At 47.0% G+C, this 218,735-nt stretch overlaps 56 protein-coding genes, 1 non-coding gene and 1 pseudogene across 58 annotated transcripts; 28 read left to right on the top strand and 30 right to left on the bottom strand.

Annotated features, from left to right (window-relative positions):
• Positions 1-569: 569 nt before the first annotated feature.
• F5B22DRAFT_499939 (acetyltransferase) lies at positions 570-1,526 on the bottom strand. Its single transcript, XM_047972437.1, has one exon. It carries the CDS (start codon positions 1,278-1,280, stop codon positions 693-695), a length of 588 nt encoding a protein of 195 aa, XP_047825953.1. The 5' UTR covers positions 1,281-1,526; the 3' UTR covers positions 570-692.
• A 939-nt stretch (positions 1,527-2,465) lies between these two features.
• Positions 2,466-4,136, top strand: F5B22DRAFT_626990 (uncharacterized protein). Its single transcript, XM_047976282.1, has 4 exons — positions 2,466-2,851; positions 2,912-3,098; positions 3,239-3,531; positions 3,594-4,136. The coding sequence occupies exons 1-4, from the start codon at positions 2,775-2,777 to the stop codon at positions 3,868-3,870; spliced, it is 834 nt and encodes a 277-aa protein (XP_047825952.1). The 5' UTR covers positions 2,466-2,774; the 3' UTR covers positions 3,871-4,136.
• Positions 4,137-4,201: 65 nt separating this feature from the next.
• Positions 4,202-6,482, top strand: F5B22DRAFT_626988 (restriction of telomere capping protein 5). The gene is made up of 2 exons (XM_047976281.1): positions 4,202-4,462; positions 4,531-6,482. The coding sequence occupies exons 1-2, from the start codon at positions 4,400-4,402 to the stop codon at positions 6,298-6,300; spliced, it is 1,833 nt and encodes a 610-aa protein (XP_047825951.1). The 5' UTR covers positions 4,202-4,399; the 3' UTR covers positions 6,301-6,482.
• A 3-nt stretch (positions 6,483-6,485) lies between these two features.
• On the bottom strand, positions 6,486-7,943 carry F5B22DRAFT_499825 (mitochondrial hypoxia responsive domain-containing protein). Its single transcript, XM_047972435.1, has 4 exons — positions 7,871-7,943; positions 7,479-7,790; positions 7,349-7,416; positions 6,486-7,171 (listed from the first exon to the last, which is right to left on the bottom strand). Exons 2-4 carry the CDS (start codon positions 7,517-7,519, stop codon positions 6,672-6,674), a joined length of 609 nt encoding a protein of 202 aa, XP_047825950.1. The 5' UTR covers positions 7,520-7,790; positions 7,871-7,943; the 3' UTR covers positions 6,486-6,671.
• Positions 7,676-10,140, top strand: F5B22DRAFT_499882 (threonine ammonia-lyase). The gene is made up of 3 exons (XM_047972436.1): positions 7,676-7,898; positions 7,963-8,524; positions 8,602-10,140. Exons 2-3 carry the CDS (start codon positions 8,288-8,290, stop codon positions 10,120-10,122), a joined length of 1,758 nt encoding a protein of 585 aa, XP_047825949.1. The 5' UTR covers positions 7,676-7,898; positions 7,963-8,287; the 3' UTR covers positions 10,123-10,140.
• A 617-nt stretch (positions 10,141-10,757) lies between these two features.
• On the top strand, positions 10,758-11,318 carry F5B22DRAFT_499799 (uncharacterized protein). Its single transcript, XM_047972433.1, has one exon. It carries the CDS (start codon positions 10,866-10,868, stop codon positions 11,187-11,189), a length of 324 nt encoding a protein of 107 aa, XP_047825948.1. The 5' UTR covers positions 10,758-10,865; the 3' UTR covers positions 11,190-11,318.
• On the bottom strand, positions 11,243-12,239 carry F5B22DRAFT_499804 (complex 1 LYR protein). The gene is made up of 3 exons (XM_047972434.1): positions 11,962-12,239; positions 11,548-11,865; positions 11,243-11,467 (listed from the first exon to the last, which is right to left on the bottom strand). Exons 1-2 carry the CDS (start codon positions 12,070-12,072, stop codon positions 11,650-11,652), a joined length of 327 nt encoding a protein of 108 aa, XP_047825947.1. The 5' UTR covers positions 12,073-12,239; the 3' UTR covers positions 11,243-11,467; positions 11,548-11,649.
• An 81-nt stretch (positions 12,240-12,320) lies between these two features.
• Positions 12,321-13,704, top strand: F5B22DRAFT_499519 (acyl-CoA N-acyltransferase). Its single transcript, XM_047972430.1, has 4 exons — positions 12,321-12,373; positions 12,486-12,616; positions 12,716-13,045; positions 13,182-13,704. Exons 2-4 carry the CDS (start codon positions 12,507-12,509, stop codon positions 13,438-13,440), a joined length of 699 nt encoding a protein of 232 aa, XP_047825946.1. The 5' UTR covers positions 12,321-12,373; positions 12,486-12,506; the 3' UTR covers positions 13,441-13,704.
• Positions 13,705-14,776, top strand: F5B22DRAFT_499520 (uncharacterized protein). The gene is made up of 5 exons (XM_047972431.1): positions 13,705-13,968; positions 14,075-14,189; positions 14,267-14,357; positions 14,539-14,638; positions 14,708-14,776. Coding segments are annotated over exons 1-5 (327 nt in total). The 5' UTR covers positions 13,705-13,967; the 3' UTR covers positions 14,728-14,776.
• Positions 14,777-15,215: 439 nt separating this feature from the next.
• Positions 15,216-15,996, bottom strand: F5B22DRAFT_499792 (uncharacterized protein). The gene has a single exon (XM_047972432.1). It carries the CDS (start codon positions 15,883-15,885, stop codon positions 15,337-15,339), a length of 549 nt encoding a protein of 182 aa, XP_047825944.1. The 5' UTR covers positions 15,886-15,996; the 3' UTR covers positions 15,216-15,336.
• Positions 15,997-17,351: 1,355 nt separating this feature from the next.
• Positions 17,352-20,121, top strand: F5B22DRAFT_651503 (uncharacterized protein; the record flags this gene model as incomplete). Its single annotated transcript, XM_047979476.1, has 5 exons — positions 17,352-17,388; positions 17,510-17,569; positions 17,640-17,731; positions 17,795-17,946; positions 18,018-20,121. 5 exons carry the CDS (start codon positions 17,352-17,354, stop codon positions 20,119-20,121), a joined length of 2,445 nt encoding a protein of 814 aa, XP_047825943.1.
• Positions 20,122-20,422: 301 nt separating this feature from the next.
• Positions 20,423-22,118, bottom strand: F5B22DRAFT_499447 (uncharacterized protein). Its single transcript, XM_047972429.1, has one exon. It carries the CDS (start codon positions 21,799-21,801, stop codon positions 20,725-20,727), a length of 1,077 nt encoding a protein of 358 aa, XP_047825942.1. The 5' UTR covers positions 21,802-22,118; the 3' UTR covers positions 20,423-20,724.
• A 2,606-nt stretch (positions 22,119-24,724) lies between these two features.
• F5B22DRAFT_639761 (uncharacterized protein) lies at positions 24,725-26,677 on the top strand (the record flags this gene model as incomplete). Its single annotated transcript, XM_047977763.1, has 1 exon — positions 24,725-26,677. The coding sequence occupies one exon, from the start codon at positions 24,725-24,727 to the stop codon at positions 26,675-26,677; it is 1,953 nt and encodes a 650-aa protein (XP_047825941.1).
• A 565-nt stretch (positions 26,678-27,242) lies between these two features.
• Positions 27,243-29,132, bottom strand: F5B22DRAFT_626953 (uncharacterized protein). Its single transcript, XM_047976280.1, has one exon. The coding sequence runs from the start codon at positions 28,482-28,484 to the stop codon at positions 27,594-27,596; it is 891 nt and encodes a 296-aa protein (XP_047825940.1). The 5' UTR covers positions 28,485-29,132; the 3' UTR covers positions 27,243-27,593.
• A 588-nt stretch (positions 29,133-29,720) lies between these two features.
• On the bottom strand, positions 29,721-31,223 carry F5B22DRAFT_651499 (eukaryotic aspartyl protease; the record flags this gene model as incomplete). Its single annotated transcript, XM_047979475.1, has 3 exons — positions 29,721-30,247; positions 30,341-30,826; positions 30,896-31,223. The coding sequence occupies 3 exons, from the start codon at positions 31,221-31,223 to the stop codon at positions 29,721-29,723; spliced, it is 1,341 nt and encodes a 446-aa protein (XP_047825939.1).
• Positions 31,224-33,482: 2,259 nt separating this feature from the next.
• Positions 33,483-35,243, bottom strand: F5B22DRAFT_639759 (cation efflux protein; the record flags this gene model as incomplete). Its single annotated transcript, XM_047977762.1, has 1 exon — positions 33,483-35,243. The coding sequence occupies one exon, from the start codon at positions 35,241-35,243 to the stop codon at positions 33,483-33,485; it is 1,761 nt and encodes a 586-aa protein (XP_047825938.1).
• A 3,232-nt stretch (positions 35,244-38,475) lies between these two features.
• F5B22DRAFT_499414 (Glyoxalase/Bleomycin resistance protein/Dihydroxybiphenyl dioxygenase) lies at positions 38,476-39,436 on the bottom strand. The gene has a single exon (XM_047972428.1). It carries the CDS (start codon positions 39,176-39,178, stop codon positions 38,597-38,599), a length of 582 nt encoding a protein of 193 aa, XP_047825937.1. The 5' UTR covers positions 39,179-39,436; the 3' UTR covers positions 38,476-38,596.
• A 4,879-nt stretch (positions 39,437-44,315) lies between these two features.
• F5B22DRAFT_639757 (glycosyl hydrolase family 3 N terminal domain-containing protein) lies at positions 44,316-47,361 on the top strand (the record flags this gene model as incomplete). The annotated part of the gene is made up of 7 exons (XM_047977761.1): positions 44,316-44,507; positions 44,559-44,684; positions 44,742-45,000; positions 45,053-45,272; positions 45,323-46,625; positions 46,688-47,178; positions 47,313-47,361. The coding sequence occupies 7 exons, from the start codon at positions 44,316-44,318 to the stop codon at positions 47,359-47,361; spliced, it is 2,640 nt and encodes an 879-aa protein (XP_047825936.1).
• A 1,395-nt stretch (positions 47,362-48,756) lies between these two features.
• F5B22DRAFT_626932 (uncharacterized protein) lies at positions 48,757-51,953 on the top strand. Its single transcript, XM_047976279.1, has 2 exons — positions 48,757-49,336; positions 49,485-51,953. The coding sequence occupies exons 1-2, from the start codon at positions 49,007-49,009 to the stop codon at positions 51,330-51,332; spliced, it is 2,178 nt and encodes a 725-aa protein (XP_047825935.1). The 5' UTR covers positions 48,757-49,006; the 3' UTR covers positions 51,333-51,953.
• A 1,230-nt stretch (positions 51,954-53,183) lies between these two features.
• Positions 53,184-55,057, bottom strand: F5B22DRAFT_651494 (general substrate transporter; the record flags this gene model as incomplete). Its single annotated transcript, XM_047979474.1, has 3 exons — positions 53,184-54,501; positions 54,569-54,841; positions 54,942-55,057. 3 exons carry the CDS (start codon positions 55,055-55,057, stop codon positions 53,184-53,186), a joined length of 1,707 nt encoding a protein of 568 aa, XP_047825934.1.
• A 6,327-nt stretch (positions 55,058-61,384) lies between these two features.
• On the bottom strand, positions 61,385-63,567 carry F5B22DRAFT_639754 (uncharacterized protein; the record flags this gene model as incomplete). The annotated part of the gene is made up of 7 exons (XM_047977760.1): positions 61,385-61,589; positions 61,621-61,681; positions 61,713-61,879; positions 61,954-62,368; positions 62,507-63,119; positions 63,183-63,421; positions 63,477-63,567. 7 exons carry the CDS (start codon positions 63,565-63,567, stop codon positions 61,385-61,387), a joined length of 1,791 nt encoding a protein of 596 aa, XP_047825933.1.
• Positions 63,568-65,628: 2,061 nt separating this feature from the next.
• On the bottom strand, positions 65,629-66,426 carry F5B22DRAFT_661162 (uncharacterized protein; the record flags this gene model as incomplete). The annotated part of the gene is made up of 2 exons (XM_047980347.1): positions 65,629-65,961; positions 66,049-66,426. 2 exons carry the CDS (start codon positions 66,424-66,426, stop codon positions 65,659-65,661), a joined length of 681 nt encoding a protein of 226 aa, XP_047825932.1. The 3' UTR covers positions 65,629-65,658.
• Positions 66,427-66,944: 518 nt separating this feature from the next.
• On the bottom strand, positions 66,945-68,299 carry F5B22DRAFT_651491 (uncharacterized protein; the record flags this gene model as incomplete). Its single annotated transcript, XM_047979473.1, has 4 exons — positions 66,945-67,123; positions 67,377-67,706; positions 67,781-68,068; positions 68,134-68,299. The coding sequence occupies 4 exons, from the start codon at positions 68,297-68,299 to the stop codon at positions 66,945-66,947; spliced, it is 963 nt and encodes a 320-aa protein (XP_047825931.1).
• Positions 68,300-70,222: 1,923 nt separating this feature from the next.
• On the bottom strand, positions 70,223-73,042 carry F5B22DRAFT_626910 (FAD binding domain-containing protein). The gene is made up of 4 exons (XM_047976278.1): positions 72,722-73,042; positions 72,590-72,658; positions 72,289-72,526; positions 70,223-72,225 (listed from the first exon to the last, which is right to left on the bottom strand). Exons 1-4 carry the CDS (start codon positions 72,753-72,755, stop codon positions 70,713-70,715), a joined length of 1,854 nt encoding a protein of 617 aa, XP_047825930.1. The 5' UTR covers positions 72,756-73,042; the 3' UTR covers positions 70,223-70,712.
• Positions 73,043-76,237: 3,195 nt separating this feature from the next.
• On the top strand, positions 76,238-76,959 carry F5B22DRAFT_651489 (uncharacterized protein; the record flags this gene model as incomplete). The annotated part of the gene is made up of 2 exons (XM_047979472.1): positions 76,238-76,454; positions 76,511-76,959. The coding sequence occupies 2 exons, from the start codon at positions 76,238-76,240 to the stop codon at positions 76,957-76,959; spliced, it is 666 nt and encodes a 221-aa protein (XP_047825929.1).
• A 974-nt stretch (positions 76,960-77,933) lies between these two features.
• F5B22DRAFT_651488 (uncharacterized protein) lies at positions 77,934-78,618 on the top strand (the record flags this gene model as incomplete). Its single annotated transcript, XM_047979471.1, has 2 exons — positions 77,934-78,455; positions 78,526-78,618. The coding sequence occupies 2 exons, from the start codon at positions 77,934-77,936 to the stop codon at positions 78,616-78,618; spliced, it is 615 nt and encodes a 204-aa protein (XP_047825928.1).
• A 1,279-nt stretch (positions 78,619-79,897) lies between these two features.
• Positions 79,898-85,062, top strand: F5B22DRAFT_499055 (uncharacterized protein). The gene is made up of 6 exons (XM_047972426.1): positions 79,898-80,646; positions 80,884-80,984; positions 81,053-81,641; positions 81,755-82,597; positions 82,656-84,356; positions 84,413-85,062. Exons 1-6 carry the CDS (start codon positions 79,978-79,980, stop codon positions 84,971-84,973), a joined length of 4,464 nt encoding a protein of 1,487 aa, XP_047825927.1. The 5' UTR covers positions 79,898-79,977; the 3' UTR covers positions 84,974-85,062.
• A 1,035-nt stretch (positions 85,063-86,097) lies between these two features.
• F5B22DRAFT_498606 (acetyl-CoA acetyltransferase) lies at positions 86,098-87,926 on the bottom strand. Its single transcript, XM_047972423.1, has 4 exons — positions 87,756-87,926; positions 87,569-87,618; positions 87,399-87,474; positions 86,098-87,303 (listed from the first exon to the last, which is right to left on the bottom strand). The coding sequence occupies exons 1-4, from the start codon at positions 87,818-87,820 to the stop codon at positions 86,295-86,297; spliced, it is 1,200 nt and encodes a 399-aa protein (XP_047825926.1). The 5' UTR covers positions 87,821-87,926; the 3' UTR covers positions 86,098-86,294.
• Positions 87,927-88,611: 685 nt separating this feature from the next.
• Positions 88,612-92,033, top strand: F5B22DRAFT_498720 (P-loop containing nucleoside triphosphate hydrolase protein). Its single transcript, XM_047972425.1, has 3 exons — positions 88,612-88,709; positions 88,796-89,034; positions 89,163-92,033. Exons 2-3 carry the CDS (start codon positions 89,015-89,017, stop codon positions 91,597-91,599), a joined length of 2,457 nt encoding a protein of 818 aa, XP_047825925.1. The 5' UTR covers positions 88,612-88,709; positions 88,796-89,014; the 3' UTR covers positions 91,600-92,033.
• A 1-nt stretch (position 92,034) lies between these two features.
• F5B22DRAFT_498666 (elongation factor G) lies at positions 92,035-93,150 on the top strand. Its single transcript, XM_047972424.1, has one exon. It carries the CDS (start codon positions 92,455-92,457, stop codon positions 93,031-93,033), a length of 579 nt encoding a protein of 192 aa, XP_047825924.1. The 5' UTR covers positions 92,035-92,454; the 3' UTR covers positions 93,034-93,150.
• Positions 93,151-95,523: 2,373 nt separating this feature from the next.
• Positions 95,524-96,908, bottom strand: F5B22DRAFT_498581 (FAM96B protein). The gene is made up of 2 exons (XM_047972422.1): positions 96,432-96,908; positions 95,524-96,051 (listed from the first exon to the last, which is right to left on the bottom strand). The coding sequence occupies exons 1-2, from the start codon at positions 96,670-96,672 to the stop codon at positions 95,675-95,677; spliced, it is 618 nt and encodes a 205-aa protein (XP_047825923.1). The 5' UTR covers positions 96,673-96,908; the 3' UTR covers positions 95,524-95,674.
• Positions 96,909-103,668: 6,760 nt separating this feature from the next.
• On the top strand, positions 103,669-106,867 carry F5B22DRAFT_651483 (fungal-specific transcription factor domain-containing protein; the record flags this gene model as incomplete). Its single annotated transcript, XM_047979470.1, has 8 exons — positions 103,669-103,780; positions 103,843-103,887; positions 103,969-104,526; positions 104,582-104,932; positions 105,004-105,285; positions 105,359-105,912; positions 105,969-106,453; positions 106,549-106,867. The coding sequence occupies 8 exons, from the start codon at positions 103,669-103,671 to the stop codon at positions 106,865-106,867; spliced, it is 2,706 nt and encodes a 901-aa protein (XP_047825922.1).
• A 3,546-nt stretch (positions 106,868-110,413) lies between these two features.
• On the top strand, positions 110,414-110,495 carry F5B22DRAFT_t191. The gene has a single exon. It is a non-coding gene; the product is annotated as a tRNA-Asp (tRNA).
• Positions 110,496-111,125: 630 nt separating this feature from the next.
• Positions 111,126-112,698, top strand: F5B22DRAFT_498408 (putative acetyl xylan esterase). Its single transcript, XM_047972421.1, has 4 exons — positions 111,126-111,745; positions 111,830-112,210; positions 112,314-112,601; positions 112,658-112,698. Exons 1-3 carry the CDS (start codon positions 111,296-111,298, stop codon positions 112,458-112,460), a joined length of 978 nt encoding a protein of 325 aa, XP_047825921.1. The 5' UTR covers positions 111,126-111,295; the 3' UTR covers positions 112,461-112,601; positions 112,658-112,698.
• Positions 112,699-118,465: 5,767 nt separating this feature from the next.
• On the top strand, positions 118,466-120,385 carry F5B22DRAFT_639746 (uncharacterized protein; the record flags this gene model as incomplete). The annotated part of the gene is made up of 2 exons (XM_047977759.1): positions 118,466-119,278; positions 119,339-120,385. The coding sequence occupies 2 exons, from the start codon at positions 118,466-118,468 to the stop codon at positions 120,383-120,385; spliced, it is 1,860 nt and encodes a 619-aa protein (XP_047825920.1).
• A 1,284-nt stretch (positions 120,386-121,669) lies between these two features.
• Positions 121,670-123,341, top strand: F5B22DRAFT_498323 (uncharacterized protein). The gene is made up of 2 exons (XM_047972420.1): positions 121,670-121,921; positions 122,319-123,341. Exons 1-2 carry the CDS (start codon positions 121,814-121,816, stop codon positions 123,087-123,089), a joined length of 879 nt encoding a protein of 292 aa, XP_047825919.1. The 5' UTR covers positions 121,670-121,813; the 3' UTR covers positions 123,090-123,341.
• Positions 123,342-128,308: 4,967 nt separating this feature from the next.
• On the bottom strand, positions 128,309-129,709 carry F5B22DRAFT_639745 (uncharacterized protein; the record flags this gene model as incomplete). Its single annotated transcript, XM_047977758.1, has 6 exons — positions 128,309-128,349; positions 128,411-128,573; positions 128,660-128,882; positions 128,949-129,109; positions 129,164-129,301; positions 129,440-129,709. The coding sequence occupies 6 exons, from the start codon at positions 129,707-129,709 to the stop codon at positions 128,309-128,311; spliced, it is 996 nt and encodes a 331-aa protein (XP_047825918.1).
• A 2,074-nt stretch (positions 129,710-131,783) lies between these two features.
• Positions 131,784-132,403, top strand: F5B22DRAFT_651478 (uncharacterized protein; the record flags this gene model as incomplete). Its single annotated transcript, XM_047979469.1, has 2 exons — positions 131,784-132,026; positions 132,137-132,403. 2 exons carry the CDS (start codon positions 131,784-131,786, stop codon positions 132,401-132,403), a joined length of 510 nt encoding a protein of 169 aa, XP_047825917.1.
• Positions 132,404-132,997: 594 nt separating this feature from the next.
• Positions 132,998-135,708, bottom strand: F5B22DRAFT_498194 (uncharacterized protein). The gene has a single exon (XM_047972419.1). The coding sequence runs from the start codon at positions 135,526-135,528 to the stop codon at positions 133,078-133,080; it is 2,451 nt and encodes an 816-aa protein (XP_047825916.1). The 5' UTR covers positions 135,529-135,708; the 3' UTR covers positions 132,998-133,077.
• A 2,945-nt stretch (positions 135,709-138,653) lies between these two features.
• F5B22DRAFT_626849 (DUF423-domain-containing protein) lies at positions 138,654-140,144 on the bottom strand. Its single transcript, XM_047976277.1, has 3 exons — positions 139,892-140,144; positions 139,526-139,613; positions 138,654-139,470 (listed from the first exon to the last, which is right to left on the bottom strand). Exons 1-3 carry the CDS (start codon positions 140,090-140,092, stop codon positions 139,352-139,354), a joined length of 408 nt encoding a protein of 135 aa, XP_047825915.1. The 5' UTR covers positions 140,093-140,144; the 3' UTR covers positions 138,654-139,351.
• Positions 140,145-141,433: 1,289 nt separating this feature from the next.
• Positions 141,434-142,929, bottom strand: F5B22DRAFT_661126 (phosphoribosyltransferase-like protein; the record flags this gene model as incomplete). The annotated part of the gene is made up of 2 exons (XM_047980346.1): positions 141,434-141,862; positions 142,347-142,929. The coding sequence occupies 2 exons, from the start codon at positions 142,927-142,929 to the stop codon at positions 141,708-141,710; spliced, it is 738 nt and encodes a 245-aa protein (XP_047825914.1). The 3' UTR covers positions 141,434-141,707.
• Positions 142,930-149,258: 6,329 nt separating this feature from the next.
• Positions 149,259-151,894, bottom strand: F5B22DRAFT_661124 (uncharacterized protein; the record flags this gene model as incomplete). The annotated part of the gene is made up of 3 exons (XM_047980345.1): positions 149,259-150,279; positions 150,363-151,294; positions 151,418-151,894. 3 exons carry the CDS (start codon positions 151,892-151,894, stop codon positions 149,718-149,720), a joined length of 1,971 nt encoding a protein of 656 aa, XP_047825913.1. The 3' UTR covers positions 149,259-149,717.
• Positions 151,895-153,401: 1,507 nt separating this feature from the next.
• F5B22DRAFT_651473 (uncharacterized protein) lies at positions 153,402-155,867 on the bottom strand (the record flags this gene model as incomplete). Its single annotated transcript, XM_047979468.1, has 6 exons — positions 153,402-153,830; positions 153,994-154,201; positions 154,263-154,320; positions 154,447-154,678; positions 154,788-155,565; positions 155,716-155,867. The coding sequence occupies 6 exons, from the start codon at positions 155,865-155,867 to the stop codon at positions 153,402-153,404; spliced, it is 1,857 nt and encodes a 618-aa protein (XP_047825912.1).
• Positions 155,868-158,669: 2,802 nt separating this feature from the next.
• Positions 158,670-160,088, top strand: F5B22DRAFT_639740 (Pex12 amino terminal region-domain-containing protein; the record flags this gene model as incomplete). Its single annotated transcript, XM_047977757.1, has 1 exon — positions 158,670-160,088. The coding sequence occupies one exon, from the start codon at positions 158,670-158,672 to the stop codon at positions 160,086-160,088; it is 1,419 nt and encodes a 472-aa protein (XP_047825911.1).
• A 1,126-nt stretch (positions 160,089-161,214) lies between these two features.
• Positions 161,215-165,246, bottom strand: F5B22DRAFT_626809 (putative importin 11). Its single transcript, XM_047976276.1, has 2 exons — positions 164,937-165,246; positions 161,215-164,838 (listed from the first exon to the last, which is right to left on the bottom strand). The coding sequence occupies exons 1-2, from the start codon at positions 165,102-165,104 to the stop codon at positions 161,893-161,895; spliced, it is 3,114 nt and encodes a 1,037-aa protein (XP_047825910.1). The 5' UTR covers positions 165,105-165,246; the 3' UTR covers positions 161,215-161,892.
• Positions 165,247-166,336: 1,090 nt separating this feature from the next.
• Positions 166,337-168,122, bottom strand: F5B22DRAFT_651470 (Pleckstrin homology domain-containing protein; the record flags this gene model as incomplete). Its single annotated transcript, XM_047979467.1, has 3 exons — positions 166,337-167,578; positions 167,632-167,830; positions 167,881-168,122. 3 exons carry the CDS (start codon positions 168,120-168,122, stop codon positions 166,337-166,339), a joined length of 1,683 nt encoding a protein of 560 aa, XP_047825909.1.
• A 10,114-nt stretch (positions 168,123-178,236) lies between these two features.
• F5B22DRAFT_651468 (uncharacterized protein) lies at positions 178,237-181,233 on the top strand (the record flags this gene model as incomplete). Its single annotated transcript, XM_047979466.1, has 4 exons — positions 178,237-178,776; positions 178,833-179,021; positions 179,076-179,394; positions 179,459-181,233. The coding sequence occupies 4 exons, from the start codon at positions 178,237-178,239 to the stop codon at positions 181,231-181,233; spliced, it is 2,823 nt and encodes a 940-aa protein (XP_047825908.1).
• A 1,072-nt stretch (positions 181,234-182,305) lies between these two features.
• On the bottom strand, positions 182,306-184,934 carry F5B22DRAFT_626787 (uncharacterized protein). The gene has a single exon (XM_047976275.1). It carries the CDS (start codon positions 184,442-184,444, stop codon positions 182,684-182,686), a length of 1,761 nt encoding a protein of 586 aa, XP_047825907.1. The 5' UTR covers positions 184,445-184,934; the 3' UTR covers positions 182,306-182,683.
• A 2-nt stretch (positions 184,935-184,936) lies between these two features.
• On the top strand, positions 184,937-185,672 carry F5B22DRAFT_497074 (mitochondrial import inner membrane translocase subunit TIM10). Its single transcript, XM_047972418.1, has 2 exons — positions 184,937-185,257; positions 185,369-185,672. The coding sequence occupies exons 1-2, from the start codon at positions 185,160-185,162 to the stop codon at positions 185,556-185,558; spliced, it is 288 nt and encodes a 95-aa protein (XP_047825906.1). The 5' UTR covers positions 184,937-185,159; the 3' UTR covers positions 185,559-185,672.
• A 1,349-nt stretch (positions 185,673-187,021) lies between these two features.
• Positions 187,022-188,735, top strand: F5B22DRAFT_626784 (P-loop containing nucleoside triphosphate hydrolase protein). The gene has a single exon (XM_047976274.1). The coding sequence runs from the start codon at positions 187,511-187,513 to the stop codon at positions 188,321-188,323; it is 813 nt and encodes a 270-aa protein (XP_047825905.1). The 5' UTR covers positions 187,022-187,510; the 3' UTR covers positions 188,324-188,735.
• Positions 188,736-189,177: 442 nt separating this feature from the next.
• On the top strand, positions 189,178-191,556 carry F5B22DRAFT_497024 (glycosyl hydrolase family 76-domain-containing protein). The gene has a single exon (XM_047972417.1). The coding sequence runs from the start codon at positions 189,364-189,366 to the stop codon at positions 191,245-191,247; it is 1,884 nt and encodes a 627-aa protein (XP_047825904.1). The 5' UTR covers positions 189,178-189,363; the 3' UTR covers positions 191,248-191,556.
• On the bottom strand, positions 191,520-193,350 carry F5B22DRAFT_497013 (ER lumen protein retaining receptor-domain-containing protein). The gene is made up of 4 exons (XM_047972416.1): positions 193,020-193,350; positions 192,875-192,959; positions 192,540-192,814; positions 191,520-192,484 (listed from the first exon to the last, which is right to left on the bottom strand). The coding sequence occupies exons 1-4, from the start codon at positions 193,029-193,031 to the stop codon at positions 191,792-191,794; spliced, it is 1,065 nt and encodes a 354-aa protein (XP_047825903.1). The 5' UTR covers positions 193,032-193,350; the 3' UTR covers positions 191,520-191,791.
• An 89-nt stretch (positions 193,351-193,439) lies between these two features.
• On the top strand, positions 193,440-196,317 carry F5B22DRAFT_496945 (uncharacterized protein). Its single transcript, XM_047972415.1, has 4 exons — positions 193,440-193,688; positions 193,752-195,360; positions 195,410-195,580; positions 195,632-196,317. Exons 1-4 carry the CDS (start codon positions 193,663-193,665, stop codon positions 195,869-195,871), a joined length of 2,046 nt encoding a protein of 681 aa, XP_047825902.1. The 5' UTR covers positions 193,440-193,662; the 3' UTR covers positions 195,872-196,317.
• A 283-nt stretch (positions 196,318-196,600) lies between these two features.
• F5B22DRAFT_651461 (uncharacterized protein) lies at positions 196,601-197,441 on the bottom strand (the record flags this gene model as incomplete). The annotated part of the gene is made up of 3 exons (XM_047979465.1): positions 196,601-197,196; positions 197,257-197,308; positions 197,364-197,441. 3 exons carry the CDS (start codon positions 197,439-197,441, stop codon positions 196,601-196,603), a joined length of 726 nt encoding a protein of 241 aa, XP_047825901.1.
• A 2,695-nt stretch (positions 197,442-200,136) lies between these two features.
• F5B22DRAFT_626774 (uncharacterized protein) lies at positions 200,137-201,656 on the bottom strand. Its single transcript, XM_047976273.1, has 2 exons — positions 200,999-201,656; positions 200,137-200,836 (listed from the first exon to the last, which is right to left on the bottom strand). The coding sequence occupies exons 1-2, from the start codon at positions 201,497-201,499 to the stop codon at positions 200,372-200,374; spliced, it is 966 nt and encodes a 321-aa protein (XP_047825900.1). The 5' UTR covers positions 201,500-201,656; the 3' UTR covers positions 200,137-200,371.
• Positions 201,657-201,818: 162 nt separating this feature from the next.
• Positions 201,819-203,866, bottom strand: F5B22DRAFT_626768 (ribosomal protein S17-domain-containing protein). The gene is made up of 7 exons (XM_047976272.1): positions 203,718-203,866; positions 203,645-203,666; positions 203,307-203,382; positions 203,188-203,254; positions 202,861-202,920; positions 202,659-202,709; positions 201,819-202,597 (listed from the first exon to the last, which is right to left on the bottom strand). Exons 1-7 carry the CDS (start codon positions 203,725-203,727, stop codon positions 202,401-202,403), a joined length of 483 nt encoding a protein of 160 aa, XP_047825899.1. The 5' UTR covers positions 203,728-203,866; the 3' UTR covers positions 201,819-202,400.
• Positions 203,867-204,824: 958 nt separating this feature from the next.
• Positions 204,825-206,008, top strand: F5B22DRAFT_626764 (uncharacterized protein; the record flags this gene model as incomplete). The annotated part of the gene is made up of 2 exons (XM_047976271.1): positions 204,825-204,952; positions 205,154-206,008. A coding segment is annotated over exon 2 (347 nt), but the record flags the coding sequence as incomplete, so codon positions are not given.
• Positions 206,009-215,278: 9,270 nt separating this feature from the next.
• F5B22DRAFT_t190 lies at positions 215,279-215,352 on the bottom strand (annotated as a pseudogene). Its single transcript has one exon. The product of its transcript is annotated as a tRNA-OTHER (tRNA).
• Between the last annotated feature and the right edge of the window lie 3,383 nt (positions 215,353-218,735).

Raw genomic sequence — 218,735 nt, 5'->3', positions numbered from 1 at the left:
TATTAAGCGAGATATTAAGCAATACGCTAAAGGAACGCTAAGTAAGGATTATTTTAGCGCTTACTTTAGCGTATTGCTTAATAACTCCGCGAATAGAAATCGTAGAAGTTAGTAAAGGGTACCGTTGAATAGCTCTTTTTATTACGAATCTAATGGTATATTTTATTATTTCATACGATTAATATTTGTAGAGTTATTAAATTATCACGTGATTAACGCACCGACGTTATTTGTATGGGCTAGGGGGGTGGCCAGGTTAAGTGGGAGATGCGTTAGTATAAGCTTCTTTTCCTTTTTTTATATAATAAATGTTAATATTTTTATATAAATAGTATTCCTACCCCTTTTACCTTTATTTTTTCTATTAAAGAATAATAATTAATACTTTATTATTATAATATATTTTAATAAATAGTTTTAAGCTTACCTAATTATAATATTACTATTATATAAAGATATTATATTTTAACTTAAATTTTGTTTAATTAGTTAAATTATATTAATACCCTTTTAATTTAATTTTGAAAGGTCCTATTTACTTTGCTTTATTTTAGGTAAAATTAAAACCCGGTAATTGGATAGGTATATAGTTTAATTAAATTGGATATCCTTTCGTACAATAATAGCTTATATAAATATAATCCTAAATTTTATATGCTAAGTGTTAAGTGCCAAGTGCCAAGTCCTTTAGGCTATCTCCGATGATTTGTCCTATGTGGTCCCACTGGACCTTCATGGGGCTCCCCAAGATCCTTCCCCAGGTTAATAAAGCAGAGATTGTCTCGCAGCACCCCTTCCCAGTTCCCATGGCGCTCGTAAGGGAAAGGCGTGGTTTGTCCAGTCGGCAGATACCCTCTTTTCTTGTACCAGGCAATCAACTCAGTACGGGTGTTCACGGCGTCGAACTCCATCCTAGGAGAGCCCCATTCGCGATAGGCGTATTGTTCAGCCCACGCAAGCACCTTGCTACCGAGGCCCCGGTTCTGACAGTTGACGTCCACGGCTAACATGCCAAACCATGCGCGGCCGTTATCAAGTTTGCGCACGGAGCCGTGGGCCACCAGAGACCCGGTCGATCGGTCCTCGACGGCAAGAACGGCGCAATCGGGCTGGCTGATCTTGGCAATGATCGTAGGTACGTCAATAACATCGACACTGCGATCATCCGTCAAGAACACCTGTGTTGTCTTGTCGGCGAGAAAAGCGGTGTTGATGAGGCGTCCTAGTGGAATAGCGTCTTCAACCGTCGCAAGACGGAAGTCGAGATCGACGGTGACCATGCTGTTTGGCTAGGGTTTGAAGAGACTTTCTCAGGTATTGTTGCTTTCAAATGTGTGTGTCGAAAAGAACCAAGACGAAGGCTCAAATGATTTCATGCCGGGCTGATTGGAGAGTATTGGACGATGAATAAATAGTCGAAAATTCTCATCGCTATCGCTTGGATAAGTATGTGGAGGGCGCGCATGAGTGTAGGATGAAGGGCGCGCTTGTAATTGATCAAGGCAGAAGGATCTCATCAGGTGATGTCTCAGGTGAAGCTTGCATTATGTGCCTATCTCGAACATGAAAATAGCAGCCCTGCAATACCCGCCAGTCGCCGTAGTCCTGAAGTTGTCTGTTTCTTTGCTCCAAGAATGGCCTGGTCTCGAGCGCTGGGCAACATTTAAAGAGATGCCAAGCTTGCACAGATGCTTGGGAGTCATCGCCGCGATCCCTCTGAAGACCCCTCACTCGCGAACTTCTGGCTGCTACTGGTAGGTATCGTGTTGATATGATGGTTAGGGACAGAAAGGCAGAACAAAATTGTACGCCTAGAGATGAGCTTTTTAACCTATTTTTTACACATTTCGATCATATTCTTTTTGAATTGGTTAGTCTGACCACATCTCAAGCGATAAGTCATTCAATTCAATCACAATTATACTATTTGGCCTCATTACAGTGCTATACAATGTTAGTAATACCACCAGGATCTGCTCACCTGTTCACTTTCTCGAGTGAGACGACTGACTCGATGAAGAATGCTAGAATACCTGAACGAATGATGGATTATGATCGGGGGTCACAGATAGCCCAGAAAAAAGACCACAGTTAACGTACTGTACTTGACACTGAGTACGCTTCAAGTTGAGTTGCTTACATCTTACAACCATACGCGGCCAGTCTATAAATATACAAAATATAAGCTTCCAGTTGATTTATTTTTTATTTATCTATTTATTCCCCCCCCCCAGTGGTAGTTAGGAATAATCAGGAACTGGTCAGGTATCCCTTTAGTGCGCCGCGCGGTAGTTATTAATGCTTTTGTACCCGTCGTAGGACTCCATGACTTTCAAGACCCAATTTTAACTCGTTCGACGTATCGTGCCGCTCCTGTTAACAAGTCAATATAAGTAGTAGGTACTCCGTAGAAACCCACAATGAACTAGTTTTCCTTGCCATACTTATGCACTAAACTTCAAATAGTGCGATGTATTTATAGCCATTAGTCTAGGTATTACAAAGTACACGAAGTTTGGATGGCTTTGATAGGCTGGTATGGGTGATCTTTGCATGTTATGGAACGTTTTCATGCGACTATGGGAATAGCCAGTCTTACCAACATTGTTTTATGAAGTATAACATATTCTAAGCCCCCTATGTACTACTGTGATTGAATATTCGTGTAGTATTTATAAAGTCTAGATTTACAAACTGAACTGACGAATAGGTGACTACATCTTTCCTTTTTCCCACAATAGCCAGGCAAGAAGAGCCTCCCAGGTACGTCCAGTATGTCACGATTGATTGATCAACTCCCGGCACCTAAGGAGGTGAAGGAGAAGAAGGTCATTGTCCTCAGTCGCAGCCGGTAAGCCACACTCTACCCTTCCTCAACATGGCATGAAGTGAGTGCTAACACAAAATCAAGTGTTGGGACCTTCTCACTTTACCAAGCCTTGAAGATGCTTGGCTACAAGAGTTATCATCAGGCCGAGGCGGTGGAGAGAGGCATCCCTCACATGTCATTGTTTGAGGAGGCGTTGAGATGCAAGTATCTAGATGGGGGCAAGCCATATGACAAGGCCGATTTCGACAAGTGGCTCGCCGATTATGATGGTAAGTAGCGTGTCATATCAAAAGTAGAATCGCCACGTCTGTTGCTGACCTGCCTACAGTGAGTACCGTTGATACCTTTGTTATACTGCATAGATCTATCTATAAGACCGATAAATTTGACAGCAACCTCGGATGACAGGCGCTGGTAGAGATACCCCAGTATTTTGTTGAGGAATTCATCGAGTTCTATCCCAATGCGCTATTCATTCTCACGGAACGTAATCTTGAGTCTTGGACCAAGTCGGTGAAAAACACAGCGGTGCCTATGTTCATATCGCTGAGAAGCTTCCCCTTCACGGCGATTCGCAGAATGGACTCTTTCGTTGACATTTTCTGTTCGCTGCATGTGACCCTCGAGAAGGTATACTTTCATAACAAGACGTGTCAAAGCGAGGAGGGCATCAAATTGTCAGAACGCGATACGGTGGAACAGTGAGACTGCCTCCTAGTGATGTGTCTTGGTAAGAGCAAGTGTGTGCTGACAGAGCATCTAGGGCCAAAAGAGCGAAGGCATTGGTACCTCCCGATCGGCTGCTGGTAGCGAAATTAGAAGACGGGTTCGGATGGGAACAGCTCTGCCCGTTCCTCGGCCACCCGATCCCGGAGGCACGCTACCCGAGGGGGAATGCACCGCAGGAATTCCAGAAAATGGCTGATGATCTTCTGGTGCCGCGGGTTCGCAAGGCTGGCCTAACGGCACTCTCTGCGGTCCTGATTCCCGCGCTGAGCATTGGAGCTTGGTATTATTTGAAAGTGGTGAGACGACACTGATTTCGACCTGATGGCTCCTACTATTTCGCATTTACTCCATTTCCATCTGGATGGATTAGCTCCCTTTAAAGCCCGATGTGGGCAAAGAACGAAGAATGTAGCCAGGGGCAGTAAGAACATAGTGCCATAGCATAACGTCCTCAAAATAAGATTCTGGTGCATGCGCGCCTTGTATTCACAGATATCGATGTATGCAGTATTGGGAGCCTCTAGGTTTAGGTACCTACAGTACATATGTACCTAGGTAGGTACTCAGTACTAGTAGCTTAGGTATTAGTTCCCCCACACCGCGGTACTTACCGCCTATCTAGGTACCCTGTCTCTGCCTGCCATTTCTATCTACTTGTACTGTACCTGGGCATGCTTACGTCACGGCAAGACATCGCATGTTTTCGCTTCAAGGTGGAACATCCAAATTGCACTACATCTTTTCTATGTTGTATGTGTTGTGGATCTGCTACGCTGTGCGAACCATCGACACTTACATTAGCATGGCTCTCCTTGTCCCTCACCTGTCAGGTACTTAAACATGGGTCAAAATCCGTCACACGAGGCCGTACATGCCTCCAAGGCCGAGCTTACAGCGCATCTCGTACGCTCAAGAAATGCCTGCTTAACCTGGATTGCTGCCAGTAGACTAATGTGCTCTTCGTTTTCCAGGCCGACAAGTTCGCCCGTAGATGCTACGAGCCTCTGGAGCTCTACTCCTTCAAGGACAACTTCAAGTCTCTCGCTGATCGCGAGGGCGATGTGCGCTACCTCAGGGAAGATACAATTGCACGCTTCCTCGAGGTGCCTGACATACTCGCTGTCTCGCCTGTCATATTTCACATGATCTCCTTTATTGGTGCTTTTCCTTTTCTCAACGATGCCCCCGTTATTCTGGGCTTTGACCAGATGATTATGGTTGTCGCTATCATGACTGAGCGCTACGCCAAGGTCCTTGCCAAGGGTGCTACGAACCGGAGAAAGCTGTTGTTCAAAAGTCTGGCCGTGTACGATCGTAAACTGTCCGAGATACAGAAGCAGGAGCCCGCTCCGGAGATAGATCCCAGTCAAAGAGGCACTGCAAGCCACGCACCTGGATTTGCGGTGGATCAAGCTGTCGACGGTGATGATGATAATGATGACTATGATGATGATGACTTGGTCATGTCCGCCTTTGATTCCCTTGATATTAATGATGCTTTCAGAACAGGAGATGTTCACGCTGCCACCACACATGGCGCCATGATCCCAGCCGATAACTTTCGAAGACTGATCATGTTGCTTCTAATAGCAGCGCCGCTCGGTCCACAGGAGAGTCTATCAGCCTATACAGACCGCATCAGCGGTCCTGCTCTCGATAGCCTTCGTGCTACCGCCGAGAACGTGTTGTCTGCTTTCATCGATGTAGAGAAGTCGCCCGGCATTACCTTCGCCCAGTTTTCTGAAGTTCTGCCTACTAATTTCCCGCATCTCTTCAATGGACTTAACCCGCTATTTGAACATTTCCTCTTCTCTAAAAACCTGGATCTCTCCAAGCGTAAGGACAGCACAGCTACGCCCATACCCCGAAGTCTTGCTCCACCACCCCTTCTCCAAGATAAAGGAAATATCTTGAACCTAGACATTCTTTCACAGCTATCGTTCTTCATAAAAGGCGACGACCTTTTCCGACGGTTACGGCTTCTTTACTCTGGCGCAGATTCGGGTTATTCGATGGGCAGTTTCGAGACCAAAGTGTTCAACTGGCGCGCCCCTACTATCCTTCTGGTATCAGGAACTCGCCTCGAAAAAGACGGGCCAAAACGCGGATCTGAGGGCGTGTTCAACGAATCTTTACCCCCGCAACGATTTCCTAACGGTAGCAGCCCCGATCGCAACACCGTGGTCTTCGGTGCCTTACTAAGACAGCCATGGCGAGTGACAAACAAAGAATGTTTCGGAGCAGATGATATGGTTCTATTTCAGCTAGCTCCGACACACGATGTTTTCTCGGCATCCTCGATGAACAAGAATTATGCAGCGTTCACTAAGGCGCCCTCAACTCATCCTGGAATCAGCTTTGGCTCGCCACCCCCTGCCTCAAGCTCATCCTCGCGCCATGCTCCACTGAGGAACTTAGGACCGGTATCCCTTGCGCTCGACTCAAGTTTCGAGTTTGGCGTCTTCAATCATGATTTTACGTCACGCGGCGGCGCCTTTTCGACCAGTGTCTCGCGCAAGTTCGACTTCCAAGAGCGCTTCTCCATCGATGACATCGAGATTTGGGGCTGTGGAGGTGATGAGGAGGCAAGGATTCAGAAGGAGCGTTGGGAGTGGGAAGCGAGGGAGGCTGAAGCTAGAAGGCGTGTTAATCTGGGCACCGGTGACATTGAAGCCGATAGAGCCCTTCTTGAAATGGCCGGTCTGATTGGATCGAACCGGAGCGGGGGCTCAATGGCTTAATTATTTATCTTTTGTCCTTCCAAAATTGCTCTGATGTAAGGCGTTTTGAAATTCTAGATTTGGCGGTAGGGGTTTGGGTTTGGGGTTTGTTCAGTATGCTGGCGTGTATGATAGAGTAAAGATGAGAAACTCCGTGTGATATCCATGGGATGGTAGGCAATGTAGATTATCTCATATGGGGCATCTCATTTATCATTATAATCATACAATGTACACAGCGTATATACAGATAAAGCGGGGGTTGTTCCCAGTGATAGGACCGATATTTCCTTGATGGTACCTGTTCCTTTTTTCCGTTCCAACATACAGTAATTTTTACGCCTCAAGGCCCATTGAGAGCCTAGGGGAAGTGTAGAAGACAACACTCAGGGCTACTTTTTCGGTACTTCTGCATTTGCTTGTGTATTTTCAGCGGACCCTTTTTTCGTACCGAACCAACCCCACCCTCCCTTCGTACCATCGACTTTGCTTTCGGCTTCGGTACTGGCGGCGGCGGTCGTGGTTGAATCCGCGGACAAGGTGGCGACCTTGGACCCTTGCTCTTGAGCCTGCTCTTCGAGACGCTTCTGCTCGAGGCGGTCCCGCTTCCTCTTCATAGCGGCCTGGAGCTTCTTGTCTTCCTCGTCTCTCATCTCCAGCTCGCGTATCCATTTCTCTTTCTTCTCCTCGGCACGCTGCTGGGCCTCGAGCTTGATCAGCTCCTTCCGCTTCTCACGGTCGGCGCCGTAGTACGCGCCACCGGCAACCATGGCTACCACGGTAAAGGCCTGGGCGGCGACACGGGCCCGGAACATGCGTTGCACCTGGACGTGGTCGCCGCGGCGCATCGCGCGGAAAGCGTTCCATAAGGCGAGACAGGTCAGGCCGGTGCCTAATTACATCGGGAAAGAAATGGTACAGTTAGTGATTGGGGGCTTTAAGGTCTCGCGCAGTCGGGAAAACGTGCGTTGTATTCGGTGGCTATATTACGAGGTAGAACAAGGCTATCGAGGAATTGGGTGTTGTCATGGTCACAGCGTGAGCGGAACGGGCGGAAGAAAATGCGTACCTAGGGGAATGAGAGGTTCTTCTCGTAATTTGCGGCCGATTTTCTGAAGACCAGTCTCTTGGTATTCTCTAGATGATGGCGAAAAGCAGTCAGCCCATGTGAAAGGGACGCTGATCAGGTTGGAGCATACTCATTCTCGTCGAAAGACGAGGGGAGTGGGCGGTCGGCCATGACTCTTGGAAATCGACTATAGGACCACGGATATGGAGGACAGCGATTGAAATTGGATGTAATATTCAGGTTGTTACCAAATGGCACGAATGCTTCTATGATGGCATGAATAATCGTATGGGTGTAAGGGTAGCTATACCCCACCAGTAGCCCCAACCGGTTAGTTACAAATACCTACCTAAGGTAAGGAAGGTACATGACACAGCATGATAACTCGAACTCTCATGAGATATATACTCCTTCAAACGGAATAAATCGTAGGTTGTTTGTTCTTTGAATAGCATCAGTTACCAGGAAAAATGTATATGCCAACACTGTCGCCTTCCCATGTGTCGAGTATGTTTGACTTACAAGTCAATCTGGATATAAGTACCTAATTGTAGGCAAGGAACATTTTGCCCAGTCCCATGCATCTTGTTTCTGAAATCTTCGCCATTTGCCAGCGTCAGGTCCGAATTTACCGTCCCAAATCCTCAATAACCAAATGTACTCAATACGCTAGACGGTTTGCTAGGTAGCCAGCCGAGCCAGCATTCCATCGCAACATCTGACCACATTGACGGTAATACCTCGACTAGAAATGCAGAAAGCTATTGGCAAGGATGGACCCGACATCGGGCAAGTCACCGACTCAAGCTCGCGCGCCCCACCAATAAAAGTTCCCGCCGTCGCGACGAGTTCACTTGGTCATCATCGCTGTTCATCATTTCGTTTCTATCTTTCTTCCTTTGCCATTCCATGCGTTAAAGCCCGTCAAACTTGCCCAGCATGGCGACCGTCGAGGGAGAAACTCCTACTATGACCAATGGCTCACACGACGGCGTCAATGGCTACAGCAACACCAACGCCACTACCAACGGCCATGTCTCTCGCACGCCATCCCTCTCCGGCCTCTCTCTTACCGAGTACAGCGCCAACCCGACGCCCTCTTCCGAAGCATCCTCAGCGAGTCGCATAGCTGAAATCATACCGCCCGAATTCATCCTTCCTAACGGACACCCTGACGTTGGTCTTTCCCCGTCCCCTGGCAACTCTTCTCTTCACAACCACAGCTAGCTGACCTACGGCCCGCTGCTCTACAGTACCTCCGCCTAATACTCACATCGCGCGTCTACGAAGCCTGCAAGGAGACATCTCTGACTACCGCTACGAATTTGTCGAACCGACTAGAGTGCAATGTGCTTCTTAAGAGGGAAGATGAGCAGCCAGTCTTCAGCTTCAAGCTTCGGGGCGCTTACAACAAGATGGCACACCTGGACCGCAACCAGAGCTGGAAGGGCGTCGTCGCTTGTAGCGCCGGGAATCATGCCCAAGGAGTCGCCTATTCTGCTCGCCTTCTCAAAATCCCCGCCACTATCGTCATGCCTAAGGGTACGCCGAGCATCAAGCATACCAACGTCGCGAGGCTAGGCGGTTGTGTCGTTCTCCATGGCCAGGACTTTGACGCAGCTAAGGAAGAGTGTGCAAGACTCGAAGAACATCATGGACTAATAAACATTCCTCCCTTTGACGACCCCTACGTCATTGCCGGCCAGGGTACCATAGGCATGGAACTCTTGCGGCAGACTAACATCCAGAAACTCCAAGCCATATTCTGCTGCGTGGGTGGTGGTGGTCTTATCGCTGGTATCGGTGTCTATGTCAAGAGGATAGCGCCACATGTCAAGATTATCGGTGTCGAGGCCGAAGACGCCAACGCCATGGTTCAATCACTACAGCGAGGCAAACGAGTCGTATTGAAAGAGGTCGGTCTCTTTGCCGACGGCGCCGCCGTGAAGACAGTGGGCGAAGAGACATTCCGCATCTGTCAGGAGGTCGTCGACGAGGTGATTCAGGTCAATACGGATGAGACATGCGCCGCCATCAAGGATGTTTTCGAGGACACACGCTCTATCGTTGAGCCTGCAGGTGCCTTGTCGCTAGCAGGCTTAAAGAAATGGGTCGCCTCCAATCCATCCAGCGACCCTTCTCGTGGCCTGATTGCCATCACGAGTGGCGCCAATATGAACTTCGACCGACTTCGCTTCGTTGCAGAGCGTGCCACTCTTGGTGAAGGCAAGGAGGCCTTGCTATGCGTATCAATTCCTGAGCGACCGGGCTCTTTTGCCGAGTTGGTCAACCACGTCATGCCGCATTCCGTCACCGAGTTCTCCTATCGGTATGCGACGGCAGAAATGGCCAATATACTGATGGGTATCTCCCTACCTGCGGCATCTGACAGGGCGCGAGAACTCCAGAACCTCATGTGCCGTATTACAGCTTCCGGCATGACAGTAACAGATCTCTCAGGTGATGAATTAGCCAAGTCGCACATTCGATACCTTGTGGGCGGGCGGTCTGACGTACCTAACGAACGGTTATACATGTTCAACTTCCCTGAAAGACCCGGCGCTTTAGAAAAGTTCCTCAAAACTTTGCAGCTCAAGTTTAACATCAGTCTGTTCCAGTATCGTAACGGCGGAAGTGACGTGGGCAAGGTGTTGACTGGTATCCAGTGCCCGGGAGATGAAGTAGGGGATTTGGAGAAATCACTCAAGGAAATCGGGTATCCTTGGGAGGATTGCACAGAGAGTCAAGTGTTCAAGACGTTCCTCCGCAACTGAGGTGTAATACATAATATATGGATACTGCGAATGGCTTAACTTATGGGTAAAAGATATGGCACTGGGAGGAGATCAAGGCGTTCAAACAGCATTGGCATAGAACACATATTTTGACAGCAAGTAGTAAAGTTACTGCGCTGGGTGCATTTTGTCTTTTTCCTCTTATTTTGATATAAGACAAGCGATTTTAACATGAATGCAACTGGAGATTCAACTGAGGCTACCGGTATTACCTGAGAGTATCCAAACCACGCGCCGTTATTGTGTAATACAGTCTTTCCCTAAATAAGGCAAAATTTGCTGGGAAAGTAGTCTTTTATTTAGTAATAGGTATGGTATTACTAGTTGTGCCTCTGCATGTATTCTCAACTACCTACTTCGTACATAGGGGCCTGAGTGCTACAAATCAAGCCAACTTTTGTTCACATCGTCTTGAAACTCAACAATACCATTTAATTCATCTAAATCTTTAGAAGATGAATCGGGCAATTTGCTGGTTCTTTCGAAAAATTGCCTAGATACGGTGGGTGAGAACTTAGAAGTCACAGCGTAGTAGTCAACTTACTCGGGAGAGCAGCCCAGTTGTACTATTCCAGGTGACCCACTTTTTCGACGCCGAGTCCGTGATTTTCCATTGACTGGTGCTCTCCCTCAATCTGCCATGCCATACTCAAGGCAAGCTCCGGCATAGCTTTTTCGCATCTCATTAATCTAACATAAACGGACGTCCCTGACTGCGCAATATGTCTGCCTCATTAATATCATCGCTCAGGGCGCTATCCCTTCGCCCACAAACAGCATCCCGCGTCCTCCCCACAATATGCCCTCGACTGCCCACCGCTCGAACCATCTCCCTGAACGCCCTTGCTTCGACGCGGCCGCAAAGACCAGTGATTCAGAGTGCCGCCGCCAAGCTGTCAGTGACTCTGGCACAGCAGCAGACGAGGGGGATGAAAGTGCACAGTGCCGTCAAGAAACGATGTGAACATTGCAAGGTGAGTCAACTCTGCCTGAACCAGCATAGAGCTGCCCAATACAATATACGCAGCGGCATAAACCCGACATGATCGATTGGCGCATGGTTTACAATATCGGGCTTTGTTAACCCAAGTTTTGTGAACAGGTTGTGCGGAGGAAAGGTGGCAAACGACACCGAGGCTATCTTTACATTATCTGCAGTGCAAATCCCAGACATAAGCAACGCCAGGGCTAAGGCGACCATGGAAACCCATTGAGACAACGTCCCGAAAACTTTCCCACTCACTACGACACAAGACCTACGATGAATTTCACGAATATCGTTCAGTTAGCCTATTTACTTCACCATGTGTAATACTACGACCACCTCGGCTGGAGCAGGTGGGGGAGGCGGGAATCGTTGGCAGAACTTGTACAAACAAAGTTGCGCAGGCGTTCCGGCACGACGGCCTGGGACAGATATATACACGGTGAAGAGCATACAGCAAGGCGAACGTGTAGAGAGCTAGAGCGCCCCAGCAATTGTACGATGAAAGCGCCGGGAATTAGCTACATGCCACCAATATACCGTTCCATGGCTTCCCACTCAGTCTTGCCTGTAGACAACAGGTATCGTATGTGATCTATGTCTGTGACGCCCCTGTGACGCTCAAACTCGGCACGCGCAAAGCTGCGCGTCTCGGCGCGCGTGGCGGGGTCGTCGATGGATCGTGTGCCGCGTAGGACGGTACGGTATAGGGCTAGGGCGCGTGCACGCTGGAGAAACTATAATATGGCATTAACGATTATTAGTTTATATCACTGTCTGAGCATGATCAACGGTATGCGTAGCATTGGACGTCGCAAGTGGTGTCTACTAACGTGGTCCAGACTCAAGGTTGGGCGAAGTCGACGGCCCTGGGGTGGCGTCCTGGTCGCATAGCTTCGAGAGACGATCGCAGGGATGGGCTGGATTGTCCGGAAGGGTACCATGAGGTAAATGTGAAGTCGAAGAGGCGAAATGCTACGGCCACATTGGTGATTTGCGATATTGTAAAACACCTGTTACTGTGTAGTGGTAGAACGCAACAAAACCGATGATGCACGATATTTAGAATGAGTGTGATAAGATTTAGGTACTGCCTGAAGCAACTTACCCTAGAGGCGAGTGGTGGGGCTTAGGATCCTAGAGAGACCCCATCTGCTGTCTGAATTGGTACTCTGTATATAGAAATCAAGATAACTATACAATTTCATTACAAATTCAGTCATAAAAGGACCCGAATCCCTTCATGTAAGAAACAATCCTAGATTTTTCTTCGTTCCGATCCGCTGTCACATACCGCCCGTCTACCTACTCGTCTGTGTTGAAGCACCTCCACTCCAGCGCTCTTACGATCTATAAGTACATACCTACATAGGTAAACATGAAAGGCGCAAACGAGACGGCAAAGCGGAAACGGGCCTTTACCGATCCTATAGAAAAGGTCAACCAAAAGAGTGACGGTCAGTTCATCAAGGAACATTTATGTCCCAGGTACGAAGCGAGTTCATCGCCATTTTGAAAAGACCATGCTTCATTGTGCCCCCGAACAGAAAAGAGCCATCTTTTGACATATCAAAAAACGTGGGATAGCGATCCATCATGGACCTCATGGGCTCATCCAAGTACCCACGTGAAATACTCGCTGTCTCTGGTCAGTGCGAGACGCTTGAGCAGCGACGATTTGGATGCGTGCTATCGCCTCATCGAGGAAACCAGCCGCGTCGACTACGAGGCTTCGACGACAGGGTGGAAGCCCGGCAAGAAGATCGCCGAGATGAAGTCCCCCGAGCTCAGATATATCCTCGTGAAGAATGAGGAGGACGGCGTTGTCCGCGGGTTCACTTCGCTTATGCCTACGTATGAGGAGGGAGAGCCGGTCGTGTACTGCTACGAGATACATCTAGCAAGCGAACTACAAAGGTACTTACTTGCGTTCACGGAAAGCATTGGCGATCAATAGCATCGTATTCTTGCATCATGAGCACAATTCACTCAAACCAGTCCCAAATTCTCCGCGTTGAATATCTTGCTAATGTATATTTTTCATCTTCCTTAGAACTGGTCTAGGAAGAAAATTAATGTCTTTCCTGGAGAGCGTGGCATCTCACACCCCGCCCATCAAAAAGGTCATGTTAACTTGTTTTCTAAGCAATAAGAAGGCCCTTGGGTTTTACGAGTCGGCTGGGTTTACTAAGGACCATATATCCCCTGTGCCGAAGAAGTTGAGATATGGAAGGGAATTCATCCCTGATTATGCCATTATGAGCAAGACTGTTGATTCAAGCGAGGCTGTCTTGGGGCCTCCTCCTTCATAGTATGAATACAAAAACGTAAGCTCTTGATTGCGTGGGTCAAGCAGCGTCGAATGGGACTTCTACACTCATACCTGCCCTTCAGAAAGCAGACAGGGGAAAGCGCTTTGCATACTGGTGCTCATTGTACACTATACTGCAAACAACTTCTCTTCCTCAGTCAGTAGTTGACTGGCACACTCCAAGAATATTAGGTACTCGTCCTGTTCTGCCATAGCTCTGAAGACTACCTACCCCCAAGCACCTTAACATCAGCACATTAACACTATCATGATTTACCACCGCTCATCCCTAATCATTTCAACACAACAACAACACTATTCAAATCACAGATAAAATCAACACAAGCTACTATGTCAGGAATACCTCTAGCCGCAATAGCGCAGACAACGCAAGCGGCACCGAGCGCCGAACGCCTCCAGCAGCTCCGGAACCTCGCGCTCGGGGACATGGGAGGGGACTAGAGGTCCGGCCTCTTCCAATGCTGTCCTTGCACTAGCTGCGTATTGGGGTTCTTCGTTCCCTGTCTTAGTTGCGTTTTGTCCCTTCCTCGCCTTACATCTTCCACTTAGCCCTCTCTCTCTCTCATGTCCGGTTAATGTACCAACTGACTGACTGACTGACTACGGTGTTTCAGTGGTTGGCCAGACCTCGAATCGCCTCCTCGACCCTACGGCTCTCCTCCCGGTTACGATCAATGCTGATTGTCTGATCCACGGCGTTTTGCAGTGCGTTTGCGGGTTTGGATGGATGTATGGCCTTTCTCCTCCGTTCACTGTTTCTCGTATAATAGGAGTGAATGGGACTAAATAATGCCTTTTCCTCCCAGTTGGACCATATTGAAGCGAGAACAGATCCGGACGCGCTTCGTCATTCCTGGGACACCGTTGAATGATTGTTGTGTTAGCTACTGGTGCCAGGTATGTCTGATTTTTGGGCGTCTTTACCTACGTCCATCACCGTGCTACCACTCTCTTTCGTCGAAGTAGGCATTTTTTCAGCCCACAAAATGCGTATATACATATACATAACCATCATACTGGTGTTTGATTTCGTATTCTTTTCATAATATTAACTGACAACGGGCGATTGACTGCCTAGTGCTGCGCCATCATCCAACAAGAGAACGAGGTCGTAAGACGCATGCCGAAGCCTGTAGATCTCTTAACGGAACAACCTCTCCCGATACCAGATATGAGCAGTATGCATAAGTCGCGCAGTCTATTTTCGTGAAACTCGACTCTGTTACTAATAGGGACGTTGGATATAGTGCCCGGGACCTCTTTATAGCTATCCTATGCCCGAGCTCCCAGCGATGAGAATAGGAGAGCGCGTGGTCTAGTATATAAGATATTAAGTAAGGCAGTTATCCAAAGAACTGAATATCTGAAATTGAAATTGAAGCCATTCTTGGTCAGATGTATTGTTTGTTGTGTTAACAGCATTCATCAGTCTTCAACCATGGTCTTGCGACACAAAAGTGTTGGTAATTCTGATTTTTTTTTTTGATTTTTCAGCTGATGTTCGAGCATCGGGGTATAATTTGCCTCTATTTCAGCCATATACCGCGAAGAGGTCCCACGGAAACTATCGGCCTCCACCAAAGCCCATATTAATCTCATATACAAAGAAAAAGAAGAACGCTTAAAATCGTACATTCATACATCGGTCGACTTCGTGGCTACCATAGAAGCCTCTTCTCCTTCTCCTTAATTCATTGTCGTTTAATATCGTTGATCGCACCCTAGGTCATACGCGATCACGAGACCATTATCTCGAACTCCATAGCCACTATATCCTCCCGTTTCTGCGGCTTTCCATCGATTCTTGTCGTCGATAGTAGAAAAATTCGCCTATTCTAGTCTCATGTGAATACAGCCCAAAGAAGGACACTTGGGCTTAGTAACGGTAGTTGCGAGCGTCACCCGACCTGCGTCTCCTATCGCTGCTAGCTCTGCCCGCGTAGTACGCGGCGGGGGGCGCTCTCGGACTCCTTGAGCGAGAATCGTAGACAACGGGCTGCACGACCTCGACACGCCTCGGGCTCCGCGAGTGATGATGATGGTGAGAGTGGCGAGAGTGAGAGCGCCGCGGGTGATGCGTCTCCTGATGGTAGGGGTAATCGCCACGGTATTGCGACGACCGCGGCGGGGGTTTCTCATGATCAGGCTCAAAGGTCCTGCCCCAGCTGTTGGATTTTCCCATGTTGGTGCATGACCGGATGATCCAGAGGAGTAGCAGAAGACCAGCGATGGACCCTATGACGATACCGGCGATAGCGCCGCCGGAGAGATTAGGGCTTGATGAACTGCTGTCACTGTTGTCACTGGGCTCCTGTGTGATGACGGTGGTGGTCGATTGGCGGCCGCTGAGGACTTTTGTGATGGCTTGTGGCAAGGTCCTGGTCGCCTCGGCCACCTTGGACGGCAAGGTGATTGCTGGGGCCATTGGTTGAGGCTGTGGAGTATATATGTATAATAGCGTAGATATATACCTGTCGACAGCTGACTACAGCTAGATTGCTTGCTCCAAAGTGAGGATTGACAGCAAGGGGTTTCGTCGATAAATAACGAGAAAACAGAAGGTTTACAGTAGGCAATCTTTTGACAGTGACAACTGTCAGAGGAATATGAGATGCAGTGGCGGTTTATACATGTCGGACTAGCCAACATTATCTACATCGTACATACGTACATACGTACATCCGTACATACGAGGACATTACCAGGTTGCACGCGGGGGGACTAAAGTGTGGTGACGACATGGCTACGAGATAGTGGATGGACAGGCTTGGCGAGAGAGGGGAGGAGAGAAAGAGAAGAGGCTGGAGGGGAGTGCGTCTGCAGATCGTGGATCGTCTCACTGTCTCGGCTGTTATATGAAGGTCGTGATGGAAAATGCACACCATTGCGCATGGATACCGCAGATACAGTCGACAGGGTAGGTGCCTAGCTGGGGCAGATTCTGGGACAAGTCTAGCAGTCTTAGTCAACGATTGAGACTACTATATCAAGACAAGACTCCCCTAGTCAGGGCGGAGACATGATGATTGGATAATCTCTGCTGGCTAGCACAATCAACCCCTGGCCAGTTGCGTGGTTCACTAGTTCACTGCTTCACTTTGCTCCGGGAATCCAACGTGGTGATGTCATAAGTGAGCGGAGCACGAGAAGAATGCAACCTTTTTTTTGTTGCTGATGCTTTCGCACTCATCGTGCCTCCGTAACACTCTATCTAGTCTCTCTTACGCGTTCGTACCCCGTCTCAAAATCATCATCTTTGAGCGGTGATAGGTGTAAGTGAGCCGGCTGATGTGAAACCGATGGTTATCCTGCAACGTAAATCGGTTTTTGGTTGAGTCCGGCGAGACAGAGCGGCAAGTCGCACCTAAGTAATTGAATCTCGTGTGAACCAATAAATCGGTAAACTAAAATCCAGGCGCTGAACTGACCCACACTGGAACTCGATGCACAACATTTTCGGCCTGCACGTTAGAATACCTACATCCATGTTGGCGGCTGGCCTGGTGCAGCAAAGACATTTATCGTGTGTTCAGTAGGTCCCTATAGTACTGTGTTACTTCGGAAGGTATCTATCTATCTACTTCGTATCGATCTATCTGCAAGCTGGAGTTGTAAATTAGGTAGGTGGCGTCTCACGTGACTGCGCGATGATGACCGCGTGTGTCTTACGTCCCGGAGCCACTCCTCTGCCCCAAACCGCTCAATAGACATTTTGGTCTCCTCAATCCATTTACGCGCCTAGGCCTGTCCCGACGCGTATTTACCACACAGCCAGACCAGTTGCTCCACTCTTCGATTACCGTTAACATCTTATTCTGTCTCATCTATATGCAATGCAAGGCCGAAGAGAACGCCTGTGATCATAATCGGCAGTGTCTCAATACAGCCTAAATGTGGATACTCGAAAACGAAGGCGAAGCCCTCGGCCGTGAGTTTTCCATAGTCTCATATCGCCTTTTCGTTTTACGTAGTTCCCCGCCTTGACGACTTGTTTCATGTCTGTCCTGTACTTGCACGAGCTAGCTAACCATGACTGTTCCGATATACAGACCGACGGCTCTGGCTTCGCCCGGGAAAGCGCTATCTCTTCGGCCGTACTGTCGCCGAACGTATGTCCTTATCCTTACTCCACTTAGAACCTCATGCCTTGCCTTGCCTTGCCCACTGACTGCATTCTAGCTGGTCAGTTGGCCATACAAGGGCCAGGCGCTGAGAGAGTCTCACGGAAGCATGTGACAATCACTGTCGACCCAGTTGTAGAGGGCCGTGCCGTAGGTCTTGCTACTGAGTCAGCCTGTATTGGTTACGCTTTGCCACTAACTACGTTTTACTAGGAGGTCGTGGGAAGTCGTTCCAAGGTCACAGTCGAGGATCTTGGCTCTAAAGGTGGCACCAAAGTAAACGGCCATAAGTACCGTAGTGAAACATGCACTCTATCTGAAGATGAAAACACCATCCAAATGGGTTCATTCCCCCCCATGTTCCGGTTCGTCAATCTCAAAGATCCCATTTGAACGCTAATGATAACTAATGAGAAACCCACTTGCGACTTTCCAGTATCACTTGGCTGCCAGTTGTCTTCAGCTTTTCTTTTACGAGCAATCAGCTTCGTGCCAACCCTTTCGCGCGCTTACGCGAGAGTCTTGAACAGCTGGACATCAAGCTGCTGTCCGATTATGATATTAGGCTGACAACCCATGTTGTTTCGAAGAAGCGCAACACGCCAAAGGGGCTACAAGCTCTGATTAATAACAAATATATTGTTGACGACGGGTTCATAGATGCTATAGTGGACGTGGCTTCCGCTGCGGCGCCTACTCATGAAGCCGTTCCCTGCCTGCTCGAGCAAGATTTTGACGCCAATTGGCCTGACCCATTGCACTTCGTTCCACCACCAGGTGAAGAGCCCGTTCCCAGGCAACCAGAATTGTTCGCACCCAACTCCGCCAGAACTGAACTCTTTGACGGCTATACATTCGTTTTTTACGAAAAGAAACAATATGATAGCCTGCTAGCGCCCATCACAAATGGAAAGGGAAAAGCCCTTCTAAACGTAGTTGTGGCCGGCGAAACACAGATCGATGACTTTGTGCGATTCGTGAAAAGTGTTGCTGGTGAAAAGGGGTTGGGCGAGTTCGAGGATGGTAGTGAGGGCAAAGGTGTCGTTGTGGTTAAGTGGATGCCCAGCTCAGATGAGAATGCGGACTGGTTCGCCGATTTTTACAGATCTATCTCTTTGCGCCTAGACCACCGCCTCATTGACCAAAAGGATTTCCTCGACGCGATTTTGAATGTTGATGCGAGCAGTTTGCGGCGTCCCCTAGAGTTCGAATCACCGCCAGCGAGCTCTCAAGTAGAGCAGCCTCCGTCGTCTACACAACAGCAGCCAATGGAAGTCGAACCACAAGATACTACTCAACAATCCAGTGGCCGAGCTTCGAGGAGGAGGGGGAGAGGTCCTGTTAAAAGCCGGTTTCAAGGGTTTGCAGTTTCTCTTGTTGAAGATGATAGTCCGGATTCAACGGCCCCCATAGCTGTGGATGTTAATGACAACCACCAAGCCAGTATTGAACCTTCCGAGGAAGGCCTTTTCGTATCACAAAGTATGCCGGATTCTGAACCGCAAGATACCACCCCTGCAAATCAACCATCACAGCAATCGTGGAGGAAGCGACCCGCCTCACCACTACCGGAACCTGGAGATATATTAGATAACTTGGCCCCGACAGCCGCACAGGTCAAACGTCGCCGAATCGCCGCTGGTGAGGATCCTTTCCCACGACGTCAGCCATCGCCCATTTCCGTAGAGAAGCCCATCATTACGGCCAAACAGCCGAAAATCAAGAAGGAAATTGACATCCTTGAGGTGGCGCGCCAACACAGAGAAGAGGCTGAGAAACAGGCGAAACTAGAGCAAGAACAGTTTGAAAAAGCCCCAGAAGATCTAGACCTGGCCGAGATCCGACGTCTGCATATCGAGGAGCCGATGCCGTTGCGAGAAGCACCACAGATGCGCACGCGCGAGCAAGACATCGCCGATGGACGTTGGGACCCAGCATGGAACGGGCGGAAGAACTTCAAGAAATTCCGACAACGGGGCGCATTGCAAGGACGAACAGTCGAGAAGATCATCGTTGCCCTTGAGGAGGTTAAGACCAAAGGCTTTGGTATCGGTGACGATTACTGGCTCGAGGATAGCACTAGTCAGCAGCAACGGAGCAGACAGCACGATCGTTCTCTGTCGAACACTCAATCACATAGGCAAGCAACAACCAGTGTGACAGAAGATTCTAGGACAGGAGATAAAAATATCAAGAATCTACGACCAGTGGATAGTAGCGATGACGACAGTGTTAGTATGGGAGATGGTAAAGAGAATGAAGGCCACGGTGACAGTGATGACGATATTGTTATTACATCGAGCTCGCGCCCGCGCATAACAAGAGCGTCGGTAAACACGACGCAATCTCAAGCACGAGGAGCCACACAAAGCTCTATGGATAAAGCGAACCCATCCCGCAGGACAGGTAAGCGGCCAGCGGCCGAACCGCCGGCTAAGGAAAAACCCCCTAAACGAGCCAAGGGACGCGTGGTGAAGGCTAGTGATGATGAAAGTGACGATGATGATCTTCGCTTCCGTTTCACTAGACGGAGAGCATAGATGGATGGAATAATTTCGTTATAAGTCACGATGGAGGGAATGATAGCTTCTTGACTTGGATCCGAGGTTAATCTCCTTCGAAATAATATTTACGCTGGGCATTCTATCTCTTCAATTTCATCTCGTATGGTTCTTCCTTGGTAACTTTCTATTCCACGTGATGATGAGGACCGACGCCCACCATGTGCAAATGTAGTACTATCTCTCGTAATAACAGTCTATCATCATTGATCCAAGATTATTTAGACTATGTAGCTATCCCCTTGGTTTCTTTCTCTAACCAAAGATGAATTTCTATTAGATTATATAGCTCATGACAAACCAAGCTCCCTTTCTGAATGCCCCTGTCTGTATGTTATGCAATGCTATACTGAATACCTGTCTGGTTCTCGCGGCGCGTAATATCTAATACTCCTATATGGCATGCCATGCCGTCTTTATCTAATGGCTCCGCGACGTTTTCTTTCTTTCTACGTGAGACGGGTATCAATCTTTCTTATCTAATCTAATTATTCCCCGAAAAAAAGGGTTTTTTTTTTGGAAGAGAGAGGGAGGGAGGGAGAAATTGCTCCAATAGCTTAGCTGGCTAGCTAATCCGTTCAATCAATCCATAGCCTCCATATCCCCCGCGCTCTGCGCCTCGCCTTCCTCAACCATGAGACCCACGAGACAACTACTCAGCATCGTCTCGTAATTCACCCAAGGGTGGATCTCCCCGAAAAGCTTCGTGCCATCGCGTCCCGCGGCGCGGAGGAGTTCTGGCTCGCCGCCTGGGTGGAACGGGAGGTACGGCGTCATGTTGTACACGCGGCCGCCGAGAGCTGTCCAGGCGTCCTTGCCGCGACGACCCGTTTGGCGCCGGAGCATGCTCGGCGTCACGCGCAGGTAGGGCGCGTTCGGACTTCCTAGACCGCGGAGATCGGCGGTCGGGTTGTTTGCGAGACGGGCCCAGTCTAGCGGTGAGTGGCCTGGCTCTAGCGTTACTTTGCGCGAGGGCTTGCTGGGCTTGCTGCTGTGAGTTGGGGGCGGCGCGAGTGTGGATGTGCCTGGTTGTCGGTCGTATTGCTGGTTGCTGCGGTTTGGGAGGGGTGAAGGGCGGCTTTGTGGGACGCCTAGGAGAGAAGAGCTGGGAGCGCTGACGTCGTTGAGTTTTGGAGGGCGGGGCGGAGGAGGCATTGACATTGTCGGTGGCGGTGTTATTGAGGATGGCGAGGAGAATCTTGGTGTTGGTGGATTTGAGGATGCGCGCGCGAGTGCGGCTGCTGAGGCTGGGGGTTCGATTGGGGTAGACGAGAGCGAGAAGGAGGGAATGGATCCGTTTGCGTTCTCTTTGCCGTGTTCTGTGACCGTCGCGGCTCTGACTTTTGGAGTTGTCTGGGGCGATGACGACGGGGTTGAGGAGGGTGAGGATGCGATGTTGAATACTGGAATCGTAGGGTTGGTATCGGCAAGTTTAGGAACTGCGTTCTCCACCTCTGGTGACGGCGAGCTCGGTGTTTTCGATGTAGAACTAAGACTCTGCTCGGCGACCTCGTCTTTTTCCTCGCCCTCTCTCGGAGGCGGATATTGTATGTTGGGAGACGGCCAACACAGGGTTATGAGGGTGTCGATGAGGGGCGGCCTTCGGATGGCGATGTAAACGACAGAAGCCAGTATGAGTGACCAACCTAACAGGGCCATCTCGCTGATATCACCTTATGCCGTCCGTTCAGATCCCGAACCAAGACAACGACAGCGACAGCCACGGTGTTGTGATTATGTTCTTTGAAGAGAAGAAAGTTGGTTGTCGAGTCGTGGTCAGCAAGCAAAGCAGGCGCTATTGGTGGGATGTTTAGCAAGTGGGCGCCGGTTCGCTCCGTTCGCCGCTGCCGACCTTTGACTGTTTCCTCACATCCAACACTGGAATTTCAAGCCTCTTTCCCCATCTCTCGAGTTGTAGGTCGTTCATATTGTCCCAATATAGAAATTCGAAATTGAGTTGGTCCCTGCCTAAGGATCTCCAGATTTCGTCTGGGTTGCTAGGCAGGTTTATACTTACTTGCATACTTTCTTCACTATTTATCCTATCCCTTCCTCACACACAGCTTCTTAAATACAATGGATTATATAAATGCTATACCAATTCTTGCTGTCACAGCGGCTGTCGAGTTGTGAAGCGAAGGTTGTGATTGTCTAATAAGCTTAGAGTCAAGTAGCGGACTATCCTCCAGACAACACATAGACAAATCAATCGCGATGAACACCAATCGGTCACGAGAAGCAAATATATAGTCGCTGTCGGACCCGAAAAGGAGTGTAGTAAAACTTCCTGAGCATGGCGGTATGGAAGCCTCATCAACGGCTTGCGCAAGCAAGGCTGAAATTAGAAGCGTACAATACTACTACCAAGGCATTTATCGATGATGCCGTGGCAACCTTCTTTCTAATTGTGTCTTATGTGCCACCGAGGGTCAAACGAATGATAAATAGAAAAGTGAATAGGAAAAAGAAGAAAAGAGCTATCAGTAATGCCTCACAGAGCAAGCTCCTATCCGAGCACATCAGAACAGACAGCCGCATGAGAGTACATTGACGTTCATTGTCTAGGAGGAACCTAAATCAAAGCAAAACCACTCATGGAATCTCTAAAGGCCCTACCAACCAAAGAATGATATAATCACTTTTTAAAATAGTAAACCATATTTATCGGAGAGTGCCTAGCGCTACCATCAGCTGATGCTAAATCGAGTTCCGGTTCAAGCCGTCGACCCCGAGGAAACATATGTTCAACTGTTCTGGCCTCACTCTTATATCTCACAAGACAGCTAATTCACCTTCGTCTTTCATTTCCCAAACTAGCAAGGTTCTCGCATTTATAGGATCATGACTCACTGTTATAAACCTTTGCAAGTGACAGCAACATGACCAAATGGTGAGTTGTTTTTCTGTTCGTGAAGCTCTGCTGCGGTGGGACCAGGTAGGTAAGTACCAGTATACATATAATCTCAGCCGCAGTAGTCGGATGCCAAGTGGGCTGATGTACTTAGGTATATACCGTATTGAGCGGAGACAGCGTCGGAAAACAGGAGGGAAAATAAAGATAGAATATATTTAAAAAAAACGATGAGCGCAATGCGGTACGTATGGCCGCTGTAGCTACTACACAGCGGGTTAGACGTCATTTAGCTAGATGATGCTGTAAAGTAATGAAAATGCGGTGTGCATAAAGATACAATCTCGTAGGTATTGATGCATACCAAGCAATGACCATCACCCCCACCTCCAATATGCTACTCACTTCTTATTCTGGTTTGTTTACACGGAAGAAACATTTCCATTTTCTGAGCCCACACAATTGGACAATTCATCGAGAAAAAAAATAAAACTACCTACCTATGCCCATTGCGTGCTTGTCTATGAGCCTGCCAACCACGTAGGGAACGAATTCCAGGAGCCCTGTAGTATATTACCAACATTCAACAGCAGAGCAACCGACCATTCGGAATCTGCATCTTGCCGTGGCCATCGATTCGCCTATAGCATCGACTCGAGTCATTGATTCAGGGGATTGATTGACCGATTGATCGAGTGAATGTCACAGGGAGGAGCCAAGGGGCTGGGTGAACAACGAACGGGACGGAACAGCGGAATACCCAGGGCAGGCTAGGGCCTGTCAGTGGCCAGCCAGTGGGTAACAGCAGCTACCTACCTCACATAGTGGACACGTCCAGCGCTCGCTGTCGCGACTCCGATAGGCCGATTGCCCGTGATGGGTTTCATGCGGCTTGGCAACCAGAACACGACACCACCAACAACAGCAGCGGCAACAACCCGTACCGGCACCAGCACCAGCACCAGCATCAGCGGTAACGGCAGTGGTAAGGTCAGCTCCAAGCCCCAAAATATTTTCGCGCCCAAAAAGAAAACAGTTGATCCTCCCACTCCAACAACCGCGTCGACAAGGAACAATACCAGCAGCAATAAAGACCACAGCACGACAACGACAACGAGAACGACGACGACGACGACGTCCACAGCAGCGAACAACCCGACTAGAATCACTAGAACGACTAGAGCGGTTTGGTCGACAGCCAGAGAGCGGGGACAAGCCATTATTCGCACCACCACTAGATCCCCTGCCAAGCAAAATCCCCATATTACCACAATCTCGACGACCCGTAGTAAAAGTAGCAATAATCGTAGTGCGAGTAGTCTGAGTGCTACTAGATCTACCACCGGCACCTCCTCCTCTCGAGCCCAACCGATAACAACAACAATAACGACAACCACCTCCTCGACGACGCCACAACCGCCTCGACCACCGCCATTGCTAATACTGTCACCACCACAGACCACAAATCCCTCGACCCACGATACGCCACCACCACTGCCATCCCCGTCACTACTGTCACCGAGACCGGGAACCGCAACGACATCGTCACAGTTGCAATCACGCCAACGCCCGCGTCCACGTCCACTGTCTCTTGCCGCCGCCCGTCGACCAGCTCTGGATCTTCGAGATCAAAATGCTGCTCCCGTGCTCGCGCCCATTTTGAAGGAAAACAAGAACATGGGCCACGAAACTTCTTTCAACCCCTCCACCACTACCAATTCCCGCCCACAAATGCCCTCTCTTAGTGCTACCGCCGCGAGGGGTATCAATCGGACGCCTTTAACCCCCAAGATAGCCTCGGCCTCCAGAACCCTTCAGTCCCAGACATCCAGCATCTCTACCGCTGCCCCTACCTCTAAAGCCAATGTTACTACTACACCTTTACCTAGACGTACACAACAGCGTCCCACGTCTTTCATAGCCACCGATAATGGCTCAAATCAAGCGCTGTACGATGACCCCAGCTCTGTCTCGGCAGCTGCCTTCAGCCCTCACCTAAACAGTAATGTTACGCCTCGCTCGGGGTCTAGACAGAACCGCGTCGACAGCGCAAGCAGCACCCCCACTGGTACCCCGATTCATGATCGCTCTGATGGCTTCCCATTCTCGCCGGATATGGGGCGGAGGCCAACGGTTACCTTCAACGCCGTCAGTCCAGATAGGAATATGCCCTTGAAACAAGATATTGCGAATTCCAAAGACTCCAAGTTCTTTCATGCTAGCGATGCAAAGATGGCACGGCCGACGAGTGCGTCCAAGATGGCGTCCCCGAAAAACCCAACCTTCTTCTATGCTAATGGCAATGGCATCGGATCCAAGCCAACTAGTCCCGCAACGCTATCACCACCGTTGTCACCTGGCTTGAATCGGAGTCAGGAGAGCAAATTCATGTATGCAAACGGCACGCCCGAGGTTCGGCCTTCACCCCAGCCTACGCTATCCCGTGGATCGGGTTCAAATGGGTCCATCTCTTCGAAAGGGCCTACTGTTCGTCCGACGATGCCCTCACGACCAGTCTCGCCCAGCAAACTACCATTGCATTCTCAATCATCTTACAGGAACAGTACGGGGTCGCAAAGTGCAACTATGCATGCCGCAGCTGCATCTACGGCCCGTGGTCAAGTTTCTCCGCCACTCATGTCACCAAACCCGGCACTGCGCCGTCCAGGTACTGCAACTTCGCGATCTAGCGGCCATTCACGTTCAGGTAGCTTGGTGAAAGGAGACGGCGCTGTTGAGTCGCTGGCACCCATGACACCCTCCCCTATGGGTCTCTTTCCTCCTGCAAACCTCTCCCCTACGAAAGCTCCGCCGCTGACGTTGGCCTCCATTATCCAAGCAGCTGAAGAATTTACAGAGAATGAGCCGGACCTCGACCACGAGGATGAGCACGAGCATGAGGACATTGCTTCACCTGGCGATCAATCAGTGCTGCAAAGCCCCACTAAGTCAACTGGGTCGTCAGCAGATCCTCTAACCGAGTTGATCGCTAACGCCCGAAGAGAACGGAAGGTTCAAGACTTGCAGATTAGGAATGCGTCCCTTGAGGCCATTAATCGCTCCCTGGAGCGCCAAATGCGGAAACAGACAGCCGAGTTGCGAAGATTCCGACGCCTTTCGCGCGCAGGTCACTTATCTTTGGCATCCACCACTTTGTCTAGCCGTGCACCGTCTGGGGCCATCTCAGAGCTGGATTGGGAGTCTTTAGGATTATCAGATCTTAGTGAAGAAGACCTATCTATGCGAGAGCTGGAAGATGAGTCACTGTCAGACACTGAATCTGTATCATCTGACTTGAGCGCTAGTGTCCTCGAAGCACGCGATGAAAAGCATCGTGAACGAGATGAGGAACGACTGAAACTTGATTTATCCAAACACCAGCAAATTCTCATTGATTCGCAAAAGATCAACCAGAGCATCAAGAGATGTCTTAACTGGACCGAAGAGCTTATCAATGAGGGCAAGAAAGCACTCGAATACCAGGTCAGAGTTAGTGAGATACGACTGGGCGGCAGAGTATTGGACCCGCTGGATGAGGAAGAAGAGAGTTCGAAGCTGCCTCTTCCTGATGACACGGCTCCATCTGAAGTCAAGCCCACAGAAGTAGCCGAGACCCCAGCAACTTGGGGAATAGAACCACAAGACCGAGACAGCGGTATAGAACTTCCTAGAGATGGGGGTTGAAAGGATTATTCCGAAGCTCGGCCAAAGTAATCGCCACTCCATACGAGAATTTCCTTGAAGTTATAGATGGTTGGGAATGGCGCATAGCATACACGACGGTAGCGATGGCGTTTTTATATACCTTGGGCGGCAAGCTTGATGCAGGCAAGCCTGGGATGTTTTCTTATCTTGGTTTACTTGAGACTACACAATTTTTGGTTTTCTATGTCACAACTGTACCACCACCACCACCACCACCACCAAAATACCCAGAACACAATCATGGATCGGAGTCGGGCAACCACAACCCCATCTCCCATCTCGCTCGTCTAATGTCTTTTTCCTAACTGTTTTTTTAATGATGATACCCCAGATATATAGCCCTCCCAGTAAGGACTTGGCTAAGCAACATATGGCGCCTGAATAGGGCAAGTTGCTAGAAGATTACCCCTGCGCCAACGCCAGGGAGAGATGTACATAGGCAGATGGTTGGACATACACATTTAACTACCTGGGGCAAAATGCCCTATGTTACAGTTATATGCCTATTATAGACCTCAATCCATGAAATAAATCATATGGCCTTAAAGTAACCAAAAAGGGGAATTCGAGTTTCGGTATATGCATAAGTGGCTCCAACGAAATATTGACCATCTTATTCTGTACTACTACAATCATCTTGATCGTATTTCAACTTGGACATGAATCTTGACATTACGATTGAGAAAGCCTTCCCCTTTCACATATTATAACTATGAGGCATTGTCATCATATCATCCTGGTGGGAATACCTTCGCTACATCGTCATCCCAAGCGAGATTACCCTGAACTACTTACTTACTGCATTGACTGATCCTATCCTGCTCCCATAGCGGATTCACAACATAATACTCCCCTCCTTACGTATTTACCCATACCCATACCCACTAACTAGTACTCACTCAGGCACAACAATCTCACCCTCAAACCCAGCGCTTTTCGCCACGACGCGCGCAGCAGCTACGACGATGGTCTTCCAAACTTGCCAGTCCTCATGACTACCACCCTTTCCCTCGTCCTCGCGCGGCGCGTAGAGAAGAACGTATCCCCACGGCAGCATCGTCCCGACCCCGGACATCCGATGTCTCTCGCCCCACCCCTTGCGCACGACCTCGGCGGCGTCGGGGAGACTCAGACATACGTGCGCGCTGCCCTCGGCGTGCACGTGGGCCGTCTCCCCGCGGGCGCGGGGAGGAAGCCATTTCGCCTGCTCGAGATCCACGTTCTCCGACGCGGACGATGAAGGAGACGGGGAAGGGGAAAGCCAGAGGGCTGTGAACTTGGGAGATTCCAACGCGCTCGGCTTGATGGCGAAGAGCGAGGGGTTGCTGCGCGCGAGGGAGGCGAGGTATGCGTTCTGTCGCGAGACGGTGCTGCTCGAGGCCGTCTCTGACGTCTGGCGTTGGGGGATCACGGTCCCTGGGACGAGGGGGCGCGGGGAGGAGCGCGGCGGGAGAGGTTTGAGGTGGGATTCTTTGGCGTAGGGCGTGTAGCGGCTTTCTTCGGTCGCGGAGAGGCTGAATGTTGTGGCGGAAGGGGAAGGGGTGCTTTTCTCGTAAGGGGCTGGGACGGCGCGCGGATCCCGCCGCGCGACCAGGTGCGCTAAGACGTTGAGAAGCCAACCCCGCGGCGAATGGGGGATCCCGCCCTCGCCGAGGGCGTGCCAGGCTACGTAGCAGTGGCGGCTGTATGCGAGGAGCGCGACGACTGCTGTTGCGGCTGTTGTCGTGTAGATCAGGCGGTGGGGGTTGGTGCCCACGTTGCGCAGCGCCGTTTGAAGATGGTCCATGGTGCTGTGGTGGTGATGGGGATTGATACAGAAAGTGTCTGTCTCTTTTGATAAATGGAAATTTGGGACTTTTGAAGGAGCTTCAAGTAGAATCTGGCGAAGTGCAGCTGACTGGGTAGGGTAGACGAATCAGCGAGCTTTGATATATGTGCCTTTTTATACCTTTAGAACTCATGTCTCCATGTGCTTGTTCCCCTCTGATTGCTTTTTTCACGAAGATCCGAACGCTGCATAACAGTACGTATAGTACTTTCGTGTTACCCTCGCTCTCCAAAGAATGCGAATGCGGCGGCCGAATCAAGCGGGGCTCGCTCCGGTCCGAACCGAGCTTGCCGCCTCCAGTGTCCCGGCGCTCGATTAAAGAGAGAGGGGTTGGTGATAAGTTAGAGTAGTCCTTTACCGGGACGGCGTCGGTCGAATCGGGTGGATTACTTGACGTCAATCCTCAATGTTACTAGTAAACTGATTGAACCTAATAATGTGGGTTGTGTGGATTAGATAGCTTGGGGGGTTATTCAGGTTATATATATGTTCTATTGTATTGTATTATACCTACCGGTATGCTGTTATTAATCGCTCCCCGCATCATACGACGCTGACAGCCAGTCGGTCCATGACCTGATGTCACCAAGGATAGGTGAAATAATTGATTCTCAACTACTTAAGACAAAACGCTAGTCTACCTGTTATACTAGTTCGGTGTCTTACAACCTCGGATCTGCGAGGATGAGAGTGTGAACGATCGGACCAATCCATGACAAGGCATCTCCCCTCAGCTCCGATAGCTCCGACCCAAGACCTCAGATCTGATAAGATCAATCAAGTCTTTGATGAAATGCATACTTACTGCAGTAATGGCTTGAATATATAACAGCTTCTACAGTAGCTGTACCTATATTCATGGCGAATTGTCTGTAATCCTATTCTCGTAAATACATAATCCTTCCATTATCATGATTCACTGAGCACACTACATATACCACTACTATATATATAGGTAGTCTCCCTGCTATCTTCATATTCATACCGGATGAGTTGACCCTCTCTCTACCTCCCTAGGTATTGTCTCGACAACTTGAGTTTGACTGACACACAGGCATATAAGTCACGTGGCGGCTAACACTAAACGTATACTGCCTGTCATAATCTTCAATGATTCCCCCAACGCCAATGAAAAACGTCATTAAAATTATGAATCTTCTTCTCATTCATCAATTCCAAAACATCCCACGAAGATCAAAGCGGCTTCGGCGCTAAACCAAGCTGCGTCTGACCACCGTGAAAAACAACAAACTGCGACTTCAGGAACACGTCGCCGTAAATCGCGAAGGGGAAACCGGGCGGGACGGCCTGTATCCCGCCAAAGCACGTGGTCGCGTCGGCGAAGGTGTTCCCGTCGACGGGGGCGAAGTTGATGAACTCCCCCGGGATCACGGCGAGATAGTCCCCGATGACGGCGGTGTAGCTCGGCAGGGTCGCCGCCGCCGAGCACGGGAACACGTAGCCGCCGGCCGTCTGCGCGGCGTTGACGGCCCCCGGGATCGCGGCGTAGTACGACGCTGCGATGGCGTCCGGCACGAGCATGAGGGTCGTCCCCGTGTCCGCGATGGCCTGGTGCGTCTGCGCGTTCATGACGTTCGAGTCACCGATCTTGTACCCCTGCGATGTGAATTCCCAGAACCCTTGGCTTGTATTCACCGGGATATAAGTGATCTGGCCCGTGAACTCCGTGGTATCTATGAAGCCGAAATTGTAGTTCCCAGCTATACGTTTGTAGGCATACCATTAGCGACGACTTTTTTATTTTTGATCCCGAGTGAGGAGTTTTTGGTGGGGGGGCGGAAGAAAAATCTTACGTTCAGACGCCCTCAGGTTCGCCGTGAACAATGGCGCGGCGAGATCGCGCATCGCGTTGTCGAAGAAAGTGGGTTGCTGGTTCGGCCTCACCGTGTTCAGCGTGCTGAAGGCGAGGCCGACAAGGCCATCCGTGTCGGGACGTTGTGTGAAGGCCAGTGAGACGTTAGTAGCGGACTCGACGGCCTGGTTCTCCACGGTGATCCCCCCAATCGAGACGGTGTCGAGATACACGTTGCCACCGGAGCTACTCCCATCGCCATAACTAATGCCCCAGGATTCCCCCGTTTGCAGCCTTGCAGTTGAGCTCTGGGGTATGTTGTAGACAGTCTGACCGCCGATCTGGCTTTGTGGCGTCTCGGTGCTGAAGACCCAGAGATCGGAGGAGCCCGTGTCGAAATCGAGATTCAGGGTTTGTGGGGGCGTGCCGATTTGTACAGGGCACAAGTATTCCGAGTCGAACATCTGAGGCGTAGCAGCGACCTCACCTGTTATTACAGTACGTCAACACCATAACTTTCGGTTTTCTGTGTCCAAAAAAAACAGCATATTCTCACCCTGTGGACTCGCCGAGGTCTGATTCCCAGCACCAGGCTGCTCCAGAAGACCCAATTCTTCCAATAACTGCTGAAGGTAGGATAGCAGGTCGTCGGGTATAGCAGCGCCGTATTTGGAATACGCTTTTGCCATGGCCATTGCTCCCCGGCCCTTTCGCGCGCCGTAGAACTTCTGATTGGGGACCTGGTTAATCTTGAAAGTCATCCCTCCGAGCGTCGATACTTCGAATAGAGGATCGAGGATTCCCCTTTTCTCCGTAGGCGCAGCCCAGACCAGGCCTCTCGCGACAAGGGCGGCCGCAGCGACGGAGCTGTGGCGGATTCTCATGATGGGCGGAATGTTAAGTTACCTACGACGAGGGGTGATGGTAGGAGGAGGGCAGGGGAGAGGAGGCGGGTTGTAAACAACGAAGAAAGGGTAGCGGCGGTGCCTGGCTAAGTATTCTATCATCTACTGTATCTTGGTTTATCCTGAGGAGGCACAACAACGTCTTATAGAAACGAGGGACGACACGTAATACACGATGGTGACCAATGTGTTGTTGGTCGGAGCAAATCGGCAAAACAAGATCCGGGCAACGAAGGAAAGACGATGATAATAATAATAATAGTAGTAGTAAGAATTTAATTAACTACAATGAGAATCAAGCGACTATCGACGAGGTCGGAGAAGGGAAGAGAAAATGAATGGTGAAGAGAGAAAGAGAGGGTGGCTAGGCGAAGGTGGTCATCGGCCTAGCGGCCTGAGGAAAGGCTTTTACATATAGCATCCGGTTTCATAAAGATCAGATTGGCAGCCGTACGAGCCTCAGCGGCAACCCAGCTAGGGGAGGAGGAAGGGACGGAAGTAAAGGCGGCCTACAAACGACCTGAGGCGGCTGAGATGGATGTATTGGGTGTGAGAACGGGGCGAAGGTATGCGGCTGCGGAATGGGCCAGGTAGGTAGAGAGAGGGAAGTACTAAGAAGCGGTTATTGTATGACACGATACCTACAAGCTAATAACAACTTCAGTACTCTCTACATGCAAGTATCTCTATTCCTGCCGTTGGGTTCTGCTTTTGTGTTGCGCCGCGTCGGCTGCCTGCGTTTGTGTTTGAGATATTAATGGAAGGTCAGGCTGGTGGCAGATCATCAATGCACAGGTCGCGGTTCTGTAAACATGTTATGCATGTACCAACAGCAAGTCGATCGCTGGGTTGCAAAAGTCAGTGCGCATGCCGGCGACGTTGTATGAATGATGCGGTACCTACTTAAGTATGTTTACACTGCACACATGAAAATGTGGTATGCGTGCCGTATTGCACCCGAGTCACGATGTGGCACGCAGCGAGGCCTGTGACGACAATACCAGAGCATACCTTATCTAGGGACCTGGGCTCACACACAATGCTGAGGTAGTAGTGTAGTTGCAACAAGGAATCGAAATACATTGCTAGCTATTTATCTTTGAGCGGGTAGAAATAGTTGCGACCATTTCAGAGAGATGCAGAGGCTCGCGAGAATATGCAAAACAAGAACCAAATTAGCTACCTAAAGGCATCGTGGTAGGTTGGCGCCTGGATGAACGAACCATGGGCCTGTGCATCGAATCTCAAGCCGCAGCAGGCCTGTCAACTAACTGCAAGGGACCAACATTGTTTTTTTTTTATTGGACATAAGCGCCTTGCAACAGACAGACCCCCGCGCTTAGGATCAACGTCTCATGCAAGATTGAAAGTTCCAACTTCCAACGTCTCCGAAAGGAGCGGACAAGAGAACAGGATACCTAGTCCATGAAGACCATTAGGTCAGGTTTTTTTTATTTATTAATCTAGGTATCCCACGGCCCTTATCTTGTTTGTACCACACACAGTAGGGATGCATCGTACAATCCAAACCAAGCAGATTGGATTCATGCCAAACTCATGCTGGTCGGTAAAGGATCGTACAGCTCACGAATGAGTGCGACATGCATTGGGGGGTGTTGTAGTGAAACCCTACCTGAAGAGCTACCAGTTTCACCTCGTCATGAAGGGCAAAGCACAGCAACACAGAGTCCCGCTCTTCCCGTAGCTCACACAGGGTGAACCTCGACAATAACCACTTCAATGTACGTTGTCAGACAAGAAAAAGCCGATAGGCTTGCACTCATCTTGGCTGGTCCCCCCCCCAAGAGGTCTCGTGGGCATGCAACTCATCTCACGAGCCACGCCTCCATCCAACAACATGACCTCGGGACATAGGTATCACGGCATACTCCACCTCATCAGACACAATGTAATCGCAAGTACAGTAGAGCCATTTTGGTATTACATACATTACTAGTCCACCTCTATTCTTTTATCCCCGGAGCCTTTGGACTTACTATGTATGTTGATTGATTGTGAACCCCTAGTTTTCACAACTACTACCCTGTCCCCCTTCCGCGCAGTCAAACATTGATAGCAAGAGCAGGAGGACTGGGTGTGTATTACATCACTCAAGCAATAACAAACAGCTCAGATCATCTTTTTCTTTTCTTTTCTTTTTCTTTTTTGCTTAGTTCTAGGACGCCGTCCCTTTTAATGCATTCATGTCGCAGAAACCACGACCCACCCCAGGATCTTCTAGGAATGCTGGTGTGAGTGATCGTGCTCGTGCTCGTGGCTATGAGCCGCCGAGTGACTAGATCGTCGGCTCGAGCCGGCCTTGGAACCTGGCCCAGTTGGCAATGTGCAGCAACCCTGATCCACACAATCGTCCACACAGTCTAGTAGACACCCATCACTTGGCTCGAGTTTGACATTGGTTGGGTTGGGCACCGGCGATTGTTGACCGTCCATCGTCACAGATCCCTCTTCCACATGGCTGCAGTTTTGATCCAGGCAAAATTCCGGTTGAATCGTGGCGCTATGAATTCCATAGGCATGAAGACATTTCCGCGCCTGTTTCGCAAGCTTCATGTACCTTGCCGCGCCCTCGTCGGTAATAGGAAAAGCAATCTGTATGTGCAATGAAGCCACCACCTTGGTGTCGGAAAGCTGCCAGACGTGCACATGGTGACAGCTGATGACCCCGGGCAATCCCTGGATATCATCCTTGATATCTTCAAGGTCGAGATGATCCGGTGTCGCTTGCAGGAGCACCTTGGACGTGGCCTTGGTGAGAGGAATGGCCGATTTTAGGATAATGAGAGTAATGAATAACGACACGGCTGGGTCGGCATAGTACCGTCCTGGCCAGTCAGTCAACCAAATAATTAACGCCGTGGCAATAACACCAACGTTGCCGAGCGCATCGCCTAGAACATGAAGGACCATGGCATTCATACCCATGTCCGCATGGTTGTGACCGTGACTATTCTTAGACTTGGACTTCGGTTTAGTATGGTGGTGATCGTCATGAACCCCGGAATCGCTCCTATGATGACCAACAGAGTGGCGGTCGCGCTGGCTCTTAGATACAACATCGGCGTTTTTCCCGTTGTCCTTCCCAATGAGCGGTGTGTTCTCGTCTGCGACTGGGTCGTCACGTACGGCAGTTTCCACCGTAGCATTGTCCTCCACTGAGCTGTCATCGGTCTCATCACTTTGGCTAGATCTATAGATAATATCCTGCCTGAAACTAGCAGGGTGAATATTGACTTCGTCGATGCTCGTAAAGCGGCTGCGCTTAAGGCTGCTGGCGCGTCGACGTTCCCACTTTCGCGAAGAGAAGTTTCGACTGGTATCCGAATGGCCTCCATTGTCTCCACTCTTAGTACCGTGAGACCGGATGTGGTTGGTCCTCTTAGATCCGTAATCCCCAGCCTGCACCCGGGCTACAACCACGTCGGGATAGACATCGGATACGGGTCCATTCTCGTCTGCAGGGTCGTATATAGCTCTGCCTTCCTCGGCAGCTGACACGTCGTCATGTTGGTGGACATGGTCATGGCTGTGATCCGCTCCGTGGTCATGACTGTGGCCGTGACCGTGATCATGTCCATGGCCGCCTAAGACGACGAAACCGACGAGGTTCGAGACAAGACCAAAACAGCCGACAATGAGGATTAACTTCGGGTTGGCGACTTCCTGAGGCTCCACAAACCGGGTCAATGCCTCAAGGATGATAGAAATACAAAGTGCAATTAGGAAAACGGCGTTGAAGAAGGCACCTAGGATCTCGGCTCGCACCCAGCCGTAAGAGAAGCGGTTTGTAGTGGCGCGTTTAACGACGGTGACAGCCCAGAGACCAATAATCAGTGATATGATGTCGTTGAGCATATGGAAAGCATCGGCCATCAGCGCCAGTGAATGAACCATAAAGCCCGATATTAACTCGATGAGGAAGAATGCAACATCAATGGCCAGCATGATGCTGATCCGGGTGGTTTTAGACCACGCCATCTTGGCGATTCTTGCAGTGTATTTGGTCGGCAGAAGGGTCAAGCGCGGGTGGAAATTGGTTCGTTTTCAGGTGGAAGCAGTGTCGTCGCCGATTGTCGAAGATGGAAGCTAGCGCAAAACGAAGGGGGGTGAAGAGGCAATTCGACGAGAGACGGCGCGGCTCGTCTGTGTCGGCGGACTAGTAAATATAAGTACGTTGTTGCAACGTAGAGGCTGGTGGCGATGGGACCAGGTGTCGAGCGTAGCAATAGAACTTGTGTTGAAGCTCTGGACACCCACCGACCAGGGACGGGGGTAGGAATGCCACAAAGTATTGTGTCTATGATAATGAGGTCTGTGCCTGGCTGGCTGGGGATGGGCCAAACAACACTAGAGGTTGTTAGAAACAAAAGAAAAGCGAGGCGATGAGGAGATTGTCGGCGGATAGCCCCGTTCAGGGAGAGTCGAACGGACACAAGGGCGGCGAAGGGCTAATGCAGCCGGGCTCGGCATCTGACTCGGGGAGGGGAAACGGACGATCGTGTCTGTGCGTTCGTTCTCATATCCTGGCCATCTACGTGACATACTCGGACATAGCAGAGGATAAAGAACCGATGACGGCGATGGGCTAGATGGCGACAGTAGGATAGAGAACGTTGGAAGGCTGTGGTAGAGTGTAGAACCATACCTATGTTGAAGTCTGTGATGGTGGCTGCCACTCGCGGCTTGTTGGTGTCAGCAATATTGTTACTATTACCTACAGGTAGCTAGGTAGTGTTGGGTGGTGTCGTCGCAGGCGTCGTCGTAGCGCCGTTAGTGCGCTGTTGCCGAATACGGGGTACCAGATGGAAATATTGATAGGAGCCAAAAGCTCTGATTCTCTAGGTACCGTATTCTACTTCTGCCAGTTACTTCTAGACAGAAGCTACCTACACTACCTACCTCATTAAGCAGCACTACATATTGCATACAACATCCCTTTGGCAACTCACACTTCTTTGTACATATGAAAGAAGCTATATGCACATACCATGCACCAGATCCTTCTGTACCTTGTTCAGGTGGCAGGCACGAGACACACCCATAAGGGGACGAAACAAGGGCAAAAAAACAAAAACAAAAAAAAAGGGGACCTTGAAAATTACCTCACGACGCTACCTAACTTGGCATCGTTATCAGATAAAATGTCAGATGATGGATGGCAGTCAAGTTCATGTGTATCCGGTAGGTACAAAGCTAGCTATGGTCATTATATAATCATTATCTAGACTCATCGATGCTGGTAGCTACCCACTTAGTCTCATCAGCTTTTTTTTTTTTTTTGCCCGGTCCTTACGCTAGACCTACTCTGACCTACTTATATAATACTATTGTATGTAGGTAGCCGAGTGGCTACTTGAGGTAAGTATCTACGTTGTAGACGGTCCAGGGAAGAAATCATACGATTGCCAGGTACCTACTTGTACGTGTGATATGTGATTCAATTTTGAAGCTGTCAGATTGACGTCACGATTTCTTACGTTATACCTATCTACTTGTGCATGCAGTTGAAGGAATTTCGCGGTGCTTGAAATCATGCTTCAAAAGTACTTGGATAGCTAAGTAATCTGACAGGTCAAGTTCAAGACCATGCGGGGAGATTTATGGTGTGCATAAGTAATGTATCACTAGCTTCCGGTGCTAACTAAGTAGCTAGCATTGCCGCGCTGAAGCCGCAGGATGGCACACCTGATTGATAACTAGCCGCCGTCTGCAGAGAAGAAGTTCGCATTTCCGTGCCTTTGTGCTTTTGGTGTTTTATGGTTAATATGCAGAGTACCTAATGTAGAGGTAATTAATGAGCTTATTTAATGAGCGGTATCCCGATTACGCGAGAGACTGGGTCTAGACCTGCGACCGATCAGACGATCAGAGACGATCAACATGTGCGAGGCGCCTCGCTTAAGGAGGAGAGAATAATCGCGCAAATGAACATCAGGTAGATTCAAGGATTATCTGAGAATAACTAACTGATCGAGGAAAAAAGGAAAGAAAAATAAATAAAGAAAAAGAAGAAGAAAAAGAAGAAGAAGTTGGAGGAGTCGTGGCGAATCTCACGGCTGACTGATAATTGGTGAATACCTACCAGGCACTCTAAACAACGGCACAACCCGCTGCAAGATGTCTACCTACGAACTAAGAGGGGATGGTTTAGAGGCAGAGCAAGCGACGAGAAACAATGTCCCATTGCCAAGACACGGCACGGGAAGCCACCGAGCCCTATCATCGGATTCTTCGCTGCTACTTTAACTCGATCGCCTCGACCACCCGTGCTTGTACGGGAGTATATGTGTAGCCATAGGTAGTCGACCGCACCTTATTTCTTTTATACTTCGTTATATATACCTTATATACACAACAGTCGATCGACATCACATTTCCTCGCTTCTGCTCGACACGACTCACTTCACCACGGCCAAGCCATTCATGCGCAAAGCTCGCCAGGCGACTCTGACCGTCGGATAGACGTGCCTATGTCCCATACCGGCCGCAACATGCTATTCCCGTGGCTACGCAAGTATGTACTAGGGAGGTTGGTAGAGAGACCCCGGTATGCTAATCAGAGTTCCGTTCGTCCCACTGGGCCCTGTCCCCTCCTAGGGTAGGTACCTAGGTAGGCTCGGTAGGTACAGCAATCTACCAAGTACCACCAGCAAGTAACATAGAAAAACTACGTCGACCCGGCGGGTAGATATCAAAACCTCTCGTCCAAGGTGTGAACAATGGTTCGCTCTAGGTCACTACCTCCTACTCCTACTCCTACTCCTACACAACCAACTGCAGGTATGGACCCGGTCTAGTCTTACAGCGGTAGCTTTGTCTTGTCTTAGATTACCTGCAGGGCATCACCTACCTACATACCTACAGTGTGAACTACGCCGTCGTATCGACAGGCACGCTGCAAATTCATACGTAGACTTGTATAGAGAGAGAGAGGGAGAGAGGGGGGGGGGGGGGGGGGTAGAAAGCCCGGTTACATTACTGCATGCAACATCGCAGAATATCGGTCAAGCATCGCAGTTTGTACCGAGAGCGGTGGCAGTTGCAATGCAGCCATTTTCGATCACACATTGTCGGAATTCGATCAAAGTAGCAACAGGTATCGAAGAGACGTTTGACGGATACATTGAAATTCTTATGTCTATAGACATAAGACAAGTAAGCCTAAGACAACTAATTATGATATACAAGCAAATTGGACAGCAATACGTAGTACAGCAGACCAGATTCGACCAGGTAGGTACCTAGGCCAGGAGTCAGCATGCCCTTCTTCCCAAGCCTCTATTTCTCTCTCTCCTGGCACAATCTCTCTACCTCCCAAATACCATATCGTCCTAATGAGCCGGGATGTCTTCAATGCCTCGAGGGCCAATATTCGGCCTCTTCTTGATCTCAGCCTCAGGGACACCACTCTCGAGCTTGCGAATGAGATCCTCAGGGTCAAAGTCGACACCGAGGGGGTTCTCGCGCATCTCGGGCCCCGTCAGGAACGCCGTGGTCTCCTCGTTGGTGTCGAAATTGTCCACCTGCGTCTCGAGACGATTGCCGTCCGGGTCGCGGTAGTAAAGGGACGTCGTGACACCGTGGTTCGTGCACCACACCGGGAGAATCCCAAACGCCTTGCGTTGCTTGTAGGCCGTGAACAAGGTCGATAGCGTGGGGTACGTGAAGGCGACGTGGTGCAGTCCTGCGCTCTTCTCGACTTTCCCCGGTAGGCCTGGCATTCCGATGATGGCGACACGGTGGTGCTCTTCGTCGTACGTGAGGAACGTCATGGAGTCCGTCTCGAAGCTGGCTTCGGCCCCGAGAAATGTCTTGTAGAACTTGGCCATGGTTGACACTTGTGGCGTTTGGAGCACCACGTGTGCGAGGGCCTTCGGGGATAGCACCTTGCTTGGCTTCGATTCGGTAGTCATTTTTTCAGAGGGTTGAATGTAGTAGATGATTTGGTATCGTCCAATGTGAGACTTGGTAGGTGATATGTTCTATAATAACGGTAGAAGGCGTGGTGTTGTCTTTAGTATCTTGTAAGTGATGAGCTCAGATGGCATTCATCTTGTCGCCAGCCATGCTTTATATATGCATTTCTCATCTCTGTAACTCCGAACGATCAATCAATTGGCCAATCTACCATGCTATCCACAGTGTTCTTCATCCTTCCGCTCAACCTGCTCTGTTCTCACGAATGCTGTCGCGAGCAGCGCGGTAGCTTAGGTAATTCGCGCGCGGGCTTGGGGTCCGTCCCCGGCAACTACAGTAGGTCCACATTGGCCCGAAGCTCGATCTCCGATGTTATCGCCAATGATTGATAGATCCACCGTCCGACCGTCCTTACAGTGAGTACCTAGGTAAGAGACGATAAGTTTACCTAATCTTGGCGTTGTCATTCAAAAGCCACAAGACGGTAGCTTTTCGTAAGCCGCGCGGATGGCATCAATCCTCACTCGTTATTACGGTAGTAAGGATCAGTGTAGCTATGGATACGCCGATGATTAAACGCTTTCTTAGATGACCAGTAAAATAGAAATTTCGGCGGTTATCGCGAATGATGATCCCGGTCGACTGTAAAGCTTTTGCAAATATCACTGGGTCTTTTCCGTGAATCCGTACAGACGTCATTGGTATAGCCCTTCAGCAAACACTCGGCGCTTCGGAGATGGACTAATACGCGAGGCAGCATGCATGGGCTCACCAGCAAGTCAAGATTTACCAAATACATGTTCTGGCGAAGAGATGTAAGTAAGCGTGTCTGATAGCCGGGTAAGTAAAAAATTATTGGCCCAGAAAGCCACACTGAGAGAAATCGGACAGGGCCGCATTGAGGTCAAAGTTGGAGTAACGATGGTCTTTAATGCTATCGCGTATTTGAGTCATGGTGATTCGTGCTTGGTCAACATGCATGATGAGATTGGAGAGTCTTCACCGCTGTCAGCCAAGTCAAATCCGAATACCTATTACTATCACGGAATGCCACCCTGCGGTTTTTTCTTTCTTTTTTTCGGAGACGGGGGAATCATGTTGGCTCCGGCTTCAATTCAGAGATTACAGACGCGGACGGTTCCCAATTCCACATCGCTGCTTGAGGCCTATGCATATTTAGCATTGACAAAGACAATTGCAATCATTTGAGCCCAAGCGAGTTCCAGAACCACACGGCGTCCTCTAGTGATCTTGTGCTGGGTTCCTGTACATCCCCATCGGAGCCGGATAGGTCAGAGCTCGGACAAGCAAATACGTACGAATTTTCTTCCAGATATGGAAACTGGTCTAGAAAACCCCTGGCCTCATACGAGCCAATACGGCTACCTGTACTTGTATGATGCTTTCAGAGCCTCTCGGAACAATCTTAGAGAGTCCTCCGCTGTCCCGACGCAGCTGTATTCAGAGCTTTCCGTGATCTCTTTCGTGCCGAAGAGGGTCGCATAGCTGGATGGGTCATTTCTTGGCTCAAGGTGTACACTGAAATTGGCTTAGCGGTAAGTAACGTGGAGGTATAGCAGATTGGTTAGAATGACGCCTTCCGTGTTGCCACAGCCATGAGATGTAATATGCATGCATCCCATGCAGTGGTAGGCTAGGGGTATAAACTCCGAGACGTTAAATTCTCCGAACGGCTGGAAGGCAATGAATTCAATGATAGCTTGAATTTTAATGTTTCTGTCTTTGGTGTCGACTGGTTAGCTTTCCCTTCTTGTATGAAATACTTATATATAAAGTCGCAGGTTGTTGCCGAGCAAAATGTGGTCAGTTATTAGCCTTACCCGCAAGAGGGACAATCAAAGTAACGTTCACGATTCCCCATCCGAGCATCTGGAAAGGAGATAACGGGGCAGTCTCCCAATGGGGTTCGGAGCCGACCTTCTGGCCACGTTACTCGGTAGCTTCGACTGGACTCGGCATGCGCGTACCATACGAGCTAGAATCTCCATGTCGCATGCTGGCGAAGATTTAAGATCCATTTCAGTAGCCGCCAAGGGATTCGTACCCAGATATGACTGTTCTTCGAAGCATCGGTGCATGCCCAGAGGGCACATCTCCACAGCACTCGGGCGGAGCGGTTGCGTATAGCTGGGGCTCGAAGTAAGGTCTGAGACTGGAGGATAAATTGTATGTTGCGAGATGGTAGGACTGCATACGCTGGTCTTTCTATCACGATGGGATGCATAATGACTGAGATGGTGCAATATCAGACATATCTAATAGTAATTAGGTAGTAAGTAATACTGGGATCATTAGGCTTATAGATGACACCAAACATCTGCGGTTCCGGTCATATAGAGATATTCGTCGTACAACATGAAGTTCTTGAGTTGGTACTCGGCGTGTTATGACTATGATGCGTGTTCTCAGATGGCGTTTGATGTCCAAAGTTGTATGGTGAACTGTTTCATCGACGATATCTCTGGGTACCAACCAACGCTCTGATTCATGGAAAGACTTTGCAGTCACGTCCGTGGTTCAAGCAACGACAGCCCGCAGTGAGCTGGCGGGGGCTTACTGTACAGCCGACTCGAACAATACAATGTGGATTGCTTCACTGGCCTCGACTTCATAGTTCAAGTTAGGAGACGCGTTACAACCTTGGAAGCATTAACCTACTTAGTAAGTATGTTGATAGTTGGCCTTACAGTTGGTACGTAACCGGACTGCCTCACCCGGTGTGGGTGGGTTGTTGATGGAGATGTGACAGGATGAAGATGTTACCTACCGAACCCACCTAGCTTACCCTACCTCCTAATGTACTATGGCACCATGTACTATGGTACTATGTAGGTAGGCGGATTCTGCAGACGTTGCATGGCAGATCAGATCTCTCTCCTCTGCTCTCTCTCCATACCTACCAATGCCTCCGTATCATGTATTTCCTACTCTTTACCTACTACTAGTACGTCCTGCTCCAATAAAATGATGTACGTTTACATTTCGAGTAGGGAGGTACCGTGCACAGCGCGATACTCACATATATCTACCTACAAATCTACATACAGTAACACTCTCAGTTACGTATGGACGTGAGCAATTTGGTGTGGGTGATATCATAGTGCCAGATACAGTACATCAATATTTACGCACTGTATTTTCTAGTGACCCTCCACGCTGCATTAGTGAGCGCTAGTGAGTGCCAGTGAGTGCCTAGGGCAGAATAGGTTGCCTAAATGAGAATCCGGTACCCAATCAGCGACTTCTCGGGCCGTGTTGCCGGGTCTAAAGGGTTCCTACCATAGATTTGCCAGGCATCGTAATTCAGCTTGCTTGGCGATAAGGTATTCCATTCGACCTGCCCGCCTCAGCTACAATCCCAAGGCTTCCTCGACGCCATCCCCATCATACATACCCCATCTTGGGTGCTCTGTACATACTCAATACCTCCTCAGTACACATGTAGGTAGATACTTACCAACGTGATCCGTCCACTCGGTGCTCGGGACATGGCTCCTCACAGCTTCACAGCATCTCACATGACATATTACCCAGATTGATCTTCAACTGGCTCGTTGACCATGTCGAATGAGGACCGCTGAGTGCCGAAAGCAGTCTTCTGCCCAACATGGAATGAATCCTTTGGATTTGCCGCTAGCCGAGCGTGATTGATGATAACGCCTTGCTTGGAAAAGACGCGTGCCTATAGGTGTAGATAGGCATGCTACTACTGCACTCAGTACGTAGTCGCATGAGACGAAATCTGTTACTGGCGGCCCATTCGGATGTTTCGCCTATCTCCAGCACGTTATGCAGGGATTCCAAGTCATCGATGGCTAGCTCAACCAGGTCCGGCATTGCTACGTTTCAGTAGCACTACTACGCATGTCCTTTCTCCATCCCACTCGGAACTTGCCAGGAACTGCTACTAAGTACCATCGTTAAGTGTCCTACTTATGGTGTGAATGCTGGTTGACACATTTGGCATGATCATGAGGGAAGCGACATCATCATAGGCTGCTTAACCCCAGCGACGAACCCGTTGAAATATGCTCTCACACACAGACTCTGTGCGAAGGCATAGCCATAGCCCGTCCAGCCCAATAGAACGAGTCCTCGTATTACTCTAATTAGTAATTATATGTCCTTTAACTCCTCATTCACACTTTGAAGCCTGCCCTACCTTTACTAACAAATACTATCCCTAGGCCTTATCCACTTGTAGCGACAGTAGAAGAAGAGGTTCTCTTCTACTACCTAGGTAGCTGAAACGTTCGCCGCTTACCTACGCAGAGGTCTCTTGCCATGGCCGAATCAACAGCTACTATGGTATCATTTTTGAACTCTCAGCCTAATGAACGCTCCACGTTTGCCGAAGGAACCCCCCACTCTATGTATGTACATGGACGCGCTCATATGTCCCAGGACCAGAGTCAACCTCCACCCGGTCCGTCAACGCCGTGGCTATAACCTGGCATGGGTGTTAATATATATCTCTTATCGGCTTCATCGCCCTCACTTTTCTGCGAGCCTAGCTTGGATTTGAGCCCTATCTTGTCCATCCTCCTCCACATCACGGTGTCTTTTCGGCCCCCTCTACTCTGACCAGTCTACAAGTGCAGATCATGGTCAGGTTTCCTCCTCCAAGTCAGCCTCTCATGAGCGGTGAGTTTCCTATCGAGATAACTCCATCGTCTCTGCAACCCTCAACCTCGCCCGGCGCTGTATCGCCCCAAGATCTCACAGCACGCCACCCCCAACTACTTTCGTAATTTGTGACATCTAGAAACTCTTCGGGTCTATGTTCACGTCACGCCTCGGGTCATACTATAGCGGAGTCTTTGCCCACCTTGGCAGATGCCCGCAAACTCACCAGGTGTTTTGGTTATATAGTAGTCATATGTTTCTCTTCGTCTATTCACATTGATATCATTCTAGTACTATAATACCCTATTCAAGCCTCTACTTTGTTTGGAGACCAAGTTGCTCCTGTTGAGCTTTCCTATAAGTGACGCCTGCCTACCGCCTTTTCTGGTTCATTCTTCGCCATAACAGCGTATAATATCATTGAAGTAGGGCATCTATTGCAGCCTTGTTGACTTGGTGGAACTCTTTAAAATGTCGTCCATGACAATGGAGCCCCTTGACGACCAACAATATGAGGCATCATATCCTCTCGCCTCACCCTCTGATATTAGTGGATCCAACGCAACTCCAGACACCGAATACTCGCCTCCTGACAGCCCGTTTCCTAAGCAACAGCTCTTGAATGACAGCCGATCAGTAGCGAGGAAAAAGTTGGAGTCTCTAACGACTAAGGAAAAGGTATGAGTTATGAGCAACTCACCTCAGTATCGCAAGCTAATTGTGCTGCAGGTTTCTCTTCTTACCGCTGCAGACTTCTGGAGGACTAAGGCTATCTCTGAGAAGGGCATACCGGCAATCAAAACTAGCGATGGACCAAACGGGGCTCGCGGTGGCATCTTTGTTGGAGGCACAAAGGTTAATACGACTACATCTTCATCATAAAATCAGTATTGTTAACACTGTTGAACGTAGGCAGCTCTATTTCCATGTGGCATATCCCTAGCAGCAACCTGGAATAAAGACCTACTGTACCAGGTTGGCCAGCATCTGGCTCGTGAAGTTCATGCAAGATCAGCTCAGGTTCTCCTTGCCCCGACTGTTTGCATGCACCGACACCCGTTAGGCGGCAGGAATTTCGAATCATTCTCAGAAGACCCTTTGCTCACTGGAAAGCTAGCCTCTCAGTACATCAAGGGGCTTCAGTCGAAAGGGGTTGCTGCCACTATCAAACGTCTGCTCATGTTCATCCCAAAAGTCGCCGGACATAGGCTAACCTAGTGCAGATTTCGTCACGAACGAACAGGAGACACATCGCCTGACTATCGACTCGTTAGTAATGGAGCGGCCTTTAAGAGAGCTGTATCTACGTCCTTTTGAGATCGCTGTACGGGATGCAAATCCATGGGCTGTCATGTCATCTTACAACCTTATCAATGGTGTTCATGCCGATATGAATCATCATACACTGAAAGAAATCCTGCGAGGGGAGTGGGGCTATGATGGGTATGTATCAATCTACGAGGTTCGAGCTTTTCATTAAGAGACTTTCCCAGGACGGTCATTTCGGATTGGGGAGGCACCAACTCAACAGTAGAATCAATCAAGGCAGGATGCGATATCGAGTTCCCCTACTCGACTAAATGGCGCTTCGATAAAGTCTTGAAGGCTATTGAGACCGGAGAGCTCACTTTAGGGGAGGTTAATGCAGCTGCAGAGAACGTGCTCACACTGGTCGAGCGGACGAAGGGCGGCGACATGTCGGCCGAAGAGCCAGAAAGGGAAGATGATAGAGATGACACCCGTGCACTTATCCGCTCAGCTGGTGCTGAAGGCCTGACGTTGCTGAAGAACAAAGGCGCAATACTACCCATTGATCCGGAGACATCCAAGATTGCTGTTATTGGGCCCAATGCTAACAGGGCTATTGCAGGCGGTGGTGGTAGTGCTAGTCTCAACCCTTATTACAACACGCTTCCTCTGGATAGCATCAAGCAAGCTGCAAATGGGGAGGTGATATATGCTCAAGGATGTCATATTTACAAATGGCTCCCAGTAGCATCACCCTTCTGCACCGATAAGGCCGGCAAGCCTGGTGTGACGTTAGAATGGTTTAGCGGCGACAAATTCCGTGGCGATGTTATTGTCACGCAACGCAGGATCAATACAGATCTTTTTCTATGGGATTCAGCCCCGCTGGATCAACTAGGACCCGAATGGTCAGCTATTGCAACAACGTACCTCACACCTACTTCTTCGGGGAAGCATACCATCAGTTTCATGAGCGTCGGTCCCGGCAAGTTATATCTTGACGGGAAATTGGCGCTCGATCTATGGAACTGGACTGAGGAAGGCGAGGCAATGTTTGACGGCTCTATTGATTATATGGTCGACGTTGATATGACTGCCGGCACGGCCGTTGAGTTGCGGGTGGAGATGACGAACGAGCTTCGTCCCGTCTCGAAGCAAAAACAGTTCAACATGACGCACAAGTATGGTGGATGTCGTATTGGATTCAAGGAAGAAGACCAGGTCGACTACCTTCAAGAAGCTGTGAACGCCGCCAAGGAAGCCGATATCGCCGTTGTTATCGTCGGTCTTGATGCCGAGTGGGAGTCGGAAGGTTACGATCGGAAGACGATGGATCTACCCTCCGATGGGAGCCAAGACAGACTTGTACGGGCCGTTCTCAAAGCTAACCCCCGGACGGTCGTCGTTAACCAGTCTGGTTCTCCGGTGACTATGCCTTGGGCAGACGACGTTCCTGCTATCATCCAAGCCTGGTACCAGGGCCAGGAAGCTGGCAATGCTTTGGCTGATGTCCTATTTGGTCTACGCAATCCAAGCGGCAAGCTTCCGGTAAGACTCTCATTTTGTTTCGTGTCAACCCCTTTACAACACCGCCTTACTAATCCCAACAGTCAACTTTCCCTCGTAGACTCGAAGACACCCCAGCGTATCATAATTGGCCCGGGGAGAATCTCCGCGTGCTATACGGAGAAGGGCTCTACATCGGGTACCGACATTACGACAAGGTGAAAATCGGCCCACTCTTCCCCTTCGGCCATGGCCTCTCATACACGACCTTCGAGTACGGCCGCCCATCCCTCAGCCACAAAGTCCTGACGTCGTCGGCCTCGATCCATCTCGTCATGGCGGTTACCAACACGGGACCTGTCGCAGGTGCAGAGGCAGTGCAGATTTACGTCCAGGATGAGAAGTCGACGCTCCCTCGTCCCGAGAAGGAACTTGCGGCGTTCGAAAAAGTCTCCCTCCAACCTGATGAGACCAAGCATATCACGGTGCCCCTGGATAAGTACTCTGTGGGATATTATGACCCGGCCAAGGCGGCGTGGATTGCTGAAGAGGGCACTTTCAAGGTGCTTATTGGTTCTTCTGCTGCGGATATTAGGTCAGCTCCCCACCCCAACCCTCTCTTCACTTTCCTCCACCTTCTTTAACTTACTTCACCCCCTTTTCAATTGTATTCAGCCAAGCGCAATAAGTCAGAGGTTTGGGGTTGCTAACGCGTCTCATGTTTCTTAGACATTCCATCTCGTTCGAAGTTAATGAGTCGTTCACCTGGGTATTCTAATCGAATCCATATGAGGCTGTCATTGTCCCCCTTCTCTCTATATATTTCCGAAATTCAAGTATATGATTCTGGTGACGTCGAGATCTTGGGGTCTGGCCCTGGGGATTTAATTAGAGAAGGCAAGGAGCAGATGAATGGAGAATAATTCTGATCAAAGAAGAACGAGCTGTCACCTGTTGTGTTGTGGTATAGCTTGGATGTTTAATACCCTCCTTTTTTTATATCCTTGTTTTTGGTGTCTTTTGTTGGTAGCTAGGTTGCATGGCTATGGTGGAGTGGTATGATTGAATGGAACTGGGCACAACTTTGGCAGATTGGTTTATCGTTGGCTATCATATGGCGATGGCGAAGAGTTTATACTACCCAATATAACCCCTCCTGAACCGAAGTTAGAAGTTAGCAACCAAGACAATAACGCAGAACCTCAATGGGGTATAATGTCGGAGCCGTCGCCTATGACTACACACATTTCATCTTGATCGTAAGCTTTCGAAGTCTCGCATCATAATTCTTCTTTGGTTCTATTCTTGCCCTCACTTCCACTCTTGATTATCAATTTCATTGTTAGATACATGTCAGTTGCTATGCTCACAGACTAGTTGGACGTAAGTATTAGTAGCTAATGGCTGTATAGATTCAATTCTCATAGCACGTGTTGCATAGTAAGTGTATGATAACTGGTATCTAACTAGCTTCATTAGTCCAAGGGGTTAAGGAAGGAAATGTGAATAGAACATGGTTTTTCCTAACTCCCAGATACGCAGACTCTGTAACTGAATTCGACGCTACAGGAATGGCGGCGACCCCCTATTTTGCTAATTCACTGAAATAAGCAAACCAGCGTTCTGTAACAGTGTGTTAACCTGGGCCTAGCTAATACTGATACTGAGCAGAGTGATGTCTCATGGCCGCCTATGAATATCTTAAATCAAGTTTAGATTTGAGTTTGGTATATTAGAGAAAGCTCTATTTGTTGGGATATCATTAGAATTTTGAAATAATGCTGTGAGGGTTGTGAGTGAGGTAAGGGGAAGGAGCAGAAAATACCTTCATGGGCTACTTAAAGCTCATCCGTTGTTCGACAAGGTGAATGTTTTATGTTTTAGGGATATTACTATCGAGAACAGAGCGGAATTCTTAGATGAATTTGAAAGAGTATATATATATAACATGATTTTTTCTAGAGAAACGACTTGTATTTTTATCATCTTGCTGTGAGACACCAAAGCCACTGTAGGTGCTGTAGGCACACTGTGGATACAGTGGATATAGTGGATGAAGACAGGAGCTGAAGCCTAGCCTGGCCCAGCTCAACCCAGCCAACGCATCGTCATCCACTTCGAGTTAATACTATGTACCTGGGTATGTACCTAGGCATGTACATGGATGTTACCTGTCAAAGCTGATATAGCTTCTTCTACCAGATCTACCTTACTGCAGTTCCCGGGGCGCATGAACTGACCATATGCCTAGGCTTCTTAATATAACAAAAATCCCTAACAAGCAAATTCTCACCTGGCCCGGCCAATTGATCCCCGTCCGTCGCACCCGGAAAGAATCCGCTCCCTATCGATCGATTCGCCATACTCCACATCATCCCTTCCTAGGCGCCTTATCACATTGATGGCTGCCCAGTCGGGACGTAATGGCCCGGCCATCATATAGGACCTACGGGTCTCCCGCCTACTCTGCCGCACACCACGACCCCGGCGCTTCCATCTGGGACGAGATTATGGCAGCCGGAACGAGTCTCGTGCGACGGCTGCGGGCCTACGGGAATGGCCGTGGGAGGCATTCGGCCTGGAAACTCGCCGTCAGGGGAGGCCACCAGCTGCGACGCAACTTGGTGCGCCGCCGTCTCCTCAGCTTCCCGCATCTACTGGTCGCGCTATGGGTCTTCGTTCTGCTCTGGGGCGAGAGGTGGACGTTTGCGAGTAAGGTGAACAGCTGCGACTGGGACCATTGGGAAGATTGGGTAAGTTGAATTGTCTCTCTTCTGCACCTCCTGACTACGACGTCCTATCGTGCCTTGGGGAGGAAAGGGCCGAGATATAGGAAGAGGAAATCGTAGTTGCGGCCACTTGGCACTGTCGGATCCTAGCTAACCAGGACACGACGGATAGCCACCCAGTGCAACACCCCATCGACTGGTTTTCGTCGCCGATCCTCAGATCATCGATCCTCATTCATACCCAGGGCGGCCATGGCCACTTAACCCTCTTACAATGCGCATTACCGACAACTACATGAGCAGGTCCTACACGCAAGTACAGAAGATCTTACATCCGGACACAGTCATGTTTCTAGGTGATTTATTCGATGGCGGGAGGGAGTGGAAGACGGCACATGGAGACTTTGCCGACCCGGAATGGGCCAAGGACCATCGGCCCGCCGACGAGAAGAAGTACGTGAAGCAGTGGAATAGAAAGTACGGCGAAAAATACTGGTTGAAAGAGTACGCAAGGTTCGGCCGGATATTTTTCGATAAGTGGATATGGGGAGGGACTACATCTGGTCCGCACCAGCGAGGCCGTAAACTTATTGCAAGCTTACCTGGCAACCACGACCTGGGCTTTGGGGCTGAAGTCAAGCTGCCGGTGAGGCATCGATTTAATGCTTATTTTGGTGAGACAAACAGGGTCGATGTGATTGGAAACCACACGTTTGTATCCGTCGATACAGTTTCTTTAAGTGCCGATACTTCCAACATGAAGAACCAAGTCGACTTGGGCCAAATCTACGGTCCAGTAAATGATTTCCTCGACGAGGTCAAAGCAAGAAAACGCCGTGCTGTGCAGAAGGAACTGCGGTTCTGGCGGGGAGATGTCGAGGAAGTGGTTCTTGAACACAAGGTCGAAGAACTGGAAGACGCAGATTACAGCAACTTACCAACCATGGACCCAGGCGAGGGTGCATCTGACTTCCCTACGATTCTGTTAACTCATGTCCCATTATATCGTGAGCGTGGCACTCCATGTGGTCCGATGCGCGAACATTGGCCGCCCACCAACCCCCCCAAGGGACAAACGGGTCCCGTGATCCCAGACCATCGAAACGCCATCAGCGTATCGGGCGGGTATCAATACCAAAACGTCCTTAGCGACGAAGATTCAATCAAGCTGATCAAGAGCATCGGCAACGTCATTCATGTTTTCTCAGGCGACGACCACGACTACTGCGAAGTTGTTCACTCACCAGAAAAAGAAAACGTGCGCGAAATTACTGTTAAGAGCTTCAGCATGGCCATGGGGGTACCAACTCCTGGCTTCCAGATGGTCTCGCTGTACAACCCGGTCGATGACCAAGGGAAGCCCCTCCCCAGCTCCACAGGCCGGACAATGCAGACGCACCTCTGCCTCCTCCCTAACCAGCTCTCCATGTTCCTTACCTATGCTATCCTTGGAGTCCTAACTATTCTGGTGCTCGTAGCCAGAGCGTTTCTCGTGCCGCTCCTCAATCTGCAGCCTTTCGCCCTCGAACCGATGCATCACCCCCCTTCGGCTGTGCTCCCCGTGTTTAAGGCTAAGATGGACGCAGACGACGACTACGACGCCCTCCACAACGATTCGACGTCGTCCTCAGGCACGGCGTCGAATAATCTACCGCTAGCCCGCTTCTCGTCAACGCGGACGCGGGACCAGTGGCAAGGGCAGCAGGCGAGAAACGGAACGCCACCGACGACGAAGAACGGCGGTGGCGGCAACAAAAAGACAGGAGCAACAGGTGGGAAATGGGGCTGGGCCCAGAATAAAGGCCCTAAGATCCAGATCCGTAGAGATAACACGTACTTTGATGGTGACGATGACAAGATGGCGTGGAGACCGGCTTCTTCTTATTCGGGGTTATCCGGGAGGAGAAGACGGAATACTACCGCTGCGTTCAGGGTCGTCCTGGCCGAGATGTGGACTACGTGTTGGCGGACGGCGTGGATGGTACTTTTGTTTTATGCATGGCTTACTTGGCGTGGATAAAAACAAAATGGAAATATATCTCACTTTTCTACTTCTGATATCTGTTTGCCTTTGTTTCTGGCCCCCTCTCCCCCTCCCTTTCTTTTCTATCTTTTTTTTTTTCCCGAGTCTTAATGTATAAGAAACGCTGGGATGGATATACTATGTAATACGGATACGAAACAAAAAAAGGGTGTTTGGTCTACTTGCCTACCTATCTACTTGTATAGCTAAGGGGAAGAATTTAATAGCGGAATAAAGAGACGGGGGAAACAGGAAAACTTGTATCATTATATCATCGAATTATTGCTGAAGTCAGTCAGTCAGTTAGTTAGTTATTGCTCGTTCTATTTGGCGAGGCATGGCATAACGTAACGTAACATAGGAGAGAGAAAGGGGAGAGAGGAGAGGAGGACGCGCGCAGGGCACTTACTTGGCTTGATTTTCATTCATGTGCATAGATACGCAGATAGATGTGCATGGGAAATGGAGTAAAGTTCTTATCATTACTATTTCGTTTATTTTGTTCTTTATGCTTGCTGTTGTGTTGTGTTGGTATTGGTGTTTTGTTTTTGAATTTGATATCTTGATAGTAGGGATTGAGTCATTGATACTGAATTCATCTAGAGAAGACATTCCGTCAATAAAAATAAAGGACTATATTCATATCTGCGCTTCGAGTCCTACCCACGCGGCATATCTTAAAGCAATGCCTAAAAAAATTTTTTTAAACGTAGCGAGCCAAGGCATTGTCCGTATAGATGAGTACGATCTAAGGCGCTCTCCTTTAACTTCATCCTGTGCAATAGCTTCGTCCCTTTTGTCTAGTTTGGTTGGCAACTCAGAGAGCGCACCTGGACATAAACATGGGCGTAGAGATGGAAGTGCGAGGGATCACGGACAGTGAGGGCATTGTCTTTTAATTTGGGTGGGGATTGTGATTGCCACGAGAGTATCCCCGGGGTCTAGGAGGGTATCCGCCACGGAATCCTCCCAAGTAACTGAGATTATACAATCAGGCGGAGAGAAGAGACGCCAGAAACTAGATCTATCTGTAATACCAAAGGCATTGCGTTGCAAAGCAATCATGAAAAAATATCTTACCGGTTTAAATCAGAGCTCAAATGACCTATCTAGTAGACACACTTAGAACTCATCATCGATTATACTAAGAAGTCCGTCATTCACCTAGCTATTCGCACCCGAGTCAATGTCAAATCAAAACAAGACGATAACACCACGTTGGATTCAATATTCAATGGTTGATTCTATTCGACTAATGTAATATCAACATTGATAATGACGACGACAAGACTAGAACAGCCCAGAGATCTCTACCCAAGTCATGCCATGATACAGTTATATAAGACTTTCCCTCTAGGCAGGATGAACAAACAGGTAGGGAGGTAGATTCTGACACCTGGTTGTTTTAAACGTAAAAAGCCAGCTTTGTGGCCATGTAGATTGTGTCGCGCTGTACCGACTAATGATGAAACGGTGACCGACGTGGACTGTTACCACTGCGCGATGGAGGACGAGCCTCGACCTTAAAAAAATAAACTCCGAATAGAGATGGCCTTGCTGGCCTTTGGTTTCCCTGTGAACTTGGCCGCCCAGCCAAAAAAAAACCCCCCAGCCTAGTGTCCAGTTGAATAATGTCCCCGCCTTGAACCCTTGTGCCCCGTAATTCCAATGTACTCCGACCTGTCCAACTCCGGCGCTGATAAATTGATAAGTGTATTTTATAAAAGACAAAACATATGCCGGATTATAAAGGTATATCGGGTAACGATAAAAGTATTGTCAAACATTTGGACAAAGTAACGTGAATAATCGCCAAGAATGCAAGTCGTAAGAAGTCGAGAGGCCACATCAATAGCTAAAGTCGACGTTGCTCAGTCCTAACTCGCGAACTGCTTTATCCTCTTCCGATTCGCTGTTTTCCGTGTGATGCCCTGTCGTTTGTATCGTTTGTATACTCGAATCAGTCGCTGTTGAACCTGTTCTCGAAGGTTCCAGCTCATGCTCCGTCGGTGGAATACCGCTATCAGCGAACCCTTCGTCACGCAGTTGTTGAAAGCTCCAGCTTGGTTCAAAACCCTTACTCTTCCACGCAAGGTGTACCCGTTCATACATCTCGTCGATCTGTTCAAGACTGATCTTGCTAGTTTCGAAAACCATACAATAAACGAAGATGGCCCCTAGGACACAGAAGGCCCCCCAAAGAAAAAAGACCTTGGAACCGAGAGAGGCATATCCAGTTCCTTCTTCAACTAAGAATGGCGTCCCGTATGCGATGCCAAAATTGAGTAGCCAATTGGAAGCCGTGGAAATGGACATGGATTTGGCTCGAACCTTGAGGGGATAAATCTCTGAAGTGACCACCCAGGCGACTGGGCCCCAAGATGCGGCGTAGAAGAAAACGAAAAAGGAGAGGAAAACAATAAGTAGTTTCGCAACCAGCCCCTTCATATCGGAAGCCACAGTCGAGAAGATGGCAATAACTAGTTGACATATGGCCATTCCAATCGAGCCGACGATTAAAAGCTTCCGACGGCCCCAGCTTTCGACAACGAACAGGCCGGGAACAGTAGAGACGACGTTGATGACGTTCAAGACAAGAGAAATCGTGAAGGGGTTATTAACGCCGGCACCGAGAAAGAATGTGGTCCCATAATACATAATGAAGTTGATACCAGTGAGTTGCTGGAGCATCTGAAGCCCGCAACCTGTGAGAATTCGGCGGCCAAGGTGTGGAGATCCCGTAAAGACGTCGCGGTATGATGCGCTGCCGAGAGCGAGTTCGTATTCATGGTTGGCTTCAATCTCAGCAAGCTCCTCCTGAAGGGCTGGATGTGTAATATCAAGACGTCTTAAACGACTAAGAGCGAGACCAGCTGCGAGTTTATCACCACGTTTGATGAGATATCGCGGTGTCTCTGGCAAGATGAGCAGACCAAGACTTAAGACTACGGCCCATGTGAGTTGAAGGCCGAAAGGAATCTGATAGGCAGCAGCGCCTGGTATTTGATATGTTAATTGGTTCACAATCGAAGCGGCCAATAGACCAATGGTGATGGAGAACTGATATGCGCAAACTAGTGTCCCGCGAATCCATTTGGGAGCCATCTCGGACTGATAGAGCGGAACAAGCACAGACACGGCGCCGACTCCAACGCCGGCGAAGAATCTAGATGGTTCATGTGAATACAAGGACCTTCAATATAGACATGCCTTAGTCCGAGTAGAGTACATACCTCCCGGCCAATAATAACGGAAGAGCATCGGCGGTAACCTGAAATATCACACCAAGAATGAAGACGCCGATGGAGGCAATGATGGATAAACGGCGACCTATCCAATCGCCAAAGGGAGCGGAGATCAAGGCGCCAGCAAAAGTTCCGGCACTGAGGATGGCTACGGTGATGGCGATCTGGTCGGGTCGGAGATCGAGCTCGCCGTCCTCGTCGACAGAACCGGTGCTGAATTGATCCCTAAACGATGTCATGGCGAGGATGCCATTGATGGTGCTTGTACGGGAAACAGTGTCAGCAGCGCATGGCGACACGAGAGAGAAGGGACGCAGCATGATGGAGGACAAAGCGGATGAAAGAGGAAATGTATGCTCACCCCGTATCATAGCCGAACAGAACACCGCCGGTAGCGACGAAGAGACCGACCATGATGGCGGGCGCAGAGGACCCGGCGACATTGTCGGGTTTGTGCCAGCCCATGGCAATAGCCATGGTGAATGGTGTTGGAACGTCAAGCCAGCGTAGTGGGTGATGTGACGGCGTGATCTCAGGGGTTGAGGAAGGGAGAGGAACGGGGTCCGGGTTGAGGTCGAGGTCGAGGTCGAGAACTCGGGTGGAATTGACGGGCTCGCATGGACGTCGGGTCGACTCGGTAGAAGTAGAGGTTGAGGTGGAGGTTAAGGTGGAGGTTGAAGTTGAAGTTGAGTTGGTAGTGTCGAAGAGATGTGGGTATAACACGGCGAAGGGAGAGAAACCTGGAGAGAACCTAGTGTGAGGCCTCGAGTGGTCGGGTGGAGAAGTCGACAGTTAGGACGTGGAGTTTGGATGGGTGGATGGGATGGGATGGGATGGGATGGGTTGGGTTGGTGGGTGGGCGCTGGGCGAGAGAAAAGGCGGGAGATGTCGAGGATGTGAGAGGAGCGGGCGAGCGACAGCAGAGGCCCGCCTAGAGCAGCAGCAGCAGCAGCAGCGGCGGCGGCGGAGGGCGGCACACACAAGGTCAGTCGGTCAGCAAAGACGGCCAAGAGCAAGGATCCGCCAGGATCAGCCAGCACCAGCAGCACCCACGCTATGTACTTACGCTCCCTGTCCTGTCCTGTCTGCTGATACCTACTTTAGCTAGTAGGTAGGTAGGTAGGTCTGCCCTGTAAAGCACCTCCTGTAGGTACCTGCTAGGTACATCTGTAGGTATGTAAGGTACCTAGGTATTGGAACTTGAACTGGTCGATAGCGTGCTACAGGTGCCTAGACTAGGGACAGATAGTTGGGTGCATACCTAGCGCAGCGTACTGGCTGGGTACATACATACATAGGAGGTACTGTAGGTACCATCGACTCGCCAAGATCCCTAATGCCATGCTTTGATTGGCTCTAGGGAACAAAGACGGCGTCTTTATACTTACCTAAGAACTTAAGCGAATGAGCCTAGCGAGCCAGGTAGGAAATACTCTGCCTGTTCAAGCAAGTATCTTGCATCGAGTAGAATGGACAGTGGACAGATACAACACCACAGCTGATTCAGACTGACTTAAGCAGCATCTTAGGTATCATAAAATCACGAGGCTTCGTCAGAAAGATAAATGATAGGTAGGGAACTATGTATGTCTAGAGGACGTGTAGTGACCCTAATGACTTACCTACTTCAACACTTACATAGTAGGTACATATTTACATGTACCTAAGTAGGCTGGCGGATGGTGATGGTGATGGGGATGGTGATGGGGATGGGGATGGGGATGGGGAAAAAGAATCGCCAAACACAGATCCCCAGGACTGCCCAGGCGAGCCCAGGCTACTCTATCCCCCAGCTATCCCCAGCTATCCCCATCTATCCCATCTATCCCATCTATCCCATCTATCCCATCTATCCCATCTATCCCATCTATCCCATCTATCCCGCTAAACCCAATTGCCCTTGTCTGCCCTGCCCCCAAGATTGACCTACCTGCCTGCCTCCCAAAAGGCCCTGTGCAGAAATGTTCCCCGTCCTCGCCGTCATCTCATTCGCTACCAGCAGGAATACCTGCAGTGTCTTGTATGTGTCAACCCACCCATGATCCCCCTATTCGGGGCTAGTCGCCTCCCCATTCGAGTCTTTGGTGGTGGTGGTGGTAATAAGTAGATACTTACATTTATAGTACATGTACCTATTTCGACGGCGTAGTGTATATGCTGTGAAACATAAAGTAGAGCTGGGCTCGGTGGCTTGGGATTAAACATGCCACTGGCAGGCTCACACTAAAATATACATATTTTTCATTGCCAATTCTCGTTTAATTACCATCATTGTCAGCATTCATTTCTTTCCATCTCCCCTATTGCGGCCGCCAAAGTCCGTAAGTAGTTCCTTAATAGAAGTAGTTGAGTCGATATGGTATTACATGATGAACTTACTATAGGACCCATATATAAACACAGAATATCTACATTGCCTGCCAACTTCCCCCCAACATACACGAGGTAGGTATATCAGTATGAACAATACTGAAGTGTTCAACGGTGAGGCTTTGTAAACTACCGCATCCTAGAGCGCCTAGCATAGACTACCTGGCACCATGAAGCTGGGAACTTTATGAGCCGTTCCCCAAATTGGTAGTGTGCTGTGCCATGTAATGGCGTCGTCTATTCATACTTATGTGGTGTCTACATGGTACAGTAGGCATTTATGTAATAGCCTCATTGTGCTAGTATTGTAGTATCCTACGCTATTCGCCTACGGTGCCGTGCTACCCATCTAGGTAATAAATGGAATCGATAATCCTGAATTCAGCATAGTTGAAGTAGAGGCAGGTAGATAGGTACAGAATAGGTAGTCTTCCTTCTGCTTACAATACAACCTCACAGGCATGAGTATGGTAGGGATACCGTATCCAAGATAGGTAGCGTGCTCCGAATTCTTGGTACGACGACAAATCATCCTCCTCTGAGTGCTCGGTGTCCGGCACATGAGGCTAAACAATACCTACCTGCAGTGGTATGTATAGTCTATCCAGTCAATGTACTTGATCGTGTTGTTGTTGACCGGATGATGACGGCAAGGACTACTTAAGAGAAGGACTAACCCCGTCAATCAACCAACGGCGGTATATAAAGAACGTCTGTGCACGACGTGGGACATATTAATAGAGGGCCAGAGCCATGGGAAAGCAGTCTACGGAGGTGCTATTCATTCGCTAGTACAGTGCGTATGTATCTATCTAGGTAGCTGGCTTGTCTCTTCCTGATTCGGATGAGACCAACATGCTAACATACCTACCGGTATCACAAGAGTCAGGCCTTTCTCCCACACTCGACTACAACAGTACCCTATCAAAGTGCGGGAGAAAATGAGAGACAGAAATATACAATACCTAAGTAGGAGCACAGGCTACGTACATACATCGCACCTGTAAGGCAGCGCGTGTGTGCCATGGGGCCCCCAAGGCTTCAGACGTCGTGATACCGTACCACAAGAAACGTTGCAAAGCGACGTGCACACACACACGCTCTCTCACACGCTCTCACGCTCTCACACATTACACACAGAGCTAACATTAGGTACCTACCTAGGTAGCCCATTTCCATACAGCAGCAGCAGCATGCATAGTACGGTGGCGCGACACTAGTGAAGTAGGGTGGCGCGCAGGAAGCGCCGACAAGGTACGAAATGGAACAAAGACGACGCCATGTCGCGGCGCATACATCACCTGTCTCAGCTCGCGTGTGACACCAGTCCAGCTTTCCGGGGACCAAGTGGCATTTTGCCCAGCACCCCAGTGCCCATGGGGTCTTGTCAAGGCACTAAATAAGACAGGGGAGAGAGAGAGAAGTATGTATCCTTTTCTGAAGCCCGAGCAGAACAAGTGCTGAGCTAGGCACCTACGTGTACATACTTACATAGTAGGTATGGATGTAAGTATAGGTATGTAGTAAAGGGCCATCTCGGCTAGATCAGACAGCCCCACGAGCCAGCCAGAGAGCTTATGTCCGTACCTAACGGTCGACCATTTCTCTACCTTCCGGGATACCTACTGTACCTTGGTCATCTTCGGTATTCTCCAGATATGAGTTCGAGAAAAGGGTAATGTATCTAAGGCGCTATATTAGGTAATACACTAACGCTCAGCTAAATGCCACACAAATTGCAGTACACAGTAGATCAAGCCGGATCCGGGATAGCTGAGCTTTCTTAGCGAGCAGGCCGGCGCAACGGGCGTACGGTAGGACGTCCTTTAGTTGTTCGCGGGGAAAGCGCTAGGTATTCACATGCAGACCAACAGAGAGAGAGTCTGTGTGTCCCAACCGGCCGTGGATCGGAAGAAGAGTAGAATACCTGAAGGAAAGAATGGGGGATGGAAATAGGGAAAATTACTGCGTCCCGTTGTCGTGGTCGCGCAGTGTGATGTGACTACCTACATACATCTACAAGTACACGATGCCCTTCAAGTTGTGTGACATCTTAGGCCTACCTATTATTGTACGTCCTATTAGATAGATATTGTATTATATTAGACATTACCTACTCACTACATATAAGTATAGGTATACCTACTAAACCTATATCCAGGGGCAAAGTAGGTACGCAATAGGTAATATGTAATATCTGCCAAGTAACACATCCTACTCTGCTTAGATGGATGGAGGTCGACAACCCCAACGGTTTTGAACCTAAAGTGCTAGCTTGGTCCGACATTCAACCCAGACAATGACATACCATCGTGATACTTCAACAACACACACGTTTCATCTTCGACTTTTGCTACCTATTTCCCCCCTTCCTATTTCTGATTCTCCCATCGTGACGCCCAGAGTTATCCGATACCTACCTATCTACCTAATCATAGGCAACACCATGCCATCAGGAACCCAAGCTAGCATCACCGGATCTCCGGTCGGCCACAGTGCTTAAACATACACACCCACCGACTTTTGACTACTTACATCGTTTAAGTAAGAGGGGGAAACAAAAAAAAAACAGCCACCGGCCTCCGCTAGGAGATTGTGCCAAGTCATCCAGCCAACCAAGAACCTCGCCTATGACATTTTCACGCGAGGTAAAGTAGCGCATGGACGCGGTCTACGCCTCTCTGCCTGGATCTCGCAGCATACCTACTTAACTAGCAACGCTCATGATCCAGCATCAATCAGTACCGCTGGCTAGGTACTTTATACAAATCGTACTTCAGTGTGTGTGTGTGTGTCTGTGTCTGTGTGTCTGTATGTATGTATGTATGTATCTTCGAGTTGTCGTGTGTATGACAAGAATAAGCAGAAAATCTGACTTGCAATCCCAGCTTTTCTTTGACTCACTATGAATGCAACGAACGGGCTTACCGTTAGCCTGCCTGCGTCGTCGTCGTATGACACTCTTCTACTCATCTCACATACACCATCACAACATATACACACATTACGCCTTCTGGGGAATCAAGGGGCACCCACCCCCTTCCCTTTCCATGTAGTTTCACCAAACACCCCTTGTCCGTCTTCGTTCTAGCGTCTTAGTACCATCATCCATCTACACAGATGGTCATTCTCATTACAAATTTGGGCGGCACAGCTCATCTTCTCTCACCAATGTGCTTGCTTGCTCTGTCTACTAATAATGGTTTTTTTCTTTCGGTCCTGGATCCGCGTCCAACCGACACGCTCGCCAAGGAACATTGGCAGAATTGGCGGTCGTGTCAGCTGTCAGAGTTTTTTTTTTCTCCTACTGCTTTCCTTGCTTTCTTGCATTAGGTTCTCAGCATCGACAAATGTGAGTTCTTCAAGTGTTTTCAACGTCATACTGGGCAAGGACCTTTACCGTATAGATACTAGGCAGGCCGTTTTTTGAAGTGCAGGAAACACGAGCAAAGCACATGACAGGCCATTACAGACTCCTATTCGTCGCGGGACGGATTATGTTACCAATCTGTCTCACTATGAATGAAAGTGTGTGGTATAGTAGGTAGCAAGTGAAGCAGGACGGGGTTAGGTTGTCTATAATTACCTTGCCCGACTTTGTCACACCCACACACTACACCACACTACCTCTCATCCATGGGAACCGGTTGTGACCATCGACGCATGGAGTGGTTATATTCCGTCCCATTGGGCCTTATTCGCTCATCAGGGGCTGCGATTTTCGGTTTTCCAGCACCATGCCCTGGTGTTGGTAATTACTCCAGTACCTACATAAACTGTTGACTTGATTGAACATGGAGAATGACGCACGGTCTTGAGAGAACAGGGCAATGTACTGCGCTCGACATCAAGAACGGCCAAAATTACCCAGACCGTTTGAATAGGGATTCGTGACAGGTACCTACACTTCTTGGGTAGGTCTCGTAAGAACTTTCTGAGATTACGGAGGTTGGGGTCCAAAATATCCATCACCGTTAGTATTGGCTTATAGTGCCAAGCCTGATGGAAATCTGCGACCACAACCTACGTACGTAGTTCCCATGCAGGAAGCCTACCTAGGTATTGTTATAGGTACACTGCGGGTTCTAGAATTAAATCGAACGATGCGCATCTGCACGAGGCGCAGCCGTACGTTACACAAGATAAGGGCTTTGTACGCCGCAGCCTGATAGGAAGCAGCGGATACGCAGCTCTCTCTAGCTTCTTCATGGGTTTGGTGCACGCGTAAGTAAGGGAATTACTATAGTTAAGTATATCAATCAGCCCACGGATCCTTTAGGATCACTTTACAAAGAAATTACACTAGCAACGGCTATTGCCGTGCATTTATCGGCACACACACACACACACACACATACCTAGAGTACATGATCTCTAAATAGGGTACTTACGGTAGTAGGATGGTTCTCTTGGGCCTCGTGAAGCATTGCTGCACTAACCCCCCGCCAACGCCTCAGGATCCCTTTGGGCCTCTTGGAGGACTGTTATCATGCGATCGTAAAGTGTCGGATCTGGGACCCTAGGCCGGTCACCACCATCTGGAAATAGCTCCTTCCGCAGTGCTTCGACACATGGGATCAATGGCTGGTAATACGATGTGAAATGTTTTGTTGCCCTCTCCTTAAACGTAAACGGACCACTAATAATGCTCTTTTTGGTTTCAAAATAACAAAACATCGTTGCTGTAGTTCCAGTAGTCGAACGGACTTTCCTTGATGGGTTTACCTCCAGCTTCATAGTAGACGCAGATCCAGAAAAGCACCCCAGAAAAATGACTCGAGATCGTGCATATAGCTATGCTGCTCGTCCCTAAGTAGTCCAATTGCCATAAAAGCTCTTGTGCCAGTTCTGCCTTTTACTCCCGAGGGGCCTTCTCGGTCTTCTTTACTAGCGAGGTCGAGGTCAATTAGAAATGAAAACGGAGAAGTACTGTCCTTATCCTCATTAATTATGACATTGTTTATCGAGATGTCTCGTGGAGGATGCCTGCTCCTCTAAGACACCTGTGTCCGTGAATGCAGCCCTCCAGGGCTTTAAGCAAGGCCGCTCGAGAGCTACCTGTAGCTTCATAGATTGGTGTCCCGTAGTCACAAAGAACAACACGCCGATGTTCACGATTTGACGGGCCAGTGCTGTCATGTATCGTTTGAGAACCGAAACAAGGTCGCTTATTGGGCGGCATAGGAGCATTGATTTGACTAGCTGGTCGCTTTCGGTTGGTAGCATTGCTGGCCTTGCTGCTGGCCTTGCTATTATTCATCTTGCGGGTATTGGACTCTCCCGTGTGCTTATCAACGGTTGTTTTTAGCCACGATTTCGCATCTTGAATATTCAGGCCCCCTCGAATATTGTTGTGAACATCGTCGGCCTGACTACGGATAGCCACAGTTTCGTGGTGGTAGTAACGAGCTATGTTATCTACACCTTATTCAGTGGCAAGGCTCAACAACGCGCCTTCTTCTTCTTCTCGTGCCGTGTCTTGCCAGGAGTCCTTAATCACGAACGAAGGTTGCGGGCCATTTGCGCGATAAGTCTTCCAACACGTAGTTGCTCAACCAGCAATACAGCTAGTCCGTAGCATCAATTTATCGATAATAAACTGTTCTGGTTGGCCGTTCCGTGTGATTGTAATAAGTCGTTGGCCATCTTTTTCAGTAACCGTAGGGTCGAAGCCAAGGTCTTCTTTACTCATCCAGAGGAACCCAAGAATGATGTATACGAACTGTTCCCCATTTTTGTTGATGTCGAACCCATCAGATGATATTCCTCCCACCCGGTCGAACTCCCATACTCTGAAACGAGATCCACAAAGAGTGAAGCCTAAAACAAATCGACGTGTATCTTGAGCGATAAGCACTTCTCTAACGTACCTGTCCATGTCATACCACGTAGATTTTTCAGCATCGGCCATTGGATTGCTTTTCAGCTCTCCAGGTACAAGGATCTGTGACCAGTCTGGGAGTTTTCCGAGCTCGTTGTCGGAATTGCGTGCGAAGCCAACGTCTAGCTTGCGGTCTGCTGGAGAGCCCCCTTTTAAAGGTGTGTCAGGCCCCGCCACCAGTACCCGTCGGTCCATCGGGGTCGTCTCGTACTCTTCTGCGAATATAGATAAGTCTTTAACCACGCCCGCAAACCATTCCAGTACCAGATATTGGTTTGGTGATTGTGGCTATCCCCTCTACCCTTTATCGTCAAAAAGTGGATTGGGACCTTGCATGCATTTCTTGAACACGGACTTATGCGCCGCGTCGAGACCTGGCACGCGACTGAAATACGTATTGCAGAAACCAGGGACCTCGAAACGCATATCGCCAAGGTCACTTTTCAGCAAACTGTCCATATCATCGCGATGCTCCAACGAATTCGCAACGGCTCTAGAATTGCGAGAATGTGGGGGCGTTGTTAGAGGCGGCGTCGTCGGAGTTGATTCGACGACAGCACCAGAGGTGGCGTCGCTAGAGGCGGCATCATCTGTACGCCAGTTAGAGTGCTCTGACAACATCGGATAGTTGATCCCTACCCTCACTTGCGTCTGACGAGGGACGGCTATCTCTGCGAACAGCGTTAAGTGCGTTCCCAATGGGATAGGTGTTAAAGATATCAGACTGATTCACCATGGTCAATGTAATCTTTGTTGAATAGCTTCAGGTGTGTATGGAAGTGGAATAGGTTAAGTTTCGGTAGCATTTAGGTAAAGACGCGTTTTAAGTACTAGAATCTCGACCGAGCGCTGAGACAACGGTTACACTGGAGATACATTCGACCTGAGCATTCACTAGCGTACAGCATTACCCCTGCAGACCCTTGGTGATAATAAACAAATACCGGTACTGTAATCTTTCTGAATGGATAATTGATGTTGCTCAGGGAATGGTGTAATTGACATGAGCCGCCTGGGCGGGTATGCTCTTGGCTACATTACTAGTTTGGCTGGAGTAAAAGCAGACTTCACTAAGCTGTTGGTCATCACAACCGCCCACTTCTTGCCCATGTGGATAATAATTCTTCGGCTCCAAACTGTCGGGTCCAACATGCCAAAAAGTAATACCGGACACTTAGCTTTAAGGTGCCCGGCAGTCTTCGTATGCAAGGGTAGGATGCCCATAATAGACTAGGAAGTCTTCCTTGACGCACTTTCCAAGCATGCTACAATTATCAATCAAAGACTTCTTTCAAGTTATTTGGTTTAGAAATCTGTTTCTGCGGTTGGTAGGAACAAAAGAGCAATCTTAAGCCTCGGCGCTTAATGGATGAATAGAAAACACATCCATCGCTGTACTGGTCCCAGCTGCACTGATGTGTACTGTTGGGAAATCGTTCCTTGCCTTATTTGCAAGATGAACTCTATCATCTATCCCTGTGGGTTGACAGCCTTGTTACAAGAACTTCTTCATACTTACTTGTACGTGATAGGCAGTTACGTGATGTTCATATCCACAGAAGTGAGAGGGAAGGGCAAGAGATCAGAACCTTTATTCGCCTTACGCAATCTGGTGCCTCAAATGAGCAAGGCTCTTACTTGCTGAGCCCCGACTTGGGTTGCAAAAGTCCTTGTATATTTAGTGAGAAGGTGAGGAGAGTAGATTCCCTAGTTAAGCGAGGGACTTCTGAGCCTCATTAATCAAGCATATACCCATAAAATATTATGTATATACTGGCACCGACTGATATGTACCTACCTAGTAGCTAATCGAAAGCCTCGCTCTATACTAGAATCGACGAGCCTACCAACACCTACAGGGTGGAGAAAGGTAAATTGATTGATGCCTACCCAGGTAAACATGGTCCTTTCAGTTGCAGAGGTATCTACATTTCCCCTACATACCAATCAATGCGAACCGAACGCAGCGATACAGCCCGTGGTATAGGTATGTATATAGATATAGAACGCCTAGGTTTGCATAGACAGAATCACTTCATCGAAGGATCCCTCAAGGTAATCAGTAGACGAGATGTTAATGGGAGGCATGCTATTATTTGTCCGCATCCAGGAGAAACAGAGATGGCTTGCTCTCGTAGCTTGACTTTAGACCTGTTGGAACAAAATAGAGACCCTCGATCGATGCCGTAAGTTTCAGATATGGGGAGTGGGAGGGAATCATGTCTGCCACCAAGCTCTCAACTACGCCCCTTGATCTTCAACATTGATCAGTCTGTAAGATTTTCTCTTACCACTTTGTATTGATCGGCGAGCAGATCCCTGCGAAAGTGGAGAGCATAACCAAGAGATATCAATGATAATGTATATTGGTCATCGAACTGTGCTGTACGTACAGACGCTTGATATCGAGATGTCGCCGCTCCACGGCTGGGCTAGAGTAGCCGAAGACTATAGTACCGAGGGGCAAACAGCTCGTATTTCTACCCTCATAGCCAAAACATGTGATGACTTGCGTAAGTGTTCTCAAACCAGCGCAGAATTCTCGAGGTAGAGAAAAACGAGGCTTCCAGGGATGCTTCTCCTGAGTGTGACCACATGTTTCTTGGATCGTATAAACGCAGCACGAGAAGTCTAAAACAGTCTATTAACAGGTCGTCTTTTGAAAGGCATGCCCAAGTGATGCTCGTCGTCATTTTATACATACACCTAGGGGGAATGCTTTGCCTCTTGTTCACCTATGGTTTAAACGTCTCGTGATACTCTTGACGGCGACCCCCAAGTTATGTATGGAACCTTCCATTCAAATACCTGTGATATATACAAGAAACTAGACATTAGGATTCGGGAGAGCACGAGGATCTTGGGCGGCCTTCTCATACCGCCATATGAAAGATGGAGTCCAGGCCATATTCATGTGGTCTGGTAACCAGGCAAGGTCGCGTTTTTGTGGGCTATGTTGAAGGCAGTTGGCTAGTCCTTGAATATCGGGTTTGCGCCTTACATTCTGGCAGCCCAATCTTCGGAATCTTATACGCGACCCGGCTGCTTCAGAGGAAATGAGACTGTCCATGGCCAAAGTCGAGTCTTTGGCACTGGCCAAATGTCGGGACGATGTGTGGAGGTATTGGCTCTTTGTCAATCGCATACAGTGCAGCCCCGCGTGGACACGATCTCAATCCTTCTGTTTCTTGCCAGACCGACGGCGGTCCAGACGTACGCCTTCAGCAGTCAAAGCTCGCAGTACTGTTGTTCGAGAAATCGAAGGAGCGTCAGGGTTTTCACTGTTGAACTTATCGGCTAACTTCTGGGAAGAGAATTGACGGCAGGCCTTATCCGAAGTCAAAGTTGCAATGATCTTGTCCTTCCGATCTTGGGTCAACTTAGGTGGGCGGCCTTTTCGAGGCTCGGATTCAACGTATTCGCGTAAGACGGGGCCTTCACCAGGCTGGTAACCTCGCTTTTTGGCCTTTTGTATTAGGCTGGACAGGCCTCCGGCTGAATAGCCCGTTTTTTGTACTATAGCGGCTCTTGAATAGCCTTCTGAGTGAAGGACAAGTGCCTGGATTCGGGTACCAAGGTCGAATTCTTGAGACATTATAATTATTGCGTGATTTATTAAGTATTGATTCGAGTACCTCGTTTTGTCAGTAATTCGGTTGCTTTATATCAAGTTTGCTGGGAAGCTGTTGAACCGAATAAGGAGAAGGAAGATCTAAATGCTTATTTACGCGGGAGATTGGCATCAACTGTACGGAGGCTGGGATCAAAAATACCCATCATCCTTGGCAACGTAGCATAGTGTAAATCATAGTGCAAATAGTAAGAACTGCGCACCGGTTGGAAGCAGTCTGGTGGCGGTCTGTTGACGGTCCGTTAACGGTATGGATCTGTGCTATTTACACTGTATCTCGCTGCCAAGGATCATCGAGACTTTTGGCCGGAATTCCGTAAGTTGGTCGGAATTCGAGGACCACTTGCAGCATGCCGACATACTGAATGCCTACAAGCTGCTAGGCTGCACGCTAACTTCTTTCATAAGCGGCATGAGGCCATGGCATGAGCCTCATCACCGCATTATCGCGACGATGCTAGACAAGCCACGGGCTATACCCATCACGCGAGCGATACTTGAGGCTCGTCGAAGGATCGAGCGATGAACTCCGACAAATCCCCAGAAGAGTTCTCACGGGTCTCAAGAGGATTCTTGGTCTTCTCAAAACTCCTTTTAGCAAGACGGAATCGAATCTCTTCTATCCTTAATACTGGGTTCTCTCCCAGCTGATCGGAAATGCCTTATTGGAGGGTTACGAGCCCTGCAAACCGAACGAAGACAGGGAAAGGAGTTCTAGAGTACGTGATGAATATCGTCGCTATATCGCAACAAAATGTTAATTAAGGCAGATTCATACGAGGGTAAAAAGATGTCTCATGTGAAGCTAGCTTCTACACTGCGCTTAAATGGCTCAGAAATATGTAGGGGTTTCATTAAATGCCATTGATGCTTGCTTTAATAAAATGGCTAGTTCATCTCTATCTGCGACGCACGCTTTTTCTTCCTCAAAATCGATTTATATGTAAACCAGGTCCCTATAGCAGTAGCTATGAATCCCGCAATACCGACAACAATACCAATGATGTCCCCGATACCGAGCGAGTTGCCGCCTCCGCTGCTGCTGCTGTTGCTACCACCAGACGTAGGGTCGGTAGGTTCCGGAGTAGGATCTTCTTGTGAGCTGGTCGAAACACTAGGGTCTTTTGCCGAATTAGACGCTTTCGGCGAGGAAGCTGGAGATGTTCGGGATGATCCTTGAGACGTAACGGTAGACAGAGACGGAGGTATTGGGGGCAGCGTTGACGGTGTAGTGGAAGAATCTGCTTTGGACGCACATCATATCAACTCCCGCCCCCCTATTTCATGCGGAAACTTGCGAGGAATTCTGCCAGGGCACCAAATCGCGAGGCGAACCGTCTTTGGGCAGACGAGACCTTCACAGTCGCCGTCACCGTGACAGTGGCAACGGAAGGGAAGTCGTCCGTACCTGAAGCTGGCGTCGCTAGCACATCGCGCATATAGCCGGCGCTGGTGCAGTAGGCGTCGTAGATGGAGACGGCGCTGTTGGTGTCTTTGGAGTTTTGGTCGCACCCGCGGTCAACACAAGTCTGCAGGAACGCATCTGCATCGGCCTGGAGATCTGACCGACAAAAGCATTCGTTTTGCGGAACATCGCTGTCGCATCCTACATGCAATGTATTAATAATACTCGACACATGTTTGAGATGGCTTCTACGTATAGACACTTACCAATTTCATTTGCAACTCTTTCAGGCCCTGCATTAGTGTTATAGGCGAAGCAGCGCTGGGCGCAGGGGCGTTGGGACGCGTAGACCGGTAATTGTGTGATACTAACTTTCTGAGAGGCAGCTGAGTGAAGCAGCGCCAGGACGAGGGCGGTGGTTTCAAGTAGCATGATGATCAACGAATCGTTATGATGTGTAATTTAGTACCCAAGGGCATCTCATCGTGAGAGGAAAGTCTTCTGAATATAAACCATGACATTTAGGGGCTCACCCCGGTAGATAGTGTTAGGTATTCTGTTCTACAACCATGACTATAATCATTTCATCAAAGTGGAAATGACATACAGCCACAGCTGAAGTCTTGTTTCATTTACACAGGCGCCGAAGATGCAGGTATCAGCTACTGTCTTTCTCGAGCACCATGAAGTCATACCAATCCCTTCTCATTGGCCATAGTAGCAAGGGTGAATTCCATTTTTGCCTTCTCGCCGACTGACGCGTGACAGATCACACTGTTCACCGTTGATTCTTCTACCTAGCATGCTATATATAGGAGAAGCTTTTGAACCTAGGCGTGTACTCCGTAGGCGCACCTGTTAAATTTTCTCGCCAATGATGGTGGCGCACCGCCACCTGCTTCCTCTTTCTTAACACGGTGCCGTGCCCTGGCCTGAACCGGTGCCGCTCGGGATGCATGCGGCTCAGCGGCCGAGTTCTACGCTTAGCGTAAGTAGCACGACAGGATGGGCGGCTACTGATACACATGAATTCGATGACTTGAAGAGCCTGGAGACTTTTGCCAGTATGGTGCACCCCCGATAATTTCCAAACTAGATTGTATTCATGAATGCAGCAGGTCAGTAGGGTGAATAGCTTCTGGATGATAGAATAACATAGATAAGTAAACATGACAAAATATATAACTTCGGGGGAAAAATTAAACCTACGGGTTGGGTATCTAGGTTTGGCTTTTGGTGAACGGCTCGGAAGCAGATCACCAATAGCTGGGCAACCAGCCGGCGTGTATCAGCTGACTAAGCGAGGGAATCTGGCTATCTAATCAAAATATAACATTGCGATGGCTAGAAAGCGACCTTGACGTAATGTATTTCTGCGTGGTGCTCTAGGTAGATTCCCAAGCGAAGTGATTCAATCCAGCGTGGGTAAACGACAAGAGTGACAATAAAGGCTCACCTTCTGGCTCTTGAATGTTTATATACGTATTTTTACGACCGTGAGATATACTTTACCTCATTACACTTGGCATACTATAACCTGGGTACCGCAAAATCATAGATGGATACGTAAGTAGATAGAGGAATAAATATACAAAGAGGATCGACGTGCCCCTACGTTCTACGAAGATAGACAACCACTTCACGAAAGTGCGCTTGATCCAGGCGCGCACAACGAGCTTCTCGCTTCATGTAAGAAAGCAGCAGATAGACAAAATCAACGCGAAACCAAGTGCTTGATTGCCCAAGAGACGCTCGAGAAGGATGCGGCAAGTATTAAATGAGCCCGTAAGGACCTAAATTACAAAATCACCGATCCCCCTTGCCACACCAGGTATTCGCAAAGTTTCCCGCGTATGAGTTGTGATACAATTGGGAACGGCGTGATGATTCGCGAAGCTGCCAGAGAGGATATCACAGACACGACGCTCAAGAGCATAGTACAATCCATCTTCAACAACACATGAACTACGATCTAACCTGCCCAACACCTAAATTATCAAATATTGCGATGCCATTAAGAATCTACAGTTCCTTCTCGTAATTTGGAAAGACCACAACACGAGTTCATACCTTTTAAGGCGTTCGGGGTAGTTCCACAATACACCTAACATCTAATACAAACTTGACCACGAGATTTCATCACTTCATTTCTGTTCATCTTAACTATCCAATCATAAATAGGCCCTTACTTAATTAATTGCCTCGCTGATATTCCACATGAATACATAACAACTATCACTCACTCTACTTATAACATAGACAGTAATTAGAGATACAATCCCCTCACTCACAACAATTAAGCAACAGGGTCTTTACACAAACGTTAACTAAACATGCGAGGTAAGCGTATTAATAGACAGATAGTGCTGCGCTCGTTGTATAAATGAGTGATCTTATCAGATATTTTAAGCCACAAGAGCTACACCTAAAAGAACAGAATTACGTCGATGACACATGGGAAGAATTCCGATTATAAGTCAGCAGTACTTATATGAAAAGCCTTATTTTATAATTCCCGATTCTCTGCTATACATGAGCTACAATGCAATGGATTCATGCTAAAATAGAAAATGAAAATGAAAAAAAAAAGTCCCAAGATATCAATACAATTCCATGCTAGGACAATGCACCACCTATGAAGCGCCGCCCAAACCAAGGCCTACTGGCATTTGATGCCCGCTTGCCTTAGTATATGTATATGTGGTATATATGTACCTAAGCTCTACACCGCCCTGAATCAAGGAAAGCGCCAGGTGTTGCTTGAACTGTGTCATCATCTTTATCGCTCCCTGCTTCACGCTCGAGATTTTTATACCCTCTAGAGACGCGGTGGGGTTGCAAGCCTCTAGATCTCTAGAGTGACATCCTGGCCCTTGACGCGTCCTATCACTTGCTCGGGGGCGTACTTGGGAATGACTTCATCGTCGTGGAGCATTTCAAATTCCTCGGTAGCATCACGACCCATGAAGTTCATAATAGCCTGAGGACCGCCTGGATGCTCGTCTAACCAGTTAGTCAGATCCATGACGACACCCTTGACGACGACCCATAAGTCATCCTTCTTGTTGTGCTTTGCAACTTCCTCGAGTGTGAATTCCTTTTCAGGAATCTCAAACTTCTTGACAGGCTTAGATGACTTAGTATTTTCAGCGGGTGTAGCAGCTGTCGGCTGGCTAGCAGATGAGACTGGGCCGGCACTACCATTGGCCCACTCGACGGAGACCTTACCCGGCTGGGAGGGGTCGATGTGAAGGGAGATTTGACCAAGACGTTGAGCAGCGCCAGCACTGCCGGAGAGCGCCTGCTGGAACAAATAGTTGCTGGCAGAGTCACCGGCAACCCGACCATAGACGACACAGCCGAGCAGTGAGGAACCTCCGAGACGGTTGGCACCGTGAACACCACCAGCAAGCTCACCACAGGCGTATAAACCCTCGAAAGGTTGCTTAGATTGATTTAAGACTTGAGCCTTGTCGTTGATCTCGATACCACCCATTGTAAAGTGAAGCACGGGCTCCATGACGGAGACATGGAAAGTGTCGTTGATGTCAAGGGGTAAATTATGGAAAAACTTCTTGCCCCAAGGGTCCTTTTGCTTGCCCTCGGCAATGGCATTATAGGTTGTGAAGGTCTTCTGTAAGTGGTCGGGCTTGCACCCAATCTCCTTGGCAAGCTCCTGGCCACTCATCTTCTTCATCAGGCCACGGCCAGAGTAGTGGCGAGTGTGGAAATCCAGTGTGTTGGAGGCCTTGGAGTTCAGGATCAAGCGGATAGGGAACTTGCCCTTGTCCTTCTCCTTCCACATCATACCAGAGACATAATCTCTGTGACCGAGCTCGTCGCAAAACCTGTCACCATCGGCGTTGAGCAACAGACCACCCTCACCACGCAAGGCTTCAGCAGCCAAGAACTTCCACTTGGACCCGGGATCTTTGGGATCCACGAGACCTGTGGGGTGGACTTGAACCTTGTCCATATCAATACCGTTTCCGCCAATGGCCATGACCATCTTCTGGCCATCGCCAGTGGCGTGCGAGCCGTTGGTGGTAGCAAGCCCAAAGGTATCAGGCCTGTGCTCCTTCAGAAGAGAGGTGTCGCTGAAGTCGGCAGCATAACCACCAGTGGCCAGGACGACGGGGCCTTCGGCGGTTGCAGTCTCACCGTTCAGTTCATACTGAACACCGGTGATCTTGTTACCCTCCTTGCTCAGGCCAGTGACGCGGGCCTTCTTGACAATCTGAACTCGTTCTGGTTCGGTCTCGGCGAGCTCCTCTAGCCGTTGCATCAATGCATATGTGATAGCCATACCAGGGAACTTGGCATCGTGGCCTCTGTGTGTTCGGGGCTGGGAGTGACCACTGAAGCGTCGTTAGCCAAAGTTTTGCATAGTCACCATAGTGACAATTACTGCGTCTGCTTACCCAAGTCGTGAGACCAGCGTCAGGTCGAGGTTGAAAACATCCTGTAGCCACTCGACAGCAGCAGCGGACTTGTAGGTGAGGACCTTGATGAGGTCAGGTCTGGCCTTGTCACGGGCTGACTTTAGTGTATCTTCGTAGAACTGCTTGACGCTGTCTTGAATCTGGTGGTCGACCTGGGTTCGGGTTAGGGCACCGTTGATACCGGATGTGGCCTTGGTGGAGTTGCCACCAAAGAAACCTGTGCGCTTCTTGTTAGTGAACAATGACACGAGAGTCGGGGTCCTCTCAAACAGCCGCTTACCCTGCTTGTCAAGGACGAGAACATTGCCACCAGCGAGATAGATGGTATGAGCAGCGCTGAGACCGGACACTAAGAAAGCATTATAATCAGCGCCTCCATTCCAATTGAACCAATGTCATTGGGATCCCTTACAGCCACCACCGACAACAACCACACGAGGGGCCATTTTGCACTTATTACCGGCAAGTAATGCGAACAGGAGCGAGGGGTATCAATATGAGAAAGAAAACAAAGAAACGGGCAATGGACGAGGAGGAGTAGGAGGAGGAGAGAGAAAGAGTAGGGCGGGAGAGGATGATGATGATGATGGTGAATGAAGAGAAGAAAGAAAGAAGGAAATCAGAAATAGTAGTTTAGGGAGAGGGAGGCAAGATAGCTACTTAATCAGAGAGGAATGTGTCGAGCTCACAAGGTATTCCAAGGTATTCCAAGTTCGGCGCGAACAAGTGACGAAGCGACTGGCTTGTGCTTGCGCGGGTGTAGCGCAGAGGTACATTCCCAGGTAATGTAGGTACTACACATGGGGAACGGTAGCGTACCTGTACATCAGTCAGTGAGCCGAATTGCTGACACGCTGATTCGTGCACAGGTCGATGAGCCGAGGTCCTCTGGCGCCAGTATCTCCACCCCCGTCATGTCTTGATGCAGTACGTAAACACTCCACAGCGCGCCACAGCAGCGACAATTGCATCGTCGAATCTTTTTCAAGTTATAGATCTTGGGTACGATTATCTAGTTATACTTACTAAGAAAGAGGCGCTTCTTTAGGTACCTACGCGAGACTCCCATGGATGTTGAGCGGTGTACCTGAGTGTACTGTGTATATATAAGAAGGTACCTGGCGGGTTAGTGTAGGTAGTGCGCTAACCTAGGTGGACTGGTAGCGTAGTCCAAACCCCAGACTCTGCCAGCGAAGCCCCAACTTTGCCCCCACGAGCCCCCCGCCTACTGCCCCCAGCCGCTACTTATACCGAGTACAAAGAACTCCGACTCTGCAAAGTCGAGCAGAGCTGGAATTCGATTTCCAGTCGCGAGGCAAATTATACTAGTGGCATATATACATAGCAATTGCTTGACTGCCAACTGAGTTGCGATCACGGTCACCTTTGTAAGTACCTTTGTAGTAAATAGGTATATGTGTAGGTATGGCGTCACTTACCCTAGGCGCAAGTAAGCACTGCTGCTGCTACTTACATGTACATAGTACCTACCACCTACTTACTTACTCGTACGAGCTGGAGAGAAAATTGCCGAGGCTTATTCCCAAACCGATCACTACCGAGCCCCACCAATCAATCGTCAGTCAATACATCCAAATGCTCTACATAGTACACAATTGAATATGTTGTTGTTGTTGTCTTCTGGATCGTCTACATACAAAGGGGCTCGAATATTTCATGGCGCAAGGAAGCATTCTTTTCAATATATGAATATATTTCATATATGAGGTAAGTAGTGAGCGCCAGCTATCGCTCGTAGCAGCTCGTGGGTAGCTACTGAGAACCATTATAGAGTATGGTAGCACGGCCAGACACGGCACATAGGGCAACTGGAAAGAAGACATAAACATGTGAATATCAAGGCGCGTCATATTGCATAAGTAGGTATCATAGGCAATGAATTGGCTTGTGCGGACAGGTACCATGCCTAACCATACCTAACCTAGGCTTTCAGAGTCGCCCCAGGTTCCCCAGACTCATTCTGAATCGTCCTTCCATCCCCAGTTCACCACTTGCACTGCAGGCTGTCATCTGACTTGACTTGTTCAAGGGGGTCAGGCTGTGGGGAAGAAGGGGTGCCTGACTCTATTACACGTCTCCAAATGAAGGCTGTACATATCCTAGTCCGTATTTAGCCCAAACCGAGTCCTAGGTCCTGGCAGCTGACCCGCTGTGATTTTAAGCCGCTTGTTGTTACCTAAGTACAAACGTGCCTCAAGTTGGAAGAATGGCTGACATGTGAAAGTCTTCTAACGTTAGCAATGTTTGCGCAGTGGCGGCCATTATGGCAGGTATCTAGCTTGTCAGTCGGCAGCCAAACTGCCAAGGCATGAAGACTATATTACATAGTATCATGTATAACCTGACTGACCTGGCCCTTTTAGCGGCCAGTGCCTCGTCCGGGTCCCTTGGGTTAACTTCCATGACCACTATTGCGTTGTCTTAAGTCTTGCTAGTTGGGCCGTTGCCTACGCTTTTCATCCATCTCGTAGTCAACTCATCCTCATCTTCAATGACAATAGGGATTTGCGGAATTGACCCCCGGATTTGTATGAATGGCGCATACCAGCGTTCAATCAACTCACATCTTTTCACTAGTTCTTGCCGTACTACATAGTCATTTATTAGTAGTTATATCTCCGAGCGGTTTAATGTCATTGTGATTCTCAAGACGAACTGTTGTATCGAGCCAGCCCCGGCCGGGGAGCTTTGTTCCCACAACCACGCCAGGGGCTGAAAGAGGCGAAGGAGCTCGGTGTCTTGTCTATTTTTTCATCTAGCTTACCATGTTTGTCCCTTGTTTATCACGCCGCAACATACCCTGTTACCGGACTTAGTTATTCGCAGACTCTCTCATCATCATCTTGTAGTTTTGGTTTGCGGACAGCTATTCACGCCATGGCTGCACCCCTGAATACTCCACGGCAGAGGTTTGGCGATCTAACTAAGACTGTCGACTGATTAGACTCTTCTCTCATCAAAGATTTCGACTTTGAGGACCTGGGAAGTAACAATCGAACTGCTAATGAATTCCTAGTGGCATATAGAGGCATTATGACACGCTTGATGAAATAACGCAAGAGAAATATAAGGACGGCGTTGACGAGAACCTTGAGAATGATCTAAACAGGCTTTTCGAACGCACTGTTTAGCTCCTTCCAAAGGCCGCCAAGCATGTTAACAGATTATATGTCAAACTTGTTCCGCTATACACAAAGAGTTACTTGAAGCCACGCTCCGACTTTGTAAGAGGGCTGATTGCAGTGGTGACATGGCCACATACGCCTTAACAATGAGCACCGAATTGGAAGGAATAAGACCTCCACCAAGAGGGGCGTGGAATGAGGATGCCACTGACTTCAAACCGAGCGAAGAATTTGTAGGTATCTTTGAGGAATTCAACAAGTTGAAGAAAACCCCGAACAATGGATAACAGCAACTCGAGCTTTATGCTACTAGAGCAGCCGGGTTGTTACAGTCCGCACTGTATGCACTACGCCTACCAGAATAATTTATGGAACCCGAGGATGACCTCGAGGAGGAAACATTCTTCGCTAATGAAACAAGACCGATATATGTTGAATACCTCTATGGGAGCGAAGAATTCATCTACAGGAAGGGAAGTCGCCCAAGAATCCTCAGTGTCAAGTAAAAATTAGGCGCGCCACTTACGAAGGAGGAACAGAGCAGAGTAGATAAAACGACAAAGAGGACTGGGCCAACGCCCCTCAATACAGGAAAGGCAAAAGAGGCGGGACGGTCGAAAGCATCCAAGGAATGCCCGTCACCAAACGAAGGGCAAAAGAGACCGCACGATGGCTTCAAAAAACAAGTATGGGCGAAAACCCCTAGAACGCCTCTGAAACGCCCATCGAGCCAGACTCGAGAACAAGCCCGCAAAAGACCTCGAAGGAGATGGAGCTATTCAATGGGAACTGTTAATGATTCAGCCGATGTCCTGGATATCCTGCGCGATAGCAAGTTTGTGACTGCGAGGGATCGAGATCCCGGACGGCCGGACAGCGGCAAGCTCGTGACGCCAACCGTGGAAACCCGTAGAGATCTGCCGGTTAGGTACCGTGACGACTACATCTACATCATGACGAGATCTACAAGCGCCGCTTCGACACCCCTAGCACCGCATCGTATCTCCTCCAGACGGACGTCGTGCGCAATGCCTGACTGGAGACGGGGGATAAAGAGGTCGCGAAGGCGCGCGACAACGTGAAATCACTCATTGAAACAGCCACGACAAACTCCAAGGCGAAACAGCTCCGCCTGGAGGCCTACAGACTCAAGCTCTCCCGCGCCATGTATACTCTGGGCCTGTTCTCAGGGAAACCGGAGGCCTCAAAGGCAGAGATCAAAGCGGGGCTGAAGGCCCGACTTGAGGATTGGATCCTGTATGAGCTGGCGTGGAATGCCTCGGAGATGGTCAATCTTGAACGCGTGGGTGTCTCGGATGAGCTGAAGAAAAAGATTATTGAGAACGTCAAGACGCGCGAGTACAATATTGAGAAGTGGCGGGAGATGTGGGACGAGGTTGACGATGACGAATCTGATAAGGATAAAGATGGAGACGAAGCTGAGGACAAAGAAGGCGAGGAAGGGTATGAGGACGAAGAGGGGTACGAGAAAGAGGAGGAATAAGAAGAGGAAGAAGAGGACGTGGATGCGCTGGACATAGACTCAGACCCGGATGTAGTAAATGTTGAGAGCGCGCCCAAGAACAACAACATAGCAGCACAAGGGATAATCCTCACGGAAGATGAGATATTGATATAATAATCACGGGGATGAGGTGTACTGAGATTGTCTGAAATTAATGAATCTCTGAGGTTAACAATTAGACGTTCGCGGTGGTGGGTGAATGAACGATGTCTTAGTTAAAAGCACTGATGGATTAGTGTATGGTATTGTCTATTCGCACGCAGTGCGAAATTTGGGATAGATGAGAAGAAAATCTTTTGGCTAAATCCATGGATGTTGGATCATGATCCTTTAGATGTAGTTTCAACTCTTGGTTTTGTGACCTTAAACTAACTGGTCTAGTAATATCGAGACTAGGCACCGAGAACCGGAATGAAACTAAGACTAGTTGATGACAATACTTTGTGTCCTCTGAGAAATGGCTGGGAAACCTGGGCCGCTTCTGATCGATGGAGATACTACTAAAGGTGCCGCAATTCACACTTGGGATTTGTTGAAAACTGGTAAGTTGAAGCTTTGTAATGAGGTCTGGTAGGTATTGCTTTTATGGAACGCGTATACACCTGAGTGTCTTAGCTGGAATCGTAATTTATTGATCGGGATTCGCGTTATTCTTTTATTAAAATTGAAATTGATTTTCATTTAACTCTCCTCTTTTGTCGCTTTATTCTTGCATTTTATATTGGGCGAGAAGATTTAGAAGCCCTCAACGTTTTCAGACTGTTCTTGTGATACCTAGTCTCATTCCTTGACCATTTTTAGCACAACAGCTGGTGACAACTGTCTGAGCTGTCGCGGCGTGTTAAAGTGATGTCATCAGGCGGCTCAGCGGCTTCCCAGGCATCATCAGACAACGCCTCAGGTACTGCACATATGAAAACAACCATTAATTTAGAAGTTGTAACCTCACCAAAATGAGGTTCCTATCAACTTATATACTCTTTATGCTCACGGCGCCCACTTCGGCCTATCGTCCTTCATTTGACAAGTTCTTCGCCCTAGATACAGACAGCCAAATACCCCTCGACCCCACCATGCCGGACAAGCCGCAGACGCTATCGCAACCAGGTGTCCTGATATCGGATGTCATGGGCCGCGACCGCAGCATCAACGTCTTCGCGGGATTTGCGCGGGATGTCGAGGCCGTGGCGAGCCGTCTCGACGATTCCTCTGTCAACAGTACCGTCCTGGCCCCGCTCAACTCCGCCATCGACAAGTTGCCCGGAAAGCCCTGGGAGGACCAGAATGACTATAACGACTTCGGCGCCACGGCGTATAATGGAGACGATGGCCAGGAGAGGGCCCGCAGGAATATCAAGAGGTTTGTGCAGGCACACATTGTCCCGACGAGTCCGTGGAAAGAGAATGAGCGGAGCAGGTCGTTGCTCGATGGCGATAAGGAGATTTGGTGGGAGATGAAGGATGGTGCTATGATGGTAAGTGTATCATTGTCACTTTGATTCCTGCGTGATTTGTGGGCGCACCGTTACTTACTTGTAATATTAGCTGCAACCTGATGGTATTGAGGTCCAGAACATTGCGAGCAAGGTTGGGAATGGCGAGGTCTGGATCATTAAGTCGGTGCGGAATTACACGTAGTTGGCTTTTTACGCAGCGACAATGAGATTTTCGGTTTGGGATTATACATGATACCCCTTTCTTCCCCTAACTAGGCTGGAGAGAATTGTGCCATATGATAATGGTTTAAGAATTTTATTGATTTTAAATGGGAGACTGAACCTCCTGGAGCAGTTATTCTGGGTTCTACATGAACTTTCTCCTGTAGTATAATTCACATTATTAGAACACTCTCCTAGCTTGTTTCATCACCTCCGCGTAATTTTCACGGACATTTGCGATGTTTGCAGCTGCAAGAAAATTATCTGGTTGATCACGTTTTGCACTTGTGTCTTTCTCCCGGACTTGTCATATTGGCTGCTCAATACTGCCAAGTTGCGGCTTGACAAGCTTAAGATCGTTAGCTTGTACGCTGTTGGGTTTGTTTTTACACTGATTTGAACTCTTCTTTTCCCTTGTCGTCCATGTCGTAAAGCATGCTATTTGGATCTCTCACTGTATTCAGCAGCCCTGTCATACCATCGACCACTTATACCAATGTATTTCGTACATTTCGTACAGTGCCTACCTAGGTAGGGAGATGGATACCTGGGTAGATAGAAAACATTCTTGCATCCCCACTGTACTCAACGAGTCTCCTGGTAGGTCGAACAGGTCGAATTTATAAAGTTGTTCGGTTTGTGATTATATTCGCAAACTCACATATTGATCAAACATGACCCAATCCTAAATGGAAGCTCGGACTTACCGAGCCCCTGAGTGGCTGGTCCAGCGGTCGATTGGACGATGACCACACCAGCCCTGTTTGTCCCGTACCTCTCTGCCGCATGAGGTTAGTGCCTACCCAGGTACGTGTAGCTTGACAGCTAATCTGGGACAGACTGGGACAGAGCCGAGAGCGGTGGCAGCGTGGTGGACACTGCGGGCTTTCTCCGAACCCTGCCGCCCCTCACCGCCCACGCGGTGCCCACTCGCCGCCCACTCGGCCTTATCGCAGCAGGATCACAGGTCAGACAGGTCAGACAGGTCCATGCTAGGCATTGGTAGCTGCTTATCGCGCTATCAGCTTATCGTTGGAGTGCTTCAGGAGATGACCATGGTCCATACCTATGGTCAGGATCCGTGCGACAGCTCAATCAATACTTGCGTCGCCAGATGTCCTCGTTTACCCACAGCCCTCATTCTCGTCAGCCTGTATCATCTTCTTTTCTTGTCTTAAAGTGTATGCGATCCTTACTTAGAGAAGCCATATTTTCCATGTAGAGGGTGAGTATTCCATATAACTTGCTTTTTCGATGCCTCTTTTGTTGTCGCCGGGGCTCTTGGCCCCCGTCACGATCGCGTGCGACAACAACGTTGTCGGGCCCGGCATCGTCGAGAATGCTATCGACACAAATCGCGCCGCTCTGTTTGCGCCAGTCTTTATGCCATGTAAATAGTACCTCTGCTAATAATCATCTGGTTGTGAGCAGTTCCTTGAGCCGAGGAGCAATGAACTCTCACGCAGACGACGTCTCGCACCGAGATCGCGAGTCCGCCGAGCGGCACCATCGTGAGCCCTACCCAGCGGGCACGCCTCATCATAGCAATACCGCGTCCCTCCAAATCCACCAACCCGTTGCGTCGCGTATTTCTGGTGTCATTCATAGTCCGAATGGTCTTCTAGCAAATCATGGCGCCTCTGGCCCTCCCATCCCTCTCGGCGCACCACCGGGATCGGTGAATGCCTTTGGAGGGCCGCTACCAAACGACGCGAATCGACCCCACCAACATAATGCCCAGAATGCCTCAAATCAAATGTTTGGTGCCATCGGCGGCCCTGCTTCCGGCCCTTCGGGGCCTGCCAGTGGTGGTCCGGTCTTCGGTGGTCCGCTACAACAAGAGAGCGGTCGCCCAGGCCAGAGCATACCCTTTGGAGCTGGCGGCGGCGGCAGCGGCGGTGGTGGTGCGGCGGCAGCCATGGCCACCTCGAACCCGTCTATCACCGCTGGTAACGCTGGCACCAACAACGGTGCAATGCAACAACAGGGACAACAGCCCATTCTTAATGTAAGCTTAAACACTGCACTGGGTGTATTGGACCTGCATCATCACGGGATAGCCTGGGTGATATGACTCTCCCCTACATCTGCACTACTCTCCCCGGTGACTCCTGCATCGATTTCTTCTCCTTTTTAATAACGTAGTTGGAATAACTCGGGTGTCGCGGCCTTGCGCGCCCAAGCATCTAGCTTGAGCGCGATGCTGTCGAGCGGAGGATAGAGTTAGTTAACCTTTTCGATATAGGATGCTCTTAGCTACCTTGACCAGGTCAAAGTACAGTTTGCCGATCAGCCAGACGTGTACAATAGGTTTTTAGATATCATGAAAGATTTCAAAAGTCAGACGTAAGGCATACCCCATTTATCTTCCCCACCACACGCCCAAGTCTGATGTCTCTTTTTTTTCTGTCTAGCATTGACACGCCGGGCGTAATCAATCGCGTCTCCGAGCTTTTCGCTGGCCACCCCACTCTCATCCAAGGCTTCAACACATTTCTGCCGCCCGGTTACAGAATCGAATGCGGTGCTGGAAACGACCCCAATACCATCCGAGTCACCACGCCAATGGGCACTACCGTCCAGTCCATTACAGGCAGAGCAAATCAAGCCGACGGCACGCACGGGCAGTCTGGCCCAAGTGCATTCTTCAACCACAGAAACAATAACTGGCAGCAGTCCCAACCGCACAATAGCATCGAAAGCCCCGAAGCCCAGTTTAGCGCCCCAGCAACGAATGGAGCAAACATTGTTGGATCTGCCCACCGCGAGCCTATTCCCTTCGATACGCCTGCCGCAAGTGCAGTGCAACACCAACAGCGACCGAGTGCACAAGTACAGAACAACGCAACGACTCCAAACCAGCAGCCAACCGGCCGTAACGCCTTGACGCCTACACCGATTCCATCCGGTGCGCAAAACGGAAACAACAACCAGCAGGCCAACATGGAAAAGCGCGGGCCAGTCGAGTTCAACCATGCCATTAGCTATGTAAACAAAATCAAGGTGAGATACCTTGCCCCCACTTCTGCTACGATTTCAAGACTTTTTTGTACGAGGATAAATAACTACCTGCACCCATTTTGCTTGCTTTCGCTCTAACTCATTCTTCCACACAGAACCGTTACCAGGACAAGCCCGAAATCTACAAACAATTCCTTGAAATCCTCCAGACCTACCAACGCGAGTCCAAACCAATCCAAGAGGTCTACGCTCAGGTGACCAGCCTCTTTAACGCAGCTCCCGATCTGCTTGAAGACTTCAAGCAGTTTCTCCCCGAGTCGGCCGCATCGAATAAGAATGGTACACGAGCTGACGAGATGCTCGCCATGACCGGTCTCACGCAGACCACGCCTCAGCCTGCGCATACCACCAAAGACAACCAGAAGATGCCTCCCGTAGGAAATTTTGCACCTCCTCCGAGTGCTACCAAGGACAATAAGAAACGGCCTCGGAACGACAAATTGCCACAACCGAACACTTCCACCACGGTGATCGACAGCCCAGCTCTCGCAACTCGTTCAATTCCACCCGTTGGTCCTGCCACCAAGCGCGCCAAACTAAACCACAAACCGCTTGCAACTGACGTTCCCACCATTGAACCAACTCTGACTCCTATCCTTCCTAGCCCGCTTCCTCCAACATCCTCGGCAAATGCTACACAGGAAGAGATTGGCTTCTTCGATAAGGTAAAAAAGTACATCGGTAATAGATCGACAATGAACGAGTTCTTGAAGCTGTGTAATATGTATTCCCAAAGCCTTATTGACACAAATGATCTCGTCCACAAGGCGAGCCAGTTTATCGGCGGCAACCCGGAACTCATGAGCTTCTTCAAGACCTTTGTTGGGTACGAAGGCCTTGAAGAGCTGATAGAGAATCGTCCCCGTCCTCCTTCAGGCAAAGTCTCTTTGAGCAACTGTCGTGGAGTGGGACCTAGTTACCGCTTGCTCCCCAGACGAGTAGGTCTCCCTTCCAAATCTGAACTATGAAAGTCACCACTAACAAAGGCCTCTTCAGGAAAAACTCAAACCTTGTGGTGGCAGGGATGAGATGTGCAATGCAGTTCTCAACGATGAATGGGCTTCTCACCCAACCTGGGCATCTGAAGACTCAGGTTTTGTCGCTCACCGTAAAAATGCGTTTGAAGAGGGTCTTCATCGCATTGAAGAAGAAAGACATGACTATGACTTTCACATTGAGGCGAATACCAAGTGCATTCAGCTCCTTGAGCCTATCGCTCAGCAAATGTTGAACCTTACGCCCCATGAGCGAGAAGCATTCCAGATGCCGCCAGGCCTCGGAGGCTCTAGCACTTCAATTTACAAGCGTGTGCTCAAGAAGATTTACGGACCAGAAAAAGGTGCCGAAGTCGTCAACGAAATGTTCAATGACCCTTTCGCTGTTGTGCCTGTGGTCTTGGCTCGACTCAAACAGAAAGACGAAGAGTGGAGGTTTACTCAACGTGAATGGGAGAAGGTTTGGCAAACTCAGACCGAAGTCATGCACCTCAAAAGTCTTGACCACATGGGTATTCAAGTCAAACAGAACGACAAGCGAAGTTTGTCCGCGAAGCATCTCGTAGATATTATTAAGACGAAGCATGAAGAGCAAAGGCGACTACGGAGCACCAAGGACCAAGTCCCGCGATATCAGTATGCATATGATCTCAGCGACGAGGATGTTCTGCTTTCTTTGGTACGCTTTATGGTGCTCTACGGTATGAACAACGGACACCATAGCACTGCTGAGAAGGAACGGATTGTTGACTTTTTTGAGTCCTTCATTCCGCAATTCTTCGAGCTTTCTGAAGAGAAAGTGCAAGATCGTCTGAGTGATATCGATCGCGATTCTGGAGAAGAGGATGTCGAGGATCAGCTTCCTGCTGAACTGACTAACGGTCGTTCTCGGCGGAATGGCAAGAGGTCGGATCTACTTCGTGGAGTCTTGGATCCTGGTCGTAACGCAACCAAACCACGTGCTCGGAAGGAAGAGAGTGCAGCTTCTGGCAGCAAAGAGACGACTCCCGATGTTGGCTCAGCTAATGAGGAGGAAATGGTAGACGCACCAGAAGACACTGCGCCTTCAGATCTATCAAATGAGCGATGGCTCCCCACGATCCCCCGCGCGACAGTCATCAAGGGTGATAGTTCCTTGCTTGATGCCGATGGTGACTTGAAGGCCGACGGCTTTTTCCCGCGCCCTTGGTATAACTTCTTTTGCAATCAAACCATCTATGTCTTCTTTAGCGTCTTCCAGACTATATACAAACGTCTCAAGGAAGTCAAGGAGAGCAAAGAAAGCGTTTTGACGGCCATCACTCGCTTGAAGAGTAAGAAGCCTGCAAAAGAGCTAGGAATTACCGTGAATGAGCTCAACTATTTCGACGAGAATGACCAGACTTCTTTCTGGCCAAAAACTGTTGAGCTGATCGAAGATTACATCACCGGCGATATTGACGAGAACCGGTATCAAGAAGTCTTACGTCATTACTACCTTAAGAAGGGTTGGAAGCTGTATACGATTCTTGACCTTCTCAAGACCCTTTGTCGCCTCTCCCTTACTTGCACAAGTTCTGATGCTAAAGAGAAGACGCCAGACCTCATTCAACAATTCCTGAACAGCCGCCAACAGGAAGAAACCAGCTACCAGACAGAGATCAGTGCCCGAAAGTTCGCTGAAAAGTGTATCAAGGACGGAGATATGTTCGTCATCTGTTGGGTATGTGTCTTACTATCGGTCTCGTGTAATTGTATTAACTAACACTTTTTTTTAAGTTTCCCAACAAACGGGAGGCTACAGTCCGCTGGTTGCAGAAGGACGAGACTACCTTTTACATGGACGAAATGGAGCGCCGTGAGAGATGGCAGTACTACATTTCTTCGTATATCCGAGTTGAACCTACCGAGGGCGTCCCCAGGAACCGCCTGCGGAAGACGGTTCTTGCTCGTAACCTACCATCAAGTGATGCAGATTCCGACGATGGCAATGCACCGAAACCCTTGAAGTATGACGAAGGGTTAATCTTGCGCATCTGCCTCAATTCGAACAAGATAGTGTGGGAGAAGGACACTTCCGAGCACTTCATCTACAATCTCTCACCCGAGAACGAAGAAGAGAAGAAGAAAGCAGAGGAACGGGCACAAGCGGTCACGGAACACCGAAAGCAGCTCTTCCGAGAGAAGATGTTCATGAACAACGCTTGGATGCGTGGACTGAGACAAGACGAAGTCCAGAAAGTCAACGAAAAGTTCTCGAAGTGGTTCAATGACGGTGTGTCGCCCACTTCGAATGTTCGAGGAGGAGGAGGGGAGGCGGATGAGATGCAAGGCGCGTGAATGATACCCCCATGCTGTTACATCAAACAACCTCTCTCTTGAGATGATGCTAGCTAGCCATGCTCGGGCTAGAATTACCTACCTGGTCCTTGTCATCTTTGCACATCAAAGAGTTGTTTATGTTTCTAAAGTTTCCTGTGAAAAAATGGAGCTCTGGACTTCGGCGTTGGGGGTGTTATGTTCCGCCTTTTTCTTTTTTCTCTCTTCATTTCTTTCTTTTCCCTTTTTATTTGCCTGCTTCCTTTTACACGCGCACACACATTCCACACGAAGGGAGAATGGGCGGGCGGAAAAGAATGGTTCTTGTTCTTGTTGTCTAATCATGAAACTGAGAGAGAGAGCCACTGCATAGCGATATAAACCATAGGAAGAACGTCATAACTACAGGAAGAACGTCGTTTTGTTTTTGTTTTCGTTTGTTTTTTTCCCCATCATCACTGATTTGATTTGATTTGATTTGATTTGTTGCGTGGTTTCGTCCTTACTTTCGGGGGTAATCTACGTTACTGTCAACAGAGGGATGGGGGAGAGGGCATACGAACGTACCTAAGGCCTGTATGTTGTTGCATGGCCTGCGAGGAGGGAGAGAAGAGAGGTTCAAGCTAGCTCGTTTGGCTGGCTGTCTCTGTTTTTTTTTTTTCCCCTTTTGTTGTATGTATATTAAAACTACCTGAGTAGTTAGTTTACTGCTCGACCTAGGTGCTACGTAGATAGTGCCTCCTTACGTGCCTCACTGCGATGAATACATTATACGAACTTTGCCTAACTGTTACTTTTACTTTGGGTTGGGCTAATTATACTACCTGGATTTGATGGTGCTGACTTAATGAAAAATGTAGACAGCCTCTTAATGATGAAGTGTAGGGGAAAGAGGGTAGTATAAATGGATTCACATGAGTTGGGCAAATCATGGCTGGTATTCTTCATTTATTCATTCATTTGACGAGAGACGAGACGCGGCCTATCTATCCGACTTATTAATCTATCTCGCCCGCGGATGTCTCTTGCATACGCATTCTTTATATTGTCGAAGCACTAGCGAGAGCTAAATTCAGACCAATGTGTTCGTTCACCTCGTATTCATATGGGGTAGGTGGTGTCGCAGGGTTGATAGGCTGACACTTAGACTCTGACTGGTTGGTCGAGGTTTTTTACATCCTTCTATACCAACCTGTGTAGTTTCATGCTCTGGTGTATGCACCGATCTCTGTTCTTTTTATCTAGCCAAAACAATGACGCTGTGGTGGGGTATAGGTGCGCGGTGGATAGATAGGATAGGGTGGATTTATAGTAGGGATGGTAAGAGGTGGGAGGTGGGAATTCATTCTAAGCTCTCGATGACAATGGCGCTGGCACCACCGCCACCATTGCAAATACCGGCGCAGCCAATCTTGGCCTTCTTCTCGCGCAGGACGGTGGTGAGGGTGGTGACGATACGAGCACCAGAGCAGCCGAGAGGGTGGCCGATGGCGACGGAGCCACCGAAGACGTTAACCTTGTCCGCACTCAAGTTGAGAAGCTTCATGTTGGCGAGGGCTACGACGGAAAAGGCCTCATTGATCTCGTAAAAGTCAACGTCCTTGTCTGTGATACCGGCGTGCTTGAGAGCCTTGGGGATGGCAAGGGCCGGAGCGGTTGTGAAGCGTTCGGGCTCACGAGCGGCGTCACCCCAGCCGAGAATCTTGGCAATTGGGGTCACTCCGAGCTCCTTGACCTTAGCCTCGGACATGAGCACAACGGCGGCCGCACCGTCATTGAGAGGAGCAGCGTTGGCTGCCGTGACAGAGCCGTCCTTGGGCTTGAAGACAGGCTTAACAGTCTTCAGCTTGTCAATGTTAAGGTTCTTGACCTCCTCGTCGGTAGTGATCTGAACCGGGGGCTTGCCACGGCCGCCGCTGACCTCGACAGGGACGATCTCCTTGGTGAAAATGCCGTCGGCGGTGGCCTTCTGGGCGCGCTGGTAGGTCGCAATCGCGTAAGCATCTTGCTCCTCGCGCGAGATGCTGTGGTCGTCGCTGCAGAGCTCAGCAGCGAGACCCATGTGCTCCTTCTTATAGGCGTCGGTAAGACCATCCTTCAACATACCGTCCACGAGGCTCTGGTCGCCGAACTTGGCGCCGTTGCGTAGGACGGGGAGGTAGTGAGGGGTGTTGGACATGGACTCGGCGCCACCGGCGACAACGATTGAGGCATTGCCGGTTATGATGGTCTGAGCACCGAGGATGATAGCCTTCATACCCGAGGCGCACACCTTGTTGACACCGGTGCAGGGGACAGTGTTGGAGAGGCCGGCACCAATGGCGCACTGGCGAGCGGGGGCTTGGCCGAGACTATCACACCGCCGGTCAGCATCAATTAGCCATTCTTGTCCCGCCTTTTCCAGTACCGATGTGTCTGGCGATTGAGGGGATTGAGTGATGCTTACTTGGCTGACAAGACATTGCCGAAGAAGACCTCTTCAACATCTTCGGGCTTGATCTGGGGAACACGCTCAACAGCAGCTATCATCCAGCAAGTCTAGTGTTAGTGGTGACGAGAGCAGGGGCATAGTCGAGGGATAATTAGGGAATACGAATACGAGTGGGAGAAACATACCCTTGATGGCAGTGGAACCTAGCTGGGTGGCGCTGAGGCTCGAAAGAGTGCTACGAGAATCATGGTAAGCCCGGGTTTCTTTTTCGTCTGCTCGGCTTTCCCTCTCCTCTTCCTCTTCTATATGCTCGTAGACGCCCAGATAGATATAAAGGGCCAATGGAGGGGTAAGCAGAGAATGGAAACATACCCAAGGAACGACCCGACGGGTGTTCTGGCAGCGGAGACGATGTAGACGGGAGGAAGACCGGACATGTTGGCCAATTGTTTGCTAGATTTGGTATTACTGTATAGAATTGGGTATCGTTAAAGGAGAGAAGGAGAGATGAAGCAAGAGAGGCGGCAATGGTGACGGTGGAAGAATGGTGTTTTATGTATGGGAAATGCCGAAGCGGCCAGCCCCGGTTTTTATATCTACACCAATGAAGCAGGCCGACGCGGACTCGCCCTAGACGCCAGAGGAAGGAATGGACAGCTCGAGTGGCCTGTATTCCTATTGCTATTTGTCAAGACAAGGCCGCGGTAAGCAGTCAGGATGCCGGCGTCAGTCTAGGATTGCCAGAGTCTGCCAGAGACTGTCAGAGACTCACAGTCCCCTTGCACTACCTAGCTCTAGCTCTCCGGCGAAGGAGGGGTCTTGGACAATACTACAGTAGAAATAGAATTATAGCGGGGGACTGCTGTAATCGGCAAGTGGGCTGCCCAGCGCTCCCCAGCAAGTCAGCAAGTCAGCCCGATAACGCCTTTGCCTGCTGGCCTGGGCCGTTTGTCTGTCTGTCGTCTGTCGCGCTTCCACGGAACCTCCACTAGATCTCCACCAAACCTCGACGGCGGGCTTATCGCCTCTCCGAATCGGCAACTACCTAAACAGGACCCGCCGAATCGCCCTACCTACAGCTCCCGAGTCTGTCTGGCCAGAGCTAGGTAGCACCGCTAATATCACACACACAGCAAGTAAGTGTCGTGTCGACCTGCATGCAGTAAGATACGGTGCAGATATAAGTGGCATTCTGACGCTCACTGCAGTCTGCAGATACCTTATAGAGGGACAGAGAACTTATAATTAAAAGCTATGTTGATTAATATGCTCCGCCGTATGGGCTACCCACATAAAGTAGTGTGTCTGTCCAATGGCCTTCCTTAGGTAAGCGATAGGTACATGAGATATGTACTCATCTACCTAGGTAGTCACTCGAGTCACTCTACCTACCTACTTACCTAGGTACCTAGATAGGTAGCCTCGCGTGTCTACCTACCCTGTCTTTTAAGTAGAGGTAAGGTAACTTCAGGTAAGTACCCACAGCCACCGCGCCTTGCATCACCGCGTCCAAGCAATTCTCCAGCCTTGCTATCGCCGCCTCGTCATTTTTTTTTTGGACTGCGAGCTTCACATGTTGTCGCAGTCGCCAACGACGCCAATTCGAACAACCCCGAAGCATTTCAGACGCCATGGATGACCTCTATGATGAGTATGTACCCAACAACCAGATTACCATATTGCCACATGTTTTTTTTTGGTTCTATTTCTTCCATCTATCAGTTCTTACCCATCTTCTTGCATATCCAGGAACCCGTCACACTGACTGTGATGCAACAGGTTCGGCAATTTCATCGGGGAGGATGCCGACGCATCGGAGGAAGAGTCCCAGCATGGCGTGGATGCGGGCGCATACCTCGACGACGATGCATATCCCGAGGACGTGCCCGAGAGGACAGGCCAGGAATTGATGGAGCTGGACGACGAGGGTCCATCCAATGCAGTCGTCCTCCATGAGGACAAGCAGTACTACCCCACCGCACAACAAGTCTACGGAGCCGATGTCGAGACGCTTGTACAGGAGGAAGATGCACAGCCCCTAACCCAGCCCATCATCGCTCCTGTCGAGGTCAAGAAGTTCTCCGTCGAGGAAGCCGACCTGCCGCCCGTACACTTCGATCGCAACTTCATGTCAGACCTCATGAATTTTCCCGATCAGACACGGAACATCGCGCTAGCTGGCCATCTGCACCACGGTAAAACTGCCTTTATGGACATGCTGGTACTCGAGACCCACGATATCACCGATAGATTAGACAAGCGAATGGGAAAGAAGAGAGACGTGCAATTGCGATATACCGATACACATATCATGGAGAGGGACAGGGGCTTGTCCGTCAAGGCGGCGCCCATGAGCCTTGTGCTGCAGAGCACCAAGGGCAAGTCACATCTGTTGAACATCATCGACACTCCGGGGCATGTGAACTTCGTCGACGAGGTAGCCGCGAGCTTGCGCCTAGTCGATGGTCTTGCACTCGTTGTGGATGTGGTTGAAGGTGTACAGGTCAACACTGAGCAGATTATCAAGCACGCCGTGCTCGAAGATATCCCCATGACACTCATAATCAATAAGATGGATCGTCTGGTATTAGAACTAAGGCTTCCTCCCAGCGACGCCTATTTCAAGTTAAAACACGTGGTCGAAGAAGTCAACACGATTATAGAGAATACCCGGCCAGGCTCCGGCGAAACAAAGCGCTTAAGTCCTGAAAAAGGAAACGTCCTATTCGCATGTAGCGAAATGGGATGGTGTTTTACGCTCCAGTCCTTCTCTAAGATGTATGCCGATAGCTTCCCCGGAGTAAATACTGAGGAGCTGGCGAAGCGTCTCTGGGGTGACATCTACTTTAACCCTAAGAAAAGGACTTTCAGTCGAAAACCCTTGCCTGGCGAGCAAAGCGCAAAAAGATCATTCATTCATTTCGTTCTCGAGCCCATTTACAAATTATTTTCTCACACAATTAGTCAAAGCGCTGAGGAGTTGGGCCCCATTTTGTCATCGCTGGGCATACAGCTCAAGCCCTCCCAGTACAAGCTGGACGCCAAAATGCTTCTCAAGCTTGTCTGCGAACAATTCTTTGGTCCGTCAACCGGCTTTGTGGACATGGTTGTCCAACATATCCCATCGCCCGTGGAAGCAGCGGAGACTAAACTGGAACGATACTATACCGGCCCCTTAGACACCAAAGTTGCGGAATCAATGAAGAATTGCGATCAAGATGGCCCATTAATAGTCCATGTGACCAAACTCTTTAACACGGCTGACGCGAAAAGCTTCTACTCCTTCGGGCGCGTTATGAGCGGTATCGCGCGGCCCGGTATGCAGATACGTGTACTTGGAGAGGGATACTCTATCGATGATGAAGAAGATATGGCCATGGCAACTATAGGTAGCGTCTACATTGCCGAGACGCGCTACAACGTCGAGACAGATGGCATACCCGCCGGCAGCCTGGTGTTGCTAAGTGGCATCGATAACTCCATAGTCAAATCAGCGACGCTTGTTCCACCCAAGCTCGAGGACGACGAAGATGCGTACATCTTCAAACCAGTTTCACATTTCACAGAGTCTGTGTTCAAAGTGGCTGTTGAGCCCATTAACCCGTCTGAACTGCCTAAAATGTTGGACGGGCTTAGAAAAATAAACAAGAGCTATCCCTTAGTAACAACAAAAGTTGAGGAATCAGGCGAACACATAATTCTCGGCACTGGCGAGCTATATATGGACTGTGTTCTTCATGACCTTCGAAAATTATACGCAGACATGGAGATCAAGGTTTCCGACCCTGTAACTCGTTTCTGCGAGACAGTCGAAGAAATGTCGGCTACGAAGTGCTACGCTGAAACACCAAACAAGAGAAATAAAATCACCATGATTGCGGAACCGCTCGACAACGGTATCGCCGAAGATATCGAGAGCGGTCGCGTGAACATGCGGGATGGTGCACGAAAGGTCGGCAAGTTCTTCCAGGATCGGTACGACTGGGATATACTGGCTGCACGGAGCATCTGGGCTTTTGGCCCAGACGAAATGGGCCCTAACATACTACAAGATGACACATTAGCCGAGGTAAGCCGAGTCAAATGCTTGTCCTACCCTCCTCTCGTTCACTATTTCATCAGAGGCGCTCGATGTCTTACTACACAAGTTCTGATGGGATGGTTGCCGCGCGTACAAGCACACAGCAGTCCCCTCAGACTTCCAACCCTGGCTTGAAAGCTTACCAGCTTGCGAATGGTACCTAATGTTTTCGGCAGGTGGATAAATCGCTGCTAAGAAGTGTGCGAGAGACGATCCGTCAAGGCTTTAGCTGGGCAACTCGGGAAGGCCCGCTATGTGAAGAGCGTAAGTCAACCCCCATTTCATCATATCATCATGTCTTACCGCTTCTCTATCTCTGGCTCTCCCCACGTTCTAGATGAGGTACACACACATCCACTGAAACCCTTCCCTCTCTGTGGATTGGTCTCCGAACGTGGTCAAGGCCTCGAACAGATCTGCAGTATCACCCCCGAGTGACCCCGTCTTGGGTTTTGTTCTCAGCACAGGCATGCCGAGGAATCCGGTTATGAGGCAAGAGTATAGCCTTCCTTCTTCAGGGGTGCTCAAGAGGGGACAACGCGTGCCATACTGGTGAGCGGGTAGGGAGGGGTGGGGCCAGAGTCCTCGATGTGTCGAGCTCAAAGTACACCCTCCGTTTCTATGAGTAGTGGAGGGACGCTAGTGGCATCCCTGCTCTCATTCCCTGTAGTCTGCCCTCCCATTCTCTCCTAGTCGGGCCTGCTCTTCGTCGTGGAATATTCCGTGCTTCATCCCCACTCACTGGCCTATCTGTGCGGTCAGGGTCTTGAGAGACGAGATCAGGTTGGGGTTACCACAGGGCTGCGTTCGCCTTGGCCCCAGACGGACTTATTACCAATTGTTTCCGTCAGTGCACTAGCTCATGCACTGGCCGATGAGAATCAAGATGTGCTAGTGTGGGATGTCGCTGCGGAGCCCCCTGACTCCCAGATTGCTGATTCAATTTAATGATTTCCTTTTCTTCGCGAATTTCCATAGTACGCTATACTAATGAATGCGTCAGCTATCCGAAATACCAAATTCCGCATCACTGATGCTGTTTTAGCCCAAGAGGCTATATTCCGAGGTGGCGGTCAGATTATTCCCACGGCACGCCGCGCGTGCTACAGCTCGTTCCTGATGGCGTCCCCTCGCCTTATGGAGCCTGTATACTCATGTTCAATGATTGGTCCACAGGACGCTGTGCCCATGCTTTACACGGTACTCTCCAGGCGGCGAGGGCATGTCCTCGCTGACGGCCCCATCGCCGGCACCCCGTTGTACCGCGTTCATGGCCTTATCCCTGTCATCGACTCGTTCGGCTTCGAGACAGATCTGCGGATCCAGACCGAGGGACAAGCCATGGTCAGCCTCGTGTTCGACAAGTGGCAGCTTGTGCCGGGCGACCCCCTCGATAAGGAGGTCGTGTTGCGCCCACTTCAACCTGCTGACGCGCAGGCTACAGCGCGTGACTTCGTGCTGAAGACGAGGAGACGCAAGGGTCTCAGCGAGGATGTCAGCGTCGCCAAGTTCCTTGAGCCCGAGTTCTATCAGAGTTTGATGGAAAGTGGGACTCTGGGGAGTCCTTAGCTTGGGTGTAGAAGAATTCGTTGGATGGGTAGGGTAGGGTATATGTATTAGGGTTGTCCTTTTCGATTGCTGGTATGTATGTGTATATATTTGGGCCGACGGTAGCTATATAGGTTGGAGAAAGTCGGTATTATTGAATTGCGCGTACGGAGATAAGGAAGTAATCAAGTAGGTTGGTAGGTAGGTAGGCAAGGAGGTCAGCAAAGGAAGTATAAAATTGAAACAAATAGCCGATCATTGATTTTTTTTTATATTCACTGCTTGACTGAGTACCTTACCTGGGTGGATTATATGAGAAAAGTAAATATCACGCATACTTACCTTAAGGTCTAGGTTAGCATGGCTTTAATGTTTATAAGGAAGAAGTATGTGTACCCATATATATATCTTGGTACACGATGGCGATGATGTAGAGTGAGTGAGTGGTATATAGTCTAAAGAAGTAGGCTTTAGAGTAAGACTTCTCTTTTGGTCGGTAATCGTTAAATAGACATGGTTTTATGTCTGCTAACGTAAAATGGTGTACAGCGTGTAGGAAAGATGATGTGGATTAGGGATATATGTGTGCAACGTGGGAGAAGATAATCGTATTGTTATTATGATGCTTGTGTTGGTATATACTCTACTCTGTTGGGCTGTATGCTTACTTACTTTGATTTAAACTGAAGTCGATATTCTTTGTGTTCTCCCTGCTCAACTCGCAAGGTCTTCTAGAGGAAGGTTGTTTGGGCTTGGACTGGCAGTAGCGTATATGTAAGGGCTGTGATTTGGTAATATAGTTGGTTAGGTAGGGAAGTAAGTCAGTGTGGTTTTACAAGGTAAGTACTTGTGAAAGGAGAGAGAGAGGGGGGGGGGAGTATGCTTGTATATATGACAGGCAGTAGAGAAAGGTTTTCTCAATCAAAGGAAGGATTTGCTCAAGGGTAAGGAATGGTGAATGAAGCCGTGAACGAAGCTGAGGTAGGTAGGGAACGCGAGAACATCACCGATATAAAGTGAAAACATAGCGTTACCCATGGTTTCCTGTGTAAACATGATTACATACAGGGACAGATATTGAAAGTGCTTTAATATGGGATTATTATTCCTACCTGGGAGGGGAAAGTAAAGATTTTCTCCCACCATTTCAGCTATGTCTAAATATTGATAGGAATAATTCTAGGTTACCTATGTAGTATATTGGTATTGATTTATATCTACTGAGATAAGCAGCAAGGTTTCAGTATACTTTAAGGTTGGTTAATACATATTATACAGCTAGGTCAGTACTTTAAGAGATAGAGCTTACCTGTATATATATATATATATATATACTAATTATTTGATCTGATTAGATATATCCATGTATTCAATACTATTGCAATGAACTGGAAGCCTATGAGTAATAGTATCGAGGTGAAGAGATAGACATAGATACGCGACAAAAAAAGGCGCGAGAGATTTACGGCAGATCCCGTTCGTTAACCGGAGAAGTAGTGTCGATATAGCTTATGCGTATCTATAGATTTTGATAACTATGATCTCTAATAGTAGTTATCTAGTACTCGGTCCTAGTAACAACCAAAATCACGCCATGTTTATAGAATGTATTGCAAAGATCTGGGACATGCATTAATATAGGTATTATCCAAATGCAATCTATCTTATTGCTAGTAGTAGTAGTAACACTAGTAACAAGGAATTGGAGAAATGGCATGGATAAAGCACATCTTAGGCTCCGATGCAGAATACCCGTACCTACACTGATATGCAGTGTAAAGCGCAATGCAGGAACCCGAATATCCTGGTTGCAAATGACGTGCGCTATATTGGGTCTTTCGGCCGGAGTGTTCAGAAACGGCGTTTACTCCGATAGTAACCCCTGGTCTGCTCCGGCATTGTCTACAATACAGGATACGTAGTGTACACTAGGTAAGTAATGCGGGAAAAAAAAAAGTATCATCTCTTCTCAAAAGATCGTATAACGAACATCTTATTAGTATGGTTATTGATCTTATGGCATTGATAGGCATAATAAGCCTGACGGAAAACACATAAATCTTCTTGGCGCTATACTAGAAGCTCGTACTTGCATGCGCACGTTCTTGATTATGGTGGAATTGAATCTCATGCAGCTTGATTAGTATACCTTAGTAAGCCTTGAGCATTGCGCGGGCACAACGCCAGCATGAATGCGAGAATTATTGGGCGGGCCCATATTGAGTATGAACTGGTTCTCTCATACATAGCATGGCATGTATACTGGGTGTCCAATTCGCGACGCCGCTGTCGAGGTTGTTTTGAGCAAGAATTCCGCGATTTGCGGAGCTGTAAGTATGGATATACCAAGCCAATTTGCATAGGCCTTTTCGCATGACCTGTTTCTAAGCTAATTTTAGAGCTGAGATGCTCACGATAGACCTAGCGTAGAGATGATGAGATGACGAGGTTCCGTGCAGTTGGGTCGAATTGCATGTCCGTGCGGTTTGTGTCAGCAGCTGAAGGAATCAAGCAACCTCGAAGTTCGGTAATCTCGGGCGGTCTGGCAGTCGCTGAATAGGGCATATAATGCCTGCTGTAGATAGCGCTCTGGCATAGAGTGCTTCGTAACAGTGCATAAAAGCACAACGGGGCTACGATGGTTGACTTGGGGCGGAACATCTTAGACGCAGGTTTCTAGCATTTTGTCAAGTACTCCTTTGAGAGTGGCATTTTCCAGAGCAGCGGCAACTCTCTCCTTGTCAGCCAATTGCTTGTTTACCTGGTCATCTTGGCTGTGGGTGCCCTCCTTAATCATAACATCGACACGGTAGTTGGGAGGCAGCGCCTGTTCGAGACGAACTCTGATACCAAGCCCAATGACAGTGGCGAGGGAACAGTGGGTAATAGTCGGCGTGATCTTGACAAGAACTTGGGTCAGGGTGTTGGGATCTGCAGGCGCAGAAGGAGAAGGGGTAATGTGGATATCAGGCAGGTTCACTACCGCAAGCTGACCGAGCGACAGTGGGTGCTCCGGATCAGAAATGGTCGAAATGAGGTCTGCGAAACGTCAGCCGTCTGATTTCCACAAGGGGGAGTGTAGCATCGAACCCGCTGCCGGGAAATTGACGACTAGGGGAAAAAAACAGCCACTCATGAGATGACAGAATGTAGCCTGGAATTCGCTGAGAATAGCGGATTTTTCACGAGCTAGAAGGTTGCAGCCAGCTATATTGGATATTTCGGTGTAGGCGCCAGGGGTCGGATGTTGTAGTAGTTATCATGACACCGGGCCGTCCAATGATGAAGAAAGGCAGTACTTAATCTTCAAGGCATGACGTGTTTCAAGATGGACAGAAAGAGAAGAAACGCGCAAGAACAGACGAAGACAGGACAAGACGAGAGAGAGGATGGGGGGAATAGAGACGGAATAAACCCACCGTAGATCTCCTGCTCATCGATGGGCTCAATGGTAAAGCCGTCGTCGCTGTCGGTGTCATCGGAAGCCCAAGGCACCTCGCAAAAGGGCGCAGAGAGGTATTCGGGCCGTCTCAAGACAATGTCTAAGTCGGACTCGGCATCCTTGCCGGGGGTAGCGGCGGGAGCCTTCTTTTTGTTTTGCCTCGTGGGAAGTTCCGAGACGTTCAGAATGGTAGGGTTGGCGTTGTCCTTATTATCCATCTCGGGGTGATGATCAATGATGTCCAATGCTGACGATTCAATGAGTTGACTGTGGGATAGTGTTCGACAAGGAGGTGATTACAAGTATAACAGAGACACGGCGTCTGACGGGGGTATTTTGTGTGTAAATAATGGACATATCCGTAGATGCATTCATGAATCAGTCATCTCGAGGAGGTGGATTCTCATGAGCTTGAGACCAGTGGCGGCGGGGTAAGCTTGTACCACCACCAGCTGGCGGTGGTACCGACGCAGCTGACTAGCCACAGATGCGTCTGGTACTTCGACTGCCTCCTCACATTTGTACTATCATTTGTACTATCATTTGTACTATCTTCTTACATGTGACCAAGCAACCCTCATTGATATACCTACCTAACACTAAGTATGTAGGTAGTACTTAGTAGAATCTTGTAGGTACTTGAGCTGCAATTATCGTTGTTTCTTTACCCCGAAGACCCGCCGATCGTGACATGCGTTGGTGTTTTGCAGGATCAATTATTCCACCAAAAGCGATACCTTCTAGAGTATGTGTATGTACTGTACGTGTCGTCCTCGCAGCTTGTGCCCTTCTGGAGAATTTGGCTGACTCCTGTTACACAGCGTCCCGACGACGTGTTTGGCAGCTCCTCGGACAGACTCGGATTAGCAAGATACGTAATTCAAAGAAAGGGCCTGCAGCGGGCCTTGCTGAGTGATGCTGGTCTCTGCTTAACTGCAGCCCACCAGCTGGGTACAGTTCACGAACTAGTCAATGGCACAACCTGATTTCAAAAGTGTGTTTTGCGAGCTGCGATCGGGGGCTGGACCATTATGGAACTGGTATTGGTAGTGCAAGCGAAATGGCACCACCCTCACGATAGACGAGATATTAGTGTCCGTCAGAATCTGGTAGCTGCGCCAGTGGAGCGTAAGTATACTACACTACCGACTACCTCGTAACCTCGGATGCCTACCTAGTGTAGATAGTCTCTGTATTGGATCTGGTTGGTAAGAGATTGAAATGCTTACATCCCACCCAACTACAACAGTACGTACGTTGTATACACTACCAATATATATCACCGTATCACCGACTGGATGAGACCTGACTGAGTACTGTACCTAGCCCACCTATAGCTTGTCTCACGCCCCTGCGTCTCATCTGCACTTCAGGCACATGTGGGTTTACCTTGTGGGAGAGTTTGCGTAGAATACTTAAAGTACTGGCATGTAGTAGGTGGTATGAATAACCGCACTCGATCTATGTTAAATGCCGAAATCTTAGAATACTGTTGAGCACCCATGATAGGGATGGCAACGATAACGGCGCCATTGACAACGGTAATGATGATGATGACGACGACGATGATGATGATAGTGGTCTACTATGTAGTAATCATCAGTATCAGCTAACGGTGGTTCGCATGTGGTGGAAAAGAGGTTAAGTATTCCTATTCTACTAATTACCTAGTACACGCAGGTTGGTGCAGACAGAGTACCGGCATCCAAGACAAAGCGTGGCGAGCGTGGCGCTGGCACCTGCAGCACATAGGTACTACCTAACGTACATAGGTATACCTACTACGTATACAGATGAGATGGTATGAGCCAAGAATGGCACTTCTTCAGCGCGGGCCAACGGCGTGAGGCTTGCGCTTCTAGCTTGCGAGCCCTGCAATGTGATGCGGCAATTCCCTGCGTCAAGTTTAAGCGAGCGTACAAAGTATCCAAGTACTATAGTAAGTACCTGCTACATACCTTTTCCACCACTACTACATGTACAGCCCTATGTACTTATATATGTAAACTCCAATGGCAGATCATAGGTATATATCTTAATCCCTATCAACTAGGAGTAGTTGCTAGTTAGGGGCAGAGGCGGCCTGGAACTTCGTAGTATCGACGGGCGGTGATCTCTATTTCATCTATCGCCCAGATATCGCCGAAAGGAATAAGCCGTTGTTGTTCACCGACGCGCGTGCTCGGCACGGGGAAAGGTTGCCTTGGTGTCTATTTTAGTGTAGCCCCTGGAATACCTACCTGCTCGCCTGCTTCACGTGTCGTGACGCCAAGTAAAGACCCGCCTCGTGGGAGGAGGGACCAGGTTGTATATCTAGCGTTGACCAAACCAAGGCGTCTCCCTAGTGTAGTGCAAATACCTTGCAGACACCTTGGAAATATTTGTAGTTAGTAGAAGTACTAAGTAGTAGAAGCACTACTACTGTAAGTATGTCAGGATTCATCAAGATCTTAATCGCCTGTTCAAGAAGCATTATCAGCCATTGGTAATACCTGCGTACGGGATCTAGAGACGACGGAGACGTGTAGCCAAAAAAAAAAAATCTTTACAAACATACTTAAACGGCGACTGGGCTGGTTTTCACTGTCTTCTCACTGTGCAGTACCGTCAGCTCGGGTACGCCAACTCGCATCGCACAAAAACAAAAGTCCCTAACCACCAAGCTGTCTACCATGCCATGCTACAATCTCTTTTCGCACAGCGCTTCGGTCTGTGTAACACTACCTTACATAGGTAGGCTCTCGTGAGCTGCGTAACGCGAGACGCACAATGAGTTACATACATACACCAGTGGTAGGTAATTCCATGAGCAAACTTTGAACATTGGCATGGTGTCGGAGTTACGGAGAAAATAGCGGCATGACCAACCTATCTACACCCCCCTTCCCATGGACCTGCAGTCGAAACGAACCCCTGGTCTGGTCGAGTCACTTTTAGCGAGGTGTCCCACACCGGGCAAGTATCTACCTAGGGGGGTCCATGGGAGTTATTACGTGTAGTGTACACTCTCCCTCGATCATGCATGCATGCATGGCTCGTGAGGCGTGCTTATCCACGTATTTAAGATACTTGGTAGGTATGAAAGTTTACCCTTCAAGATGCGTGGAGGGTGTACACCTAGCTTCCTACCTCATCTGTACTTATGTGCTTACAGACCTACTGTAGATAGCACTTACATTGTATAACTACCTCCGTACAGATCCAAGGTAGGAAGTAGAGACAGAGTCACAAGATATGAACTCATGTGTGAGCCGAGACGGCGAATGGCAGTAGAGGAGCTGACGTTGTAGTAGTAAACACTGTAGCAAATCTCATGGACACATAGCGCACAACAACAAGGACTGTATTTGCTATCTACTATAAGTATGGGGGGAGGGGGTGCTGCGATGATTATTTGTGCGCTTGGAAGTGGTTGAAACAAAACCTGAGACCATATCTAACATATCTAACAACCTATAAACGCCAAGCCCTTGCATTTCAAGGAGCAAGCAGCTGGGCGAGAGGACACGCGCTCGTAACACATCCGGTTTCCTAATTACTCGGTGTGCGAGTACCTATTATACCTACCGTACTATGTACTCTAGGTTACAGCAGCAATGCAGTACATGTACATTCGAGTTGGCTGTCAAGAACAACAAGGCTGGTTTTCGCGAAGGATCCCGCAGGTTGCAGACGCATGTCGCAGGCAGGTCAGGCAGGTCGCCGGTTATCGAAAACGCAGGTCAAATCCGGGGAAAGCTCGAATTTGCCCATGGTTTTTATTTTTTATTTTTATCACGATTGCCATACTGTAGATAGTATTCTTCAAAGTACTACTGTATCGCGCAACATCTAAACATCTGCCTTGTCCAGAGAGAGCTCCCCTTGACGGATAGGATCTATTATACAAGACAAGGAGCCGCATCAGCGAGCCAATGCATCGACGCGGTCCAGACCAACTCAAAGGCGGCCAGTGAGGATTGAGCAATAGTCTGGATTCGGTCAGTGCAGAGCAGAACGCGACTACTACTGCTGTTAGTTACTTTTATGCTAAAGTATGACGGCGACAGGGTCGAATGGAGAGCAATGCGCCGGTCGTGCGGCCAGTTTCGGTACAGAGAGCGGAACAATGTCAACTCGCTCGGTTTGCCGCTCGCCCACTTCCTGACCTCCTATTTACCTATAGTAGTAAGTAGGTATGTACCTAATAATCTCTCTACTTATGCTGTACATATGTATGTAAGTATGTAGGATAGTTGTGCCGCGCAACACTGCGCCTACATATACATACACGTGCTCGTCGTACATGCGCAGGTCCCCGGTCGTTTGCCACGAGATAACAGATGACACCGAGCATGATATTTACTCACTTATAATACCTAATAACCGATTTATGGGGTTTGGAGATGCGCATTCAAACTGAGCCCGAAGCCCGGCCAAAGACGCATAGTGACGTGCGAAGTATTAAATTGAATCATGGTGCCAGGGGGGTAGAGTAGGTATGTGTAGTAGTAATAGGTACACGAGATGGCACAGCACATGCAATCTATTTCGTAGTTGTAGATACCTACCATATGTAAAAGCGGTAGACGAGTGCTCGATAGAAGGGCGGTAGAATAACGACTCAAGTCTTCCAACTAACTACTACCTAGGTAGGTAGGTAGGTAGGTAGGTACTGCAAAGCAACCTCTCCCTCTCCATTCCGCCGCCTACTTACCTCTATATGTTATGTTTTATGTCTCGGGGTCGTTGGTAAGGTAGGTATGCAGATTACTTCTTAGTGTTCGAATGTTATAAGGCGCCATCTCCCCACATGGTATTCAGCTCGTTATCTCCGCTGCGCCAATCCAACACGGAAAGAAGGTTTAACGGTAACAAGCTTTAGGACAGGCTTCAATTGATAGCTCTAAGTCTTAAATCATATTCCAAGGCAATGGCGTTTTCAATGTAGGGTGTGGTGGATTATTCCGCTTTCTCTCCCTTCTCAGCTCAAACTTGTTGTTTGTTGCTTGTTGCTGGAAAGAGGTGAGGATGACGAATTGGCGTTGAGATCTGCTCTAATAAGCTCTGAGTACGATAAAGTACAATAGAATATAATACATGAGAGAATCTATAATAGAAATCTACGGAGAGAAGACACCAGAGAGAGAAAGAGAGAGGAAAGAGCTTGAACCATGTTTTCACGAGTCATGTTATATATGCAGGCATCGTGAAATTATAGCTCGAGGCTGGGGAATCGGAAGATATAGCTACCTAGTTTGTTTACGAGGGTAGAGGCAGAAACCCGATGTGAACAGAAGTAATTTCCTTACCTACACACTTCCGTATTTTCCCATCATCGGCGAATATAGATGGCTCACATTCTAAATGTTTGTCGAGTTGTGCAATCAAATTGGCTCGGTACACAACTCGACTGGCTGGGATACGACATCCATGATCTACCTACCTACCTACCTACCTACCTACCTACATAAGTAAGTATACGTGTACCTGCCGGGTAACACTGCGACACAGCTTGCAACGCAGCTTGATCCCACGTTGTGTTGGTACTGAACAGCTGCAGCCAGAGTCGCGAACATGGTCGAGGTTGAGTGGATGGGCGGGCAGCGAAGACAGGGGATATGTTAAAGCCAACCCACACACATCAACCTTACATGGACGCCCACCCCTCTCCTGACCATCTGCGTTATCCTACACTACTTACGCAGTCAGTAAATCAGTAAATTCATTGTACTCGTGTTTGAATGCTTGGCAGCTTTTAAATCAGTGTAAAGACTTACCAATCTATGTGCCGTTTCCATATCCTACCTACCTCTTAGTATACTCTTAGTATACCTAGATATGGTGCTATTATATGTACATGCATGTCAATACTTAGGTGCGTAGGTACACTGAGGTGGGTGCAGCCCCAGGCCAAGTCCCTGTGCTCTGCGCTAAGCAGGTGGGTTTTGGTTCCAAATGCCCTACTAGCTAGCTTGTACTGCACTAGATGAACAACATTGAAGCTACTAAAGGTACCGTGCTGCACAGGGACCCACCAGGCAAGTAATGGCGGCATGACATACCTACCTCTATGTACCTAAGTGTGTACCTAGGCATCTGTCAAGCGCTTGGACTAGGTGCAGTAAGTAGGTATGTATGTAGGTACCTAGGTACTAAGTACGCTACGGTACATCTCTATTGCGCTGGTGCACAGCACTCGAATGCCCTAGAGTGCACTAAGTATGCGTGCTAGGTAGAGGTAGGTAGGTACCATATGCAGATACTATAGATACCTTACAAGAGGTACTGTAGGTACTTACCTCAAGGTAGTGAATAGATTTACACTGCCGGTATCTGCCGTCACTGAGCACCGCGCCTAACCTAGTAGCAAGCAGTACAGTACTGGGTACCTGCCCACTTGCTAGGCCAGGCCGTCCCAGACGCCTCTTACCCCCCCTCCCCCCAAATTCGGTCTCAGTAATAAGAAGGGCATACCTATCCCCTCATCCCATCGCAAACCCCGAAAGCCGGGTCCTTCCCTGGCGCCGGTATGTGTAGACGACATCCTAACTCATCTAGTCCTCGTTTTGGTCCCAGCTTAGTTTCACTTAACTTGACTACATACGAGATTGACCGCGGCACGTTTCGATCCATAGTAGCCGCCAGTTCATTCTTCGGGCGAACTTGGCCTGGAATTGGGGCAAAAGAAAGCGAGAGAGGGCCTGAAATATTGAGGCATTCGTGAACTTGGAATCCTCGGTCGCGCGCGAGCGAGCGCCGAACAGAACCCGTCATCTCATCTTGCGACCATCGTGAACACACCAGCGCAACGCATCATTGTCGCTACCTGCGCATAGTGGCAGGCTAACTGCCTCTGTCTCTTGTCCCTCGTGCGCTGACAATTCGCCGGCTATATGACCTATGCTATATTATTATAGCCTGGATCGCCACGATCGCCCGCCCGACGATTTGACCAGCAAACAGTTACGACTCAAACTTGCGACGAAAGCGGAATTACCATACATCGAAAGGATTGCTTGATTTTATACGGAGTCGCTCGGTATCGCCTTGGTTCGACTAGCAGGCCAGTTTCACAACCGCCTGTCGCATGACTAAAGTTTAGGGTTGTGCGCGACGAAAGCCCGAGGGCTGTTGTAATAGTCGGTCTACCAGCGAGAGAGCTGGCCAGCGCAGCCAGTCGATCTATCCCGTCTGTATTTCTATTTAGCCCGACTGTAACGACAAGTGAGCCCATGTCGTCCAACGATCCCGCCGCAGCGCGTCGGCTGCTGCCACAAAGTGCACATGTGAACTCGTTCTCTTTCGTGCCACCGACATACCAACCTCCAAGGGAGACCCAAAAGAGTTCGCTCTCCGAAATGGCCCCTACTGATCTGAGTCTGGATGTCCTAACATGTTTACTTTAGACTATGTTTTCGTAGACGAGCACAATCGACACAAGCGGCTGAAGGGTATGGATCTTTTTATCTTCTTACCGTTACCGTCTCCCATGGCTCTGTGCACTTATAGCTGACGCATATGCGACCTGATAGTCATGAGAGCTTGTGAGGGTTGTCGGAGGAGGAAAATTAAATGCGATGCCGCCACCACAAATACATGGCCTTGTTCGGCCTGTATTCGTCTGAAGCTTCACTGTGTGCGCCCCAATGCTCAGTATGAAGGGTCGCCAGAGGAAAGTCAACCATACGAGCCCACGAGAGCCGAGTTCGAGGCTGGCCAAGAGAGTTTTAGGCAAATGGCGATGCAGCAACCTTCACCACAACACATGATGGCCAGTGGCCACCCTAAGCCGACTCTGTACGCCTCGCAACCCGGCCCGTATTCTAACCATCAAGCACTATATCCCCTCACACAATACGGCGACGCAACCCCGGTACAGCAGCACATACCATATGGATCGGTACCACCGCCTCCCGTCGGCGTTTTAGATCAATCTTATGCGCCACCCAATGTCTTTCCAACACCACCATTGCCAGAGATATCTGCTTCCCACTCTGGCTCGTCGCCCGAATCTTATCACGCTGATCAATATGGGCAGCATGACTTGGCAGATCTCCTTGGCCCGTTGAAGCTCGATGAGAGGGGTACAGGTGAGTTGGTCGTTCATCAACACGAGCCAGCCACGAGCGCTAACTTGAAGCAAAGCACCTTATCTGAATAACAAACAAGCTTTAGCTACACAAGAGGAAGAACCCGCTGTTGAAGATGCTGACGATTATAAGAATGCCTTACCACCTGTGCTTACTAGACCCGGATCTAAGATAAGGATACCGCCAGAGCTCATGCCAGATGAAGACACGATTCTGCGTTATTTCGATCTCTATTTTACCCATGTGCACCCATATGTACCCGTTCTCAACAAGGCGCAGTTATACCGTCAGTGGAGTACGAATCGAGACTCCCTCTCACCTTTATTATTAGAAGCAATATTTGCCGTCGCCGAACGGCTTGCCGATGAACCTGCACAAGGCCAGCAGTGGATAGCTCTCGCCTCAAGTAAGCCTTGCCAAATACCTCGAGCTCGTTGTAGGCTAGTCGCGCCAGATACTGATATTCCTATGCTGTAGAGCATGCCGACTTCTTCATGGACGTGCCCCGCTTGAGTACTCTCCAAGCACTTCTCATCATCCTCAAGGCCCGGGAGGCTGTTCCAAAACGTGGCTACTATTATCGGTCCTGGATGTCTATAGTTCATTGCGTCGCCATGGCGAGGGATCTTGGTCTCGACGAGCACTGCCAGAATCACAAAGCCGGAAAGCCGTGCGGTTCAGCGCCAGCTGATTGCCTAACGAAAACACGTGTATGGCAGACGATATTCATCTGCGAGACCATGATCGCTGCGCCCCAAGGTAAGTTTTTTTTTTTTTTTTTTTTTTTCACTGTCATCACTTTGGACATGATTTTCTAAGTAGACATATCTAGGTCGAAATGACTTGTCTGTTGAGCTAGAAACCCTCGAGTTCAACATCCCTCAACCCATGCCTGGTATTGAAGAGGATGAACATCAAGTATCACGTAATTTTATCTTCTTCGTTAGGATTGTGCGAATGATTCACAAAATGAACACCATATATCTCAAGGTAAAAAAGAAGAAGGACTGGGGTTTAGACCCCGAATTCGTCCAGCTCAATCCACAGCTCCGGTCTTGGTTGAACGAACTGCCGCCACATATGGTAATCACATTCTCCCCAGATGGATCGCCGCCCTGGATATCATCGCATTTCATCGGAAACATGCACTCATATTACCATTTGGCCACCATCCTCCTTCATCGACCACAGCTTTCCTTCTTGGAGCCCATGGGCATCGATGGGCAGTGGAAAGAGCATATGATGGTCTCATATGCTTCTGCAAAAGCTCTTTGCCGCTTGCAAGAGTCCATGCTACAATCCTTTGGGTTGAGTGGACTGCAATGCATGCAAAGAGGTATTAGCTTCACGATCTATGCCATATTGTCCTGCATCGTTCTTCATCTTGTATGTTGTCTTCTCATGACTTAATGTAAGGATTGGCACTTCTAACAAGCCGATAGGTTGCATTAACGTCTCCAGATCCAGACATCAATACCGATGCTCGTGATTATTTTACACGCCATATGAGGATTCTCGAGAGAACCATGGGATCCTGGCCCCTTCCAGAAATGCTAAAACAGATAGATGCCGTAAGGGAGGCATTCTCTGCAGATACAAGGAAACCATTCGTCCTAAAGCCCAGCTTCCCGTATGGTAGTCCACATCCTAGTACGCAATCGAGTCCACCTCGTATGACAACTTTTAAGCCCCCCATGTTGCGGACCAATTCTTTGGATCCAAATCTGGACGTACACGGTGGTCCTCATTCACACGTCAGTTATCACCCCATAACGCCCATCTCTGTTGGATCCGCGGACGGCAAGAGTGACTCTCCTTCTGTACAGTCGCTCTCCATGATGGGTGCAGGCCAAAGCACGCAACCGCCTCTTTCCCACACGCTACCGCTGGTAGACCCTCCTTCCTGGAACCCATCTCGAATATTTGAGTAAGTTGATCATCCCCTTTCCCCCATATCGATCAGATGTGGCATCTATATGTGTCCGTTTCATATCAAAGCAACTAACATCCAATGTCACAAAGTCAATGGAATTCAACGTTTGGTACGCCGCTTCCACCCCAACCGACTTCGGTGACTCCACAGTCAAGTTCTCTAAACGTTTCCTCAGGTGCTCCCGAAGTCCCAACTACTCAGGACATGGCCATCGCCAATGCATCCCTGTCGGCCCCGCCGCCACAGTTACACCCCCAGCAGTACTCGGCGCCACCTGTACAGGCCTTTGTCACGCCGGCCATGTGGCAAGAGTCTGTAGCGAGTGTATACGAATCTGGTGGTCTCAAGAGACACTGGGATTACGACAGCAGTGCCTCTATATCCGAGACGTTGAATAAACGGCGATAGTTCAGCGAGATCTTATGAGTTCGAGTGGTGTTTTATTTTTTTAATCGTTCAGGTTCGACGCGTTATGATACTGTACCATACCATATTACAGAGGTTTCTTCAATACCGCCTCCTTTGTTGAGTTGAATACATTAGGAACGTGGGGTTGGGCGACTTTTTTCCGACCTGTTGTGGAATCGGTGGCTCTTTGAATGTTTTATGGGAAATACCGAGGGTGGGGAATATTTTGGCAAACAGCCTACCAACCCTACTACTTACTTACTTTTTACCTGCGCCGAAAGTCGAAGTGTGTGAAAACGGGGCTGGCCACCGACTGCATTACAGTATATCATCACACTTTTTCTATTTACCGGGAGGGAGGGGGGGCTTAGTTATAGAAACGTCACGTGTATAACAAAGCAGGGAATTATAACGAACCTAGGCAACTTATACGAAGATCTTTACGAAAAAAGATTCTGTTGATTTTTTTGGACGAACTTTTATGAGGAGGTTTTATATTTACGAGGCAGGGAGGGAGGAAGGGAGGAAAAGGTATGATATGATATCACATGGGAGCGATTTTTACTTTACCCAATTACTTACTTAGTTATTTACATTTATCTAAGAAATATCCCCGATATAAGACAGGCATTTATCTATTCTGTTTTTGAGCAGCGAAGAATATGAGTTTTGTTAGAGGTTCTCTCTTGCTTTTCCCCTCTCCGTGGCAAATTAGTAAGGAACCCAAGGTTGCTGTGCGTGAGCGAGCGCTGTGTTGATCAGGTCGGGGTGGGGCGAGCTCTTCTTAGGGGTTTGGTGGTGTTGGATTATAAGAGGAGATATATTATCGTTGATATAATTACGTGCTATCATGTTAACTCGTCATTGTATACGGAGCTATTTAACTTATATGTCCTTCCCATTCATTCATTCAGTTGGCATAGAAGTATGTGGCTTTTGATTTGTACCCCTTTTCGCCACGGATAAGCGTTAGAAAGGCTGTTTGCCTCTTTGCTTCCCTTTTTCTTTTTCACTCGCTCCCTGTCTCTCTTGAACTTCTACGGACTTATGCCAAGAGAGACAGATTAAATCTGTTTTGTTCTTTTCTTTTATTCTCCCCTTAATTGCCTTCATTCCGCAATTACCCGTTCTATTGAATAGAGAGGCCAGATAGGGGAAGGTATTTGTGGATGACATATTTGATATCAAGCGTCGTACTGCTGTTGTTCGTGCGTATCTAAGTAATCAAGGTTGCAAATAAGTAGAGGCAGCTAAGTATCAAGCAGGCAGTATAAGTGAGGCTGGGCAAGTAAGCAGGTATGTAAATGTGGTGGATTTTATTAGGTAAATGGAATCTTGACTTTCTGCTTTTTGGGGGTTGTTATCTGTTTTGTCTATCAATATGCCAAGTATTACACATAGAGCTTATACAGGGAAGGGAATGATTGATTTTGGCTACTGTACTACAGCATTATTCTGGCTTCGACGTGATTTAAACTGGCTAGAGTCGTAAATATAATTGAATAGGGCGACAGAGGCCAGACTCGATTGTCATTGTTTGCTCGCCCCTCGCTTGAGCTTCTTTACCTTTCTATCGTAGGCCCGAGCGTCAACGAACAAAAAAACGAAGTCGATCGCATCATCCTCCGCTTTACGCCTATGACTGGATGAACGAAAGAGTGGGTAGTCGGCACTGGAACAACAATAGGTATCATTTCTGATATACTTTCTGTCCTCTGCCTGCCTTTCTAGAACGTGGGATGGATCCTTCCACGCATATGTGTGGGGGGGTATGGCGTACGGCATCGGCAGTTGAGCCTATCAGCACCCGTTCTCTTTTCTTCATTCAACTTGATCTCATACTTCAAGATACCCGGCTAGGTATGAGATGCTGAACATGACTTGCGATGCGGGGGTAAGAATAGGGTTCCATTCCCGACATAAAAAAAGGCAGGTGAGGTCGGTACTGCTTCGCTTACAGTAGAGCTCGGTCGGCAGGCGGATGAGTAACAGATAGATAGACTGATCAGAGACCGACAGATGATGCAACGCCTGCTCCATAATTAGTACAAGGGTGCCATATCACTATATTCCACGCCTCAGAGTCGTACCGAGTGCCTGGCATGACGATTTGCGACGTTGACGACCTTCCTTCCTCAGATAGACACTTGATTGCTCTGTGGGCCCTGCATGGACGAAGGGTTCTTGTATCATCCGGCTCTCGTGGGAGGGCGATGATTGGTCATTGGCCGTCACAGTCGGGTCTAACTGCATGTTCATCGATGCCTTGAAGCTGCTTTTCCCATGGCACTCCACAACTGGGGCTAACCGACGTCGTGTAGCTTTGCATAATTGTTTAGCTGTGACCGGGACTCTTTGCAGTTAGCTTCCATGTCACTAAGCTTGGCGGAGGTCTCGATTTCATGAGGTATGAGGGCTCTTGATATGCGTATGTATGTCTGCAAGCTATGACTATCGTATATGTTACTTTATAAGAAGTGCTGAAAGAGACATTGTAACCTTTCTCGGCTCGTCAGGTCGTTAATACGATGGAGACGTGAAGTAGGAACAGGGCGATTCACTTGCTAGGCCTATGATTTTTATTTTAAGAATCTGGCTGATATCACACACACCCACCATGCATTGGAGGTGCTGACGGCAGCGGATATAGCAGAGAACCATGATCACTACTTTGGTAGGCAGATAAGAGAAAACAGGGGAGACAGAGATGCGCTAGCTTGTTGTCTAGGAGGAACAAGCATGACTTATTGGCGTTTTACTCGTTGCCGTTGGCTGGTCGAGGATCCTCAGCTGGAGAGAACATCTAGAAGCCTTCCGATTTGGGCGGATGGCGTCGAGCCGAGACTGATGATACCATGCCGTACCGTGCCGTGCCGTTCCAACGGCGATAATTCGCCTTACACATACACATACATATAATACAAGCACAGCGCAGGCTGTGATGCAACGCAAAGCTGCGGCTGGTGCACTTTACTACACGTGTATAGTTACAGATACAGTAGTAATAGTAGTAGTAGTGTACAACAAGCACGCACGCACGCACTCTGGCAGTTGGCTGTGCCGACCTGCCTTTCTCGTCTCAAGCGTAGATATCCTTGAGTGATCTCTGCCCCTCCAAGTAGGTACCTGCTTGGTACTACTGTATGTATGTATCGTGATTCACCGGGATTCATCGGGATAAGGAGACGGTCGACGTGTCTGTAGCAGGACTCCAAGCTGCTTCACATATACCCAGATGCATACTTGCTTATGCATGACTTGCATTGTTTTGTGCCTACCTGCCCACATTGGCAACCCGGTGCTGGTAAGAGGAGCTGGGCTGCGTATACATACATGTATTACTTTACTTGGGCTTGTACCACTCACGATCTGTGAGTAACACACTTGTGATATGCGTGTAACATGCGTGGAAGAGTCTAGGTTAGAAGGTTCCAAGTCGGGTTTCTAGTCGAGTTCCCTTACACGTATATCTTTGACGCAAACATGTTCTATATATGTTTAACATACTCATGACAAGGATATGTGAAGTTCTAAAAGATTTCAATGTCTCGATTGGTCTAGTGGTGAGGATACCTGCTTGTCACTGTACAATCCGCAGGTGGCCGGGGTTCGATTCCCCGATCGAGAGTGAACATGTCTGCTAATTATTCTTTTTTCTTTTCTCCCCCCTTTTGTTCTTGAAGTATAAACTCCATTGTCTGCCTATTATGGCATTTGGGCTTAAATCGTTATTTTTGATGTATTTTCGAGTGAGCCTGTTAATAGTAGCGTTTTATTTCAGTTAAATGCCCTACATACAGCTCAGTCCTTAGATTGGTCGTTGAACCAAATACCTCTCTACATATGATACTAGAGATGCGTCTAGTAGACACATACGGTACATTCATGTGTAAGCGAACATGATTATAGAATAAAGTCATTTACGCATGTATGCCTGAGTAGCGGGGTTGATCGTGTCAAGGCTCCGTAGTCGATTGGTGTAAGATTTCCGCTCCGCAAGAACTAACCACGGACCTTGCTGCCGCACTCCCGAAAAGGCACGATGTGGGTAGGTAAACCATGCCAGGGATAAGCGCTGGATAGACATTATCAAAAGATGAGATAGGGAATGCGTTGCAAAAGTCAGTCACAAGATAGCCTTGATAGAGGAAGTGATTTTGGTTTTAACTAGGATATGAGATAGACAGCTCGAGTGAAGTCATCCCGCTACCTGCGGCTTGACTCGGACTCAACCGCCGGGATGGGAATTGGTGGGTGTCGCGCCCGGAACCACGACATCCGTGTAAGTAACAGGGGGGCCGCCTGTTATTCCGGCGTAATATATCATATATAAGCCCGGGACACCATGATCGGGACCTTCGGGGTTAGAAGGCGACTACACCTCGTCCCGCTAGGGCAATATAGACAACAGCGCCCTGCTTCGTCATCATGCGCTTCCTAATCACGGCCTTCACCTCCGCCCTCGCGGTATGCGGTATCACCGCAGCGGGGCCACTCGAGAGGCGGGCGTCATTGCAGCAGGTGACCAACTTCGGGGCCAACACCTCGGGCACCAAGATGTACATCTACGTGCCTAACAAGTTGGCGTCGAACCCTGCCGTCGTCGTGGCCATACATTACTGCACTGGCACCGCCAATGCGTATTACGCGGGCACGCCATATGCCAGCCTTGCGGAGAAGTACGGCTTCGTCGTTATCTACCCGGAGTCGCCCTATAGCGGCACCTGCTGGGACGTGTCGTCGAGGGCGGCCCTCACGCACAATGGAGGCGCCGACAGCAACTCTATCGTGAACATGGTGTCGTATGTGTTAGACAAGTACAACGGGGACAAAAGCCGCGTGTTCGTCACTGGGAGTTCGTCGGGGGCTATGATGACGGTTAGTCCCTCCCTTCTTCCTACAACTATGACTCTCGCCGTGGAGGGTTTCCGAGATGGTGCGCATATCCTTATTCTTCTATAGAATGTTCTGGCAGCGACATATCCCGATGTGTTCGCAGCGGGTATTGTGTATGCTGGTGTGCCGGCCACTTGTTTCTACACAGGCACGGTAAACGGATGGAACAGCACCTGCTCGCAAGGCAAGCTGGATCTGACCCAGGAATATTGGGCCAACCAGGCGCGCAACGCATATCCTGGGTACAATGGTCCGCGGCCGCGTATGCGGATTCACCACGGCACGGCCGATACCACGCTCAACGTGCAGAACTACTACGAGACGATCAAGCAATGGACCGGTGTCTTTGGATACTCGACTACTGCGTCCAAGACCTATCCTAATATGCCTGCGAGTCCATATACGCGCTATATTTTTGGCCCAAACGTTGAAGGTGTACTAGGTTCGGTGAGTTATCCGTCGGAACATCGAGCTCTGCTTCGCAACACTGCGTTCAGCGGCGCCCTTACTTGCACGAGGACATGGGCGCTGACTAGGAGATTTTTTCTAGGGTGTGACTCACGATATCAAAATCTTCGGCGATGCTGATATGGAATGGTTCGGTTTCACGGTGAGTGCTACCTCTAGAAGGCTTAAGTTGCTGCTGGATTGGTTAGGCTGGAACGGTAATAGGCAGGGTAGGAGGGAAACGGGCTGACATAGGATGTAGGGCTCTTCTCCAACGACGACGGCGAGCAGTCCGAGTTCGACGACCAGCGCGACGACCACCCCGACGGCCGGCGCAGGGGCAACACACTACGCTCAATGCGGTGGAATTAGTTGGTCTGGCGCAACCTCGGTGAGTTTCCCGATACTTTTGCAGTCGTCAGGGGGACTAATGAAGTTGGTCTTTAGTGCGCGAGCCCGTACACATGCCAGAAACTGAACGACTGTAAGTGAAATCCTGTCTCACGGAGAAGTGGCTCGGCTCATATGACATTAGACTATTCCCAATGCCTTTAATATTGCAGCGAGCCACATTGATTAATTGGAAATATGAATATCTATGCTCGAGTGCTTGATTTAATCCAATTTATCACCTACGAGCGGCACTTGCAGTAGCGCGTGAATATACGGTGTTGTTTTGTAGCCCATGTAGTGACTACCTCTATACACAATCTAGGGACTCTGAAACTGCCTCCGTCTAGAGGCCGTAGAATTTACTTGACCCCTATATGAGAAATCTATATATCTAGCCTGTCTGAAGATATAGTGGTATATTCGAAAGCATATCTTGTTCCTTCCACAGTGATAGATGAAATTTCAGCGCATAGCATATTATAAGCACACGCCTAGTAGAAATGACACATCTAATTTTTTTGATATTCTACCTTTATATTCAAGAAATATTGAGATATGCGGTGAATTCCTTGAGATATATTTAATCTTGGGCGCTATCGATGAACGGTGTCACACATACACACACGCACCTTCCCCCCATAATCGCTCTCACTAATCATATAATCAAGTATGGGATTATTCATATGTACAACTGAAGCCAAAGATATAATAAGGTTCCAAGCTTAGAAGACATTTGTGGTTGTTATAGCGGTTGTATCCTCTATGCTAACTTCACTAGCAATATTGACTTCAGCGCTAGAAACCACACTCTTGAAACTGTAGCCCTCTTGTTGTGTTCTCCCAAGTTATTGATAATAGCAGTAAGCTACCTTGATAGACGCGGCCAATATGGACATGAGCCCGTCTATAGGCGTTTGGAAGTTAATTGTTAAAGCAGTGCTAGCATTGATAACATCCGTAACAACTAAATGTCATTACATCCTTAACCTGCGCTAAGATCATCTTAAGACTCTCATTCGAAGGATAAAGAAGAGGGGTTTACATCCGTGAAAAGGGCTATGATCTTAAATGATATGGAACACTTCCCTTCCATTATTTAGGATTCTACATGATGAAACTAGTGTTAAACGGCGCGCATTTCGGCTGTCACTGCTGGTTAAGTTCTCTATGGAGGGAAAAATTACCCTTACTACTTCGTTATCTTGACTCTGCTGCATTCACTAACCAACTGGATTAACTCTAAAACGCCTCTTTAAGTATAATTATACGTAAACGAAACTTATATTACTACCTTCTCAATCGCTGTAGCTTATGAGAGTACTTCTACCATTAATAAACATATAATGGTAGCAAGTCTTTTGCCTATTTTATGACAACCGACATGATATATTTTCTTATATACATTATGGCTACTCTGTGTATTTCATCGCGAGGATGGGAAGAATATATGTGTCTTTCTAAATGTTCCTGAAAACGCCCTCGCCCCATGCCCCCCGTCTTCAAACTACAATACCTACATTAGTCATGTGGCGCTGTATCTATAGCTTTCACTGGAGGTACGATGTATAAGGATGAGTCTGAGCATCGTCCTAGGCGAGGGTTGTCCGCACGCCTGGTTTAAGATATAGTTGGGCTACGACACACGAAGCAGTAGAGTATTTTAGAAGGCAGGGCGTCTGTACCACCGTCAAAGCAGAAACCAATACCTACGGTACGATGGATATCTACCTAGGTGTGCGTATGTCTTGGCGTTAGTAGACGATAGCCGACCAACGGTAGAAAAAGACCATCACATAACGCCGAATAACGTCTCGCTACTCAGGAATCGAGCGATGGTAAGTATACGAGTCATGTATATATACATACTTAGTATAGAGGTAGATGGCGTTGCGCCGCAATTTGGGGTTAGCACGTGGGCTGACGTGTGCTGGGCGCTGTACCACGTGCAAAGGCCGGCCAGCCGGGCCTTTCAGGGACGGCGGCGGCGAGGGCGAGTCCGGATGGATACGTGGATAAGTACCGCGCAGTGAGATAAAGGGGTAACTTAGTTCTGTCGAATGATATATGCTTACATAGTACATATCAGCGAGGTACCTACATGACATGTAAGTGGCACTCTATATCTATCGACTTGGGTGGTTCTGCTACGCGTATGCGGCTTTATAGTAGGGGCCCGTGAGATAAGATTGGAGATTGTTCTGAAAGTAGAATGCTGGTTGGTGATAGCCAATGTTGCTCTGCTGCAAGAATCAGGAGATTTGCTGCTACGGCCCAGGCTCCATGTAAGTAGAGTAAAATCGAAAGAGGTTCGTGTAAGGCTAGCCATTCACAGACTAGGGATCATCTACATCCCGCTTGTTCTTGAATCTTGTCTTTATGTAAGTGTGGAATTACCATTGGCGGGTTATTTGTACATACATACCTATGCTATACACACCTTGTTGGATAGTACTTCGTAAGTTGAATGAAAAGGTGCGCTACGGACGGACATATTCCTCATATTATAGTGCGGGGTTAGACAGCTCCATCTAGAACCGAGTGTGCTCTCTTTCATCTAAGAGGCATTTTAGTTAGAGAGGATTACTACTGTATTACATTGCAGCGGGCTGTCCGATTCAAAATGTGGGAGGCTGTCACTCAATGCAGCCTGCAATGTCCTGCAGGATCACGGACTCTTGCAGGAGAGGATAGATTGATTGATAGCAATTGACGAGGAAAGATGTCAGTGGTCTACATGCTGCGATTGTACCTATGTCATATACCTATACTACTTGACTACACAAGTATCAAGTCATACTTATAAACCATAAGTCTTGGATGGAGGATAATCTCACCTTACGACGCTGTCTAATTAGTACCTAGGAATGAGATAGTAATGTACAAACCCATTGCTCTCCCTCTCTCATTTTCACATACATTACGTACATATTCATACATGTATACATGGTCTTCTCCCCTCCAGGTGAGAGACATCTCTTAGTACGGCTGATCGGTTAATCTAACGAGGTCTGCTGTAGAAAAAGCGAGCGAGATTTGATTGATTACTAGACTCCATCTAATATCCTGATCTTGGCTAACAGTCGAAGACAAATCCCTTGCACACTCATTACTGTAGTTACATACTTACTCTACTTAGGAGAGTGGAAAAGGTGGTGTGTAGGGGTTGATATAAATGTTACATACATATAGTGTATCTATCTGTAAGTATGCCCGCCTGTGCCGGGGATCCTGGACTTGCAAGACCTTGAAGAAGGAGGGGTTTTAAGGGTTGTCGGCAGACCCTTTTGCCCTGTCCAGGCACGGAATCTTGTGTGACCCTGATCCCAACGTTTATTGTACCTCCGCTGCTCTTGGCTGTCTATTCACAAGTGATTGGAGTAGTAATTACCCAGTACATATTTATATGCTTAAGTAAGCTATGATACGATCAGATAGATACTGAAGTAAGCAACATCTAAGGGATATATCACAGCACCATACCGTACTGCAATCACATGTGACCTATACAGGTTACAGTACTATTATAATACTATGTACACAATAATATCTAGTACATAGTACGACAATAGGCCCAGGACTCATTTGGAAGTTATACCGGGCAGATGCGGCTATAAAAGTACGCGTAGACCCAACCAAGTACGGAGCCAACCTCCCTGCCCGATATGGAAAATACGCTAAAGTAAGGTACCCATCGCGTTCCCATCGTGTTTCCTATTGCTGACAATTCCGGGTCTCTGGACATGTCCTTACAGTACCCCTTTGACCACAATTACTTACTATACTTACAGGCCTAGTACCTACATAGTACACATACAGTTACGTAGGTAGCCTCGGGCAGCTTCAGGCTCATAGCGCAGGTACGGTAGATGGCCATGTGCCCATCTGCCGTTCATTTTTGCCTACCTAAGTACTTAGGCACCGAGATTCCATCCAAGAATACCACCTACTGATGGATACATTCCGCGTGCGTGCGGCTTTTCGATCTTGTAGTAGAGTACCTGGCGATGTGTACTTAAGTATGTACTGTAACCTACCTAGTATACTTGGGAAGAATCGTATGCAAGGTCCCCCTTATTCCCTCCCCCCCTCACTACTGGGTAAAAATTCCGTACTAAGTAAGGGAGGAGCAGAGGAGGGAGCAGGTCGGCGCCTTCCTAGGTAGAGGAAAGCAATTCATGAGAGACTCGTCCTTACTTTTTGTCGCGGAATAATGGAGTCTTGCAAGAGATCGATAGGCTCCTCATCATCACCACCATCACCATCATCAAGATCATCAAGATCACCATTGTTTCTACCGTCATCTAAAGATTTGGAGCCCGTACATCTACATAAGTACATAATACCTAGTAGCTATGTCGCCGTGATCGACAAGCCTGCCCCATCCCAGCTCGGCGCCAGCTCGTGGCCCTTGTGCCGCCCTCGCCCGCACCCCTGTCTACTCCATCCAATCGTCGCGCTCTCGCCCGTCTTTGTTCAATAGTGTCTTTTCTCGTGCATCTGCCCAGCATCAGCCCCCCCCTGCACCGAACCTTGGGCCGAACCAACAGTCGTTTCTACCCGCATCGAATCGTCGAGCCGGCGACATTGGTGGCCTAGTGGGTTGGTAGCGGGTTGGTGGTGCAGAACTGTGCGGTCAATTGTGCTCGCAACCGTGCTCGACGCAACCCTCCTCCTTACCTCCTACCTACATGTATATACACTTCCCTACCTAACAGTAGGCCGGTAGACCAGCTCCTCCTGCACTACCAATTCCCATCCACTGATACCTACCAACTCTTTCGTCTTCTACCACGTCAAATCCTCTCGTTTATTGTTTTTTTCATGACTAATCTCGGCATTTGGACATCTTTCTGACGACATCACGACGGCCCAGCCTCACATTGACTTGATTTGTATAGCGACACAACGTTCTACGACACATACACGCTCTCGGCCATCGTCGTACCAAGCTGCCCTCATCAGAAGCATCGAGATACCACCTGAGTCCTGTTCTTTGTCTAATAATCCACGGTACGGATTACATATATTGGGTTACGTTGGCAGCTATTTTGGACAACTACCGCCCCCTTCGTATTAATAGTACCTAGCGCGCTCTGTCGTGTTTCAGCACGCTCAAGTTCGCCATCGCCGTTTCATCATTCTCTTTCGGATGCGTCCATTCGGCATCCTCCATTCGGCTACGTCCCTAGCTTCCGTCCGAGTCTGAAGTTGACACACCATCTGCCGTCGAAGGCTCCGCCATGCGCCTTGAGTATCATAATTCCGTTCAAGTTCAGCCAGCTTGAAGAGCTGTCCAGGAAATATACACGAAAGCCCTGCATCTGTGACAGATCAAAGCCGCTCCGCAGTAGTTCACTTATTGGCCTTCTACCGAGTCCCTGCGTTTACTAGTGCGTTGTACAGGCAAACCATCGTTTCGGCTGCGTGCAGCTCCTTGGCACGACGCCCTGGCGGCCCTTGTGCTGGATTCTCAGCAAGACGCCTCTTACTTATATCGAACTAATAACAAGTCGCGGTCCTATATTGGCCCTCTTCTACATGCCAAATAGTAACTTTGGCTAATGTTAATATTGAATACCGTGTCTACGAAGCACGCATTAATCTGAAATTAATTCAAATTGTTGGACAGTGTGGTGCGCTGAGTAAGGGTGGGGGTTTATCTACGTTAGGTTAAAATCAGCGGCGCAGCACCGACGACAACGACCAAAAATTCTCACAGACCGCGCCGTCATGGCGCTACCCCTGTCTCTTCACCACGACGAGGACCGCTCTGTTTTACTTCTCACCGACTCCGAGGATGACGATCTACTACCGCCTCGACGGCGGACTCCTCCGATCGAGTTTAAGCCATCTACCGAAGCCATGCGTCAGAAGACAAAGGAGGCCGCAGCGAATGTGCCAATTCACCCCATTCCTGCCATGCAGCCTGCCTTTGCCGAGTCGCTCATGGAAGCGACCAACAATGGCGGCGAGAAGAAACCAAAGCTGAGGTTTGGCGACGCCAAACAACGCCGGGCGCAGCTCCTGGATAGTCCTAAGGGTGCCGGACTATACGCCGATGTATGGAGATATCGTCCGGGACAGAAGCACCACGAGCTTTGGAAACTTCTTGCTCAGGTTTCCTTTGGTGTGTATCTGCTGCTGAACGGGATCGCCAATAGTAATGAGCAGGTTGTCGACATTCTTCAGCATCACATTGACGAAGTAGACGAGTTCTTGGAGACGACGTTAGAGGATGTGAAAATAGCCATGGACGATGTGAAGGAGAGGATCGAATTTCTCAAGCTACCGATGGAGAATATGCAGACATTTGAGGAGATGTTAGAAGACCGCGACTTTCGGCTGCAGATTGTGACCGGGAATGAGAAGATTGAACATATCATTGAGCGGTCGACACTAGCTCTCGAGGCGACGTTTAAAGATGCGGATGAGGGACTTAAGGTTGTTAAAGAATTCGCCGTTTACTTGGACAACCAAAAAGACAAGCCCTGGCGTCAACAGCGACCGGAATTTGGCGATATCTACGATGCTATGAAGGGCAATGCGCAAGGGTGGTATCACGCATTGATGGACATACAAGACAGTTCGTCATCACTCGATACTATTCTCATAAGTCTTAGCCAGATTGTGGCAGAGATGGACCAGAAAGCTGGGGAGGTGAGCCGTAGGACAAGGGTACGTCGGCCTTGGCTTGATCAGATGGAAATGAAGACACTAATATCAGCATCATGATAGTTTTCAGTAGCCCCCTTCTCTGGGCCCGCTGAACCAGCACGCTCTAACACACATTCAGGAGAGCCGTCTCTTCGCTCGTTCCCAAGGCGGCAGTCACCACCCCAGTCGCCTCCCACGACTGTATCACAAACTCCTGAACCCCGTTCTCCGGCCGAAAAGGAGGTCGCATTCTTCGAGGAGAAAGAGGTTGCCTTTGTGCATCCGTCAAGTACTGTGACTGATAATGTGGTACCAGAGCTCAAGGTACCCAATGAGGAAGTCTATCTCCTTCAGCCACGCACGTACACTCCTCAGCCACCAGAGCCTCTCCCATCCCCTATGGTGAAGAGTCCAGCGGCATCTCAATCTTCTGCGTCCCAAAACCCTGGGGCCCAAGGGACAGGCACACCGAAGCGGACTTCGTTGCGGCAAAGGGTATCATTAAAAGGCGGCAATCTACCTGAAGTTATTCACGTCCCACCACGGAATTTGAGTGAAATGGAGTCTCCCGGTCTCTCCTCCCACACGTACCAACCATCCCCATTTGCTCATAGGACGCGTGAGTCTGAATACGTTTCTGGGCTTGAGGTACAACCGTCACACAACGCACACCTTGACCCTCGAGGCAGCATGCCAATACCCAGTTTTGCAAATACCATACCATCACCACGCTCCGATCAACAGCAGTATTTCTACCCTGTTCGAGCTAGCCCCCACTCGCCATTGCAGCAACGGCCGCATACATCCGCAACAGCCCGCCCACACACGTCCCATGCGGGGCATATACGGGAACAACGGTCAGCGATGGGCATGAGCATGCTGAGCACGGTCACAAATGCCGAAGGGCAGAATGGGCAAAAATTAAAGAAAAAGAAGAGCGCGTTTGGTTGGTTGAAGAAGGCTTTCACACTAGATGAAGAGGAGAGGGAAGAGTTTCGGGCAAGGAAGCAACAGCAGACGGTTAATCCTTATTATGAAGCTCGTAGCCCCAAGTTTCTCGATGGAAAACGCCTACCCGATACTAGGCGCGTAAATCCGTCCAATCGCTCAGTAGGTTCTCGCATTTGATGGGTGAACGGCTCATGGTTTTCTGGGGACAAGGCATCATATGGCACTGATCGACAGAATCGACAGGCACAATTCACATCTGCAGCGGATACCTGCATTGAGGATGCATGCCTCAGCGCTTACCATAGATGAGGTGGGCCAATGGTCTGGTTCATGAATGGTTTTGCATAGAGCCTCGTTTTGCGTAAGATTTGCTTTTCTTGAATACGTCTGGCGGGAGGGGTTTTACTGTGACAACCCCCTCATGACTCTTCATGGAGTATGCTGAAGTTGGAACCTATCCCAGACACTCGCCACTCGAAGACTCAAGCAAGAAAGCAGATAAAATGACTGCGGTCACGGCGCTGTATCTACTACTGGTCACCTAAGCCATATGCTACAGTAACCAATAATGGTCGAGCCGCGGGAGAAGTTGGGCTCTCGGCCCTGGAGAGTCGGCGATAATTGATTCAGCATATGAGCAGACAAAAACGACGATTAACTTGTCATTATGTATGATGTACTAATTGGTGGATATTGGATCTGATTCTCGAAAGCATAGCGACGCGTCATGACACAGGTTGAGGGGTATCAATCAAAGGGGATTCTAGACATGATGTTAAGTACCAAACATGAGTACCTCCCTACATAGTCACTATTCATTTAACAATTAATCCAGACTCAACAAGCAACATGAAAGAGTCGTAAATATTTGTTGTATCCCTCCCATGTTCGAATATTCTCTGTGTTCTCCTACTGAGCTAACCTCTCGCCTGGCTCGCCGCCAGGTTAGCTAATCCCAAGCAGCGCTATAGTGTGGGGCTTCAGCACCCCAGATGCCATCACTAATAGATCCCTGGAACTCTAACCGGCACTAGCCCTAGCGGGCTAATAGCGTCAACATACCTAGCGCACTTATTGAGGCGCTTTACTACCTAGGTAGCGGGTAGCGGCGTTATTTGCTGCGCTTAGCATGGCGTGTAATCTCACCTGAACCCTTTCAGTAGATCGTGACACTTTACTACCACCCACTTCCACGATATCACTTGTTCCTTTTCTCTTCTTCTTGCTTTTCCCTTGTCCGCATCGTCGCGGAAGTATCATTACTAATGAATTGACTCTATCTTGTTGTATGCAACCTTGATTCTGACACAACCTCATGGCTTGGCTGCTTTCCAATTAACATCCAGCCGACCGACCGACTGACCAACCAACCAATCCCTTGTCACGTCTGAGCGTAGTGTACGGGATTGGAAAGCTGTCAAAAAGTTGCATTCGCTTCGCTTACGGATCCAACACGACGACACAATCTACCGTCTGCCATCTCAGCTTGGAAGTGAACCGACGCAACGGAACATTCGCTCCACGGCCACACCCCAACGAACGCCCCGGATCTACGAGTCGAACAAGGCCAGCCAGCCAATCCACCTCGTTTAGCCTCCCACCGCAATGGCGCGCCTCTTTGCCTTTGACGCCGGTCTCTGGGACCCCTCACACCGGTTCCAGACGTCGTGGCTCGTGTCGCCCTACGTTCTAGGCGCCGTTCGTTTGTTCATTGTAAGTCACCGGACGGCTGGTTCGCCGCTGTCGCCAATTCATTTAATCGCTATGTGATTCGTCCCGTTGTTCGCCTGCCCGCCCGCCCGGCCTTTACTCGACATATACCGGCATATATCTATCGGTGGCCGTAGATACGACGAAACGTCACATTGCATATATTACATCGCATCATATTTGCCCCCAATACATTTATTCTGTGCAACCCAACTTCTTCGCCGGCATCATCTTGTTGTGCAAAGCCCTGTCCAGGGTAATTCACCCTCGTGACCAATCGTGACTTTGCTCTTGATGAAATGCCCGCGGGAACGAAAGGATACGAAGTAGAACACAATCCAGGAGGAATGGGGGCCGTGAAGCTCAGACTCACTAACAGCTTTCCTTCTCATCTATCTAGTCTCTCTACGCCTTCACGACTCTCCTCTTCAACATCGGCTACGCATGCGTTAATGCTTCACATGGCGGGTGTGAAACAGCGCGCAATAGCTTCTCCTACTTCACAGTTCTATCCTACTGGGGCGTAGCCTTCTACTTCCTAGTGGCAGCGGTGCACACCCTCATCTATGCGCGCCGCGGCTCTGCGCCCCTAGATAACTGGCCACGATCGCTGCAATTTCTGCACAGTCTACTATACGGCAGCATAACGACGTTTCCCATCCTCGTTGTCATCGTCTTCTGGGCCCTGCTCTCTGCCCCCACAACCTTGTCGACAACATACTCGGCGTGGAGCAATATCTCTGAGCATGCGCTGAACGGCGCCCTCGCGCTCTTCGAAATTATCATCCCACGCACGCGACCCACGCCTTGGTCCCACTTGCCATTCCTGATTCTGCTACTCGCGCTTTATCTAGCGCTGGCCTACCTGACGCAGGCTACTAAGGGCTTCTACACATATCCTTTCCTCGATCCCTCTCTGCAGGGTGCCTTAGTCGCAGCCTACGTCTTCGGCATCGCCATCGGCATCTGTATCATCTTCGCCGTCGTGTGGGGAATCACCTGGCTGCGTCGCTGGATCACCGAGAATAAGCTCGGGCTCGATGGCGTCTTCGCGCATGCCAGCGCCGTTGCACGAACCGACGAACAAGACGCGAGGAGGAGCTGGGTCCACAAGGATGTGAACGGAAATGAGAATGGGCATGGAATGACTGAGATTAATCCCGCCGTATAGATATGTGGATAAGGAGGGGAGGAATGCATATAATAAAAAGGAGAAGAAGAAAAGAAAGAAAGAACAGAGGAAATAAAAGAGAATGAGAGTCTAAAAGTGTGTATGAAGGGGGCATGCAATGTCCACTACATCATTAAGATTCTGATTCATACCTAATGATACCCTACCTACAGTAGATAGATACCCAGTGTTTGGACGAAATTGGATGAATGAGAACTTGCGCTCATGTCAGCGATTCATATGGAAGCCATGTTTGATTCATCACGCGCCTATCACGCGCCACTAATCTTTAGTCTCAGGACTGTGAGGAATGACACAGACAGCGAATTCGAAGATCTTATGGCAGTGGTCTATCACATCGCGCTGTCGCGGACGAAGCAACGCAGTTTACACATGGTGGAATGTACATGAACTTGTAATCATCTATCTACTGTGCTCTTTATATATAAGTACGCGTTATAAGTATGATTCTTACTACAAGCGGTAATAAAGTGCTCTTTTTACTGATAGTCTATGCAGGTACCCGGCCTGGCTTGATGCTTCCCTTTTACTCTGTAAGTACAGCGTGAGGTAAATGCCATGCGACGCCGTGCTATGCGATGTATGCATGTACATACGACATATGTATGTATGTCTGGATAACAACCCCTCCTCCCCTCCTCCGTGTCCCTATGACAGGCAACGCTGGGGGGTTGTGGGCGCAGGTGTGTATGTATGGGTATGTGAGGGTTTGTATATGATGATGATGATGATGGGTGGATCGGTGTGTGATATGATACAGGCAGCAAGCAGTCAACAGACACAGGTGCCTGCTTTGACGCTCTCAAACAGATGGTAAATGGATCAAATGTTAGAAAAAGTGTTAGAAAGGAAGAATGTTAGAAATAGGCTTCGTTGAGTCTAGGAGCTCGGTGGTTTTTAATTATATGTAGGATGTAGACTGTCCCCATTACGACTGCTCACATTAAGGGTTCTTAGCTCAGACGCTCTACACGGCTCTGCCTGTTAGACTGACGAAGGAGGTAATTATATTAGCCTCCTGTCTACTTGATCGATGACTAGTTTAATTTTGGTTAACTTAGGTTAAAATCGGCGTATTAGTGATGACATACGGTTAAGCTTGGATGGGTTGTATTCAGCGTGTTGTTGATGTAGGCATATTTATATAGGGGCTGCGAGGAAATCACGCGGTACAAGCCAGCTCAGATTCTAAGCAGTTTTAAGCCATAACAGTCACTAGCCAAGGGCACAGAGTAGAACTAGAATACTTCGAAAGAGTACGCAAAGGATTGTCTATATCTCGTCATCACCGGTAATTGCCGAGCTCCTCCGTGTAGCGGGGGTATACTCAGGTAAGAAAACTCTGATAAACGGTTCAGTTATTTCCTGCGCTGTACTTAAACATCGCTTAAGTCAGTGAACCAATTGACAGATAATATCTAGGTGAGGGCCTCTGGGTTGCGCTAGAATGACGGTGGTGAAGAGTAGAGGTTGGCGTGCCGGCTTGAAGAGATGCTATCTTGTTGTTCTCGGCGGGGATGTGTCTACTGACGGCGTAGGCAGGCGCCGACGTACAAGACGTACCCCAGCATCAGAGTGTATGGACATCGAGCATCAGCCAAGGTATGGCGCATGGCTGAATGAATACTTGTATAGGTTGCGAGGTGATTCAATGTTAATATTTCGGGGTTGAGTCAACCTACTACTATACGGGATAGCATCACTCTTGATTGTATCTACCTGCATTCAGGCGCTCACTGATTCATTATCATGGAAAGCAAATAGGCGCTCGACATGGTACATACCTCCAGCACTAGCCTAGAAGATAGAGAAGTAAACGAACATAACTCCTGGTATAAGAGAGCTTAAGTAGAATTCGTAGCAAGTTCAAGATGATCCTACAACTCAGACGTCTGCCTGACGCTTCGCTACGCATGAGAATCTTGAAACAGGGACTAATCAGGCGTCCTTGACACGTCCCACCGAGAGATTCCCGTATCCCAAAGGGTCTCAGCATCATGCGCTCAAAGCTCATCTAATGAGATTACGTCTGAATCCTCACACACCTCATCACGAGAGACTCGCCACACCCGTATAGTAATTCGACCAACGATCAAGCATTCACGCTGGAACAAGAACTTGATGAGATTACTTCGAGAAGTTTCCAATCAGACAATGATCTCCGAAAAAACATAATGAACAGAAGGAAAATGTATCTCAACAAGCTACAGAACAAGCTACAGCAGTGGTATCGCCAAAGACTACAAGCTATACGACCCCGAACTATTTCAATGTCAGTTGTATCGACTCTCAACTCCCATCACGACATTGTCTTGTCTTGTCGACTACCCACTCACCTACGTACCGATGCGTCCAAGGCCGCAAGTTCGTCTACGTCACGGCGCCCCCCTTCTTTCACCACATCCCTGTTGACTATCCAAGACCTTGCAAGAATGAATGATTGACAATTGCCGCAATAAGCATCGTAGATGTGACTCAGTTAGGATTCCGGAATATGTTTGCTGTCTTGGTGGCGGGAAAACTAGCCGTGCTAGGGGCCGTTAGCGGTGCAAGACGTTGTGAGCCGCTGCTAGATGCCGCGATCCGCGCCGATTTCTTAGTGGAGCTGTCAGAAGTACTGGTAGATATGGGAGGAGTGGGTGTATTTGACTGTTGTGAAGAGCTTTCACATTGATGATTATGGAAACCTACGGACGCAAGATGGAAAGATGGATGGCACTCTGCAATGTGCCATAACAACGAAAAGTGTTCCTCCCTAAACGATTCGTGTTTAGATGCGGGGTCTCTCTGTTTGACTGATTGAATCATCCATCTACCTACATGCGTGTGTATGTGGGCACCCTGGCCGCAGAATATCACACCGACTAACACAGGCAGGACAGCTTCTGCGCCGTCTCAAACATGATATCCTGCCGACCCATATCCGAAGAGTTTACTGCAGAGGACACAGTAGCTGTGCCGTTGCCCTTGCCCTTACCAAAGCCTAGAGATCTTATTCAGACCAGACGAGATGAGACGAAACCAATCGTGCGTACCTCGTAATCTCCTCAAGTCGTGTCGATGTAGATAGCTGAATACATTGTCAAATAGTAAGAGCTTCCTGCGAAGGGCTGGTAAGAGAAAAGTAGAGTCTGATTTCTTTGAACTGTGTTCGGCTGCTCACAGATCTGAGATATCATACTCCACACTCCGGAAGCGCGTTTGCTGCATCCTACTGTCCATGTCACAACCGCATGTAGTCGACGTCAGAGGCACTTGCCTATCTGCAGATTTCTCCAAAGTCTCATGTATCGAACCGAACCAATCGTAAGCCCAGCCATCGTTTGCCATGGCATACCCAGCCGAAGAGAGAGAGAGAGCCGGAGCGAGAATGAGAATGAGAAGGAAATGCCAGCAGATACTGCTCCAGCACGAGTAGGTATATATTTCCTCCCCTCCCCCTATAACCCCCTCCCCTCTTAAACTATGGTCGTGCAACGGCCATCTTCGTCAACTCAACCATTTTCAGTGTTCCCTTCTACTCTACACACCACGACATCAATCGAAGTTCTCGATGGTTCGCTAGACCGTCGACTTGCCTACCTTAAATTCCAAATAGTCAATGATGTGCCTTGGTGAGATGTAGTGATCGGTGATGATAGATGGTTCTTTGTCCATAACTAGCCTCGTTTCGATGGTTGTGGCTACCATTCGAAGCAGTTCAACAGAAGCCATCCAGTTACCATCGCTGGTCTTTTCGATGGTTGTGGCTACCATTCGAAGTAGTTCCACAGAAGCCATCCAGTTACCATCGCTGGTCTGGAACTCGTATATGTTCCCATCTGGAACACTGATGTTCAGACTCATCCCCGACTCCATGGCTTTAACTACTTGTCCCTGGAGGCTAACACGGAAGTCGAAGGCGACTTGGAAGAGAGGGGTTGATAGTGAAGACCTTGAGAATTCCAACCTCTTGAAGATGACGTCCAACGGTACCTTGGCGTATCCTTCAAGGATGACTTGCAAGTTCTAACAAGTATCTCTGTGAATGTCTGCTCCGGGCCGACCATGGGCAAGATGTTTGTGAAGAGCCCAATTGTGTTGGTGTATTTGCTGACCCCTCTTCCGGCATTGATTAGACCGATGCACATCTATGTGAGAGAGCCAAAGTGATGCAGGAGGGTTAGTATTGCAGAGAGATAGCTCGGTGTTCGATGATTATTAACTTTATTCTTCTTGCTGTAACGGCCGGAATTTCTAGAGTACATATATGACTTCGATAGCTGTCACGGTGTCGCCAAATCGTTTCTTGCGCCAATGGTAGAAGCAGTGTCGGTCTTGGGGCGCGTACAAGACTCTGCTCCAAATACTGGATAGAGCTCTCTAACCGCCTGCTATCAAGCTCCTGTTGCTGGTAACGGCTGAACTCCAGATAGCTACTTGTTTTAATGGCTGCATTCGATACATCTGACTCAGTCCTTGTAGTAGAATATGCTAACTCATACCATCCATAATTATATGATGACAGCCGAAGGTGAAGTTATGAAGCTCCGGTGAGTGACTGATCAAGATACTCTGGAAGGTATCACCCCGAGAAAGATTCCATTCCCTTCTGGAAAGTTTCTGAAACTGCTCATCCGCTAAGCCTTCTGATCCAAAAATAAGTGTATGACGACCTTTAGGAGGCATGCCAAATTGACGAGGACAAGGCTCTCCAGCGCCCTCCCAAATACGTATGCGATATATTTCGTGACGGCTTCAGATTCTGTTTAGGGCATTCCCAAATCGAGATTGATCGAGGTTACCTCTAATTCTGTATTACGCGGTAACATTGAAGCATGTCTTATCCGTCAAAATCGACTGGAGAAGATAAATTCCCGCTTGTGCCTACGATAAGGGTGACTTAGATATAACTGTGCACCCAGTATCGTACATCTTAGTATTATCAGGGCCATTACAGTGGTGAGCTGCTGACACACCTTCGCCCAACAAAGGTTCTTCATAGGACAATCTATCCAGACCAGACTCACACCGTAACAAATAATTCAATGGGACTGATTGAATATTCGTATTGTAAATGGTGATGTAGATTGGTAAGTTGGAAGTTTGGTAGGTGGCCCGAAGGGCTAGCTATTTACATGGCTATATAATGTAATTACGTATAGGTCTGTACAGACCCCCTACGCAACCGTAGCACACACGGATTCCATCTGCCATCCTTACATGGGCATACTGCCTCGACCCGGGAGAGCCGTAAGCCCTAAGAAATAGAGCATTAGTTCTCATCGTTCCAAGAAGGTTCATGGAAGCAAACTACTCACATCCGTCGATGTTCTCATTGACAGTGTTCTTGATGGTGCACTGGTTGGCCTTGTCGACAGACTGGGTGGTGATGCCATTGCTAAGCAGGGCCGTGGAGTCCATGGCGCGCTGGAGGGCGTCGCCCTTCCACCCGAAGACGTAGTCGCCGTGTGTGCCGTATCCCTATAAGAAAAGATTTATTCAGCCGGGGTAATTACATAGGGGATTGCAGTGTCGGAGGGAATGACTCAGGAGACAATATGACTTACCTTGCTATCCTCGTAGCTCCATACAAATGGTTGCGAGCCATCGGCAGGCCAGTCGGCCTTGTTGTTGAACTGGCGCGTGTCCCACATTGTCTCGTACGCCAACTGCGGCATCCTTACAGGGTGCGAGGCCGGGCATGCTCCCGCTGGGGTGAATGCGCCCCTGTTAGTGTTGTACATGTGGTCCTGGTGGTTAGGGCTGTCGAGGTTCTTGCCGTCCCAGCACCTGCGAGCAGGCGGTCAGCACGGGCCGGAGACCAATAGAGAGGAAGGGGATCAGCGGTCCACTTACGCAGGGAAATGATGGATGGCCATGATACCGGCGGGGCACGCCTGCTTTGGGAACTCGGCCGTCTCGGGGAATCGAGTGTTGACGTTCTGCAGACAAGTATAGCGGAGTCCCGGGTTGCTGCCGTCTTTGGCCGAGGGCGTGCCTACGGTCATGCGGAACCCCTGAGCATGTTAAGCTGTTGCTTGCTCTGACCAGCGCTTGCGAATTGCACTCACCTTCTTGAACGCCGTGATCTTCTGGTTGCCGTTCGAAGAAAAGTCTTGCTGGATGTAGTAAACCGTCATGCCACCCTTGATATTACCGAGTAGCGAGTTCGGATACTGGGGCACGCGCTTGTATGTGCCATTGCGAGCCTTACTGGTATATGTAAGTGCCGTTCATCAAGCCAAGTCTTGTCATCAAGTTACACCTAGGCAGCTTATGAAGATGAAATTCACATACTGAAGAAAAGTCAGCACAGACAACAACGTGTTTAGGAAACGGATACATACCAAGTACATCACGGCCGTCCAGTAGTTGCTGAAGTCCTCAGAGAATGTGCAAGTCGTGCAAGTGGCGCGCTCAGCAACATCGGTCTTTGGGTCCATAGTCGCATTAAAACCGTTTCCTCCGATGATCTGATGCAGATGGGCTGAGGGAATGGCACCTGGTTCAACGAGGGGATCAAGACGCTGGACGCTGAGCGTAGCACATCCGAATCGAAGGTATGCGTGAGAAGGCGTGACAAGCGCAAGGCCTTGAGCAAGGAGTGTGACCTTCATCGTAACGGTATTGAGGTGCAAATTGATGTCGATGTTGATGATCTGTCCAGGATAGTTGCGATTCACAAGCACGCACTATTCAAGCAGAGCGAGAGGGCATCGATCATCATATCTACAAAATACCCGTTCATCATCATAATGATCAGAATGCGGAATTTCCTTGTGCCGCGTCCGTCGATAGAGTAGTGCTTCTTCTGAATTCATCCAGAGGAGAATAATCAACATCCAAGCTCAAGGATCAATGACAAGGTTGCACACTCAAAACATATACGCATCGCCCATAACGACACGGCAGTTAAGTGATTGGGTGTCGTTGTTCATACCCGGGACCGTGTTTTTCCGAACGCCCGGATGATCCTTAGATACAACTCACTCGAATCAGCCGGGAGATGGCACTTGTGTCCCGACTCTGAGTCGATATCAAGGGAATGCTGGACTAACGATAATCCGTCGTAATTGGCGTCTTCGAGCTCGAATATGTGTATTATCACGCAAGACAAAGAGAAGGGTGAAATCTGAACCCGTATTCTGTTTCCTTGCAAATGGGGAGATTAGCAACTCCTGATGGACTGGAACACCTGTCTGCCTACGCAAATTCTATACGCATTTGACAGTGCTGCGGCGAGAATCAACTCTTTAGGCAAACGCCTTGTATGTTGAACTGCCGGCTTGGCGGCGGTGATGCTGCGTACCGGGCCGCGGCGCCAAGTTGGCCACTGGACCTAGCAAGCCAATAGCGACGACGACATCCATCAAGTCGCATCTTCCGACTGCCTCATCATATAAGAAAACACTGTATCAGATACCGAAACAAATCAACATTGGAAGTATTAGTTATAGCCAGCTCGATTAATTCCCGCCAGGACATAGTAGTCGAGAACTTGTGCCGGTTCTACTTTACAAGTGATGATTTGGTTCTACTCCTACGCAGCCACGCGTGCTGTAGTGGCAACTTTGGCCCTCGCTCAACCTAGCAGCGCATCCATGACCTCTCAAACCATCTCAATCCTTGGCCCCTTTGTCAAGGTTAGATAGCTACCCAACAGTCCATTTGCGAAGTTTACTATTTATCTTAAGATAATTGACCAGTCCAGCCTGCTTTGGCCAGATCAGCTCGATAATCACCTTTGCTATAACTCCCCTAACCCAATACTAGAACTACTACTCTACACCTTGGATGCAGGAGTCTTCGCGCCTAATTATTCCCTAATTCGTAGACAAGTAGTTTTGGAAAGGTTTACAAGAAAGTCGATGGAAGACACAGCATTTCCGTCGCCCACAGCGCAGCACAATAGTATGTCTTTAGCTGTGATTGTCCACCGTCATGTAGCAATCGAGATAAGGCGTGAGCTAGAAAATTTCACAGCGTAGCAGGCGGAAGCGGAAAGAAGGCCCAACACACATCACAAGAAAAGCCTTATAAAGCCCGTTTGAGAAAGGTAACAGTGTGATGCAGGATGGCGAGATTACTGGTAAGTAGCGCCCTGCAAGCTTCCCGTTCAATCTAATGTTTTAATCTAACGTTCAATCCGAGGCTGAGAATTGAAACATGTCCGAGGGACCATCGCGCGCAAAAAAAAGTAACACATCGGACCAGTTACAATGGTCCCCAGAGAAAGCCGTAAATCAGTTATGATGCGCTCCCCCGGCATCAGATCGACGGAACAGTTCGCACCAACACACGTCCATAGCCAGTGACGCTAATGGCCGCAAACTCGATGGCTAGGTCATGAATCATCACCCAGGTCCACAATAGCTCCCAGCGCTCGAAGAACCCATCATCATTGATGGCATATTAGCAATCATCGAGGTCCCCATTGTAAAACTGACCTAACAATACCATCGCATATAAGAAGGTGCAAAACAAGTTACAAGTGAAGTGGTGCATTCAAGTATATTGCTTCATTATATTTTCTGTTTTATTACCTTTCCAAGTTTGTCTGTTGAACTTCTCGTTACCACCCATCCTACCATCCCAGCCATGTCTCGGTCATTACTCACAAGAGCCTTCAGGCTCTCAGTTCACAGAACAACAGCACAAGCAACACCCATTTTTCAATATGCACAGAGAACAATGGCTAGTCAAACCCTCAACTCGGGTGTCATCTCCAATATCACTGCCAAAGAGAAGGAGATTACCGGTGCAGATGGTCCTGTCAAAGGAGGCCCCACGGCCCAGGCCCAGAAGCATGCAAACCAGAGAATAACACCCCAAGCTGTTTCCGACATCACTGAGGGAGAGAAGCGCGTGACTGGAAAAGACTCCCCGATCGCGGGTGGTCCAGCTGGCGTGGCCCAGAGCATTGAAACCTCTGCTGTACGTTAATCTTGAACAGTTGACTTCTAGTGCCCAATCCTGTTGTTCTCTGACGTGCATAACTCTGCAACATTTCCTCGTATTCCACGAATCTCATTCTCTTTTTCTAGTCCCAGAACAACTCTACACCTAGTGGCACACTCGACTCTGCCACCATCTCGCACATCACATTTGCCGAGAAGGAAATCACAGGCCGAGATGAACCCACAAAGCGCGGTCCGACAGCAATGGCTCAGAAGCATGCGGGCGAGCCGATCAACAGTCAGAACTTACATGATATTACTGAAGGCGAGAAGAAGGTCACCGGCGGTGAGCCCATCAAGGGTGGGCCGACCGCGACGGCTCAAAGTGAGCTTGGGAAGAGTCGCAACTCTTAGGATGCTTATTTTGGCGGAGGGTACAGTTGATCGTTGCACCGGTTGTCATGTTCCCAGCCATCATAAGTCACCATTCCCGCAAAGCAGATCAAGGCATAAAGGGATTACCCTATCGCCTATTGATTCCTAGCATATCCTCTATAGCTCCAAGGAAAGATTGGTTAGCAGGTCCATCGTTTCAGGAGCGGAGTGGAAGGGAAGGGTAACATTAATAAGGGATATTGTCCAGAGCAAGAATAATCTGCTGTAGATGTCCCTTAAGCTAGTAAACATCTTTAAATAGATGTACCTGCCCAGTCAATAGCAACATCATTAAAACATGTAACTCCAATTAATATCTTTACCCCTATTCCTGACTGTATGTTGCACATTTGTTCCCATTGAATGGCTTCCGAAGTGGCTTGTGAACACATTAAGAATGGCTACTAGCATAGATTTCGCAAGCGCAGAACGAATTATCATAAAAAGTAGAGACATATACAAGACAAGCAGAAGACAGTTGTGTTCAAGATGAAGAGAGAAGAACCAAGGACTCAAAAGGTCCCGGGGGAATCTAATGATAGCATATAGCTAAAGGGTTAAGTGCACCCTAATCCATTTATTCTAACAGTAATAAACGCGCTGCAATACATTACCACCTACTGTACAACACCTTACTTCTGATTTGTATGCCACTACCTTTGGCCCACGTGTGATTTTTGCTGATATCCTGGCAGGGAGATGATATAGAACGCCCCGTCTACTCCCGCTAAATCGTCCGAGAAATTACAAGAACTGTCTACCGACTTAGTTTGCTCCTTCGAATCCTGGGCTCGCCGTCGCTTATTAGGCTTGCGGGCATCCGGCGTTGGCCGGGGCATGTCAAGGAGCTGTGAGCGCTCGAAATCAATCAGCATAACACGCCCCGTCTGCGGATTGAAGAGTATGTTTTCATAATGGGTATCGTTATGAACCACTCTCCGTTGGTGGATTTCCTTGATTGTCTCCACCGTCATACGCTGTAAAGTGGGCTTATTCTTACCTAGACCCAGGCCGTCTCTTAGACTGAGACCACCCCAGGACAGAAGGGACAAATGCACAATGTCGACGCGGAAGTCGTAGTAGTACGTTCTGTTTAGAGCCCGTAAGTTGATAGCGCCTAGGAAAACGGGTATGTGGACGCCTTGTATGTCCTTAAGCCGTTCGTAGACTTGGGCCTCATGCTCTAAATCGGGGATAAACGCTTGTACTGTGCCCTTGCCAACAAAGGTGTAGCCGTATGCGAGGAGCGTGACTTTGAACAGGGCCCCGCGGGTGGCGGTGATGCCCAGGGAGGAAATTCCGTAGTCGAGCGTGCGCTGCAGCTGGTGGGATAGTAGTTGGAGAAAGTCGGAATGACTGATGCAGTGGTAGTTGTCGATACAAAGAACGCTGCCATAGGTGTTGCGGTGTTGGTGTAATGTGAGATTGGGGCAGTCCGGGTCGAGAACGTCTCCCATAACCAACCCGAGAAAGCACTTTTGAGTGCAGTACGCTAGGTCCTTATAAGGCTTCCCTTCAAACTCGTTCCCGTCGCTATGCCGACTCCCACGGCCCCTGGTTTGGCCTTCTCTACCAGCACCCTCTCTGTTGTTTGAATGCCGTCCCAAAAGCCTAGCGCTCCGTCGAGTAGCTTGTCTCTCTGTGACGGTACCGGGTGATTTCCGACGATTTGGGCTTCTAACTCCTTCCCCCTCGATACTATCATCCTTATTACCCCCCAGTAGTGGGGGATTGCTGTATTGCGCACCGTTACACTGGAAGCGCAGGCTTTGGTAGGGCATAGTGCGGTCGACAGACAGATATACATTAGGGGTGTATGCGGGAGAATACTGAGGAGGCATCCTTTGGTTCTCTGGAACCTCGCTTGCTGCTGTTCTAAAGTCGGTCGTCCAGGTTTTCAACCCACTAATCGCTCGATCCCGGGCATCTTGCCCGCGATCCGAGTAATCGCTGAGAGCAAGTAGGTAGAAACCCAAGTACTGAGAAATGGCGGAGCAGGAGCGATAGCTATTATTATGAGCAGCAACTTCTTCTGCAGGCTCGGCGAGGTGGTAGTATACTGTATGAGGGTCATTCCAGTCGATCTTGAGAAAAACAATGCCCTCGCCCGTCGTTAAGAGCCCATATGCGAGGCCGGACTTCACCATATGATGGAATGCTTGTGTGATAGCCAAGGCAACCAGCTTAGTTGCGTAGTGGCGGAATTTGGCCTCCTCGTCTTTGGGGATCTTGTCATTCGTGACAACCTTCCTCATATCCAAGTCCCTGAGGCCGGCACGCAGCTGTGTAAGGGACAGCTCGTGTGGTGGTTTGTATTCCCAGATAGCAATAGTTTTTCTCTTCTCTGTTCCTTGCTCTTCACATCGATAAACACAAATCTGGTCAGGGTTTAACGTGGGAGGGTATTTGGCAGGATTTGGCGTCTTTAGAGGTTTCGTTACCTGCTCGGGTTCTTGTGGTTGAGCTGTTGGTTGTAGCTGTCGGTTGACAACTTCGTAGGAACGATCGTCGAGGGGGTTGATCTGGTTCTCAAATGCGATACCATGCCCAATATTCAACACCTTTTGAAAATCCCCCGACTTGCTTAGTTCGTGGATAATACATCGAACCGGATCCTCGATACACTTATGGAGAATAGTTTCTAATACCTTTTTATTCGTAAGGGGTCCTTTTATTACCTTTTGTCCGAGCGTGGCGAGATAATTCCGGTTATCGAAAACCTGCTTTCCGATGGGAAAGTTGAGATAAACCTTTTCAAGAATCTTGTGCTGCTCATCGAGGAAGTCATCCCACGGCCTGAGACGACGCGGGTAAAACTTGGCATAGGGTGGTAGGATGCTCCCAGTTGTCATCCTTGCCGGGCCCGGTTTGACCTTCAAATTAGTAAATACGAGGTTGTGACAGGCTTCGATGTACTCGTCGAGAGTTGTGGGCAGACATTGCGCCTTTGCTTTGTCAGCACGCTGCTCTTCTTCGCGTCGGCATTTTCGTGCTCTACCAACGCGCTGATGTTCTTCGCGTCGGCGTTTCTCTGCTTGCTTAGGACAGTTCTCCAGGTTTCGCAACTGGACCTGCAGTTCTGCTAATCTTCTTGATTCCTCCATCTGTGCATGCCACGGCGAAATGTAGTGTTGGGTTGCTTGGCGCGGGCAATTACGCACTACATGATGGGCAATTGAATTGACTGTATTGATGTTCCAGAGTTGTAGAGTAGAAGATCGAGATCATTGAAGGAATCCACCGGATGGGGCACAGCGTTAACAATTGAAGTAAGCGCTCACCTTGGCCCTGCTGAACCCGTTGAGCGGCCCACACTCACCAACTTGTTCACGATCTCAGCAGGTATTAAAGTTCCTCGAGGCGTATTTAGTTTATAGAGCATTCCTGCGGTAGTCATTTTCTTCTTAGTAAAGGAACTATGTTGTAAGTAGTGGCTACTAATATGTAACGTGCTAACAATTCTGATGAGTAGTGGGACTGCAATACGCCTCACTCAGCTGCTCGTGCTGTCTGAAGGAATTCGAATAGAGAGTTCGCGGCACCATTTCGCAGTGCTTCAGCTGTTTGGAAACGTCAAACCCGGAAGATGTTGTCGAGAAGCGGTCCTGAGTCCGCCATGTTAGGTATTATGAATTCCTGAATCTCATCGAGAGTGTCGATTGTTCGTTAAATTTCGTTCATTTTCCCTCTCTTTCGACTATCTGATTTTGGGAGCCTCGTATCAACTAGTGGGAGTGAAAACGACATTGGCAAATCTACAATATAAACATTCTTCGCCTGACCGGAGTACGCCTCCTACAGGAGCTTGTGCATCTTAGGCTCCATATGTGGGACGAGCTTACCAATGTTCACGATCTGCTACCCCTCGTTCAAGCACATGCATGATTTGACTCTTATGGAAGTAAGCATAACTATCGGTGACCATTCGAATATCCTAGACACTATCCCTAGATTACCCGCTCCTTGACTCCACTTATGTCTAACATTTAAAGATATGCAGGCAATATTGGAAAGTGAGGTTATATAGACTTCGCTTCTTGAAATAGACCCTTGAGACCTAGGCAGTCTAGGCTGGCAGACCAGTTGTATATGGAGTCAAGTCAAGCCACCAGGGTCAAAAAGGGGTTGGTTAGTCAAGGATTCATGCAGCCCTAGTTGATCACTGTAATCTGAACGGCATCAAGTTCCAAGCCCAGATCTTTGCCCTTGTTAAATACCTACTACGCCTGCCAATCTCTACCTAGCCCGGAGAATTCTAGCAGGGGCATTTGTTACCTTAGAGAATCTAGAGGAGATGACTCTTCGCTTCAGTCCTCTATGCAGCTTGTTCCTCTACTTCATCCCAATCATTGGACACGAGTGGCATCCACTTCAACCCCGCGGTTTGGTGTGTCCTGGTTAGATCGGGCGCTCCCGCGGGATAGCTGCCGAAGAGCCTTCGCTTGCAGTTGAAGATGTCGGTAGTCGAATTGAAAGCCACCAAAACATCTGCAAAGGCGAACAATTGACGGTCTACCCAACTAGGCGATGAAAGTAATGTGCCCAATCTCCTCATGCCTAAGCCCTCATCATTCCACCCGCAATCAATTGACGCCTAGACTGGTGTGCGCGCTCCCTATCGTATCTTCACTAGACCTACTCTGCTACCAAGCTTGCCCTTAGACGTCAAAGGACCGACATGCTATTTCGATTTTGATGTGCATATCGTGCTTCTTGGGCGGGCCGTGGGCGGGAATCATCGAGCTTGGCGACCTAGTGATCATTCCGCAATATTCAACAGGCGAAGGCTCGTCAGCCTACAATAACATTTTGACACTGATGCTCATGCGGGCATTTTAAGATGTATTCATACAACTCATTCCCTGTTACCAGCGGTATTCGACTCAGTAGATTAGGACTTACCCAAGTGACGCGAGCTCACATGACTACGCGTATCCCTGCTATGCTGTCTTGCCGAAGTAACACCTACACGCATATCCTTATTGATTTCGTTAACATTGACTGATGAGTCACGCGTTGAAGCGAGATTTGCAAAGCAGCCAGCCTGGTTTCATGATACCTAAGAATTCTTATAGAGGGCTTAAACTTAGTCAAATTCAGCCAATAACTCTCAAGGGTTCTCTAGGGCCTTGGTCTCATTCTCTCCTTTTTCTTCTTCAATGTGGGAGATGACTGGGCTGTTTCCTATCTATACTTTTTACAGTCTAGAACCTTCTTCCGTCTGTTGGGCTTCTTGGCTTACTCTTGGTTTCAGCTGCATACAACAAGTCACCTCATGACTCCATATATCCAATCGCTTATAGCCTCACTTTCTGTTGGACGTAAGTGGGCTATATAATAACCGTCAGACTTCGAACGTCTAACGGCGTCGTTTTTGAACGTTCGAGGCTTTCGCAAAGGGCATGATTAGTTATCATTAGCTTAGGGGGTATTAGGGTCGTCCTATTGCTTTATATAAGGTTGTGCCTTCCGGCTTCCTAATCATCTCTTCCTTTTCCACCAAAATCACACGTTTCGATCATTCAACAATGGCAGCACTTTGGCGTGTACAGGACGAGTGTTCCCAGACTCGACGTGATAGGTATGGCATTCGTGTGACGAAGGGGAGTGGGTTCAATTTTGGAAGATCTGAATATCTGCGTGATCCGCTCATAGAAAATTTGGCAGCCCCGAGCTATGGCCTTTTATCTTGGCATATAAGAATAAGGACGTTGCATATCGAGAAGCCAACAAGAGGGTACGGCAAGGGAGACAGGATGTTACTGCTGTCAAGCATCGTAATACAAGGCCAGTGGTACAATAGAGTGTCCTAAAAGTCACCAGGATGTATCCAGAAACATACCTACCCCAATGTTAACTACTGATACAGAAGTGAATGAATATGAGTCGTATTTCTGAGACCATCCACGCCTAAAAAGATACATAGCCTCTACGCTCCTTCAGCAGACATTCAAGCGATTTCAAGCACTTGGAATGGGGCGATCGTGGAATGAAACAGATTGAGCTCAACGAAAAGCCAGAGATAAAGGCAGCGCGTGGTCCTTGGTGCCTCTTGTGAGGATATCACCAATCATTATTCATCGCCTAATGAAACTCCGAATCCAATGTTTGACTAATGCCTCTCACTCCACCACTTCACTACTCTGTGAACAAAAGCGAGACGATGGCCAAAGTAACTAAATTCAGACGTGGGAGCTTCAGCTCTTTATTGGGCGAGTACTAGTCGCCAGTTGCCTTAGGTACAGTACATGGGTATTCTCGATCGAGGGTCGGCGCTATCAGAGCTATGGGTCAGAAGATGAGAAGATGACTGCGTCAGAAGCCGCGTTTGAGATACCTGTTAGGTTATGATTCATCTCATATCAATTATGAAAATAAGCTGCGTTAGATACGCTGAACAGCAGACGTAACTGGCCATGGCTATCTGTAAGATGCTTCACCAAGGTTGACCCATTCCCTCGGGATCCTGTGTTGTGGAAAAGCAGATAGGTGGTAATTGTCACATGACCTCGCGAAGTATGTCTCTATCATGCAGTCAAATATGTTTGGAAGAGAAGATAATAATCACTAGGTAGGTGACGTCTCGGCTCCTTCTCAACCCCTGGTGCAGATCATTGTCTGTTGCAGAACTACCTGCAGCACCGAACAACCAATATATTGATCTCCCAACGTCGCTATCATGATCAAGGAAAGCCGTCGAGTAGGTAGCAATAAATATATACTAGTGGTTAATGTACATATACCTTCTTCGTTTCTGAACTAACAATACATACACTCCTCCAACCACCAATGAGAACTCATCTCGTCGCCCTCTTTAGTAAACCGCCGATGACTCGGGGATTACCGTACACAGTCGTGCAGCCTTCTTCCTTCACTTGAACCATCGAACTGCCCTCGCAATTCAGGCCCGGCTCCAAGATAAACGCATTAAAAGGCGAGAGCAGCCCACCCGCCAATCAGGCAGAGTCCCCCGAGCGGCGTGACAGGTCCTAGAAAGCGGAACCGGGCGGGATCCAGCACAAGGGCGTATATACTACCGCTGAACACTGCAGGAAAGCCCGCATTAGAATTGGGGACTAGGGCCGGGATAAAGGGACATACTCGTCATGCCCGCCGTGAGCAGACCGGCCGCAAGCTTATTCTCAGGTGCAGCGCGTGTCGCAACGAGGAGGGCCACGGAGTGGATGAGCTAAGATGGAGAAAGGTGTCAGCAAGTTTCCATGAAGTAATGATACTTCATGTCTGGTTTATGTAGGAAATCCATATTTTGGTTCCTTCATAGTTTTCATGAAGGAACATCCCTCGAGTTCATGACAGTCTAGCTAAGTGGCTCTTCGCCAGTGTCCGACAAGGAGTGTTTACACGATATAGTCAGAGCGGAACACGCAAGAGTACTCATGAGGCATCGTATGTAACACGTAAATAAATCCTTAGGTAGTGAAAGCAATCGTGTTCAATTGCACGTACCTGATAATGGGCCGCGGTCGTGAAGCTGGCAATCTTAGCGGGATCCGTGACGACCTTCTTCAGCCCGTGAGCTCCGAAGGCGCCGAGGCCAACGGCGGTGGCGCCATATATGCAGCCCAGGGTCCAATACATGTTCTTCTTGACCGATGATACCGATGCTGATCCAGAGGCGGGGAGAAGCGGGCTCGATTCGTCGGACATTTTTCAGATCGGCCGAGAAGCGCTTTGATATATGGCAACTACCATCATTCAAAGTAGGGGTCTTACCTACCTTTGGTAGGTAAGTATATTAGGTAAGTATATTGGCGCGCTGTGGCGGTGCACGGCCTGGCGTATTCCACCCATCAAACAACCAGACTTTCAATCCTTGTAAGTCATGATGGCGTGCGTCGACGGTATAGCCAAGCGAATGGCGCAAGCTCATTCTACTATATAGATAACTAGACCGCTGAGGTTCTGAAATATCATGAAATGCAGTAGAAGCCTCATGGTATGGCAGCTTTCGTCGTGCCTCCTTATTGCAGAGGTTATCTTGAAGCTTAAATCCGACCAACTTCTTCAACAAATATTGATAACGTGTTTTGCACATAGTTAATTCTCTCTTCCATCGGTTTATGTAGTTCTGACTACTGATAGTTCCAAGTCTCCTGTCCTAACGAGCTACGTCAAAAGAGCTCTGGTCTTTTGGTTATCTCCGCTTAATCAGGGTGATGGTAAAGATGCATATTACCTTAACTTCTATTAGGTTCTCGCGCGTTGAAGCAAAACTAGGAAATTGGCATTGACCCTCAAAGCGGTCGTCAGGCCAATATCTCGTAACATCCGATTGACTTCGTGATCCGCTTCATTTCCTATGTGCTTCGCTTAAAGACGGACACTGTTAATGTATTATCATTAGCCTGCGCTCATCATTGTGCCCAATACTAGAAGATGTTTGGGTTCTTAATAGCTCAGATAATAGGTAGCGCGAGCACATTTTGGGTGGAAATACTTGCGACTACTCTATCTCTGGATCTTTGGGTATTTATAATAGGTATTAGGTATAATGAGTATCATTATACAGTAGATAGCAAACTGCGGGCGTGAATTAACAAGCTAATTACCCAAGCTCATTTTTTGTCATTCATCATCACTCTGGATATGTCATCATAAAACAACTGGTCAGGTGAAATCATGCCTTTTACAAAATCCATTTTCACTAGGCTCACTCTTCAGCGTGTGGGGAGCGGAATATTTGATTCGTCATTGAGTAACCTCTGTAGGTAATCACAGTATTTGAATGGCATAGCACGCGTCTTCTGATACTAAGAAAAGGCGCAGGCTGTTACGCACCTTTCTGTACCCTTTCCTTGAATATGTACTAGCCGACCAAACTCGGAGGTGATGTTTAAATTTCTAAAGTGTGGAGGACGTGCTACTATCAGGATCCGACCACGAACTATAATCATATGAATTATTTGCTGAATTTTTCTGATTAAGTGGGATTTTGTATTCCCTTCTAGGTAGCGCACGCACATGACAAATCCAACGACCACTAAACCTACTGCCGTGGTAACATGTCCCCTAACGCCCAACCATGCAACCTAGGTCCGGCTCTAAGGAATTATGACGTGCATCGACTCAGATGATACTCAGTTGAGCGTGATGCCAGACTTGAGTTTTGACGTTATATAGGGCCGGTGTTTTCTATTAAGAAGCGAAGTGCTGCCATCTCATGAGAGCAAAAAGTTTCTCTCTGTGAAGGATGAAGTTCTTTTTGTTTTAAGAGGGAAAGGTGTAGGATGATCCAATAAACACGGAAATCTTTAGGAATCGCTTATTCCTCTTCATTATGCTCGATGAGGGTTATGATTGGCTTGTCGCCCAGTAGAAGTGTACCTTTAAGGTTGATGATGTCAATCATGAAGAGATAGCCCATAATATGTGCCTCGGAAAGCTCGACAAGCTTTCCCGCAGCTGCGGCAGTGCCTCCTATAGTTGGCATTAGTATAGTGCTCCGATAGAAGGTATCAACGCGGCTCGACCAAACGCGTCACCCTGATTTGGAAATCACAATATTTTCGGGAAATAAAAGCATATAATATGGCAACCCGCCATAGGGAGCTTGCAACGAGTCTTTTCGATAGCGCTCTAGTCACCATACTACTCTTCAACTTTACGGGACTGCCCATAAAAGTTCAAGTGTAAATGTCGAGCATTGCTTCGTGCTTAGCGAGGTAACGCATTACCTTCTAACGCGAAGGCATATTGATATTGCCAGAAACGGTGGGTAAGGGGTACGCACGTGACATAACTCTCGAAGCTCACCCGAGGCATAGGGTAAGTGTGATTAATAAATTGATAAAACATGCGGCATCGGCCATGTGACAGTGCATTGACATGAAAACAACAAAAACCAAGCAAAAACACAAAAGCAGAAGCAGCTGTTTCAAGGTAGAATCATGTGTCAACTTACCAGTAGCAATGATATCGTCCACAATCAAACATTGCTGTCCAGGCTTAATAGCACTGGTTTGAACCTGGAACTCATCCTTGCCGTATTCCTTCGTGTATTCAACAGTCCTGCAGGCACCAGGCATCTTACCCTTCTTGCGAACCGGCACAAAAGGGCGATTGAGTCGCAAGGCGAGAGGTGGCCCAAAGAGGAAACCGCGGGCCTCCAGACCCACGATGACATCGGGTACCTGACTGCCGAACCGTTCTCGGATTAGAAGAACGAGAACGTCGAGCAGGGAGCTGAAGGCGGCAGGATTCTGAAATATGGGGAGTATATCAATGAACTTGATACCGGGAATCGGGAAGTCGGGTTCGTATCGTAGGTTGTCGATGACGAGCTGCTTGGCCGTAGCGAGTTTCTGTTGGTCCTCTGAAGTGAGAGCGCCTATCGGTTGACTGGCGAGTTCGGCGGCACCGGGGGTGGAGGAGGAGGGCTGTCTTCGCGAGGCATCGAGAATGGTAGAGGGGGAGCTTCCTGGCTGGTGCGAGTTGGTGGCCGAAGTCTCAACTTGGTTGCCGTCTGAAGGGACTGGAGCGCTCATGCTGAGGAGGAAAGAGGAGGAGGGGTTTCGCGTGAGAGCGAGGGATGGCGCGGGCAATATCAGTGCCGCACGGCGGGTGGCAGAGTTAGAAAAATTTTGGGGGGTGTGGCACAATCAACAGATGCGCACCAAGGGGGAGGAGTGAAGAGAGAAACGAGACAAGCCAAGTCAAGTAAGACAGCTAAGCTAGGCAGGCAGATTTGGGTATATCGACCAGGTCGCGTCTAGGGTGGCCACAGCCGAGCGAACACACGCACGTACTATACAGGCACAGGGTAGGTAGGCAGGTAGGTAATGAATGGGAGGAGCGGGAGGAGTGGTTGGTGGAAGGGAGGGAGTGGTAGTGGTGTTAGTAACGACAGACAAGAGACGGTGAGAGGCGTCCGGGGGAAGAGGAACAGTATGTAGCGATCGGTCTGTCTGCCTGGTTGTCTGGGTATGTTTCGTAAGGCCGCGTCTGACTGTTGAAACTGGCCGGGGGCTTGGGGGTTGTCTGGAACCAAACAATGCAGCTTCAGCTTGGATGCTTACAGTAGTGCCGGTCAGGTTTTTGTTGAGCCTTAGAGGGGCAGGGCAGACACCCAAATCTAAGTGCGAGACGGGGTGATCGAGATAGTACAGGATAATACAGGACAGGCCAGGACGGATGCGGGAAAGAGACGGGAGGATTCGAACGTCTAGCACGGGCTAACGACAGCGAAAGGCGAGCAGAGGGCCAATTGAGAGCTTGTCACTCGTCTTGGTCGATAAGCAAAGGGACGAAAATTAGAGCGAGCGAGCGAGCGAACGAACGAACGAACGAGCGAGTGGGAGTGAGACGAGAAGTGGGTGTCGATGCTGCTTGCAAGGTACAAGACCGCAACAAGGCCGTACGAAGTACAAGACGGAGAGAGTAGGTGGTGAGCCTGAGAGTGCCAGGTGGGGCAGATGGATGTGCGCGGGCGATATTTCGAAGTGGGATGAAGTGAGTCGATGGCATCTCGAATTTTCTCCCCTCCCCCTCCTTCCTATCGCTCTTACCCTTGGCGGGGCTCTGTGATTTTTTTTTTTTTTTTTTTTTTAAATACACTTAAATAATTTCTTCCTTTACTCTCCGTCTTTCTCCCCCCTTCTTGCGTGAGGGCGCTTTACCTCCCTACACACATCCCATCATTACTAACCTAGTATCCTCTGCTAGTTGCTATAGTAGTGTAATTAATTTGCTACCTGGTGGGCAGAGTTTTTTTTTTCTTCTCTTCCTTTCCCACGCGTCTCAGAAGAGCTGACGAGCGGCTGCTCTAACCTGGTTAGGTAGATCCTTGCTTCCTAGCACGACATACCAAATCAGGAAGTTAACACCCCCGGCCCATGTCCGCGGGTTTATACAGATCTGATTCCTATTAACATTTCGTAAAGGCCCTCCACGTAATCCAGGCATAGCACTTTTATGGCCCAACAGCATCCCTAGTAAATTGTTTTATAAATTGTTTGATAACCTGCCTACTTCGACAGTAGTGAAACCAAGGATTTCATCATAGCATCAAGCCGGGTCCATCAACGTCGGGTGGTGTAGGAGGATGTAGCGCAGGCCCTTTTGCTGCCCTGACCGATTGAATGTACATAGTACTATGTATAGGTACTTACTAGAGGTAACCTTACTATGTATGTTGGCTCGCAAAAGCTTTTGCATGTATACATACATATGTACCTAGTAGGTATGTATGCACATGAATCAAGAATCTACATGTCTTTATACCTTTCGTAAGTATGTGTTAGTACTAGGCATGGTAGGCAAGGCTAGGCATGTAAGCTGTGCCTACCTAGATATTGTATTCCCTCCAATGCCCGAGCTACCTACCCATGTGTGGGCAAGTAGTGTAGGCAAGTATATCTGCTTCCAGCAGCGCAGAAGACATAGCTTACTACATATGTACCGGTATGTAGGTATAATGGAAATGGACAGGAATATGTAGCTAGCAGCCGAGCTTGAACTGTGAATGAATAGCTCGGCATGATGCCGTCAGATACGAAGAGCAATATAAACGTTATTGCTCCCACTCCACCCCATCTCTCCCTGGCGCGCAAAACGCACCACCGCGCACACCTGCATTGGCCAACGTCGTCCCATAAGACCTTTGGGGGGCCGTGTTGGTGTATGGCTACAATCAGGACTGACGGTGACTCCTCGTGGGTGCAATTGGTGGATGTTGCGAGGTGATGCCTCTACGCTAGCACCGTCTCATCAAGGGTCGACCCCACCATGTCGCGATGCCACCATACTGAACGAGACATAGGAGCCCTGCAAGCCGCCACGCTGTTGTCCTCGGCCGCATTGGGTCGCGCTGTTCGGTACCTATTCTACGTAGTATATGTACATACCTACATGTAGGCAGTTGCGTCAGTATGTACATGGAATGTGGTGTCGTGTACTGTAAGTAGTGTGTCATTTCTGCTGCTACCGATATGGCTAACCGTAGGAGACTCTGCGCCGCCAGGGTGTCTGCTCGAGGGGTCCGGAAAGGCGGTAAAGGAAAATCGCCAGAGTCTTATGTCGGTCGTTTCGTCGCATACTCCCCAGATGTAGCTGCAAAGAAGCCGAAGAATGGGGGATGCATGCGGGCCAATGCAGTGCAAGGCATTGTAGCTTAACCGGGTGCAGATGTTTTGATGTTGGGAACTCGACCAGGTCCGGCCAATTCTGGTCCGGTAGGTGTCATATTGGGAGCCGGCTGTTAGACTGTCTGATGTTTCATCCAACTCATACCTACTATACTATGTAAGTAGACCTTGCACAGTTCAACAAAGCCACGGCGGATTCCTATAATAGCTCGTGGGGTGCTTGTCTACATACTTATGACTGAGTAGTGTAGATACATGGAAAATCTACAAAATGAAACTCGAGTTCAATTTCACCGTAGTGAAACCGCGTTTTATTAATAAATAAGGCCGAATGGAGGTGTTGCGGTGAACCTAGTCGAGCCTTATTTGAAACTTGCCCACTTACCTACCTAGGTACTTATAGTATGTAGAGTATGTATAGACCGTACCCAGTTTCTACTGGTACTGACCCATCAGTCCGTGACTGATTCTTGATATCTTGAAGATACTAGCTCTAGTCTAAATGATCCATCACCTTTTTATAGGTCAAGGGCAGGATTCAAGAAACCAAGGGCGAATGAGAGTACGCAGGGACTGAATATTATTGGGGAGTCGAACCAATCAACAACTTTGAGAACTGTGGAGGTCAGTCAGTATCATTTTTGCTACAAGATTTTGTCCGAAACTGATATCACATCTCCCTGAGATGATTTGAGAAGCAGGATTCCGGGAAGGTGAGAAAAGACCACCAGAAACTGGCTAGGTAGGCTTTGGCTATCTGCAACGTGCTGCTTTGCTTTCTCTTACCTAGGTAAGCAGAGTATTCGAAGTACTTGCGTGCATTTACGTCTTACTACATACCTCATACCTCATGCTCATAGAAGTGTCAAAGTACACGACCTCAATAGCTACCTGCCTATCTCATTCCTGCGCGTACCTGGATACCTATGATCGACGGCATGGATGGCCAGGGCCTGTGTGACTAATGCTACCACGATACATGTCAGGGAGGTGAGGTGCTGTAGCTTGCTATGCAGAGGTACTTTGCTCTTGGTTTTTTTCACCCCTCCTCACCCCACACTCTGCCTCCCTCTCCCAGACTCTCTCTACATAGTATACCTAAGTTAACATCGTACCCAAAACTCGCCTATCCATCTGAGCTGTCTTACGATCGCCGATATACCTAGGTGTCATCAAGCATCATGTTGACCGATTCTTGATTCTCCCAGGTAGCTTACACGCGCAAATTCGACGTGGCACGTTTACGACCCCAGATTCTGCATTTCCTTACGTCTCGCAGTCAACGCGCGCAGAGCTTTCCTCGATGGACTGATTTATTGTATAGTAGGTAGGTAAGTGAGTATGCTTTTTCAACTGGACTCTATCCCGGTTCCGACAACGCCTCAATACTACCACCACCCGAAGCCGGACTGGGGTAGATAAGTAGGTAGGTATTGACCGGCGGCTGCACTGCTCGACAACATGGCCCTGCTTTGGCTGAGCTCTGGAAACCAGTACTGTAGGCGTCCTTGCATTACAACCAGCTATCTACTCCACAGTCAAACGAGACGCGACTCTTTAGGCAGAGAGCATTTTTATAAGTACAGATATTTGCAGTATCAATACCGCCCCGGTTGCTGAGGGGGCCCGGCAGGGGCTCGAACGCTCCAATGCCCGCCAGCTATCTGGTAACGACAACACCCTCTCCCAGTCACATTTCCCCCCTTCAACCTAGGTATCCCCGGTTCTGTCTGGACTCGCGGCCTGCGATCGTTCTTTGGTCCTGCTGCATCACCAGCCAGCCAGTGCATCCCAGGTGGCTGCTTCCTTACGCACTGCAACCATACCATGCTGCTGCTGTTATTACCCATAACGCGGCCTGTTCCCGCCTCTAGTCCATTCTGAATTCATCATGCTTCTCTAAACCGATGCAAGTGATCGTTGATGAGCTCCTCGTCATATAAGCCAAGCCAGCACGAGGCAGACACCATTGAGATATCGAGACATGCTGTTTGGCTAGCTTGGCATGCTGCCTGACTGTACACCCTCATCCCGCAACGATATGACTTGTTCGTAACTGTTCGCCGTTGTTATAAATATGTAGTTAGTCCCCCACCCTGTTAAAGCTTGCTCGGTGCAGCTGTCACGACAAGATAAAGAAGTACCGGCAATTGATCGACCTTGAAGCTCATTAATTTTGGGGCCAAAGCTCAGATTGCTCGATCATCTAGTTCGGTAGCAGCTGGTTATGCAGCATACATTATCGGCCCAGTAGATAGGATTCAGCAATAATGTTAACAAACTACGAAACTAACCAAAACTAGCTCGAGTACCTTCGTCAACTATCTTCCACGTACGGGCAGGACATATCAGCAAGACTGCCAAACTAGAGCCTTACATGTAGATGAAAATAGCTACGACAAAATGGGCAGAGGACCTCCGGCCGACATCGGTGAAGAGGCCCTCAAATTATCAACGAACCTTGAGTCACTTCGCCTAGTTACAATGTCGACTCAACACCACCCAACTCATATATCCACAAGGAAAACTCATTGAACTCTCTCACACTTTTGTGGGCCTATGCCATCTCAACCCTGACCCCTGTATAATGCGTGACATTCACCGAAATCTTATGCTTGACTAGAGGCTTCGCTATCTTCGTCTATCTCTCTCAAGTCGTTTCAAGGCGGAGCTTTATCTACACTAGCGCTGCATATGTACTTATTTCATGAGATGCCACTTTGTGGAGACATTTGTTTGTCCCAGATACACTATCTCCTATGTAAGATCGTCTCATTAAGTACTGATGAAGTCTGGACAAAGCCGTCTTTACCCGTTCTAGTCTCATCGTAGGGTTAACGAAAGGGGGAGGGGGGGCTCGGGCCTCATGGGAGTCGACAGCCTTTTGAAGCCAATGAAACAAGGTTGCCCCAGCCTTGTCACACCACGACATTCTGGAAGCCAGAAAGAACGCGTCGATCGTCTGAGCGCGAAACCAGAACCTCCCCCCAGTCAGCCTTACTACATATAGGTAGGTAGACCTAGGAAGACCCTGATGGCTCTTGACTGGTACCCCTTAAGCTAGGTGTGTGCCGAGAGTGCCCCTCCCAAGTTTTCTAGATCAGGCTATTCACGCGAGAATAGGTTCTACCTAAGTAAGTTGACAGGCCCAGCGTGTACCGGCTCGGGGAAGGTAGGACCGCATACCAATTGGTGGTCCCCCTTTTGTATACGCCAGAGCAAGGAGGAGGCCATCTCAATCCTGCGGCCGAATCTGGTTCGCTGCAGAACTTGTCCAACTTCGCGTTGCCAACGGATGGGTGTAATGGTACTACACCGACGCCAACTGTAACGAGAGAGAGAGAGAGAGGGAGAGAGTCCTACAAGTAATTCACTCCCACATGCTAACAAGCCTCATCCCTTCCTCCGTCCGCCCGTCCATCTTTTATGGCGAACTTTCAGCCAAGTAGGTATGCAGTATTTTATGCATGCTGCGTCGAAACCTCCACAAGCACTCCACCCCGATGCACAGGAGAACAGGTTTTACAAACCCTATTAGATCTGTTTTGATGGCTGTTATTCGATATGCTGTTCAGCCTCCACCGCGCCTTCTCGGGCGCCCCATGGTTACGTCCGTTAGGCCACAATCTGAGACTTTGCGCCTCTAAGTAGTTCCCCTTGCTCGCTTTAGCTCTATGCATTCGGGATGCAGATGTGAGTTTGCCGGCTGCACCATTGAGGACATTCACTCCGGCCCTCCAAGCTCACAAACCTGCAGTCGGGTGTTTCCGAAACAATTATATTATGATTAGGGATGGTATATCTAACTTGGCAATTCTAGATGGGGGTATCAATCGGCTGTGCATTGGGCATCTCTGCAGCACGTCGCCAAACCAGAGTAACAACAATGGCGTAAATAACAAAAAGGCAAGATCTAAAAACTTGAATATCACCGCAACATCTGCTTTCTCTCGTTGGGGGCTGGGGCAATAGGCAGGACAAGCTGAGCATCTGTATAGCCGCCAGGTAATCCACCCGACAATTTTTGGGGCCGTGATAGTGAGGGGATCACCGATTTGATTGGCCACTGCGAATCGAACGAGATGGAGAAATCACCCACTGCGGTAGGCTAATCTGCTCACAATTGGTGGACAACATCGTGCGACCATCAGTCGTCGTCTACAATACTCCACCGGCACCATATCCTTCTACTAAAAATGTAGTCGGATGATGGAGAACAGCATGTTTTGCAATACATGGAGCATAACAGCAACACTCGTGGGGAGTAGCTCGGGCCAAACCGCCAAATCCATACGGCCCTCGATGTTAGCATTGACGCCGAAGATCCAGCGGATAAGGCCTCTGAGCACGATGCCCGCAACTAACTCGCAAGCCCAGGTAACAATGGACGCAATTAGCGTGAGTTTGAAGTTATAAGGCTCGTCAGGGTCATCAAACGCGAAATATGGGTATACGTCCGTATTGGGTCCAAAGTGTAAGACCAAGATACTCCCCAGGAAAGTCAACATACTCACGTTCTCAGCAAGGAATCGAATGAATACGTTCCGTGTACAAATTTTCTGATACGAGCCGTAAGATTGGGCTGTTAGCCCTAGCATCGTAAGCGCTCGATGATACGTTTCGGTCATGGTTAACGGCGTCAGAATGATGAGGAAGCCCGAAGAAAGAGCCTGCAGCCAGATGAACTGCTGAGGTGATCGCAAACGGGCGTACAATGCTCGTACATAAGTTTGGTAGGTCAGCATGAAATATCTGTTGCGCGGTACATCAGTAAAGGTCTTGCACATGGGCTTAGAATGGATAAGCCGTCAGCTTGAAACTCAAAAACGTCTTACAACTTGAATATCCAGCTCAAGGGATAGCTGCCTACTCGCTCCCCCTCGTTACCACCGAGAATCCAGCCAGTCAGTAGATCTAACAGGTGGACGGTGATGACCCAGCTATAGACGTATACAATAGTCTCCCAACTGTTGTGCGGGAGGGTGCGCAAGTAGATCTCGGCATATGCCTCTCCTATCAGATATGCGAGCAAACTTATTGTTAGAGCCAAACAAAACCACACGAAACGAACAAAGCTCGCAGGCAACCACCGGCGCCGCTGCATAAACGCATTGGTCTGGGGTGGTGAATGCTCGGCGGCGATCTGCAAGGCGGCAGTGTCGGGATCAAGGGGCCCTGGGCCGAGTCCCCACCGTTGGCCGCGGCGGCTGCGTGCGTAGTCCCGCATCGAACCTCCGGTCTCACCGGTCCACCAGGAGCTGGTGAATATCCGCTGGGTTTCGGAGAGCGAGTGTCGAAGGCCTAGATGCCGCTCATTCGTCATTAGGATGCAGAAGGCAATAGCGACGGGCAACGCCATGATAATGAACGTCCAACTGATCCATGCGGTGTTGTGAATAGTTAGGAATCGGACCTCTGGGATAAGGTAGATGGGGATAGGCCCTGCGATTGAAAGGATCGCAATGAGGGAGATGGTCAGTGGAAACCCCAACGCCGATGGCCACCAGTTTAGCGAGTATAAATTAAAAACTTTGGTGATCCATATTAAAGCAGTAAGATTGTAGAACCCGTAGTAAACGAAGAGAAAGAACCAGAAGTTCACTTGCACACGCGCTTCACCGTGGCCGGGGATGCGATGGTTTGATAGTGGTGGACGACTCAGATCCTCAGGGCTGGCTGTAAAGAAGGTATCCATCAAGGTGTGCGGCTTGGAATGTGAAGCATCAAGCGGATATTGTGGGAATGGAACCGCGCACCAAGCCACTGCCTATGAAGTAACACTGTTAGCCAGATACAAAAGCATAGCAATAAACTTGAAGGTGCTGGGCTTGCTTTCGTCGTCCATCGTTAAATATCTTTGAACGCGTGAAGGTCAACGAATAGCACTCACCAAAACAGCAGGCAAGAAGACCAAGAGCCCCCAGCGACTCCACCAAGTCTCAACAACACGACGTACGGCGCCCTGTCTCGGCGCAACCCAGAGGTCCTCTACATTACGTTTCGTCTTCTTAGCGGTCCTGCGCCAAATCCTCGCCATCTGGTGGGCTCTGTTGTGTCCATCATCCTCATCTTCGTCATCGTCAGAGCTCCAGTCCCCAACGCCGTCATCGTCATCATCGTCGAGTCCAGCAGCGATCAGGGCACCATATCCGATATGCACACTGCCTCTCCCAGGGATCGAGAGTTGGTTCGCCGACGTACTGGACTGCCATCGTGACGAGAAGATGCTGCGAGATGAGGAAGGGTTTGCGCGGGGTGGAACCACGCGGAAGCGACCAAGTAGTGGTGAGGTGTTGTCGGCGCCATGAAGGCGGGAACTGGCGGCGCTTGTTTCGGTTCCGGGGATGAAGGGAAAAAATTCGGGCATGACTTGTTGATCCTCTATCTCGTCTCGTCGTCGTGTCCGCCAAGTTTATTGGGCTACCGGCCGCGCCGGTCCAGACTCGAGCCCTGCGCCTGCACTGCCCTCTTTCTTCGTCTGGACGTCGGGCGTTGATGTGTAGTGTAGTATGGTGGGACGGAGACGTGCTGTGTTTCGAGCACAGGGATATAGGCGTAGTAACACAAGCCTACCTCGTTAAATGGGGTTTTCGTGGTCTATTGAAGTGAGCGGCTTGTCAGTAGTTCATGTTGCTTGGTGGTCTATATGTCGTAATGCTTCTCTGATTTGGTATCTTTCGAGAGCCACGTTTGTCCCAAATGGCCCGATTAATCGACTAACATAGAATTCAATAATGAGACAAACACCAAATCAAAGAAGACGGGAAGAAAGAAAGACACCGACGGGAATCAAAAACAGTAACGGAACGAGTCGCTATCGGAAAGTGGAAAGTTGAAATTGAGAAGGTCTGTCGGTCTGTACATCTAGGTAGTGCCTATGTCATTCGTTCGTGGGGAAAGCAGTCTATTATCACTGGACCTCGTTATCTCCGTACCTGCCTGGTTGGGTCACCTGAGCATATCATGAATCAAGAATGCACGTGTTGCCGAGAAGTCATGTAGAGAGAAAGAGAGAATATAACCTCTTGTTCGCTATCTACGTCAGGAAATAGATATTTCCTGCCATAAAAGAAGAGGTTCGATGCTATCCAAAGGGCCCTGTAATTACCAACAAAGTTACTCCGTACTTAGGTACCATTCTGCGGCGCTTTACATATGACAGCTGTGTTACAGGGATTTACGCTGTAATTTTAGATAGCGTTCGAGGGACTTTTCACTAAGTAACTTCCCGAGGACCCCTGCAGCATCAGATATGCATTTAAGTGGGCTCGAAACATGCATATATAGGTATATATATACTTGCAACTATTGAGACTAATATCTGGGAAAGTTTAAGAGGCACAAAGATTATAACATGGCATCATTTTCTATCTGCTTCGGATCCCATAGAGTACTTATAGCCTCTAAATATGTGTAGGCAAGGCAATTATGCATGAGTGACCCCCCTGAGAGAAGGCGGAGAGAGGAGAGGAAAAGATAGCTATGAAACGGGCAGCATTACGAGGAGTGACGACCACTCACCTTTAGTTCTTGGTTCGGCTCTTCTTACGATGGAATATGTATTGTCCAGCCCGATGTCACACCTTCAAGATGCGAAGAGTTCTGTTCGTAGCGCGGTAGAATACAGCCGTGATACCATTTACTGAGATGTGCGTTGCAATCCGACATCGTGTATCGCGCAATAAAACTCTTTTCTCGTAACACCATGTCTACGAAGCTTTTGTCAATTAGTCTTTGCAGACAGTCGATCAGGTGTATACCGCGATGTAGTGCCCGTATAGTGACAGCTTCCAGTATTCACGACGACGAAGTCAGTCGAGGTATGAATAGATACAACAGTCACCACAGCTGTCTTGGTATCGAATAGTCTATTCTCAAGTAGCTGGCGCTGATGAGCCAGTCGAGAAACTATGTACAATAGGCGCCAGAACATGATGATTCGACTCGCGATTATTTAACAATACACATTGTAGATGCGGGTTGAGAAATGATTGGTGATCGAACCCCACGGCGGACGGCCCGAAAAAGGGGCTGTTGTTGATGGCCTCAGCCACCAAGGCGTTCCACTCATCTGAATCAGGGCTCGTGGAGTGCCCCTGCAAATTGTCTGGTAGTGGTAGGTATTCGTCTGCGACGGCTTGAATGTCTTCGGCTATCTTCCTCGACAAAGACCATGTTTCTCCGTGTAGCGTAAGGATCCGTATGAGAGTATTTATCCTCTCGCGAAAAATCGGGGAGTCTAGTCCCAAAAATACGCATGCGTCCAAGTATACGATAGCCACTCTCAGGAGGCCGGGAACCATCTAAAGAGCATTTTGTCAGAAATCACCCTATCAACCACGGATTCGGTGTGTATGGGAAGGTAAGAGGGGCGATGATAAGTATTCCTCTAATATGAGATCTTTATTCTGCAACCATTGGCAATAAGATGAGTGGGTGGGGATAATTAACGAACTGGTAGCTTACCATAGGCCGGAGGTTTTTGATGGGAATTGAATACCGAAATAGATCACAGACGCTGTTGGCTGCTTGGATATCAACAGGGTGTGGGTTCCAACCAAATTGTTTCACAGCTTGTCCCTTGCGATCGGGTCCACGACCTGGGCCTAATGGAAAGTATTCACGTATATTAAGGCCTTTTCTGAGTGCGGATTGTCTAAGCCGAATTCGACTTCTGTGGCCGGAAAATTAGAATTTTCAACTCGATGCTGATTGATGTATTGCTTTCGCCTTACATGTGAGCCCAGGCCACTGTGGTAAAAAGTACTTGGTCTGGTCTTCCTTCTGGATCAACTTCAGAAAGTAAACATCCAATTAGCGACTATTAATTTGCAGGGAAAAAAGACCATATAATTGTATCAACCCGTGCCGTGACACTGCAATAGGTGGACAGGCGGTATGAAGAGGCGAACGACTCACTGACTTCCATTTTCCATCGCGGGATACGGCGCAAAAAGTCGCAGATTTTCAGGTCTGCCTCATTGATCTTTTCCATATTTTCGTCATCCCCACCACTTATTTCGTCGCACAAAAGCGACAGATCAGCCTGTATGCGGCAAAGTTCAATCTGTAAAGCTAAGGATGGAAACTCGGAACGCCCAAGGTCGACTTCTCTGTCGTGCTGTAACACAGATATAGGCGGGGGAATATCCTAAGATGACACGAATTACGTTAGTAACCAATTTTCTTGAACGGTAGACCAGTCCCTTGTTTAAGAGTGATTCCCCAAGTCTATATCCAACAACAGATAGTACACCCACCCCTGATTGATATTGCCATTCTTCCGAGTAGGGCATGTCCACGTCCGACTCGACTTCATAAGTCTCGACTGCCGGCTCCGTTTCGTGGGCGCGCCGTATCATACCCTGAAACTTTATGTACCACCAAGTTCGTCGATAGGTCTCTGCCCATATTGGGTCCGAAGTACGGTCCGCGAACGCTTTACGATGCATACCAAGCTCTATCGCCATCTTCCAACTCCGGTTCCCGAAGCTTATATGGTGTTCAAGTTTGCTTTCGCCGAATGCAATTGTGGATAATAAATGCAGGCCTTGTACTGACTGTACTGTGAAGGGCAAAGGTCCACAAGCTGCGGCATACGTTGCCTCTCGAAGGTCATTTAACCTGGCATCTCCGGTATGCAGCGCACCGCAGAAGTCGATAACAGAGAGTAAGAAGTGATAAGCATTGGGATCCGATTCGACGTACCCGAAGAAGTAGTTCTTTGGCGGCAGAATAGGATGACCAGGGTAGAAATAGTCGAAGAAGGCGGATGCTAATGATTCGTGCCTCTTCGTGTCGGCTGGCTTCGAGGTTGTCCAACCATTTGATAATGCATTCGGCATGTCGAAGGGTAAGATCTTAGACGGACATTTAATTGCTGTACTGTTATACTGTGGCGAGGAAACCGGTATCTGATCTGAAATCAAACTTCGTTTCTTTGGATCCCGAATGCCCCGCCTTGACTTGGTATAATAGCATGGTTTTTCTTCCACAAGACACCGACCGCAGGCCGGTTGCCTTGCATCACATTTTACGCTGTTTTGGATCTAGTTAGTAGCCGTTCCAAGTCGGTACAGATGAACAACGCGGCAGCGTAGACTGCTTTGTAGCCACAATACCGTAGATAGACTACACCTATGTAGATGCCATAGGTGCAAGGATTCGTAGTGGAAGGACTATACGTACTGTTTACTGCGACATTGAACGCATGCTAGTGAGGCGCGGATGCTCGCCTTCGATCGGCTGCCAGCTGGTTTCGTACTAGAGGCGTCAGGTGAGCACTCGTTTGGGCTCTGGCGGTCAGCATCGCTTGCATCTTTCCAGTTGTCGGAGGCCATCTTCACAATTTGAATTCTGGTTCAATCCCAAGTGGTGGCGCAATGCTATAGCGCAGCAGTTGAAACGAGGATTACGCGGGCGAAGATGCTGAAATCATCAGGGATTAGATAGCATTTCTCTTCGTATCGTGGTGTAGTAGATAGTCGAGGTTCGTCGGTTGTAGAGCTGAAGCGATGATATAGGAACGAGCTGATGAGGGCCCCTTCACCCTCATGCTAGTATGATCGTCTCCATCCACTGTATATGAAGCACTTATGCTCGTGTAAAAGCTTTCGATGTCGGAGCGAAGCTTTCAAAGGTGATCACATTTGCAGGGACCTGTGATGCCAAGCACTTCGCCAAGAGTTCTGGAATGTCATGCGATAAAACTGTCTAGACAATACGAAATGATGCTGCCGTAACGTAGGCAGGTAGTCGAGAGAAGACAAGTCAGACGACGGGGTTCTGAAAGGGGATCCAGAGAGGCATTGATGAATGGAGGGATTTGTAGGGTTAGACACTGCGAAGAAGAGACCAGGGCTTCTGCCTGGTTGCAGGTAAGGATGGCCGAACTAGGCCCATGGTGTCGAGTTGCTGACATCTCATAATTGACTATCCCCTCCTCACACTCAATCTTACGGCAGACTAGAAACGGGGAGTGAAGGTCAAAGACCAGCAGCCAGCTGACTAAATCTGATATGGCGCTTAACAGCCTACCGCCCTACGGACCTACCTACCTTGGTAAAAGTAACCATAAGCCAATGCTTTAGGTTTGTGAGGGAAACTTCATATTCACGACGGAGAAGTGCCGACAGCTGGTCGGCTATTTCTTCGTTGCAGAGTCTAACAGGGCTGTAGTGTCTATAACTACTCCAACTGGCTTGTTTGACTTGTACTGATAATCTGAGCAAAGACTTGCCTACACTACCTGGCAAGAGCCAGCGATCTTTCGCCTCTCAGGACTCGGTAGATATTTCGTTGACAGTGTCTCTCTGGTATCTCGACAGAGGAATTGAGCCTGGTTACATTCTCAGAATTGGTTGACGATTAGGTCAGCGTGCCACGGTTGGCTACAAAGCGGGACGCGGGTACACTACTCGCACGGCCGATCCCGATGCATCGCATCTGCTTGAAGCTTAAAGCAGTATCTATGCCCTCTCTTTTGGAGCGCAGCGCTCATGCAGAGAGAGGGAGACAGAGAGGGGGAGGGGGGACACGGCCCCTTTCGCCTATTTGTCGGTGTAGGTAGATAGAAGGACGAAACGAGCAGAAGACGGCGGAGGACAGCAGAGAGGAAAAGTTCCTCGTGGCAGGAGTGATTATACCGACCTGGATTCCAATAATTACGAGGTTCAGTGGTTGGCGAGTTTGCCGCAAAAGATGATGACATACATGATGGGTTGCATTACACTGCAGGTCTAAGTAGCCCTCGCAGACCCTCGGTAGCGTGCTGGGAACGCTATCACTGCGCTATCTTTAGTCCGGTCCTGTAGGTACCTTCCGAGGTTGTACTTGCCTGTCTCCACGCGCGGCGACCTGTGGCTTTCGACGATTTGGCTGTGGCTGACGCAGTAAGACAGCACCTACTGCAGTTACCTAGAGAATCTGTAGAGAAGTAGGAGTACGTAGTGGGTACCTAGGTAATAATGAGTCGATGAGGCGGAGTGGGTCTTCTACCTAGCCAGACCCCGGCCCCGATTTAGGACATTTGTGCATCTGTCATCTGTGCACATGTTAGTACTAGGTATGTACCTACACGGTGTACTACATATAGGTATGTACCTAGGGTACGGTATGTATGTACCTCGGCCATCCAGCTACCTAGCGAGCATACAGGGCGGCTCACCCCTCCCCACACAGCGCGGCTTACCCCTATGGTCAGTGCGGAAATCTTGGTAAGTACTGCCGCTAGAAAAGTACATTCTAGGGTTAAGATGTAGTTAAAATGCAGTTTGAAAGCGGTTAAATAGTTTACGTATGTTATTTAAACATATAATGCTATAGTTATTTTTAAACCGGTAAAATTTCTTACCGTACTAGGTAGAGGTCTGCTATACAGTATTAGTTATCCTAGTTTACTTTAATATTTAAGGGAACAATATTAAAGGGTTTCATTATTAATATATTATATTATACTTATAGATACTTAAGATATAGTTAAAATGTAGTTAAAATGGAGTTAATATATAGTATAGCTGTAGTTAGACAAGTACTTTTAAAATTAATGTACTTAGATTGATCTAACCTTTTTAGTTTTTTATATGGCGCATTGACCATAGGGGTAAGCCGCGCTGTGTGGGGAGGGGTGAGCCGCCCTACATCCTGGCTACCTAGCTACCTAAGGTACGGGCCCAGTCGGCATTGCCGTTTAACCTGAGTATCGTGGTCGCTGGTTGCGCGCAACGAAAGCCTCGGGAATGATCCCCCGATTACCTAACTCATCATCGCGCACCTCAGCTGCTGCTCAGTCAAGTGCTTGAATCTACATGTATGGGCGCCTTACATACAACGTTACCGTCAACGTCTTGCTCTACCTGTGAGTAGCGGTCGATTACTTCCATCACCTCCTGACCTCGTGATCTCCTCACCTCATCACCCTCCATTCCTTGTGGCTTCCTTGTATTGCCTCTGTTGCATTAGATATTATCTGACGGGGCTAGTGCTAACAAGACAAGGCCCTGTCTCTGAGCAGCTATCCCGACCAGTGGTAGTCAGCTTGAGCTCACTGTCGCTCGTTTCAGACTGCCTACCCAGGTCAACAATGGCAGTGTAGCGCGTCGTCTCGACAACACCACAGAACGCGTCCTGCGTCGTCGACCCATATGAGCTCCTCCACCAGTTTTGCTCAGGCCCAGCAGCGCCTAGCTCTGCGCCGACAGGCCCGTGAACGAGAAGCTCAAGCTCACCTCATCGCCCATCGCGACGCCTCCCGCGCCTGGTCACAGGTTACTCGCCTGCCCTTCCCCCTGGATCGCTTGGGATCTACCTCATTGTCTGCATGGGAGCTTGTCTCGTCGCGTGAAGGTACCAAGCCTGCCTTCCGCGTTGGCCAGGTTGACGCCGAGCTACTAGATGAAGACCTGGTCCAGCAACTACGCGATCAGGTTGGCGAGGCCCTCAAGTACTTGGGAACCAATCTCAAGGATGATTGGGCTGCCGAGATTCTGCTAGCTCTTCGGGCTATATTGTTCAAGCTCACCGTTTGGGATCATGATGCTACCTATGGTGCTGCCCTGCAAAACCTTAAATACACCGATGCGCGCCGTGATGGCCCTGTTTTGATACCCCCAAGTAGGTGGCAAAAGAGTTTGTATGGCTTGGTGACGGTGGCCGGGAAATATGGCTGGGCGAAGTGGGAGAATTGGCTTCTAGATCAAGACAATGGCTATGATGAGCCATCACCTTGGATCAAACGGCTGTCTAGCATTACAACACGAATCACAACCGTGCATTCCATGGCTGCCTTCGTCTCCTTTCTAGTGTTCCTACTTCATGGGAGATACCGGACACTTCTCGACCGCGTTCTAAGGATGCGCTTGGCCCCTCCAACTAGTCAAGTCAGCCGCGAAGTGTCTTTTGAATATTTAAATCGACAGCTAGTGTGGCATGCGTTCACGGAATTCCTTCTGTTTGTATTACCTCTAGTTGGTATTAACCGGTGGCGGCGATGGCTAAGTCGTACGTGGAGAAAAACAAAGGAACTCATCCACACCGGACACAATGATGATGATGATGCAAGAGACAAGAATGGAGAGTTTGCTTTCTTGCCTGAGCGTACCTGCGCCATATGCTACCAAGATCAGAATAGTGCAGTTTCGGAAACAGAAGTCCTAGCAGCGGCTACATCGAGCGGCGTGGTAGGATCAGCACAGACCGATATCACGAATCCATACGAAACAATTCCTTGCGGATGTATCTACTGCTTTGTCTGCATCGCCACACACCTGGAACGCGAAGAAGGTGAAGGCTGGACTTGTCTACGCTGTGGCGAGCTGGTGAAGGAGTGCAGGCCCTGGAGTGGTGATGTTCTTTTGGAAGAGCAACCTAAAACAGCTTCCCCCAACTCCAAGCATGTCGGGTTTGTAGACGATGGAAACGGTAGCACTCACTCGGCTAAAGACAGCGAAGTGGAAGCCCAGGATGCAGAGCCTAGTGTCAACACAGATGAGACCATTGAGGATACGGATTCTGAAATTTATGAAGAGGAAGAGGCTGGAGTGGAAGACAACTTCGATGAATAATCACAAGTTTATTTTCAGCCAAACTTTGAAAATCGGCCAGGCATCCCCCGCGACTTGATCCTGCGGATGCAGGGTTTCTCCTCGAGAACCACACTCCAGGACTAACCAAGGCAATCTGAAGCGAGCGGCTATCCCTGGGTTGATCCAGTCTTATTATTGCCTCAGAAATAGCAATTCGTCGATAGACAAACGCACCTTGCGACCTTGCGACCTTCCACAACCAGCACCACTCGACTAATCATCCAGGGCTTCCTACCTCGCCATGTTTTATGGGCAATTATAGTTGCCTGTCATAGGATGGTCACTATCATTATCTTGATGGCGCCATCCATTTGTGTGTAATCGGAAGCGAAACCCCCTCGAGTAATTGGAGATGAGATACTCAACCCCACGAGCTATTGGCCCAGTCAGGGCCTTCATTCACAAACACCAGAGAAGGCATTGACAGAACAAGGCACGCAGTGCATAATTTATGCCGGTTCGAATCACCTCAGCCTCGATATCTAACACTTTTACAAATCAGTGAGCTTATCCGGGGCCGGAACTTCCAGTGAGAAGGCACTTACATGCCACGACGTAGGACTTTGCCGTCGTACATGCTTCGTACGACAGAATAGATATATCGTTATCTGAAACGACTAGTATTTATGTTCACTATATCCTATTACCTGCTTGTACATTACCCAAAAGACACATAGCAAGAAGAAATATGTATAATATACCCCGACTTGCATTACCCCTATTTGCACCGAGTCCTACCATGTGTATGTATTATTCCTAAAACCCAAGTAGCCGAGCGTCAATGGCATGCATACCCGCGCAGAAGATGGTGTGTGAGATAAGCCATGACAAACATCTATGAAGAATCCTCAATTGACAAGAATTCTCATGAGCCCAAGCCCAAAACACCTCCTTGATACGCATATATACCTATTGAGACTGCTCGGGTCGTAAACGAGAGGACCGGATATCTAATATTCTTCACTCACATTATATCCGTCTACAAGGAATTCCCAAGGAAAAAAAAAAAATTAAAAATAAAAATCCCGCCTGACGAAATAGGATGTTGGTATTGCGTACATGCATCATCTACGTTCTAGAAGATCTGCACAATAGCAGTGCGCTTCTCATATCATTCTTTCCCCGTCTTATCCCCGCCACCGCCTCTGAAAACCGCATCTGCTCTAAAGAACGCAGCCCCTAATACGTCATCTACATCTTAGGTCGGCAGTTAGGTAAGTTCAAAGTGAAAGGGGTTAAGACAAGTAACAAGCTCAATCACAATCACACGATAATACGAGCTCTCAAGCCTAGGTGGGCAAGAAATTAATCGGATTATTTGATTCGGGCTACAGAGAAGGGTAAAAATATTTTATTCGGGATTGATAATATGATGAACTCTTCCCTGTGGTTTCCTACCTATCAAATACGCGGATGGGGGTATGTAGCTCTCATTTCAGCAGACCATGCTAAACACCTAACTCCTCCGCATGCGAAAATGAACCTGCCAGGCGAGACGCCGCCGGACTGTCTATACATGTTATATTTAGCACCTATGTGCCATATGCCACATGCATCCATCGTTTCAAACTCACTAGCTTTATCCATGTTTCTAATTCTCGCTCAAGCCAAGCGCTCTATACCGGCTCTGCGTACTTCATCTAGTTTCTGCCGTCCATCATAGCGCCTTGTCCGAGTAGCCTTAATATCCAAGATCTTTAAGCAGTGGCATTAATGATTTACTGCTTTGCCTAATACTTGAAGTTTTGGGTCTTCGGCCTCGCCTGTCCTTGCTTCTTAAACACTACGATCCAAGCGAGGCAGGCGACCTGTGTTCCAAGTCCTGGAAGCTGGTAAGAACGTCCTTGTCCACATTGGCCAGCCATTCTTGAAATGTCTGCTCGCCAACAACTTGTGCAAGGCCTTGCAGCCTCTCCTTGACGAATACATAGGAGACTACAGTTCGAACCGGGTCTGTATAATATAGTTCGCGCTTCGCATAGTCCTTTTGGGTGTCCCACTCAGTAGAAGGTATCTTTTCAGTGCTATATAGTGCGTCGTGACCGGGGTTATCATCGTCCCAAATCTGACAGATAACACTGGCCCACATAGAGAGATAGTCTTGAAGCTTCCCCAGAACGAGACCACCCATAGGTTGAGGAAGCTCGAGCAGACGTGTGAGACCAAGAAGGTTTAGTTTGAGGCGGTCGGGTTCTGCCATATAATCGAAGCACGAGAACCACTCGATGCTGAGCCAGTCCCAAACACTCTCGATTGGACCTAATGTACTAAGCATCGAAACGAACGTAGATGGGTCTACAACGGCGATTCGCGAGAGGATGGTCAGGTAGCTTGTCAGGGTATAAGGGTCCAGGCGGCTCTGTTTCTTCTTAGGTCCAGAAGTTTGATGAGCCTCATATGCGTCCCGGATTCCTTCGAGCAAGTGTTTCAAGAATCCAATATCCACCATATCTCTCATCAATAGGTGAAATCCTTGATCCCCACCAAGTTGATGAGAAAGTCGCAATGTCATTTCAATGCACTCGGTTGTCAAGGACACCTGGTTGTGACTCTTCATTTCTAGGGACGCTAGAAGTGACTTGAGAAGTGGTTGGCGATAGTGGTCCTCTAGAAGAGACTGGGGGGCTAAGGCTATGTAGCAACCAACAATGTTGATACAGACTTCAGCATGGTTATTTTGGCTTGCTAGCTGTTCGATTACCACGCTAGCAAGACTAAGAATACCCGGAGACAAAGGCGGTGGGCTATTCTGTAAAAGAACGTTCCAAAATTCCAACGCATCGTCAAGAAGGTGAAGAGCACTGTCGCTCCCCTCTTGAGTAGTCTCCGCGATTAGCGGCAACACTAGATGCTGGTATCGTTGGAAGTCACTTCTCATGGAGGAGACGAGGGTTTGCAATATCGCCAAAACTGCTTGCTTCAACATGAAACCAAGGTTACCTGCTGAGCTCCAGATATCGGGTAGTACATTCATGATAAGGTCGCTGAATGGGACGATGGCCGTGTCCATCCGTGAGATAAGACTCCGCAGGGTAACAACAACAGCCAGCTTCGTCTCCTCAGACTCCATTGCCTGCACCAAGTTAATGAGCTCTTTAACAATATCCGGTGCATGGATAGAGAAGTGTTCCTGGTCAAATTCAAACTCATCTACAACCTGTTTGAGCTGTCTTGCAGCCGTGATCCGAACAACAATGTCGTTATGAGGATCTTGAGAGTTAAGGAAATGCTTGAAAATCTCGTAAACTAGTGGTCGTGTTTCTTTCGATATCTTGATTGGTACCCACTGGCTCAAAAGAATGGCGATACGCCGCCGTAGAATCTGGCACATAGGAACCGCCTGGGCTGCATCAGTAGCGATTACCGATTTCAATAAATCATCAAAATCTAAATGGTTTTCCACCAAGGCAGCTGTCAGACCCATGGTTGTATAGACGGCCTCTTTAGTGGTAATACTAGCTTGTGGATCTCGGACTGTGTTGAAGTAGACTAGTAAGGGTTCGAGTAAGAGGTATTTATAGTGTATGAAAAGGTCGAGTAAGAGCCTCTCAGCGCAAGGTCGTACTTCGAACTCATAAGCATTGCCTTGGTTTTCTTCTCGCAATTCCCATTCCTGTGGATCGTCTTCCCAAGCCTCCATGTCCGCTTTTCTGAACACTAAGAGGTGAGTGATGATTGTATGCGCCGCTTGTTGAACAAAATCGTCTGAGAAGAGTTGGGATTTCATAGCTTTTATATCTTCCTGCTGCTCTTGATTATCCTCTTTTGAGCGATACTTAATAGATTGAACAGGTCTGTGCGTCAGTTTGATGCAGGTCCTCATGAGAAGCAGGCCTTTCAAAGCAAGCCTTTCCATCAAAGGCCCCGCAGCCCCCGGCTGGGTGTCGTTTGAGGAGCCGCTGTGGCGAATTCCCTCTGATTGACCAAAAACCAACGAAAATTCAGCGACGAGATTCCAGTACGCACGAACGAGCTCGGAAGATCCGGGCAAAGCAGCGAAACTCGCTGGATGGGAAGATGCCATTTCAATGTGTAGCTTCGTGAACTGTAGAACATGCTTCGCGATAGCCGGGTATCTCTCATTCATGAGGCCGAGCAGTTGTCTAAATTGTGACTGGGAAAAAGTCCAAATTTGCCGGACGGCTTCATCTTTATGGGGAGCTTGATACCCTCCGATCAGAAGACGGCGCAGAATCTTAAAAGCCATTAAGCTATTCTCCATGGCAGCCACAGCGTGTGTCTCATTTCCTTGACCATTGGTACCAAAATCCAGCCATAACCTTGTCTTAGCATCATAGATCTCTGCTAAAACCTGAACTAACTCAGGGGTAACGGCCTGTAAGGCTTTCTGGGATGGCATCAAGCGTGCAGATCCTAACTCCTTCACAATGTGAAGTAAGATTAAAAGAACACCTGCAAGGGACTGGTCGGTATTACTTGATCCCTTAAGCTCACTGATTGTGTATTGTAGAGCATTCGGCCATTCGTTAGGAAAATCGACCCTAACAATCTTGGCCACAACTAAGGCATTATGTAAGGCAAGTTGCGGATCGTGTTCCCCTAGGGTACCGCGGAACAGATTAGACCGAATATTGGCTTTTTCGGCAGGTGGTATAGCATTCTTGTTGGCAACAGAATGGGAGCGCCAGTATTTATCAATACCATTCTTCAGCTGGATAATAGCCAGGAAGCGCATCTCTCGCGGCAAGGTCTTGTCAAGAAACACTTTCTACATCAAGAACAAGCTGGTTAGCTAGGTCCCAAAATGACTGCGATACTTAGAACATGTATGGGAAGATCTCGGCGGCTTGGGAAGATGCACGGTACCTGCAAAGTAGAGTAGAAGTCAGCATGATGCTGCCAGGATGCCAGCTGTTCACCGGCGGCTTGTCGTTGGTGGTGATCCCGAGACGAACTGGCCGACATGAGAGCACGGCACAACTCGACATAGCTGAGGGGGGTTGCCGCCCCAGGTACTTCGATAGCGAAGTTCATGCTGCGATACAACGATCCTATACCGATGGCGTTTCGAAGAGGGAGGACGGAGGGAGAAGAGGAAGAGGGAGAGATGGTGATGGTTGGTGCATGGTCGCATTTGTCCTCTGTGATACTTTTGAGCAAGACGTCGATGGCGGGGTCGTTCACTTAGTTTGGGTACCTAAGGTAGGTAGGTACCTTGCAGCTACCGCCTAGAACAGCTAACCTAGGAAAGCTAGGTACCTCCTCGCGTTTCGCGTTATAGGAGCTATACAACAGGAGCTAGCGCAGGCACCTTAATATCAAATGCTATATTAAAATACCGATGTACTTATTAGCACGTACTTCAACATTCTGAACTGATATCTAACAACCATCACCATACATTCTAGACTTGACAATAGCATGGCTGTTAACTAACAGGAACCCTAAACCAGTGAATGGCCCCGATCTAACTGTATATACAAGTTATGGGCTTGCGGGTTTTTTTTCGGTGAAGTAGCATCCTGTATAAGGACTTCACAAATATCTACGTAAGAAACTACGAAAGAATTTCACCAGATCCGACGCACATATAGTATTGTCTACGAACTAGGCGACGATGCCAGGCACAATACGTCTTTGCTCAGCTTGGCTGGCAAGGCTACAGGCAGAAAAGGGAATGCTTAAGTATAGGCAAACATGTATCTATTAGCTATTATAGATGGCCGAAGCCGACTGGACATACCATAAGTGGCATGGCACAGCCAGACACACAGCAATGAGACTTTCCTGACCTAAGGCTTATACCCCAGCAGGGAGAACTTCCCCATTATGGATCAGCTCTGCTATTTTGAGGGCGTTTTAATCGACAAATCGAGTGTTGATTTCCGACAAAGAATGATGACTTTCAGGGTATACTGGGTATCAGTAGAGTTAGGAAATGTTATGTCGAAAAAGACGTATCTCAGGTCTCCGCCAAGCGAAGCATGCAAAATCAAAGCGTATAAAACAAATCATGATCCACCTCTTAACATCGGAGCTCTAATCCATGCTTTGCTTGTGGCATTCGTTCGAAAGATGGATTGCCGAACCAAGGTAAGAAGATGGGGGTATCAGCTCAGAACCAATCTTGGCAGGGTATCTTGAAATGCAGATTCCGTTCCCGACCGACCCAACAAGATGGTGTATCTCTGTAATGAAAATCATTAGGTGCCACGACAACAAGGTCCATGGTCACATTTATCCACGCCCCTGGCGCGAGTCGCACTCTATGCGGCGGCGGTCACAGGGGCAGGAGCTGCTGCGGCAGGCTTCTCAACAGGTGTCTCCTCGAGGACCGACACAGGAGCAGGCTCCTCAACTTTAGTTTCCTCAGTCTTTGCATCAGCCGCAACCTCTGCAGCGGGTTCGGAAGCACCCTCGGCATTGTCAGCTGGTTTGTCTTCAGCAGGCGTCTCCTCGGCAACCTTCTCCGCTGACTTCTCGGCGGGCTTGCTCTTCTTGACCGTCTGGCGCAGCTTGGAGAAGAAAGGTGTAGACTTCTTCTCACCCTCTTCATCGGAAGAGGCCTTCTCCTTCTTGCCAAAGGCGAAGGGCAATGAAGACTTCCTCTTGTCACTCTTCACTTCCTTCTTTGTCTCTCCGTTAGTAGCCGGTGCGGCTTCAGCAGCCTCAGTCGAAGCCTCAGCAGGCGAAGCCACCTCAGCAGTCAAAGGCTCAGTTGTCTCAACGGCAGGGATGACAGGCGCGGTCTCAGCAACTGGGGCCTCAGTAGCAACAGGAGCGTCCTCCTTCGCAGGAGTGCTAGGTACAGACTCGGACTCAACCTTCTTCTTGCCAAACGAAAGGCCACTGAAAAGGCTGGCACGCTTCGTAGGAGCAGGCTTAGCAGCTTCTTTGGTGTCCTTGACCTCCTCGGCGGGGGCGGGAGTAGCGTCAGTTGCAGCAACCTCAGCGGGCTGAGCAGTGGCCTCGGCCTCAGTAGCTTCGATAATTTGCTCAATAGGAGTAGTCTCAGTTGCAGCAGCAGTTCCCTCAGCCTCGGCAGGCTTATCCTCGGCAGGAGTCTCCTTCTTAGCCTCGTCCTTCTTGCCTAGGAAGTTACCAAAGATGGATGCTCGCTTGCGACTGGCAGAGCGACGCTTAGGCTCCTCTTTCTTCTCTTCCTTCTTTTCTTCTTTCGCTTCCTCCTTCTCCTCTTCCTTAGCCTCCTTGGCCTCCTCAGCGGCCTCGGCTGGCGTGTCCTCTTTGGGAGCTTCAGCAACGGCGGCAGCCGGCTTCTCTTCCTTCTTGGCGGCTGGTGCTGGTTTCAGAGACTCCAAAGTCTGCTTGTAGGTTTCGGATTCTGTCACAGTAGTCGCCAATTCTTTGGCCTCGGCAATCTTGAGCTTGATCTGCTCAACCCAGTTATCGCGGTCAGCAGTGGTGGGCGCCTTGAATGTGTGCTTGTGACCCTTGGCAGTGAAATGGAACTTGTGAGAGCCTTCGGTAGCGGGTTCAGATGCTTCGGACTAATCATGTTTGTTAGCTTATGCGGTGTTTGATTTTCAGCTATTCAACATACCAACTGAATAACACCAGTAGGAGTAGTCTTGTCAGAGTCCTTGCCAAAGAACAATAGACCCTTTCCGGTTTCAGCAGCCCACGAAACTACATGGTGTCCAACATCACTGGCCTTCTCGTGCTTAAGGTAGGTGGCGAGCTTCTCTTTTTCTACGGAATCAGATCCGAACCAGAAGTGATTCTTAGCGTATAGCAAATTCCTATACTTGGTCAGTCGTCTGCTCCAGAATAGAACTCATATATATCATACTTGGGGAAGTTAGCTGGAGCACCCTTGTGCTCGAGCGTGCCGGCTTCGATAGGCTTGACCTCCTCCTTGGCCTCCTCAGCAGCGGCGGGTGTCTCCTCCGCAGGTGCAGCAGTCTCAACAGCCGGGGTGTCCTCGGCGGGCTTGTCTTCAGCAGGCTTCGACTCGGCCACAGGCTCCACGACGGGTTCCGCGACGGCAGGTGTTGTCTCAGGGACGGCAACGGGCTTCTGTTCCTCGGCCATTGTAGTGTATTGGGTATCGAAAACAGAAAAGTATGGGTATCACAAATGGGTATCAAAAAAGAGGAAAAATGAAAGCAATTAGCAGTACTCTACCAAAGCTCAAAGTATCTCCGACTCTGTCTGACGAATCTAGCGTCGTTTGGTAGGTGGCTGTTGATTAATAGGGCTGACTAGGTACTGTGACAAGGCGATGAGGGTGAAGCTCGCAGTGTCTGTGTGGACGGAAGTGGGAAAAGAAGGAAGAGGAGAAAGAGGGTGGCAGCTTCTGCCAGGTCGTATTTATCATCTGTCTCGTGATTAGGAGAGGGAGGGAGGGAGGACAAGGGAGGCCGACACCCGGAAAACCACACCAACACCATCGGCCCCTACTCCAGAGTACCTACGTAGTACGTATCCCTACAGTAGTCGGTACCTGCTACGGTAGGTGCATGTTTCCCTGCCTGCTACGCTGCCGGGTGACCTGTGGCACTACCTAGGTACCTACTACTATTACTTCACTACTACATACCTCACTAGGTACATACTACCTATTTCACTACTACAGTACATTCTGTACTATACGGTAGGTAGGTAGGTACAATACCCATGCGGTGGGCAACAAGGTCACGGCAGCAGGTCCTCGCACAGAGCACCGAAGATACAGGCAAATAAAGCATGCCTAGGTTCTGTAAGTCATCGACGTGTGTCGAACTCATCCACCATCCAAACAAGCCCTTTGCACACACTTAAGGGTTCGAGGTACAAGCACATACATTGGATGCATGCCACAGCCCGCCCGCGCGCTGCTGTGACTCGATGTACCCTCGTGTACCTGGCACCTACATTAGCACATACTACAGGGGGAGCTCATACGAGAGCGTGCACCGAGAAGCTTGGTGCGACAGGGATAGCAGCAGCAATTTGCACTAGTTAATGTGGGGGCACTGGCGGGCGCATTCGCTAGGCGGGTCTCACAACGCCCTGACCCCTGTCATCTGCCCTGCCACTAAAAAATCAAACCAGTCTATCCCCACTAGAGCAATATCCGCCGCCTATCGCAGCCCGTGGGCCCCTTCCCGATGCGGAAATATCGCTTAAGCTGCTAAGGAACGGTCAGAGAACGGTCTGAACGGTGTCCAAGGGGCGGAAGCGTGAGAGGGGGAAGATGGAAACCCTCATTTCATGCATATTGCCCTTCCCTCCCCCCCTTTACGACTTTACGACTTTCAGGTCCTGTTACGGTTAGACGCTTGTCAATAGGCCCATGCAGTCTAGCCCTGTCCTAAAAGTCTGACTACCGAAATATCCACAGGTCCCTTGCTCCAATCCGGTTATCTACCACTTCCAAGCTTGTGCTATCACAGACAGAACCAACCCAGTACCAACCCAGCTTCTGAAAACTTCTTCTGCATCGACGCATTTTTGTTTGTTCTTTCGGTTGACTGGTTACAGGATATTTATTAGCCCCGCTGGTGTTTTTTTTTTTCTCCTCTATCCGTAGAGAGGGGCTTGATTCCGATAGGTAGCGCAGAGTAGCGATCTCTAAAGTCCCCAAAACCGAACCCTTGGAAGCTTGAGATCTTCGTCGCCCCCTGAAGGACTCTTTTGTTTTAGCCAGCACAAAGCAAACGGCCTCAAGTCATTTCAGATACCTACGTACCTGTACAGCCGGTCAGTACCGACAAAGGCGAGCACTCGGGTTGATGCCCTGTCATTGTCTTCTCAGGCGTCTTTTGACGCAAGATGTCATGTGTAATTACCACATGATGACACTATCTTAGATAGCGTACACTAGTACGTACAATTCCATCTAAACCATATAGCATCTAAAGTAGTGGCATATGCGGCACTAGTACTAGAAACATAGCGTATCTCAAGACGTTGTCTTGCAATTTTCTTAGCCGCCGTTCCAGATTGCTAACCTCAAATGGTCATTAATCCAGATGAGTTGGCTGCTACTTACATTGCATACTTACAGACTACACGCGGACAGATCTTTGATATCTTGGCTAGCCATACCTATATTGACTGCTTCATTGGTCTTCAGCACGCCCGTCAACAAATTGGTAGGCGCTGGCCCTCCTTACCTTTAGTGGATTGCACACAGTATGTAAGTATGACACACCTTCCCCCTTCTTCGTCAATAGATGGAATATGCTGCGATCAAGATCGAGGGGCTCGTTAATAGTATCCAGTTTATTATCCCTATCAATACCTCCAGCATTCCCCTTAAAACCTCCTAATAAGTCTCCAAATACACGGCTATGGATATTGTGTATCTACTATGTAGATCGACAGGTTAAAAGATCAACTTTTAATGATGGAGTAAAGTGGACTGCCAACGGTTAGGTTACCAAGCAACGATCACCGGCATACTGGTATCAGATGTTTCGCCTCTTGCCGAACGAAAGCACTCCAACTCCCAAAGAAAAGGAGAGCAGAGCACAATGCTGAGTACAGCTGCACATGTACTTAAGTAGAACATTACGCTTTAAGTACTGTATTGTTGTCGAAGAGCCACTGTGATAGTTCCCAGTTTCATACTGCGATATGAAGTACTCAGTACGCGTACATAGTATGTGCAGTTTAGGGGGCATCATGGGTTTTCACAACGATAGTGCACTTAAACGTGTTTTAGCCATCTGTGCCACTGTCGTCGATCGATCGAGTACCATTACTGCCCATGTATATGGTACTTGTAGGTAGGTAGTTTCGTCTTCTTCTACGGCATATCCACCCTCTTCAATGCACGATGTTCCTCATTCATGCTCACACTGCTTCTTCTTATGCTCTCGCCTCATCAAGGGTTTAACACCCGTCTACAATTTCACACGCAGCAGCATTGTAAATATTCTTCACAGGCACATTAATGTGCAGTAGCATAGGCATGAACGACATCATGTAGCCAAGAGATTCTTATATATGAATATGCCACGATGCTGTAGTTAATACAATAAGAGTATCTACTCAGAGATCCCTATAGTAGTACACATTGTGCTGTGAGCTTACCAGAAAAGGCAATCGAAGGGGAGACGGAGAGAAAATTTTGAAGGGAAATAATAATAACTAAGAGTACCGAGACCACCCCTCCTATTATCCTTCATACACACTATTGGTTGTCAGGTCGCAAATTACGGTAGAGTCGACCTGGCCTCTAAACCGCCGGCAGTCCTCCGCCAGAGTCTGCCTACTCTGGCCTACCAAAATCTGCCAAAGGTCAAATACACATACTATGTAAGTAAGTAAGTAAAAGACACCCCGAAGAACACATTGTTGACATGCATGGGCTAGTCCCGTCTAGCCTAATATGTCCAGAAATAAAATGAGGGTTGCATGCGAGGTGGGTCTCCGTCCCCAATCATCGCCCACCCGGCTGCTCAACCGTCGATCGCCAACGAAATTAGAGGAGGACCCCTCGAAATTACCTACCACGATACCAGTGGATGTGGATGATGGATAGATTGCTACACTACTGTTATGGTAGGTATCAAAATTTTTACCCTTCGGAATCACGAGTGTGATGAAGCTGCAGTAGTTGTGCGATGATCCAATGCTTTTACACACCAATGCGCTACAGATCTATCTCCATACCGAGTACTGTAAGTAGGTAGACGTTCGACTTACTCTACACACCGCCGCCTATCCCCCCCTCTCTCTCTGTACTCTTCAGAGTACAGACTAAGTAGTATATCTATCTCCTCTGGGACACCGTTCGCTACACCCACCTCTCTAATTCAATCATGTGGCACAGACTCGACACCACCTCCGGTGAGTGGACCTGCCGTTATCGAACTTACGTCGCCAGTTTTATGAGCTGGTTGTTTGGCGGCTAGGCACTATTTCAGCCCTGACAGGAGGGTGGTGTTTAATCGTGTGAATGGTGGCTCTCGGTTTACCTAATATCAAACGTTTCCTGCCGCCAAGTTTATGCCGTTGATCATCTACACACAGTAAGTAGGATGGCTTACGGGCCTTAATCAACTATCTACTGTAGCAGACCTATATTCTGCATTGTAGTGCAAGTTTAGCGAGCTACACGATAAAACAGGGTTATCCATGGCTTAACTTACATGCAGATACGCACATACAGAGGTAGATACATATGTAGGTCGTCAAGGTAGGTAATGTACTCTCCTACCCGTCGTACGAAGGCAGCTCGGCAGGTAGGTAACTTATTTGCCATCTAGAGGAAAATAAACTGTGTTACTTGGTCTTCTCAAGGTGGTCATATGAAGGCCCCCATCCTATCCCACGGCCCCCACCGCAGCTTCGACGGGTAAATTATCACTGCGAACTTGTATAGGTATAAGTACTTCCCTATTACAAGGATAGCCGTCGCCCGAGGCAGGGTGAAGGACATTTTGACAACACTGATGAATGAAGATTTTCTGACCGGTAAATCGACAGTTGGAAGTTTATTGTTAAGCCGACTCCAAGGTCGAGGGGGGGGAGAAAAAAATGTTATGCCTATCGTTCGATTCTTGTTTCAGCGGCTACACAAACGCATGACCAAGATTGATGCTGCCAGAATGGCTACCTAGGTTTGGCCATTCCTCCAATAGTCATATAATACAGACAGGCACTAAATCGTTGCCAGCAAGATCCCTGTTGCCATTCTTCGCCACCGCGCTACCTACACCTCACTGCCGACGCCCTACAAACATTCCCGGCAGGTAGATTTACCTGCTGTGCCTCGCGTACACCTACCAGAACCTACCTACCTACTCTTGCTGGTGTCATGGCGGCCACAGCTAGCCAGTGAATATACTACATATATATACTATGTACGCATCATATCAGACAGCATTCAGGTTAGTTGAGGCATCTGTTCGGTAGGCAGTTTGGCCTGCCTACAGGAGGCGTGCCTTGCTGTAAACCTGCCACAAACTCTAATATGCTTGCCTGATTGCTTTGGGCATGTTTATCCTTTGTGGCGAGATATCGAGACAAGACGGCTAAAAACAGCACTTTGTAGGACGGTCCTCGCTGCACATTACTTCGAGGTCACCTAGTATACAGGCGTACACTACTTTGCTAGGGGGAGTGCCTACCTACCTACCTGTAGGCCTCTCTGCATCGGCTATGAAAACTCAGATCGGATTCAAGACCGGCATCGGCGCTGAATGTTGAAGAATCAACCGACATTTTCCGCCTACCGAGACTATTTTGGTGACAGGAAAATGTCGTCGTGACTCATGATACACTTACGATAGATACACTTGCGATATAAATATACATTCACCTACCTACCTGATCAGTAATTCGTCGAGCAGTACGATGTGTTTATTTCATCTAGATATCTTCCATTATGTGTCACGGATGAGAGTATCAGTATGTGGTGGTTCGGTTACCTACTGCAGTACCTGGTAAACTGCGTGTCTCAAAACCCCGTGTCGCCTGTCTGTCTGTCATTCTGTCATACAGGGTTCTTTTGACAGGAGTGGTATTTATTGCGAACCTAGCTCTTTCCAATGCCAAACGTAGCTACTATGCAGTTAATCTTCAAGAGGTCGAGTTCACGCAGTTCAGAATGCATTCAATCATGATTCGCCGTCAGCAAACCTATGTGTAAATACCTACAATAACTGCATGCGTTACCCCATCCACCACGTTTTCGTTAATTTAGCTTGCCTGACTGCCTGCCTCCTGTGATGTACATAGTGCAGTGTGGTACGCATTGTAGATTGTAGGTAGCTATCGCAGAAGTGCGCAGAAACTACCCCTCATCCCCATCCCCCCAACAGCAATGTGTGTCACACGGCTTCTCTCTCGATACACACGCCGTCCAGTCGGCGCGAAGGATCCATCTTGCTCGTCTTGGAGGGCACCCAGAGGGAGCCTAAGAGGGGGCTAGCTTAGCTTCCAGGCCGTTAGCCAAGAATCGTCATTGTGTGATGCCCACCAAGCATGTCTCACCAGATCTGCGCAGCATGTCTTTTGGCATTTCACATGCGTCACATGCGCGGTGAAATGCTCCCCCCTCCAGAAAAAGGCCGTTATCAGTACCTACAGCAGTACTACGGTAATTCCAACTAGGCACCTCACCTACCTACCTACCTACCACAGACGCACAGAAGATATCTCCAATCTGACTGACTCACGGACGCCTTCCGGAGAGCGCAGGTACCTGACCCTACGAAGTAAGCAGATCGTCGCCAACCCCTCTCATCTCTTGCAAGCCCTCAAGCGTTTTGTTGTCGCCAAGGACTCCCTGGGTTGCTTCTCCGCGTCATGCCCGCATTCAGAACCTTCGGGATGCCAAAAGCCCCTCTGTAGCTAGCCACGTTGGACATTCAGAGGAACCATTCTGCATTCCTCATACATCGTTTTTCAGTATGAACCTCTACTTAGTGTTCACGAGGTTGCAGGCTGTTCGCATACCTGAGCATTTGAAACAATGGGTATAATATACCTAACCCCCTCTTGGAGGGATATCAATAAGAATCACGAACAGACCTCAATATCCCACAAATTCCACCCCTCATTATTCAGTTCATCGCTGTCTTACAGTAGCGAGGAGTAGCATCCTACCCGGTGAGTGGTTAGCCTATCGCCCTACTGACATGACTGGATCCTTGGGGCACGCGACCAGATCCCACCATTCACCCTCCCACACTTTGACGCCACTATCCCCATCCAGCCAATCTTGTTATCGAGCATCAGGTTTCGAAGACTGTTTTTCTACCACGAAGTATGATCCTTTCGCAGGTGGGCAAGGCCAAAATCCGAAGCCCCGCGTAGCCCGCGCCCTGCAGATCATTATGTCTGGGCATAGAAGAAGAGTCCTTGCCATTCGCTACCCCTCTCTCTGCATCCAATACTATGTATGTCGAGCTCAAGGCCCTATTTCTATCTGCTGCAACGGCTTTGAATGGGGCGTTCTCGCATAATCATGCGGGTCAATATGGGCAGAGTAGGTTTTACCATAGATAGGCACACTTGTGACGCTGTGGTACCGAACCCATTTATGCCTACTTAATCTATATGTAGATAAATCGAGCCCCCAGAATGGCGTCATGGGATCACGGGTACAGTAAATATTCCTCCAGGCCCTAGGAGCGTTGGGGAGAGAGAGACGGTAGGAATCATACCAGTACCATCATCATCACACTCTGCCATCTCATGAGATAGGCACCATTCGACGCAAAAGGCGGTAAGTCGCAGCTCGGTACGAAGAAGTATACTTGTTACGACTATTGACCGGGATCTGCGCGGTTATGCTGCATCTGGGGCTACAATACGCAGATACCGCTTCACCAACTTCTGCACCAAGTCTATCATTAGATCGGACGACTCTGCGGTTCCATGCGAAAACTGCTCGACAAATTTCGATGAAAAGCCGTCTAGCCATATAGCAGTACTGCCCACATACTTACAACTACCTAGGTATTTGTGATATGCGGATTAGTCATCCAGCTTTCTCAAGTTACATTGCACAACAATCGGATTGTTCCCTCAAACGCCGGATTCTGGCCGGACTCAAGCCGGGCATTTTCCCAAACACCAACCGGCTACTTACAGAGGCAGTGGCATAAACACTGCTGCATGAGACGGTAGTTTGCATCCGCTCCATTTCCGGCCTTCCACACCTGGACGAAATGCTGGACATGCTACGTCGATCAGATTATGTAATCAGCAGCTCCAGTTTTGACCTCTTAACTCACATACAGGTACAGGTAGGCACTACCACCGCACCTATTTCTCAGTTGCAAACTTGCTGAGTGTATTTTTTAACGAGATATCGAGCCTGATTGCATAGATAAATCGGTTGATCTTCACCCTCGGCGTCGACTATCGTGGCCTTGCCACCTAATGAAAGAAACGACATGTAATCCTTGGTGGTACCTAGCCGGGGTCAGTTTTTTAACCATACTGATTATCATGTCAAGGTCATCTAATTCCAGAGAATTGCCCTACAGTATTCGCGAGATAATAGTAAGTTCAGTACAATACAAATTCGTAGCTGAGGAAGTAGCGGAATTGTTGCTATGCCCGCATTGCCTCAGAACTGTGCCCTCACACCCCACAGCATCAAGTATAGATTTCATCGCTCGATTACAACCATCTGCTATCTTTTACTGGTTTTATATTCACAATCTTGGTCTCTTTTGGGGAAGGTTTCCATTCCCGGCTGTAGTGCCCTAGATGCCATGCACTTTTGTCAAAGACTTGAAAGGCTGCTTGCTACGTTGCATAATCCTTCCACGGTCTCTGTGCTTTTCTGACACTCCTTATGATATAAGTTCATTGCGCCATCTTTCTGAAGAGTCTGGAACGAGACAACTAAGGCACGCAATATTATACATACTACCTTTTCAATCTTCATGCATAGACGCTTTGGACTTCTGTAGACCGGTTGCAGAGGGATGAAAGAACTATCATTGCTCTTTCTCATTCGGCTTATTGGATAGATTGTGTCTTGTAGTAATTTTATCCCGGGGTTTCGGCGCACCTTCTCCGTGTAGGATGAATTTGACGAACCACTCTCTTGTGCTACCAGAACCTCCAAAGAGATTCAAACTAGGCAGTGCCTCAGGCATCCATATTTGACCTACTAACTGCCGCCTCACTTGCTATGACTGAAAAATTCTTTCCGGCCAAACTGTCTCGGTAGTTGACTGAAACTGAACAAGGCAAGCAGCGATGAGTTCTGGTTCTACTCGAGATAAGATTTTTCATTATGAGATTATATATATGACTTGTATTTGATAATCTAGGCATTCGTTACCGATCATAGCAAGAAACCATTGATATGTGTCTTGCATACGGGAAGGAAGTATTGCAACCCAGAAACCTGTTCCGCGGCTACTGATATCCCAATCAATGCTACTACAACATCTTCTAAGCCTCATCCTGGAACTCATTTAAGCAATGTTATTCTGAGCTTTCCTACACGTCTGCCACAAGTTAGGCAGGCACTCATATCACTATTTCCAGCTCCTTCCACCATATCATAGATGGCCTTTGGTAGCTTTAACAGAAACATATAGGGACAAGAACCGCCATACATCAAGTCTATACGCACTGTTACCTCACATCAAGGTAAGTGAATGGAGGAAACGCATCTGCTAGCTACACATTCGCACCTCCGTGTTCACTCCGAGCAACACCTAATAGACATATCGGATGTTACTGAGCGCACTCTAGATCAGTGATACACAGGTTCTATTTACTCACTCTACTCTCTGTGCCTACTTGCCCTCGGATGATCGAGAAGGCCCTGGCTTTTGCCCGTTTCCTTCTACGTTGGTTCCTAATCACTTATCACATCAGTACCACCCTGATAGATTCAACAATAAACACGACCGTGTCTTGATTTTACACTACGACGTGAGCTTTCTCGGCAATCCAGGTTACTGAGATCCCAGACCGGCATCACTATCGTTGATGGTATGTAATGGTAGGCTAAGAGTTGCTTACATGAAACCCATCGCAAGCCCACCACCGAGACAATTTCACCTATTTAAACTACTTTCTATTCAAATCACCATCTGTCTCCCTCTCATACATCAATAGATTAAACTTCAGAGTAGCGGAGCTCACACTAAGGTTTTCGGTGGCCTTTAACTTTTCGATCCTCACTAGCTGCATCTTTTATTCTTGTTGGCTGAACTTAATCAACTGCCATAGGTTCCTCGTCCAGCATATTTCTTCCCATGTTGTTGTTTACTTGACCACCCTCCTTTCTACATCTTTACAACTTTCTCCTCAACTAAACACGAATATCACCAGCGCGCACCGCGACTTCACAACTCCCGCGTCGCAACTACTAAGTCTGAAAACAATCTACTCGGCTAGCTTGACAAAGTAAGTAGAGTAGTTACTTAACAGAGAACTGATATGCGGTTAGCGCAGTCGCGTACACCTTGTGCCTCCCTTACACTGTTCCCCTCAACCTCGGATTCTTGTCATAGCCATCCGCGTATTGAGCTCATCATTTACCTTCTTTCATCATACGGGACATCTTTCATAAACCTTGTCACCCGGTTGTTGCATCTTATAACCTCGGTGTTGCTGTTCCTGCCTCTTCTGGCGCCCTTGCTATCTTAAACAGGCATCCGGACTAACATCTACTAAGATAGCTTAAGAAACACGCCTTATCGAATAGCTTCATCTTTGCCTTCGGTCTATCAAGATGCCTCGTCCCAATAGATTCCGGGATAACGTCGATGACCGATCAATCCCCTGCCGACTAGGAAACTCTTCTAACTCAACAACTCGCTCAGAGGCTTCGTCCAACTTGAGCACCGAGCTTTTCTCTAAAGAGTTGAAAGCGCCCCGTTCTAACAGGTTCCGGGACAAAGTCAATGACCGCGCTATCCCCTGCCGTCTAGAGAGCTCCTGTGGCTCAGCAAGATCCTTAGAGGCATCGCCTAACTTGACTACTGCACTTTTCTCCAAAGAGCTAAAGCCACCCCGGGAATTTGGAAGCTTATCCGTAATTCACAAGAAGCCTCGGGGGCCAACGCCTCGTGATGGCGAACATAATTTCATCTTCGTTAGACCGGAGTCCGATGCACCGGGCAAACCCGGCATCAATGATGCAATAAACCACCCTGGCTTTGAAGCATACTACAACTTCGAAGGACGCAAAATCGACGAGCTCTCAGCAAATGAGAAAAGAACACTCGAAATGGCCATACATTATCCGAATATTCGAGGCGGTATCATGAAGGTAAGAAAACATACGGTTTTGACCTGCTGTGTGTTCTCTCTAATGGTTGCTCACAGGCCCCCTTATATTTCCGCGCGATGTCGTTCGCCCAGCCCCAAACGAAGCAGTCCGACTTGCTCTGTCAAGTCTTTGGTACTACTGAGCTTTTCGACGGTATCGTCAGCCATATCATTCCTCGAATTGGAGACCTCACCAATCTGTGCCGAACATCACAATTCATGGCAAACAGGGTGCAAGCCTTTTGGGTATGAAACTTGTACTATTTCAGTATCACTAGCTAAGCACTAATCACCATCTAGATGCATCTAGATGCGACGGGCAACGACTTCTTGAAGTGGGATGAAAGATCACTGGCGGATGTACGCGGTGTGGAAGCGGAAAAGGAAGAACAGCGCAGGTCGCGGACTGAAGTAACGGGCAATGGCTTCAAGAGAGACATAAAGGAGACCCAGACACAGTTTTTCTCGCCAAGTGTCATAATTTCTCCCGTTCGTCCCCAGACCCAAGGCCCCCAGAGGGAGGTGATCTCCAACAGGGCTGGATATCCCCTAACATCGAGCGTCGAAGAATACAAGCAAACAGCTTTTGCGACTAGCCTAACAGCTCACTACAAGATGTGTATGTCTTCGGACTTTTTGTTCTGTACGCTGCTAAGAAGTTTTGCTAACGATCTGGTTTCTAGTGCACCTTGTTTTCTTGAATGGTCAACACATCAAGCATTTAATGCTTCATAGTATGCCGTGGATAGATCTCAGAGCACTTCGAAGCATCATCCCCCAGATGGTAAAGCTAGAAGTATTAGGCATCCACCAGTGCTTCCTTTTGACTCTAGGCGACACACAGCCATTATTACAAACCATCAACGCTATCAATGATGAGCGTGCAAAACAAAGTCATCCACATGTCGCCATCGACTTCACCCCTTTCTATTACAAGGGGCCTCCTTACAAATCGGATGGCACTGGACATATCGGCGAATATGGTATTGTTCCCGAAGAAAAAGATTGGCTCGACTCTCACAAAGCTATTACAGCTCAGTTGCTGGGCATCCGAGACCTGTGTCACAAGGGTGGTCACGACCTTTTCACCCCTGGTACTGGATTCAGGGCGTTTCTCGACAGGCTCCCAGTCCGTACAATGTCGAGTATCCTCAAATGCATTGAGGCAATCCACGACTATAAAGCCAAAAAGTACCACTCCGGAGTTGGTGTGCCCCAATGGTGTACATCTGGCACTCACTACTCTCACGGTGACGACATGCTCCCGTTGATCTCGGAGGATATGAAGCATGCGATGGAAGTTACCCTATTTCAAGACCTCATCGTTGCCTGTAATGGCCGTGAGATGCTCCAGGAGCAACTCAAAGACTTGATCATACTGCGTGGAAAGGTCAAGCTAACGCATTGCGTTGAATGCAATCAAGACATGCCCGCCTCTTTCTTCATGGCAAACGTCCTGGCGCGCCGGGAGAGCGACATACTTTGTCATGGTTGCCAGCTGACACGCTATCTTTCAAAACATAACTTTCGTTTATACAAAGAACGACGCGCGCTCACAGAAAAAATATTCATGAGCAAAGACTTCACACAGTTGCCTCTCACGAGAGTACTCAGGAACATCTCCAAACATGGCAAAAAGAGTGAGCATGGTCAGAAAACCCCTTGTAGGCCCGGCATGGTCGACCTGAAATTCTTCAAGGAAGCAGCGATGTTGTGGAACGACTTCACCATCGCAATACCCGAGCTTTTGAAAGACAGCCGTAGCGCAATCGATATGATTGACGATATGTATGGCGGGCTCTCCTATGACGATAAACTCCAGATATCGGCGAGGAGGAATGAACTCGAGCGTGATGTATCGCGGCTAGAGTTTGAGCTGGGCATCAATCAACGGAACCAGACGGGACTTAGCGGATCGTTAGAACGCGTATGCCGCAGCTGGGAACTGGATATACGCGATTACCGGGCTGAACTAGCCATTGAGAAGGATGGCTTTTCCAATCTTGCCCCAATACCGATTTTCAACTTCAGAAGCAACGTTGCCTCGATGCTTGGCAGCTCAGGTGGACTGCCTGAGTATTGGAATGTACATCATGACCCCGATGAAAACGACACACCGGCTACTAGCCCAACGGACTCGCTTGCTACCCCCATATCTTCAGTCATCACCGCAACTGAAGCTGGTGATCAGCAACCCAGTCTCACACCCCCAAGCAGCAACGACAGCTCCTACAAGCGGCCAGATAGTCCTGATAGCTCTATATCATCGCGACTTCTCGACAACAGCCAGATCGAGGCAATTCAGCAGACGCCGCCACTATTGCCGGCTGTCGTGATTTCCACGCCATGCCCTACCAGCCCGCGGCCGAGGAACAGGATCCTGCGTATTATATTCTCAACGCCCAGTGCCACCACACCAGCGTCTCAAAACAGCACTGCTTCTGAACGGGGCAAGTAGCCTTGGGCTGACTTCAGCGCGGTTCCTCGCAAAAGACCGTCACTTGAGATGGAAGAACCAACGATCTAAGTGGTCTTCCTACTAGCTTTCTATCTATCTGTATCAGTTCACAAACGGTGCCTCTCGCCTGAATTTCTCAATACGCGCTGCTATCGACGACATATATCATGCTCGCGCTCAGCAACACATGCACGACCCCGAATTACGAAACGACGCCGACCCCAAAGCTTTCATCATCTCTACGCAGCTACGACGCGATCTGAGCGATATACCCAAAGCACAATTACTATGATTTTTTTTTTTTTTCTCTTTGGCTCTTCCAACTTTCCTCTTCTTGCCCATCCACATCCACACAGACAGATGCTGCATTATACGGATCAATCTGCTTAGTGGGGGCCGAATCTTTTCGATTTTAACGATTTTTCATCTCGATGCTTATTTTGTCATCATCTTCTACGGCGATATACGGACGGCGCCAATCATCACCAAAAAAGAAAAATACAGAAGGGGGGAGCACCACTTCACGTGCGTCCAATGGTGGATCATTTTTTTTACAACTATTGCAATCACCTTCAAATCAGGGAAGGGTGAAGAGGACAGACGATGACGCGGAACGAGTTATGATTTCGCACCATCTATAATAATATTGTGCTGGGCTGCGCCGATTCTCGATCCTGGACGATCGAGATTGTCGCACAGCATACATGCGTTGATTTCTCAAGGGTTTAAATGGAATATGCGACGACGAATATGATGACGATGGAGGAATATATGGGATGAGCGCTGGTCTAAGGACTATATTATGGCAGGACATGGTGCATGGGAAAAGGCGTACGGACAGGGTCGAGCGATGCTTTTATGCGATGGGTTCCTATGATGATGCTGTAGATTTGAAATCTCAGTTTCTTTTCTGAGGATCTCATCGAGGGCTAGGCACTGTATGCAAAAGGGGAAAGTTATACTATGGATCCTGCGCGTTGCAGGGGACGGGGTTCGGGCGTTGCATTATGCTAGGCGAGGAAAATGAAAGTTTTTTCACGTCGAAATCTCAGTATCTTTTTTTTCTCGTAATGTGGGTGACATGATCAATTCTGATGCAAATGATGCTAAGTCTATGATACTCCTATTTGTAAAACTCCTTGCTAGTAGTTGCAAATTGGGTAAATGGATATATCATTGTCCAAGTTTGAATGCCCTCGGCTCCTTTGGGCATTAGACCCTGGAAATATCAGAGATGTGACGGCTTAACTGATGTTGTGATGAGTAGGGAAAACCGCTAAGGGAGGATGGACGTGTATGATTAATAATTGTATCGAATAGCCAGGGTATGACCGTAAATGCCATAGCTACCTCATTGATAAACAGTATTAATGGTGTACTGGTTGGCTATTTCTATATCTAACGGAAGTCGTCTAATACACATATGTAATAATGATATACACGGCGAAACCTAGGAGCTCTTGGCGACTTGAGAAAGCGAGACAACATTCTTCAAATTGCCAAAGGAAAGGGTTTCACTAATCCTGGCCGCGCCAGAAAACAACATGATGAGTCGGTCAACACCACAGCCCCATCCGCCAGTTGGAGGAAGACCGCTTTGGAGAGCCTGTACATAACTCTCGTCTACTTCACCTGGTCCTTCCTCACAGGCTACCATAGTTCTGGTTTTGGATTCTACCTGAAGTTCGAATTTTCGACGTTGTTCAAAGGGGTCGTTCTCTTCCTCATACATGTTAGCTATCTCGCGACCTTCGATGAACAACTCGGCACGCGCGGAGACAAGTTGACCTGTCTTGGGGCAAATGAACGATTTTGAGAGAGGCGACATGCAAGCAGGTTGGTGTATAATGAATAATGGCTGAGACAACGATGCATCCTCGAGATAGGTCACAGCTAGATGATCCAAAAGTTTGTTAAGCGACATTCCTGAAATGTCCAATGAGGGGTGGTGCTCTGTAAGTAGGCTGGTAAGCTCTTCCAGAGCACTAGGTTTCGATAAATCAGGGAAATGGAAACCGAGACTATCTTCAAGTGCAGGGATGAATTCGACCTGGCTCCACTGGCCGTCCGGCATCGAAAATTGGGGTTTCTGAAGAGACGTCAGGCGGGTCGCTATGGCTTGATTAACATCATGGTGGAGGCGGGTGATGAGGCTTTCTGTCATTTGAATCAAATCTTTTAGGTTGAAGTAAGCTGAGTAGAATTCGCAACTGGTAAATTCCGGGTTATGTGTTGTATCGATGCCTTCGTTTCGAAAGGACGGACCTATTTCGAAGACTTTATCGTTACCGCCAACGATCAGTCGTTTGAGCCAAAGCTCTGGGGCAATCCGCAGTGCTAATTGTTTCTCGGATAAAGCTGTTGTGGTCAAAAATGGCCGTGCCATGGCTCCGCCAGCGGAGTCAGCTAAGATAGGAGTCTGAACTTCGAGAAAATCATGCTCATGCAAAAACTCCCGCATGGACTTGATAACTTGAGAGCGAAGTCGGAGGATGTCAGAAGTCCGTGGATTGACAAGCAAGTCAACATGTCTGTTCAAGACTTTGGTCTCCTCATTAGTCAGCTTTTCTGGGAGGGGTGAGAGAGCTGGGCTGAGAATAGTAGGGAGCTCGAGTGCCCTTAATGTTAATTCCCCGGTCTTTGTCCGAATAGTTGTGCCTGTGATTGAGACAATATCTCCACGACACAATGGATGGAGGGCGTTTCTGAAAACTTCAGAGTTCAAAGATGGCGAAGCGAGACTGCCCAAGTGCACCATGACTTGCACTTGTTGATATCCGCCTAGAATATTCATGAAAACCAACTTGGATCCAGACCGTCTTATTGACATGATCCTGCCTTCTAGTGTGATGCTCTCTGAGGGTGGGGTTGATACTTCATCCCGGAACTTCTCACGAAAAGCCGGTATCGTCATTCGGTCAGCCTTGTGATCTAGCCTGGGAAATCGGAGAACGTCATAATCTTGAAGCTTATGGACACGTTGTTGGATCGTGTCTGAATGGGCAGCTGCAGTTGCTACTTCAGATTCGCTGCTCATGAATCGCCTCACCCCGGTAATCTGGGATACATCATTGTTTTGTGTAGTACGTGAGATGGACCTGGGATGTGCCCTTGTACACGACGCAAAGAGCCGCGAATATGCCGCCCTGTTAGCTGGTGGCAGTCCGAACAGGTACGGGCGCAAGAATCGTAGATATTGCGTGTTTTCCATCCCAATGACCCTTGACGAGTTAGCCTTGTTGCCGGATTACACCTAACATGAAGAAGATTGTATGATAAAGGGAGAGATCAGATAGGCTGGCACAGTGAGATCAAGCACCACAAATATGGTGTCAGTCGCAACGGTTCTTAAAAAGCAATATCATCATATTATGGGGGCGAGTGTGAAGAAGATATACTGACTTACTTCTCACAGAGATAGTAGACTCTCTGCAGAGCCTCTGACTTCAGACAAGTGATCTAGATTTGCTCATTCCCTTTCTCACTGTAGTTTGGTCTAGAAAGTTTGAATGCTATGAAATGATGGGATTTTATTCAGAAGTAAAAAGATCTAAGATTGGGGTATGATAAAACAATGTAATTGCCCTCTAATTATTCTAATAAATTCCCCCCCTAAGATCGAGAGTAGAAGAAAGATTCGCTACCTAAGCAGGAAAAAAAAGCACGCTTCGGTACTAGGCGGCTAATGCTCTAAATGCCCTATGGGACCTGCAGATGGGCTTTTTTTTAATTCTGCTGGCTCAATGACCAATGGCATAATGATTATCCGCTACACCGCCTTCCCATTACGGTATTCGGAGGCTTGGTTTGACAGCAAGTCGTAGCAGCAGCTTTGAGCAGGCCAATGTCTAGCAAAGATACACCGTCCAACACAAAACCCAGGCAGTCCAGTCCGAATTCTCTAAAACCATTACGTATAGCAGAAAATGTCGTTCCTAGGACTCGGAAGATCCCAGCCGTCGTCGGCAGAGAAGATCGCTTCTGTCGAGGCTGAAATGAAGCTACTCACTGAGATGGCTAGCCGGTAAGTGCAGCGAGTGTCGAACGCCCACGACCATGCACTGCAAACGTTACTTTACCCCATAAAGCACCAGTAAACACCAGAGGTCGATGCACTGACAGTGTCTTTTACTAGCCTCACAAAAGCGTGCCAAAAGAAGTGCATCCCCACCGACTATCGCGAAGCCGAACTTAACAAGGGCGAGGGCGTCTGCCTCGATCGCTGCGCCGCCAAATTCTTCGATGTGCACATGAAAGTGTCAGAACAGCTTCAGCAAGAATCACAAAACAGGGGTGGAGGCGGTGGCTTCGGCTTCGGCGGTTGAGCTTGTAAAACACATCACGATGACGGAATGAAACCATGCGGTGCCGACACGGCACACACCTGGAACTGGAATTTCTCGGGCAGAGTCTCCGATACCACCATGACTGTACGATTATAGCGACACCAGGGTATGCGATGATGAATTGGCATATCTAATACCCGAGAGCTTCGTGGGAGTTGAGGAAAGAGGGCTTCGTATTGTGCTAGAGCATTCTGTAATTTATATTTTCAACCTGGGGTCACCCGGAGAAGGCTGGATAATGGAATGATTCCCCTCTGCGAATTAATGCCGTCTAACTTTCTGAGTAGATCAGTAGATCTAAATTGAAACAAACCAGGGAACCGCAAGGCGTCTACAAGCTGCAAATCAACGCATGCAGTCGTTGCTTTCAAGTTGAAGAGGATGCCCTTGTGATAGAATTCGTTATGTGGGTGATTGGAACTTATTTCGGTCAGGGATGAAACTGCTTGTAATGGAAAAAGACGGATGCAGGGGGTATATGTCCTACGAGCTCGACTATGCTCTAACATAGGAGTTTGGCTTACAAGACTACTAACACAGATCTCCGAGGCATCCAGATTATGTACATTCTTAGATAAACTACCTAAAGTACACTGTGACCGACGAACATTGGGCCAACCTACAGATGGTCATCAGTTAGTCCCATATTTGCGACTATGCAAATGCCTACCTATGTACCTACATAATGCCTAAGCTTATTCAATGAAATGACAGCAAACAGCCCTGGAGTTCTTTATGCGTCACCTTGATACGAAACGGAATTTTAAGCAGAGAACGTTCGTAAGCCAGAGACCCAAAGCAGGGGCTTCCCCGGATACTGCTCCAAATTTCGACCATGATTATAGCTAGAGAACCCGGACAACTATGTATCAGTTGTTAGAGGCTTTCCATGATTGGCAATTCGAGCCGGATTTAGGCCCTGGATATCATTATGAATCTTTCGTGGTCGCGTATTCTCCGGGCAGATCCGGGCAAGGCAAGTTACTATTCAATCCGGAAGAGGTACAAAGGGCAGAGATCACTTACGTTTACTAGGAATCCTTGTTGAAGGGAAATAATCGCAACACTCTTGACTCAGGCTCTGCTCAGGCCGACAGTTCAATCAGATTACTTAAGACAAAGTAGACTCAGACTGAATTACACGTTGCATACAACTCTTTGACCAATTCGCCACAATGTTTGAACTGGGTGTCAATGTCAAGAACCAACCCACTAATTCAGTGGTTGTAGCACAGTTGGGGTGCATCACAGCGGGTTGCTTGTTCCCTTGTTGGGCCTGTAGGGAACTCCGGGCAGATCCGGGGTTCGGTGAGTTGTGTGCTACAGTTAGTGGGACCACCTAAGGACCACACCTAAGGACCACCTAAAGGCACCCAAGACACGCCTTGCAGCAGCTCCCCAACAAGCTTAATCAACGGGAAATGCACGTCAGCGCTACAGCGGGAGGCAACACCGAGACTCGGGGTTGGACCTGGTGAGAGTCAATTGCTCTAATCCCCGCCGTCAATTGCGCGGTCGTGCCACTTTCACTCCCACTCTCGCTTCGCCTCCTCAACCCACCTCTCCATCAAGTCCTATCGTTTTGCAATCTTGACAACGAAGCGTGTGCGATACAATGAACATGGTTTGATTCTTTACTCGGGATCCGCCTGGGTCTGTCCCGTTATCGTCACGTCGAGCCTTGGACGCATTCGCCCCTCGGTCGCCGGCCATCTGAGTTGGGGAAATCATTCGACTCGGTGACATTGTCCATTGCCTTCTCGATCCTTGCATCGCATCGCTGTGGTAAATAATAATATAGGCTTTACCTTGTTGATTTCGACTTCGCATTCAACCGATCCGACACACACTCGGCCGCTCTCCGAGCCTCTCACATTGCTGCATCTCCGGACGTACCGAAACATCGATTGATTTGCCTGGTTCTGCATACTATGCGCCTTCGCCGAGCGGCTCGTGTGATCCTTGTCGGCGCGCCCGGTGTTGGGAAAGGCACCCAGTCCGAACGTCTACTTTCGCGCTTCCCTCAGCTGTCAGCCATTTCGTCCGGAGACCTTCTCCGCCACAATGTCAAGAACCGCACCCCCCTCGGCATCAAGGTCGAGAAGACCATGAAAACCGGCGGCCTGGTCCCCGATGACATGATTCTTCGCTTGATCACCAATGAACTTTCCCAGCGCGGATGGATCTCAAACGGCCAGCCTAGCTTCATGTCCTTTACTTCCGCCGCTCCGGGTGATGGCGCTTCTGCCATCGACATTGCGGCGGATTCACCTATACCAGGCCTGGACACAGACCCAAGTGCAGGCGCAAGTCTGTCGCGCCAAGCTTCCGAGGACCCAACAGCCTCGTTTCTGCTTGACGGGTTTCCACGCACTGCAGTCCAGGCTGAGCGACTGGACGATATTGTGCCTATTAATTGGGTAGTGTCACTCCAGACACCGTTTGAGGTGGTTATGGAGCGCATATCGTCAAGATGGGTGCACGAGCCGTCTGGCCGTGTATACAACACCACATTCAATGCGCCAAAAGTGCCAGGCCGTGATGACATCACGGGCGAGCCCCTTGTACAGCGCGTCGATGACAGCGAGGAGGTCTACCGGGCACGGTTCCAGAAATTCCAAGAGACTAGTGAACCTCTATTGGAGCATTATGCCAAGAAAGGCGTTTTGTGGGAGGTCCATGGCCTCAGCAGTGATGAGATTAGCCCTCAACTATACCGGGAATTCGAGAAACGGTTCCTTTGATGGAACCGGTATACTAGCTGCAATGAATCATTGCATTGAATAGTGCGATCTAGGATGCTCATGTACATTGTGTTGTAGAATGTACAGCTTCAAGGAACGTCGATGGGTAGCGGAGTACTCAACAAATCCGCTCGGAACTTTAAAGAAACAGAAGCCATGGCAATGATATAGACGATTGTCTTGTGTACAAATAGGAAGGAAATACCTACTCTCTTGATGGACGGCTACATACATAGTCTGGAAGCATTGGGTATACCAATACACCTATCACCCCTGCTTTAGTTCACATTCTCTAGCTTGCTGTGCTTCATATACCTAGTACCTACATATAGTTTATTGAAAATGTAGCCGACAAAAACTCTCCGTCTACAATATCTTGCGATTCATCCTCCTAACGGAAAGTTAATACATGCCCACATACCTGCCCACCATCACATGGAGGTGAACCTTGAGCGGCGAATTCGTACATATGCCGGCTAACCTGGTTAAGATTGGCGCAAAGTACCCCGCCGCAGCTTGATCTGAAACATGGGGAACGCAAGGGCGCCTCAGCTGAGTAGATGGGGCTACCAGTATGACATCGCTGTCTTAGAGATCAGATCATCTTACCCTCCACCGTGCTTGTCAACTTCAAGTGACACTACAGTGTTGTCCAAGATTTGTCCTTAAACCTGTCGAATCTGGCCATTTAGATTTGTTTTTGGCCACATGAGTTGTAGTATTGTGTTGTTCTGTGTTCAGTAGCAAGAGGAGTACTATTTTTGGGAATCGGCTTTGTTAATTCCTCGTTTGGTATTTAGACTCGTGCATGGTCGTGCCTCTTCTGCAGATTCTCAAGTCTAGAGCGGCCCTGACTGGATTTCTTGATCTGATTTCTGTTTTCGAACTGACTTTGGATATGTTGACATGTCCCTGTCAGAGATCCCATCAAATGCCCTGTGTTTGAACACGCCAGCCCTCATCACAATATATCATAACTCAGCCCTCCATCTACGCTGGCTCATACGGCTGCGACTGAAATCCTAAAAGTGGCCGCTACGATGTTACGAATTGCGCTGGCATGGTTCCTTTGCGCATCGGTGGCAGTTGGGTTGAGTCTGCCTGATAAGTGTACCGTGTTTTCAAAGTCACAGAGCGAGTGCAATCCAGTCGCGCCAGCAAGCTTTCTGCCTGCTTTCCTAGATGATGCACCAAAAAGCAAAACTAGGTCAGAACATTCTGGCGGAAGCAATTTATTTGCGGACCTTGTGAATGCGCTGAATGTCACACAATCGGAATTCTTCGCTCCCTGGCTGGGCACCTGGCCCGATGCCATCGACTGGACAGCGGCCGTGATAGGCACACACGTCTCAGGGGTCACGCGCAGTATATCGCAAGACTCGATATTAATCAACTCAAATGACCACAATGCTGTTGACTGGAGGTGGACATCTAACTTGGTCGACAAATACTTTACCCAACTTGTTGGCTACTACTTCGGCCAAGATGCCTTCGCCATAAGGAACGAAGCTTACGATGATATCCTCTGGGTAGTTCTGGGCTGGCTCGAAACGATCAAACTCGTCAATGCCCACGACGAACTATATTTCACACCGGTTAATGCGAACCTGTCTCAAGCCTCACCAGGGAGCGCTGATGGGGCAACTGATGGAACAACCAACCAGCCCTATCATGGAACCACATGGCTTCCGACATTTTCGCATCGGGCGCGTATATTCTGGGATCTTGCCTCGCGAGGTTGGGACACCAAGTTATGCAACGGAGGAATGATCTGGAACCCCCGGTTACTGCCATATAAAAATGCCATCACCAACGAGCTCTTCATTGCCGCCTCCGTTTCGATGTACTTCAATTTTCCCGGCGACGACAACGAATCGCCATTCAGTGACCACCCTGACAACTTCAATCCCTCTGACCCAGATTCCGACATATCCAGTGGACCCCGTGACGCTAGGTATCTGAAAGCGGCCGTCGAAGGCTACAGATGGCTACGTAACTCTAACATGACAAATGAAAAGGGGCTGATAGTCGATGGCTTTCACATTAGCGGATATCTCGACGAAAACAACAACAACACTCGCTGCGACGCTCGTGACGAGATGGTCTTTACGTACAACCAAGGCGTTATCTTGACTGGCCAGCGCGGCCTATGGGATGCGACCGGCGCGCCATCATTTCTCAAGGACGGTCACCGTTTGATTCAAAATGTGATCAAAGCCACGGGTTACGATCTCAAGTCAGACAGTCCCATCGAAGGCCTCCCGGAGCTAAAAGCCGGCGTCCTTCCTCGCTGGCACGGGCTAGGACGACTGGGAATCATGGAGGAAGACTGCGACGCGAGCGCAACCTGCAGCCAGGACGGACAGACGTTCAAAGGGATCTTCTTCCACCATCTCACGGCCTTTTGCGCGCCCCTCGAGACGCCGCCCGCAGAGCTCGGATTGCGAGTCCATGAAGGCGCCTTCACACAGATCAGCAGGTCTCATGCCGACGCGTGCAAATCCTACCGCGGCTGGCTGTGCCACAATGTCCTCGCTGCGCTGGAGACGCGAGACGCGTCGGGCCGCTTCGGACAGTGGTGGACGGCGGGGACTTGGACGGGCGCGTGGCCGACGCGGGCGGATGACGGTATCCCCGATGTGCCCAACGCTACTGATTACCGCAACTCCGGGGTCCCTGACAACGCCGTGTGGCGCAGTAGCGCGTCGATGCTCGCACCTACGCAGACACCGCGGATATATGGCGCGAGGAAGGATCAGATACCGCTTGGCGGAGACGCGGAACAAACCCCCCTTGGGACCGTGAGAAGGCGACAACATCATGCGAAAGACCCGAACGACCGTGGTCGTGGACGGACTGTTGAGACGCAGAGCGGAGGGTTAGGCCTTCTTCGGGCATACTGGCACATTTCACGGATACCGTAGGACGGTCTCTGGGAATTTGTGTTTGACGGGATAGGGTCATTTATTTTCGTAGAAAGCAAGTATATGTTTGAAGTAAGCCTTGGCTTCTCGATACTAGGTATTCGGATACAAGTCCGTAGTCAAATTGGCAATATTACACGTAGCTGCGACTTGTGCAAGAAGTGTTAAAGGTGGTTAATCAGGACTAGCTAGACCGTTTTCCTACCTTCGGTCTCGTTTCTTACGTCTAGATTTGAGCAAGACGCTGAGACCTACAAACTAGGGCACGAAAACACATTATTTCGATAAGTGAACTCTGCCAAGTGTGATCAAAATACTCAATACACTAGTAATCCTGCGAATATCGTACAGATTGCGTCTTATTGGTCGCTTATGTTTATGCTCTCAGTTTTGACTCCCATGCGCCCCGTCCTACCTAGAAAAATGGGGAATAAATGATCGTTTAGTTTGTGGATAATTCCAGGAAGTACTCTATTTAGCAGGATCTCATGTTCCTGCAAGAAGTCGATTGCCGTATGCTCGAACTCATTATACGTCTGGGCTGTTAGTTATTCCGCCATTCATTCTCATTGTTCACACCAGGAGGTACGTTCTTGGCTGAGTTTGTGTTCGATCCTGATGGGGTCGCCACCTCATCATCATCGTCATCATCGTCATCCTCAAGAGCTCGTGCAAACTCATCAGGATCCTTCATTTTGGCATCTGGATCGACCCTTCCCGCAATCTCATCAGTTGGGTCGTGATGTTGCTCGTGCTCGAGCGTCGTGTCGTCGGCACTAATTGATATACCACGGGCACCCCACTTTGATCTCCGTTGGGATGAGGTATTGCCGTGCTCGTCTCCACCTAGAGCTGGAGCACTCTCCTCATCCTCTTGATCGTTCTCGAAGTGCTTGTTACCGAAGATGCGATTAAGGAGCCAACCTCGCCGAATGTCATCTGCATCGACGATGCCGCCATATCGAAGCTTAACCCTTTGTCGCGTGTAATATACCCAGAAGAAATCGAAGTAGAGTGCCGTTTGGATGATGCCGAAGATAACAGACACGGCGTTGGGCTTCCGATCGTTCGGGTCTAGCTCTCTCCATATCCAGTTGAGACAATACAGAGCGCGATAGGAGCCTAGGGAAATGAGGTAGAATGAATCGATGACAGTTGGGACATTCGTTTGTCGAAGGAGAAGCAGTTGAGGCAAGACACAGATCGATTCAAGTATCTGAGAGAAATCCCAAACCCACTGAGAAGATAGTTAGTCGCAGGGTCAAGCAGCGAGCGTAGAAAATAACACGAACCGTGAAGAAGGACCATTGCTCCTTGCCCTCAAAGATAAGCATCACAAATGGAGCTATTAATAGCGACCCGGCGAGGATCGCAGCTCCTAGCTTCCAAGCCACCTCGCGCTCCCTTGTTCGTGGATAGAGCCAGCGCATGATAGCGATGATATAAATAGAGGAGAGGATATAAAACAGCTTGAAGAAGTAATTCCATGACGACGTTTCCGTGAATATATCGGTGTATCTAGAGCAGAAAACAACAGCATATAGGACTTGAGTAATCCACGAGACACCTAAGGCCAATGATTAGCTTCTGCAATGGTGATCCGTGACTGTTTCTGAGGCGCAAGTACCTTCCGCGCTTCGGTTGCGATGAATGGCATATATGATGATAACCTTTGACAGGAGATGAGAGACATCTCCCAGGATGCGGAAGATCTAATAACAAGTCAGAACACTGGGCTTGAAAGAGGGAGCTATGCGCCATGCGCGACGCACGTTCCAGCCCATCTTGCCGATTGGTACAACCTATTACGACTACCGCGATTCGATGCTGCGAGACGAGAAGAGGCCTGTGATGAATAGCGTATCAAGAAGTCCGGGCTCACATATCAAGAGATGCGCGGCATAATCATACGAAGTGGAAAGGACTTAGTTGACTGCGCGATGGTCGGATGCCTGTTCCGAGTGGCAGGTGACGATGTCGCCGTCTCAGGTCTCAGGTCGTACTGTTAGGGGCTGAACGCTATCTAGGTAGGTAGCTCCAATCACGCTGCATTACCTATTGCATTACGTAGGTATGTTCTGGGCCACACTTGCCCCGACAGTTCAGCTGTGGCTTAGTCAGGACATTGCCTAGGCAGTTACACAATAGTATAAGCCACAATTATGGTGGGGTTGAGCTCGGCGCGTATCTACGACGCGTCACATCTAGCATTTGGATATATTGCGTACGCCAATCAGCTTGCGTGTGGTGAGCTATTATAAAATTGCTATCAGGGTTGTTCATGCTTCGCAATGGTTTCGTATTATACTGAAAATAGAAAATCACCGTTGTGACTGTCATGGCCACCAGTAAGTCTCAAATCTGAGCGCTATCGAACTTAGCACTAACCCAACATCATTAGGCCGAGAAGAGCGCATGCAACAGCGCATGCGAGGAGCTGGGTACAGTTTTCTGTGCTTTTCTTATGTCTTACTACGTTGTCTATCCTAATGCGGTCTAAACAGACGTCATGAAGTTGGCGATGATTCCTTTGGCTTCGTTTTGCCCGTTGCTGAGACCTCTCCCGATCCATCTCCTTCATTGCCTCAGATACGCTCGGAGCCTAACACCTCTGCGAAGCGGCGGCGACTGAACAACAATCATGGGTCAGCAGATTCGCAACCGTCGAGCGCCTCAACTGCGACAAGATCTTCAGCACGACTCAGTAGTGGGCAAAAGTCCGCCCAGATCAATGCAATCCACCAAGAGGTATCACGAACAAGCGGTTGGCCGCAAGTTTCGCCACCCACAACGACGAAAAGAATTTCGGCCCGGCTTAGTACACTGGATCTGAACCCCGGCGATAGACCCCAGGATGGCGTCATCAATGGTACTCACAGCGGCTTGCCAGCTTCTGACATAACCATGGGAGAACCCCAGGAGCAGGGAGACTCGGAGACGTTGCTGAATCCTACTCCGCGACGGGTTTCGGGACAATCACGAGGATCGGCGGCATCAAGAGTTTCGGATGTATCTATGGTAGACTTTGTGGAAGAAGTTACGGAAAGCCCTGCCACAGCTCCCGGCAGTGGCCGTCGCCGCCGTATCGAACAAACAGACGCCGTGACTCAGAGTACGAAATTGCAAAGGGTAGTCATGCAAGAAGAAGAAGCAGGACTTACAGGTGAAGTAGCGACATCTTCGCCATTAGTACGGAAAGCTAGGCAAAGCATGGCAACGGTGGGTACTCTTTCTGGAAGGACAACAAGAGCAAGTGTACGGCAAACATCCTCGTCGCCAGTTGAGTCGCTTCATGGATCGTCGCCCCTTGCCCGTCGATCTCGCCAGAGTAGTAGCACAGCAGCGGCAGATTCAGTCAGGTCTACACGGAGCCAGCATCTGCAAACTACCCCTCAGGCCGCCGAACTTTCTTCGCCTCCAGATGCTGCAGGTACTAGAAGTCCTAGGAAGCCTCATCTGAAAGGAAAGATACCAGATACCATTCTTGAATCTCCCTACGAGATTGAGGATAGCGGGGACGATAATCAACAAATCGAGGCTGAGGCCGAAGTTGAAGCCGAGGTTACGGCTGATCATGAAGAAGCTGAGGAAATTGACGACCTCGAAGCTGCCCAACGAATAGGTCGCAAGCGTCCTAGAATCAGTCCTCGTCGGAAGCAGCTATCCGGCAATGCGGGTAGTGTTGACTCTCCGAGTGTCGGGGCTGAGCAGTCTGGCAGAACGAGCCGATTAAAGCGAAAGAAAGTCAGCCCTGTGAAGCAAGCACAACCAAAGGCTATCAAGGAGAAGAAGAAAAGGCCCTCAGTGAGACGGAAAAGCAATGGAGATTCCATCCCCGTCACTGTTCAGAGATACACAAAACCATTACGACGCAATGAGGAAGATGCAGATGAGGATATCCTCGATGCCGACATCCCTTTTACTGATCACAAGTCTCCCAATATCGTTGATGTGGTACTACAGATGTGTGAGGAGTCACTTGACAAATACCTCACAGCCCTACATGAAGAAGCCAACCAAGCAGATGGATCAGCGGATAGAAAGATGTATAGGACAAAGCTACGAGTCGTAGAGGCATTTCAAGAGGAACTACGGACACGACTGCAGACACAAGTAAGTTGTCTCCATTTTCGTGCTATCATATGTGAACTAATCTATTTAGACCATTGCCCTCGACAATCTCCGCACGCTTAAGAAGCGGGTTCGCGCAGCGCAGAAAGAAAAGGTTTCACTTCGTAACGAAATATTGAGAATCCGTGCTGAAAGGGAGCAAGTAGCTCTCAAGATGGACGCTGTCAGGATGCGACACGAAACCGCCAACGAAGAATTGCTAGTGGGTTTCTCGTTCCTTTCCTTTAATACTACGACATACTGACTGATCCAGTATCAATTGGGATTATCCTCTGCCATGGACGATATCGAATTGGCTGTCGAGAACGGGAAGATGGCGCCTCCACTGAATCCAAAAGAACACAAAGTCGCCGAGTTGGCAAATCTAGACATCTTGATTTCTCAGATCACGAACCAAGTTAGCGCGACAGGTGAAGGAGGCGGAACTCTTAAACAAATCAAAGACTTCAACATGTTTCTTGAACGGGCTGCCATCGCGCTCGAGGGCAGGTGATTGAAACATGTGTCTTGAAGAATTTGGTTTACGAGCTGTCAGACACGATGAGACGAGATCATGATAATGTTGGGTTGTAACAAGGGTTTGTTACCTTGATACGCCAGTTGGTTTTGTCTGACTACCAAGGCGCATATCGGTGTTTCGGCTTGGGCTTCACTAGCCACGGTCTGCATGAGCAGACACTACAATAAAAATCAAGGACGATGGATTAAAGCGTTCGGAATCGGGTCAAACCCAAAGTATGATAGGCCAGGATAAAGCCATTTGAATAGCAATTTTCTGAGAAACCTAAACCAGCAGTGGAAAAACCTCTGTGCTTACACCTCTGGCTCCTTTTGATTCTAGTACGTTATGTTGCCGTCATATTGAGTTGGAAGTTTGTTACATGTCGGATATGATGGATATAGCAAACATGTCTCATGATGCATCATTGTTAAGGGAGCAAAAAACATGATAGCAAAGGGGGTTCCGCCTAACCCCCGTGTACAACACCCATTTGCCAATTACTGGGCCTGCGACGGTGGCCTCGCTGAGACGATTGGGGTCTTGCCCGCTACGACTACCTAGCGTACAATGTTACTGCACCACTAGGTCCTACGAACATGATCAAAAACATGTTTCGGCCTATAATTTATAAATGCTGAGGTTATTTCAAACTCAATAGCTACTGGTTAACAGGATTGTAAACAAACAACGCTCCGTGCTAAGCAGTACTATCCCGATTGGCTATTCCTCCTTAGGGTCCTCATGAATTGTGTGACATATTGAAGGTATTGATGATTTTAGTCTGATTGGTACAATTCGTTGCTCATGTACAGTTCTATCATCTAAGCGAGGTTCATCATCATGCCCGAGATCGTCCGTAGCCATTCCCTTTCCCTTGTCTTGTTCACCTTCCTCTTGTTCCACCTCTTGGTTGTCATCGGGCACATCCTTACACTCGTCTTCTGCCTCGCCTGGGGGAGTTTTAACCCGTAATACTGCCTTGGTTTTTACAGCCGATTTCGCCTTGGACTTTCCCTTGCCGCCGGATATAGAGGAGCCTGAAAGCCTCTGGTCCTCTTCTGCGTTCAATGCACGCCAGGTGTGGTTATTTGTTTTCTGGGTGTTGACATTGGGGCGGCTACCCAGACTCTTATCAGAAATATGACTACGGCTAAGATCAAATGCAATGCTTTTTTTGCGCTCCTTGGGTTCCTCGGGTTCAGTGAGTGGTGGAGAAGATAGCTGATTCAAGTGGAGGAGAGACAACTTTGACGGGTTCCGACGTCCTCCAGGCCAAACGGTTGGTGTTGGGGAAGGAGGTGGACTCGGGGCTTGGACTTCGCATAGACTCTAGCAGCAGCCCTCCTGGCATGCGCAAAGCCCACAGCAGATTTCACACCCTGCTTCCTCCCCGCCTCGGAGGGACATATCGGGCTGAGGCTCGGCGGTCTATCACATTAGTTGAGACGCTATTTGTTGGTTATGTAAACGGAAAGGAACATACGGGCTGTTGAGTGACGATGCCAGAGGTCGAGGTCATCTCCATTGGAGCCTGCTGCTGGGGTTCTTGAGGAGCTGGCATGATGGCTATCGCTGGGTGAGAAATCAATGCAGGTAAGTAGGTATAATAAGACAGTTGTAGCACTCAGATACGTGTCTGATGGGCGTTGATGGTTTCTATGGCGAGAAAGCCTTCTATGGTTTGTCTAGGTAGATGTGGACGGGAATAATGAGAAGAAGAAAAGAGGTCTCGAACTCGGAAGGCAGAGCTGAAACAGCATCACCTTTTATACTTACACAAGAGCGAGAACGAGGGGCGGTTATGACGGCACGGCTGGGGCAACAGCACACTGCCAGTTCTCCTGTTCAGCTTCAATTGAACATGTAGGTACCTACTTACCTAGCCAATACTTGACGAAGTAGAGGTAACCCTTCCCTTCCCTCCTTATTAGGTGCTGTCCACTATGAGGTAAGATACCACTGTCTAAAGCAGGTACCTACTAGATACATACAGATACCACGCTGACCACCCACCTCCATCATGACATACACCTACCTACGAAGCATGCCGGGGTCTCCTTCACTGCTAGTTAGCCTAGGTATTACTTCCCAGTTTCGATCAATCTTATCTCCTAGGGAGGTGCTGTTTGTTATTGACCGCCGCCACTTACGACAGAAGCATTGAAGGTGGCTGGAGCTTCAGGATAGAGCTTCTGGTTGGAGGGTTGGGTTGTGTTGTGTTGATGTGCTAGGATGATTTGTGCCAGATAGACGCATGATCAGCTGGTCAGGGATAGGACAATGCAGGAGGCCTGCGCGGTTTAATCAAACAGCGCTTCATCTACCTAGGTAGTATCTTATCCTGTCCTGTCTTGTCCCGTCCTTCCCAGGGTATTGACCAAACGTACTAATTAAATTATAGAATCCGGGAATACGGGTGACAGACGTAAGCTCCCTTTTAGCAGTCAATAGCACAGGGATTGATTGGCCACGAGCCCCGTACCCGCATGCTTACTGGACGCCGTCTGATTTAGGGCAGCGCACCCCGTTGGGGAAGAGACGACGAAGGTATCGAGAATGCAGCGGTCTGCCAGGTGATGCGCTGTGCTTCGCTGTTCAGTCTGGATGAGCCGGTTGATTTGACCGGGCTGTGTCAAGCTTTGTGGCTCTGCCGGCCTGCGCCGGTATCTATACTTGCGTGGATTTACCAACCTAGACCGTCGCTGCAATACCACCTCACTGCATTGCCTAGTAGGGCAACTCCCAGTAGCTGTTCATCACGAACCAATTGCTGCTTGTGGTTGAGATGTTGTCAGGCCATAAAAGTGGATTTCCGGCAGGTTAGCAGGCATACGTCTTCCTGCATCTTCCTACATCTTCCTAGCTACCTGATGCATTCCCGACAGTACATGTAGGTATTTTCATAAAGGGATCGTGGACATTGTGGACCTGCTTGCAATGTATTTCAAGTTCTTCCTGGGTAGGCTGTGCGAAAGCCTCAGGATACATTCTCTTATATCGCTATGTGATAGATGCTTGGTCCTCAAATACTATACACATCACCCACCAAAGTTTGCCCATATCTGATGATCTGTTAGCTACTATACACTAGAAAACATATAGGCACCTATAGCAGCTATCTGTATGTAGCCATATATCCTATACACCTCCTCTGAGGTGCTTAATGGTAGCTTAAATAACCCTTATTTTCTATTAATCCTAGGTATGTAATCACCACCTTGCTCAACCCATCATACTACCCCTAGCCATAACTTGGTTACGCCGTGTTATCGCGTATTCCTCCAGTGATCATGCCCTAATCATAATCCTGGTCCCAATGGTCCTGCTGCATCTTCACTTTTCATGTTGAGCTAACATTCAAGATCCCGAAATGCGTGTACACAAAGATCAAAGATGGCATGTCGTTGAATCTGATAAATCAAGCATTCGCCCCATCTCTTGGCAATCTCTTGGCCGGTGCTTGGCGAACAACCCAAGTCTTTCCTCAATCAACGACCTGCCGAGCCTGCCTAACTAGCTACCTCTAGGCGATGAGCCTTTCGCCACTCTAGATTTCAACCGAAGGTGTAGGTATCTAATAAGCTAGGTGCTTTATATGATAACCCCTCGGGAAGGATTCGGGACGCTATACAATTCCGGCAATAATTACCTCCTCCTTGGTTTGCTGTGAGACAGCTACGAGTGATTATATATATATATGTGTGTGTGTGTGTGTGTCTTCCTACACTTAAGCTATGGCATTCGATGTAATGCTACTCGTTTTCTCGCGAAATCTGAGGTCTTTGGCTACGGTCTATCCTCTTGGGCGGATATGCTGCTCAAGTGTTCATGGCTTATTGTCGTGGATTATCTTGCGATAGATCCCGTAGTACGTAGTGGGAAGAGAGATCGCCAGGGATTAGTTAGGATTGTCGAGGTAATCTGTAAAAACCATAGAACACGGGGCCTAGCTTGTAGGTATATGTAGGAGGCGTGGTTTATATAGATGCTTTATTATCTTGTGCTGTTTGCATTAATGACGATCGTTCTTCGAATAAGAGTGGGAAGGAGCAAGCTGATTCCGCGGGTCTTTGAAAATAACACCACCAACTACAAATTGTAGCAGACCTCTGAGGTGTAGATTCAAATCCATCTTCTAGGGAGTAGAGCCAGTCTCGTAAACTGCTACATACGGAACAATGCATTAGTGTCCATCCTGCTGCTTAAGTAATAATGAACGTCTGTAGTGACATCCGAGATCTTGTAAACTGGTATCATCCAATGGTATAACCTGACCTTGATAACTGATTCATTTATCTTGATATTTGGTATCATTATTGGAGAGCAGGTGGACCACAGCCTATATACAGTATTATACAATCATTTTCACTCGTCAGTCCATAAGTTCACACCCAGAAGGTCTGCTGATACCTCGTCGATGCTGCAACCTTCATCCTGCTTGTAAAGCCACACTATATCATAAGCGCCTCGATGTGCTTCAACCAAGAGACGCTATTTCTTCTCCTGGTTATCGCTATTGCTGTTGCCGCCAAATGCCCCTGCAACCTTGTCCCACATGGTCTCCTCGCCCTTCTGCTTTCGCATCTGCCGGTCCCGTTCTTGCTGCTTCCACAGCCCTTCGACTTTGGATGCGACCTCGGCCTTGGCGCGCAACTCGCCCTTGTACGCCTCCTCTTCTGCAGCGCGGTCTTCTTCCGCGACCTTCTCTAACCTTGCCTTCAATGTCTCGTGCTGTTCTAGTGTCAATTCGGGCTCCGGTGTGGTAGCGTTGGCCATTGATCTTGGCACAAGCGGTGCAAATTTCGGTATCGGCCGCCCTTCTTTCTTCGCCGTTTCCATTTCGGCTTCTTGCTTCAACATGCGGTGGTATAGCGCGTCAGCGTGCATTTGGATGTCTTCTTCGGTTTGGGGGGATTGATCGAGGGTTGAGAGATACCCGAGAGCTTTGAGTAACCTCTGAAACACTCGGTGTTAGTCATTTGTTGTTGAGAGCTCAAGAATGAGGTCATTCGTCGCAGGATTAATAGCACATGAAGTATGTGCAGATGATGAAGGGGAGAAGGTCTTCAAGACAACAGTAGCGTAGTCTTTAAACTTCTCACGAAGGGTAAAACGCACCGTCTGTGTCATATAGCATCGTTCAAACTTCTTGACTTGATCTCGACACATGGTCAGACGTTCGCTCATAGACGGATTTGTCATGCAAGTGCGCCAATCCACCTGTTCGAGGGCGCAGTTCTCGAGGGCGGCCCGGCCAATCTGCGCCTTGCGCTCCTTATAGCCCTCTAAGATGTCCATCAATTTCTCGTGATCAGTCTTGGTCTCGGCTTCGACCTCCGCTAGCGACCGATACGACTTCCACAGGTGCGCATAGCGGCCATCCTGGAATTGGCTCTCCTTAGGCACCGCAGGTTTGCTATTGCTCTCTCCCTCGCTCCCATGCTCGGTGTTTGGTATTAATGATCCGGCATCGCTAGATTTCGGCGCCGACGGCGCATTGCCGTTGCTGTATTTGACGGGCGATTCTTTCTCGAGGAACTCGCGGAGCTTTGGGTCCAGCTTTCGTAGCGGATCATCGGCGCTCGTAGTTGAGGCCCAGAGACTGTCCCACCAGCCCATTGGAGCCGTTGTAATGTCCAATTCTCTTCCTAACCTATTTGAACTGAGCACGCATTATCGGGGTAGTTTCTGGCGATTCGTTGTAACTCCGTGGCAGGGTTCAGAAATCATGGAATACCGATTTGTGCTTATCGATAGATATACAATAGAGATATTGAGTTATCGCGATAACCTACACGGTGACTGTCCCATGAGGAGTGAAGTTGCGTGTAGCTACCTAGATACCTATATATATATAACTAGCTGTTATCTAATAGTAATTTACTATTCTTCTAATGTCTAGTTGGGAACGGATGTCTTTGGATTGTAGAAGTGGCCATAATATGAAAAGTCAATCTTGTTCTTGTTAAGTCACAGTCTTACTTTTAAGGAATTTCAAATCTAAGTAGGTATATATCTAAGCCCCGGCAACTTGGTATGAGTTTGATCACATTGTTTCTTCTCTATGTTGAGTTCGATTCCACATTCGAGTGCATACCTTCTATTTCCGAGCACAGGTAATGCCTACAATTCTTTCACTGTAGTCGGCACAAGAAAATCAATATGCATCTCGAGGCAGCGGCGTAGATAGCCAGCCAATAATTCAGGAGATATCCATGTGTGAAGTAGCTTTTTCTGCATACTTGCGTTAAACATTGGAATCTGATACCTTCAACTGCAGCATGTTTGGCATATATATCACCAATCTCATATACACCGAAAACCACCTCGGCGCTCAAATTCACCCGAATGCTTCGTCAAATACATCAGACGTCTCGTGGTGTGGTATTCTTTTTTTTGCATTTCAGAACTACCAGCGTGCTCCGTGCCGCCGTTTTAGCCTATGAACTGCCCGTTCCGAAAATCCGTATCATGAAGAACCGTGAAGAAACAACGCCATCGATGCCCGTGGTCCCTAAATTTAGAACTTGCTGAACTTCTTAACCGCCTTGCCAGTACGAGGAAGTACGCGAAGAACGTTGAATCGTACGGTCTTGCTCAGGGGGCGGCACTGGCCAACGGTAACGTGGTCACCCTCCTCAACACGGAAAGCGGGCGAACAGTGAGCCGCGATGTTCTTGTGGCGCTTCTCGTATCGGGCATACTTGCGGATGAAGTCTAACGCAATATTTAGCCGTCCATCTTCTCAAAATATCAAGATAGGGGTAGGAGTACTCACGCAAGTATTCACGTCGGATAATGATAGTTCTGTGCATCTTTGTTGAGACGACTGGAGTAATTGGTGTCAGTGATTATTTTTCGTCTCAGACGGGAGAAAATTTGAAGCGTTCTTGGTGGTCTCGCGACATGGTGTCGCGCTCATAGACAAGGATGTTCTTCACGAGCGCAGGAGGTCAAAAAAGAAAACGGCGGGAACATACCAGTTCCGGTGAGGATTCTGCCACGGATGGATACCAGTCCAGTGAAAGGGCATTTCTTGTCTGCAAACGCAAGTTAGCCAATGCCCACAACTACGACATTCGAGCCACAAAGTTCTTGGGCCCGGAACACCGCACTGCCAAAGAGATTCGATATGAGATGCTTCGTCCTTTCTAACACGGTGCGCGCGTTACAAGACAGAGCCCTGGGATGGAGCCCATAGAAAGCCTATCCGCCATAATTCATCCTCCGTCGCGCAATGTTCGGGTGCAAAATGTCTGCGTGATGGTCTTGTTGACAAAGTTCGAGAGAATAGAGATCCGACATACCAATGTATGAGCCTTCAATGGCGGTACGGGGGACCTTGAAGCCTAGGCCAACATCTTTGTACCATCTCTGCATCAAATTGTGAGTCCATGTTCCCCATCAATTGTCGCATAGCACACACCTTTCCTTGCTTTCCGGGACGAGCCGACTTCGTCTTGGACTTGGAGTTGAGGAAAATCGGCTGCTTCTGGAAAGCACTGCAGAAAAAAACCGAGAAATTAGCCAGGCATGTTTACGCAATGCGCATGCTCTCTAGAGCAAAATCTGACGGTCGCTGGGAATCCCTCCAGACCGGGGTCCGACGGTCGTTCGAACAGTGGTTTGGCGAATTATACATCATAGATGACACAGTTCATGCCGTATTCGATCAGGTGTAGCTAAGGATGACTTTCGTCGGGGACTGAGGTGACCGTCGTTGGGAATTGGGGGTTTGTTGGGCCAAGTTAGAGCTTCTCTTACCGCTCGGACTGCACAGTGAGTTCTACACCAAAGTTAGCGAAGAGTCTCGAGAATGAAATAGAGCAGAACAAACCTGTAGCCATTTTTGCGAGATTTTGTCGAGGTCGCAAGGAAAGGTTGGCTTCGTGATCGTGTAGTGAGTTGGGCGATGGGCGTTAGGAATCGCGGGACAACAGGTCGCAGCCGAAAAATGGAGGAGTGTGAAATCTGAGGATTGTGTGGGCAAAAATTCGGCTGTGCAGGACTACAGTGGAGCTGTAATGTACCTAAGTATCTTTAATCTATCTGATTGTGTGTTGATAAGCCATGGCCTGTGCTCGCTGATAAGAACAGTCCAAATACTGTATTCACACAGTGGTCTGGTCTCCTAGTAGAAAATCAGCAAGGCAAGAAACACGAGAGAGAGTGGCGATCGCTTTAAACAATATGTTCCATTGAGTATTCGAAATACTACAAGCAAGTAACCAAAATGACTTTGTTTTATTCTTCAGAGCATACATCTCAATATGTCCGTAGATGATTCGCCTGCAGCCTATTGCCCTCTCAAACCCACCGTGTGGATATGGTTGTTACACAGGCTTCTTAGATCTCTATGAGCTTGCTCTTGGATGCAACAGAAGGTCTGTTGTCTTATGATCTAGTTGATATGTGCATTTCCTCTAGGCAATGAATGGAAATATGTGCAGGAAGCAATTCCAATTGGTTTGCTACATGCAATTGTCAGAGATTGCATCAGAAGCACAGGTACACAGCAAGACTCTTGTTGTGGCGCGAAGCCTAGAAGATTACGAGTGAGGGTATGTAGACCCTTCTAACTATATACTTTCAGTTTTCTTTTTCTTTTTACCAATCCTAGCAGTATCAAGTGAAGTAAATACTGTAGAGCAGAGAAAATCCTACATTCACTTCCAATAACTTTGCATACTGATAGCTCATTTAGTCAGTCACCCACGCTCTTGCTAAATGCTACATTCATAGTCATTAAGCGAAGTTATAAAAATGGTTCAGATCGTGAACCTGGCCATCTGTGATCGCGATATATGGTACTGTGACATGATGTTAGGTAATTCTGTTTACGAATGGAAATATTCGGTCATGCAGGTTGTGCAAAATGGTAGATCTGGTAAAGAGAGTCGGTCTCAAATGAGCTTATCGAAGCTATAATTATGTTCTGTTCAGCGCACAGATACCAAAAATATCCCCTAATTCACGTTCTTATGCGTAGATGTGCAAGAACCAGCCCCTTAGTTTGAAGAGAGTGGACACGACTCGCACTCGCTCCCATCGTTGTAGTGCTCATTTATGTGCCTATGAATATCAGCCCAAACCTTGTAATCATAAGATTATGGATATAAGAGATAAGTATGATAGAGTAAAAGTTTTAATTACACGCCGTTTTCGATCAAACTTAGTTGTCGGCATGAGAGGGACGAAGACGAGTGTAGCTTATTGAGAGCAAGACTTGGAGATGCTGAGAGGCAATGGAAAGACAGAAGCGTAGATAATTACCAGGTTGATGGCGATGAGAGAATCAATTTCACCTAGACTTGGGTGCCAGTGTCGCTTGTTATAGACTTCCCATAAGCCTTGATCATTTCAATGAGTTGTTTGCGACGGGATGCTGGTATAGATACTCCCAATATAATTTGGGCAACAGAGTACATCGCCATGAACATAACTGTACCTGTCCATAAAATTGCGTTACAGAAGAGCATCTTGAGACTAACATTCCAAGTTTGAAGGCAAACTTGTCTACATAGCAACCACTGGCCAAGTCTGCTCGCGGTGCTGCATATCTTGCTTCGGAACGAGTTCGTTTCTGTTTGGGAGACGGATGGAAAGGCTGGGCAAAAAATATGGAAGACCCTTCCCTTAACGATAACGGTGGCTGGGATGCTATACACGTTGGCGCTGCCGCCGTTCTATTGCACAGTGAGCTTGTGCAACAGCTTCGAAGTCCCGGTCGACTATTTATCCCTGTTACTGAAGAAGAAGGCAATTGGTTCTCAGATATCTATATTTGGATCGTGGACAAAGATGAAGAGGGGCATACTACTAAAACAAAACTGTGCCCTGCTCAATTTGTCTCCCTCATGGATGCTCCTATCCTTCTTCACAGAATGATTCAGGACGATGGGCATGATGGAGAGGTACCTACTGCAGAGGAACCAAAGTTTCGGTACCCACCTAGGACTAATAATAGTTGAATAGGATGTGTTTAGCCTATTGGAATAGTGATAGGAGCACGCAAGTTGGTGAATTTGGATATCAATATGGAATACTCAGAGGCTGAATGTCGTCTATATTCGAAAAACTATAAGCTAACATTTCAATCTGCTGAGCCGAGCTGCACCTATAGATACGAGAATCCTTGATTGTTACTTAAAGTTGGTGATCATCAGCATTACGAAGTAGATGATTGATGTACCACATACATTCGAAAAACTCGAATAACGCTAATAACGCCATTGTAGGGATTCTCTTACTAGGTTATCCATATTAGGCAAGCAACTTTATTAATAAACGCTATTAAAAGTTACTCCTATTAAATGTTAATTAAGCTTTATACCCTTTTATAAGTCCTAAAAAAGTTAATAAATAGTAGAATTATAAAAATAATGCTAAAAATATTATTTTTGCTATTTTTATTATTTTTACTATTTTTTTTTATTTTTTTTATTTTTGCTATATTATAGTTAATTTTTTAATAATATTAAAAAAATGCTATTTTTACTATATTATAATTAGTTTTTTAATAATATTAAAAAAATATTAAAAATAATATTTTTAATTATTTTTATAATAATTAATCTTTAATTAATTTATTTAACCTTTAATTTAATTAATATAACCTTATTAATCCCTTTATTTAAATAGTATAACTTTAAATAAAAAAGCTTAATATAGGTTAATTATTATTTATTAAAGTTAATAATATAATTTTAAAAATATTACTTATAATAAAGGAAGGTTAATATATTATTATTTTTAAAAAACTATTAAATTTTATTAAAAATTAATAAAATTAATAAATAAATATAGTATTATTATAGCTTTATAAGTAATAATAAGGTTAAAAAAAGCTTTCGAAAATTTATATTTAAAAAAATAGTCCGTTATTTGAAATTAAATAATAAATTATTTATTTTAAAGTAGTAAAAGTAATAAAAGTTAATTTTAAATAGGAAAAAATAATACTTTTAACCTTATTAATTAATATTAAAATTAAAGTTATAAAAAGTATTTTATATAATTAAAAAAGTAAAAAAATTAATTAATATTTATTAATTTAAATAAAAGGCTATTATAATTTTTAATAGTTATTATTTTATTTATTTTATAATTTTTACCTTTTTAAATAAGTAATTTTTTAACTTCCTTTAATATTATTAAATTAATTATTAATAAATAATTTATATTTTAATTTAAATATTTATAAAAATAATTAAAAATAACTTTTTATAATTTATTAAAAAGGTTTTATAAAATAATTAAATTTAAAAAAGTATAATATTAATAAATAATTTTATTAAAGGGTTTTCTTTTAATAAGTTTTTCTATTATTAAATTATTAATTTAAATAAAACTTTAATATTATTTAAATTTTTAATAAATTATATATACAATTATAAAAGTAATATATTTATTAATAAAAAGTTAAATAAAAGTAATTAAAAAAAATAATAAATAATATTAATATTAATAATTATTATAAATAGGAAGTATATTAAAAAGTTAAAATTAATTATTATTTTTTATAATAAAAGCTTTAAAATAAATAGGGAAAAGCTATTATATTATAAAAGTATTAATATATTATTTAATAAAAAGGTATATAATAATAATAATTTATTTAAAAATTGGATTAATAATAATTTAATTACTTATATTAAAGGGAAGTTTAATTTATTAATTATTAATAACGCATCTCCCACTTGACCTGGCCACCCAATTGATATGACCACCCCAATAACCTATATAAAACCCCATTATTTCAATCTTTAATAACTTTACGAATACTAATCGTACGATTTGATAATTAGTACCTTTAAATCCGTTATTTAAAGGGGAATTCAACAGTATTTTTTACTATTTTTTTTATAAAATTTATTAAGCGAGATATTAAGCAATACGCTAAAGGGGCGCTAAGCAAGGATTAATTTAACGCTTACTTTAACGTATTGCTTAATAACTCCGCGAATATAAATCGTAAAAGTTAGTAAGGGGTACCGTTAAATAGCTCTTTTTATTATAAATCTAATGGTATACTTTATTATTTTATACGACTATTATTCGTAGAGTTATTAAATTATCACGTGATTAGCGCACCGACGTTATTTGTATGGGCTAGGGGGGTGGCCAGGTTAATTGGGTGGCCAGGTCAAGTGGGAGATGCGTTATAGTTACCTTTTATAAAATAAATAAAGTTAAAATAGCTTTTTATAAGGTTAATATTATTATTATAATAATCCTATTAAGTTTTATAACTTATTTATAGCTTTTAAATATTAGTTTTAATAATTCCTTTAAAATTTAACTTTAAAAAAAGATAAATTTATATATAAATAAATTAAAAAAAAAAGGGAAGTTATTTAAAAAGTAAATAATTAATTAAAAATAAATAATAATTATTTATATTATTATAAATATATAAAAATAAACCTTTATTTTATTTAATTTTAAAATAATAATAGGACTTTTTATAAGTATTAATATTTTAATTTATTTAAATAATTATAATAACTTTAAAATTAATATTAAAGGTATTAATTTTAATTAATTAGCTTTTAATAATTATTATTAATATTTAAATTAAAAGGTTAAAATAAAGCTTAAAGAAATTAATAAAATAATTAATAATTTAAATTATAAGTATATAAATATTAAAGAAAAAGAAATAATTTAATTAAAAAATAGCTATAAGTAATTTAAAGTAATAAAATTAAAGGAAAAATATTATTTTTAAGGTTTATTTAATAATAAAATAAAGGTAAAGTTAATTAAATAATTAAAAGATATAAATTATATATAAAATATATTAAAATAATATTTTTAAAAATAAACTTTATTTTTATTTTATTATATAAATATAAAAAAAATTAAAGTTAATTTTATAAAGATAAATATAAATATATTATTTTTAATAGTTATATAATATAAAATAATAATAAAAGCTATTTAATATTTATATAATGCTTATTTTATAATAAATATATTAAAAATATATTAAATTATATTTTTTTATATAATAATTATTTATATTTTAATATTATAATATAAAGGTTATTAATATTAAACTTTTAAAAATATTAATTATTATATAGATTTTTACCCTTTAAATTTTTTTAACTTATTTAAATATATATATTATACTTTATATAAAAATTATTATTAAAATAAAAGTATTATTATAATTAGGGTTTAAAGCATAGCTGTATTAATGCTATAAATAAAGATTTTAAGTTAAGGAAGAAAGAAAGGAAAAAGGAAATTAAAATATATATATATATAGGGATATATATAAGCTAATAGCTATTATAAGTTATATAACCTTATTAATATATATTTTATATATCTTTATAATATCCCTTTATAATATATATAATATTTTAATATAATATATATTTAATATATTTATTATACTTCTCTTTATTAAAATTAAAATATAAGTATAAATTAGGTTAAAGAATTACTTATAATATTTAATTTTAATTATAATGCTATTTTATACAGCAATGTTATTATTAAGGTAATTAATAATAAACTTATTAATTATTATAGCTTTTATTTATTTATTTAACTATTTAAACAGTTTTAATATATTAAACTAATGCATCTTTCACTTAACTTGGCCACCTAATTAACCTGGTATTATATAACGGTATCCTAAGGCCCCTGGAGTACATATACTTTATATATATTACGTACCCTTCCCATATACGCTTCAAAGGAGATTCTTCCCTTCTTTAAGCTTTAGTTTTATTAAATACCTATTATAAGATTAAAGAAACTTATAATATTATACCTGACCTTTAAGATTTAACCTATCCATGATAATTTTAAAGCTTCCCCTTAAGGTTATCTATAATGTTATTAATTACGATATACCTGCATATAAATAAATAATTAAAACTAGCGCTTTTTTAAAAAATTTAAACTAAGGAAAGTTTTTAACGATAGCTTAAGGATAAAGCTAGCACAATTTATCTCCGGAAGAACAATAAACCTAAAATTAACTATTAAAATCTCCTAATAACCTTAATCCAATAAACGAAACTAACGTTTAATTATTATAATAAATAAATGCTTAACTTTTAGTTAAAATTGTAAAGCTAGAAAAATAACTTCTTAAAGGAAAGAAGGTTGCTTAAAGTTTAAAGGCAACCTATACCCCTTCCAAATTATATTTAAATAAAAAAGGAAAGAATTTAAAAACATTAAATTTAAATAAATTAAGGTATTACTTTAACCTTAATAATTTATAAACCCCTAGTAATTAATAACGCCGTTAGGACTAAAAAGAGGGCAATCCTAATAATAACAACCCTTTATTATCTAGCTTTAATATAAAGTATAGTTAAAATAATCATATACATTAATTACATTTAAATTATATATACTATTATAAATGCTATTCCTTTAAGGAAGCTAATTTAAGCTAGCTTTTTAAGTTTAACTATAACCCCCTTAGTATAAAGTTTACTTATCTAAAATAATTAAAATAGGTAAAGGAATTAAAAACTATATTCCATAGGGCTAATTATAAATTTAAAACCAATACCCCTAAAATTCTTTATATATATAATAAAATAAATAGGGATTATAAAAATATATATTAAATTATAAAAAGAAGGTTTAAATATATAAAAAGAAAACGAATAGAATCCAATTAGGATATGTTCCTAAATTAAACTAAAACTTTATTATGCTAATTATCCTTCCTATAGGTTAATATTAGTATATAATTCGAAAGGGCTATATAATATACCAATTAGGACTTAAAATTCTTCGATTAATATTTAACTAATATTAAAAGTTAAAACCTAAAACGAAGTAAGGGTAAAAAAGCTCTATTATATTATTAAAAATTAAATGGACCCCTATAAAAGGAATTAATAAATTTCTACAACCTCTTATTAAAGATTAGGACTAAAATAGTTAACGTAGTATAACAACGCTAGGAATTAATAAATAAGAACTAACGGGCTAATTATAAAAGAAAAAGGCTTAAATTAAAAAATACCTAAATTAATAGTGGACTACCTATAAATATAAGCTAAAGCTAAAGTAATAGCTAAGCTATTAATAATAATTATAAAAATAAATATAAAGGATATAATAGCAATAGTTATAATAGCAGCTTAAGTTATAGCTATATTAATAGTTATAAAGGTAATAGTAATAATAATAATTATTAAAGTAATAATAATAGTTATAGCTATTAAAGAAATAATGGTAATAGCTATTATTAACGTTTTTAAAGTTTTAATTATTAGGAAAACTATTAACCTAATAACTTTATTTTAAAAAGTTAACCCCCTTTTAAAGCTCCTTTAAATTATTCGTAAAGCAATAATAAAAATAAACCAAATTAAGAAAACTATAAAAAAGTAATTTATTTTAATTATAGTTAACTAGGCTATATTACCCTAAACTATACTTAACCTAAACGAAACCGGAACCCTAACTATACGGGCTATATAGTATAAAAATAAACCATTTAAAAAGTTTAAATAAATAAAGAGCGGAATAAAGCTAAAAATAAACAATAATTACTATATTATTCTTATACCCCCCTTTTACTAAAATACTATAATCCTCCGAAATATAATAAATAATTAGGAAATAGACCGGAAGCTTAATACTTTTTAAATTAATAAAAGGTATTAAGCTAAATCTACCCCTTTATATACCTATTATACGTTATTTTTATACCCCTTGTATAATCCGTACACTTAGCTTAAAAAAACCCCTTTTATAAACTTACGCTAACCTAAATTCTTATACTAAATATAATTATATTAGCCTTACTTTTATACTTTATTATAAGTTAGAAAAGGCTCCTTTTCAAACTCCTTTATTATAACATATTACAAATAGTAGTTTTCCATTATATAAGGCCTATTAGGTTACCTATAAACTAATTAACGATTATAATATCATTTATAAGTTTAAATATATATATATAGCTATTAATTATAATTATTGTTTAAAAGGCAGCCCTATTTTATTATTTTAAATTACCCTAAAGGATTAAAGAATTATATTAAATTTAAGTATAAATCGTTAATTCTTTAAACTTAAGGCTTATTACTTTAAAATATTTACCCTATATTAATTTATAAAAGCTTATAAAAATAAACCATATTATTAAATAATTATCCAATTATTAAAATTAATTTAGCTAAAAGAATTGGAATTATATACATCTTATATAAAACTTAATAATATTTTATAAAAGTTTTATAACCTTATTAATTTCTTTAATATAAATAAAGCTAGTATACTTCCTTACTTAAAAAGAGGCAATTTAGCTATTAAACTTAAAAAAAACACTATAGTTCCCTATTATTCTATATACCCTTTAATATAAGATAAACTTAAAAAGTTATAAAGGTAATTAGATAAAATATTAAAGGCTAAAAAAATTAAAAAATTGATTAATCCAATTGGAGCACCTATCCTTTTCATTCCTAAAAAAGATGGAGGCTTATATTTATATATAAATTATAGGGGATTTAACCATATTTTATATAAAAATTGTTATACTTTACCCCTTATTTTAAAACTATTGGATAAAATCTTTTAAATAAAAATATTTATAAAAGTTAACCTAAAGGATACCTATTACTATATTTATATTTAAAAGGGAAATAAATGGAAAATAACCTTTTATACTTATTATAGCTATTATAAATTTTTAATTATACCTATAGGTTTATTAAATGCTTCTACCACCTTTTAGAACTATATATAAAAGGCACTTAATAATATTTTAAATATTTTTTACATTACTTATTTGGATAACATCTTTATATTTTCCGTAAATAAGGAATTATATATAAAATATATCCGGGCTATTATTAAAAGATTATAAAAAGTAAACCTTTATATTAAGCTCTTTAAATGCTAGTTTTATTAAAAAAAGATTAAATTTTTAAGCTATATTATCTTTAGTAAAAATATTAAAATGGTTCCTTTAAAGATTAATATAATTAATTAATAACTTATCCTAAATTTTTATAAAGAATTATAACAATTTTTAAGGTTTTATAACTTTTATTGCCGCTTTATAGATAGGTTTTTTTAGATTGCATTATCATTAATGCATTATTTAAAGAAAGGTACATCTGGGATAAAAGAGGGTTAAATTTCATTAAATATAACTATAATAAAAGCATTTAAAGATCTTTAAGTTATATTTAGGGAGGCTATTCTCCTTATACATTTTAGCTCCAAAAAGTAAATATTGCTAAAAACTAATTCCTTTAAAATAATATTTATAAATAACCTATCCTAATAGGATAATTAAGGTATATTTAAACTAATTATATTCTATTTCTATAAGTTTTCCAAATAGGAAATATAATATAATACTCCTAATTAAGAAATATTTATAATAATAAATTACTTTAAGCATTAGCAGCATTACCTTTAAAGAAGCTACTTATTAATCAAGGTATTAATTAATTATAATAATCTTTAAGCATTTATAAGGACCCTAAAGTTAAATAGGAAGTAAACCTATTAATATATATATTTAATTCCTTTTAACTTTATTATTAAATATAGGGTAAGTAAGAAAAATAAAGCTAATCTACCTTTATACCGCCCTAATTTTATAACTATTTTGCCCGTTAATATAAATATCCTTTTTATATTAAAAAGGAAAATTGCTATAATATAATAATTTAAAATCCTTAATTTATACCTTAAAGTATTAATTAATAAGCTATATGCTATATATATACCTATTAAACGAACCATTTTTATATAAGCAATTACGTATAAATAAATATAAATAGCTATAAATATTAAAAAGAATGAAAACCCGGAGCTATTTAAAGATTTAAGTAATTTAATCCTAAAGGTTTAATAGAAAGATCCTAAATGTTAAGCAATTCTATACTAATTTAAAGGCAAAAAGGTTATAAACCCTTAATAGTTAGTAAAAAAAAACCTAGTTTGCTATAAGGAAAGGGTTTATATTTCCTTTAAAAAGTCCCTCTATTTTTAACTTATTAAATTATATTATAATTAACCTATTACTGGTTACTTTAATTAAACTTATACCTTAAAACTCCTATATTATAAGTTCTTTTGGAAAGATATACGAAATAATATTTAAAAGTATATAAAATCCTATATAATCTACTTTAGGATAAAGGTAAAATATTATTAGGAATATAATAAATTGGATACCTTACCAATTCCTAATTAACCTATATAAAAACTTTCTATAGATTTTATTATAGGTTTACCTAAGACCTTTTATAAGGGAAAACTAGTTAACTTTATATTAATTATTATTAATAAATTTATTAAGCTTACGTACCTATTTTTAATTAGCATTATTATTACTTTAGTAAAATTAGCTATCCTTTTTTATAATAAAATTAAATGTTTATATAGCAGCTTATAAGGTATAGTTTTAAATAAAGGTATTATTTTTATAAGCTAATTTTAATTTAACCTTTATTATTACTTTAAAATAAAATAATGCCTTTTAATTACGTTTTACCCTAAAACTAATAGTTAAATAAAATGGATAAACTAAGTAATTAAAAGTTATTTATAATATTTTATTAATAAAGAATAGATTAATTAGCCTTAACTTCTTTTATAAGCCTTTTTTACTATAAACTTAATAGTTAATTTAATAATTGGAAAGTTACCTTTTAAAGCTTTATATAGCTACATTCCTAAATTTAAATTATTCGTTAAGGATAACTTTACATTAAAGGAAGTTCTAACTATATAAGGACAATTTAATAAGTTAGAAATAATTAAAAATAAAATAGTAAAGCAATGGTAAATTATATTAGAATAATATATAGAACATTATAATAATAAGTATAAATTAATAACCTTTAAGGTTGGAGACTTAATTATATTATTAATAAAGAATATAAAGTTTCGTTATAAAAAGTTAATACCTAAATATATAGGACCTTTTAGGATTATAGGTAAAGTTAATTTATAGGTATATTGCATTAATCTCCTATTATAATATATTTATCTTTATCCCGTTTTCCTAATTTAATTAATTAAGCCTTGGACTATTAAATATAAATATAGTCTACTTATATTAAACTTTAAAAATAATTCAGAAAAATAGGAAGTTAAAAATATAATAGGTAAAATAGTATATAATAGAAATTAATACTATAAGGTTAAATAGAAAGGCTGGCCTTTTAAATATAATTAATAAGTATTATAATTTAACATCTTAACGTTAAAGGTAGTTAAAGATTTTAAAAAATAATAAAGTTAAAAATAAAAGAAGAAAACTAAAAACAGTAAATCGGGTATAAATTAAAACTATATTTAATACTATTAATATAGGATATAAAGTAAGCCTAATAGGATTTTAAAAATCTTAAACTAATTATAAAAAAAACAAAACTAACTATTTTAATATAAAAGGAATTAAACCTTTACCCTTAAAGTTAAAAAACTATTACGCTTTACCATTAAGCTATATATAAAATAAGGTTAAATTTAATAATTATTAAAATTAATAATATTATAAAGCTTTATTTAATTATAAACTTTGCCCCATTGGGTATTATTATATTACTTAATTATAAAAGTCTTTATTTTTGCTATAAATAATAAAATAAAGGTATATTATATAGTTAAACTAGGATTTTATAAATATATATATAAAGAAATTATATAAAAGTAGTTTTAATGCTGGGCCGCATTTTACTTATATTAAAAACATATATAAAAAGAGTATAAAGCAAAGTTATTTACAGTATTAACTAAAATAGGTACAATTATATTATAAATAATAAAGTATCGTTCGGCAATAATATAATTATAATCGGGAAAATACTTCTATTTAAATATAAATATAACATTATTATAATATATAATAAGTTTAAAATAGGTATAAAATAGCTTTATACCTTTTTATTAGCTTAATTATTAATTATATTAAAATAACTTTAATAAGTTAAAAGGAGGTATAAATATAATTTAATAAAATAGTATTAAGCAGCTATAATATCGGTACGAAATTTAAATAAGCTGGATTAAAGTTCCACTCCATTATTATTTATAGCTTAAACGTTATTAATAATTATTTTAAGTATAAAAGCCTATTAACTCCATTTAAAGAATTTAATAAACCGGATAATCTTAAAAGCTACTATAAATAAAAGCTAAATTTAAATAAATAACAATTTATATATAATATAAATATAAAAATATTAATAAGCTTATACATTTAATATGCTTTAATATACCCGTAATAATTAATAAAGCTAGATTTATTAAATAAATAATTAAGTTTTAAAGATAAATTAAAGTTAGGTTAATATATATACTTAATATACCCAATATACCTATAGCACATTAACGTTAATAATATAACTATAGGATTTATACACTTCCCGTAGCACTAATTCTTTATCCTTACAGACTGCTTACGTTTCTTCCGGGGGTTTTTACCTTCAACATCTAAGTTACCCCTATAGCTCGAATAATTATTAAGCGAAAGGCTAATAGATCTACTATAGCCCTAACCTAAACTACCCTTTCCATTATTATCGTCGTTATTATCGCCGCCTAATAAAGGCGGTATTAATAGTATTAGCGGTAATAATATAGGTACTTCATCATTGGCGCACTCTTTATCTATATCTTTATTATACTTAAATAACGGTAATAATAGTAGCACTTTACCTTTACCGCTATATATAACGCAATTGCTTTTTAAAGCTAGGGCTTTACCCTTTTCCTTTTTACCCTTAAGAAATATAATTTAAACAATAGTAATAATAATATAAATATAATAAAAAAAGAAAGGAAAATAAAGCAAAGATAAAAGTAATATAATAGTTTTTAGCTAAAATTAATTTTTAAAATTAATAATAGTTAAAGAAAAAAGAAAAAGAAAAAAAAGAAAGTTAATAAATGATTAATAAAAATATATACGTAAATTTTACTATAAAGGCAATATATAGCATATATAATTTATAATATAAATATAAGGTTAATATCTATATACCTTTATTATAATAATACTCTATATAAATAAACTATATTAATACGTTTACCTTAACATTTTGCACTATATACTTATATAATTAAACTTCTTATTTTATATTTAATTAATAAATTAATTATATATTAGGTTAAAAATAACTTAATTAAAAAAAAAGGAGTAGTTATTATATTATAGTATCTTAAGGCCCCTAAAGTATATATACTTTACATATATTACGTACCCTTCCTATACACGCTTCAAAGGAGATTCTTCCCTTCTTTAAGCTTTAATCTTATTAAATACCTATTATAAGACTGAAGAGACTTATAACATTGTACCTGACCTTTAAGATTCAACCTACCCATAACACCTGGCCACCCCACCAGCCCATACAAGAAACGTCGGTACGCTAATCACGTGATAATTTAATAACTTTACGAATATTAGTTGTATAGAATAACAAAATATACCATTAGATTCGTAATAAAAAGAGCTATTTAACGGTACCCTCCACTAAATCCTACGATCTATATTTGTGGAGTTATTAAGCAAAACGCTAAAGTAAGCGTTAAAATAATCCTTACTTAGCGCCACTTTAGCGTATTGCTTAATATCTCGCTTAATAAATTTTATAAAAAATAGTAAAAAATACCTCTGGATTCCCCTTCAACTAACGGATTTAAAGGTACTAATTATTAAATCGTATGATTAATATTCGTAAAGTTATTAAAGATTTAAATAATAAAGTTTTATATACATTATTGGGGTGGCCAGGTCAATTAGGTGGCCAGGTCAAGTGGGAGATGCGTTATCTTTTATAAAACTTTTATATTTTAATTAATAAATTTTTAAAATTCTTTATTAGGTATTAAGTATTGTTAAAGTTATAACCTTTTTAAATAACCTAATATTATAGCATTTTATTACGCCCTATTACTTATAACTTAAACAGCTGTTTAACTTTTTATTTTAATCCTCCTTTAATATCTTCCAATTTTAATAATGGTTAAGTTTATTAAAGCAATAGGTTTTTATTTACTTTATATAATTAATTTATATAAAAGAGGTTAATTATCTTTATTAACTTTAAAAGGTTTAATATATAGTTATATTTTTTCTTTTTAAGTATTTTAAAGGGTCCAACCTATTAGGAGTTTAATTAAGTAGTTAAGCTATTAGTTATAAAGCCCTTCTTCTTTAAAAAGACCTTATTTCCTATATAGAAGTTTACCAGGTATTACTTTTTATTCATTTATACTTCTTATTTCTTTTATATAGCTTTTATTACTTTATAAGCTGCCTTTTATACCTTATAGGTTTATTATATTAATTATTAAGCTAGTCTTTTAAATGCTGTTTTTTAATAGTATTTAGTAAAGGTAGTAATAAAGGGTTTTTTACATTAATTCCTATTAGGACCTTTAATAATACTATATTAATAGTTAAATATTAAAAGGTATTATATATAAAATCTAATATAAATAAATAAAAGCTTTAATTATTTTAATACTTATTAATATAAAAGTATAACTATTAATTTAACTTTTAGTTTATAAACTTTATAGCTCCTTATATTTAAAGGTAAAGGGTACTTTTATATTAGTATTTAATATAGGTTAATTTATTAATTTTTATTAAAAAGTATAATATAAAAGGTTTTATATTATTTAAAATCTATATCTTTAAAAAACCTAAAAAACAATAGGTATATTTATAATATTAATATATTATATTTTTTATTATATTGTTTTTTTTTTAAGTATTATAATTAATAAATAGTTAACGCATCTCCCACTTGACCTGGCCACCCAATTAACCTGGCCACCCCCCTAGCCCATACAAATAACGTCGGTGCGCTAATCACGTGATAATTTA

Source organism: Xylaria bambusicola, assembly GCF_022495145.1.
Source record: "Xylaria bambusicola strain CBS 139988 unplaced genomic scaffold F5B22scaffold_69, whole genome shotgun sequence".
Lineage (NCBI taxonomy): Eukaryota > Fungi > Ascomycota > Sordariomycetes > Xylariales > Xylariaceae > Xylaria > Xylaria bambusicola.
The sequence above is the reverse complement of the archived record's forward strand: the minus strand, read 5'-3'. Positions and strand labels throughout refer to the sequence as shown.

What these genes read in the sequence shown, in the direction of transcription:
- F5B22DRAFT_499939 (XM_047972437.1), bottom strand. Translation starts at nt 1,280, where the DNA reads ATGGTCACCGTCGATCTCGACTTCCGTCTTGCGACGGTTGAAGACGCT.
- F5B22DRAFT_626990 (XM_047976282.1), top strand. Translation starts at nt 2,775, where the DNA reads ATGTCACGATTGATTGATCAACTCCCGGCACCTAAGGAGGTGAAGGAG. An exon ending in AGTGGCTCGCCGATTATGAT is followed by an intron (nt 3,099 to 3,238) that starts GGTAAGTAGCGT and finishes CTCGGATGACAG; the next exon opens with GCGCTGGTAGAGATACCCCA. An exon ending in GAACGCGATACGGTGGAACA is followed by an intron (nt 3,532 to 3,593) that starts GTGAGACTGCCT and finishes CAGAGCATCTAG; the next exon opens with GGCCAAAAGAGCGAAGGCAT.
- F5B22DRAFT_626988 (XM_047976281.1), top strand. Translation starts at nt 4,400, where the DNA reads ATGGGTCAAAATCCGTCACACGAGGCCGTACATGCCTCCAAGGCCGAG. An exon ending in CCGAGCTTACAGCGCATCTC is followed by an intron (nt 4,463 to 4,530) that starts GTACGCTCAAGA and finishes TTCGTTTTCCAG; the next exon opens with GCCGACAAGTTCGCCCGTAG.
- F5B22DRAFT_499825 (XM_047972435.1), bottom strand. Translation starts at nt 7,519, where the DNA reads ATGGCCGACCGCCCACTCCCCTCGTCTTTCGACGAGAATGA. An exon ending in TCGTCTTTCGACGAGAATGA is followed by an intron (nt 7,417 to 7,478) that starts GTATGCTCCAAC and finishes GCCATCATCTAG; the next exon opens with AGAATACCAAGAGACTGGTC. An exon ending in AGAACCTCTCATTCCCCTAG is followed by an intron (nt 7,172 to 7,348) that starts GTACGCATTTTC and finishes CGATGTAATTAG; the next exon opens with GCACCGGCCTGACCTGTCTC.
- F5B22DRAFT_499882 (XM_047972436.1), top strand. Translation starts at nt 8,288, where the DNA reads ATGGCGACCGTCGAGGGAGAAACTCCTACTATGACCAATGGCTCACAC. An exon ending in TTCCTAACGGACACCCTGAC is followed by an intron (nt 8,525 to 8,601) that starts GTTGGTCTTTCC and finishes GCTGCTCTACAG; the next exon opens with TACCTCCGCCTAATACTCAC.
- F5B22DRAFT_499799 (XM_047972433.1), top strand. Translation starts at nt 10,866, where the DNA reads ATGTCTGCCTCATTAATATCATCGCTCAGGGCGCTATCCCTTCGCCCA.
- F5B22DRAFT_499804 (XM_047972434.1), bottom strand. Translation starts at nt 12,072, where the DNA reads ATGGTACCCTTCCGGACAATCCAGCCCATCCCTGCGATCGTCTCTCGA. An exon ending in CAACCTTGAGTCTGGACCAC is followed by an intron (nt 11,866 to 11,961) that starts GTTAGTAGACAC and finishes GCCATATTATAG; the next exon opens with TTTCTCCAGCGTGCACGCGC.
- F5B22DRAFT_499519 (XM_047972430.1), top strand. Translation starts at nt 12,507, where the DNA reads ATGAAAGGCGCAAACGAGACGGCAAAGCGGAAACGGGCCTTTACCGAT. An exon ending in AAGGAACATTTATGTCCCAG is followed by an intron (nt 12,617 to 12,715) that starts GTACGAAGCGAG and finishes AACGTGGGATAG; the next exon opens with CGATCCATCATGGACCTCAT. An exon ending in CTAGCAAGCGAACTACAAAG is followed by an intron (nt 13,046 to 13,181) that starts GTACTTACTTGC and finishes CATCTTCCTTAG; the next exon opens with AACTGGTCTAGGAAGAAAAT.
- F5B22DRAFT_499520 (XM_047972431.1), top strand. An exon ending in GTTTGCGGGTTTGGATGGAT is followed by an intron (nt 14,190 to 14,266) that starts GTATGGCCTTTC and finishes TTTTCCTCCCAG; the next exon opens with TTGGACCATATTGAAGCGAG. An exon ending in GTGTTAGCTACTGGTGCCAG is followed by an intron (nt 14,358 to 14,538) that starts GTATGTCTGATT and finishes TTGACTGCCTAG; the next exon opens with TGCTGCGCCATCATCCAACA.
- F5B22DRAFT_499792 (XM_047972432.1), bottom strand. Translation starts at nt 15,885, where the DNA reads ATGGCCCCAGCAATCACCTTGCCGTCCAAGGTGGCCGAGGCGACCAGG.
- F5B22DRAFT_499447 (XM_047972429.1), bottom strand. Translation starts at nt 21,801, where the DNA reads ATGGCCCTGTTAGGTTGGTCACTCATACTGGCTTCTGTCGTTTACATC.
- F5B22DRAFT_626953 (XM_047976280.1), bottom strand. Translation starts at nt 28,484, where the DNA reads ATGGACCATCTTCAAACGGCGCTGCGCAACGTGGGCACCAACCCCCAC.
- F5B22DRAFT_499414 (XM_047972428.1), bottom strand. Translation starts at nt 39,178, where the DNA reads ATGACTACCGAATCGAAGCCAAGCAAGGTGCTATCCCCGAAGGCCCTC.
- F5B22DRAFT_626932 (XM_047976279.1), top strand. Translation starts at nt 49,007, where the DNA reads ATGGCCCGGCCATCATATAGGACCTACGGGTCTCCCGCCTACTCTGCC. An exon ending in GGGACCATTGGGAAGATTGG is followed by an intron (nt 49,337 to 49,484) that starts GTAAGTTGAATT and finishes CACGACGGATAG; the next exon opens with CCACCCAGTGCAACACCCCA.
- F5B22DRAFT_626910 (XM_047976278.1), bottom strand. Translation starts at nt 72,755, where the DNA reads ATGGCCCCTCGTGTGGTTGTTGTCGGTGGTGGCT. An exon ending in GGTTGTTGTCGGTGGTGGCT is followed by an intron (nt 72,659 to 72,721) that starts GTAAGGGATCCC and finishes ATGCTTTCTTAG; the next exon opens with TGTCCGGTCTCAGCGCTGCT. An exon ending in TCTCGTCCTTGACAAGCAGG is followed by an intron (nt 72,527 to 72,589) that starts GTAAGCGGCTGT and finishes AGAAGCGCACAG; the next exon opens with GTTTCTTTGGTGGCAACTCC.
- F5B22DRAFT_499055 (XM_047972426.1), top strand. Translation starts at nt 79,978, where the DNA reads ATGCTATCGACACAAATCGCGCCGCTCTGTTTGCGCCAGTCTTTATGC. An exon ending in AAAGATTTCAAAAGTCAGAC is followed by an intron (nt 80,985 to 81,052) that starts GTAAGGCATACC and finishes TTTTCTGTCTAG; the next exon opens with CATTGACACGCCGGGCGTAA. An exon ending in ACCGCTTGCTCCCCAGACGA is followed by an intron (nt 82,598 to 82,655) that starts GTAGGTCTCCCT and finishes AGGCCTCTTCAG; the next exon opens with GAAAAACTCAAACCTTGTGG.
- F5B22DRAFT_498606 (XM_047972423.1), bottom strand. Translation starts at nt 87,820, where the DNA reads ATGTCCGGTCTTCCTCCCGTCTACATCGTCTCCGCTGCCAGAACACCC. An exon ending in AGGTTCCACTGCCATCAAGG is followed by an intron (nt 87,475 to 87,568) that starts GTATGTTTCTCC and finishes GCTGGATGATAG; the next exon opens with CTGCTGTTGAGCGTGTTCCC. An exon ending in GGCAATGTCTTGTCAGCCAA is followed by an intron (nt 87,304 to 87,398) that starts GTAAGCATCACT and finishes GCGGTGTGATAG; the next exon opens with TCTCGGCCAAGCCCCCGCTC.
- F5B22DRAFT_498720 (XM_047972425.1), top strand. Translation starts at nt 89,015, where the DNA reads ATGGATGACCTCTATGATGA. An exon ending in ATGGATGACCTCTATGATGA is followed by an intron (nt 89,035 to 89,162) that starts GTATGTACCCAA and finishes GTGATGCAACAG; the next exon opens with GTTCGGCAATTTCATCGGGG.
- F5B22DRAFT_498666 (XM_047972424.1), top strand. Translation starts at nt 92,455, where the DNA reads ATGAATGCGTCAGCTATCCGAAATACCAAATTCCGCATCACTGATGCT.
- F5B22DRAFT_498581 (XM_047972422.1), bottom strand. Translation starts at nt 96,672, where the DNA reads ATGGATAATAAGGACAACGCCAACCCTACCATTCTGAACGTCTCGGAA. An exon ending in CGATGAGCAGGAGATCTACG is followed by an intron (nt 96,052 to 96,431) that starts GTGGGTTTATTC and finishes GACGTTTCGCAG; the next exon opens with ACCTCATTTCGACCATTTCT.
- F5B22DRAFT_498408 (XM_047972421.1), top strand. Translation starts at nt 111,296, where the DNA reads ATGCGCTTCCTAATCACGGCCTTCACCTCCGCCCTCGCGGTATGCGGT. An exon ending in CGTCGGGGGCTATGATGACG is followed by an intron (nt 111,746 to 111,829) that starts GTTAGTCCCTCC and finishes ATTCTTCTATAG; the next exon opens with AATGTTCTGGCAGCGACATA. An exon ending in TTGAAGGTGTACTAGGTTCG is followed by an intron (nt 112,211 to 112,313) that starts GTGAGTTATCCG and finishes GATTTTTTCTAG; the next exon opens with GGTGTGACTCACGATATCAA.
- F5B22DRAFT_498323 (XM_047972420.1), top strand. Translation starts at nt 121,814, where the DNA reads ATGGCGCGCCTCTTTGCCTTTGACGCCGGTCTCTGGGACCCCTCACAC. An exon ending in GCGCCGTTCGTTTGTTCATT is followed by an intron (nt 121,922 to 122,318) that starts GTAAGTCACCGG and finishes TCATCTATCTAG; the next exon opens with TCTCTCTACGCCTTCACGAC.
- F5B22DRAFT_498194 (XM_047972419.1), bottom strand. Translation starts at nt 135,528, where the DNA reads ATGGAGGAATCAAGAAGATTAGCAGAACTGCAGGTCCAGTTGCGAAAC.
- F5B22DRAFT_626849 (XM_047976277.1), bottom strand. Translation starts at nt 140,092, where the DNA reads ATGTCCGACGAATCGAGCCCGCTTCTCCCCGCCTCTGGATCAGCATCG. An exon ending in CGACCGCGGCCCATTATCAG is followed by an intron (nt 139,614 to 139,891) that starts GTACGTGCAATT and finishes TCTCCATCTTAG; the next exon opens with CTCATCCACTCCGTGGCCCT. An exon ending in GCTCACGGCGGGCATGACGA is followed by an intron (nt 139,471 to 139,525) that starts GTATGTCCCTTT and finishes GCTTTCCTGCAG; the next exon opens with TGTTCAGCGGTAGTATATAC.
- F5B22DRAFT_626809 (XM_047976276.1), bottom strand. Translation starts at nt 165,104, where the DNA reads ATGAACTTCGCTATCGAAGTACCTGGGGCGGCAACCCCCCTCAGCTAT. An exon ending in ACTTCTACTCTACTTTGCAG is followed by an intron (nt 164,839 to 164,936) that starts GTACCGTGCATC and finishes TTCTTGATGTAG; the next exon opens with AAAGTGTTTCTTGACAAGAC.
- F5B22DRAFT_626787 (XM_047976275.1), bottom strand. Translation starts at nt 184,444, where the DNA reads ATGGAAAACACGCAATATCTACGATTCTTGCGCCCGTACCTGTTCGGA.
- F5B22DRAFT_497074 (XM_047972418.1), top strand. Translation starts at nt 185,160, where the DNA reads ATGTCGTTCCTAGGACTCGGAAGATCCCAGCCGTCGTCGGCAGAGAAG. An exon ending in CTCACTGAGATGGCTAGCCG is followed by an intron (nt 185,258 to 185,368) that starts GTAAGTGCAGCG and finishes GTCTTTTACTAG; the next exon opens with CCTCACAAAAGCGTGCCAAA.
- F5B22DRAFT_626784 (XM_047976274.1), top strand. Translation starts at nt 187,511, where the DNA reads ATGCGCCTTCGCCGAGCGGCTCGTGTGATCCTTGTCGGCGCGCCCGGT.
- F5B22DRAFT_497024 (XM_047972417.1), top strand. Translation starts at nt 189,364, where the DNA reads ATGTTACGAATTGCGCTGGCATGGTTCCTTTGCGCATCGGTGGCAGTT.
- F5B22DRAFT_497013 (XM_047972416.1), bottom strand. An exon ending in TCGCAACCGAAGCGCGGAAG is followed by an intron (nt 192,815 to 192,874) that starts GTACTTGCGCCT and finishes CATTGGCCTTAG; the next exon opens with GTGTCTCGTGGATTACTCAA. An exon ending in AGCAATGGTCCTTCTTCACG is followed by an intron (nt 192,485 to 192,539) that starts GTTCGTGTTATT and finishes CTATCTTCTCAG; the next exon opens with TGGGTTTGGGATTTCTCTCA.
- F5B22DRAFT_496945 (XM_047972415.1), top strand. Translation starts at nt 193,663, where the DNA reads ATGCAACAGCGCATGCGAGGAGCTGG. An exon ending in CAGCGCATGCGAGGAGCTGG is followed by an intron (nt 193,689 to 193,751) that starts GTACAGTTTTCT and finishes CGGTCTAAACAG; the next exon opens with ACGTCATGAAGTTGGCGATG. An exon ending in CCGCCAACGAAGAATTGCTA is followed by an intron (nt 195,581 to 195,631) that starts GTGGGTTTCTCG and finishes TGACTGATCCAG; the next exon opens with TATCAATTGGGATTATCCTC.
- F5B22DRAFT_626774 (XM_047976273.1), bottom strand. Translation starts at nt 201,499, where the DNA reads ATGGGCTGGTGGGACAGTCTCTGGGCCTCAACTACGAGCGCCGATGAT. An exon ending in GATGCTATATGACACAGACG is followed by an intron (nt 200,837 to 200,998) that starts GTGCGTTTTACC and finishes CGAGTGTTTCAG; the next exon opens with AGGTTACTCAAAGCTCTCGG.
- F5B22DRAFT_626768 (XM_047976272.1), bottom strand. An exon ending in GTCCCGGAAAGCAAGGAAAG is followed by an intron (nt 203,255 to 203,306) that starts GTGTGTGCTATG and finishes AATTTGATGCAG; the next exon opens with AGATGGTACAAAGATGTTGG. An exon ending in CAGAATCCTCACCGGAACTG is followed by an intron (nt 202,710 to 202,860) that starts GTATGTTCCCGC and finishes CAATTACTCCAG; the next exon opens with TCGTCTCAACAAAGATGCAC.